The sequence below is a fragment of the Fundulus heteroclitus genome, chromosome 12 (assembly GCF_011125445.2).
Source record: "Fundulus heteroclitus isolate FHET01 chromosome 12, MU-UCD_Fhet_4.1, whole genome shotgun sequence".
Taxonomy (NCBI): domain Eukaryota; kingdom Metazoa; phylum Chordata; class Actinopteri; order Cyprinodontiformes; family Fundulidae; genus Fundulus; species Fundulus heteroclitus.
Genome location: NC_046372.1, coordinates 36,822,241 through 37,066,033, shown reverse-complemented (window position 1 = coordinate 37,066,033; position 243,793 = coordinate 36,822,241). Strand labels below are relative to the sequence as shown.

Below are 243,793 nucleotides of genomic sequence, written 5' to 3'. Positions count from 1 at the left end.
TTTATGCAAAACAGATGTTTCTCAGCACAATTAATGTGATTTCTTTACTTGAATTTTTATGACAAGGCCAAATTGCCGGACGAATCCACGTTGCTTCCACCAATGCAGATATCTCCTGGCAAGACACAGGTCTAACAGACTGAAAATGTATTCATCCCTGGATTAATTTCAAATCCTTTATTGGGATTTCTGAGTATTTTGGCTTTCATGTGGGTTTCTATGTTTTTACTTCTGGCTTTGAAATTAATTGTCCCCTTGGGAATGTTTATAGAGATTGTTGAGCCTAAACAACTAGCAGCATACAGTACCGTTCAAAAGTAACAAATTAAAAACAAACATCTGAAAAGTGGAACATTTATTACTATTCGACCTCCTTTACTTTGATTTGATTTCAGTGGCCATGACTGCCGCTGAAATCAAATTGCCATATACTTGAATCAACTGCTGGTGGAAAAAGAGAGGACGCTTTTCTATCTTCCGCTCGCTTTTCTGCTAATTCTGCTCGAGTGTTACTTTCATTTGACTAAGATGAAGTCGGCACTATTATCTTTTTTTCTTCCTTCGGATGATGCTAACGGGGTTAGCCGCTGCCATCACACTCGTAACACAGAAACCGATCAGCTTGTATGTATCCTGCATCGCATCGCATTGCCCGGCAACCGGCACCGCCTCTGAGCACAGGTGGTTGCACCCATCCTTCTGGTCTACACCTCGTCCCGTTGCACAACAGATGCGTCACCACATACGTCATCAGAGCACTGCAACACCAGGTACAGACATGGCTGGGAAGAAGTGCTGCATCCAAAAACTCGGGGTGGATTTTTACTGTCCTCAGTCCCTTGAAGAAAACGGTTTCCAAAACCCATACTACTCTGGAACTCTTCAATGTACAGTCACTATCAAATAAATATGGATTTATACATGATCACATCTTGGATAAGGGCATTGACATTCTCTTCCTCACTGAGACTTGGCAACAACCTGAGGTCTACTTGTCCCTAAATGAAGCCTGGCCACCAGGATATAAATACATTAATAAGGCTCATACAACTGGCCGAGGTGGGGGGCTTGCTATCATACATCATCGCAGCATTGAATCTCAGTTTCCAGCCCTGACACCTTTGAGAGTCTGGTATTTAAGTGCAATAATTTGTTTCATGGAACAGTAGCCCTTATCTACCGTCCTCCCAAATCACAACAAATTTCATCCCTGACATTCACAATTTCCTCATTTCACTCTGTGCTTTGTATTCAAACATTCTGGTTATTGGTGATTTTACTATACAAATGGATTCATAATCAAACATGTACTGGACTGTCTCAACTTTCAACAGCTCATGGATTGGCCAACACATAACAAAGGGCACACTCTGGATCTGGTAAGTACAGATTCTCTCCCTGTTATAGACATAGAGGGATACAATGTCGGCGTCTTGAAAGTCCCAGTTTCCGTTCCTCTTTACAAATCAAAACGACTTATAACCTTTAGAAACATTAAAAACATTGATTATTTTTCCCTCTGTGTACATCTTCAACTTCTCTCCCCTCTCTTAGACTCATCAGTTGACAGCTTAATGGATTTTTATAACACCAGCCTAAGCTCCATTCTTGATTGTCATGCTCCACTCACACTCAGATGTCACCTTCATCTGCTCTGTCCCCTGGTTTACAGATGAGTTGAGGTCCATGAAGAGGTCTGGTCGTGTCCTGGAACTTGCTTTTAAAACCTCTGACCTGATGGCGCACAAGTTGGCTCACCGGTAACATCTCAGGACATACACAAGAGCACTTTCCGAGGCTAGGTCAGAATAATATTCCATACTGATTAACTATAATCCAGACAATTCAAGAAAACCTTTCTCTACCATAAATCACATTCTTAGACAACAACCCCCCTCATTCTATATTCATACTGAAACAAAATGTAACCTATTTCTCAAATTTTTCACCTCTAAAATAGACAACATCTTTTCACCTCTCAACAGTGCCACCCTGGTCCTTCCCCCCAATACCCATCACACAACACCTGTCAGATTTATCTGTTAGAAAGCAGCAGGAGGTCAAGAAGTTAATCTGTAAAGCTAAACCATCCACATGCTCCCTCGACCCCTTTCCATCTTCTCTTCTCAAAGCTCACTATAAATACATTAGTCCCCTAATAACTAAAATTATAAACCTTTCCCAGCAATCTGGCAATATTCCAACTTCCCTGAAAACTGCTCTCAATAAACCCCTTCTTAAGAAACCCACTTTGCATCCTGAAACCCCGTCGAATCACAGAACTATATCAAACCTCCTTTTCATTTCCAAAATCTTAGAAAAAGTTGTTTCTTCCGAACTCCACAATAACCTTAAACAATTCTATATATGGAAATTTTCAATCCGACTTTTGACCTTCTCACACCACTGAAACTGCTCTTATCAGAGTCACCAGCAACCTACTGATTGCTTCTGACTGCAGCTCCACATCTCTCCTTGCTCTGCCCGACACCACTGCTGCATATGACACTGTTGACCACCACTTCCTTCTGCACCATCTCCAACACTACATTGATCTCTCTGGCACTGTCCTTCACTGGTTTCATTCCTACCTCACTGAACGGGCCAAGTATGTGGCCCTGGAGGAGGCAAAATCCAGTCCTCACATTGTTATCTGTGGAGTCCCCCAGGGCTCCGTGCTTGGTCCTACCCTTTTCATTATCTATACGCTTCCCCTCGGTTGTGTCATTAGCAGGCATGGAATTAATTTCCACCGCTATGCAGATGACACACAACTCTATTTCCAGATCTATTTCCTAGTGCCCTCTCTGTCAACCTCACTCGTCTCAGCTCTTGCCTAGAGGAGATCAAGGCATGGATTAGTCAAATTTCCTGTAGCCCAATGGCTCTGAAATAAAAATCATCCAAATCAGTACTTCTCACCAACTACACTCCTCTCCTATCTCCTCACTTTCATTTGTTGTCCATATCATTTCCCTTTCTCCCTTTGTTGATAACCTCGGCATTACGTTTGACCCCCAGCTCTCCTTTTATAACCACCTCACCTCCATTTGCAAAATCAAATTGTTTCACCTCCATGACATCTCCAAACTGTGCCCTTCTCTTTCCCTTCCTACAGCAGAGAAGCTCGTCCATGTCTTTGTTTCCTTCAGGTTGGAGTATTGTAATGCACTCCTCAACGGGATTCCTGGCAGGAGCCTTCAAAAGCTCCAGTACATCCAGAACAGCGCTGCCAGGATCCTGATGAGGGTGCGGAAACATAAGCACATAACCCCCATCATACGCACAATGCCCTGGCTACCCGTTTACCTCCGGATAGAATACAAGATTATTTTGCACACCCATCACCGTTTGCACAGTGTGGCCCCCACTTACCTCACTGAACTGTTCACACCCCAAACATCCACCCAGACATGGTCAGTCCAGCAGCACCGTCTGGTCCTGCTGAGGACGAGGCTTTAAACAATGGCCGGCAGAACCTTTACGGCTGCAGCCCTCCGTCTCTGGAACGCCATTCCGGGCCAACTTAGATCTCCACAGGCCGTTGAGGCTTTTAAGAAAGGACTTAATACTTTACTTTTTAGGAAAGCGTTTGCTGACAAAAGCTTCTTTCTCTATGTACATTTTTATTATTTTATGTTGTTAATGACTGTTTTATTGATGTTTGTTGATTTAATCTGTCTGCCTCTGTAGTACTTTAAGGTTTGGTATCAAACGTGAAGTGCATTAGAACTAAAACGTATTATTATTATTATTATTATTATTATTATTATTATTATTTGTTAGTTACTGAATAAACTGCATCAAGAACACCAAGGAAGGAAGGAGGGGAGCAAGGATGGAACACAAACTTATTTAAATAGCACTTTTCAAGCTTTAAAAAATGACAATGGAAGAAAGAAGGGCAGGGCATGGGTAAAGTTGTTTAAAACAACTTTAGTTGTTTTAAAATAGGGTTATGTTATGACTGGTGTGGAGCAGAATCCGACAGTCAGCCGAAACAGTAATTCTTCTAACAGGGTTTATTGACAAAAGAGGAAAAGAAACCGGATCCAAAAGGGGTAATGCACACATCCAAACACACTAGACTGGAACGAGCGAAGAAGCTGGGCAGAATAAGCAGAAAACAGGTAACCAAAACAGAATCAAGGTTCTGGGGCTCTTACCAAAAAACAGAGAGATATGACGAGGCGCCACAGGAGCATGGGCATGAGAGTGTAACATACCGACTGATAACTGAGGAGGGAGTGAGACTTAAATAAGCAGACAAACAGGTGAGCGGACGGAACTAATTAACCACAGGCAGGTGGAAACCAGTGACGTGCGGTCAGGGGAGGCAGGTGAGGCAGTGCCTCACCAGCCATCATGGAAAGAAAGAAAATATATAATCATAAAGTAATTTAAATAGTTATATTCATCCGGTGGTTTGTACTAAAAAATATTTATTTTTCATGTAGCTTCACCAATTTCGATTTTTATTTGTTCAAAATCGCTGAATTTTCTTATTTTCCCATTCAAATGCTTGGAAGCGATGCCGGTGAGGCAGCAGCGAGCTCTGCCTCACCTTGGATTGCGCAACCCCTGGCTCTGTGCTGGCTGCTAAGCGGAGAGAGCATGTTGCTGTACGGCGTCAATAAAATGGTTTAAACAAATTTAATATGTGAACTTATTTCCAATAATTTAGCTTATGTATATAATGTACAGTGCTTTTTGTCACCAACTGTGTTTGTGTAACGTGTTTCGTGTAATGAGCGATTATAAACAGCAGAGAACAGGTTCGAGGTGAGGCAGGCAGTTCTCTTGCCTCATGGCAGGGGGCGCTCAAGATCCCAGACGTTCGTCTTGTTCACTCCTCAACTGCCGAGTAAGTGACAGCGAGCTAGGCTAAACGATTCGGGAAGCAAGTCAAGTGCAGCGATAGATTATAATAGAGATAGTGATTTTTTCCCTCTCTTGCATTCATCCATCAAAAACGGTGAGGGATGAATGCAAATCTCCTGGACAGCTTCTCAACTTTTTGGCCGAGAAGGCTCTTGTTGTAACTGTTCCTGAGGCGACAAAGTTGCTCCAGCTCGTGCTTACGGTGCTACTACAGCGTGAGTGGAGCGGTCATTCTCAGCCCTGAAGAGACTGAAAACATACAGCAGGAACAGGACGGATCAAGGAAGGCTTTCTTCCCTGGCAGTGATCTCCATTGAGACAGAGAGACTTTTAAAACTGAAGGAAGATAAGGAGGACTTCTATCGCAAAGTGACAGATGTTTTTGTGCAGAAGGAGCGATGCATGGACTTCATTTATAAGTAAAGGTAAGACAGTAATAACATTTATTTTGTTTTGTTTTTTAAGGAAATGTGAGCTACAGTTTGTATGTGTAAGGATGAGGAAGTGAAACATAACCTGTAAACTGCTGTCAATCTATGCATCTATTTGCAAATCTGATTCTGATGACGCCAGTGCCTCACCAGCTATGAACCTCACCGCACGTCACTGGTGGAAACAATAACGACACTGACACAAGGATAAAACTAAGACCGAGAATAAACTCTAAGCACAGAATAAGAACTAATACAAAGACTGGATTACTTAAAAACAATACACAGACTAAACAAAACCCTAAAACAAGACAGAATCTACAAAGGAAATAAACCCAAAGGCATGAGAGAAGCAACATAATCAAACACTAAACCAAAACCAAAACAGAACATTACAGGTTAGGATATAAAAACACCATTTCTGACACACCAGAACAACTCGCTGAGCACAATTCATTGCCTAAAATAGAAAGAGTATGTCACAACAGCAAACCTCTAAAGTTATGGCTATCCACCTAAGCTGACAGGATAAAAAAAGTGGCCAAGAGGCTTATGGTGACTGCTACCACAGCAAAAATAACACTGTACATAACCCTAGACACGCCATATCCACAGCAAAAAATAGTGTTGGCAGCATCATGCTGATACTTTTCTTCGGCGGGGAAGCATTTCACTCGAACGAAAAATGTATACAGCTAAATAGAGGCCAATCCTTGTTGAAAAACAGTCTGCAAGAAGATAGGGACAGACATCAACTATCCAGAAGTACAGCTAAGCCAAACATAAAGCCAGACCTACCACAGAATAGTTTAGTTCAAAGCATGTGTTAGAATCCAACTGACAGTCTGTGAAGTAAAAGGTGTAGTTCATGGAGGCTATCCATCCAGTCCCTTGAGCTATTTTACAGTAGAATGGCAAAAAACTTCAGTCACGATGTGCAAAGCTGGTAGAAACACACACCCAATAGCCTTGCATCTGTAACAGCAGTGAAAGATGGGTCTAGAAAACATTAACTGAATGCAAAAACTTCTCACCTTCAAGGTTTTTATTCCTTTAAAAGCTGAAAATTATATGTCATGTTTCTTCTACTTCACAATTGTGCACTATTTGTCCTTGTATGGCATATAAAATCGCTATAAAAACATGTTATGAACTCTTTTGCAAAGAAGAGCACAACATATTTAAGGGATCATTGGAAAGTATGTTTGAGTCATGTTTTTGTGAACAATGTGTAATTGCATTGTATCATTTTGTAAAATTTGAAGACAAGCGAACCTAAATGCAATCAAGAATTAGTGTCAAATTTCAAGTAAAGCCTTTTGGTTGAGTAACCCTGCTCTCTTTCTTGCACGTGGACATCACTGTGTGGTCTGGCTAGCACTGCAAAAACCCATCCTGCCCTCACTGGTGATTCAGACTTCTCTGTTGTGGTGGTGCTAGGATTACTCCAGGGATTAGCAGGATACAGGCAGCACCCATCAATGGGAAAGAAATGACAGCTCCCATCATGCACTCTTTCCCTCTTCAACCCTCTTTTGCCACTTCGCGGACTTAAAGCGCCAGAAACAGCAGATTACATGAGCTCAACTGCAGAGGAAGAAGTCACACATTGCGCAGCGGAGATTAGTCTAAACAAACTTGTCTTCTGCTGCTTAGTACCATTCAACCAATATACAGAGAGCTGTCTCTCATGGCCCAGTTTGGACAAGATTAGGAAACTGCAGGCAACACTGCCCTGCCCTAAAGTTAGTAAAAAAAAAAAAAAGTATTTTAAGTAAGATTTTGAAAAAAATGTCATGTTTGTACTTCATATGTCTGGTCAAATTTAAATTTTTATGAGGTTTTCACTGTGGGAAATGATGTCCACTAACACTTCAAAAAACTGGAAAGTCCGTCTCACAAACACCCAGAGATCAGAATCACTTGTGTTGACAAGCTTAACACATGTTATGGTGCAGTTCTTGGTAAAATTGGTCCAGGGCTTACTTTATATGCTTCTAGGACCCCCGGGGATAACAGGAGATCAGGCTTTTCTGTGTGTTTGAACCATCTGTGCCCGTGTTTGTTCAGGTCTTTGCTCGGAACCTTTTAAATTTTCCAGACTTGGTATTAACGTTTGGTGAAAAGCAGCTTGCAGCACAGACACTGTGCCAGTATTTTATTGGGAGGGGGTCTTCAATTTCCCTTCCAACTTTTATGCACTCAAATATCATTTTCTCTCTCATGCAATAAAGTCGACTGCATGCTAAAAAATTGCTTTTCTGTTTTCTATCCAGGTTTATATGAAATAAAACGTTATTCAGTATTAAAAGTTGTAAGCCTGATATTTGGTAAAAACAAAAAAAAGCACATCACTTGCAAGGCAATCAGATGAAAACATCTGACGGAGCCTCCTCTATGCATGAATATCTTAAAAAAAGCAAATCATTTTTGACAGAGGACAGACTGGTATTTGGTTGAAGTTTCCCTTAAACTTGTTATCATGTTATTTTGCAGAATGAAGTTTCTTCCTGCGTTTAGTCTTTGCTATCCCTGAGGTCTTCATCATCCAGCCATTCCTTTTGTCTTTCCATCAAGCACTTCACCTTACCAAGAGTTTGCTATGTCAGAGAAAAAAAAACTGCTACAGACTGTGTCAAAGTTTTTTCTTTTTTGAATGTGTGACAATTTCCTGACGCATAAATCCTTTATCTGCATCGAAATAAGTGTTACAAGTGTTAGAAATCACGTCAGTTGGTCTAATTAAATGTCTTGAGCTAATCTGATTTGAAAAGGTGTTGAGATATCTGGCGAGAAATATGAGAAATGTCAGTGTTTATTAGCTTAAAATAACTCTGCGTCTAAAACCATCAGCACAGCAGACGTTGTGTAGGTGCCGTCTTTCAGGCAGGTCCTAGCAGCACTTCTTATTCAATGTTGTAAATGGACCTTACTACCCACCCAGAAAGCATTGGAATAAATGTGTTATTTATTCCTGTTTAATAATTTACATTTTCTGCTACATTTTCCAAGGACCAAACTCTAATTTTCAACTCTCAGAAACAGGAAACACTAGATAAATTATTTTTCTGACAGGTTGTAGATTGTTATGCCACACAGTAACAAGGTCAGAAGGATTTCAACTTAAACTTTGCTGGATAGGGGGAAAAACCATGTAATCACATCTGTTTCATTCCCTGTTGATTTCTTACCGATGCTATCAGTAGTTATTACATAGAACAGATCTGTTTCTTAACAAACACAGTTTCCCTATAATGAAGAAAGGATAGGATATGGTACAGCTTATTTTTATTGTCTGTTCTGTTTATTAAATTTTCACATATAAAAGCATCAGTTTACAGTCAAGCATTCGGCAGCATATTGCCAATGTAGTTCAGAACAAACAACAAACTTTAATCCACCTTGCCTGTGTAGGTGGAGCCACAGATTTCCACATTATTAATATCAGCCTCCTAGATAAGAGAGTTGTAAATCCTGACTAGTCTTTTCTAGAAGAAAAGTGGTTAATCGGATAGGGCAACACCCCCCAAAAAAGCAGTAAACAAATTAGGAGTAAGACAACCTAATTTCTCCTGGTGACCTTAGATATTGTGTCAAAAACCTCAGACCAGAACCCCTTCAAAGAGGGACAACACTAAAACATGTATGTATAATTTGCTGGACTTTGTCGACATCTGTCACACAAAGGTGACACCGTTTCAAACTTTGGTATAATGAGCTCAGTGAAATTGTGCCTGGCACAAATAGATGACTTTTGTGCTCTTCTTAAAATCTCTCTTTATTATCTCTCCCAAATCTGTGTCCCAAACAGTCTTCAGTCCAGTAGAGGAGCCTAAACAAAGGCTGTGAATATTTGTAGAAATAGTAGAGATCGCCCCCTTCTGTGACAATAAGGGTTCTAAAAAGATTAAATTGCGAACAAAGTTGTGAACTTGAAGATATCCACAAAAAAAAATAGCTTTAGGAAGTAAGAACTTATCTACCAGCTGTTGAAAGGACGCAAAAACAACATCTACATATAAGTCCTTCACAGTTTTGTGTGTTAGGTGCTACCTAACTAAGATGGAGGAAAAATAGGACTTACATCAAGTGGTGCCCTAATGGAGAGCATATGGAGGCCAGAGTAGTGCCAAATCAGTTCCAGATTTCAATGCATGATGTCAAAATCACGTTTTTAGTGTAGCTAGGGATAGAGGAGAGAAAAGGTGAACGCAATAAAGCCTTCAATGTTATTGGATTGGTGGTGTTTATGGTACAGCTTCTTGCTGTATTTTTAGTTGAGTTTTAATAAAGGAGTGCACTCAAGTTTGCCATTAATTAAAACTTGCCGGGTGTTCGAGGTCCTGTGATACCAAAACAAACAAAAAAACAAAGGTTAATAGACGACAAAAAATGTGCTGTGGATTTCTGTTTTAAGATTTCAAATGGCCAAAAAATATATTTTTTTAAAAAGTACAAAAAAAATGTCCATTCTTGAATTGATTTTCGGGGCCACACAAAATCAACCCTAGGTCTGCAAACGGCCCCCGGGCCGCACTTTGGAAACCTCTATCACAAACAGTTAAATAACACAATGATGACAATTCAAGTCCTCTACTTACCAAACAATTTATGTAAAATGTATAACAACCAAAACCTGTTCACGGCACGTTTTATGCTTACTCAGTTTCATTATTAACAAACGTACATTTCAATTAATTACAATTAGCTGAATGGTTTTACTTTAAGTTTCTTCTTGTGATTATTGTAATAGAGTTCATGAAAGCACTTGTGACATCGACTATGAGAGCACTAGCATTTTCACTAACTAGTTAAAGGGGGTACATGGCTAAACAAATACTGTCAATGTGCTGTAGTGTTTTTTGTTAACCCTTCTAACAATTATTGAATAAATATGTTTCAGTATTATATTTATTGTTTAATTTCTGAACATGTTTAATTGATGAACATGACTCCAGGTGGGATGCTCATTCCAGCTCTAGGAGCCAGTGTGTTAAACCCCCGCTGGTGCTTGACTGGGTGTGTAGGGGTTGTTTGTCGCTGCGATAGAAGTGATAGTAGGTCTGTGGTAGGCACAATTAAGTTTTCAGGTTGAAATTGGCCAGCCCGTGATGTGAGGGGGGGCTAAACGATGTTTGAATTGGTGAAAACGGTTTTAAAGAGCAATAATATTTTCCACCTTACAAATGAAGCTAAAGCGGAAGTTCAATTGAAGAAACTCATCGCCTGCCTCCATTCAATCAGAGGCCGATCCACCTCTGATGTGAACCAATCAGCTACGAACTGCACCAACATGAAGCCCAATCAGCATCCCGCGCTCATCTTAAAAGCAACTTCAAATCCACGTCTCAGCCTGCTAACCAGCAAGCGCAAACGGATTGCATGTTGGATTTCGAATCAGATGTCCGATTCAACCCACCCCCAACCCCTTCTCCACCATCATAGCTGAGTTCATCTAGCTTCCAAGACGTTCCTCCATCCTCAACCCATCAGAGTGTTTTCTCCCTTCAGTCTTCAGCACTCCCTATCACCTCGTTATTGGTCCGGCAGAAGACCACCATGTTGGGCCCGGTTCTGCCAGAGGTTTCTTCCCAAAGGGGAGTTTTTCCTCTCCACAGTCGCTTCAAGCTTGCTCATCATGGACACTTCATGTAAACCTGTGTTTATCAAGTTGGACATCTATCTTAAACAGATCACCATATGGACTGAACAAACTTCTTCTATCTCCACTCCACCACCAGTTTCAGACCTGGGGGGGGAACATTCCTGTTCTCATACATCTACTTATGCATATTAAAGTATAATTTAGCATTAATGTTCCTGCCGAGGTCTGAGCGACAAAGACTTAAATTATTGTGTCAATAAAATTCTTCTAATTGCCATTTCTTCTCTGTGAGTTTTTCAGATTGAATTACTGTTAGGTTGACAAACTGATTAAAAACACTCATGACACAGAATTTTTTTTTCAAATGATGATTCAACTTTTTTTGAAAGTGCTGCAGGACTTCTTGAAGTTAAGCCATGTGAACACTAATGATTAAGGAACACTGATTTGGAGGAATCTTATCTTTTCCAGGCCAACACTGACACCATAATAATATTTCTAAAGAAACTGTGAGGCCACAGCCAGCAGCACAGCAGCTTAGTTTATAGCTTAGGAGCTAAAAGGAAGACGCGAGCAGACTTGCTTTGTCTAAAGGTAACACAATCCAGCCTTGGGGTCCCTTCAAGGGCAGCTTTGATTTGAAGACAGCTAGAAGAGATTTTCAAAAACCTCCCCTCCAGCAAATATTTAGTTAAACAGTTTTTAATTTAGACTGCTAAATCCCTATTGATGTGTGGGGAATATTTTTCCTTTTAAATAATGGGGTTACTGATACTTGTTTGTCTCCTGTTTTATACATTGGAAGTTTTTAATTCATGAGAAGAGGAGCACACAAACTTGAGTAAGAATCCCTAAATAGAAGGTAAATGGCTGTATTTTCCAAAACATTAAATGACATCTTTAATCAAAAGAGAGCAGAATTATGTCCCTATGGAAGAGAAAAGAGTGGACCGAAAATGTGCAGAGCGGCAATGAAGACGTGCAAAGAATTGTTCCACCATCGGGCTCCATATAGTCGGCGTTTCATTGCTCTCAGTGTTATTTTAAAGCAATGTAAATTTAAGATCATCTTTTCTCTGGATTTCGAAATGAAAATGAGAGCGGAGACATTAAAGCGTTTGTGGAAGCTCGTGCGGCTAAATGCTCCTCGGCAGAAGCTACCTCGATCTGTCACGCAGAAGGATGATGCACGCTGAAAACACATTCCCTCCCTCCTGGCACTCACATCCATCTCCAGTTTATGGCCACTCTCCCCACGCTGGCACATTTCTGCTCTGACATCCATCTATTTCATCGTCCTGACTAGCATATCAGGGGAGCCTGTCTTGTTTTCCCCATCCTTAAGATGTTCAGAACGTATTCCTGATAGATTTAACCATATGCTTTCTCTTCATCTGAAAGCAGAGAGTGACAAGGAGAAGGTCACCAGTATTTTATTTTATTTTTTCATGCAAAATGATGGGGGCGGGGGGTGGACTGGAAAGTTTGGAGGAGAGATTTATTATCAGGTGATAAAAGAGTGTTCTTCTGAGTTTTTAATAAATATTAGCTGGGAGATAAAGCCGTCACTCTGAACTGACACATTTGTACCGAGCAGCACAACCTGCAGCTCTGCATCTAGTGGCCATTAGGGCAATCAGTGCAGCATATTTCTGAAAGTATCTATCTATCTATCTATCTATCTATCTATCTATCTATCTATCTATCTATCTATCTATCTATCTATCTATCTATCTATCTATCTATCTATCTATCTATCTATCTATCTATATATATATATATATATATATATATATATATATATATATATATAATTTTTTTTTTACCAAGGGAGATATGAAAAGTGTGACATGCCTTTGGATTGAACCCTTCCAGACTTTGATACTTTGCAGAATGACCTTTTGCTGCGATTACAGCAGGATGTTATCTGATGTATTTCTCTACCAGCTTTCTACATCTAGAGATGAAAATTGTTCCCTATACTTTGCAGAATAGCTCAGTCCAAGTTAGATTGCATGAGGAACCTCTTGAGGAACAGCAATTTTCAAATGTCACAGATTCTGAATTGAATCTGATTTAGGTCGGGAATTTAACTGGACCAATCTGACAAATAAACAAGCTTTGATCTACTCTATTCCTTTTTTGGCTCTGGCTGCATATTTAGGGGTCGCCGAGACTCTCCTCCACGCCTCCAGTCTTTTGTAGGTTTTGTTTGACTGCGTCCCTGTTTTTTTTTTTTTTTAGCTTCATCCTTCTCCCCTTCAACACTGAGCACCTTTTCTGTCACTGCTGCAGAAATGCATTCCCGCAGCATGATGCGGCCTCCGCTGTATTTCATGGTGGGGCTGGTTAGTTGAAGGTTGATGTGCAGTGCTACTGTAACTTTCCCACAATGAATACTGGTTGTGATGTAGGTCAAAGAGTTGGATTTTGTTTAACGTGTCCGTCAAAGAGCAAACAGTACTTCTAAGTGCTTTTTAAAATGATGGCAATCTCCTTGCCGCTCTGCCATAAATAGCAGATTTGTTAAGTGGCCAATGTCCAATAGAGATGGGTAACTGGAGTTTTATTTAGTGGGTATTAGAGTGAAAGAGGGAAAATTCAGGTATGTCTATAAAATTATAATATTGTAAATAAATACATTTTTTTGGTTTCTCATTTTGGAAAGTGATACCCATGTATCATATAGATTCATTACACAATGAGTGAAATCTTTTAATTCCTTGTTTCTTGTCATTTTGATGGTTATGCCTACCAGATAATAAAACAAATTTGGTTTCTCAGAAAAAAATGTAGAACATACTCATAAAGTTGAGTGGTAGGAAAAGGTGCACCAGCAGCAGGGAGAGGCAGCTGGAAACTCGTTCTGTCATTCTGCGTCTCTGAGCAAAACAGATTGATCCCTGTGTGCCACTCAGTGTGGCAACACACCACTCCCTAAAGGATGCAATGACAAATTTCTTCTCTGTGGGACAATAAAGATAATTCTTTTAAGGAAAGAACTGGACTATTACTGAGTTATTTGGGGTGCCATGTCACCTGCTGGTGTTGGTCCACTGTGTCCTAGAGCACAAGCAGCCTCTTTCTGCCGGCAGGTTTTATCCAGATGCTGATTTCATTTTCCAGCAGGACTTGGATCCGCCCACATTGCCAAAGGTACCAAAATCTGCTTGAGCGACCATCGTGTTGCCGTGCTCGATTGCCCAGCAAACACGCCTGACCAGAACCCAATAGAGAATCTATGGGGTATTTTCAAGAAGAAGGTAAGGGACACCAGACCGTGGCGATCAGGCGCATTGATGCAGTAATATATGTAAGAGGAGGCCCAACCAGATATTGAGGGCATAGAAATGAGCATACTTTACACAAGCCTGACATGTGCGCTTCACACATCCTTTTTTGATTGAGCTAATGTGATATTCTAGTTTTCTGAGGCATAGAATTTTGGGTTTTCTTTACCTGTAAGCCATAATCAGCAAAATTACAAGAAATAAAAGGTTGAAATATTTTACTCTGTGTGTAATCAACCTCTAAAAAATAACCATTTCACTTTTCGAAATGACTTGTATTTGAATGTACACACCTTTCAGATTTTTCTATGAAATAATTTCTTAAAACCATGTATTATTTTCTGTCTACTTCACAGTCATGCACATGTTTGAGTTAGTCTATCTCCTAAAATCCCACTAAAATACCGACAATTTTGTCGCTGTAATGTGTCAAAATGTGGAAAGTTCAAGAGGAATACATTTCTGAAAGGCACAGAATTTGTTCCTGTCACATTTTTTTCATGAAAGTGGTTCTTAACCTCCTTCATTATAGCTGATAGTGCAGTTGCTTTCGCCTGTATGTGAGGAGCAGGTGAATAGGAGAGGATCTAAATCATCCCACGGCAGCGCCATGGCACACTGGAGCGACCCCAGCACACAGATGCGTCTGCTTATCACTGTGCTGCAGTGATGGAGAAGCTCAAATATGCTCTCAGCTGTAGCTTATGGCAGCCTGCTTCCGTCTCAAGATACTCTGAGCTGTTAGTTATGCGCTCTATGCATAAATATGATGGCTGATCCTCTTTATTAGTTAATAAAGCCCTTTTACATTTGCAGCAACAAGTCTTCAACCCTCACACAAGAGTGTAAGCAAGCAACCTTCAGCCGAGTGATATAACTCAACGTCTGCGACACGTTCCACCACTGAGATGCGTATTTTTATTTTCTTGGATTTTTCTCTTTCCTTCTGAAAGATGTATTTCCCCTCATGAAATGTGTTCCCTGACCCAGACAGATGCACGTAGAAATATATGCACGGACATGTAAGTTTAAATTCTGCTCATCAGATGCTCAAACTAAATGAGCCCAAAGAAGTTGTGTACATTAGAAATCCTGATCCTAAGCTGTAAGTAAAAGTTGCTCTCATGTGTCATGTCAAATCTTTTTGACCATTAGAGGGCACTAAAAATCCACATGGGGCTTTCACACATTTCTGGCCATCAGAAGAAACCACTATTAGTTTTTTTTTGTTGTAAAAGGTTTTAATGCACCAAATAAAAATAAAAAAAACACGTTTGTTTTTTTTTGGAGGTGGCAGTGATGCCTATATGAGGGGTACAGAATATAAGTCATAGTTTGTCTGGGAAAGTTGCAAAACTTTGAATGGAACATTATTTTGACCATTTTTGGGTGAGATGAATGCGCTGCAATGATTGTTATGAAGCATTTAACACAGGCAGACAACAGAGTGAAAGGAGAGCTATTTCTGTGAAAGCTAAATTGCTGCTTTGAATCTTTTTTTTTTCATACTTTTAAAGAATGTGAAAACAATACAATGCGTAAAAATTATATCCATGTTGAATCTAACTTTTTCAAACTATCCATACATCACACATTTGAGGAGTAAAGCTGAAAGTCCACCTCAAACAGTTTTGTTTTTTAAATGTTTGCACTTTTTGCTAATTAGATCTTACCTTTCATCCTCGTAAATGGAAGTAATCTGGGACGGTAAATAGGGGCCTTATTATAAAATCTTGCAACTGGTGGCCAGATGGGTGCTGCCTATAATCTTGCAGTGGCACACCAAAACCAAAAGCCAGACCACAATTTCAGCTTAATTTGGGTCTTAGGAGGCTTGTTGTTGCAAATCTGAACATTTAGCTCTGAAAAAAAAATGGTTTGATCATATTTTTGTCATTAACAGTAAGCGTAGGTCTCTGGGTAAATAAATACAAAAAAAAAAAAAAAAAAAAACTAATTTAATATGGTTACTGAAACTTTTTTTTTCTAAAGACCTTTGGAAGATTTCACCTTGTTACACATTCAACCTAGTTTTAATGGGAACTTAAGCAAAATATAATTTAGGGTTCCTGTTTAATTATAGCTCATCACCCACCAGTCACTATAACACACTACTAACATCTCTTTTTGTATTGCCATGCATTATTTGTTCATTGTTTTCTAGTTATCTGGAGACCAAGAAACGAGTTCTTCAACTAGACACAACACAATAAAGTGTTTTTTTCCAGGACATTTGCATTGCACTATACATGAGCAGCAAATTTGTAGGAGTGCCCCCCTCCCGCCTCGCTCACCCTACTGTCCACTATTAGTGAAGTTGGTGTGATTAACAGTGATTATACACACACAGAAAGGTAAAAGAAACCTTTGATCAAGTATTCCATCATCAGATCTTAAAGCCCGCGTAGGGTTAATCTGCACGTTGCTTCCTGAGAGGATCAGCGGCGACACATGATTACTTTAGAGCTCTGAACGGGTTGCGCACAAGACAGTCTGTGATCTGCTAACTGGCGTTAAGCACCGCAGAGTCCCGTGAGCGGCGGGACACCGGGAGCCCGAGCCAATCTGGTCTAAACGGATCTCTCACCCACCGCACACCTACTTTCAACATTTCTTCACCAAAGGCTCTCCTCTGTCGCTACGCATCGGCTTTTACGCACAGCCGACGAGCGGATCTTCACGCGCTCTCCGTGTTTCATCCTGCAACGCGCGAGCCACGCAGCAACTTTCACTCCCACAGGTGTGATGATGTCGAGCCGGCGAACTGAAGGGATGAGTGACACGATCCGCTCCGTGTTCTGCTGATGCGAAAAAAAAAACTCCTCCGCACGGACGACCGAAAGTAGCTGCCCGCAACAGCGAGCCGCGCAGCGTGCCAAAATGAGCGTTACCTGGCAAAGCTGGATGGTCCCGTTGTTAGTGCTTGCAACAGTACCAGCAGTACTTACACAAGGTAAGCGAGCTGAGAGTAACTAGATTATCTGTTTTATTTCTATTTAATAATAGGCAACTGACGCGTAAAGCACATGTCCGAGTGCAGTGAAATATCAATGGAGCCTCTTGGAACAATCTCTAATGGTAATATAAAATAAGCAACAGAGTATCTTTCTTGACAGGGGGCTGGCTCCCTCTCAGCTAGATCCTGACTAAAACCGCGTTCTCTAAGGTCTGAATAATGAATAAATGTCCCAATTTACACAGCAAACTTTCATCTAGCTCTTCAGTAATACGGCGTTGCAGCAGTCCTAAACTGAGCATAATTGTGTGTCTTACTTGCGGCAAGGAATTGTTACAGGAGTGAGGAGTGCATTAAATATTAAGGACGAAATCAGTGAGGAGTATAAAGACTTGATAGGTTTGTGTTAAAATCATAGGCATGCCTTTATGTACTTGGTACATTGTCTCCTTTGATGTCAGTCAAGAACCCATTTTCAAACACACACACACACACACACACACCAAGGCAAACAGGAAGGAGCATATTTATATTCCCAAGTTGATCAAGAAAAAAATGATGGGGTAAAAAATAATAATAAGAGAAAGCGTGTCACAAAGGAATTAACTGTAAAGCGTGGAAGTGCCTCTTAGAAGGCCATTTCCAGGGAGTGTATGCAAGCTGACTTTTAATAGAATGACAAGAGCTGAGAAATTGGGATAAATCTATTTTTTAAGGAGCTTTAAGAGTTTCATTGAAAATAACAATCCTTACCAATCACTACATAGGCTTAAGGCTTCCACAATCTGCTGCACAGTAGAGTGGTTCGTAGCACGGCGTCCATGCAGCAAGAAGGTCCTGGATTCAAATCCCGGTCTAGGGTCTTCCTGCATGGAGTTTGCATGCTCTTTCTGTACATATGTGGGTTCTCTATGTGTACTTCAGCTTCCTCTCACAGTCCAAGAACATGCCTGTTAGGTGGACTGGTCTCAGTGTGGGCATGATTGTATGTCCTGTTAGTGCCTGTGTTGCCCTGAAATGGACTGGTGACCTATGGGTGGGAATGTATGGTGGATAGATGGATGCATCCTATGGTATTTGTTCATCTTGCCTTTGGTGATTTGCTACAAGTCTCTGAGGTTTGAAGCCCTCCTTGCCATCATCCTGTCAGGACTTGGCCACTGAATGTTTATTTTCCTTCCAGTCGCAAGAAACAAGTTGGTAAAATAGCTAAATCTGCCAGGGGTGTGTGTAATTATGTGGTTATTGCATGTATAAACATCGGGTATCTTCAAACGTAGCTCCTACCCTTTCTGTTTCTGTGATTGTCCTGGAAACATCTTCCTCTTCAGAGCTAGAGAGACATATCCATTAACCCCCCTGTAGAAGAGGAATGGAGAGGGGGGGGGGAGGGCCCATTCCTCTTCTATTCCTGGGACCTTGTAATTTGAATTAGGCACTGAGTTCACATCATGCTGAGGCTGTGAGACGGTCTTGGAGAATGATGCTGCCACTGGGTCCTGTGCCTATGGTTGTAAATTTATTATGTGTATCATTGTATTGTGTTATTTCCCTGATTAAATAGAATTCTATATATGGATTTGTGCCTCTCTAAAATATATTATCTTAACTTAATCTCTTTCCGCTGCAGACTGCCTTTGAAAAGTTACCTTTCCATATTGCAGGAGTTGGCAAAATTGTATGTGTGTATCCCAAGTGAACAGCTAAATGCTCTGGAAACATCAGAACTATTTTTTTTATTTAAAAAAGACCTTCTCTTTGGAAAACTGTCAGAAGCAAATAAAACATCTACAAAACCTGAAATGCCCTGTTAAAGATAGATCCTCTGCAAAGACGAGTCAAAGGGTTAAAAACAGACAGAACTAAAACTTGATCAAAATGTTCTGTCTCACAGGTGCATGATAAATGTTGGCATCGTCTGGGCTTTTGCCAAGGCTTTTTCATTCCAACATACTGACAGCAAGCAAATCACCTCATATGTGAACAACATTTAATCTCTAAAACTACCTGTAATAGCAGTCTAAACGAAAAAATATCATCTTTTCATCTCACCATTTACTAATTAGAATGCAAACACCCGAATCAGACACACATTGCCTTCCGTAAAGCTGTTGGGATTGTGAAGTTGTTTTGCACATATGGTAAAAGCCATCAGTGCACATTAGGATTCACCAAGGATTTTCAGGCTTTAAGCATTTTAATGGAATGATACAAAGATTGATTAAAACTCTAGGAAAGATGCTTTAAGACAAACACACTGAACAGATGCAGAAAATACAAATTGCAGGGGAAATACTGTTCATTAACACTAATTTACAAAATACGTTTAAACTTTTTATTTTTGCATTTCAAATAAGCAAAGATCTTCAACTTAATGAATAAAGTAATTGCAAGATATAACAGAAGGCCTCACAAACTGTTCTGTACGCACTGAGATGAGACATAGTCCACATCATAGCTTTGTTTCGTGTTCAGCTTCAGTGAATATCTTGAACACACTCATTATGAGCTGGAACATTACACTACTTTCAGGCTTTGCATAATTAATTCAAACAGTTCTTTTTCCTGATCATACAAAAACAAATTCATTGATTTACAAAAGAAAAACTGGATGCACAAGTTTGAGTTTACATAAAATGTTAAGTTCTCCACACAAAGTCTTGATTATAGTTTCAAGTCCTTTTTTTTTATATTGCTTTCTTTCTTAGAATGGGAGCGACATTCAAGCTAAGCTTTAGGTCCAAACATTTTCCCTAAGGCTGCTGCCACATGGAGAGCTTAATGTTAGTCTTAATTCTTTCCAAGTTCAACCACATAGCCATGAATTTGATATGGAGGTGAAGAACTGAACAATATTTTATCTATGCTGCTAAGTTTAAATTCAAGTTTTATAAATTAGGAGATCAAAAATGCATACAAAGGCTAAGGCTCAGCATGGTAATATATTTCATATAGAGATAATTAAATATATCTAGAAAGAGTATAAGGGTAGTAGGACATGAAGCAGGGGCAGCATAACGGAAGACACCAGTACAGAACAGTGAAAACCAGGGAGCTTATATACTGAGGCAAGGGTGGAGAATGACATTGGATCCAGGTGAGCTTAATCAGGGGAATGTTGAACTGCTGTAAGGGGAGAGTGCTGAGCATGTCAACTGAGGGAAGGAGACTAATTAACACAGAAAACACAACGAGAGATTAATTAAACACAAAGGAGAACAATCCACACTCTCGAGAACAGACGAAAATGCACAACCAGAACACAAGAATAAGTAAGAAGCTAAACCCAAAGTAATGAACTAACAGGACATGACCTAAGTATATTAAATAATACAGAGGAATGGACTTATTAGGAAAAATGCAGAGGACAATAATCAAGAACTCAGAGACAATCAGAAAAGAAACACAAAGCACAAACAAACCCAAAAACCACAGCTGGGTCATGACACAATGTACCATAACCACAGTGAGGCGCTCCCACAGCATAATGAGGCCATCACCATATATAGAAAATGGTAAATGGCTTGTACTTGTATAGCACTTTATCAAGTCCAACGACCCCAAAGAGCTGTACCCTACATTCAGTCATTCACCCATTAATGCACACATTCACTCCCTGACGGTGATAAGCTACAATTTAGCCACAGCTGCCCTGGGGCAGATTGACTGAAGTGATATTAGACAAATTATGCAGTGTTCTTAGATTTTAACAACTTGCATTGACTTATCCAAGTTTACTTAATGTCCTTGTGACCAAATATCGCATCATTGCCATGTTTGAGTCCCATATGACATTCGCTTTGTCTGCTGGCCAACTACAACATCTGGCCAAGAAGGAAGGTTTCCTATTTGGAATAGTTTTTATTTTTCTTGATCAGTACCATTTTAAACCCTGGCAATGCAAAAATCAGTTCACGGTGGACAATGGCGTTTGTGTTTCAGTAGTTTCCAGTTCCTGTGGAAGCGGAAAACTTCACCATGCAGGTGCACTTTTTATAACAGCTCTGCCTCTGTTCAGAGGTTCAAGACCATAGTCGCTTGGGATCAAGACATTGATGCCAAACACACATCCACAATTGTTTTGGAAGGAATAAAGCTATTTAAAAAGCTTTTAGCTTGTCAAATTTAATACATCACATTTATTTCTACACAGAGAATGATGATCACAACACAATGCTTTATTGAAGAGAATAAAATACTTGTTTCTGGCTGGTCTTTTAAAATGCGTCTGACATAATGTAATAAAACAGAAGTTCTGTTTATAAAGGAAAGAGCGTTTAAAGGCGGTTGGGAGCATCTGCGCTGATGTTATCTCACTCGGCTGAGGAGGAGAACCATTCCAGGTTTCCAGCTGAGAAATTGGAGGGGCTTGAACATCTGGAACAGTTGGTGCAGCAGATTTGCTGATATGTTTTTCTGCTGAGAGCAAAACTTTCATTTGGATAAAGCCTTCACCGATTGCTTGATAGATATCTAAAAACTATCGGCAAAGAACAGTTCGTTTCTGAGCCCTGCCATTTAGAAATAGTTCCCACAAAGCCTGGAACCAAACAGATCACATGCTTCTAGTGCGTTCCATTTGTCCCCTGTAGTCGGGATTCTCAACCTCTGGGTGGGAAAATTTAACTGGATCAGCCCCTAAAGTCATTATTATGAGTCAGAAAGTTGGTGCAGCAGGATGGTACCCGGCATCGGCATTCATGATGGCTGCTACCCACAGCCACATTGAGTACTTTGACTGTTTGTAGCAGCTCTCTATTATTTATGTAACATTTAGTCAGTCGTACAGGAGCTACCTTTCAGTGTTCATCAGACAGGACGTTTATTTGAACAAAATACCACCTAGAACAGCGTTATTGTCATTATTACTGTTTTAGCAACATTGTGAGTGTCCATGTTTTTTCCTACTGTCCAACGGAGGGAAACTGGAACGCAAAAAACGGCGGGGATGACGTAATCTGCGTCTCGAGAGTTCTGACGCACCGTTCATTAAAGGGCCCCTCTTCAGGTTTTGTGGTCTGAAAAAAAAAAAGTCTGAGATTACTCAAGGGTGATGAATGATCAGTGGAGCTCAGCTGCAAAGAGATGATCAAGCATGGATATTTTGTAACTACATCAGAGCTACAAAGGTTTTATCCTCTTTTTGGCCAAAGTTAGCTAGTTTATATTTACTCCAAAAGGAGCTTCTGCCAGCTCTGGTTTCAAACAGCACATCTGTCACTGTGGCCTCTGGTAGGATAAGCCACCACAGCAGCCCAGATTCAGGCTCCAGTCTCTTCCTCACGCGGCGCGGCACCCACTCAGCAAACATGAATGACACTCATATCTGTGTGGGCAAGAAAGAAAAAAAAAAAAAAAAAAAGAAAGCCATGTGGCTGGCTTCCTCTGAGGGCTGCTGGCTTAAAATGACTGTGACATGTACAGTGTAGTCAGCCCAGTGTGAACAGTCCAGGCCATCTTGACAGGCTTTTTAGCTGGTGTAGATGAATGAAGATGAAAAGCGGATGAGATAGATAGATGACAGAGGGACTCGTCAAATGCCAGCAGCCATGACGGGAGATGACATGAATGATTTTTGCTTTAAACCCTCCAAACTGAAGACACAACAATCAATAATTCAGGAATAAACATGCTTTCTGTGACATCTCCTAACATTTCACAGATATATGGTACTCACATTTAGTTCCAGGCTTTATCTTTTCAAAGATGCTGTACATTTTTGCTGTTGTATGTGAATCTATAAAAACACATTTGATTCCTGCCAGATGTGTTGCTCTGTGTTTTTATTGAATTGAGCAAAATTTGTTGTCTTTTTACCAACTACAAGAAATACTTTTCAAACAGGTCAGTTTATGGTCTGCTATTCTACTTTTTTATAGTTCTTGTGAAACAGACATAAAAAATAAATTAGGATCAATTGATCCTAATTTATTTCCAGTGAAAGATAAGAAGCGTCCAGTGAAGACCAGATAACATTTATTCTGCTGGTCAGGTGTTTACAAGAAAAGTCCAAGAAATATCTTCTTTTCGTCTTTTGTCATTGGTCTTATCTTCTGAATGTTGGTAAATGGGTTGCTCTTTTGGTATTATCTTATGGATATGAGGGGAAAAAACACAAAAAGTAAGGCAAAAAGATTTTTACCTTTAAAATTTTAATCATATATCACAGTGTCACCGAATTAGCAGATATGCTTTTCTTTTTGTCACATATGGACAAAGTATGTGCTGCTGAAAAACAAAGGTTATGGTCTGCCTAAAACTGGTTAAACCATACAGTTCAAACTGTTAGACACCAAAAGTTGTAAATAAGAAAAAACAAACAAAAAGCATAGATTTTTAGATGTGAACAATTAAAAAAAATGTTAAAATTAAAGGTTCTTTGATTAAGAGCTAAGTGTTTCCTTACTGATGCAAAAGCTTCATTTTAGTTTAATTTCCCCAATATTTCTCTAAAAAAATGCTGGTTATTAGTGAGAAGAGTTTGTTTACAAGCCCTTTTTGTTTAAAATATATTTTGTGTTAGTTTTTGTAGGCAAAAGTACAATTGAGATTCTGATTACTTTATGCAATTCTTTTTAAACATCAAAATTATTATTCCACTTCTGTACTTTTACCAGAATACTCATGTTATAATGGTACAATAATCAAAAACAAACACCAAACCTGCTTAGGTTATAGATAACGCAGATATATATATATATAAAAAAAGAAAAAACGGCTCAATACTTCTTTACTGAATCCATAAGAATAATGAAACATAAATAAAGTGGTCCTTGTGGTGATTTATCAACTGTACAAACACATTTATGCCAATATTTTTTTAAAGAGATACATTTTCCAGATGTGTGTGTCTGACATCCTACCTTTTCTGCACAAAGACCATATTTCATCCCATGGAGGAGGATCAGCGAAGTCCAGTCGGGGTTTTTTTGTTCAATATGGTGGCCTGCTAATGGTTATTACAAAATACGACCTGAGCATTTTTATTCTTTAAAATTGACGGAAGGTCTAAGATTTAATGTTAGTACTCCCTGTTGATTGATGGAGTGTCTATGCCCGCATATTGAAATGTGAAATCTGGTGTCTGTAACTCAGCCTGCATTTCAAAAGGTTACTTCTGTCCAGTGATCTTACTAGAACAAAGTTTTCTGTGGATGACGATGGAATTTCTCTCTTAAATAAAACAAAAGTAAGTTTCTTGTGGAAAATAAATGTTATAAGAAAACTGGCTGTGTTTGGGGGAAAAAAATCAACTGCCATCAGAAATATGCCTTGTACTCCCCTTCCTTCCATCTTAATGTCACTTTCTGTGATGCACGTACCGAATAGAAAGGAGAAAACTTCATCATGCAGGTGCACTTTTTATAACAGCTCTGCCTCCCTTCAGAGGTTCAAGACCATAGTCGCTTGGTAAACCATTAAAAATTTCATTATGATATTGATGTTTAAAATGGGATGCATCAACTTTTACTAGTAATATTGTTTGTCATTCTTGGTAAGAGAAAAGGGGAAAGCTTAAGGTTTAAGGTTAAGCTCAGAAGCCTTTTTAATTCTTTGATGCCCTACTCAGCAAATAGGTTGCCCTTCAATGGCCCCTCTGCTAAAGTATAGCAGTTTGTTACCAAATGTAGATGGATTTTCTTCCCGTTGGTTCTACTTTTTTTATTTTTCCAAATAGTGCACCCTATTTTTTCAGTAAATTGTAATTTCTTTTTTTTTTTTTTTTATCTTACAGATCTAAACAGCAAGGAAGTCACTGACATTAAGAGTCCATTGTCTTTTCCTGTCTCCCTGCCGGTCAACTATGAGGTACGAGATGCCGACTACCTCTTCCTCAAGGAGGCTGGACAGGACTTCATGAGGAACTCCAGCATGCAGAGTCACACCCAGCCCTTTGTTTTATTAAGAGCCAGCCGCCAGCCGGTTGTCAATGCCAGCTACGGTCCCGTGTCCACAGAGAGACCCGTGCCTCTCGATCTGGTTCAGGCTGTGCAGCTCTTTAACGCTCCAAATGTCTTTACATTTAACTGGAAAATCCAGGCCTTTGTGCTGACGCCTCGGGTTTTCTCCTCCAAACCCAAAGTTCGGGTTCTCTTCTACGTCGCAGGCAGGGATTGGGACAGAGGCGAGGGAGCCGTGGATGAGCTACCTTGCGTGACGGTTTTCGCTTTCTGGCAAACGCAGGAGGTGAGGGGTTCTTGCGCAATCGGAGGCGAGAGGGGAACTTGCATGGCTGAGCTGTCGCCTGAGCCTGGCTGGTTCGCTGCAGGGTCAGAGGGCATCAGCAGGGAGAGGCAGGATCCGTCTGTCGGGAACCCTGTGGAGCTGTACTACCAGGCCCAGCCCAGGGTCAATGGGAAGTGTTTTTCTGTGAACGGAAGCCGCTGGAGCGGCTCGGCGCAGCCGGCCGAGTATGTCCCTGTGACTCCTATGCAGAGGATCGGAAGCGTGCAACTTCTGCAGATTCCCAAAGGGATGGCGACGCTCTCTCGCCTCAAGCTAGGGAACGCCATAGTCATTCGGACGTCATCCAAGCCTCTGAAAAAGACCGACATCGCCACCTTCTACATACTGATGGCCGGCTCCGCTCAGCTGACTAACTTCACTCTCAGGTACAGCTGTGTTGGTCGCTTCACTTCGGTTTCAATCAAGTGCCGCTGCACAGAAAACGAAAATCAGAGACTTTCACTCACAGTATTAGTCATCTTCCCTAATTCTTGCACTAATCCACTGGCATCAAAAATAAGGCCATGTCAGGGGCACTGAGATGTAACATGGATTATGGCATTTCTCTGAAAATATCACAGGGATTTTTTTCAGTGAAGAGGGCTAGATTACTTGCTCTAGTGCAGCCTGATGACATTAAGAGCTGTTTCAAGAGCGGTAGTCATCACGGTTAATGTGGATCAAATAAAGTCACGTGTGAGTCATTGTTCCTAAAGGGATATATGCCCAGCATTTGTGCTATGTTGGTGTATGAAAATCATGGAGATTAATGGCACGGCTCAGTCAACGGCTGAGTGGCCTTTTTATTTTATTTTATCTTGCAATGTGACTACATGGGATCTTTAGTAAATGTATCCCTGTGGAGGAGTCTGCCTCGCAGCTGTAAAATCAAATTTGTTTCAGACAGCTGCAACAAAATTACCTTTCGTATCTCTCTAAAAAGAAACGTTTGACCACTTGATGTGTATTCATCTTCAGAGAAATGTTGGGCCTTTGCGAACCTCTTCATACCCTTTTGGCTGTTTCATTTTTCATCTCATAACTCATTACCACCCCTAACCAATCTTATTGGCATTTTAAGCAAATTACAGAAGCACGTAATTAACTGAAAGGATATAGATGCAAGTTTTTTTTTTATATATATATAAATTAAAATCTGAAAGGTGTGGTGTGCATCTGTATCCAGCCCTTCTCGGCTCATTATAGAAGAATTATTACAGCTGCAAGTTTTCTGGTAAATCTCTCTTCCAGGTTTAAACCTTTTCTAGACTGAAATATTTTACTCTTCTACATTTAAGAAAATGTTCCAGTGTAGGTGGACATCCTTATCTTGGTAGGTTTGCAGTTTCATCTTGCTCTTTACATTTTAGAAGACGGAATGAACAGTGCTCCATGAGATACTAAAAGCTAGCGATGCGGTTTTAACTAATCCTGTTTTAAGCTATTCCACACCGATCTGCTGTGTTCTTTGCTCTTAATGATGCTGTTTGATAGACAAACAACAACAACAAAAAACACATTAGTGAACCTAACGGAAGATGTGAAAAAGTGCAGTGGGGTTGATTACTTGCAAGACATGGCTTTTAAAAGACGAAAGAAAAGGGAAAACATGATTTGCTCCTTTCCCATGAACTGTCAGATTGTTTTCCTGTTATCTCGGAAATGATGCAATATGGGAGAGATGTGGCTCAAAAACTGGAAGTAAAGTAAATTAGACGCATCCGACCTGCTCTCACGGTTTCATTTAAGTTTCCACGGTCATCTGCAGCCTTTTGTTGTCTTCACCCAGTCAGAGATCAAACAGAGCCACGCCGCAGTAATGCTCGATTTGCTGAGGTTGGTTGTCAGAACAGACAGAGCAGAGATTACAGACCGATTTTTTGTGTGTGTTATTATTCAAGACAGGAGCTTCTATACTCCGAGGAGGTGAATAATGATATGTCAGGAGGCATGGAAGGCTCGTTCTCAAACAAGACGCACTTATTAACTTGGTTTGTTTGAGCAGGTAATAGATCTGTCTGGGGTTTTGAGCAAAGTTTCCTTGCTTAAAACCTGGCCCCTTAATGGCCAATGAAGGCCGATGTTCTTCTGTTAGTTTGTTCCCTGACAATAGTGACATAAATGCTAACACCCATTGAACTGTGACGCTAAAGCCACTGACTTTAAAGGTTTTTGCTGGTGTTTTTATAAAACATGTTGAGGCCAGCATGGCGTTTTGCATAGTTGTGAAGTGAAAGGAACAGGATACGTGGTTGTCAACCTTGTTTTACATTAAAAAATCAGAAAAAAATGTATTTGCATTGAACCACGTCTGATGCCTCTAATTACTAAAAAGAATCCACCTTTGAGTCATTTAATCCTAATAATCAGCCCAGTTGTTCTGTGAAGCTCTCAACTGTTTGCTAGAGAGCATTACTGAACAAAGCGCATCAGAAATACCAAGGAACACAGCAGAAAGGTCAGGGAGAAAGTTGTGAAGAAGCTAGAAGCGGGTTATTAAACAATATCATACGCTTTGAACATCTCACAGAGCGGTGTAAAACCTAACATCCAAAAATCAAAAAAACGTAAGTCCCAACTGCAAACATTCCAAGATGTGTCCATCTTATAAACTGAGAGGCCAGGCAAGGAGCGCATTAATACAGCCAGAGGCCCATAGTAACTCTGGAGGAGCTGCAGAAATCCCCAGCTCTGGTTGGAGAATCTGTCTAAAGATTTATTACTATTAGTCATGTAGTCCACAAACCTGGTATTTATGGATGAGTGCAAAAGGAAAGGCATCAATGAAAGACAGACATAAAAAAGTCCTTATAAACAGTTCCTCACAAGTCATGTGTGGAAAAAAAAAAAAGATTCCGGTCAGATGACAACAAAAATGTGTTTTTGCCAACATGCATTTGTGGTATGTATGTTGGAAAACTCTGAACACACAACAGTGAAACATAGTGGTAGCAGTATCATGGTGTTAGAAATGCTTTTCTTCAGCAGGGACAGGGAAGCTGGCTAAATGCAAATCCTGGAAGAAAAGATGTCAGTGGCCGCAAAAGTCTTGAGGCTGGGCAGGAGATTAACCTTCTTGCAATTCAACGGCGCGAAACATGCTGGCGGCAAGTCGGATCAAACCGGCCCAGTCAAAGTCTAAACCTTGAATCCAACTGAGAATCTGTGGCAGGCTTTAAGTTTGAGCCCTTTTCAAAACAATGAGCCAAAATCTTCAGTCTCTAGTTGCCAAAAGCCGCTATTTATAGATGTAATCCAAAAGACTCCACAACAATTTTTTATTCAGATCTGAACAGAGGGAAAACAAAAAAACCCTCACCATGTATCCTTTTCACACAGTTCACAATTACCCTCCTGAAAAAAACAACAACACAGAAAGCTTTGCTGTAACCTATAAAAACCTGACAAAATGTGAAGACGTTCAAGGGATGTGAATACTTTTGCAAAGTGCTTTATTCTGTCCTCGTACATTTCACAAGCAATACATCATGGAACATGAAGCCCTTACAATGTCTTATAAAATGTATAGAGTTTTTCACACATGCTTCAGCTGAGGTGAATAGGTGAGCAGAACGTCATGGTGTATGAATCAACCTCTCCAGTGGCGCTGTACATGGTGAAAAACAGAAAGTGTTGACTGCATGGACAGTGGAGTCTACATGCATTAGGAAAAAAAACATAAACTCAAATAAACTTCAAATTTAAGGGAACATTTCTATGACTAACCATTAGATTCTATAGGAGAACATCCATGTAGTTTAAAAGGTGAGGTCATCTATTTTGCCTTAATCATCTTTTTTTTTCTTCCAGTCTCTTTATTTTAGCTGAAACAATGAAGCTAAAAACGAAAAGTTAATTTCCCCCCCCCCTCTTCAACCTGTCGCTTTTAATCATTGCCGTCTTATCTCATTTACTTAGTCACCCAAAAAGAAACCCAAATTAAAATCAGATAACCATGACGCAACTTCACTTCCACTTCTTTTTTTCTCCCCTCCTCATTTTCCTCAGTTCCCTCTGTGTGTCTGCCGCTTTCTATATTGGAAGATTGACAACATCATTATGAATCATTTTAGGAGGCTGTCATGTCTGTGCTGTAGGTTTTGTTGTCCGGACTCGGAAACTTTCTTTGCATCATCCTGTAAGCGCTGTGCACTCAGTGCTCTTCCCAGCCACACAGCGCCACATCGCTGCCCTCACCCATCTGATCTCCATATTAACAAGCTCTGTGCAACTAGACTTCAACAGATGTCTGTGTGCTCTATCACTGTCTGCATATCCCATTAAGCTCTGCTTAATGCTCTCTCGTCGTCATATCTATGCCCAGAGTCCAGGGATATACGCACATTTAAGGTGGGCTGAGCAAAAATAAAACAAAAACAAACAAAAACAGGCGGCCGTTCCCTAGTTTCAGCCGAATAAATCTCTTGGTTTATGCGACTCTACTGATTTCATTCCACTACTTAGTGGAAATTAGAGGAATGTCTTTAATCATGTGGTTAAGAGGCTTTAACTGCAAACCCAAATGTATTGTTTTTATTGCTTTTTTTTAACCTTTTGAATCATCTTAAGGAAACATTTGGAACATCTATATGACACTGTTCTTTTAAGCCTTTCAACCTGGAGAGCCGATCCTTCATCTGTGTAACAAATGGGGCTTTTATATCCATTCTGAGGCCTGCCGTCCCCGCCATCTGGCAGGAGTTTTGGCATGGAGGTCCCCCCAACTCCCCAGCTCCATGAGAACGATATGCACGTCTTCGATGGCTCGCCATCAGACTGGCTAAACGTTGGACATTTGCCTGCATAATTAATGACTGCATCTGTTTCCGATTTCATTGGGGTTTGCTGGTGGTGCTGCGGCTCCGCAGCGACATATCCGCACAGTTCGATTGGGAAAAATGTTATCGGAGGAGAAGTAATTACGGAGCAGCTCCATATTAGCGTTGGTAATGGAATACATAGGGGGTTGGGTGTCCTATTTACACAAAGGAAGATTCTGGCATTTGCTTATTCGAATTTTGAAATAATTATACCGCCGCATATCAGTCTGAAAAACACTTCATTTTACAATTAAGTCTGTCTGGGAAACTGAGCTGTAAACCAAAATGTCACGACCTCTGCCTGTGTAGTGATAGGGTGTATGCGTTTGTACCCCAGTTCTCATGATTAGCACAGTGGCTCAGGGCTGGGAAAAAATAATCACACCCCTTGAAAACTTTCACAGTTTGTCACGCTCCAACCACAATAATTTCATTGGGGTTTTATGTATATCAACAGAGAATAGTGCTTAATTATGCAACAGAGAGCAGTGCACATTTGTGCAGCCAGAGGAAAAGGATACCTGGCGTTCAATGTTTCTCCCCCACCCCAAACAAAAAGAGAAAAATTCTGAAATGCAATTGCATTTTCAAATTCCAATTTATTCATAGAGCATATTAAAAAGAACAGCAAGTTTAAGTGATGTACAAAACTAAGACAAAGAGATAAAACCAACACATAAAACACATGTTTAAACACATAAAAAAATAAAAAATAAAACTGAGACAATTAAAAGAGCATGTCAGCGCACACTGGACTACACGCTATTGCAAAAAGATATTTTTTTGAATGAGACTAAAAAACAGGACGTAATGAGGCCTGTTAGTATTTTCATCTAATATATTATGTTATTTTGCCCAAGTTTCCCAAATTTTGGGAGACACAACAGAGACAGATCGATCTCCTCCAAGTTTGCGCCTAGTTTTTGGGATAAATAAAGGCAGCAGGTCACCTGATTTAAGGGCAAACTATGGAAACTAAGCCTTGATGATTAAACCAGGGAAGTAAAGAGGAACCAGACCATATAGGCATTTATGAGCCAACATTAGTTGGCAAATTAATTCTACGATGCACAGGGAGCCAATTAAGGGAGGACAAGATACTGTAGGTGAGATGTGCTCATTTTTGTGTTTACCAGTTCAGACGGTGTTTTAAACAAGCTAAAGTTTGGACTGACAATCCTGACTGAGCCAGCATAAAGTGTAATAGCCAAGACATGGTTAGAAAAAGGCATGTATTATTCTCTTTAAGTCATTCCTCGACAAAACTGGCTCAAGTTTTGCTGTTTGCCTTAATTGGAAGAAACACTGTTGCATTACAGAGCTGATCTGTTGATTACATTTAAAATCAGAGTCCATAATTACTCCCTGACTTGTTACGCGATGTTTGATGTATGACTCGAGGCAACAGAAACTAATATGTGGGTGATGTGAGGTTCTATTAGAGCTGGATGAAATAACCTTTGTTTTGCTTTCACTGAAGCTCAATAAATTTGGAGCCGTTAGAGCATTTCCAGGCAAACATTGGTTATTAATATCAGCCTAGTTTTACTTATGGGACCGATAACGATATGTTAAAAATTAGCTTATACCAATGTGAATGCTGATATATTTATATGATGTGTATTCTAAAAAGAAAGAAAAAAAAAACATATGTTATGGGCTGGGCAAAGTGAACCATACACAATACCTTGATGTTTTTAGGCTGATTTCCGATATGCAATATTTATCTCGATATGTTGTCTTAAAGTAATTATAAAAGGCATCAAAGCTTTATCCCAAATGTCTCACAGGCATATTTTTAACAAATAGCTGTAGATAAGATGAGAAACCGCTGAAATATAACCTAGTGGAATACATAAATGTAAATTATACTCAAAATAAATGATATAGCCTCATCTTGTATCTCTTTTAAAGAACTCTCAATATTGTTAAAATCTCGATATATTACCCAGCCCTATTTGAACTTTTGATACCTTGTATATTATTTAATCATTCCCAAAACAATACTGTAAAGCCTTCTTTACTAAGCATTTTGCTACAATATTTTAAAGTACAAAATAAAGAGAAACAACTGCTGTTAACTTGTGATGCTAACAGTAGTAGTAAACAAATCCCCCTGGTTTCTGAACGTGGAACTGGAACAGGGTTAAAATGATTGATGTAATTCTTAGATCCCAGTTTTGACAGAATTTAAATCATTTGTATTTAGCAAACCACTAAAGGCCCACTGATTACCACTGGTGGTACATTTATTACAGGATCCTGGGTCTTAACCCATTGTCGCCATGGCTGTAAGTTTAGGGTCATGTAATCTGAAGTCTTTTTTGTCCGTTAACAGATATTCTTCAAACAGTGCCTTTTTTTTCCAGCTTCATCTGTGTACCTATCATCTAAAACCAGCTTCCCTGTCCTTACTGAAGAAAATAATCCTCACAGCATGAGTTTATTTGTCCCATCTGGGCTAGACTATATATTTTCAGCTCACCAGAACACATGTCTGCTGTGTCCCCTATAGCTGATGGAAGAGAGAAAACATCATACTACTATATTATACTGAGATTAAACCATATACATGTGGACTCTGTTCATTAACTGCTTGAATTATGACAGCAAATTAGTGTCGGTACACTTTATTTAGGCGTATCCACGTAAAGGGAGTGAAAGCAAACACGTACTGCCATAGTGATGTTGAGAACATCCTGATCTTATTCCTTGAACCTCACAATCAAACTCTCCTTTGTGTCAGTGTACAAACTTTCAATAAAATACATTGAAGTTTCTGCCTCTAATCTGATGGAATGTGCAAAAGTCCAAGAGGTGTGAATACTTTTGCAAGACACTATAATTTAGTATTTGTCCATGAGACCATGTGCAACTGAATTATTATTATTATTTTTTTAAAGCTGTACCAGCAGTCATAGCTTACCTGGTCAGAAAGTGAGATGGATGGCTGTAGCAGCACCTGAGAGCTGCCTTTCACATGCACTGTCAGCTTGAGTCCGCGCAGCCATCCATCTTCTCTGCCCCGGTGCCTCGCCCTGCCCGCTGCCTTCCTCGGGGCCCACTAACTAAAACCATGGAGATGGTTTTCTGCTTCCAAACGTTCAAAAACTTAACGCCTCTTCCAGTCGCAGGGGAATCTCTTTTATTCTCTCTCTCTCTTTTTTTTCTTCTTTTCTACAAAAAAAGGGACTTTAGATAAGATTTCTTGTTACTGCCACTTTTTATTAAGTAAACCTGCTCCACTTGGCCCTGATACATGGAGGTGTTCCATCATGGCAGGCCACCATATTCAGAGGCAATTACTAGATTAACCACCCTGTTAAGCTTTCTCATTATTACTCTGAATATTCCATCCTTCTCTTCCCCACTGATTGCAGTGCATTAAAGGTTTTAAGGTTTCCCTGATTGAAAGCAAACTGCACATTCCCGCCGCAATTATTATTCTCAATAGTCAGCAGAACTGCAATTAAATCTAAAAGAGGTTATATATTGCTAGCTAGACCAACAAAAGAGGGAAACGGTTTAAAAGTAGAGAGAAAAAAGTCAAACAGCTGATTTTCAATAAACAAATGGTGCCTTGCAAAAGTGTTCACACCCCTTGCCGTTTTTTTTTATGCGTTGTTGCCTTACAACGTGGGATTAAAATGGATTTTTTCAGAGTTTGATCCATTTCATTTTAAGAGCAGGCTTACAACTTTGAAATAATACACATTTTTTTTATTTTATTTTAAAGCAAAGAACAAATAGGTAGAAATTACAGACATCTTCAGCTTGCACAACCGTTCATCCGCCTGAAGTCAGTACCTGGTAGAGCCACATTTGGCAGCAGTTCCAGCTGTAAGTGGCACATTTTGCCACATCTGGGATCTCTGCCCAGTCCGCAAGACAAAACGATGGTGGCCAGGAAGTGCTACTGTGCAAAACTGCTCCAGATCCTTCATTTTGGAAGATTCTCACTTGTAACTGCAATCTATAAGTCTAACCACAGATTCTTAATTGGATTGTGGTCTGGACTTTGACTAGACCATTCCAACACATCAAAACGTTTCCCCTTAAACAGAGTGTTGCTTTAGGAGTATGCTCAAAGGGTAACTTTTTTTGCTAACAAACTGTTAACGTGGTTGTCTTATAGTAATGTCTGCAAGTGCCGTAACCAGAAATTGCATTTCGGCCGGGCCTAATAAAATAATGCGTGGGGTAAATAATTATGTTGAACGTAAGTTTATTTGTACGTTCACCATGGAGAAGATACAGCCTCAGAGGAAGGAGAAAATACCTTCTCTGTTCAATTCAACATCGTTGAATTAATAGGGGAAAAAAATAATCAGAACCCTTCACCTGTAAGATGATCTAGAGTCACAAACACGGCAAAGTAGCTTCAAGGGAACCGTGGCAACCTGTCAAAGTCAATTTTTCTGTTTCTGAACGCAACGTCACTCAGAAACGGCCACATGCCCAGGACTCATGAAACCGTTTATTTTTTTTATGAATGGAAAACTTCTGCTATTTTCTTTTCTTTCATTAAACACAATATTACAGTTAACAGTTAAAAAAGAGGAAAATACAGCTACTCTAATCGGCTCCTGCTCTTGTAGATTGTTACATTTCATAGCCTGTGTCGTCCCCTTTTACAACGACTGGTTTGTCATCTCAGCCTCCACCCTGACCAGACACTATTTCCCCTGTATTTGCGCAGGGCGCCTCTAAGTGCGTAATTACGCATGCCGAAGGCTGAGTATGAAGTTGTTCTCCAAGCAGATGTTTCATGTTTGTGCTCCAAGCGGACCCAGTGAGGCATGGACTCCTGCTTTGCCTTTAACCCACCAGCATTATTCTTACGCCTACAGGAAATAGTAATATAGCAAATAACACTGTTACGTCGTATCTCCAATTTCTATGAGTATAGCCGCAGATATATGTAGCTGTGTTAGAGGCTGTAAAGGCGTTCAGACTGTAGCATAGATTCACCTTGTAGCAGCACAATGACTCTGAACATACAGCAAGAGTGACAAATAGAAACATGCGTCCTTATGGCCCAGCAAAAATCTAAATGAAAATCTGCGCAAAAAACTACTTGAAAGCTGATCTGAATGAGCGTAAGCTGTTTTGTAAATAGGAATGAGAAACAATTTCAGCCTCTTCCTGTGTAAAGCTGGTGCAGAAATACCCCAAAGGCTATAACAGGCTATAACCACAAAAGGTGGTTCTAAAAAGTATTGGCTCAAGGGAACTGAAAACAATTTAGTTTCCAAAACTATCATAAAACAAATCGAGGCTTGTGGATGTAAAACACTTTTAAAAAGTTCAATAGGTTGGAAAACGTAAACCGAGGCAACTAAATACTTCTCTAAATTAACCAATTGTTTAAAAAGCTATCAGCATATCACAGGTTGATTCCACCACCAGCGGCAACTGGACACTGCGTTGACACTGCATGACCATTACTGTGAACAATAAGGGTGCAGCCACCTTCCATCTTGTTATCTGCTAAACCGAAACCAAATCAGGGACATGCAGGCCTCTTGTAGGGAAACCTCATCTATTCTCCTTTGCTCATTTTAACCACACTGTGTGTTTTCCTCCTCTGTTGTTGCCACTCCGGCCTCCTGGGAGCGCTCAGACTGATAACAATTACCCCCTTTCTGTTTTGCTCTGTCAGTCACACTAATGCACACAGAAACGGGTTTCAGCTACTAACCAGACAGACCCTCAAGCACATTGGCTGCAGGAATGCCTTCATTCAGGAGCTTTATTTTCTGTTCCAAGTTAAATGTGATTTAAGAAGTCAGAGAAGTCAGAGTGGCAAAATCTGTGGTAAAATACATAGAGAGGCAAAGCTTAAAGCTAGGTGAAAGTAAACATTATACATATTATGTTTTTAACTGACCTGTCGCTGATGTGTCAATTTTTACCTCCCAGGGGATCTTTAGTGCCCACTTTGGCAACTGATGATATAAAATAATTTTCCTAAATCTACTCGTAGTCCCGTGTGAGGAAATAATATAAGTATAAAGCCAGCAAGAGGTCACTCAATGTTGTGTTGGTTCGATCAGGGGTCATACAAAGAATCAATATTACGCCTAAATAACATTCAGAACCAAAATGAATAGAAATATAATATATTACAACAACACAAAATGTAATAGGGGAGATTATAATATTTTCTACCTAACTACAAATAAAGAAACTTAGCACAATGGTTTAAGCGCTTGTTTTTTGTTGTTTATGTATTTTTTACAATATGGAAGTAATAAGGAACAAAATGGGAAAACTCGAGTACAAAATAGGGGTACAATTATGTGAAACAGGGAATTGACCCAGAGCCAAACGTGAAAGAAATGCCTAAACAGCCTCAGAAATCACTTTATTTTTTTTATCCCTTCGTTTTGTTTCCGTTTGTATCATGTAAAAATTATCTAAAAAATATTGCATGTGGTGTTCAGGGACACAGCAGATCAGACATCACCCAAGGGCTTCAAGTGCCTTGAGAATTTCTGGGGCAGACTTTCAGATTAGCCAAAACAGCTTGTTATCATGTACGCGGTGTCCCTGGTCCCACCCTGTTCCAAAGAGGTTTTGTCCCGCTGTTTGTGAATACCCATCTCTCTTTTGTTTTTATTTTGCTGATACAGAAATTCTGAAAAAGCTGAAGTATGATTAAATCATTTATAACAACATTTAACTATGTTGTCAGCCTTGAATGTGAAAACCACTTCAGACAGGAGATGGCATCTGTCCAGTATTGGTCTGGCCTAAAGATGGCCTCAAAAAACTACCCCAGTTCCTGGCAAAGGTTAATGGTGTAGAAATGCAACTTTGGTTTCCTGCACACCTCTCACATGCTCAGCCACTTTCATTTTTGTCCAATTTGGACCTGGAGTAATCCAGGAACCCCTTAGGACATATAACATACTGAACCATGAACTTTGCATGTTGTTTGACAGAACTGCTATTAGAACTGAAGGAAAAAGCAGAAACAGCACCTTTAGTCAGTAATCAGACTTTAGTTAGCTTAGATTACATTGTGATTTAGATCGTCCCCTGAGATAGTTAAAGAATTCACCCTTTGGTACAATTTTAATAGATTTCTTTTAAATTATCAGACTGATTATTGATTATTTCCATATAAAAGCTGTGGTGTAGCGAAACAGCTGACACATTGGTGACATATATATATATTTTTTCATTGTAATTAAACTTCCACCACTTTATGTTTCTCGACCCCTAATTTGGGCCTGACCCTACTTTTTTTTAAAAACTACGGCCCTAAAACATCCGCAAATCCTTTTTCATGCTGATCAGTTAGACTTTTCCTATTGGCAAAAGTAAAGAGCTACTCATCGTGAGTTTGCCAGAATACTGCTGTTAATTACCGGGTGATGGCAATTAAAACGTCCTTTGACTTTTAAGCAGCGGCGTTTCGCTGTAAGTAATAGCCTCTAAACACTTTGCAAGCCAGTTTTTACACATGAGGTTTTCCCCTGTTAGCCTTGTCTTCCCTTTGTGGACTCTTATTAATCAGAGTAATGAGCTTCTGCAGCGGGCAGGTGAAACAGAAACAGGCGGTCGACTCCAGGGTCGCGACACAAGCTTGCAGCCGCACTCACAGTTTATTTATTCCTTTCTAATTGTAACCTTTAACCTTTGAGCTCTTCCTCTGCTTGAATTTAAAACAGCCACATTCATCCATTGAGAAAAAGAAAATAAACTCCTTTCTTGATCTCCTGGTTGTAGGACAGTGGGTTGTAGCAAGCAGTGAAGCTCCATGACAGATGTTCATATTAGTGCCCATTTTGGCAGGGATACAAACATGCCCCAGCACTGCAAAAACACACAAAAATGTAAAATATGCTAACTGGTAGGTTGGTATAATTACTGTACATTTCAGTAGATAACGCATGCCTGGCTGTGTTGTACAGCAGGCCTCAACAGGGACCAGCGTTTTATTTTATTTAGCATGAAACTAAAACCAAAGTCAGCAGCAAGAGGAGCGCTCAGATTGCTGCTGCTCTTATCACAGATTACGCTTCCTCAGAGACTCATAATGCGCTCAACACTTGTGTTTATCTTGAAGATTGGGAGATAAACCACACAGCTTTACATGCGAATGAAAACCAAAGAATTAGACTTTTTGAATAGAACTGGTTTATGCTGTTAGTGAGCAAGTCTCACAACAGATTTGAAAGCTAAAAAAAAAAAAACAAACTAAAAACAAAAACAAATGAAGAGGCAACACACATATATATGGCTTCATTGTTCCCGCAGCAGTCCGTATATTTATTATTTATTTTGAACTCACGTGCCTCTCCTGGCCCTCGCAATCCTTACAGCACAGTATCTCATTAACGTCTGACCTACTGAAAGCTGCTTACGCTGCGGAAAGCCCACAGGGAAGCCTTTCCTGCCTCATAATGTAAACAATTTACAAATTAGTCAGCCAAGAAAACCCACAATCCATCTGTGCATTTTAAATCATGAAAGCGCACAACCAATGAACCAACATGAAGGCGGAGATACTGGCAGAGGGGTTGGATATGAGCCGCTACATATTAGTTGTTCCACTGGTTGTTTAATTAATGTCAGATACAAAAACACTGCCTGTTCATGGAAAGAAAAAACTTATATAAAACTTTATATATATATATATATATATATATATATATATATATATATATATATATATATATATATATATATATATATCAAATTTATCCATGCACCACCTTCTAACAAATTCTTTTGTGACATTTTGCAGAGCATCAGTAAAGAAAGGTGTGACCTTTCGAACAGCGACACCCAGCAACTCCTTACTGTGGGACATCACGCTGGATATGGGAGCAGATGGTGCCATTGCTGTTATTTGTCAGAGAAAGACCCCCATACCTGGGAAAAGGTGAGACAATTAAAAATCAATATTACTTTATGCCTCGGTCAGGCCAATGTAAGCGAACCTTGTTTTTTTATTGTTTTGTTTATTTGTATTATTATTACCAGAGAAATACAAAACACCACCATAACTACGTATCGTCAAACAAAAAGGCAAAAAAAAAAAGTATTTTTTTGTTATTGATGAGTCCTTCTTAATGAGTATTATTTAAGTTATTGATGAGAATTTCTGATGGTATGAAAATATATCCTGTCACATGTCAGTTTTCTGCAAAGTGTAACTGTTTTATACTTTGGGAGCAAATCTAAACCCTCTGTACTGAGCAAGTCTAACAGTGGCTTACTGCACTCTGCACTGTATTCTAAAAGGACACGTACCGCAGATTCTCCTGTAAAACCCTTTCTAAATGGGTATTACCTGCTTATCGTTATTACCCATTTCAACTCTGAATGGTTTTTATTTCTAAACATTTGCCATCTGTATGTGGTCATGAACTCCTAAAATGCTGCATCCCCCTTTTTCACCTAAAACCTTGAAGGATGCCAGGAGTGTAGGGAGCTGCATCTATGCAACAGAGAAATTATTTGCACGCCATCTGCAGGTCAGTTGGATCAAACTTGGCTCTTTGGGCTTCTGAGCTCTTAATCTTATTAAACAAGGCTCCAACCTCTCTTTATCTGAGATGTCCTTTCTAATTCAGCAGCTTTATACCATTTACCTGAGTTTAAAAGAGTTTAGTGTATGGGTTAAGTGGGCAACTTTGAATGGCACAGTACCATGAAAAAGTACACATACCCAGTATCAATTTGTCCTATTACGTCCACTGATGATGTATTTTATTGGGATTTTATGTGATAGACAAAGGGTTGCTCCTAACTCTAAAGTGGAAGAAAAACACACAGTTTTCACAGTTATTTTCCAGCTCCTACATAAGAAGCAGTGCAATCCACTGACTTCAGAAGTTAGGTAATCAGAAAATATCTGTGTGTAATTTAATCTCAATATAAATACAGCTGTTATGCCAGCTAGAAGTTTGTTAGAGAACTTTATTGGACAAATGGCCTCATTACGATTGAGGAACTCAACAGACAGGCCATGGATAAGTTTGAGGAGAAGTTTAAAGAAGAGTTATGAAACAATATTCTTAGCTTTGAAAATCTTGCAGGGCTCTATTCAACCCATCATACAAAAGTATGGTAATTCTAGTTTAGTTGATGAGATCCACAGCTCAGGTGGCAAAATCTCTCCACACAACAACTGTTAGTAATGCCACCCACAAATCTGGTCTTTATGGAATAGTGACAAAAAATAAAGTGCTTGTTCAAAGACATGAGGGAAGGAGGAAGCTGGTCAGAAGTTGGATGGAGATACTTTCTAGCCAATCCTGCAAGAAAACTTACTCAGTGCAACAAAAGACTGAGCAATAGGTTTATGTTTGAGAAGGACCACGACCCCATAGATCCAGCCAGAGCTACAACTAAACGGTTAACAACAAAACATATTCAGTGTTTAACGTAATAGAATCGCCCAGTCAAGACAGTCCAGACATAAATCCAATTAAGAAGTAATTGCTCACCTTTAAAGAATTAACTCCAAATCTTACTGAGACATGTTTTATGCCCATTATTTATTGCACATTTTTTACAAGTAAAGTAAATTTCTTAGATGTGAAGGTGCCAGCAGAGACAGAACCAAAACGATACGCAGCAACAATTAAAGCAAAAAGTAGTACCGCAACTTTTTCATTTTTGTCTTCACAATGCTACACTACTTTCATTGCTTTATCCTGTAAAACCCCATTACAATGTGTACAAGTTTGGGGTTATAAAGTGGAATACTGCTAAAAGGATAATGTGGTATGAATACATTTGCAAAGAAATTACTTAGTGATACATGGATTATTTTGTTACAATTTATATGTGTCTGTGCATAGATATCTAAAAGGCTTTTAAAAAAATGTCTATTATCAATTGAGTTATGCATTTTTTGTAATACTGTATTCTTCATGGCATATTTGAGTATAATACCACACCACTAACGTAGCAGGAGACATAAACATGTAGCTGTACTTAAATTTCCTATGAAATTGTCAGGTTTTCCAGTTTGATTAGGGGTGGATTATGAAGTAGCAATGAAGATGATACTGAATGAACCTTGAAGTTTATTTAACAAAAGAAAATACATAAATAGGCCTGCAAATGTTAAATAATATTTCTGTGATCCTCTTACTGTCCATGACTACACAAAGATTTTTCTCATTTAGTGAATTAAGGCTGAAACACCCATTCAAATATACTAACTTTAATATAGAAGAATTACATAATAGAGGTGCTCCAATCTAAAGTACGTTTTATATCTGATGAAATGTAGTGGAAATGGAGAGTATGAAAACTATATACTTTTGGAATCCTTAAAGTATAGACAATCACAAAAACAATGTTTCCATTTTTTTCTGATGCCTTTATGGCAGCCATCTTGGATTTTACAAAATGACGGCCTTATAAAACTGCTTTTGTCAATGTCTTGACTTCTAAATAACCTACAGCTTTTATTTTGATAGGTTAACTACAATTTTCAACTCACATATTCCGTCTCTTTTCTGCAGCCTAATGTGCTGGTATTCTTTGATAAAAAATGGCAACATGTGTGCATAGTGACGTCATGACGTCGTGACAAGGTACAGTCCTGCCATGCCTAGATAAATCAAAGTTGATCCACCTTCTCAATAGATTGGCAACAACAGAAACCCCACATGAAGATCAGCAGCCAGAAGATGCCATGGACACTACACCAGGTAGTCCAACTCGAAAGATAGCCCTGGTAGATGGAATGGTTATTGTGCAGAAGATGGCCAAGAAACCAGCGACCGTTGTGACAGTTAAAGATCCCTTCAATGACAGACTGAAGACCCTCACACAGGATTATGATGAAATCATCCTTTTGTTTGACACATACAGAGATGATTCTCTGAAAAGTGCTACCAGGGAGAAAAGAAGGCAAAGAAGAGCACCAATCCAGTATCAAGTCAGACATGATACAAACATAAAACACATCCCTATGAGAAGGTTCCTATTACATGACAAGACGAAGGCTGACCTGACCAACTACCTTGCTGCAAAGACTCTAGAATACAACAGTTTATCACACAAACTTGTCATCGCCTCTGCTTCTGGGCATACCGAGAGCAACAGAGATTTGCTTTTCGAGGACAACAATCACGAAGAAGCAGACACACTGTTGATCAACCAGGCTGTCCTGGCATCGCAGCGAAACCCATCAAATGCACAGCTGGTTTTCTTCTCCCCAGACACAGATGTCCTGGTGTTAGCTATAGCAAACTATGACCTCATGCAGAAGGATGTGTCCATTTCTATGACCTCTGGGATTATTGAGATAGAGCTAATATGGATAGCCATTGGAGCAGAAAGGGCAAAGGCTCTGCCAGCCTTTCATGCATTTAATGGTGCTGACACCACTGGAAGGTTCTCTTGTATAGGCAAAGCAACCTGGCTGCAAGTATACATGGACGCAGAAAGAGACGTAATCAGTAACTGTAACTCTGGCTAGCTTTGTCTGTGCAGCCTACTCCCCCACAGGCATCTACATCAAAACCATACCTGAACTCCGATGGTATCTATTCTGCAAGCATATGGCAGAAAGTGACAAGCTACCTCCTACCCTTGAGCTCTATGATAACATGTCTTGAGAGTTCATATCCAAGCCAGAATGTGGGGACAGGCCAGTATTGCTCTACAGGATCCTCAGTTGGATCCCCTACAGAATGGCTACAGCAAGGACCCTGATGGACAGATGAAACCAACCATGACAGACGCACTCCCAGCTCCAAAAGCCATCATTGAGATGGTTAGCTGTTGATGCAAAACAGACATCTTAAAGTTCCTCTTTAAGATGTTTTCTGCAAAACAAATAACTTATCATGCACCGATTTTTGTCATTGCACTAGTGACTGTCAGAATGATGAGGACACACAAAACCAGTATGAAACTGATAGTGACAATGGTGGTGATGAAGTGTAAAGACTCCTTAGTTGCCCTAACAGAAATTAGTGGAATTCACGTAGATCATACGAAACATATTTGCTAAAATTTAAAATCTCAGTGAAATTAGTGTTTCTATTGTATCTACTTTATATTTTTTGATAAAATTGCATCGACTTGCCCTAAAAATTGTGTCTTAGTTGTTTGAATCTAATTTCTTGGTCATTTTGAAGCTGAAATATGGGGAGAAAATCTTGCTATGGCAGTCATTTTGTAAAAATCCAAGATGGCCACCATAAAAGGTATCAGGGAAAATGGAAACATTGTTTTTATAATTGCTTATACTATAACATATCTGGTGAAATTACATTATGAACTTGACTAATCTGAAAATAGTTCAGGTCAGTAAGTGGCCAAAAGGTGTTTATTATCACTTGCCTTGCACAATGAAGGAAGTGGAGCAACGTACTATAGGGGGAGCAAACTTATTTTAACCCTGAAAGCATTTTGCTGTTGAAAAGATAAAGTAGGCCATTGGCTGCTGATCATTTTAGTAAAGTTGGACAACAAAATAAAACACTGAACAGAATTGCTAGTTCTTCTACCCGTTCTGACTCAAATGTGACTGTGGCAAAGAGCATCTGACATGCTGGGCTACTGAAGGATTTAGCAATAAATACCATTGATTAACCCACAATCACAAAGGTCTCCACAAATTTCAACCCTCTCCATGAAGCCAAACTTAAGATATTTAATATAACTTAGGGAACAATAAACCAACAAAGTAAGTCAACAGCTTTGCAACAAACCTGCTGTCCATCCAGCTGTCCTGCCATGTTGTTGTGTACTACATAATTCTTTGTCGCCTTCCAAGCTTGCAAGTGAACCCCAAAGTGGGTGCTTTGAGATTAAATTCAAACAGCAAGATTATGTCTGCCTTTAGAGCGGTTCCAAGAAAAGATTCTATGACTAAAGCGCCCTTGAATGTTTTCCAGTGCGGAAAAAAGCCCAAGTGTGTGCAGCCAAGTTTTGCAAGGAGAACGATAAGGGGCCTAGCAATAAAACCAGAAGAAGGGAGGCAATTCCTTGGTTATAAAACAAATTTATACGATCTGACTTTAGCATTGGTGTAAATCATTGTTTCTTAAAGCTCAATTGCTGATTGTTTAACTGGATTTTTTAATATATATATAACTGACAACTTGTTTGCCTCAAACAGAGAAAAAGCATTGGACCTCTGGGCATTAGTCTGACCTCATTATGTTGTTTTTCCCATTTGTTGTGGATTATGACAGTTTACAACAACTACTTTGCGGGCTAACATATTTGTTTCCCCATTACGGCTAATCCTCTCTAAAAATGTGACAAACTACACAGGACTCCTGCTGAGGGTGTCTGCTGTCACACTTCTGTTGGGATGTCTGTGACTTTATGCCTTGCTAGCTTTTGTGAGCTCATATAGTATTTGCTGTATCAGTACACTGGGGCCATTTTCTTCCATGCTCCATTGAAGGAGCTCGGTCTGGATCTTAATAAACTTGCAGGCAGATTGCAAGCCATAAAACCATGGCTGATGAGGTTGTTGATCATTCCTCTGTGAGCTTCCCAACTATGACAGGGGCGTGCAGCGTGACAACATCGCCCATCGTATGGATATCTGTGTTAATGCAGACTTAAGGGGATGTGCTCTGCCTGCTGATGTGAGCCAAGCATATCTTCTTGTAATACTTGGCCAGAATGCGATTACTATATCTTTTAATCTCAGGTCTCTGAGCAATATGTTACAATGATTAAATTACACTTAATCTTTCTTTTGCCCTTAATAAGGAAAATCCTTTAGCATTCTTTGTTTTTGAGGTTGGAATTTAATAAAGGATTCATACATTTGATTTGTAATTCCACAATGCTGTTGATCCAGGACGCCGTGGTGGCTACAACACAGCCCCTAGTTGTGCAGCAAAAGGAACTTAGCGAGTCTGCACAACTCTGACACTGATTTATAACTTGTGCACACTGCAGAGAGTCTGATAAAGTCCATGATGTTATGTGCATGCTTATTGTGCTGTGCCCCACCAATATATCTTCTCTGTTGCTCAATGACATGCCAAGAAGTAAAAGCTGAAATAAAAAACCTGGGACATGGCCGAAAAATTAAATGCAAGGCAGCAGCTAGGACACGCGGCTCCACCGTCAAGAAGAGGGCACTGTAAGTTACAAAGGATTAGACTTTTTGTTATGTATGCAGGAAGCCACTGTCCTTAGAATACCTTTTAATCCGTTCACATTTAACACTTGCAGACATTCCCAGTGAAAGGTTTTCTGCGAGGAAGAGAAATTCTGTTTTTATGTTTCTCTGGAAATGCCTCAAGTTGCAGAGTCCTCTTCAAAGCGGAAAAGTAGGGCAGGCCATTTTTTGTCTCAGCTCCTCTGATCACATGTGAAAATGTATTCTTTCATGGGGCGAAATTCATAACATGTCACCATAAATTTGTGCCAGATATTACTGAAAAGTCTGGTCGCTTGCCAGAATCTGGTCTCTTGGATATTATGCAATTATTTGAAGAAATAATGCATGTTAAATCTAAAGTCAGATTGTTGAAACCAAAATCTTGTGGTTTCAACACAGCAGCACAATTTGTGCTAACTGATCAGATAGATAGATAGATAGATAGATAGATAGATAGATAGATAGATAGATAGATAGATAGATAGATAGATAGATAGATAGATAGATAGATAGATAGATAGATAGATAGATCGATCGATCACATTTGAAGATGCAAGACGAAATGGAAGATGTTTGACCTAATTGAACAGTTAAGTGAATATCATATTTAGCTTTTAAACACAAATCCAGAATCCTAACAGGCAACTATAGTTACAGAAGGGCTGATAAATTTGGATTTTTTTAAACTTAGTTGAATTTTGATAATGAAAACCACAATATTCTCAACACAAAAGGCGAACTTCAGAATGGTTGAAAAAGAAAACAGTCGAATAGTCTACTCAAAGTCCTTACCTCTGGTATTGTACAACCCAAGGTGCTATTATAGTGGGAGGGCTCTGCCCTGAATACATTTTCTATTGCTTACTTCTTGCTTCTATTGGAAGTGGGCACATATAAAACTTTAAATAGTTTTCATCTGATTCCCAGATTGATATTTTATGCTAAGCTAAAGCAGTTTTCATCCTCTAAAATGGGGATTGAATTTTTAAGCATCTCAAATTCGGAAATTCGGAATAAACAAGAACAGGCTTATTCTACGCTTAACAGAGTTTCTCAAAAAAACAGTTTGAGATTCTATAAACCTATATTCCATTTATAAAAATAGAAATAAGAACATTTTTAATATGCTCTAGCCATTCCAATACATGACAATGTTTGAAGACTGCACTATGCGACCTGTCAAGCACTGACTGAAATAGTCCAATTATGGACAGTTTAAATATACTGCATTTCTTCAGTTCAAAAAACTTTATTTGTGAAAACCAAATTCTTACTTAAAAAAAAGTGTGATGTCATGTCTAATTAACACAGTTGAGAGGTCTGGCTCTCTGTGCAGAGATCTCTCACTTTGTTGTCTCCAAGATCTACACCCCTTACTATGAATTGGTCTGTCACTCGATTCATTCAGAGATCTATTGATCTGTTGTTCAGAAGGTCCGTCGCTCCCTCTGCAAGAGATCTATTTGTCTGTGAAGAAGTCTATTACACCATTGGTTTGGAGATCCAGCTCTCTGTCAGTTAAGGGTTAGTTTGTCGAAACCGATATCTGTACCTGTTGAAATCTATTACTGTGTCGGCAAGAGATCCATTCTTCTGTGGCTTAAGAAATCAGTTTCTCTGTCATTCAAGAGATCTATGACTGTCAGTCTTGAGATGTATCACGGAGATCTGGAGATCTATTGCTCACTTGACAAAGAGATCTATGGTTCTGTCTATCAAATGATCGGTTCCTCTGTCTGGTGAAAGATACGTTACTGTCTCTCAAATGATTTATCACTATGTGTGGCGAGCCTTCTATTTGTTTGTTGGTTAAGCAATCTCTCTCTCTCTGTCCATTGAGAGATACAACGCTTTCTTGAGAGATGTATCACTCTGTCAGTCAAGAAATCGGTCACTGTTGGTCAAGAGATCCATTACTTGTATGGTGATAGACCCATTGGTTGGTTAGTCAAGAAATTCATCACTTTGTCTGCCAAAAGAGCTAATGTTTTCAGTCTAGAATCAATCTCTTTGTTCAGAGATCTATTGCTCTGTCAGTCAAGAAAGCTGTCTGTTGATTGAGACATATGTCAGTCAAGAGATATTTTGCTCTGCTGGTTGATAAATCTTCTTCATTAAGACATCTGGCATCTTGTCTGTTAAAAGATCTTTCATTGTTGAACGATCGCTCTATCTGTAAAGGCATCATTCACTCATTCTATATTATACCTGTTGTTTTGTCAGTCGAGAGATCTATCACTCTGTCACGCTGTTGGACAAGAGTTCTGGTTCTCTCTGGCGAGATATCCCTAATTCAGATGCAGTGCTGGTCAGGAGATCTGACACTCTCTAGTGATGAATTTATTATTCTGTTGGCCTAGAGAACTAAAGGTGCATCTTAATAAATTAGAAAATGATTAAAATATTAGTTTATTTCAGTAACTCAATTCACTTAGTGAAACACAGATTAGTTACATAGAGACTGATGTTTTCATGCCTTTATTACTATTATGGTATTTTTTCACTTACAGCTAATGAAAACAGAACATTAATTAGATTAGAATGTTTTTAATACTTAAATGTGTTGTTAAAAGTATGAATAATAACTGCTGAGAGGATATTATTTTCAACATTTACTTTTGATCTGACAAATGAGCTTCTTCGGAATTACCTGAGATGTTCCTGTATTGTTCTGATTACTCTGTCAGTAAAAAAATCTATCACGCCGTCTATTGATAGAACAATCAAGATCAATTTGTTGGGAGATTTATAAAAAATACTACAGTACGACTCTGCTTTCCAATTGGAGAAGAACCTTCTCTAGTTCAACATTACAGCTACTTAGGAAAAAAAGTAAAGCCTTGTTGTAAAAAACAGCAGTTGTGTGGATCTTTTGAATGATACAGGCACTTAAAAAGCCATTTTTATTACTACTTGAAGAGTCCTAGGATGACTAGTCTTTGTCCTTATCTACTAATATCTGTTAATATCTGGGATTATCTTATATCATAATACCATTAGATACATCATTAAATAATGTATCCTTATCTATATAGAATTCCTAAATATTTGACCATATGTCTGTTCAAACATCATATTTGTAGGCTCATCCCAACTCCTTTTTTCTCATGCAGGCTTGAAAGCAGTCTGCTGGAGGTTCTTCAAATGGATTTTGAGGTAGAAGAACTGAGCAGTCCCGTTGACAGCCAGGTGATCATATGGAAGCTGGAGCTACCATCTGTGCCCAAAACTATTGCCAAGACTGAAGGAGCCATGAGAATTTATACAACTCAGAGAGACTTTGTTGGCCTTGCTCCTCTTGTGATGGTGAGTGAGATGACAGCTTTTGTGTCCCCCCTGATCATTATGAAAACCAGCAGCAACATTACTGACAGCAGCCTCTCCACTAACTGCCATCGCGTCGACTGCATTTGAGCATCGGCGCATAAAAATATCATGAAATGCACTTTGCTGTGATCCATTCTTGTCTGCTATGCATATGCAGAAGACTGAATATGCTTGGGTTTTGTTTAGGAAATGGCTTCTATTTTCAGCAGACGGTGACCTTGTATTGTTGACTGTCAACAAGCTGATGCCTCCCTCTATTCTGGCGTGCAATATGTGGTCATTCTCTGATCCTAACAGCTGCTTCATATGCTGCTATTTCAGTGCCTCGGGCCTCTTTATCATGCTACACTAGCTCTATAATTAATCCATGATATAATCCCCTATCACCAAACATTACAGCTGTTTGCATAACAATATAGTATCTTGTTTATTTGTCACCTGGTGATAATAGGAGCTTTATAGTTAGTCATAATATAGTTTTTGTAAAGATTTTCTGCACTATATTGTTGAGCATTTCTACCTCATCGGGCCTGTGGTGCTTTAGTTCATAATATGTTACAGTATCCTGATTTGCGAAGGGCATGGTTCATCTTACTTGTTGAGTAGAATCTGACCATAGGCTGATGGCCAAACATGAGATTTTCTAGTTGGGTCAAAGCGACATCAGGATCAGCTCCAGTATAAAAAAAAGAAAAAAAGATGTTAAACCCTTTCGGACACAACGTTTAGAGAAAGGGGTAGCTCACATTGCCTATTGCTGGTTCCTTTAAACAAGTTTTAGAAACAAAGGGCATATATTGGTCAGCCTCATTTTCTTGCACAAAATTTGATTTAACAGCTAATTTTAAGAGGTTAAAAACACACCTCACAGTACTTTCTCCAAATATTCTGATATTTAAATATATGCTTTTTTTGCACAATTTCCTGAAGACTCATAATTAAACATCTGTAAAAAAGGTCTCCAAATAACCCACGTGATTACAGTACTAAATTGGTACATTTTAAATATAAGGCCTGGAATACTGTTTTGCAGCTCATTTCAGAGGGTGAAGTATAGTACTAAACACCTCCTCTGTTTTGATGTGCTGTGTGATTTTGAAAATAGGCATGACATCCACTCATTTAAACACCTTTATTTTGTAAAAGTATTTGCATTTCTCAATTGTCTGATTCAGCTCTGGAAAGTAATCTATGTTTTATGGACAATCACACCATAAGTCATATGCTGGTAAATTTAGTGATGTTTCTTTAAAGTGTTAGAGCTGATCAGGTCACAACATGAAGTAATGTTTCCCTGTTCGCCTACAGTGAGTGAAATAATGTAATTATTTGATCCCCTGCTAATTTTACACTAATTTAATTTTGAAGTTTTAAGATATTCAGATTATTAGAATGTAACTGAGAAAGAAAATCTTATTTGATCTCCAACAACCAAACAAGAACTTACCCTCCACCCTACACTTGTGTATAGTTTTTTCCTCTTCCAACCTCTCCAAAATTAGAGGAAAGCACATCAGGGACAAGATAGTAGATTTGTTCAATGTTATAAATCTAAAAGACCACCAGCAGGAGGTTTGGTAAGAAGATGAGAACTGTTGTTATCTGTTACCTTCGGTCTGGAGGGTCATGCAAAATTTTGCCTCATCCTGTGAGGATGATCATGAATAAAATTGGGATAAACTATCTAAGAGTAGTTTGATAATGATCCCAAGAACATCACTGATACATTACAGGCCTATCTTTGTAGAGAAACATTGAGTCGGACCAGAGAAACACCGTCTCAACAGTCAAACGCAGAACCAAACACATTATTAATTGGGGCTATTTTTGTGATAAGGATACAGGAGAACTTAACCTCAAAGTGGAGGGACAGTTGGGGCCATGCAAAATCCTGCACAGGAACCTATTTCCAGAACACTAAAGGTGGATAGTGGATGAGTCTCATATCTTGGCACAGATTACCATTTCTTTATAAAAAAGAAAATTTACCAAAATCCCAGAGAGATCATGCACACTTATCCCTTGCTCTAGCTGCTGACTTCAGAATGGCCTTTCTATAAAAGCAAACACATTTCATTTGGCTCAGTCCATTTCTCCACATCCCTGTAAAGTCGATAGAATGAGACAGTCAGGACATTTTTTTAAAATTCCACAATAAATGAGGCACACAAATAAGTTGCAAAGATAATCTGTCTCTCTTATGAACCTAATACTTCAACAGATTAAAAATCCTAGCTGTCATGTTTCTGGACATTTCCCTGACTCACATAAAGAATTGTCAGGAAATAAAAGCTTTATTTACACTAAAGAAATGGTGTTTAAAGTTTTTTCCTTTAGTTCGCATTACAGCCTCCACATCTACCAGTGTCAGCAAAAAAGGTTCTGGAGTGGAGGAAAACCAAAAGGCATGGGTGGACTGTGTTAACTGTAGGAGGAGGCTGAGCTGGAGGAGAGATCTTACAGCTTAGTTGTGAATTAAGCAGTCAGTTGATGTAAACGCTGTGGAACATAACCTTGTTGTTCTCAAATAGATTGTAGCATTATTTAATGTTTAGCGACAAGAGAGGTTGGGAGGTGTATGAGGGATTCAAGAACATCCCTCAGGACCATAACCCTCCCAGTGTTCCAGGTACTCTCAGCGACATCATAGTCAGCAGGGCAGTATAAAAGTACGGTCACTCCTATGCCATGCTTTTTCCTTTTTGGCAGAAAAAAACAACAAAAAACCCCAAAACAACAATAACCAGTCATTGCTTTTTAGGTTAAAAAAAACACTAAACTCACCATTGATGGGTCACACAGACAGGTTCAAATCAAACAACGAGCCCTCTATGAAGTCAATCAAAAACCATCTGCAAAGACTTCTCTTACATCCACAATGCATCAAAGGCATCTTCATTTGGAAATTACTTAAAATGAAGTACGGATGAGGACACGATATTCAGTATTTTCTCTTAAGACGGTCTGGAAAAGGGCAGCAACACCTGAGACTAAACAGCACAGAGCTTATTTTCAGTCCACATCCACTGCTGCTTGTCCATGCTTGAAATGTTACAGTTTTCCTCAGAAGGACATGCTTGAAGCAGAGAAATCGGTCATCAGCTCTCCTCTCCTTGTCAACCATGTGTTGACCTGGTCATTATCTTCCCTCAACTCTGCTCCAGCCATGGCTTCCCAAAGGGGCAATAGCCATTTTTATGACTTTACAGCTTCTATGTCCGTGAGCTCTTTGCTGCTCTGATGACATTGCTTGATCTTTACGTTCCCCGCAGGACACCGAGATCCTGAACACTGCTGTTCTGACTGGAAAGAAAGTTATGATGCCTGTGAGGACGGTAGCTGTGGAGGAAGATGGAGTGGTCACAGATGTTTCTGACTACACAGACTGCAGCTCCACTGATGAAGACGTTCTCAAGGTACAATCCACTCTTCCTCCTTTGAAATACTCTTACATACCCTGTATATTTAAGAGTATCTATCTATCTATCTATCTATCTATCTATCTATCTATCTATCTATCTATCTATCTATCTATCTATCTATCTATCTATCTAGAGAACCCGATATTCAGCCAGACAAAGTTACATTTTAAAAGGTTTATTTTGAGGGTGAGTAGTGGCAGCTGAGGCAGTCAAGCAGAACCAGACTTGACAGATGAGTAATGGCTGATGGTGCAAGCAGGCAGGGATGAGCAGGGGACCAGAAGATGCAGGTAGGGTGAATGGCAGAACCAAACTGACCAGGAGTTGAAGGCAGTGACAGGCTAAACCAATGATGAAGGCTGGGACAGACCAGAACAGGCAATGTGGACTGAGGAACTACCAGAATGGACAGAGGGAACGGCTGTAAGTCACAGGCAACTTTCATAGGAAGGGTCCAGCTGGCTGAGCACACAGGAACTGTTAGAGGCAGGGAACATCTCAAAAGAGGAGACAAGATGAGATTAGACATACTGACAGTGAGTGGATGACTGAGGCTGGCATAAGTAGGCATGTGAACAGGTGAGCAGAGCTGACTAATTAGTGCAGCAGGTGGATCTGATTAAGAGCAAGGTGTTGGCTGGAAGGAGACTGAGCTGATTGGATAGTGGCTGAGAGGTGAAGGCTGATCCAAGAAAAGTCCAAAACAAACAAATAAATAAACCTAAATCATGACTCTATCTATCTATCTATCTATCTATCTATCTATCTATCTATCTATCTATCTATCTATCTATCTATCTATCTATCTATCTATCTATCTATCTATCTATCTATCTGTCTGTCTGTCTGTCTGTCTGTCTGTCTATCTATCTATCTATCTATCCTTTTCTTACTCTGCCCCATTAACTTGAAACTGTACAGCAAAGGATCTCAAACTATCCATGCTGATTCCTCTGAGACAAGTAACATTTATTTCAAGAACAATGGAGAGATCCTCCTACAAACCTTGCTCTTGTTTTTAGGACATTTTTTAATTATTTGTATTGTTGCTGTGTTTGTAGCATTTTGTTCTTGATTTTTTGATTTATCAAAACATGTCCTTCTTGTAAATGAGATCTTGGATCTCAGCGGGTCAGAGTATTGTCTGATCAGTTCAGTAGTACAGGTGACAGCTGTTTCTGTGTAAATGAAATCAACAACAGGTGCCCTAAAGGGGCAACGATCAGATGACTCCAAAAACAGGAATGGTTTTGCAGGTGAATGCCACAGTTATTTTTCTCTCTGCGTTTTTTTGACTGCTTTTCAGTGATTTTGGACTTGACTAGTGTCATTACTGGTTGCATGAGGCGATACCTGAACCAAACAGAGGTTCCACCAGGTTGGTACCTCTGTTGTCTCATTGTCTCATTGGCAGAAGGTTTGCTGTGTCTCCCAGCATAGTCTCAATAATTTGGAGGAGATCCCAGGACACATGCCGCTACTCTAGTAGAGCTGGACAGTTGGAGGTCCTTAACCCATTGGCAGGAGTGGTATCTTCTCCTTTTGTGCTAGGAGGAACAGGAAAAGTACTGCCATAGCACTACAAAGTGACCTCTTGCGGAGAACTAGTGTGAATGTCTGGTCAAATCCTTAGAAACAGACTTAATTAGTGTGGTGTGAGGGCTCAACGTCTTCTAGTAGGCCCTGTGCTCATTGCCCATCACCGTGGAGCTCGACAGACATTTAACAGAAAACAGCAGAATTGGCAGGTTTGGTACTGATGTCCTGTTCTTTTCACAGATGAGAGCAGGTTCACTATTAGCTCATGTGACACACATGAAAGAGTCTGGAGAAGGTGTAGTGAACGTAATGCTGCCTGCAACATAGTTCTGCATGATTGGTGTAGGTAGTGAGTCAGTGTTAGTCTGGGGAGGCATATCCATGAAGGAATGCACAGACCTGTATAGGATAAACGATGGTACCCTGATTGCCATTAAGTATCAAGATGAAATCTTCAGACCCATGGTTAGACCCTTTGCTGGTGCAGTAAGTTCTAATGTGGACACCATTTGTCATCTAATAAGAAGCCCCAACATTGTCCGGCATGCATACCAGCATGTAGGGCCATACAAACTACCAAGTCCTGCAATGGCATTTCAGCAATTTGGACCAGCCTGCCGCATCAGTTTCTTAGTTTCACTTTCTCTGTGACTTCAGATTATGGCCTCTGTAGGTTAATCTTTTCATTTTCCTCAAAAGGATCTGGCATCCTTTTGTTCCAAACACATGTCCCATCATATGGATACCTAGCAGAATGACTTTCCAATTGAGACCTGATGTGTTTTCAAAGTGTTTTCCCAATTAGTTCTTGTTTGAACAGATGACTGTGTTACCTTCAGGCATCTGGAAAGTGCACCGCAGGATGAAGCAGGCTTGGGTTGGTCCAGAACTCTCTTGCTGATACCTTTGCATATTTCATTTTTCCCCATGTGACACAAGACAGCAGGATGCTTGAGGTGTGCTTTGAAAGACATTCATAGGTGTGCTTTGAATTAACAAATAAATACATTAGGCTATGCATTTCATTTAGTGAAGTATAACCCAGAGTAGTTTTAGCAGACATGAAATGCCCTTGCTTTATAAGTGAATTTCATCTGGTTCAGAAAGCTGCTGAATATAGGGTAAACATGTATTGAGTGCAGATAGGTGTTAATGAAAGTGGGATTAGGAGGGAATATAAAATGTGTGAAAGTGAATGAAATTGTCCTTTTCAACCCTATAATTTACCCGTCTTTGCTTTTGTTCAAAGCTTACTGTTGCTCCTAGCGTATCTGCTGACCAAATACCAGCTCCGGTCACAAACATTCACTTTAATCTTCTTAGTCTAACAGCTTGACTCAGATATCCTTCCTCCTCTGCTGTGCCTAAGGGGTATCAAATCTGCTAGAGATAGATGGAGAAGGATTTATCTATAATGGACAGATCACATCATAAGATGAAAGCAAAAGTAAGTGTAATCTGCCGTTTTGGCTGCGATTTTACGAAAGTGCAAGAAAGATGCAAAGACTGACAATATGTAAAGACATTTTCCAGTTAGAAATGTCATAAACATATAAGCTTCAGGAGAGGAGGTCAATATATGCCGTTTAAATCTCCAGTCAAAGCATGCTTAACCTACCGTTAGCAATATTTAGTTCAGATAAGTTTAAAAAAAAACTTGTTTTAGTTGAAAGAGAAAATTACAATCATAGCTGTGCTGGTCAGGCAAAGCGGATGTTTCCATTTCTGCCCATCTTTAATGCTTTACTCAGTGATGAATGTCAAATCCTATTTCAGACAAATATCTTTTTTAATCTAAAAACAAAGAGGGATATTCTTGGACTCACATTCAAATTCTCAAAAAATGAATGGGAGGGCAGAAAGCAAGCCATCATTCCTTATATATATATATATATATATATATATATATATATATATATATATATATATATATATATATATATATATATATCAATTAGCTTCAAGGGATCATCGTGAAAAACATTCCAGGGTATCCAACATCAACAAGGAGGGAGATTTGTTTCCAGCAGAAATTTGACAGATTATACAAAAAAGCCTGCTGATGAAAATGTTTGAAGTCTCTTTTGAGTAGAACATGATTTAGTTCTGGATAGTTTGGCATTTCTGACTGCTGCAATCGCAATGTTTCCAAAAACACTGACATCAGTATACTTATGTGGGACATGTGTTATTATTAGATGAAGAAGCGATGATCTGGAATGATATTTAATATTAGGCTGTGTTGGGTTATCTATTAACTGACTTAGATTCAGTGAGTCACAGATAGATTTTAGGCTTTCACAATCTCCTGGTATTTGTGTGTTGATTTTTATTCGTGAATGTATTTGCACTGGTTTAAGTTTCCAGGATCGTGTGTTTTAAGTTTGTTTATTTTCACTTTTATAGATTATTTTGTGAATTCCATTCTTAGTTCATTGCATTTCATTTTTAATCATTTTTTTTGTATTTTATTCTGTTAGATTTCTTTTTGTGTTTCCTCCCTGTTTGCCCCCGTCAATTATTCTCCCTCAGCGCTTTGCCCTCATTGTACTAAGCCTGTTTCTCAGTGTTTGTTTTATTTAGTTCCTGTGCAACGTCTGCCTGTAAGTTTTTTTTTTTTTTTTTAATCATTAAACATCATCATCTGTGTTTTGGTCCTTCCTCGCCATGACATACACAGAACTTAGAAGCTTACTGCAGGCTGAGGGGGGCCTATAACAAACCGTGACTGTAGGGGACCGTCTCTGCTTAGATTCAAGTTTCATTTCAGTCCAAAAGTTTACTAATAGTCTCTCTTGGATGGGGTAAATGCTGCAAATGAGCAGACCGGGCATGTTCGACTACTTAAAACCACCAGAGTTGACCAGGGCGACAGTGTTTAGTTCGACAAATGTATGAGGCATTTCTGCTTTTCCATCTTTAAAGATGCCTATCCAAATCCTGATCACCGATCACACAACAGTAGTCAGACACCGTGCGAGAGAAAAAAACTTCTGCCCAGACGAGAACAAATAGCGAGAAATCCCTGAGCGGCCAGTTAGTTAAAAGAAGAGGAAGATGGCCCACCTGCCTGCAGCGAGCGCCTGACAGAGTCCCACCGCCGGTGGCTAGCGGGGTCTGTCAGCTAGCAGATTCCAGGGGCTAGCGGGCTTTCACTTTATGACTTTCTAATGTTTACACATAAATGTACAAAATATGCCATGATTGTCATGGTTTAATTCTTCACAAAAATGTGAAATCCCTGTCAAGCCTGAGGGTCAGCTGACCCATTTTTTTTTTGTGCACAGCTGGTTTTAAAATTATAACGTTAAATCAGTAAATGTTCCAAAAGTACTTATAAGATTGAATACATTCCACCAACTGACCTTTAATGGATGTAATGGCTGTTTATATTTTCAATTATCACACATTGTCCCATTTTGTCTTCGATATGTTTCATTTAAATTAGGACTCCATCCATCCATCCATCTTCTAACACATCCTTTGTGGGGTTGCGAGGGGTGCTGGTGCCTAAGTCCAGCTCTCAATGGGCGAGAGGCGGGGTACACCCTGGACACAGAGACAAACAACCATTTTCACACGCATTCACACCTAAGGAGAATTTAGAGAGGCCAATTAACCTAACAGTCATGTTTTTGGACTGTGGGAGAAAGCCAGAGTACCCGGAGAGAACCTATGCATGCACAGGGAGAACATGCAAACTCCATGCAGAAAGAAAGAAAAGACCCAGGGCAAGGGTGGGACTTGAACCCAGGACCTTCTTGCTGCATGGCAACAGTGCTACCCACTGTCCACTGTGCAGCCCTAAATTAGCACTCATAATACTTAAAAACGTTGGAGACTATTAGTGCTACATTACACCCATTTCACATTTGTTCTATTACTTCTGTTTGACTTTTTAGATTATTAAGTAACAGCTTGCAGTGTGGCTCTTTGTAACAATTCTTCTTTTTTATTCACACAAGAGTTTTTCTTACATGCCTTTTATACTCAAATGATTACGACTAGTAATTTTACTGTATAGTAATTGCAAAGGGCTTTCTTTTATACCACTTAAAACCTGTTAGAAAAACTACAGAAGAGACAGTCAATTTCAGCGTTTTAACCCTTTAAATGATGGTATGATTATTTTAATTATTAAATATTTACTCCTACATAAAAAAAGTTTAAGATTTTCCTTTAAATAAAAAGTATGTGAATGGGTCTGTAGTAGTGATAAGTCTAGGATACGTGATTTGATTGCATTCATATTTTTTATGTCGCTCCAGACCTTCTTTGGATGCCAAAAACGGCACACTGACTTCCAGTGAAACCAAATCATTGATCTCACTGACCTTACAGTGAAAAACCATGTATTTGGAAATGTCAGCATTTCATTTTGAGAAAAAGCAGTGATTTGTTTACTGTATTCCCCAAAATAAAACATTGTTGAATATTTTTCAGTTTTCAGCAGGTCTGATATTGTTTTACAAACCTAAAAAGAAAGAAATTTATTGATATTTTTTTTGTTTGCATGCAGATTTTAGGTATGCATTTGTTTTAAATGGCCATTGCATTTTGAGGAGTGCGAAAAGGCCAATTCATTCAAATGTACCTTGAAAATAATACCTACTATAAAAAAAAAAAAAAATCAATGTACATTTAAAGTCAGCCCACCAACCTCCAGTGGCATCAGTACCACAGTCTGAGAACCATTCATCGAATTAGTTGAAAGCAGAAAATAACCTGCTAACAAGATGAAGGAGAATATCCTGACAAACGTCTCAGAATGTCCATGAGATCTACGTGCCGCCCAGAAAACGCACAAAGGTTGCTTTGAAATTAAGATGCAACGAATGCACTTGGCGGGTAGGCGACTGATGTCAGCAACACCCTGCAAGATATTTGTATTAACATAAAATTGCAATGCTGTCTCTTCCTAACGCTGTGGGCTGGTGATCATCGCGGTAGTTTATTACAGCCAGCTGACATTACTGTGGTAGCATGCAGAGCAAAACTGCTGCAAGCCCATTTGTTGTTGTAGGAACTGCCTATTTGTTAAAACAGTGACTTTTATGGGATTATTTAATTATTTTTTGTCATTGGTTAGATGACAAACATGTCCTTCATGGACAACAAATTCTCTCTGGATTTGATAGAGACTGTTTACATAGTAGTACTAATTCAAAGTCATGGTGGTAGACAAGTGATCAAATTGATATGTGTGATCTGATGAATTGTTTCTTCCGATATTGTCTCGTCCTCCATCCAGGTGTCAGACAGATGTGACTATGTTTTTGTGAATGGCAAGGAGACCAAAGGCAAGGTGAAGATGATAGTAAACTTCACCTACAGCTACCTGAGTGCTCAGCTCGAACTAAATGTGTGGATCCCTCGGCTCCCTCTGCAGATTGAGTTGTCAGACACAGAACTGAGCCAGATTAAAAGCTGGAGAGTTCCTATTCTGACCTCGAAAAGGTGAGAGACAAATGTGCTACATTTAACAAATTTGACTTATTTGATTTCTACAGGGGATGTATATATATATATATATATATATATATATATATATATATATATATATATATATATATATATATATATATATATGTCACCAATGTGTGTGTGTGTATGTATGTGTATGTATGTATGTATGTATGTATGTATGTATGTATATATATAGATAACTTCCCATGGATTTAAACATTTTTCCAAGGGTTTAAAGGACATGGTTTTGGAATTCAGAGACATGCAATAACTGTGTAATCCAATCAAGCAAAAAGGCAGTGTTAGATGATTCAAGGCTGGCATTTGCTACGCAGCAGGTGTAACCCTGACGTGTTTGCATGTCTCTATCCCAGATCTAGCTGGAACAATGATGAGGATGAACGAAAGGGCAAAGGCTGCATGCTCCAGCTTCAACACGCACTTGTGCGGGTTCTTACCCATTTTGTGGCTGAACAGGAAGACCCCCGCGACCCTACAGCCTATTTCCTGGGCTCTGATTGGCAGGTGGATATTACAAGGTTGGTACGATACTTCATGAAGGTCGAGGACACTCGAGTTGCAAGACTTCAGGAAGGAAGAGTGCTGTCAGGCCGAGACTTTGGGACGACAAACATCCAGGTAATAGGCTGAATCACTGATTATTATATATTTAGAAAGTAGCCTGTGACAAACGCCATAACCATCATTCTTGAGTCATTCCTAACATACAGACTCCCGTTAATATATTTTGTCTCTTATTATTCTTTGACAGGTTTTTTCTCCACTGTCTGATGTCATCTTGGCAAAAACAACAGTCAAAGTTGTGGATGACAAAGTGAGCATCACCGAATTAGGTGTTCAAGTGGTTACTGGACTATCCATGACGTTACAACGTAGTTCAGGAAGTAGCAGGGCCATCTTGGCTACCACAACCACACAAGAGGTTCTACAAAGCCCCAAACAGGTACTATTCTTTTGCTCATTTTTACTGTTTGTGAGGGAACAGAAAGATTTGAGGTCATCTCAATTTCTGACTTTTCTGACTTTTTTAGGAAGCTTTGGTCAGTCCGTGGGTCCAGTTCAGTGATGGCAACCAGACACCTCTTGACATTTATGATCCAGCAAACTACCGAATGACAGTGACGTCTCTAGATCAGGGGGTGGTGTCAGTGCAGGGTAGACCTCCTGTCGTAGTGGCGGAGGGTGAGGGTGAAGGAGTCTTAGTCAGGGTAGAGATGTCCATCTGTGAGTCCTGCCAAAAGTCTAAACGCAAAAGTACTGTGGCTGTGGGCAATGGCAGCCTTAAGGTCAAGTTTCAGGCCAACACACGGCGGCCAGGTGGTAGTACCCGCAGCGCGGACCGAAGCCCTGCTGGCAACAAAGAACGCAACAATGACTATGGGAATGATGGGGAAGAGATGGACAGTGAGAAGAAGCAAAGGATGCCATCTCAGTTTCTTCCTTCAAGTATTCCAAACCCTAACAAAGAGGAGAGTGTCATTCAGAAGATCCCAACAACGATCAAATCTACAGAGAGAACCATTATAACCAGCGGCGGTCTCGGAGGAGCGGGCAAGACAAGAAGACCAGAAAATGTTGGCAGTCCGACCAGCGTAATGAATTTCAGCCTAATAAGCAGCCCCAGAGACAGCAGCAAAGCATATAGCTCAGACAACATGATTGGGGAGGATATGAGCAGTGTTAGTTTTACCAGCACTGTGAAAGCTCCTGGGAATCTAGTAAACTACAACAACTTCCCCACCAAGGTAGAGATCCCTGGACCAGAAATGCCAGAGGTAGAAAGTGGAGAAGAAGCTTTGGCCAACAGGCCTCTCACAGACTTGGAGATTGGCATGTATGCCTTGTTGGGTGTTTTTTGCCTTGCCATCTTGGTTTTTCTTGTGAACTGTATTTCATATGTTGTAAAATTCAGGCACAAGAAGCCTCCCTCTCATGGCCAGGAGCCAACAGGGCACAGGCACGACTGGGTCTGGCTGGGCACAGACGCTGAGCTGGTGATGACCGTGCCATGCAGTCCGGTCCAGCAAGACTCAAATACAGCAACCACTGTCATCGACATTGGGCCCGACAAGACTGCCTCTCTTTCCAGGAGGCCCAGTTGCCTGGCCTCTGTATCGGACTCTCCTCTCAGCGGTGCCAGCTCTCACAGGACCAAACCCATACAAAGCGAGTCCCTCCACTCGCCCACCAGCAAGAGAAAGAGAGTTCAGTTCACCACGTTCTCCACACTGGAGCGCCAGCATTCGCCACACCTGTCACCCAAGGAAAATGGTCATGGTATCCACTGGGTTGGGAAGGAAGAGTGCAATGGAGAGGAACCTCAAGTGCCCATCATAAAGCCTGGGGACCAGTTATAACACAGAACATGACCAGACCTCACATGTACAGCAGATGTGGCTTCGATCACCTCAATGCCTTTGTCAAGAAAATGGGATTTTGTATAAGGCCTCCTCAACATTTCATTGCCCATCAAGGCCTTTACGTGTACATGTATTGTATATTGTATATACGAGAATGGATATTGTGTGATAATGCTACTGATGGCTGAGCAGATGCATTATGGCATACACAGTATTTAAAGCCACAACATGTTCATGCTGCATGAGGACGTGTGCAAAGCTCTAGACACTGAACTGTTTAAAACTAAAATATAAACATTTAAATTAACTACAATACTGAGCTCAGTCAAACATTTTAAGTAATAAAAAAAATTATACAAGTTTTTTCTATTGATAAAAACAAATACAATTCTTTGACATTTTGTTTTATTTTTAAATAACATTACAGTCTTGAACAACTGTAAAGTGGTTCTCAAAAATGTACACACCCTGAGTCCAGTCAGGCTTTAACTAAAGATACACCTTTAATCTAAAGATGCGCTCAATGTGCCATGCTCATCCAATTACGTTTTTCACTTTACTTCAGTTACGCCTTCTCTTAAAGTGTAATTCACCCCAGAAATAAACCTTTTTTTCCCCCCAGATAAACTGTATAAACTGGGCCTAAGGTTGCTATTTTAACATCACTGTGTTCAGTTCGGCAATATTAGTCTTAAATCCATCTTAGTGCTTCCCTCTTAGGGTTGAACGGTGGCTATTGCATTTAAATTTTCCTATTGGTTGAAACGGGACCTGCTTTCATCATTTTAGTCCCGTGTCCAGGTCTAAAAGCATCTCAGTCAGACACGCCCCTTTGGCTTCTCAAGGAGTTGGAATCGTGAGCATTGATCGATAGTTTTTAGCGTTTGATGCTGCTTTAAACATTAGCCCAACTTAGCCATGATGCTGCTAACATCACTTTACCTCTCAGAAACCGTTTTTGTTCTGTCCTCCCCTGCCTCGGCACCAGTGGCTTTGGGCATTGCTGAGTCAGTCAAACTGATAACGCTCAGAAAAAATCTTCCACCTCAAAAGAATCCGTGGTAAAACCACCAGTGTTGCTCTGTGTCACTTACCCTATTCCTGACCACAGCCCAGCTTAACCCACACCCATCATCCCTGAACAATTAAAGGTCTCTTGGCACTGCCCAGTTTGGTGGCATTTTTCAAAATTTGTCTTGCAGACTTGAGCTGAAAAATAAACTGTTTGGTTAGAAGGTAAAAAAAATTAAAAGTTGCAACAACCCAATTGCTTAAGTGTGTATAAATTCCTTATTGAAGAGTCGTTCGACTGATTTCCAGCATTCCTCTTGCTGGGAGAGTGTCAGCAGCAGTATTTGATCCCTCTACCCTGTAAAAGGCTTTATAAATATATCCTGTAAATCGACTGCCTGATTTAGTTTTGAATTCTGGCTAAGCCATTCTGAAACTTTGTTCTCTAATAAAGTCATTGTTTTGTCAGTATGTGTGTATGCTTGGACTCACAATGATGCTGAGTAATAATAATACTAAAAAAATATCTTCCATGTTTAGATTCTTGGTATTTGGAACAATTCATAATTTCTGTCACCTGGACTAAATCCATCTGAAAAAAAAAGTAACCCCAAAGCATGTCAACCCCATAGCTTCCTGTGGTAGGGTATTCTTTTAGTGATGTGCAGTGGTGTTCCTGTCTCAAACCAGCATAAATCAGAAGCTTCTTCAGAGTTGCTGTCGGCATCTTCTAAGCTTCCTTGACCAATTTCTGTCTTGTCTTTTTATCAACTCGGAAGAAACTTACATTTTTATATTGTTTCTGTTGTCCCATATTTTCTATAATGTCCTTTCCTGGCCCATAGTGTATATACAACGAGGTGGCTTTTGAAGTTTTATTACCCTGCTCCTAACCTGCAAATAAGCACAGGTCAGGAAAACCTTACTGGATATGTGGATCTTTATTTCAGGTTTATAAAATCCACTAGAAGTGGAAGGAGGTCTAAATTCAAGATTACATTTTTAAAATTGTGGCACAGGGTGTTTCAGCAAAGTATTCATTTGAGAGTGTAGAAACATTTGCAGCCCGATTTGTGCAGCTTTGCATTTTCTACTTTTCCTCCAAAACATTTTTCACTTGAATTAAAGAAAAAGAAAACTACATCATAAAAACAGAGAATTTTAACAGGTGCATGTACTCTTTTGAGAGCCACTGCATTCCATATGGTATAGTGTAAAGGTAAACCTCTTTAATTTCAGTGTTTCATTTTAGTCTTTCTATCCAACCTGGCGTTAAGGCGTTGCCAAAAGCAGACTGTGTACAGTAAATTGGAAGGACCTCGTTCGCCTCTGCCCTTTAAAACAATTGAGATTTTGCTGGGTTCTTGAATCTGTTCAATTTAATTTGCTGCACTTGATTAAAAATGAATGAGTTAGTCACCATAACTTTTTGTCTCACCAGAATGAGAAACAATTCAAGTATCAATCATTTTCAGATCACTAACCAATTAGAAAAAAAAGAAACACATTTTCTTGTATTTTTCATTTACAATTCTTTTTATTGTTCGCTTTATGTAAAATGGTTTCACAGAGTCTACTTACTCTACATTTATATTTTTATATCCATGACAGTTTACCAGAAGTTCCAGAGGCATCATATATATTAATATATATTATGACAATCAAAAACATCTTTGGTTCACTGGTACATAATTTACAGTGAGGCTGTCCTGATAAAACACAGTTTTATTTAAATAAATAGAAGACTTAAAATCTTAAATCAGTACAAAGGAGATTATATATATATATATATATATATATATATATATATATATATATATATATATATATATATATATATCAAATATTTAACATAAAGGCTTCTGTAAACATTCTTGCTAGTTTATTTTTTCTAGTTTGTATTGTCATCTTCCCTGCTGCTGAAGTTCCTGAGAAAGTATACAGTGAGGCTGAAAATTAGGCCTTGTGCAGCGTGTCCACCAGTCTCTGATATGTTTCCCGTTCCAGTTTGACACTGTGATGTTCTTCCACGTAGAGTTTTCCATTTCTTACCACTCTCTCTCGCAGCTCGTGATCTGACAGCAGCCTCTGAGACTGGTGCACAAATTCCTGGAGAGGATAAAGCCGAAATCACACCCATTTACTGCCAAGAGCCACTTAAAGCTTACCAGTGAAGTTGCTTGGAGATATATTCCATTAAAGCATAAAGAGAAAATCCCAGGCACGGGAACAGAACTCAAGATAGAAGCCAGTGCACTGATTAGTAAACACTTGTGTCTGTATTTTGCCAAAAGTAGAATATATTTGTGGCTTCCAAAAGACTATTTGTATGTTTTTTTTTTTTCATCTCTCATTTGCTTATAAAAATGAGTGCAACAAACAACACATATGTTGCAGCTAGACAATACTGTTTAATCATTTGTTCAAGCAGGAAAAAAAAAAAGATAATAAATTTTGACCGTTCTTTGGTTGAGATGCTTTTCATCCACAGCGTTATCCAAAATCGTCGTTACTCATCTGTTGGCCCAGGGGGCCGAGAGACATGTTTAAGGAAATGAAGTCAATGTGCCTTGAGGTGTTGTTACATGACGGCAGCCAACATTTACTACTGCGGAGAGCCAACGGGCACACCAAGTTTAGGCCGCTGTCCGTCATCAAGATATTTCTGTCTTTCTATTGAGGGAAGTGATCACGTCTGTAGGGGCTCCTGGCGGACAGCAGCTCTTCATGTTTGGCCAGATCAGAGCTTCAGCACCGAGTTCAGCTTATGAGCAAAAATGTTACATTTTATTTAGAACGTTTAAAATTAATAAACTAATATTTACATTTTACCGAGAGCTGAGGTCAGAGCTTTCCAAAAGCTGAATGCTACTTTATCCATTCCAAAGATGTGTGGGTGGGATTACTATTCAAGTTTCAACCACCTAGCTGAAGACATTGAAGAATCATGATGTAGTTTTCCTTACTCCATCCACCCAGCGCATTGTACCAGTAACACAAGCAACAAAAACAGTCCTCACACAATGATGCACCCATTGGCATAGTTGGTAGTTGGTACAGTTTTGTATGGTTTGAAAGCCCCACTTTTACTCCTTCAAACATTCTTTCATGTCATTGTGGCAAAACAGCTCAATGTTCGTCTTGTTAGACATTCTAGCATTTCTCCAAAAGGCATTTGGATTGTCCCTGTCGGCAACTGCAAACTTCAGTTGAGCCGTGATAGTCTCCATTTCTTGAAACAAGCTCTTCTTTTCTGGTCCAGCATCCTCTCACCTTATGGTGATGTTAAACTTGCCTCATTGTGGACTGTAACAAGTTATTTTAGCATCTCACAGATTAAGGTAGAATTGAGCTTCGGAGGTTTTTGGACTGCTTCTAATTGATCTAAACATCATGTTTTGGGGGCATGAAGAGTCAGATGGTTGAAACTTGGACCCAGTTGGATTTTCTAACAAACATGTATCCCTAATCTATATAAAAACAGTTTTTTGAATAGATAGAGCAAGCTAACTGTCTTCTGGACAGGCCTGACTTCCCCTATAATTGAGGTCTGTGTGGGAAGCTTAAAAGTCAGGTTGTTGCAACAAAACCTGTTTGGCCAAAATGTTTCTGGCCAAGGTACAACTTGTTAATGAGCTTTAAGCAAATGTTTGTGCAGGTTCATGTATATGTTTTGAGTGTATACTTTTTTTTTGACCATGTGCGGTTCCAAGCTGTGTACAGTTTTTCTTTTCTTCATTTCGGCTGTCTGTTGTATAATTATCCCGGAGGTAAATGAATGGTGGGATCAGATCATTAAACATTTATACAAGATTAATCCTCATGATGACTGTATACAAACATTGGACTTAAACTGTATATGTTAAAGCTTAAAAGCAGTTGTGTTTCTCTTTGAAACCTTAATTAATATCCATAATGATTGTGGTCATTTAAGCTTTAAAAAACTGGAAACCCAATTACCAAAACAAGAAAAAAGCTATTAAAACAAGAAAAAAGTCAGACAGATGGGCACTTGCTGGCCGTCAGCTCCTGCTGAGGTCGTAGTTTATCTGGTCAACGTTGCTACAACCATCTGTGTGACCTTTCTGGCAGCAGTTCAGCTGAGCACACACGCAGAGAGGACTTAACTTAGCCATCACAACAACATCAAGACACAGGATGGCATCTTGAGAGTGCCATGCTTCAGCCCCCTGACAACTGGCCTTAGCATATGTTATCCTCCCTACGCAACAAATGTAATTAATGTAACCAGCTGAATGGTTTTATAACAAGATTCCTATTTAGGACTTTCCGGTTTGCTGCTACATGTTGTGATTATTCATTAAGTGGTAACATGGTGTCTTTATTTAAATCTGTTGATTTATTCTTAGCTCAAAGCAATCAATGTGCTCACAATAAAATCAGACAATGAACTGAAATTGTTAAAAGTTGTGAAAAGTTATTAATGAGGCGTACAGATATTCGGTTTTTGTGAATCAGTGTTTCAGAGCTGTTTAAAACAATAAATATTCCTTTAGGTAACTGATTAGGTATGTAGCTGTTATATTACAAGATGTGGGCCACAGATCTGATTAGGACAGAAGAGAATGGTAACCTGGTTAGGGGCCGTATACCTGAGGAGAAGAGAACAGCAGCCCAGTGACGCCATGCTTCACCACAGCAGCATTTCCTGGAATATTCCTGGCCAGCACAGGTACTCTGAGATCCATGGCCTGCAAAGCATAGGTAAATACAAGTGAACCTCAGTAAATTACAATAACATCAAAAGACTCATTTATTTATTTATTTTTCAAAATTTGGAACTCATATTTAATAGATTTTTTACACACAGTGTTATAAATGTGTGCTTTTTCAGTTAGTTATGTAATCATGGCTTATAGTAACTACAACCTAAAATTAAGTTTTAAGGGACAATTACAATGGAGTTTTAGGGCCATTGGAGATAAAAGGGACACAAATGTAGCCGTGGATTTATGCCAAAAAAATTCTAGATATCATAGTTACAACAACAAAAAAATATTCTCTGATGTCGAAAAGTCAGAAATCTGGATGAAAAAAAATTCAGATTTACTGAGATTAGAAAGTGACATTTCCAACAACAAAAAAAGTGCCAAACGTCCTCTGAGATTGTTGTGGTAAATGTATGAGATGTGAATCTAGCTATTTTCCAAAGTACAAGAGGAAGATCCAGGTTCTTTTTCTCTGTGTCAGAACAACATCTCCCGGGTGCAGACGTGCCATGAAAGCCTTGATCGAATCGGGAATACACGCCTGAGACAGCGAGGGAGAAGCTGCATCATTGCTGCTTCCAGTCTGCACCCAAGAGATGTCGTTCTGATTCAGGGAAAGAGCCCTGACTTACCACTTAGGTTTTGGAAAATATCTATTTATTCCTTACAATTGTTTAACTTTACAATGTCTGAGAAGGTCCTTGTTATAATATCATAAACATATGCCTTTGATCAAGGAAAATTGTCCCTTCTTGCAAATGTATGCCTTTTCAACGTCAGAGAATATCCCATTTTTGTTCTTGTAGATTTGTGAAATTCATTTTTTGGCCAAAAGTTACTCCTCCAGGCCACATTTTTTGTACAAAGAGACTCTAATACTCTGTCTTAGACAATGATTATTTTTAATCTATCCTATATTATAGTCTACATAAGCTAACTGCTAATCTGAAAGTTGTTCAGAAGTCCATTACCGGCACCCTGCACAAGGAAGCTAAGCCTTAAAAGATAATTGCTGAAGAAGCTGGCCATACAAATAGTGCTTTGTCCAAATAAAGTAGTGAAAAGTTGAGTAGAAGGAACACGTGTGGTAGAAAAAGCTGCACAAAAACCAAGGATAATTACAGCGTTGAGAGGTTTGTGAAGCAAAGCCAATTCAAGAGTTTCAGGGAGACTCTCTAGGCGTGCAACTGTAGCACTCCTTCAGTTAAACCCATCCTGAACCAGAAGTAACATCAGTAGCATGTCACCTGGGCTACAGAAACAAGAAACTACTGTTGCTCAGTGGTCAAAACTCCTCTTTTCATGCAAAAGTACATTTTGCATATCATTTGGAAAATAAAGGTCCTAGGATCTTGGAGGAAGAATGGAGAGGCACATAATCCAAGCTGCCTAAGGCCCGCAGTAAAGCGTCCAGTCAGGGATGATTAGGGCAGCCATGTCATCTGCTGGTGCCTAAAAGGAAATTTTAGAGCCCTTCATGCTTCCCTTTGCTAACAATCTTTATGGAGATGCTGACTTCATCTTCCAGCAGGACTTGCACTTGGCCACATGGCCCAAAAAAATAACACCTGCTTTAATGACCATAGTATCATTGTGCTGGATTGGCCAACAAAGTTTTCAACCTAAACCCCAAGGAGAACCAATGGGCTGTTATTGAGAGCAACATGAGAGACATTACAGTCATCAATGTAGACGAGCTGAAGGCCACTAATTAATGCTACCCACAATTCCTTAACACCTCAGCAACAAGACAGGCAGATCGCCTCTGTGCAAAAAAACGTTTTTTTTTCTTTCAAAGAAAATACGTTTTTGTTTTTATTAGTTTTAAGCCTTACCAACTCTTGGAACATATCATTCGGTGTGCAAAGACTCCCTGAGCTGTACCTGTAGAATCAGCGTCTGGGACTCTTGCTTGTTCTCAGCAGTATGGAGAAAGCGCCCACACACTAAGACATCCGTCCAGTCTGATCTTCATTCAGGTTCAATTACAGAATTAGCGATTTGTATTGGCGTCGGCTGGCTGCAGGGTGAAACACCCAAACATACCAGGAAGACTTTAAGCCCACTGTGGGTTGTCTTAATTGACTGTGTTTAAAGAAGATTAAGTGGATTTGGAGGCTTGACTCGCTCGGGAATAGACATATTGGAGTCAGGCAATTAATCTGGGTAAGAGTCCTTGAATTAGCCAGATAATATTGTTGCAAAGCAGTTCGAGAATACCTGTAAAGCATTGAGTATTAATATGGTGTAAGTAAGAAAAGAAATTCTCAGCAAATACCCTGATTTCTTTTTTCTGAAACTCTCACATTGCTCTGCTGTTACCTTTGAGTCTTGCAAATGTTTACCTCCAAGATGGCTGCTGACATGCCCTCTGACACAGAGCTGTTGACTACAGCAAAGCACCTTTTGATGGCAGCGTGCAGCTCCTGTTGGCTCCTCTCCTGTGCCAAGAAGACCCCCGTGGCCCTGCAGAGGCAGCAGCAAAGCTGAGTTCTGTGTGACTTAAGGCCAACATAGGCGTGAATGATGCTGAACGGCAACGACAAGCTCAGGCTAGGACACATGGCGGCACTGAGTGTGACACGCATTGTGAGTTCAGGTAAAGTCTTAACAAGACAGGGCAGCTTCCTGCTGCAGAGGTTGTTTTTTTTTGTAGTGAAAGCCTTTGGCAGAAAAACTGCAACCTCAGTCAAGACCTGAGAGTGGGGGGGGGAGAATAAAAGCAAAAAGGCGGCTCATGGAACAGCGACATTTCATGTGCACTCCCCTCCAAAAGTGCTGCAGCAGTCAGGACATTTAGTTTATTTTTGTTCCAGACTGAACACACTTGGATGTGACAGCAAAGGACGAACTAGAGACAAGAGCTCTACAGTTCAGCATTTATTTCTAAGTGCTTAAAATCGGATCTCATACGGAACTAAGAAACGATCATTACGTGAAATGGAACACCGCATTTCAGGTGAGCTAACGTGTTGAAACAAATTGACTTAAAACAGATTAAAGTAAATAATCCTTAATATTTATTGCAAAATCCTTGCTAGCCATGGGCTGCAAGTGAGCAGTGAGCGAACAGTGAATTTTGATACTTTCACTCCTGACTTCTATAGGTCACCAAAAGTAGTTTTGGGGTTTTTCTCTAAAGCTCTGACAATGTTTCACTTTTCATCTGCTGATGGTTTCTTAGTTCGACTCGTTCCATGGCTGTTACTTACAATGCCAGTGGTTTCTTTGTTCTTTCAAATTCGTGAACTAACTTTAGTCAACGTTTGAGCAAAGGCTAGGACTGACTTTTTATTGAACATTAGCTTCAACAGAGATCTTTTTTCATACACAACTCCCTGATTTTCACATCAGTTATGTTGTTAATTATAAATACAGTCTAGACAGGCTCAACCCAAGTAAGAGTAAACGTGCAGCCCTGTTTACTTACTTTAACACTTAAAGGTACATAGCCAGCTTATATGCTTATAAAAAAGACCAAAAATCGCTTGATCACGATAAAATAAACGAATATATACCAAGCGTCCATCCTGATTGTCCTTTTTGAGGCTAAATAAAACCCAGCGCCGAGTGCGATGAGCAGATATAAACAGATGTGGTGCCATCTACCGGCAGTATTGCAGAACTATTGGAAAGCCAGATGGCGACAAATTTATCAATAATAAATAGCGCAGGGCCGAACCTGACCCTCTGCAATTCCTCGCCGTAAAGCGGCAGCTCAGTGTGATCGAAGACCAACTTGAACCGGTTGTTCAAGTAAAGTCGGCTCTTGGTGTGTTTTACTGATAAACCACAATATTACAGCTCCGACATTCTTGGGTGTGCTGTGCACAAACTGTGAGCCTCGCAGACTCTACCCAGACATTTTACCTTCATAGTCGAGCGTACCTGTTGCCTACATTTCTTGTGATAAATTCCTATAATCCTCACACTTATTTCCAGAGGGACGAAGCGGGGAAGGTATGGTAAAATGATTGATTATCTTAGCTAACTGAGCATGTAGAGCCGTTTATTTTCCAGTGCGCACAGGGAGGGACTGTGGTGCCACGCGTCCTGGAGACCGCCTGCTTGGAGCAGCTCAGTGCATCAAGCTTGGTGTCACATGAAACAGTTTGATGTGAAGACTTCTTGCGTACACCGTGTACGCGGTTGTAAAAATTGAGCTATGCGCGTGCCTGTCAGCGTGGACTCATGTCCACAAGTAATGCTAGCTCACACATTTAAGTTCACAATGAAAACAATATTTTTTTATTACAATCTTTGGATTGGTTAAATAATTTTTTAGGAATCAATAAGATAATCGATTCATAATTGGAGAATCATTTTTTTGCGTTTTTTTACACTGGATCTGACCATTGTTCAGTGATTCCACACTTTGCTGGGAAATGCTAACAGCTGTTAGCCACTTCCTTGTTTATCCACTGCTGCACATGCTCAGTGTTGTACCTACATTGGCATTACAAACAAACATGAAGGGCTACATTTATTAATAAAGTGAGCAACAACCAAGTGTAAAACACCAAAATAACAACTAATACGCCATCAGGACGTGATAATCTTTCCGAAAAACTTTGTATGCAATCAGACTGAGTTACTGACGTATAAATTACAAAACAAATGTCAAATAACATGGCTATATACCTTTAATATAATCCAACAAACCCAAGCAACATCAGATACTCAATACCCCTGAGTTGTATATCAGATGCAGGTCTAAATACCCGGAAATTAATCTAAAACGTCTCATATTGATCTTTTGATGTCAAACCGAAAAGTTTGCAGCTTGAAGCAAAAAAAGGTAATAAATAAAGTGGCCTCACTTTTTCATCCATTGTGTAGGGGAGTGTATTTGTGTTTCTAGCATAGTCCTTACCGCTTAACAACTGTTTCCACTTCAGCAGTGAGTGCAGGATCAACCTGAAAAATAAATACATGTGTAGATTTAAGATTAGGAGTGCAAATAAACATTGGTGTTTTAAACTGATTTTCATCAGGTTTCCAGCAAAGACTTAACCAGACAGACAAGATAAACAATGACACAAGAATTTATTTCATGAGAAAACCACTCTGGAAATCCTGTATTTTCAGAGATTGGGGTCAGAGAGGGGTGGGAGGCCAATCTGATTAATTGCAATGTGGGATTTGCGTGCATTAGCCTGCCCTCAGGGAAGTCAAAGCGTAGCCATTTGGGTCAGAGATGCCACCAAGCAAACTGGTAGTTGTTTTGTTGCCCTCTCTCATCTTACAATCATGAAATGACTAAATCTAATGTATGTTTTTTTTTTTTTTTTTTTTTTAAGATTGTGTGCAGTAAAATGAACCACACTGAATGGAGAGCATTTTGGTGCCCTGACACAATCTTGGGTTTGTCTCAGAGCTACGGTTAGTTTATTGTTATTCTGCTACATGTGGGACAAAACAATTTCCCTTGTGCTCTCAGTAAAGCTTCTTTTGAGTTTTTCTATACTTCACAAAGTGGGAAGCAAAGTTGATAAAAAAAGATGGTATTTACAAACCTGCATGCAATTTATCCCTTTGTATAAGCTATATTTCCAATAGAATTGATAAAGCACTGTTAGAATGGAGTAATATGTTGCTGACAACACCGCTGACCTGAATTTTTCCTCTTGTTGACAGATGTTGCACAGCCAGAGTGCTTATTATGAGGGGGAATTTATAGTGTGTCATTATAGTCGGAGCAAAGCATGGCTCATTCTGCCTCCTGTTTACTGACTGTATTTTCAGATTTTATATCCTTTGCACCTTTAAAAAAATAAAAATTAACAAACAAGGGAACAGGGCAACAATGAAGAAAAAGAAATAGGAACTTTAAAGATGTTGAGATCTATTTATTTCCCAGAAAAATAAACACGAGTCTGCTGTGATTCAGGGTGAGATGAGTGAGATGAATCACACGTCTCTGCTTCCACTCAACCGTTTCATCAAGCATCAACAAAGCGTAGCGAAAGCACGAAGCGGCAATAAGATAGAGCGTATGCCCTTGGCTATGTCTTAGCGAGCGTTTTTTTTTTTGAGTGGCACAACATACCTTTTGCCTGGCACCACTGTTTGAGAGAATGAACAGATGCTTAAGTATGACACACTGATGTGAGATCAAAGTAAGTCAGGGAGAAGAAAGGATGAAGACAGCAAACATAGAAATCAATGAGAGAGATTGGAAATGATACAGCATAATAAAGAGCATCAAGACCGAATACAAGGCTTAATGTGAAGGACTAAGAAGACAAAGACAACATACAGTGCTTTGAAAAGGTATTCAAACCCCTTAAAATACTAGCATTTTGTCACTTCACAATCCTAAACTACGGGTCTGTCTCAATTCAGCGTCTGCATCCATCGACGGACGTATTCGTAGGCCGATTACGTCACAGCGCGGCGACGAAGGCTGTCCCAATTCACAAATCCTTCTAAGACTCCTTCAAATGCGGCCGATAAATGTGTCCTATATATTCCCCGATTTGAAGGATGGGTCCGGTGTATCCTTCATTGCTAATCCTATCCCATGATTCATTGCGGGTCGAACAGAACTTTTTAACCGGAAACAGTAATGGTGGAGGGGAGTGAAAAGCTGTGAATGAAGTTGGATTTATTACGCTTCCTGTAACATAAATATAACGTTAAAAAAGTTATTAGGCAAGAAGTTAGCTATGTTAAACCAGAATATCTGCTCGGTTTGAGCTTGATTTTAAAAACGCTCGTGTTCGGACCGCAGCTGGCAGATGAGACAATGGGATTAACCTTTGGGTTCCATTTGTTTAGCTTCCCAGCTGCTTTGCTCTGTCTCAGTTGTTCGGCAACAGGAGTAACACTAAGATAATGGCAGGGGTCAGCCGGTGAAGGCTAGACCGCCCCAATTCACAAGCCGATGTCTTCGGGTCTTCTCTTTTTTCGGGTCCTTCGAAGTATGCAGCCCCTGAATTGGGACAGACTCTATAATGTATTTTGTCGGAATTCAGGTTAATAGACTAACACAATGCGGAGCAGCTTAAGGAGCAGGGAAAATGATGAATGTTTCCAATTTTGGTTTCCAAACTAAAACACGCATTCAAAGTCATATCCTTGGGTCAAGGCTCTATAGATTTTACTTTTCAAGCAATGACTTGTACTTCCTACATGTTCTCATCAAGTCTAACCAGCTTCTTTGTCCCTGTTGATGAAAAGCATCCCCACAGCATGATGCTGCCACTACCACCAGTTTCAGAGTGGGGTTCTCAGGATGTGCAGCTTTAGTTTCCTCAGCTGTACCCCTGACCTGTCTGCTATGTCCCTTGGGTTTCATGATGCTGCTTCTTCACTAATATTCTCTAACACACCTCTGAGACCTTTGACGAACAGTTCAATTTACAGAGTTAACTATACACAGAGGTGGAGCCTATTTCCCTCTTCAATGACTTCTGAAAGCAACTGGTTGCACTGGATTTCATTAAGAGGCTTCACGTTAAAGGGGATGCATACAAATGCACTTTTGAGATTTGTATTTGTAAAAATTGTTGAAACCCATGTATAATTTCTTTTCCACATAAAAAATGACGTGACACTTTCTGTTGCTTGAGGACATAAAATCCCAGGAAAACACGCTTTACTGTGGTTTGTGGTTGTAGCGTAGCAAAATGTGAAAATCTTCAAGGGGTAAGAACCGTTGTGCAAGGAACTGTAAAAGCTTGAAAAATTTGTTTTGACTCATTATTTTCATCATTCAATCAGTCAGACGATGATGCAAGCTTTCAGCTGCAGTATTTTTCTGCACTGCCTGTACAGGTGCAGTTAGTTTCTCCGTGGGAGATAAACGGAGCAGAGATATGATGCCGTGTGACCGGGCCACAAACTCTGCCTGTAATTTAAACCTGCCCATTTCCAGATAAATCTCTGTTTATTTGTGTGAAAATGGGAGAGCTTTGCACAGTTCATTAGTCAACAGCAAGTGCTAATCTGAGGTCAGCAGTGGATCAATTTAGCAAATAGCGAAACAGCTAGAGGCACACATGACCGGGGAGGGAAAAAAAAAGCAGGAAAAAAAAAGCACCATTACTGTTGCTGACAGTGACGACATTTCCCTCTAGAGCTGCTCTTTAATTCCAGCTAAACAGCTAAAGCCTGTATCTCTGCTACATCCAATTAGAGGCTCTCAGACTTCACATGCCAGGATTCTCTGGACATTCAGAACCACCGTGCTTTTTATGACGGACAAAACAAAGACAAAAAATGAATCAAAGCTTAAAATGATTTTGTCAAAATCTGTACATACAGGTATAAAACTACTACTTACCTTCGGCCCGATTATGATCAATATATTGAGAAGGTTCTCAGAATGCCACTCTGAAACATGCAAAGATAAGGGAGCAATGTTAACATAGGCAGTTTGGAGCATGAGGGGGGTGAACAGTTATCGTCTTTAGATTATGCATTAATGCGTGTATTTCAATTTCCTGCAATTGTCTTCCAGCACCACATAGCTTTTGCTGTTAGGCATGAGTGCACTAGATCTGAATTCAGTGGCACATGAAAATGCTCACATGGCTCATCTTAACATTAATGTACAATTTGACGCCCTCTAGTGCTGTCTTATTACCATAGCTGGGTACTAGGAAAGAAAAAAAAATGGATGACGATTAAAAGCATGTAAATCTTAAACAGTTCTCCCTGATTTCAAGTTAAAGAGGAATGGCATCCATCACTGCAAGAGACAGTAGAAAAGCCTACCTGTATATAAATAATAATAGTAATAATAATAATAATAATAATAATAATAATAATAATAATAATAATAATAATAATAATAATAATAATACATATAATACACTTTGGAATAACAGTCAGCTGTGGTGATCTAACATCATTTCCACCATAGGTTACTTTCTTAGTTACTGTTTCAGCTGTCAAACGCTCACAATTGATATTTTCATTAACTACATTGCCTTGCAATAGCACTTTTCATATTTTATCACATAACCAGTGCAAACATCAATGCATTTTGTTGTGATTTTATGTGATAGACCAACACAAAGTATTCCTGAAGTTGGAAAGAATGTCTTTACAAATAAACATTTGAACGAAGTGCTGCATGCAAGCACATCCAGCTCCCTTTTACTCTGAGAACCCTCCATAAAGTTCAGTAAATTAGGAAGAGTTGAACAGTGAACAACTTAATCTTGTTTTAAATACAGTGCTCTGTAAAAACCTCAGAGGTTTGTTAGAGACGGTCCACATATAAACTTATGCAAACATTAAAGCAGGGTTAAGAGACAATATCCCAAGTTATGACCATCTCAGGGAGCATTGCTTAATCTGTCAGCTGAAAATAAAAATAGCAATGCCCAAACATCTCCACATCACAGCATAATGCTGCTGTGATGTGAGATGATGCTTTTTTTCATCAATGAGAGGGGTGCTGGTTAGAAGTGATGGACCTAAACCCAGGATAATAGTGTAAGAACACCTGTTATTGGCTGCAAAAGGCTTAAGACAGGAAGGAGGTGCACCAGCCAGCAGGGCAACAACCCTCACCATAGAGCTTGAGCTACGATGGAATGGTTAGGATCAAAGCAGGTTCATGAGTTAGAACGCCCCAATCATAATCCAGACCTAAATCCAATCTGGGGCTACTTGAGGGATGCTGTTCACAGACACACCAAATCTGGCTGAGCGTGAGCTCTTTTCCCAACGGGCACAAATCTCAGACTGGAGATGGACAAAGCTCTTAGACATACCTCAAAAAACATGTAACTGTAGTTGCAATGAAAGGTGGTTCTACAAAGTATTGACTTACGGGGCATGCTTTGAAATTAAGAAACCTATTTTATACACTCCATTATGGTGGTCTATCGCATTAAATCAAAACAAAGTACATAAAGGTTTTTGTTGGTGACGCTGAAGTTCATGTAGTATGAATATCTTTGCTTTACACTGCACATAGCATTTTGTTCATTCCCAGCACATACCATATGAAAACTGCAAAAAAAAAAAAAAAAAAAAAAAAAATTACAAGACCTGAAAAAACTTCTGCCAAATAGAGAGGGTCCTTGACTCTTCTGAGGCCACAGACCAACAGGAAGACACACAGCTCATCAACACACTCCGTCCTCACACCTGGAGCAAAGCCAGACACACACACACACAGAGACAGCAACACAATATAAAAAAACACTGCATAATGAACATCCCAAGTACATCAGCAGATAATGAAAGCAATACATCAGCCAAGGTCAGGAGGAAGAGAGGAGAGCAGTGACTAATGTGCCTGCACAATGCAACAGGGGAAAAGAGTCTGCCCAAATTATTGAAAGGTTGCAGCCTAATCAGTGCAAACTGCAGCGTCACGGTCACACTGCCCGACTGTTCAGACGAGGATTTGCTTCTTGAACGACTGATAAACAATGAGGTAGCCCCCACATTAGGCTAACAACATGAGATGTTGTAAGAGCCTTGCTTTAGCTGAGACAGAAAGCTGTGGCGTTGGCCCTCTCCCCAGATCATCCAGCTCTCGTGTTCAATCTTGAGATTAGTCAGAAACTGGCAGGCAGACAACTGCGCTCCACGCCAGCAGCTACTGTAATGCACATGACCCCGCAAACGCTTCAAAATATTATTCTGATCTGAATAATGCTGCCTATGTCTTATGAAACACACACAACCCTTTCATAGCTGAACATCTCACCAAAAGACAGATCAAGTGTGAAAGAAATACGAGGGATTTTAGTGCCTTATTTCATAAATCAGGACAACGATCCAAAGTGAAAATTACAGCGCTAACCACTGTGCTATCAATTTACGTGGGTGGCTGGGGAAGATCGCAACACAAAAACTTTTTAAACAAAGCCACACACGCGAACCGTCATGAGCTCAGAGCTAGCACGGCGGCAGTCAAGTGAAATCCCCTGCTGCCAGATAAGTCCAGATCAGGAGGCTGAAGCAGTTCTTTTAATGCTATTAAGAGCAACTTAAAATGACAGCGTCAGGTCTGGGGCCTGACCCCGATCCTAGGATCCGAATGTCCGAAAATCTCTAATATTTGCAGACTATATTAGATGTCCTCATATTGGGAGAGAACTGATCTGATGAAAAGGAGCAACATACAAGCAAGCAAAAAGAAACAGAAAATCCAAACGTGATCGCTTTAGAGAGCAATGCTAAATTGTAAAGATGTTCTGGAGTCCAAGACACACTCAATAATAAACAATTTCATGCTGTTTGGCTTTGATTTTAAACTGACACACTAAACAACCCTGTTATGTCTTTGTAAACCATGTCTGGCAAAAGTATCAACACCATTTTCTCACAACAAATCTCTGTGTATCATATTGGGATTTTTGTGTCATGTCACCAGAACGCAGTAAATTAAGATATATTGTGAAGGAATGTTCGAAAATGTTTAGTAATAAGAATTGGAAAAGTATGGCTTGTACATCTATTCAGCTCCCAGAACCAGTACTTTGCAGAACCAGTATTTTTCTATTTACATGGTTTTTTTTAAAAGGGTATGTTGTCAACTCTGATCAGCATTTCCCAGCTTAAAGGTGACATATCACACATTTCAGTTCTTCATTTTCACAGTGAAATCATTCAGTTGTGGTCTATATAAAGTGGAACTGCAATACTTTGGTCTGAATTCCTCGTTAAATGTACCCCCCCTTAACCCAGCCACCCACCCGCCCATCCCGGCTCAAGCTACGCATTTTGGTGCTTTCACTTTAAACCTATGGGAGGCACTCCAGGTCGCACAGAGTTCTTCTCTACCCTGTCTGGCCATTATTGTGCGATGCTGGGGTACGGTGCAATGAATAACTGAAAATTTTACTACATCTACTTGTGGTTTGGGCATCCTTCAGCTTGGACTACAAAATCAGCCCAAGAATAAAAAATGGCGGACTCGTGAGACTGGTAAGCTGGAAGTCCGTGAGTTCGTTTAGCAGGTTCACAGCAAATACTGTGGCGTAATTGTTTAAAAAACGTAATAGAAAACAGAGAAAACTGAACGGCTTGAAAAAATATATATATTAAAAAGTACACAACAAAATGTATTTGTGCTAAAAAAGTGGATTTTGTGTGAGATGTCCCCTTTAAGGAAAGCATCATCAGCATTATGCTGCCACCACCATATTTCACAATAGGGACGGAGCGTTCTGGGCGATGAGTTACTTTTCACCAACAGGCAGCATTTGGTGTGTAGATCAAAATATTATATTTCCGGCTCATCTGACCACAGCAACGCTTTCCACATTTGCTGTGTCCTACATGACTTGTGATGAACTGCAAGCAGGACGTCTCATGATCTTCACTCAACAATACCTCAATCTTAATTTTTAAGCTCTATTTTATGTGCAAACCCTTGGATATTGCTTTAAAACCTAACTCCGCTGTAAACTTTGTCACAACTTTACCCTCTTGTATTCCTTTTCCTTCACGAGGCCTTCACGAAGGAGTGGTATTTACACTGGGAATAAATTACACAAGGGTAAATCTTTGTGTTAGTGTCCAGTGACTAAGTGACTCCTGAAGGTAATTAGTTGCACTGGAGTTTAGTCATGGGTAACATGGGTAACAGTTTTCAGATTTTATTAGTGGAAAATTCTTTGAACCATGTGATGTATCCCTTTCTTTCCACTTCCCAATTATGCACTTCTTCTTGTCTGTCTCCTGCATGAAATTTGAATTAAAATTCATTGGGGTTGTAACAAGACAAACTGTGAAAGGTTCGAGCGGTGTCTGTCTGCTTACAATGCTGTGAACAGCCTCTGAGCAGCTTTGGCTAAGGAAAGCATGCATGGAGATAGATAAACAGTATTTTAAAAAATCTGAATAAATATCTTGCATCTCTGAAAGTGTACACGGTATAGTATACATACAATACCTGTACTAGCAAACTAAATCTCCCCCAGGTGCAGAAAATACCCACTAAGTAAGACAAATGGGAAATGTAGAAATTGGACTGTTGTTGGTTACAATTCAATATAAAGTTTAAAATGTGTTAAATGGGGCTGCACAACATTACATAATCTTAAAATGCCGATATAATTGGTAAATATTATGAGTATATCAGTTGCTATGAATCTCCATTTTCTTCCCACCAGTCTTTCTCCAGAACCCTTAAGAGTCTAGGAAAGTGCAACCTGTGTTAGATGTCGGCATCTACTGCAGCAGAGCTCCATCTGAAAGGCTGAATATTGCATTTGCATGCCAAGTGTGGACTGATGACACTTTGAATATATTAGCCAACAACAACCGCATTATAAACAACCCTTTATGCTGTAATAATACAGTGATGTTGCAATGATGATGTATTTGCATATAGTGTGCAGCCCTAGAATAAAGACAAATGAATGTTTGAATGTACATTGTTTTACTCTTTATTAAACCAACAACGCTGCTGCTAATTTCTTCATTAAAAGCTCACTATAAAGTTATTCCAATGTTATTTACAGGGATGTGTAACTTCCTCGGGAGTTCATGGTATCACTGCTCACCTCTGTGCAGTACCTGGTCTACCCCTTTAATTCCACCTCACAAAGCAAATGGACCTGTTAAAGCAAACAGTCCCAGCCTTGTACACATAGAGTGGCTTAAATGGGCTTAAAGCTCCTGGGTTTTGACGCTGAAGCCTCCGTCTCTGGAAAGCACACAGCATTCGCTGAATAACACCTGGACACATGCAGCTTAGGGTGTTTTCATTCAGGTAGAAACATTGCTTTATCTTTCCAAGCCGAGGCTTTTCTGAAGTGTTTAACCGCGGCATCGAAGCCCACGTAAGAACACTCTCCCCATTCCAAATCTCTACTTACCTTCACAGTGCTCTTCAAAACAGAATGCACCTCACGTCTGGCAATTTAGAAATTATCAATTTATGTGACGCCAGATGGAGCGATCCAAGGAATAGAAAAAAAAAAAAAACGTGCAGCACTGTGGGTGGAGAAAATGCACACATGGGATGGTGCCCCCTGCTGTGCCACGAGTGTGTGAAACGACAAAAGGAAGCATGAAAGCTGACAGAAAGGAATGATTGTTCCCGAAGTGGCTTTTCTGCCTGAAACAAACTAAAATATGAGAAAAAGTTCTTGATACTGATTACTGGAGAAGGCAAAGCGGGTCAGCAACATACAAAAAATATCAAGATATGGAGCAAACAATTGTTTAGATAGCAAAAGAAATGGAGCGATCGTTTCACTTTCAAGCACAATTCTTCAGAAAATCCTTTTTACAAGAATAAACTACGGGCCGTAGCATTAAGCTTCTCAGCACAAAGCTTTCTGCTGCGGTAGCTGCATTCAGCAGGACAAAAGCAAGACGACCTTGTGTTGTCAGGCCACTACAGCGATGCATTAGTTCTCACTGGTTTGAAATAAACTCCCATCTTAAGGAATAAACACCAAGAAAGCAATAGCATCACATGGTCTTTTTTTTTTTTTGGGGGTCCGCAAACAGGAACAATGCACAGGCAGCTTTAAAAAAAAAAATGACTGACTCAGATTACAAAATTTTCAGCCCATTCATATAACCACACAATAATAGTGTCATCTGTTTCAAGAACAACAAATGGAGAAGTGAGTATGGGAAAATTTGTATTACTTGCAGCTGCTGGGAAACCTGGTGATAAATAACCTGGGGTTAGAGAGCTATTAATCAGCTGTTCCTCTCTGTACTCACTGGGGCTCTCTGGGAGCACTAATGTACTTGGGATGGGCATCATCGTGCAATGTCCAATTTAAATTCCCAGCTGCTTGTGGAGCGAAGGTGTGTGGGTACAGAGCTATATTTTCATCTTAAAGGAGACTCCAAGGCATTTACACTGTTGCACAGAGAATGAACACCGATACCTGATGGTTGACAATTTCAACAGCTTTGATAATGAAATATAGCTCACATCCCACAGACAGGCTACTGTGTGGACCAAAATGCCCCAGGCTTTATCTCATCGTTATTTACTATAACCACTGATACCATAATAACGAATGTAAAGCCATAACAAGCTATATGTTTTACACAAGTCAGTAGGCTACATATCGAAAATGTGTCTGCAAACAACATTTTAAATAAATGAGAACATTATAAAAGAGTCAATTTATTTCAGCAACTCAATTAACTGAGCTAAACAAATTATATAGATTAATTACTCACAGACTGATGTTTTAAAGCCCTTATTTCTATTAATAATGAAGATTTTATCCCTCACATAAAATGCAAACACAACATTTATGATTCCTGCAGGATGTCATGGGCTCTAATAAGGTTCCCAGGGCCTTGGGAAGAGGAAAAGCCCCCAAGCATCAAAGATCCCCCCATCATACTAACCATGGACATGAGATGTTTTTCCAAATGTTCATGCTTTGGTTTACTTAAGACTCAACCTGACAGTTAGTTGCTAAAGATCTCCATCTCAGTTCCAGCTCATGTCCCAGTAAAGTTTAGTGAACTCCACACACTTATGTGTTAAATGGTAGGACAGACAAGGCCTTTCCCCGGCATGCCTCCAGAACCAGTTATTATAGTGCTTTTCTAACGCTTGCTATAGAGACTACCACTCATTAAGGCAGTTCTATAATAGTGATTGTTGGAGAGGTTTGTGCTCATAAAGCATCTTAGCAAGATAAATATGGGTTGTCGTCCTGAATTATCTCATTTCTCATCTTAAACTTTGTAATTGTTGTTCTATCTTTAGATAACAGGCTGGTTTAAAAAAGAAACCCATTTTATTCTGGCCATTTCTTGACTTTTGAAGATTGTCACACATTTGCTTTACTTATATAGCATGTTGCCCTGTTTTTTTCTATTCTGAAGTAAGCTAAAATAAACTAGCCTCGTGAGACCATCCTGATCTCGCGAGGTTTCAAGGTTTCACTCGCAGATCAGTCTGGATACTCTCCGTTAAAGAAAATTTGGAGCCGTTCACCAAACGAACGTCCAATCAGCGTTGGCTTTGAGGCAGGTTGCGGTGTGACGCAACGGGAAGCGCGTCAGTTCAGTCTAAAGAACATGGCGGCTTCAGCCGATGAAACTAGCGTTAGCGCGACTATCGAGCAAGTTTTATCGGAATTACAGAGTATTTATTTGCTGAGCTAACGAGCTTTTACCTGCAGCAGCAAGAGTAGCTTGGCTTGTGGTTGTGTTTTCGTCGTCGCTCTGTTACGAGCGACGGCGAATCTGATTGGTTTATTTGGCCCGTCTATCACCAACATAAGCCAATCAGCTGACCAGTATTTTCGCCCCTTCCCAAAATTACTTCAACGGAAGGTTTCCAGATGGATATGCAGAGCAAATCTATCTGGCGGAGTCAGGTAAAAAATAAACGGGTCTCTGTGCCAAGTCATTCTTTCATAGCACACCAAAACAGGAAATTGTAGATTACTAATTTAAAGTCCTTTAATACAGTGATCACTTAGAAAGACTATAGTAAACATTTGTTAAACATGCTTAAGCTATTTTTCGTGTGAAGCGTGTGAAAAATGTGGCGACGGTGATAACAAGTAAACACAAAATACAGTTTGTAAATTAAGGTTTTTAGTATTAATGGAGAAGAAAATTAAAAAAGAACATTTTTAATTTTTTTGTGCTACTGCAGGACCTGGAAGACTTGCTGTAATAATTGGACCCATGAATTCTGCTGTCTAACATGATATCCTGAAGGAGGATGTACGGCCATTTGTTCAGGACTTCAAGCAGAAACCAGCTTTGCTTCTGCAGCTGGACAATGATCCAAAACAAACCAGCAAACCCACCTCTGAAGGAAAACAAAATTAAGACTTTGGAGGGGCCTAGTCAAAGCCCTGACCTAAATCCTATAGAGATGCTGTGGCCTGACCTTAAAAGGCCTGTTCATGCTTGAAAACATGAATTACAACAATCCTGCAGAGATGAGCGGGACAAAACTACTCCATGGCGCTGGAAAAGGCTTACTGCAGTTGTTGCTGCTAAGGGCAACCAAATCAGATGTTAGGTTTGGAGTTTTTTCTCCCCAAATAATAAAAAATGTAATTAAATCAGCATTTTTTTCTTTACAGGTACTTCTAATATTTTAATTTGTTTGATGTTCTGAAACACCTAAGTGTAACAAACATGCAAAAGAATAGGAAATCAGGATAGGGGACAAAGACTTTTTCACACAACTGCAAATTAAGCCACTGCTGGAATAACAAAAAAATTCAAGTACCTGAGCTCCTCAAGAATTCAGTCCAGCAGAACTTTTCAGCCACTTCTGTCTGGATGCCTTTAAATTAAACATGACAACAGACATTGCGTGAGGTTGTAAAAATACAGATTCTGCACATCAACTCTAAACAACTACTCGTGATCCAAAAAGTCAGTTACATGGAAATATACCAATGTTAAAGAGTGATTACTGCTGTAGCAGCATTGCAACTAACCTTGGGGCTGGACATAGATTTTACTGCTGGGTGACACCTTGAAGAAGAGAACGAGAGTAAAAAAAAAAAAAAAAGATTAAAAAGTGAAAAACAAAAGAGTCCCCGAAATGGATCATTCAGTAATGATCGGCAATGTTTGTTTACACAAATTATACGAGATTGTCATTGCCTGTGTAAAAACAATCGAACGTTTAATGTTCTTCATTCTCCGTGCATATTCAAACAAAGCAAAAACTCTGAAAGTGGAGTCAGGGATGCAGTTGATAAGATAATAGTTATATTGCAAAATAAATCAAGGAGATGAAAATTAAATTGCCTGGATGTTATCACACCAGATCCATCAACAATGTATGTTTTGTGTCAGAATAAAAAAGCGGAGCAATGCCTCTCAGTGCACGCCCTGTCTTCCTGCTGTCACCACTTAAATGGCAGAGATAAAGGATGCCACTGGCTTCAATCTGCTGCCCGTGGCTGCAATCTCATCTGAGAATAAAACACTATAACGTTGTTTTAATACCAGACTATTGTGAGACAGGGCCCAATATTGTGTTTTTATAATGAAAGTCCTTCTGTTACATTTACTGATGTTGTCAGACTCCGGCTGACTTGCTTTATAACGCAGACATAAAAGCCTTTTGTTTTACCGACAGAATCCTCACTATAGCAATTTCAGAAGGAATAATACCTGACTGTAGAAATCATTGAAGTTCTGTGCGAATTAAAATATCTTATAATGACAATATTGATTGATTGATTTGGGGCAATCAGGAAAATACACCTTTGAGGTGAAATCAGATATGTATAGCAGCTAAGTGGCAAAACACACCTCATAAGGAAAACACAGTACACAAAGGACAGATGTAGGATGGATGTAATGAATTTATGGAGGAATAAGAAAATAAAAATTCAACAGCAATATTCAAACCCATCTCTGGCTTCATCAGAACTCGTTTAATAACATAAGAGTTTTTTTCAAATCTAATGGATTCCCTACTATCAGCGTGTTGAGAGCCCATTTAATCGAATCATTTTAGTTTTCATGATTTTGTCCCCAGTGGGGAAAAAGTCAAATTAATAAATCCAGAGGAGCTACTTTAAAAGCTGCACAGTCGTGCAGCTGGTAGCAATGTTTAACTGGATATATGGATTTTAATTCGGACCAGGGCCTTTCTGTGTGGACTTTGGATGTTCTTCCTGTGCATGCCTGGTTCTCTCCAGGTACTCTGGTTTTCTCCCACGTGCCACACGAGCACATTAGATTAACCGGCCACTCTAAATTGTCAATATGTGTGAGTGTTTTTGAAAGTTACGTGTCTCTGTTTCTCTGTGTTGCTTTGTTATAGACTGACAATGTATCCAGATTGTCCTCTCCCTCTGTCCCAGAACCCCCTGCAATCCTGTGAGGATAAAGTGGTTATAGAGAATGGATGGATGGACAGGAGAGTAATTAACAAACAGTGAGTTTTCTAGAATTGAAAGCCATGTAAACTTCCTTACTAAAGTCAAACAGACTTCCAGGGAATCCTGTTGCTACAGGCTTTCTGAAAGCCCAACGATTTTACGAAGACGATAAGTCTTTTTAATCTAGGCCAACTAAAATCTGACACTGAACAGTAAACTTTATGCTTTTTTTTATGCTCTAAAATCTCCCTCTCATAAAGACACACACTGTGTTTGTTCAGTAAGTGAAGAAGAATGACAAGGATATCACAAGATGACTCCCAAATAGCTGTTCTACATTTGACTATCTAAAGTTACATCTAATTGTTTCGTCTATTGCAAGATACTAGACTGCATTTAGACTTTAAGCACAATACCATCCTAAATTATGTCTTGTGTTTTCTAAAGTTGTTATCTTAACTAGTCGCTTATCATGAAAAGCATCTAATGCAAAGCATATTCAGAAGCCTTGAATAATCCATATTATAATTTTTCTATACTTGCTAAATTGTTTACCCTGAATGTAACATCTCCCTGATTCTCTGCTTTACAGTCTTGGCTGTGTCTGATCTGTCCATGGAAAAGGCTGATCAGATGGTCTGGTTGATGGGAAAACAAAACAGGAACTTAAAGCTGACAGTACTCAGCGTCCACGGTTAGACAAAAGAAAGCACTGCTATGTTTGCTCCATCCTCACCAGAATGTAGCAAGTAACAAGATCAATGTTGCTTGAACAACAGCAGTTTGATATAGAGAAATGTGAAGAAAAAAAGGGTTTGTTCATACCAAAACAAATTCTGCTTCTTCTTTTAGTTTTTCAGTGAAAGCAACAGCAAACCTGATTGGAAACATAAGAAAAGAAAAATCTGTAAAAGGCAAATAATCAGAACAAGAATTGTCATTATTATGGGAGAATGTTAGACATTTTACAATCAAGGACAATTTTGACATTTGAGGGAAGAGTAGGATTAGTCAAAGTAAGATCGGCTTTTTGGAAATACTTCAGGAAATCCACAGAGGGCCAATGTCTGATAACTAATGGAAACTCCTGTTAAGGCAAAGCTGTTCTAAAAATTGCAGTTTCTACGTTACAGGTCCCATGTCTGTTAAGCAGCCACCTGCAGGCTGGTTACTGCATATACCAACTAATTAATCAACAATATAATACTGTTTGCCTAAGGGTATCATAGCGTGTGAATCACCTCCCGGCCAAGAACAGACGAGACTTCAAAAAGCCTCTAAAAGCAATACTCCATACACATGCTGTCATGTGCAGGACAGAACGGCAGGTAAGTTGAGTTTAAAATCCCCTTCTGCAAATGGCTGGAGTTAGCACTGCCTGAAAAAATATTTGTTCACTGCTGCACCCATCTCATCTATAAACTTGATACGGGAACTGCTGAGGTATCCAGCACCAAATCCAAACATAAGACTGGAAAATCCACCGCGTGCGCTTAGCAAAGGCATCACTAAAAAGCAGAGTAACGCTCTAAAGTGTGACTCCAACTAAATATTACACAAATTAACATCTAATTACTTTCTTTCTTTCAATAATAATCCATTAGGCACATTTTTCCCCCCTTGTGACTTATTTTCCACTATGACCATTAAAGTACCTACCAACTGCTAACAACTAACATGGCAACAAGTACCCTCACTAAAAATTCACCCTGACATTGTTGTTGGTGCAAATAAGGGCAGAAACAAAAACTGCTTTTGTTTCAAGCAAGACGCACAAAGAAAACAATAAGAAAAATGATGGAAATGTAGGGCAGAAATCACAGGGAGGATATTCATTTGCATGCGTGGCAGTGCATTATTAACTGGCCCAACAGGCTCTGTGCGGTGACCGAATTTTAAGATCAAGGTCTGTGTGTGAGAAGGCACCAGCAGGGAGGTGCACGGATGTTTGAAGCAGCAAGATCTTCCCATTTCTCCCAAAAGGGGTTTAAGCCCTTAAAACTTCCCACATCAGTTCCCCTACCATGCCCTTTTCATCTGCATGAGAAGAGCGAGAGACTCACTGATGTCACGTTATTTCACGTAATATTGATAAGTATTCTAATGTTAAACTGGAGAAGGAGGGAAAAACTCACAACCTGCACAGTTGGAACTGGATTAAAGATGCTCAGCCTCATTCTTTCGTTCAGAACTCCAGAGACAGAAGAAAGGATGAAATCCAGAACTTTTGTCTCAAACGAATAACACGGTGATTCAATTTTTCAGCAACACAGAGTGTGTTTGTCAGTATTGCTCAGGAATGGAACGGTTCATTAAAAAAAATCTAAACCCTTGGTTCAACCCCTCGTTTAGCAAATATTTGAGAAGCATTATGAATTTGGCAAAATCCCTTAAATTTATTGGAGAAATATCAAACCAAGCTTTAACCTGAAACTGCCTAATTCCTTCAGTTTTTACATGACTTGAGAATAATTGATATTAAAAAAAAACAAACATATGATGGGAATTATCCATAGCTATTGTATGTTATTGCTGGAGTTTTGAGAGACTAGGAAAAGAAATGTGAACCGAACCGTGGATTTTATGAACCGTTCCATCTCCAGTACAGAAGTTCTCAGACAGAAAAAGAATATATCACATGATCAAATATTTTTAGATGTTGATTTCATAGGAGAGATATGAACAAAGATATGAGGGTGTCGCCACATTTACTTCCTGCTCGCACTTCAAGATGCTGACTGCTGCCTCAAGCTTCTAGAAAAAGGTTTAAAACAAACATGTTAAGTTACACTCTAAGCTGATCTGCACAAAACTGATGGCCGAACTATAACGAGATCAAAAAGAGTGCTAAAGTTTGTCGTGTACTGCTGATTTGAGGCTCTCACTCGTCTACAACTGCTGGTTCTTTGGAATCATGCTTTTTTTAGGATTGTGGTTAGCAGTAAAGTCACCTGGCTTTCAGCAGCACCTGCTCCATAACCGCACGCTTCTGCTCATCTTTCACATCTTCATTTATGTCTGTTCCGCCAAAAATGACTCCAAAGGGTAAACGAATGTCTAATAAAAACAGGGAAAAAAAAGAAACTTTTTACAACAAGTATATATATATTTTTTTTTTGGTCACAAACACGAGTAACTGAAAGCAAGATTGAATCCTAGCTAAAGAGATGATGCAACAACAATGGAGTGTTTACCCAGGAGAAGTCTGCCAGCTTTGAAAAGATGAATGGCCAGCGCGGCCTCAAAAGGAGGATTTTGGGATAGTAGATGTGCCACGTCAGAGGGAGACTGAAAATCTGCCACATCTCTGAGCTCACAGGTGTGTCCGGCTGATTCAATGTGAGACCTTAAACATAAAACACATGTGGGTATGGAGAACTTTCAGTAGTGGTTTTGTACTTCAAAAATTTTTTTTTGCTATTTGTCTTTGGTTTAAGCCTTTTTTTAATGTTACAGTTAAAGTTAAGCACCACTCTTCTCGATCTGTTTGAGTGTTTTAAGAGGGTCAAATTACACTCCAATAAGATGTGGGAGTCAGTCTCTCAAAAGACTCATTTTGTGACAAACTGTCACAGAAGCACATGATGTGAGGAGAAAGCAACAACGCTGAACATGGCCATTTGTTATCTGATCGTTTTTTTTTGGTTTAGTTTTCTTTTTTTGCAGAAACCTAGCTGAAAATGCACCAGTATTTTTATTATCTAGTTGACTATAAAAATGTCTTTAGCACTTTTTGACATAAAATATACATACATTAGTTCTATTAGGGGGAGGAGCAGGATGTGCAGGTTTGTTCTTTAGAGAACACATATTGATGGCATATAGGGATAACTTTTCAACATTAATTCCCCTTGGGCCGTTGTAGTCCTAACACTATTATTATTAGTATTTTATATTTTAGACCTCCCCACATCAAGATACTTTGTCATGCAGCAATGGTCCAAAATCCCACTGAAAGCCATTAATTCCTCTTAGACTTAGACAATTTTATTGTCATTTTGTATGGATAGAGTGCATACAGAACAAACCATAACCTCGATCATAAGACAACCAGTAGAGCGTGATAACAGCATGAAAGAAGTTTTTTTTTCTTCTTTCTTTTTTTTTTTCACTTTTAAATGAAAGAAGTTTCAAGTGCAATAGAGGGTTAGCTTCATTATAGTAAATACACAATAAGTATTAAATACTAGGGTTGGACGATAAAGAAATAAAGGATATTTCCTGTATTTTCCTGGAAGCTTGGGTAAATAATTTCCTTAAAAAGTAAAATTTAACATATTGTTATATACTTCTAAACTGTGATTCGTTATTGTATAAAACAATGTTAAATGTAATGTTAGGTTAATTGAAAATAAATTTTCCGGTACCATAATATGTTTTGTTAGGGTTACTGTATAGGATTAGAGCATATTACCAGAAATACACAAGGTATTCTTTATTGAAAATAATGAGTAATTCAAGAATGGGTCCATTATATCAAGGCCTCAAAACAGCAAGATCTCCCCCTTTCTTCCCAATTCAATAAATATATAGGTTGTTAATTAAATATTTATTCATAAACATTTATATAAACTTTAACATACAATGAATGAATTAATAATGGCGATTTAAATGTTTTGATAATTTATCAAATAATTAAATAATAAAATGCAAAAATTCCGTTAAACGTTAAAAGCACATCATTATTTAAGTATTATTTCATTTTATTTTTATTTATTTTTTTGCATCCTTTCAAATAGGCAGGCTAACACTGTTACACACAAGGTGATTGATCTGCAGTTAAACTGCTGTGCTGGTTGACCAATCAAATGTTAAGGTTTATAATGCCGGTTTAATTTATTTCAATTAAATAAAAAAAAAAGAGATAAAGTCTAGATTAAATTTATGATTCACGCATTTTACAATGTTTATTTAATACTTGACACGTTACATAAACTTAGAATATTTAATGTACTTTTAACAGTTTTTAGTGGTTAATCAGCAGATAACATTTGTATTAGAAAATACTACGTTGCTCATCTGCGACCCTTACAAAATTAGGGAATATAATCTAATCAAAAATCATAGGTTATGTAACAGTCACACATTTTCGCACTGTTAAACAGCGTACTGAGGTTCTAGCATAACTAATCAAGTGCTTTTAGTCATGTGATATTTTAGAAAAGGACGGTTATTCAAAACAGAACACATTCAGATGGAGTATTACAGGATGTAGCGTCCCTTAAATAAAGGATGTGAGTACTTTCTCCGCCAGTGGTGACGACAAATGTCTCATGGTTGAGGTAACAGCCGCCAAAGCCACTTTTAAATGATGGGCAGCATAATGAGTCGTAATATTAATTCCAAGCATTTTACAGCGAAGAAGGGAATTGCCAAAAGAACGCATTGTTTACCTTTATCAAAGTTAATTGTCAGACCGAGCCTCCCTAGCTAACTAACCAAACAGCGATCTTAGCCATCATGTAAATTACCTTATTCTCTCGGCTGTGGTATAGTTCCCTGTTTTGGGGCTGAGGCAGGCTAGAAATAGTAATTTCATATCTCCTCTGTGAATGGTGCTCTGCAACTGGTGGATGACACAGCAGGCAACAAGACCTCCCGAGTTTCAGCTCTCTCGCTACACCCAGGTCCTATCACATTTCCTGGACTCATTCCCGTAGCGTCCACGTAGATTAAAGCTAACAGGGCATGCTACTACAGATTCCTCAGCCAGGTGAGGCGAGGCGAAACACGTTTCAAATGTTTGCGAGTCCGCCTCTAATATTCTCCCCTGGAAACAAATGGGTCGCAGCTACAGTGGAGCGCCAGCATGTTGTTGGCGCTGCTTGTGTGTGTGGTGACCAATATGTAAGAGTCGGTCAAGAGAACAGCTTGATAATACGTATATATCTCTGAATAAAACCCAGAATGAAACAGAAAAAGTAAAATCACCGCAAAAGTACTTCCTTCTACCGGGTGTACGCCGCATGCGCTAAAACCCTCGACTTCAATGTCATGCGGATGTGCCGAACAGGGGCTGTTGTTAGGCGACCATCACTTCTGGTTTCATGTAGAGATCGGTTTCCTGGGAACGCAAGCGTGACAGCCGTTACCGAGCTGCGTATCACGCGACAGTGCTGTGACACTGTTGTTGTGGACTTCCAGTTCTCTCTGGCGCAAGTATTTACTTCTAACGAGAGAAACTGAACACTTGAGCGGTGAACTAACTAGGGTGACTGAGGTTACCGCAGACTGCTGAAAAGAGCTTCAATAATTAAAGGTAAAGTAAAAACCACACGCTTAGATACAGCTAGCTTAATGCTTGTGTTTTCCAGTTTTAAGGAAATAACGGGAACTTTCCCCAGACAATTCAGACAAAGCTATATCGGAACTGCTGCTAACATATAACTGCATCATGCTTATATGGTGATCATACTGTGACAGTGGGGAGATAAACTAAAGTCACTTTAGTGATTAAATGTATACACAACAGCAGAACACTCTCCAAAACATTCTTCAAAACACAAAGCATCTGATCAGGGTTTTGTGACATATTAAAAAAAATCTAATTAGTTCTTGTGACGATTTATTTTATTTATTTATTTTTGTTTTGATAAAAGTTTTTGCAGTTTTAATATAAGGCAAATATTACCACAGCATGCTTAATAAAAAAAAGCTGTATCATTCATTATTTTTAACTAGTACAGATTAGGGCCGATTATTTTAGTAATCAATTAATCTGTTGATGTTTTTCAATGAAAATATTAATATAATATTTAGTAAATTAACATACCTCAAACGGATGTTTTGAACTCAAAGCAAACAGCATTTATTGCACATTTTGCATTGTAAATGAAAGAAAAATGAAACAAACTCAGTTCAATGCTCACAACGTGGTCATCTAATTATTAAGGTCTCTATCCACATAACCCTGTTAGACAAAACAGTAGACAATATAATTAGGGCTGAAACTAACAATTATTTAGCTAATTGATTAATTTGTTCACTACTTTTTTCAATTAAGGGATTAATAATTGGATCGACAAAGGTGCTTAATAGGGGATTTTTACGGAATTAGAACCAGGTGAAGCTAACACTAAGCCACTTACGGAGTTCTGGATATAGCATATTTACAGACAAAGAAGGTTTTTCGTCTTAAAGGAACTATACCTGATTCTGCATAAACTGGAGCTGTGACTGAGAACAGTTTAGTTTGAGCTGTAAGCCCCAAATGTTTTTTTCCCCCATGAGAAACCCTCAGCATCCATGAGACTAAACGCACGCCTCAAGCTTGTGTACAATTCTCTGGGGGAAGCAAGGCTTTATTGAGGAAATTTTAGTTGTTTTCTTCAACACCAATGGCTTCTTCTTGGGTAAATTATATTTTTCATGTGACTGGTCAACACTTCATGCCATGCTGTTCTGTTTACATACCCTGTTGTGCAATGAGGCTCTGCACCTCGAAAAGTCGTCCCCAGTTCGCTGCCTATTCCTACTTAAAAAAAAAAAAGTCTGGATTCCCTCAATCGCACAATCAATTGGTCAGTCGTTATTGTCAAATCACGTCTTTTAACTCAACACATTGCGTAAAGAGCATTTTTTTTAACAACACAAAAATAAATTCAGGTATAGTTCATTTTTAAACACAAAATGTCTACATTTTTTTACAGTTTTGGCCTACTTACTGATGGGTTGTTTTTTCAGCAAACGTTACATTTTACAGTCTCTATCCTCCACTTAATTATTTGATTACTCAATTAGTTAACGATAATTTCAATAACCTAATAATAATTAATCCAATTAATTGTTTCTGCCCTGGTCCACGTGATGTTGGTATGATGAAGCAGTTAAATAAATCACTGAGTCTGACATTCTTTCATACTCTTTCAGATATTTTATTCACATAAGGATCAACATTATGTTACTGAGCATAAACGTGTCTACTAGGGCTGTGCATAAAAATCGATATAAAGATTAATATCGATATTTTTAAAAACGATTTAATATCGATATTCTGGCTTTCAATATCGATATACCTCCCAACCTCTAGGGGGCGTTATTACAGCGCAACCATTACAGTTCACAGCGAAGGAGAGCAAGTGAGACGAATTTGTGGAACGGCTGACAGGATTTTAGAAGCTCCTTTGTCCCTAAAATCAGATGTTTGGGCACATTTTTGGTTTCTGTGACACGTTAAATGCATTGAAGCAAATGCACTTTATTTTCCTGTTAATATGTCTGTGATCAATAAATAGAACATAAACATAATATTTGGCTGATTTTGGTGATTGAATCACTGAGCATTAATTCAAAGTAATAAATATCGATATTGGAATCAAAGCAAGCTGAGCTATGTATCGAGAATCGTATCGTATCGTGAGCTGTGTATCGAGAATCGTATCGAATCGGCTCATCCTAGATGATACCCAGCCCTAGTGTCTACCAGGTCAATTTCAGCTCCTAAAGTTATTTGTATCCTTTGTTTGCACTCTTATAAGAAATACTAACAAACGTTGCATTCTTGTTATATTTTCCCAGGTTTCAACTTGCTGTTGAAGGAGAGTTATTTTTTATTTTTTCATCGGTTTTGTTGAAAATGGATGATAACAGGGATGCCAATGAGAGCAGCCCCCTTTTGGACTCAGGGAACAGACCAACACCACCGCCAGTGTTCCAGGGAAGGAGACTAGCATGTGCTGCCATCCTGCTTGCTGAATCCTTGGAAAGGGTCGCGTTCTACGGCATCACGTCCAATCTGGTACTTTTTCTCAACAACAGCCCTTTTTACTGGGAGGGAACTCAGGCCAGTCAGGCGCTTCTGACGTTCATGGGAATAACCTACCTGATTTCACCTTTTGGAGGCTGGCTGGCAGACGCATACGTTGGGAAATTCTGGACTATTGCTTTTAGTTTAATCCTGTATTTTATTGGCTTGCTGTTTTTCCCTTTTATTTCAAAAGATGACACAAGGACACAACTATGCGGAGAAGAGACAGCGTTTCCTGTGCAACCCGTTGAATGTCTGAACAGCACCACTCCAATAAATGTAACTTGCCCAGTGCGGAGCCCATATTGTGGCCCGATAATCTACAGTGGACTGTTTTTAATTGCGCTTGGTGTTGGTACTGTGAAGTCCAACATCACTCCTTTCGGGGCGGATCAGGTAAAGTATAAATTTTTGCTTTCACAAACCATATCATTTATTACAGTGTTGTAATGTTGCTTTTACGGTCATGGTAAAAAAGAAACTATATCTGCTATCAGTTTTAGTGTTTTAATATGTAATTGACGTAGCTTTACCAGGTTGTAAAATTACTTAAATTAGAAATCGGCCAATTTTCCCTTCATTGGCTCTGATCTCTGATCAGCAGAGCAAATGGCTGAAAAATCTGTTTTCTTTAGTTTTTATTAAATCCATCTAAACTGAAACCTCATACCCAGCCACAAACACACCAACTGACAGCATTTACTTTGATGTGTTATTTTTTTTCCAGTTTCTCAAAATTCAAATCAAAGTTATGGAGATTATGTTCTGATGCACAAATGCAAGACAGAAAATCCCCCAGTTCCTTCTGTGATGAAAACTAATTGTTCTATCAAAGAACCTGCATCATATTTTTTTTTTCTTTTATGTGTTTTGGTCCTTTGGAGGGGGGAAAACAACAAAATAGGGACAGGCAGGCCATATGTGGGAAATCTGTATTGGGTCAGAAGCCTCACTGGTACAACTTTAATTTATAACCAAACCTCTGCAAAAGTCTGTAAAATCACATGCTACATATTGATGAAGCTTAAAAGGAACAGTTGGTTAACATTTAGTGAAAACCTTGAAAATGTACACAACACATACAACTGAAGACTTTAAAGCTTTTACTTTTTGCCATGACTGGGTATTGGACGGTCTGTGTTTTTACACATTTATTTACTTGCATGTCTAAGAGTAGGTATGTAGTGTGTGATCGAACACGTGATTGGATATCTGGTATGCTGTGACATTTCACTGGGACATGCATGCTCTTGATCATCATGGCTGTTTCTAAGGAAAGTCATGTGAAAAGGGACATACAAGCCATTACAATGGAAACGGGCTTTTTTGAGATTACTGGAAATGAAAGCACATTTGAAGTATTGCTCAAAGATTAAGGTAGTATACGTACGCTGCATCTCTAGGAAAAACAGATGAGTTAGTTAGTTAGATAAGTAAATATACTCGTGAATTCAAATGTAAACTTATCAGTGTTAAAGATTTCTTTTCAGTAGTACAATCCATTCTGGTACACTCTTCCTTGTAAAACCCTTGTGTGAACCCTCTTCCCTTTTCCATATTGAATGGACTGTGTATACTTTAAAGGGGACATAGGAAGAGGCCATATGGGTCATATTTTTTAATCTGTTTAGTTTTCTCTATTTCCTATTACGTTTTTTGAACAATGACAGCACATCATTTGCTGCGGAGCTCCTAAACAAAGTTATGGACGTCCAGCTAAACAATTTCACCATTTTTACTTTTTGCAGCAATTTTATAGTCTAAGCTGAAGGATCTCAAAGCTATAGTTGGATAAGTCAAAATATGTGATTGTTGTGTGTATTATTAACCCACAACATTCTTTACACTCTCTCCCAACATACTACAAAAATGGCTGAATGGGGCGGGGTTTACGCCTGTGAGCCAAAGTAGACCTCCCCTCTTCCCTTAACACCCATGCACTAACACAAACAATAACAGTGGTGGTATCAGAGTTGTGTTTTAGACATTAATCAATTTACTTTGGATTTTACACACATTTTGCTCTTCCACAGCGTTTGTTTTTTTAACCCTACTGTTCTTCCTTCTTCTTCCTACTTTAATTCCAACGTTACTGGGCCACTCACTGGCATGGAATAGGTATTACGCCTATTAAGACTCCTCCAGCTTGGTGTGGTTTTATCTTTATGCTCAAGCTTTTCTGTGCGGATACAGCATTCGGTTGAGTGTGAATGTAGCCTCAAACGTACCTTAGAACAGGGGAAAACGATGGGCTTGTGGGGCTACATTAACAAAGAATTCAAAGCCGAGCAATGTAGTTCCACTTTATATAGACCACAATTGATTGATTTAAATGTGAAAAGGAAGGATTTAAAAGCATAGCATGTTCCCTTTAAGGTAGCATATAAAACTTAGCATAGACCCATTAGGATAATGTAATATAATGAAGCAAATTTACTGGCAGACAGAGAATAAAGGGTCAGACTTTCACCTTTTACTGTTATGTTCACTATAAAACTATACTTTATTTCTAGCTTTGTTGTAGGACAGCAATTATTTTTTTTTTTTACCCTTGCACACCTTTCCTGCCGGTTAAAATTTGTCGCTTGTTGCTAGGTTTATTTTCAGATTGTGCGCTGTTAAAAATCTGGGATCCGAGACCGAAGGGCTGTCCGGATTCATGGACGGCAGCCTTCGAAGGGACCGGCCCACATGGAGCGCGTCCTTCGCATACCCCAAAACCCACGAAGGCCGGAAGTGAGCGGCTGTGAATTCGTCAGCTGTTCCCGCCCCCACTTCACTGCAACTTATGTTGCCTAGCAACCGTAACAGCGACGCACAGAGCAGAGAAGAAAAAAATGGAGCCCGAAGCTTTAGTCTGCATGTTTGCGTTTATTTCTTAATACTTGAAGAATGCAGACATGTATTATATCTCAGACTGAGAGATAATCATCCATCCATTCATCTTGTAACACGTGTAGCCCTTGTGGGGTCGGGAGAGGTGCTGGTGCCTATCTCCAGCTGTCAATGGGCGAGAGGCGGTGTACGAGAGATAATCATGTTTAGGTAAAATAAGTTTAATTATTCTGTCATCTTTTTGCCATAAAATTATAAGCAAGTTTCTTTATGGCTAAAAAAAAAAAATGACAGATCTAAGTACGAGCCCATTAAATTAACCTATTTCTACACTCGTAACGGATGTACACTCATTTAAAGTTCAAAATCGAAGATAAAGTAGAGCTTTTCCCCGTAATGATTTTATATTCTCACTCAAGTGATACATCAAGCCGATATTTGAGATTTACACCTTTACATGCACGCCTAAAACATTCTAAAAAGGAATTTTGTGTAATAACTCAAAATTAACTTACAACTCTTACTGGTCTCCTCCGCCGTTGCTGCTTCTACCTGAACAGCCGGCTTCGACCAGCAATGAATCTTGGGATACGGTGGTCCACGAAGGATACACCAGACCTATGGTCAAATCAGGGGGAAAGAAGGACACATTTGTCGGCCACATATGAAGGAGTCTTTGAATTCATACAGGCCTGGTTGTCGCGCTGTAACGTAATTGGTCTACAAATGCTGCTCACGAGGACTGATGATGGTTTAAAATTAGAAAATTGTATTTATGTATAGAAACTACATGTAGATGTTTAATAGGAGGAATATTATTTATCCATGCATTTATTAATTAAATGTTTTTACTCACAAAGTCTGTCAAATTTGTCACATTATTGAGACAAACTCCAGTGGATTTCAGAGGATTTTTTGTTTGTGGCCAATAAGATTATGTATAGTTTTATTTTTTTATTTTCAGCAAATACAAATCTGGACAGTATGGTGTTCATCTGTGTTCGTTGTTCCTGAGTTTGCAGAATCCTAGTTTGTCTGGAATTTCAGCTGCAAATCTTTTGCTCAACTAGAGAAAACTTTTGGAAATTTAGATATTTAGACTTTAGATATTCAGTACAATCTTAAATTAACATTTTTTTTACTTAAATAATCTTTGTCAAGTTGCCCTTGATGTTATTTATATGTTACTTTCATGGCAGGTGTTTATAGTGCTGTTATGTTGCCTTTAAGAGATTTGTAATGCACACACAGGCCTGATCTCAACAGGTTGTGCTTAAGACTGAGGTTCCTGGACATAAATGGCAAACATATAAACTGGGTGCAGATAAAGGAGCATCCTTTGCTCGTTGTTTACATAATAGAAGAGTAAAAGCTTGAGGGATCAATGCAACGGTACTGTGGTGATTATCCTAAATAAATAGCTACATTTAAGGACGAAAATTAGTTGTTTCAAAAGACAGTAAGTGCAAGAAGGATGCAAACCATTTCATCAGGGTTGGTCAGCTCATTTGCAGAGAAGAAGAATAATCATCATCGTTATTGTCATTGCAACATACATTCCAATGAAATGTGTTCTCTGCATTTAACCCATCCCTTCGGGGAGCAGTGGGCTGCCACTGTGTGGTGCCTGGTTAGCAATCCGGGGTTAAGGGTCTTGCTCAGGGTCCCAGAGTGACAGTCTGTGGCAGTTGAACCCAGAACCACCGGGACACAAGCGCAATGCTCTAACCACTTGGTCACTAGCAGAGAGGAATGTGCTTCGTAAAAGCAGAGCAACTTGTCAGATCACATTTTATTTTCTCTTTAGAAACTAGTTTTCAACTTATCTGACGCGGCTTAGGACCTACCAGCTACCTTTAACAGAAAGATGAATCTAGTACAGGGGTTACTGCATACGGTATCGTCCTGAGCCATCTGTAATCCTGCCCATCCAGTGTCAGGGGCATATTGTTGAATTTTAACAAACTGGCGAGATGGTTCTGGCCCTGGAGCTCAGGGAATTCTCTTCTACCCCGCTGAACTGACCCCACATCTGAGCCTTCACGGATGGGTGCAGGCGAATGTTCTTTCATAACAGAACCCAGCATGCCCATGTAGAAAAGCACTGTTTTATTATCTCTTCTAATTAGAACATTTTGGCCAGTTTTAAATGGTTAAATACACCTTAGCAGTTGGAATTGTGCTCCATGTTTAAGACAAGCGATCTAAGGCACACGACGGTGCTTTTTGGTGAAAACAGAGGTTTTTTGTAGCGTTTCTACGGCTACAAAGTGACGCGCGTTTTAGTTTTTTTTCTAAAAACAGGATCCAGATTGTAAACTTTTTGAAAACATCCAGGCCTCCGTTGTCATGTAGACAGGGAAGAAATAATTTTCCTGTATGGGGAAGCTCTGGCACATGTTCATGTGACTTAGTGGTGGTGCCTTTTTAAAGCAGGCAGTGTTTGTTGTTTCACAGAACATGCCACCTACTAGTGATGTAGGAAAATGAACATTTAACATTTCTGCTAGTAATGGGACTTATGGCTCTCTGGAAGGTGCCAGATATTCAGGATCCGTTCACTTCAAAAGACCTGTTCAAATTATCCTCATTTTCTATGAAATAGAAATTGGATATATTTCAGAAAGCAATGTATCTCTAATATAGTGTTAAATATTTTAATTTGGGGTATACCGGTAAGCATTAATCAAATAAAGTTTGCAAACTTTCAAACAAAATTATAGCCCTGAAATAAAAGTGCAGGATCTTCAGGATACAGGTGTGGAATATGCGGTTTCGCTGTCATTTTGTATATCTGAATTGGGTTCCAGTCTCATTGTTGTTACTATTGTGAACGTGGGCTGCTGTGTCTTTTAATTGTCGGTGCAATTTACATGTTGACCCGGACTTAAACGAAATGTTTTTCATGTGTTGCCCTTTGCTTCACTTCTTGAGAATGCATCCAAATGCTGCTTCACTTTTTTTGTTGCACCACGAAGCAAAGAAGCACAACGATACCGTCGTCCCCTCTCCTGCATCGTACCGGGTCTGACTGCAGCCAGGCCGCACACTGTGCCACACACACGTGTCTGCCCCCAAGAATCGCGATGAAAACAAACCGCGAGCGGTGAGCATGGGCTCACACCACCCTCCCCTTTCTTCTTTCGTATTTAGTCACCTAGGTAATAAAAATAATTTTAGAAATAAAATAGAAAAAAGCAGTGAGTGCAGGGCATGCAGGGTAGAGACTCGAGTCCTACTGTTCACAGCAGAGAGCCGTTTGAAAGAATCAGGTTGTTCATGAACATCATAGCTCTGTTTTCTACATTTGCACAAAGAATGTAAGTAGAACATTTTTTGTGCAAATGTGTTAACAGCAGCAGAAAATCAATCCAGTTTTCAATGGATTGTTGTCATGTGCACAAGGGCATAAGATTTGGACTGGCGGCACCGGAGTCCCTAAGGTTACAACCTTTGTCTGGACACAACGTGCTGCTGATCCGTTCAAGTTCGGGTATTCGTGGTCTTCACACTGTCAGTCAGTGTTGCAGTAGTCACAGTAATGACCTTTTCAGTACTTTTAAACCAGGCCTTTATTTCCAGACCTTATGTGACATAACCAAGGTGGACTGATTGTGTTTCAGCTGACCAAGCGCTGTTGAGGCTCAGAGTTACTTTGATCTGGTTCAGGTGTCAGCATGAACAGTGTTGCCAGCTAAGCCTCGGGTACACCTTCACACCCCAGAGAATTCTGACGTGAAGAACGGCCCTTTGGGTGCAATACTTTCCCAGGAGGTGGACGGCATTCGCTGCAGTTCTCATTTAGAACGGATCAAATCAGCGTGCATTAAACAGTTGGTAGCAAAGCGAGAAGTTTAAGTATTTTTAGAAGTGTATGGCAGCTTCCACTGCTGTTTTTTCTTTCTTTCTTAATTTTCTTTTTGCACCAGACGGCATTCATGGGGCCAGGAATGGTAGGCCTATATTAGACATTACGCCTCGGTCTGTAACAGGAATTGACTCAATAGACCTACTGGTGAGTAGGTTTGAACTGGAGCCAGAATAGAATATGGCAGCTTTAACTTCCTGTATCAGTTTCTGAATCCCTCTTCAGGTGTTTAAGGACGATTTATCATGATGATTGACTTGGTTGGTTCATGTGTTAAGGCTGCTCAAAGAGGACATATTCTTTGCAGTGTTTTTTTTTTTTTTTTTTTTTACATTTTCGTCATAAACCTATCAAAGACAAGCCGCCTGTAGCCATTCATAGACCGTGACTGGAGACAGTGATATCCTGCGAGTTTACAGAAACAAATCCAGTAGTATGGCAGGAGGTTTGGTGCGCCATTGACGTCGGCACTATGCATAGAATATGTGTTAGAGGACTCCCCATATTGTTCATCTCTATATCAATTGTTCAACCCTGGAAGTCGGCTTGCCCTGACACACGTCAGCTGATGCGGGGCTCTGACTACCTGGTGTGGCGATTCTGGAGCGTAAGGGAGGCGCCCTGACCTCAACCCGGTTTGCCTTTTCAGTCTTTTAAAAAAAAAAAAAAACACACACACACACACATGGGAATGGCTAAAAGTCACCTTAGTGCTTCCCTCATGTGTTTTGTGAAAGAAGCAATCGTGTGAAAAACCTAAAGCAAGGTGCCGGTTATTATTAAAGGATATTAAGATAATCATACTCTGTAATGAGAAGGTAAGAGTGCAAAGAGTCATTCTGTTTGCACCTTTGTCCATTTTTATAGTGGACACAATTAAAAAACTCCAGGTTTTGGCAAGTAGAGAGAGAGAGAGAGGGAGAAACAGAGCAGACTCTGATCTCAGCATGGTGACGTGGCTACGTGAATGATGACCGTCGTGACAGCTCTGTGTTACTGCTGCTGGAGCCTTGGATCTCTTCATATGTCATCTGCCTTAAAGGACGGGTTGAGGTGTCATCAGTGAGATCACACAGGGACAAGGTATCCAATGGTACAAATGGCAGGGAGAATTCACTAGAATGGTAGTTAGATGACAAGTGTTTTGAATTTCTTTAAATAAAAAAATAAATCTTATGCTACTTGCTCCTGTTTTTATGTCGTATTTTATTAGCTTGTTTAATTGAGTCGAATATTTTAATTACTTGTGTCGTTAAAGGGTTTGTTTTTTGTTGTTGTTTTATTTTAACAACCAGGTCTCGCTTGAAAATGAGGATAAAGGTTAAAGAAAAAGCGTTGACAAGTAATGCATTTGCAAAACAACTTGTCACTTTCATTCTCTTCTGTTTGTGATCACAGGTCAAAGACAGAGGACCTGAGGCCACGCGCAGATTCTTTAACTGGTTCTACTGGTGCATCAACTTAGGAGCTATCTTGTCCCTGGGAGGTGTTGGATACATCCAGCAGAATTATAGTTTCTTGCTTGGTTACATCATCCCGGCAGTGTGCCTCGGGGTGTCCTTCCTGGTCTTTCTTCTGGGACGTACTGTTTTCATCACAAAGCCCGCCGATGGCAGCGCCTTCTCAGATATGGTCAAGATCCTTTCCTTTGCCTGCTGTTCACAGAAACCAAAGGAGCCAAACTTGCTTCGGTAAGACGGCGTCTATGTTTCAGTAAATGTTGCATTATTTCTATAGCAAGAAGGAAAGCACAATATTAAAGAAGACTAATTTGCTGGACCATTGAAATTGTACAATCACTTCTGTAACAAAAAGCTTTCTCACATTAGCAGGACGCTATCAAAATATTAGGCTCTCAGGCAAAAAGGAGCTCAAAGAGAAATCCAAAATGTTTAGGAAATGTTGGAAGCAGTTTCTGAAAAATAACACTAACAAATACCAATTTATCTCTGATTTCCACATTGCCGGTTGTGTTGTCACTGTTTTTCTGCTGAGATTTTTTTTTTTTACCTGAGCTGCAAGGCAGCTTTTGTGTGTTAAGGCAGACCTTTATCTTAAATCTTTCTTTGATCCACTCCTATAAGGCTTTTTGCCCCCAATTCTGGTCAACACATTCATCTTAGTTCCCTGCGGTAAAAAGTTATTCTAAAGTGCTGAAACTCGACTTTGAACCAAAGTACCACAAGCGACTCAAAAACTCGACATTGAATATTTTAAGTTGGACAATCCGACAGCCCTTTAAGAATTCCTTATTAGGGCAATTTCTCCAGAGGTGAGGATTATAGGCTTTAGTGTAGTTTTGTTCATATATCTAGAAGTGCTTTTATTAGAGGATAAGGTTTAGTCAAAAACAGATGAATAAATCTACTATATTAAGAGTTGAAAGTAATTTCATCATATTCTGTGTTTAACTGTTTTGTTATTCATGCCATTACTCACGCTGGGATGTTTTAGCGTTTACATTTTCCTTTTCTTTTTTTTAATTCCGTTTTAGCAACAAACCAACCCTGCTCGATACGGCCAAATTGACCTACGGAGGGAAATTTCCAGAGGAAAAAGTAGAGGAAGTGAAATCATTAGTGAAAATCCTTCCAGTTTTCTTTGCCCTTATCCCATACTGGACGGTGTATTTCCAGGTAAGATCCATGTTTCACAAGTGGAAAGACATGAAGGGATGTATCTTGATAGCACTAGCTCCCAGAATGTAGATAAAACAAAACAAAAAAAAACCCAGATGTGTTAAAATGAGGGAAGATTATTTTCTTTTTCAAGATTACAGAGAACCAGCTTTGCACCAGGGACCCTGTTGATCATAAAGTGGAGAATTACATCATGCTGGCCCTAATCTCCTTATTGTGCTACAGATGCAGACGACATACATCCTGCAGAGCCTCCATCTGAGGATTCCTGGTACACCCTCCAACATCTCAGCGGACCCCCATCAGGTAACTCCAGGAGGACGTTTATTGTTTTAATACAAGGGAAATGATGTTTTCGGACAGTTGTGCGTTTAGAATTAGGCAGGATAATCAAACAAAACACCACCTGTTTCTGGATTAATATTTTTGAACCAGACATCTTATTGCTGGAAAAAAAAAAGAGAGTCAATTGGTCCCTGACATGCAATGGCAAGCAACAGCTGGAGGCAGCAGCAAAGACTTGTAATGCCTTGAGGATTAAGTCAGAACTTCACAGACTAATACCTCACAGATTAGCAACCTGGCTGTGTTTGTATTCCTCCACTGCAGCGCCTCCATCTGATGGTTCCTGCTGATTGTAGCTGATGTAACTCACTCACACAGATTGTACGTTGCATTCTGCAGGACTTTGATGGCTCCCTCAGCAGCTCCACATGACACATCACTCCTGGAAAAAAAAAAAACAAAACAAAAAAAAAAAAACAAAGGTTTCACAGCAATGAAACTGATCACAGCAGAAAGCGCCGGCTGTACGCTTCAACATGCCCATTCAGTTCTAGCAGACATAGTGGCTTTATAGGAAATGCGAAGTGAAACGCCTAAAAACCACATAGTATGTCTTAAAGTTGTACACGCATCATTATGTGCTCTCACAGAACGATACATGCTGGTGTGTTACTTGTAACACCATTGTAAACTCATATGCTCCTGTTTTATTTGATTCATCATTCTGACCTTTGTCTTGAAGCTCAACTTGCACTTCTCGTGTCTCAAATACCGTTTTTATTTTGGTATGAAAAGAGGAAGTAAGTTGCCTCTCCTGCCAACCTCGCCACTTGTCAACATCAAAAGGGAAGTAAGATTTGATGCCTTTGGGACTTCTCTCCCTCAGCTTGCCTGAGAGTTAAGTGGCTAGACTTACTATATGTTATTTCCTCAAGGAAACAGGAACCTATTTACCTATAATGCATCTTCAAATTGATTGTGGTGCCTGTAACTACTCTAATGCAATATTAGTTAATTGAGCAGTTTCTCATTATTAAACTACTGTGTCATTTTATATGTTGAAGACTTAGATCTTAGATCTAAATTTCTAAAATCATATAAAGTACATATAAAGTAGATCTAAGACTTAGATCTACTTTATATGTTGAAGACTTAGATCTTGGTTCTAAATTTCTAAAATCAGGTAAAACAGATGTGTACGTCTGACAAGTTGTTAGCGTCAGCCACTCCAGAAATTTATTTACATTTCCAACAGGTTCACTGTGATATGACTTTTAACTTCAGGTAAGGGAACTAGTAAAGAGAAGATAACTTTATAAAATCAGCACTAACCCTTTAAGTAAGTCAGGTGTATGCTGACGTTCATGAGCCACTAAAGAGAAGGAATTCAAAAGATGAAAGTAATTGGAACTGTGACAAGCGAGGCTGGACGTGGCACAAGTTTGCATTAGGAGGATGGTGAATGATATTTAAATGAAAACTGCAGCAAAAAAAAAAGAGAATTTTGGGGTCACCAGTTCTCCATATAAAACAATGTCAACACAGAATAAATATATTCAATTTATGGTTGACATTTTTGAAAATATAGTGTGAGAATATGCTATTGCAGTGATAAATTTATATATTTTAAGGCCTTTAATGGAACTTCACTAATGGGGGCCAAGAAAAAAAAATCCCAAAAGGAAGGTATAGTTCTGCTCTAAACTTTTTTTTTCAGATGTTAAACACATTTAAAATATATGGTGACTTAAAAAGGGAAAAAGATGACTATTTTACTCTAAAACATCCAGCAGAGGGTGGCTACATATGTCACATATTACACATGGATCACAAAATAACTCAGTGGAACACAGAAATTCAAACAGTGTGCTGCATTTGAACCTTGTGAATATTTTAGCATTTGGGAAAGAAAGACGACATCTCCAGCTAGAGGAACACTCATCATTCAGCCATCATTTTTGGCTTCACCTGGCAAAGTGGTCTAATTTTAATGCTTACACATGATGATGTGGAAATGGGAGAAAAATTGAATAGATTGCTAAATGAATCCAAGAATTAGTAAAATCAGTTTGAGAACAGATGATTTAAACCTTTTCAACCAGGGACACATAAGAAACTCAAATGTTGCCTCAAATTTAATTTGAGAAAAAAAAAAAAGCTGATAATTTTATTTTGCACAAAGTGAGACAGCGACTGAATCAGTAGAAATTGAGTTTGTCTGCATTGCTGCTCCATTCTCTGGGAATAATAATCCTGAAATGTATCCACGGTGTAGGTCCAAACACACAGTCAGTTTGTGTGTTTTCTGTAACTTCAATTAATAGGTTGTAAATTAAACTGTGTTTGGTTTTGACCACCTGGGGGTGCCAAAGCAGTGTCAAGACGGAAGCCTGCTTGCTAATTGTGGATGCATTCACATGTGTTCACAAACACTGTTAACTGAATGCACTTGTACCTTTCTGTCTCATCTCTTCTCCTCTGGTTCATCCAGATGAAGTTCACCTTCCCGCTCGCCTGGCTCACCATGTTTGACGCAGTGCTCATCCTCATGCTCATTCCTCTTAAAGACAAAGTGGTGGACCCCATCCTGAAGCGCCGTGGCCTGCTGCCCTCCCCTCTGAAGAGGATTGCAGTGGGGATGTTCTTCGTTATGTGGTCAGCCGTGGCAGCGGGTGAGCGCCCTAACACATATCTTCTCAGTTATGCTCTCGCCTAAGTGGGCCAAAGAACGAAGAGGGAGCAGAGGTTACTGGTTTTTCCAGTTCATCTGACTTCCACAGCCAAGTTTTTTTTTTTTTTAGTTCTTAATGTTGAGTTTGGGTGTTTTGAGGGTAGGGTTAAAAGTTTTTATTATTTTTAAACAATAAGTAAAAATTCATGATTGGAAATTGTTGATTCCTAAGAGGTGAACATTTGAAAAGTCAGCCTGTGGTGAAGCATGTGGCTGGTGCTTTAATTAATGATTACTTTTTAGTGTGCTTGTTTGTGGATCCTGAGGTATTTTTCTAATCATGAACAAGATATTCTTCCTCTTTACAAATAAATTGAGGCTTCGATGTTTTAAGAAAAGACCTGAAAGTAAGGCAAATCAACAAAACTCCATCGAGTCAATTTTTGTTATTTGTTCTACAACCAACATCCTGTACATAATACATGAACGTTTTCTGTCATCAGGGTCCTTTAGGTATTGACTTTGTCCAATTTCTCAAAATTGACAGCAATTATTGTGTGTAGTTAATTTATTAGATAATATGAGAATTATAAGAAACAAACCAGCTCAGTATAATAAGACAGATAATGTAGTCTAACTCATTTAATAATATTGTGCAGTCCCTATTAATGCCTGTTTGAGACGGGAGCTGCTGTTCTTTGAGCTGTCTTGGTTGTATAAAACTTTGTCATGACTAAGCATACAATTAGGAAATAATTGCTGTCTCGTACAGCTTCTGTGTATGTGTTTTGTTGTGTTGGCTATGCACATTATGTACATTAAAACCAACAGTATCAGTCCAAATAAACAGCCATATTTTTATTGCAAATAGCAGATGCACCAATCAGATTTTTTTTTTTTTTGTCGTGCTTTAACTTGCCAATACCAAAGTTTCAAAGTACTGTCACATAAGAAAAAAATTAAGAACAACTTTGGAGATCTTTGACCAGCCTCCCAGGTCATTGATTGTTTAAATTAGGGTAGAGGTGATGTCTATCATATGTGAACATGCTCACAAAAAAAGAAAACACTCAAGGGTTTTACAGTTATTTAAAAAAAGACAAAAGAATGGCTAAAATTTGAAGCTGGTTTCAGCATGCTTCTTTCATTTATCACTTTTAATACAGCTAGCATTACAAAACGTGCATATGTATGTTCAGGAGAACATAGGCCGTCACCCTAACTCTGAGATTTCCTAAAGACTACCAACATTTCCAAATCCAGCATAATCCATGAAAGGCAGAAGTCCACAGCTCAGAAGCAAAAACAGAACAACTGTGCACCAATACTTTTAGACTTCCTGTTATCTTCTGAAAATCTTGCTCTCTCTCATACACATAACATCTCTAACCATGTTGTCAAAAATACTGGGTGAAGAGCTTTTAAAATCTCTGTGTTTCCTCTGACTTTATTTGAATCACAGCACTGGTACGGAAAATAGCGACCTGAGTCCAGTCCCATTGTTATCTGTGCTGATCAGAGCTATGGTGCATTCAGTGATTGGAAAAAGATGGGACTTTAAGTTTCCTACCAGCCTGTCATCAGTCAGAGCAGATCAAGTTTAAAATCGAAAAAAAAAAAATGTAATGATATTGCACTGCAATCCATTTTTTGGCAGGAGCTGACCTTGCGCCGTAAAGAGGGAATTTTACCTGTTAAGGTTCACATTTTCATCTAAAAGTTCATGCACTGTAACAGCTAATGTGATTCCTTCCTAAATGTTTAGATTATAGCTTGAATTTAACGTTGCCAAATTACATCTGTCTTGTGGAAAAACGGGTACTGGATTTAAGATCATCCTTGTGCTTTAATGTTCTTGAGAAGAGATGACAAATCTTTTCAGAGCAATTTTCGAATATTCAGCTTTAGTCCATTACAAGCATCTTTTTCCATCAGAGTTATATAAAAAATACTCCTCAGAAAAATGGAATTCACAAACCTTTCCTTTTATAGAGGACAGGCCCTTTTCTGCAAGGGATGCTCTGGCAACATGTTCATTTCGATGTTTGAAAGCTATTCAGGTATTTATTTTTTCCATTTGGCTTTTTGAAGAAGAAAAAAAAAGTGCAATCCTTTTGCATTTGAGCTTAGGCAAAAATGAATTCAGAATGTTGGAGAAAGCAATTTTGAGTTGAGGCAGTGGAGAGAAAGGGTTTAGGATGGTGGTGTAGTCTGGGCATTGGTCACAGAATAGAAGGTAAATACACAACTAGGGTGCCAAACAGTTCTGACCTGGATTTTAGGAGTCAAAGCAGACAACAGGATCAAATCTATGCATCGCAGTGCATTCTGATACACAGTATTGAAACTTTGTATATTGGCCTTTTTTCTGCAGTTGATTTAAATCATTGCCCATCAGGCATGTCCTTGCGTCACATTTACGAGGTTAGACGCAGCGTCCCCCGTGAGCTGCCTTTTTCCTTCCTATTGGCTGAAACGACGTTGTTTTGTGGCCACCAGTTGGAAAGCATGGAGCATCCCAGTGTGACATCTTTTGCCCACTGAATAGTCAGCTCGACACATAAAATTTCCGTCCACCTCCCCAGCACATCAGCTCTGCTCGGCGCTAGAATAACTTCTGTCACTCCGGGTATGAAATATGTGCACATTTGTCAACAGCATTTCACGAGGTTTCGTCTTACATTTGCTGACAGATGTCTGGGGTGGAGGATAGCTGGACCGCACATGCTGCGTGGGGATGGGTGACACGCTGTCGAGCTGAAAGTGACTTCTCTGAGCAAGACTCCTGCCACATATTGAGGCCAGCTTTGATGACAGTGTTGTTGTTTTTTTTTTTTAAGAATATTTCTTAGCACATTTATTAATGCATTAGTTGTGGCTCAGCGGCTTTCGGGTGCTTAAAATGCATCTTATTTAACATTAGCTTAGGTGCAGAGTTGCAAGAGATCGCACTGAGGTGTCCGATATGTCATTTGTAGTTATGGTAAAAAAAAAAATAATAACAACAACATAAAAATAGAGTTGTGTGTTTCGAGTAGGAGACTTGCTCTGGGCAGCCCAGCGGCCATGCTGTCTGAGACGGACGGCTGGTATTATTGGATATCCGGATTACAAGGCTACAACTCTCCTCGAATACAGCATTAAGTGCAGCTATGATAGGAGGCTGTCTCTGGGAGTTATCTGGAAATAGCCGCTGGTCACGCGATAATAGTAATCGAATGACGCTTTAGGCAGCGAGCACCAAACGATGATAACTGCTTAGTCTTGATTATAGAACTGTCTGCTGTGTCCCGTTATTAACTGCCCTGGCAAGAGCGTGCAGATGGGATTTTAATGAAGTAGCAGGAAGTCAACAGAAAAAGCGAATCAACTTTCAACGTTTGCTTTTTGCTGGCTTTATATATTTCAAATTAGCAGAAGTATCCTGCATGTATGCACTTAAATCCACTCTGGCATATGAGTAACTATTTTCTTTTGTCTTCTTTTGTCTGTGTCCACCCTCTCAGGTATCTTGGAGACCAAACGCCTCGAAATCGTTCAAACCAACGGTACCATAGACCAGGTGCTTGGCAAGGTTGTCTTCCATGCGGCCAATCTACCCGTCTGGTGGCAAGTGCCTCAGTATGTGCTGATAGGAATCAGCGAAATCTTTGCAAGCATTGCAGGTACAGTTGTTCTAATCAGAAACGTCAGTCTGTTCTATGGATTTTATGTGATAGATCCACACAAAGTAGAGGTGATTGTGAAATGTAAGGACAAGTATGCATGGCAAGTTTATTTGTTTACTTGCATAGTACATCTCAACAACAAGACAATTATCATGTAAAGTGCTTTACATGATAAAAAAAAAAAACCTTAACAAAGAAAACAGAGAAGTACAGGGCAGTGACATATTAACAGACAGTAAAGGAAAATAGGATTACAGGCTGAAATGAATGATGTTTCAGGTAAAAGTTGAAATAGAAAAGTCAGAGGCAACTCTAAATCAATGGGGTTTAAACTTTTATTTAAGAAGAGTTTTCTAAGAGATTGGTTCAGATTAGATGAGTAAAAAAACTGAATGCTGCTTCGTCATGCTTGGTTCTGATTTTGGGGATGCGGCGTAGACTTGAACCAGAAGAGGGGTCTGGAAAGTTGATTCGACAACAAATCTTTAATGTGTTTTGGTGCTAAGCCATTCAGTGATTTACAAAAAGCATTTTAAAGTCTATTCTCTGAGATACAGGGAGCCAGTGTGAGAACTTCAGAACTGGGAGGAAGTGCTCTAAGCCTTCTGGATCAGATGCAGCTGTCTGATTGACTTTTTAAGCTTGTGTGTGAAGACACTGTTGCAGTAATCACTTCAGCTAAAGATAAATATATGGAAGAATTTTTCAACATCCTGCTGGGATATCGATCCTTTAATCTTGAAAATGTTCATCAGGTGATAGGCGGCTGACATTCTTTATGTGCTGAAGGTTCATGTCTGAGTTCATTACTTCATCCAGATGGCAGACCTGATCTGCGGTATCTAGCTGTAATAACTGCAACTGTGTGCTGACTCTTGATCGCTCCTCCTTTCATCCAAAAATTATTACTCTAGTTTTATTTCTAATTTGTAGAAATTTTCTTTTCTTACATTGTACAATGAAAAATGTCTGTGTGTAAACTAAAATCACATTAAATTACGTTCAAGCTTTTGTTTTTAGTATGACAAAAATATGCATTTACCTCTGGTGAAGTAAACCCACGTTATATACATTTAGTGATAGTGCTTAAGCTTTGAGTTTGCATGATTTTTACCTCACGTTGATTTGATTCTGCTGTTGACTAAAACACATAGAACCCTTTTTGAGCACTTTGATTCATTGCCAGGCTCCACCAGCTAAATGTGTTTGTGGGTTGTTATTCAGAGCAAATACCCCAAGACATCAATTGATTGATTATTCTGAATTTCTCGCCCTACTGCATGACAGGGTGCAGTAATGAAGCATTTTACAAATAAAGTATGGATTAAGAAACTATTTCACAGTCGAACTGATGGAAGGTTTGCCTTCACTCCTGGCATGTGACTGACTTCACATAACGGATGTATTTTCCTCACACAGATGCTGTAAACAATAGCAGAAAACACAGAGCACCGTTTTCTACATTAAACTATCTCATCTCATCAGTGTTCAGTTAGCTGTAGTGTTGACATGTAACACAAATAACAGAAGCATGTAGGGCGACTTATCAAAAATGGCAGTCGCAACGTATTCCCTGCTTGCTACCAACACACAATTCTGCATAAAATGCAGGAGATCACACTTACAAGTTGCATTCACACATAGTACCACAAGTCAAATTCCTATTCTTTATATGGATATAATCTGAAGTACAGGATATTGAGCCTTTTGCAACACTTGAAGTACTTCATCACTCTGCACTTAATGCAGTTCTTTTCACTACACTAAAAGGATTTGTTAAGTGAAGGGTGAGCTATCCACAGTGTTCACAGTGCTCCTCTTGGCTTAAAAAAGAAAGGTTAGCACATCCTGATACATAGCAATGTGAAAAGAGCAAAAAAAAAAAAAAAAAACACCCCATTAAGTATTTTTGTTGTTTATTTAGAAAAGTTTGCATGCTGATGTCTAATTAATATTATTTTATATTTATCCCTTGAAAAGAAGGGGAATTATTTGCCCTTGAACCGCATAATTAACCTAATCTCACTCATTAAAATAAAATATATTAACAAAAAAATAAATTTTCTGAGTAAGGAATGAGTTAGGATACCCCACCCCCTGATAGCTAGTCTCACCCCATTTGAGATGCCGTAAGACTCCATCAGACCTCAGTGAGATGCTTCTTGAAGCCATCTTCCTCTCATTTAGGAAACTTTTACCCCATTGTTCACTTTTAGCAGGGAGATTTTTCAGGGGTCTCTTGCATGCACAACCCATTTATAGTCACCCCACAGCACCTCAGTGAGATAAAGATGTGGGCTGCGAGTCGGCCCCGGACATCACATTCTGTAATTCTCAGCCAGTTCTTAGTGGATTTCCTGGTATGTTACCCTTTGTTTCACACTGCAAAAACAGATCTAAAAATAAGTAAAATGTTCTTAAAATTAATGTTTTTGTCCTAGATTTGAGCAGGTAAATAAGATTATCTGCCAATGGAATGAGTATTTTGACCCCTAGAATAAGATAATTAGATCTACTGCACTTGAAATAAGATGATGGAGATGAGTTGTTCCTATTTTAAGAGCAAAAATCTTATTCTATTGGCAGATCATCTTATTTACCTGCTCAAATCAAGGAAAGATACACTCATTTTAAGAACATTTTACTTATTTTTAGTTCAGTTTTTGCAGTGCAGGGTCCAGTTTTGCTTCAGTTTATTTCTGTTTTTACAGACGGTCCCACACTTTCCTCTCGCACCCTCTTTTGCCTAATAGGGAAGGTAGCTGGTCATGTCGTGCTGCATCAAAGCATTCCCACACTATGACACTCCCAGGGTCACCGCTGTTTTATTTAATTACATTTTACAGAACATTTTAAATTAGCCAAATAAGTTTGACCCCCAAAAAAATACAGCGTTTTACTAGGCTATTCTTTTTCTGCACCACTGTATGAAAGCAACATTATGAACATTTGTCTCTGCAGTATTTAGATTTTGGAAAAGTTATATTTGTCTATTTTGTTGAGGTCCTTGCTTACTTCATAAAGTTTGAGTTCCTTTTTACATTCTGCACATATCACAACAACATGCCTTTGTATTTAAAGTGTCCAGGTGCTAAAGTAGCCTGTCCTAATTCAAATCTGTCACAAATGGCAATGTTGTGTGTTTTAATAAACGGGATAAGAAACCAAAGCAGGCTCCAAACACACAGATGAAATCCAGCATCAAGCCGGAATGGGGAAACATTTTGCTTTGAAAACTCATCTCCTCTGTTCTCAACGCTTAAAGATAGTTGTTTAAAGAAAGATTGATGCAACCCAGTGTTGAATTTTACCACTGTGTTGCGTCACATTTGCTGGCATCGGACTAAAAAGGGGCATATATTTCCAAAACAATTTCATTTCCCAGATTTCTCAGTCTTCAATTATAGAGCTTAATATATTTGACAATTAATTTCTTGCTGTGATTATTTGTATTTATTTATTGAAGCTTACAGTCACGCTGCATGGTTTGAAACAAGGTTGGGAGATTTTAAGTTCCCCTTTGTTTCTTATTTTGCCACAAGGCAAGGAGTCCTAATGGCAAAGATTATCCAACTTGAATAGATTTAATCTTTCCTCTTTTCACAGAAGACGGCTTACTTTGAAGAAAACACTGTAATTGTAAGCAAATTTTCTTTCGAATTACAGCACTCAGAGCCACTTTTCACTGGTAGCTTTAAAAACATGCAATTGGGTTTAAATAAAATGCAGGGAAAAAGTGTGTTTTTGTTTATTGCTTCCAAATACATGCACTCAGCCATCGCAGCTCTTTCCTGAAACTTAAAAAAACTAAATTACAGGCTGATCTTTGGATTATGTTTAATAAGAAAAGAACCCAAGCAGGTCAGAATTGTACAGTTTAGGTTTGACACCAGTTTCTGAATCTTTCTGTGCGTCATTTGGAAGACAGGTACTAAGCTTTCTCCTATTTCTTGTGAACCAAGAGCTAAAGCAACAAAGAAAAGAAAAAAAAAAAAACATTTTATTCACAGCCTGGAGAATTAAACAGCATATTGCCTCGGTGAGGCTGAAAAGTGGGAAAGTGAACAAGTGCTCTCTTGCTTTATCGGTTTTAACAGCACAATCACAGACTGGAATACAACAGGAACCCACTTTTTGTATTCATAGAGCAGAAGCTGTGTTTGTCATAAATGCATTTTACTGTGAGATTGTGTCGAACCCCGCTGGTGGCCTTGGACCATTCATATCCTATAGGGTACACGCGCTGCGTCGCATTGTGTTTCTGTTTGCAGTCACTGCTTGTGATCGTAGGTCCCACTTCAATTTATGAATCAAGTTTGTTAAGATCTGTATTCATCAAGTTATTTTCTTATTACAGTGGATTAAGTTATCCTTTCCATAAACTATTGGGAATATTGCTTCATTATTATTTTAACACTCCAGTTATTGCAGTCACGTCCAAGTTTTTACAGTCATAAAAATATATAATTTCCAAATTTAAACCCCATGAATATTGTAATTTACATAAATATGTTGGGTATTATATATCCCCTGATTCACGCCTCTTGTAAAAGACTGGAATCCGCTCATATCAAACATGGTTTCTATGAAAGTCATATCCAGCCCAACAAAGCTATGGGAGTCTTTAAAATAAATGCACTCACAGACCATCCTGTCCCACTGGGCTTACTTCAAGGGAAATTGGCAGAATTGTGACATTTGTCTGGTGAAAAGGAATATTTCCCCTATGTCGTTTCCTGTTTGAATAAATTTGTGTGAAACCTCCGCTGGCTCTAACTTGCACACTGAAGTCCCTCGCCTGGTTGGACAGGAGGGAATCTTTCTGCATGGAGCAAGTTTGTCTCAGGGTCTGTCAGTAACTTAAAAAGTGCATGGGGTGTTTTAAAAAAACAGTTACTGTATGTACTTCTACACACAGAATGTTTTCCCGTCTGGAACAATCATTTCGGTCAGGAAAGGCCAAGCTGTTTATTCTATCGGTTGACAGCCACAGACATCACTTTAGTATTAGGCTGTCATCACAGATAAACATACACAGGGTTTAGCCTGATGTTAGAATGCTGTTCTCTCTGCTAAGCTGAATATTGAAACCCCCAACAAAGCGTCCCCCTCCACTAGAACCTGCATACTCTAGCTTTGTGTCGCTATTCAAATGTTAGCTGAGGAGGTACAGAAATGAAGAAGATGTTCATGTTTCCCACTGTTCTTTGTTTTGTATCCACCCAACTTTATTTATTCATTCATAAATTTACATATTCATTTTCTTTCTTATTTACACAAATGGTTCATATAATCCAATGGTTCTGATGCAGGCGGTAGGTCGGATAAGAAAAACATCTGCTTAATCTTCCAAGTCTCAATGTTTTTACTTTTCCCCAGGCTCATCATTCTTTTTTTTTATTAAATTTCCTTAGACATTTTCAGTTTTGTTTTTGTATTTTAATGTTCTGACACAATAAACACGAAGCAATGAGCACCAAGGGGTGCTAACCAACATGGACCAGTTCTGACATAGAAAATGAGCTGTTAAGGAAAGACTCCTCACCTCAGAAAGACTGGTCACAGAAAAGTAGACCTGTTACTGTCAACAAAACAAATATGTCCTGGTTTGCTGTGTTATTGTTTCGCTAGAACATAGCACATATGAACTTGACAGCAAATTATCAGCACATTATCAGAACATTATTCATCTAGCATAACACTATATTGTAGGCTGTTATTTTATGCATAGCCTATAGCAGATGTTATTTCCAAAAAAAATATACATTCAATTTTGATATTTACCAGTTTATACCATTTGGTTGCAGGTCTGGAATTTGCCTATTCTGCAGCCCCCAAGTCCATGCAGAGCGCAATTATGGGGCTCTTCTTTTTCTTCTCTGGGATTGGCTCGTTCGTTGGCTCCGGTTTGCTGGCCATCGTTTCTCTGAAGGGGATCGGCTGGATGTCTTCCCACAAAGACTTCGGTAAGAGCTAGAACCAAGCGACTGATCAATCGGGCTTTATTTATAGGACAAATTTCATGCACAATAACTAGTGTTGCACCGATGTCATTTTTTGGCCCCGATACCCGATACCTGGCTGTGCAATATTGGCCGATACCGATATCATCTGTTTGAAATTGATGTGTGTGTATATGTGAAGAACTGCATACTACTTAGGGTAGTAGAACTTTTTATTGCCTACCTGGAACGGGTAACAATAGTTGAATAAACGTTTGGCTCTCAAAGGCCAAAATAGTGCAACATTCATGAAATTATAACATGTATAATAGTGGTGCAACAGTAAGACAGTAAAATTACATTAATAATTGAATAATCTCTTTTAAACCCTTAGTTTTGGCTCTCAAATGCCAAAATAGTGCAACTTTCATGAACTTATATAACATGTATAATACTAGTCAGGAGAGAGAAGGCTGCGTTCAAGTGACATACAAACATCATGTTTTCAGGCTGCTGCTCTTTTGTCAAGTTAAAATACCAAATGACTCTGTTTTTGGGAACCCTGGGGACTCTCATATGATTGGCTCAGGAGCCAGGAAGTACCTCTAATTTTGAAAGGATAAAATCTTGACTAAGACATTGGTGATGGAGAGGACTGATTGTTTCATTTTATTTCCATCCTGGGTGACAAATGAGAATGATTTTGGTTGCTTTTATGGTAAATATCTTACTTATCGTTCCTTTCATTACTAAAAGTAAGCTTGAAGCCAAACTTTTCTTTTTATAATGCTAATAGTGTATTGCTCTTAGGTCTTCAGAAACACTGTTCCACCAGTGACCACCATAAAAGAAAGTAATGCATTACTGGTTGTTTCATTCTGACTTTTTGGTATTATTAGAGGATCTGAAAAATCAAAACTGTTTGTAGAATAAATGTTAATAAACAAATAAGGCTTATCTGTTTAATCATTTTAGGTGTCAATAAAAACACTTTAAAATCAATTCTAAAAGCATGCTGTAATCTAGAAGGGGCTGCTAGTCTGAAGAAGTGCTGGTTCCCTGAAACCTCATGTCTAAAAAGTTGCTACGCAGATCTATTTTTACGATTCTTCTACATTTGATATTTATGATTCAGAACCCAATCTGGTGGATTTTTTTGGATGCATATAACTCTTTTATGAAGGAGTTGTGTGAGACAGCTGAGAAGAACCACCAGTGTCTGCTGAGCATGTGAGAATGTCGATTAAAAAAATGTTAATACAGCTTATGTTTAGCCGTATTATACTGAATCACTTTGCTTTTATCAAAATATTTCTATTTTTTTTTTCATTTGTATGACATGTTTTAGGCTGTTTGGTGCCACAGTGGTTAGCACTGTTGCCCTGCAGCAAGAAGGTTCCAGGTTCGAGTCCCTGCCTGTGATCTTTCATGTTTTCCCAGTGTGAGCGTAGGCTCTAAGCACTCCGGCTTGCTCCCTCACTCCAAAAACGGCCTCTCTAAATTGCCCTTACATGTGAGTGCATATGCGTGTGTGATTGTTTGTCCTATGAATGTCTATCTTGACCTGTGGCCCATCCCTGCTGCCCCCCCCCCCCCTCTCTAACCCAATGACGGCTGGAGACCCTGCATGGATAAGAGGGTTTAGACGGCGGACGGATGGATATTTTAGTTTTTTCGTATCATGCTACTGATCCGGTTGACATTATGTTGCTGATTTATAAGTGAGGCGTAGAAGGAGATGTTGACACTTTTTCAGCTCTTTATTTTCAGTGTTTTATTTGATCAATAAGCATGTCAGACTAAGTACAAAAGGTTCACGCGAAGTGCTGTGGCGGCAGCATATGGATGGGCTTTCTTGCAGGTGGAGGCTGCTGGCCCAGATGCACTTTCCCCTGAGCATGTGTTCAATAAGCCAGCGCTCTAAACAGTTTATCCACAAACACCTAATAGCTCATTAATACAGCGTGCAGACAGGTTTGGGAGCTACTGCTGTTAGCGCTGAGGATGCTGGGTCTGCTTCATAAATCCATTCTCTGCTCAGCCTCGTCTCACTTCAGGGGAGGTATAACTGAAGCCAGATTGCCCGTTTGACTCTCCTTGCGATCCAAAACAAGTCATTTAGAAGGTGAGTTGCAGAAATGGAACAAAACATCCTTCTGGCCACTGATAAGAAACACATGGCACAAAGCTTAGGCAGTATGTACAGTCAGGAAGCATGCGTTTTTTTTGTGTGACTATTTTTCTTCCATTTTAGCAACTTCCACGTCTCTCAGCTCTGTAGGTGGAAGGGATTCAACTTATTTCCATGGCTGTGGGCAAAAACTGTGTGCTGTAAACAGCATCTTGGGTGAGCTGTGCTAAGTTGTACTGAGTTGCACGGTTCCTGAAGACAGACAGCAACATTAATCACAGGCTAGGGGTCTGATTACATAGCCCAGCCCTTCTTAAGTAAAGCTGTCCCTGGGGCAATACATGAAGATGGCAGGGCTGGTTTGGCATCACACTGGCGGATGCTTAGCTCTCCTGTTGTGCTCTAACTCCATCAACCCTCTTCTCTGCAGAGACACCTAATGTTAGACAGCCTCAGCTTCAAAGTTTCACATGAAAATGCATGACTCTTTTCCTTTATCGACTTTTATCTTCTTTTTTTTCGGAAAAGAAAAAACAATCCATCCATTCATCCATTGTCTATATACCTGCTTGTCCATGGAGGGATTCAGGGCAGCTGGTGCCCATCTACAGCGGTCATTGTGTAAGAAGTGGGGTTCACCCTGGACATGCCACCAGTCCATCTGAAGACAAACAATGCACACGCAGGTTCAAACATCTCTGTTAGGTCTGGACTCCACAAAGCTGGCCTTTCTGGAAGAGACAAAAGATGGAAGCCATAAAAAGTCGTGTTTGCAGTTTGTCACACAAAATGTGACAAACTAACGCTGCACATCTCCCTTAATATGCAACACTCACGGTGAAATAGGCCGGCGGAAGCGTCGTGGTGTGGGGAAGCCACAGGCAGGAAAACTAGTCAGAGTTGATGGGGAGATAGATGGAGCTAAGTGCATGACAATCCCGGAGGAAAACCTGGAAGAGGCTGCAGGGATCCTGCTTCCTGCAGGACAGCAACCCGAAACATACAGCCAGGGCTACATTTTTAAGGATTTTGCTTGTAAAAATATGAAAGGCCATCCTATTTTACAAATATGCTCTACTTTGCTACAAAAAATCCCAATAAAATACATCGTAGTTAGAAAAATTGCGAGAAAGAGAAAGGAGTGCAGGGCACAATAAAATACTGCAATAGCAGTTTCCAGTTTTACTACTAGTACTAGTTTTTTTTTCATGTTCCACTTCTGTAAAGGTCTGATTCTGTTCTATTGTTGCCTTTTTTTTCCTGTATTTTAATCATGTAAAGCACTTTGCATTGTCTCTGTACTGAAATGTGCTATATAAATAAATTTGCCTTGCCTTGCCTTTAACGGTCTATTTAAAGCAGGTTTCTCTTGAAAATGACACATTGTGTCTTAATGAGATTTACCTGTATAAATAAAGGTGGAATTTCATTAAGTTAAATAAAAATAAAACAAAACCCTTAACCTTATTGAAATCTTCGTAGAACTGTTGCATGTTTGTAGTTTTTAAACATGAGCGATCAGACCTTCATTCCTAACGTTCCTAATCCCATCTGTCGCAGGATAGGCTTGACTTCCAACGGCATCAGCGGTTTATCTGATGTCAGCATATTTTTCTAGCCGTGCGCTAACGCTTCTGTTGTCCATTGAAAGCCTCATATGATCTGTGTACACTTGTTTCACTACAGCTCCGCACAGTGTCTCCTCGACAAACACAAACAACTGCTTTGCTGTTTTCTTCACGGATTGTCTCTTATGCCTTCATGTGTTTGTTTGTCTCTCTGCTCGTAAATTGTGGGCTCAGCTCATACTCTGTATCCCCCTCTCTGCGGCCCAATATACGGGCTGCCCTGGATCTTAGTGCACTTCCCTGACATATTCAGTGCAGTGATTTCTAAGCACACCCTATTTTCCATACAGCACGGCAGTATCTGCTGCAAGGGAAATTCACTAGGAAGGCTCAAGTGGGAAACATGGCTATTACGGATTACTTTTAAGCAATTTTAAGTAATAAGGGCTCTTCTTAGGTAGTAATAAATCAGAAAAAGAGACTCTAATCCTTAGTTCTTCAAGCTTTCTTAAGGTCTTTCAGAATTTTATCTGAACTTTGGCTTTCTTTTTAATAACAAATATTTTAGTTTGATCTGCGCAATAGACCACGATGCATATTTTGAGGTGTGTGCAAAACAGTATCTGCCAAATGTTAATATATATCTATATAATAGCTTAAACCCATGTCTCGAGGAAATAGGTAAACATTCTGATACAAAACCTAAGAAATGCATCGTCATTCAATTAATCATCAAACACTTTTTTTTAGTTTGTAGCTCTAAGAATAACCTTGTCGGCGGTCAAATACTATTTATGCTTTTCTCAGCACTCAAGTAAATCGAAAAATTATGTATTTGCGACTGGGTGCTGGTAACAAAATGCCTGAGGATCCCGTTGAAAATGAGTTACTGTTATGTGTAGACACAATAGTGGTTCATTTCTTGAGTTTAGGGGACTTTTCCTGTCTGAATGATTCATCTGTGAAGATGCAATGGCTTTATCAAAGAAAATTGGCTCTAAAAATGAATCAGATACTGTACTAAAAAAGACCAGAAACACATTGAGTAAAACGCATGTGAAGATGTTGCTGTAAACGTTTTTAAAAGATTTTGAAAAACGCCTTTAAAGAAGATGCAGAACTGAACCGTCTGTAGTGGTGCAAAAATACATATTTGTGCTTTACATCAGCAAAATCTGCTTAAAACCTTCTAATACATTTTGGACCCTTGTCTTTTCCACAATGTATCTTCTCGAATAGTCATCCATCCCGGTCTTTTATTTCTTTATTGTTCCCTTATAATTCTACTACACCCATTCTTGCCACCAGTTTTATTTTCAGAAGTCAATCAGAGATTAACATTTCCTCTCAACACAGAATGATCCCTCATACAGCGGGGGGGCTTTGTGTCTGCAGGAAATGGGTTTGCATTTTAATTTGCTCCCCTTTTGTTGGAAGTATAATTCACTCAACGTGGAGAGTTTTTGTGAACCTCTACAGTCATAAGACAGGAAGTGCCCTTTTCCTTGGCCACTTTCCAAGTCCTGACTGATGTTATATCAGATGTCTGGGACGTTTTCAGATATTCACCATGAGCTGACATTCGCACGTCCTATTGGGTCACACTCAGCAAAATGTCAGGGTTTTAATGGAAGTTTTTAATGTCAGATCTGACAAATTTAATATCAAGTCTTACTCTTCCTAAAGGAGCTGAATGAAAATCATGTCTGGGGGGGGGGGGGGGGGGTTAACAGAGCACCCATAAACATTTTTAGCATGTGGTCTGTTTTGAAACTGTAGCATCAATGATAAAGACTGGGCTTGCAGAAGACTGAGGAAAATCACTATATTTATAGCTGAAACAAACATGCATTGATCCTCTCTGATTTCATCCTAGGACAGAGAAAAGCATCAAAGGCACTGAAGCATCAACATATTGAGTTGCTGTATTGAAGGTCTGATCCATTGATCTATTGTCAGACATTAAATTGGTATTGACTGGCTTCGTCTGACTCACATCGTCTGTTCAAAGTCACTCACAGGTAAATTGACCCAAAAGTTTAGAGCAGTCAGATATTAGATGACTGACCCTCTTTGTTGATGCATCCAGTGCAACCACTGACTCATGCTTGTCATTTTCTAACCCTAGAAATGTCAACACAGCCTCAAAGTACCTGTGGATATCATAGTTATTTAACTCTGTTTAGCATTGTTTTCCCCTCCTGCTGTATGGAGGACCATCTCTGACATAACAAAAAATAGGGGGGAACTAAAGAAAAGTCCAATGTTCAGAAATTGCTAGTTTTAACAAAATCCATAGTTCCCCCCTTTTCGACACCCATGCTGTTAATGCTTTAAATAGCATTTGCAACTTTTCCTATAAGATTTCACAAGACTAAACGATCCAGAGACAGAGTTTAGGGACGGGGGGGCTGCCAGATGAATGCCTTCATTCAGAGCCAGTCATGGCTGCACGTTGGATCTGAAAACAGATCCACTAACCAGATGCAGTCTAAAACACCACTATTTTATAAGTTTCTTTTTTATTCATTCCAAATTGTTTCTGAACTATATGTGCTGTGTTTCTATGCCTCAACGCTCTTACTGCTCCTCTCCCTTCCCTTCCCTCGGAGCCAGTGGCTTTTATCAGGGGCCAGCCTTCAAAATGTGAACCACTACGTTTAATATCCTTCCACCCTTAGCAAAATGCGCCAATTAAAATCAATAGAAGAGTTGCTAGTTATGTTTCATGCTATTTTATTTAACGACATAGAACCAGTGGTGCTGCGGTGGGTTGATGTGTCGCCTTGCTCTTGGATTCAGGTACGCATAATTAAGTTACATGTAATTTAGGTGTGAACTTTTAAGGGTCATTTTAAGGGACTTGTAACATCGGGGGCTTCAGCTCAGACCCCTCATTCCTCCTCTTCCCTCTAAAGGAGCCCTTTACAGTGTTTATTTATGCATTTTTTCCCCCACTGTTTATTCCTCGTACGCAGCGCACCAATGGGGGAAAAATATGCCCACATCACCGCCTTAAACCGGTTTGATTAAGTATAAATTATGCTAGTACCAGACATTACCAAAAGAAGTTTGTGGTTTTTTTTCTACAGTCACTCAGGAACCAGTCAGGTGCAGAGTTTGAAAAGCTTTGCCTATTCTCATTGAATCTGGGGTTACAATGCATAAAAGTGCTATATTTCCTATAGTATTCCACCTTTAAGACTATTAGTGGGCTAAAAGCAAAGCAGAAAGTAATCAGTCCGTCTACTCAGACCAGAGACAAAACGTGCACGGAGAACAACTTCAAACTCAGCCTTCAGCTTGCGTGATCAAGCACTGGAGCGCTCTGCGCAATAGAGGAGATATAATGTCAAGGCGGAGACTGAGATGACAAACCTGCCACTGTGAGAGGTGATTACAATGGCTATAAACTGTAAGAGGCTAGAAGTGCATGGAGCTGAAGAGAGGGAAAACATCAGCAGCTGGGTTATGCGTAAAGACGCAGCGTGAACCCCTGTGTGCTTCAAGCTGAGGGGAAAATGTCGAACCATATAGGCGTGATGAAATTCAGCCTCAGTCACCAATGAGGTTATAGACATGAACAAATCTGTAGATTAAAGATAATCGGGGGTGTTTTCATTGCCTGGATGTGAATCTGATCATTCAAATTGTGCCTTTTTTAATCAACTACAATATCTTTTTATAAAAGTCAGGGAGAAAAAGATTGTGTGATGTTGTTGAGCTGTTTTTGAAGAACCTCTGTAAAACTACCACGTTTCCCCTTTTTATAAACTAATAATATTCTCAACTCAACATTATTTATGCAATCTAAAAAACTAGTAATTAAAAACAGAATAAATAGTTAAAGCCAGCAAAAGGTAAAAGGTTTCATTTGATCCATTTATGCAGGTCTATCTAGAAACAAAATATATTTTACAAGAATAAAGCAGCCAGCTGGAATGGACTCAGGAGGTGGAGTTTTGGTCGCAGCAAACATAATTTCTGGAGATAAGTGAAAATCAGAACAAACTGTGTTTTCATCAGAAATCTGGGAACGACCACAGAGCTGTTTGTTTTTTTTAGAAGGTGCAATGTTGTGTCAGGTTAGGGGGGTGTGAACCCGAAATGAGCCAACACAGAGTTTGTTAAAAATGGTTTATTGAAAAATGGAGAATAGTGGCAGATGAGGCAGGCAGGCAGGAGACCAGAAGATGCAGGTGGGTTTGCAGGCGGAACTAGACTTGACCAGATGCAGACTGAGCAAGAACTGAAAGCACCATGGCAACAGAGCACAAGTGAGGTGACGAGACGATCAGGCAGTGAGTGGGTGAGTGAGGCAGGTGTATGAAGGCTGGGGAACAGGTGAGCAGAGTAGGAGCTGATTAGTGGCAGCAGGTGGAGCTGGTCTGGGTCTGATGACTGGTGACTGAGGAGTGGACTGAGCTGATTGGATGGTTTCTGTGGCTGAGAGGTGACAGAGCTGAATGCAGAACAGTCCAAAACAAAGAAACAAAAACTAAATCATGACATATTGAGCGTAAATGTTGCGAGTGGAGTTTAAACATACGTGATTCTCCTCATATTAGGCAGTCTTGGTATGTTGAAGCAATCACGGGAGAACAGTTTTGTGTTTTCCTGTTTTAACCCACTAACTGAACAATAAAGTGATGACACTCCTCTTTCACTTTTTAACAAAAGTAAAACATCTCGGCTTCCATGTCTAGATGTCTAGTCGTTGACATCTGAGACGGAGTTCACTGGATCCACACTTTCTGTGTCCTGTTGCCGTGACACTGAAACCAAGCTACTAATTTCCCCCCGTGTGCTCTGAAAATGAACATAATCTCACTTTTAACTTTCCATAAAAGTTGAAAGGTCTGGCCTTTGGACAAGACATAGGCACACAGCATCACAGATCCTCCACAAAACATCCCTTTCTTTTTGTCTTTAGGCAAACTCAGCTGGTGTTGTAGAAAAGCTTAATCTTAGTCTTATTTGACCAAAGTTGCCTTTTTCTCTACAACGAGTAAAGACAAGTCATGTTTGTTAATCAATCTGCATACTTCCTTCTGCCTTTATGGCGTACTTTTTCTTAACGGATAGTTTCAGCAAACTGCCTGCAGCTGCGTTTGTTTTACTATCTGTCAAAGAAAAGTTATTGACTGAAGAAAAAAAAAGAACACATTCTCAATGCAAGTGTGCATTGTCTTATACCTCATGAATTATTCACGCACTGCTTTGGTTTTTGATCTGTCTGGATTTAAAGCTTTGATGGATTAGGATGACAGCAGAATAGGTGAAAGCTGCAGCAAGGGTCAGAGTGGATGTCAGTTTTTTTTTTTTCTGTTTTCTTTTTTTGGTCTGACTTGCCAATGATTTCATTTATGCTCTGGCAGGATTTCAGAGTCATCAGCGAGCTCTCTGTTCCTTGATCAAAGCTTTCACGCTATAGAGATGCCCCAGTGCACAATGCATTGACAGAGAATCACTCCATTTCTAATTATCTCCAAGAACATGCAGACAACAGAGACAAGGGAGGGAGGAACATCTGTAAGCTTGATAAGCGCGGTGACATTATGGAGTGTGATCTGCTTCACCAATCGCAACAGATCATGCAAAGCAGTCAGACGCTTGGTTAAATTGACTAAAACCTTCTCTTTGATCAGGCATCCGTGCTATGTTAAGTCATTTACAAGAACATTCTGCCTCTACAAGGCTGCCTCTAATGCAATGATGTGGGTGTGTTTGGTTCCAAATGTGCACGTTTAATCATAGCTGTTGACATTAAGTCTACCAGGGAAGATTTCCATATGTATTTGGAGCGACTGTTGTGATTTCTCAGTATTCAATTCAATTAAAATAAACTCAATTACGAAACAATATCCAATAGCACAAATACTCCTTGGATATTTAGGTTCAAATAGGATTTCTTTGAAAATATTGCTTCTGTTTGAGCCTGTGTTTAATTATTCCAACCTATAAAGATTTTTTTTTTTATCACATTAAAGTACGGTAAATAAAACACCTACAACTGGCACGGTCTAATAAAAAAACACACATTGGTTGTTGATATTAAGTATATAAAGCATGTGGCTCTACCAGACCTTTATACCTCTATCACGTCAATGCACATCTCCCTTGGGTTTTTATGGTATAGAAACATACGCAGGTTAAATCTAAATAAAATGTGATAAACCCGTCTACGCTGACTCCTAAAGTACAGATTGTTACATAACTTTACATGATAGCAAAGGTTCGTTCTGCAGTCCATTAAACCCATGCAGACATCTGAAGACACCATGACAGATGCTGATAACCTAGCAGCCCCACATAAGCACCGTACCCGAGGAGAATCCATTTTAAATATCTGCTTCCTGTATTTTGATTTTAATTATCTTCAGTTTACATCAGATGGGTCCGTCTTGTCGCTTTGAGTTCTTTCTGTTCATTAATCCTGTTGCTTACAGCTCTCTCTGTCATTGTTTCTGTCGTCCTTGGGCTTGTTAACATCCTGCCTCATTTTTCCTTATTTGAAGGGTGTACAGATGGTTGTAATATGCTAATTACACTACTAGACGTGACTAAATCAAACACACCGAGCCTCCAAGGTTTCAGGAGCTTCAAGAAAAAATGAATGCTTTCAAACTCATTCCAGAGCAGCTCTGTTATTGATGAAAATCATTGACTCTAAGCGCCATCCTGAGCTACACGGCTGGTAGCTTTTAAGCCACCAAGTGTTTATTTGACCTTACTCAAATACACTGAATGTGAGTATTGAGAATTGCATTCACATCTAATCAAAGTCAAACTTACTTTTTTTTTTTTTTTTTTTTTTTTTACTATCATAACCGTCTTGGTGAAGCTAACAGGAGGTTTCTGAAGAAAAGGGTTCATATCTAGCCCGTTTCTGATCATGTAGGGTTTGTTTGTAGCCATCTTTTGTCCACTGGCTGCGCCACACCTCACATGCCCTTTAAAGACAAAGACATGTTTTTAGGCTGCACAGTAAAAAGTTTAATCTCCTTTTCTCTGCCTAAGGCTCTATTTGCAATAGTATTAGGAACATCATCTCATCCTGTCGACTGCAAAGTCAATCGGTCTGCCTCACATGGTAAACGGGGCAAAAGCCGCTCTGAGACCAATCCAAATGTCTCCAGTGAAGACAATTGTTTTGCTGTCAGCCTAACCATTTCTATAACCCCCCCGAGAGACAAAAACAATATTTATTTGGAATATTTCTCCTGAGCATTGTGGCTGAATCTGGGCGACCGGTTCAGCAAACATTAGGACACTTAGCAGCTGCTGGCTGAAAGCCACAAAGTCAACAGGAAGATGTCAATGTGGGAATCTCAGCCAATAATAGTATTATTATCATTTATAAGTACATATTTTATGCATCTCACATGTTATGAGACTATTTGTCCTTGTTCTTGTCTTTTGCATCTGCAGTCTGACTTCGCCATCCTCCCTGTAAACAAGTAGCGCTTCAGAGCATCAAATCACAGGGAAAGTGTCAGTTTTATTCCCTTCTCTTTTTTTTTTTTTTCTGTCTCATCCCAGTCCCACGAGGAAACAAACAGCCCTTTAAAACAGACGAAAGCCTGTGTGACTCAGATCACAGCTGAGTGCCCATGTTGCTTGTGTTATTTTTGATACTTCAGTCCCACATCATCAATCGAGCCTTGCTGTATCAGCGCTGAAGTGCGGGGTCAATTGTCTTCCTTTTCAGAAGGTTTAACAGGGATGAGATGACCCCCCCTCTCCCCCTCAGCTCATCCTTCAGCTCCTGTTGGATCTTGATTCCTGACAGAATTGTGTTTCCCTGACACCCTCACTTCAAGCCTGCTCTTTTTGTGTGTGTCTCTAACACACATCAGATTGCCACGTGTGTCGGCTGTTGGCAGTTTACCGTCGTTTTAGGTTTTCTTTAAACGTACATTAGTACTTGACACTTTGTTTGTACAGATTGTTTTTGTGTATGTGTGTGTTTTGCTGTGATGCGTCGCCAGAATGCCAGTCTGATGTTTACTCCAAGCTGAGGTTTATTGCTGTTTAATGTTTGTTGTTTTTATCCTGCTTTATCATTATGCTGCTTGATTTGTACAGTGTCCAGGAGTGCTCCGAAAGTCACTTTTAAATAAAATTTATTATTATTATTATTATTATTATTATTATTATTATTATTATTATTATTATTATTATTTTATTATTATTATTATTATATTAATGTCCTGGTGTTATCTCCTGCAGGCAACATCAATGACTGCTCCCTGCACTACTACTTCTTCCTCCTGGCAGGCATCCAGGGCCTCACCTTGCTCATCTTCCTCATTGTTTCTGTCAAGTACGACAAGCAGAGGAGCAGAGCAGGAAGTCAGCGTCAGAGATATCCCTCCTCTTGACCTCGGCACCAAGAACACCAGCCTTCTCCTGTCACAATGCCGAACGACTCTGTCCAATCAGTATTTACTAATGATCCTACAGCCTTTTAGATTGTTATTATTATGTCATGAGTATACACTTATTTATGCTTGTTTTATCTTTTTGATTTGTCGTTTGTTTCACCTTTACCATGCAGTGATTGTTTAACATTGAGTGGGGTTTCAGGTACTGCAGACGGAGCAGGGATCGTATTTCTGCGCTGCTCCCCTTTTGCTGCGCGTTTACTTCTGTTGCCTTTTTTCTGATCATTTGCACTTAAATTGAGTAACGGTGCCGTAAAGATGTGATATTGAAATGTTTTCTAATCAATGAAAAAGTGGACTTTTATTTAGTTTTACCTCGTCCTTATAAAAAGACATTACACCTTGTATCTCAGTCCTTACAATGACTAATACGTTTTAATAATTAATTCAGTGATTCCAACATGATTCTTTACTAAATGTCTCATTAATATGTTGAATTACTGTTCGTTTTCACGTTTGAATCCACTTTTCTTATTTATTTATTTTTTTAACAGATCCGGTAATGCAATCTAAAATCAAGAGCCGATCTCCCACAGTCATCTTCCACTGCTTGTGATAACACGACTAAAGCAACAAAAAAGCCATCGTAAATCCTCTAGCAGCACAGCTAATGCCTCATAACAGCTCCTCATGTTTAAATTATTCTTTAATTAGAAAATAACCATTAGAGTAACAAGCAACCAAGATCACAGACTTTAAAAAAATATATATTTCATTGCTATGTTAATAGCAACCGTCTCTATATTTTTGTCATTTCTTGACAGTTTAAAAAAAAAAAAAAAGAATTTTCTGTGTTGCTGTATTTATAAGACTGTGATGCATTTGCTTTGGTTTTATACTGTTTTGTAAGGATGAGTGCGTGCGTGAATTGTGTTTTGAAACGTCAGATTAGGTAGAAAAGGAGTTATAGAGTTTTATTATGAGGACTCTCAGGGCTTTAGAAATCATGTGAAGTACTAAAGAGCTACTCCAGGAAATGTACCACTGCCTTTGGGAGAACCCAGCTGTTTATTGTCAGTGTTAAAGTGAAGATGCAGTAATAATAAAAGCACACATAAAGCAAGAGTTTTACTTCCTCTTACTGATGGTATCGATCGGCTGTTTGAAGGATTTTAGTCTGTCTCTATTTGATCAGATGAATCTAATTGTATCTTTGTTGTTTAACTGCATTTTGTTAGTGCCTTCCTCATCTCATTGTCTTTAAGATTAATTACATTGACTTTACGTTTTGAAAACTGTATAGGACTGGAATAGTGTTTTGTGTTTCTATTTATGCCCAATAAAGTCTATTCTGTGGAGATAGGGTTTTGTTTTTCCCTTTGCTACTATGTAGGTCTCTTACAGGTCTGGAAAACGATGGAAAAGGAAATGGAGAGATATGCTTTTCCAGAGGCTATTTCCTATTCCATTGTCTAAATGTTGCGTAAATTATCCACCCATCTGCCCTTTATCCATCCGTTCATGCATATGTCTGTTCATCCACCATCTCTAAATAATACATCTGTCCTTCCATTCTTTATTCATATAGCAGTCCGTAATCTTTCTTTCTTTAGCTTTTCCATGTTTCAAATTAATATCTACCTTAAATTTGTAAAGAACTTTAGTCTAACTTTAAAAAATGGCCTAAAAGGGGATAAGGTGTGGTTTCAGTGCACAAAAGGTAGACATTTTGACATAAAAAATGTGCAGGGACCCTGAGCATGTGTGTTACAATCGTATTAGTTATTAGATTTAAAAGCTGTTAAAAGGATTTTTCTTTTACCTCTGCCCTTTTTCTTAGTGTATATATTTGTATTTCCGCTCTGAAAAGGTCAGTACTACCTTAAATGCAAGCTTCACAGTCACTAAATGCAACTGAAAAATGTATGTTCCAGTTTATTTTTCAATTTGTATATTAAAGATGTTTATTCCTATTTTTAACAGTATTGCTCACACGGAACGTTATCAGCATCCGAGCTCGATAATGGAGCGAGAACACATTCAGGACCTGCGTTCAAATGCAGACAAGATGGTGATGATGTTCTTTAATCATGGTATGTGCCTCCAAGTCTGCTTTCATGATTAGGACCGTGGTTTGTATGTCCTAAGGCAAGCTAGAAAGTATTGTAGAGTGTCTCAATTATTTATATTACAAAAAGCACCGCCTATAGCAGGGGGTGAGGGAAAAGGTTGTTAACACAGAGGTGTAATGCTGCATTTTGTATTCCCCACTGGCTAAAGTCAGCATATTACTTCTTGGTTTCATCAGACACAGACTGAAATCAACGTCAAATGTGGGTCTTTTTTTTCTTTTTTATGCAGCGCTGAGACCTCCCAGCCACCGGGCTCGGAGACAGTCGTTTCCCGTTTAATTTGGTCCGAGAGCCACACAGCCGCAGCTCAGCAGACAGCTTGTTTTTGAGAACTCCCACAATATCTGCAGGTCATAATTCTCATGCGGTGGCTTGCTTCTCGTGCTGAGAAGAATTTCTGACACACCGACTCCTTACTCCGGCGGAATTGCACGGTATCGGCAATTGGATATGCAGTTTATGGGCCACAATATAAGCCATAGAGGAAGTTCCTGGGAGAGGTTCTTTTGTCGACAGCATATATACTAGTGAGATAAAACCATTGTATTTGGTAATAATCTGTAGAAATAACCATATATTGCACGTATATGTAACTCTCGCTGTATAGAGTCCTTGGGTCTTTTGAAAGTTGCACATAAATATTATATATTAGCATTATACATGCTACTTATTGCATGTGTTCAGTCAGTGGGATGGCAGTCAGGTGATAGATAGTAGGAGCACTCTTTTATGTATAAGCTATCAAAGTCAAGTGTTTGGTGATGGGATATGAACAAAACAGTTTTTGACAAATTAAGGCACATTAGGCAATTCATTAAGAAATAGAAAGCTAATTTGGGTGCAACTGTGAAATAACTTCATTTTTCCCTGCAGACTGTCTTGTCCAGGGCAAAAGAAACCCCATAACTGCATGCGGGTCATTTCCACGAATGGCACTCAAACGCATTGTCACCCTCTACCTGGAGCGTAGCGGTAAGATTCCGGGCCTAATGTGTGGCCCATCTTGGTGAGCCTGATCTCACCCGATCTCTCATGTATTTTCCCTATAGTATAAGACGAAGACTAGAGATATGATCCTCATTTCATCTGTTTGTTCAGAAGATGTCCAAATGACCAGCAAAATGACAGTCCAGCTGTTCAGACATCATTAATCTTTCTATTTTATCGCAGGAAAAGAAGCTCTTTAGCTATTGTTGTTGGAAATGTGCTGGAGCAAATATGTCGTGAGTTGCTTGGGTAAAATTATTTGTCTCTCCAGGTAAACCCACTAAAAGGTCTTCATATTTGGATAATCGCTGAGCAGACCTTTAATGGTATTATTTTTTGTTAATTGATACTGGGTAGAAGTGCTGGGCTGTTTGATCTGGTCCGTGACGTTGGGCCTACCCAGCTTTATTACAGTGTTTGAGTGAAACGGAAAGGTTGACTGTCGACTGAGGGGTGGGAGGGGGAGAATTGAAGATGTCATCCTTTTTCTATGTTTAAATCTTTCTAATGGGCCATTGATGTAACATTTACAGCAGATGTCAGCAGCAACCCAAGTAATCAACACAATGCAAAGAAATTAAAGCAGATATTCCACAATTTAATTTACGGGTAAACCGTCGGATTGACACGTGGAATAAGTCTAGCTGACAATCCAGGGTCCAGACCAGGAAGCAGAGCCGTAGTTTAACACACCTCTCTGCAGCTTCTGTACTGTTACCCATCCATTATCCTATTGAGACGGTGTCTTTCCCACGGCCAAAACTTAACAGATCAAAAACTTATCTAAAAGGAACAAATCATAAAAACCTAATAAAAATCAATACGGTTCACCTTGAACCTAAAAATAAAACAATTAAATGTGGTCTATTAAATATAAGGTCTCTCCCTCCAAAGACTTTGTTAGTTAATGAATTGATTTCTGATAAACAGATTGATTTGTTTTGTCTCACAGAAACCTGGCTACAAGAGGACTACGTTAGTATAAATGAGTCAACTCCCTCCAATTATTCAAATTTCCACATTCCCAGATCTGTGGGAAGAGGAGGAGGAGTGGCAACTATCTTTCAGTCTGATTTATTAATTAGTCCCAGGCCAATTAATAACTACAGTTCTTTTGAACATTTAACCCTCAGTTTCCCTCATCCAAGCTGCAAAGCAATAAAACCTCTTCTGTTTGTTGTTTTGTATCGTCCACCAGGCCCTTACACTCAGTTTTTGGATGAGTTGTCAGATTTCTTATCTGATTTGGTGTTAAATACTGATAAGGCTATTATAGTGGGTGATTTTAACATCCATGTTGACACAGAATGTGATAACCTTAGTGTAGCCTTTAAAACTATCCTAGATTCAATTGGTTTTGCTCAAAATGTGCATGAACCGACGCACTCTCGGCTCCATACTTTAGACCTTGTTCTGACATATGGCATTGATTGTGAAGAATTAACAGTATTTCCTCACAACCCTGTCCTATCTGATCATTTTTTAATAACATTTGAGTTTAATCTAACTGAGTTCTCCACCCCCAAAAGAGGGTTCCATTATAGTAGATCTTTATCGGATAATGCTGTATCAAAACTTAAAGAGTCTGTCCCCTTTTTAATATCCTCCGTATTGCAGAAATGCCCTGCAGATAGCAGCAATGTTGTTTCTTCCAATTCACAAATAGATGTCTTTGTAAACGGTATGACTTCGTCATTGCGTTCTGCATTAGACAATGTAGCTCCCTTGAAAAAGAAGGTGATTATTCACAGGAAGCTGGCTCCTTGGTTTAATTCAGAGCTGCGTTCCTTGAAGCACAATGTTAGGAAATTGGAGAGAAAATGGCGCTCTACACACCAAGAGGAATCCTACCTAATCTGGAAGAACAGTCTATTGTTGTATAACAAGACCCTTCGCAGAGCTAGAGCAGCATATTTTTCATCATTAATTGAGGAGAATAAGAATAATCCTAGATTTCTCTTCAGTACAGTTGCCAAACTTACTCAGAGCCACAGCTCTGTTGATCCATCCATTCCCTTAGCTCTTAGCAGTAATGATTTTATGGGATTCTTCATAAATAAAATTGATTCCATTAAAAATAAAATAATTGGCATCCTCCCAAACATGATTACCTCATCCTCAGTAAGTGAGGCAGCATTGGAGGAATCCTTAGAACCTGCGCAGTGTCTGAACTGTTTAAAAGCAGTAGAGCTTTCTGAGCTATCTAAAATTTTAGCTTCATCTAAACCTTCTACCTGTATGTTAGACCCAATCCCAACCAAGTTGTTTAAGGAGGTATTCCCTCTGATCAGTGGTCCTATTTTAGACATGATTAATGTATCCTTGGTAAATGGATATGTACCACAGGCTTTTAAAGTAGCTGTTATTAAACCTTTACTTAAGAAACCATCTCTTGATCAAGATGAGTTAGTAAATTACAGACCTATATCTAATCTTCTTTTCTTATCTAAAATTCTTGAGAAAGTAGTTGCTAATCAACTATGTGAACATTTACAAAGTAATGACCTACTTGAGGAGTTTCAGTCAGGCTTCAGAGCTCATCATAGCACTGAAACAGCTCTGGTGAAGGTCACTAATGATATTCTCATGGCCTCAGATAATGGACTTGTGTCTATACTTGTCCTGTTAGATCTCAGTGCTGCATTTGATACAGTTGATCACAATATTCTCCTACAAAGACTTGAGCATACTGTAGGGATTAAGGGAAAAGCATTAGGCTGGTTTAAATCTTATCTGTCGGACAGATTCCAGTTTGTTCATGTTAATAATAAATCTTCCTCAAACTCTAGGGTCACCTGTGGAGTACCACAGGGTTCAGTCCTTGGACCAATTCTATTTACTATATATATGCTTCCGATTGGCAAAATTATCAGACAGCATGGGATTAATTTCCACTCTTATGCTGATGACACTCAGCTATATTTATCCATAAATCCTGATGAATCCAATCAGTTACTTCGACTGCAGTCATGTCTTGATGACATCAAAAGCTGGATGACTTTAAATTTCCTGCATTTAAATTCTGACAAGACAGAAGTTGTAATCTTTGGGCCAGAGTCTTCAAAAAATAAAGTTCTTAATCAATCCCTTAATCTGGATGGCATTAACTTGGCCTCTGGTAATAAAGTTAAAAATCTTGGTGTTGTTTTCGACCAAGACATGTCATTTAAATCCCATATTAAACAGGTTTCCAGAGTTTCCTTTTTTCACCTCCGGAATATCGCCAAAATTAGAAACATTCTGTCCAGGAGTGATGCTGAAAAACTAGTCCATGCATTTGTTACTTCAAGGCTGGACTATTGTAATTCTTTACTATCAGGAAGTCCACAAAATGCAGTTCGAAGTCTTCAGCTGATTCAAAATGCTGCGGCAAGAGTTCTGATGAAAATCAACAAGAGGGATCATATTTCTCCAATTTTAGCTTCCCTTCATTGGCTTCCTGTTAAATCAAGAATAGAATTTAAAATTCTCCTTCTAACGTATAAAGCCCTTAATAATCAAGCTCCACCATATATCAGAGCTCTGATTACCCCGTATGTTCCTAACAGAGCACTTCGCTCTCAGACTGCAGGTCTGCTGCTGGTTCCTAGAGTCTCTAAAAGTAGAATGGGAGGCAGATCCTTTAGCTATCAGGCTCCTCTCCTGTGGAACCAACTCCCAGTTTTGGTCCGTGAGGCAGACACCCTATCTATTTTTAAGACTAATGTTAAAACTTTCCTTTTTGACAAAGCTTATAGTTAGAGTGGCTCATACCCTGAGCTATCTCTATAGTTGTGCTGTGATAGGCCTAGGCTGCTGGAGGACATCAGGGTCTAATTTTCTCACTCTACTGATTTCTACTGTTCTTCAGTCTACTGTTCTCCAGTTTTGCATTGTATTACATTGAAATGACTGTCGTCATTTCAGCTTTTAACTTTTTGCTCTCTCTCTTTTTCTTCATAGTAGGTACACCTGGTCTGGCGTTCTGTTAACTGTGACATCATCCAGAGAAGACGGCTCACCCGCTACTACCATCTAATGTAGAACAGATTACTAGATCAATGTGTGCTTCTGTGCTTGTTTGTCTGTCTTGTTGTGTCTCTGTTCTGTCTTCTGTAACCCCAGTCGGTCGAGGCAGATGACCGTTCATACTGAGCCCGGTTCTGCCGGAGGTTTTTCCTTCCCGTTAATGGGTGGTTTTTCTTCCCACTGTCGCTTCATGCTTGCTCAGTATGAGGGATTGCAGCAAAGCCATGTACAATGCAGACGACTCTCCCTGTGGCTCTACGGTTCCCCAGGAGTGACTGCTGCTTGTCGGGACTTTGATGCAATCAACTGGTTTCCTTATATAGGACATTTTTGACCAATCTGTATAATCTGACCCAATCTGTATAATATGATTGAACTTGACTTTGTAAAGTGCCTTGAGATGACATGTTTCATGATTTGGCGCTATATAAATAAAATTGAATTGAATTGAATTGAATTGAATTGAATTGAACTTACAAGTTTTTGTCACATACTTTTTAAACAAGTGTTTTTTTGGTTGGTAATTTCAAGATATCTCATGTTACATGTATCAGAAATCTATAATACAAGCAGGAAAGCTCAAAGTTTTTGTCACTCGTTTCAGAAATACAAACTCATATTATGTACATTTATTTCGCATAGAGGGTTAGGGTTAGGGAAATATTTCAATCCTTTGTTTCTTGTAATTTTGATGAATACAGCTTGCAGACGATGTAAACCCAAAATTCAGTTTCTCAGACATTTTGTTTTATATTACACAAGATAAATAAGAAAGGATACTCTAAAGAAAAATGTCTGGCTACTGGAAAACATGTTTATTTCTATCTGGGTTTCTTTTGCATCCATGCAGCGTAGCATGGAGACGCTCAGCCTGTGGCTCTGCTGAGGTGTGATGGGAGCCCTGCTTGTTTTGATAGTTTTCAGGTCATCTGGACTTCAAGCAGCGTGGATTCTGTGGCGCGACACTCTTCCTCCAGACTTGGGGTCCTTTATTTCCAAATGAAAGGAAAACTTTGCTTTCACAGGACTTTGAACTACTGAGAAACAGTCCCATTCTTTTTAAACTCCCATAGCTTATTTTAATAATTTTTTTTTTAAATGAGCTGTTTCCAGCTCATGTGGCAAGCCCAATCCTCTCAAGGCTGTGACTATACATGTTGGTTTACGTTTTCCTGCCACAGATTTTCCTTCCACTCGACTTTCTATAAAGGTGCTTGGAGACAGTATACTGTGACCAACCAGCATCTTTAGCAATGACGTTTTGTGGCTTCCCCTTGTTGTGGAGGATGTCAATGAGTATCTTCTGGGCATCTTCCCAGTCAGCAGTCTTCCCCATGATTGTGTCACCTACTGACTCGGACTGAGAGACCATTTAGATGCTCAGGAAACCTTTGCAGGTGTTTAGAATAAATTAGCTGATCAAAAAGGAAGAACGCCTTACAAAAACAGCATTTTAAATGCAGCTCACTGGAGGGTTTTGCTATTTTCTGGAACAGGCTTGTGGGCGCCACATGTGGTCCTTGGGGGTTACCTATGAACTTTTTCTTAGGACATCAAGCTATTTTCAACTGACTAAAGAGGAAAGCTTTCTAAATACAGACAGATAACTGTTTTTCAAAAGATGATTCAGGGTACAGACAGTGGATCCAGAGCTTTGTAGACCGGTGCCAGCAGAACCATCTGTTAGATGCAGGGAAAACAAAGGAGCTGGTGGTGGACTTTCGCAGCCACAGGCCCACCCCACTGACTGCGATGATCATCCAGGGAACTGATGTGGAGATAGTGGACTCTCATAAGTACCTGGGTGTTCACCTGAACATTATGTTGGACAGGAGTCACGGCATTGGTCCTCTTTACAGGACGGGTCAGAGCAGACTCTACCTGCTGAGGAGGCTGGAGTCTTTTGAAGTGCAGCGGGCGCTCCTGAAGACCTTCTTTGACTCCGTGGTGGCATCAGCCATTGTCTATGGTGTGGTCTGTTGAAGCAGCACCATATCTGCAGCTGAGAGGAAGCGGCTGGATGAGCTCATTAGGATGGCCAGCTCTGTCCTGGGGATGTTCCTTGGACCCAGTGCAGGTGGTGGAGAGACTAAATAAGGCAAGAAAAATCACATCATTGATAGACAATGTCTTCCGTTCCATGCATGGAGCTGTTGTATTGGCCTCCTTTGGAGATTTACAATTTTTTTTAAGGTCAAATTGTTTTAATTAGGCATTAAATTTGACACAGATGGATCTATAGTGGGCCATGAAATCATTACACCATACCTCATTCATCATTCATTTTAGTTTTACAGAACCTTGTAATCCTAAGAATACAAAAAAAAAAAAAAAATTGCTACTAAATATGCCACGATCAATCACTGGAAAAGAACCATAAAACATTGATACAATGTCTGCAACACATTAGTGTAAAACTGATCAGTAAAGCTGTTATCCTTGATGCTGACAAATCACATTAATTGATCTGTGTTGTAAAAAAAGCCCTCAAGTGCCACCCTTTGAGACAACTGCTGCTGATATCAGGTCAAACATGGGTGTGTTGTGCTACTCGCTTCTCATCAAGAGTAGCACAACAGTAGCACTTTTCCTTTTTCTCCTCTCACTCTCCCTTTTTTCTTTTCTTTTTTTTTGTTAGTCGGATTTCCCTTTCTTGGGGAAAAACAGCACTATTTTGCTCCCTCCATCTCCTCTGGCTATTGGGATGGGACCTCGGAGAACATTCATTATTATTCTTGATAATAAAATCTACCCTCTCAACAACTTCATTCGTCCAGGGTTAATTTCATTATGACATTCACTAATTAGACATTTAACTCATGCAACACAACTCCCCCTTTTCATTCCAGGCTTATAGAGGTCCCCTGCCTGCAAGGGACCTTGATAAACAGTACCCCACCTACTCAACTCCCCTGCAGCTCAGCCCTCCAAAAGACTGCTGAGCCAACAAAGAACGGAGAGACGAGCAGTAAAGTCAAAGAGGTAACAAAGGAATACCAGAATAAATGACTAGCAAAAGGTCTTTCTTGCATTGGTTAATCTTTAATCTTCATGACACCGGCATTCAGGGACAATGGGGAGCATTTGGTTGTTTCATGAAGGAAACCACTGCTCACATAAAAGAGCGTTGCTACCATCCAGCAGTTGGGTAAAATATGTTTTCTGCATGGATGAGATCAAATCTATTTGGATTAAATAATGCATGTTACATCTGGGAGAAGTGGAAAGTGCTGCTTTCGGGAATAACAACCTTATACATCTGGTGAACAAGGTTAACTGGTCCTTTTTTTTGTACCACCAAACTTGTCTGTTCATGAATGAAACCTGATGTCAATAGCAGCAAGCGCAACTGACTTTAAGAAAGGGATTCACTAAACACCTGAGGCAAGCTGTTGATAAGTTAAAACGCAGCAAAATCATATGGGCAACACATTGTTAATAACGGTCTAATCAGGTGTTTTTAGAAATGATTTTGAAGATTGAAATAACACATATTTACATTTTAAATATAATGTACCTTTTCAGAACTAGTCTTAATGTATGTCTATATTGCTTGATTAGGATCGTTGTCCAGCTGTATGTCAAAGCCTCTACGGGGCCTCTGAGAAGCCAAATCTGCAGAAAGTTAAGCTGCTTTATTTTAATTGTATTACCATGTCTTACCTGTGTAATGAGCAGCTCACAGATGCTCTCCAAGATGTTGCTCCAGTAATTGGAGGATTACAAAGTGTCATCACATGTTAATTAAGATAAGCTAATGGAGACGTCATGCTAAAGAAAATGGCCAATTAGGCAAATCGGCTATCTCCAGTAGCTAATCATCTGCGTTTCCACGGGCCTTCCAGGGTCTCAGGGTAGTCTTTGACAGAGATTCCAAGACTGCGAGAGACATGCAGTATAACTCAAAGTTGATATATTTCCCACTCTGTGCTTTTGACAGAGGATTAGAGCTGCAGAGGTGATAACGTATGTAGAGCCTCCCTCACCGCCGCTGGTTCTGGAGAATTCACTCTCGTCACTTGCCTGGCTGCTTTCTGTAGGACTGAGCACAGCAGCAATTTGAGATTGTTCGCTCAGACAGATCATCTCTAAAATAAGCAACCGTAAAGTACTTCAGCAGCATACATCAATCTGGATTTATGGCAACAATTCGGAATATCACGTTCAGGCCCTCATTGTAGGTCTGAGCCTTTTTTTTTGTACAAAATGTGGCATGACTATAGTGCAGATGTCAAGATAAATCTTTTTCTTTTACACCTATGAGGAGTGCCATCGCTGCCAGGTGTCGCCTGGTAATCCACCAACTTTCTGGTGTTCTCTGAATGACAAAGAAAAGCCTCTCACAAAGCTATGTTGTTAAACCAAACACCTCATTGGCACCACGTTTGGGCTTTGGATAATGTTGAGGAGCTTGACTGCAGTTGCTTAAAGTGACAGTTTAGCAGTTTTGCGAGACGTCATTTATGTTGAAACTTTCCAATCCTCTCAAGGCACTTTTTTATGCCAAACTTTTTTTCTTCCACTGAACTTTCCATTAATATCCTTGGAAACAGCCCTCTATGAACAGCCTACTTATTTAACAATGATCTTCGTATATCCAGTCAGCTGTCTTCCCAGCTATTGTGTAAACTAGACAATGTGCACTACATAACACTTCCTTATTAAAATCTTCTGCATTCAAAAGTATGGAAAACATAAAAAAAACATTGATTTTTAGATGTAAGCCATAAAGGGAAAATTAAAACAAATAAACATTGAAAACCTAATACTTGTGGATCTGAAATCTATTTAATACGTGTTTAATTGTTTGAAATGAATTACAGAAATGGGTTGACTTTAAGAAATGATTGTGATTTACTGAGATGCCTTCAGGTTAAGGTAGGAATGTGCTCTGAACATATTTATTTGGTGTGTGTGAATTCCTTGTGTGCCCCACTGTCCCAGTGGGAGAGAGTGTAACAGGACACACAGACTTTCCAAAGGGGTATTCTTATGAACAATGTTATCTTAAGGTCCCAGAGGAACAATCTGTAAAACTGGTCGACCCAGAGTGTTGCACTGACCTTGTCAGCTTCTGCTCATTTGCTCCTCTCCAAAAAAAAAAAAAAAAATGGGCCTCCATGTGCTCGGCTTTTCCAGAACTATTGCAAGCTGACTTTTAATACGACTTCAAGGAGGCAACATGAGTCATACGGCGAATAATTATTTGGAAATTGTAAATCCAGGCCTGGCACTTTAGGGCCACAGGGAGCAGAGTCAACCATTAGTACAAGTTTGTTGGTCTCACATCATCAATTTAATTAAAAATCCATTTACGATGAAAGCCTGGGGAGAGTTCTTTTCTTTTCCTTTCAAGAAAGTCAAGACTCCAATGCTGACAAAAACTAGATTCCCGAGTTTTCATGCCACAGGAATGAAGTGAATAATCAATATACCTCCTGTTCAACTTCCCAGTAGATGTGAGCGGATCTAAAACTGGGGCCCGGGAGGGGATGAAAATGGTGGGTCAGATTGCTCAGTATACCTGAAGAATTGGAGGCCCCTGACAAATGGTCATTTGATCATGGAAAGACTTGCAGAGGTACTTTTATAACATAACCCTCCCACCATACACTCCATATATCAAGCCACTGGTGCTGACTGTTAAATCCATCCCATAGCCACAAACTCCCCAGCACACTGTATATGTTGCTCATGGACAACAAAAAAGAAGGCATTCAGGCCTAAAGAGAAATAGAGTGCCAGTAACATGTGTAACACAGTAACACAGTCTAAGGTGTGGAAAATGTTTTGGTAACAAGACACCTCTTTAATTTAGAGTTTAATGGAAATTAAAAAAACTCCATCTATCTTTTTGAAATGGACACAGATAAGGTAACCTGAACCGTTTCTTTGCATTTCTTAGGTCCTCCAACCACCTATGACAAAACTGTGGTATTAGACATAATTAAACCAATATTTTCAAGATGCTTTAAACATGATTAATATATCTGCGTAAAGATTGGAATGAGCGTTTTGGTACTATTTCTGGGTCTTAGGCGCTGCCTGGAGGAGTCTGGCAACAGCCATAGTAACTTAGTTGTGCATGTTGCCCATACACGTCTGCTTAGTTTGGCCAAATGCTGCATAATCCTTACCTGGGAGTACAACAGCATACTAGCGTATGCTGTTGTACTCCCAGGTGAGAAGAAACACACTGCCAAATTGTGCATATAGGCTGGTTGCTGGCAGACTGAAAGAGCTTGTAATATAAGAATATATTCTGCTGCAGTTCAAATAAAAATATTTATCTGGTTGTGAAAGTGTAACATAGGCATTGCATTTAGTGATCGCAAAGAGGATGATGAGAAGGAGAGGAGTAAAAAAAAAAATCGCAGAAGTATGTCTTACATTTATAATGTAATTTTACAATAGTGCCAGTGCCTCAGAGAGATCAGCACAGAGAGTTTAGTGAAAAAAAAAACATCTTGTATGTTCAGTTCCTTCTAACTCAGAAGAGTGCAGAGCGCAGCATCAGGTTTAAATGATCCGAAATCTCTAGCTCAGGGTGGGACATCAAAAACCTCCCATATGTGTGGGGTAATTCCACCAATTGTTAGGAGGCAGCAAATGTGCAGCAAATGTGATCCAATGGCAGTAGCATTATGTTCGGGTGGCCAAGAAAGACGCAGGGGAAACTATGTTCCCAGGACTAACAGCGCAGTAGTTTCATGTTTAACTTTCGGCTGAAGCAAGGTCTTCCAAATTTGCCACAATCTATTGTTCAATCTTTGGGATCCTGTAGGCCATAGATTGAAAGAGGTGTTAATACCAATATAACGTGTTTTAGGTTTTCTTTGAACTCCGTTTCTCTTATGTGATATTAATTCTTATTTGATTATTATATATGTTGGCTGTTCCACATAGATTAACAATGAGGAATAAATGAACTGAGGCTAAATCTAGCTAATAACAGTTATACCCAAAAAGTATGCTCATGCATTGCATTCTCTCTTCTTTGAACTAATATTGTAAGTTTTGTGGATTAACAATAAGATCCAATGTGTAGCAGCACATTATGTGAAATTTTCTTTCTGCCTAATGGAAAATAAACTCAAGCACCATACCCTACTGGGAAGATAATAACATTCACTGAACAAACACAATTTATCAGTTGAATGACTTTGTTTAGGAGGTTTTTAAATGATCATTACGATTTGTGCAATTAGCAGACTGATAAAAGGAAAACATTACACTACTTTAAAATGATTCCTTGAGTATTTGCATAATAAATCCTGCATTGTTCAATATTTATGCTTCTACTAGCCTGGGACATAATGTTTTGTGTTAGGCAAATAGCTCTGTGTTTTCCTTTTACCTTTGTTGGGTGGGGGGGGGTTTAAAAGAAGTGAGTGTCTTATTCTAAGTTGACAAAAATCAGAGCCACTTCAGTTTGCAGACACAGAAAGTTCTGAGCAGAGAGTAACTTGAGAGATTGTTTCTGAACTCTCTAATATTTTCATTCTCAAATGCTGCTTCGGTGTTTTACAAATCTGGTCTGCAGTTGTGCACCTGCAGTTCAAAATCTAAAGCAAGGGTCACCAACATGGTGCCCGCATGCACCAGGTAGACCCCAAGGACCACATGTGGTGCCCACAAGCCTGTTCTAAAAAAATAGCAAAACCCTCCAGTGAGCAGCATTTAAAATGCTGTTTTAGCCAGACACTCTTCCTTTTTGATCAATACCTGTATTTACATAGGTTTAAAAGTGACAAAAGCATTTAAAACATATTTATATTATTTAAAGTTAAGGTGAGCTTGGACTCTTGTAGTTCAAAGATCAGTACAGGTATCCCTGTGCATGACAAAGTAGCTCTCAACTTCTAAAAGGTTGGTGACCCATGATCTAAAATATTCAGACTGGCCGAACCTGTGCATTCTACACTGAACAGATTTTGTTAAAGCCTGATATTTATGAAGCCTTTAATCTATTTGCGAAAACACATAAAAGGAGCATTATCAGTGTTTCAAGCTTTTCAACCATCTGAGACACAGAGCTTGTTTTCTACGGAGCCCCCTTGGGGACATGAGAACTTTTTCTTTTTAATTTTGCATTCCCTTGAAATACTTTTGTGTTCTCTCACAAAATGTTTTGCGTTCGCACACAATAACCTAGTAGACAGTTCATGCAGGCTATTGAATACTGCAAGTCTTTCTGCTACAATATGTGTTTTTTATTAGGTTTGTTCTTATATGTTATCTAGTTTTATGTCATTTCTTTAGGATACAAATGCACCACAAACTTGTGTGCAAAATGCAAGAGCAAAACAGGTTAAACATGGGTGTTCCATCCCTTTCTGTAAGAAGTAAAGAAAGAAAAAATAGATACAAGCTATTTGGACTATTTTTGAGTTATTTTAACTGGGTAATAAAGTCATCTGACAGTTTTGTCTTTTTTGTGTTGGTAGTCTGGCTAAAAAAGATCCGTTTTCATGTGCAGTCCCATCTCAACCTTACACAAACAAACATGAACACGCAGTTAATAGATTGATTTTCAATCAGTTTTCTGCACCAAAGAGTTGGGAATGTATAAACACGTTTTCACAGAGGCTCTCTAAAGGTATTTGCAATTTTAAATTGAACCTTTTTTCTCCCTGCTTCTTGGTGAAGGCGGACACTTTTCTTTTCTCTCCTCTCTCTTCCCTTCTCCCTCCCCCGTTTCCCTGCCCTTCTATCAACCTTTTTTGGAATCTCTTTTTACACATCTTCCAAATAGTAAATTATGGATCTGGTCAGCTGGACTGATTAAAGCTGATTAAACTTTCTCAATGAGAAGACTGGGCAAAGGAGAACCCCCCCTGTGCCTGACTGGACATGTGCAGCTGGACACATGGTCGGAGGAGGATCGTGTGTCTGCCCATTTTGTCAGACGAGGATGTTGAAAATGCTTTCAAACTTGCATTTATGATAACAGGACTTCAGCTTTTTGGAGCCAGTGGTTACCTGGAGTACCGTGAAAACGTCGGCAGCCGTTTCGGCCCATATCAAGGCTGTGTGAGGGACACGTCTGCTTCCAGCACTCAGACTGAAATGTTGTGTAAGCAGAACTGCAGGCCAGCTACGGTTCCTGAACTTTCTGACAGGTTGGGAACGATCTTGGGTTGACTGTTGAATTTTTAATGATGGAGCTCGTTCCAGTGAAACTTTATTATGAATAGAAACAATTCTCCCATTTTAGCTGTGGTTGAGAAAGGTCAGATCAGAGACCTTGAGTTGTAGCTTTGAGGAATGTATTAATAAAAAAAAAATAAGCATTGAATTTTTAGAGATGAAGCTTGTTCCAGTGAAACAATGAAACAAAAGAAGTTATTCTAGTTGTAGCTTTAGAAAAGTTGGACAAAATAATTTTACATCAGAAATCCCCACAAATATACTTACCATATTTCTTATTAATAGAAACAATTAAGTCTTTCTGTAGGTTTGTTAATGTATGAAACAATTCTAGTCAAAGATTTACTTAGCTTATTCCTTTATTTTTCCTATGTCTGTAATGTTTTTCTGTTTATGTACAGCACTTTAAATCATCTTGTTATTGAAAAGTGCTATATAATTAAACTTGCCTTGCCTTGTATTGTAGCAGAAAGACTTTTATGTTTCAATATGCAGCATGAACCATTTTCTAGGTAATTGTAAGAGAACACAAAACGGGGGAATGCAATACTTTGTGCTGTGTGTTCCCTGGATGAACCTATATTGGCCCGTTTTCTTAGTCTAACAACTAATAGCTTGCGTACAGTTTACCTTGCGGTTCAAAGATCTTGTTTAGTGTTTTCCCCAAAGTGGATGTGTTTTACTTTGTGTCTCTCTTCCTGTCTGACTCATGACTTTCATGTCAAACTGCTGCGTAGCCCTGACCGAGACCCCTAGTCTATCTTGCTTGAACTACACAGACATAGTTGTGTAGAACTGCAACTTGTCGGCCCGGCCCCATTCACTTCAACCAGCTGTAACTGCTACGATTTCATATGGTCCATTTTTCCATCGGATCGGATGCTACCTCGGATCGGGTGTGTCTTGGCCTTTAGGCCAAAAAGGCAAAAACTCAGAATGTGGACAAGTCAAACTTAAACTGAACTAATCTCCATGAGTTACAATTTTCTTTTAAAGATAGTTCCTAATCTTTAAGATATAGTCTCCAGTTGTGACATAAATACATACTTTCAAAAGTTCCTAAAATTGTATCATTTCTTTTTATATCATCATGTCGCCACAGCCGTAGGAATATTAGGTTATCATCTCTAATTTGCTCATTCTTGCGCCTGAACTTTTCCAACTTCTCCTGCTTGCTGTCTGTGACAGGTAAGATATTATTCGCTCCAAAGTCTTCCCTCATAACCTCATTAACTAAAAAAAAAAAAGGAACATATCTTTGTTTCTGGCTTTTTTCAAATCCTGAAAAGTTCAGAACCTAAAAATCTGTGTGAGCTACATGTGAAATATCAAATTATCACATTGTCAAGCCTTCTATACTGAAAGCTGCTTCACATTCTCGCTGTCATGTCTTCAAATTTTGCATGTTTGTTTTGAATGAGATGACTTGGAAACATTCTTATACTTCTGGCAAGTTTGGACAAGGATTGTATTTGTCGTTTTTGGTTAACACGGCATCACAATAAAGCAAAGGGAAGATCTAAGCAAAGCTATGAATGGATAAATGGATTAAAAAAAGCAAATGCACACTCTTGACATTGTCGTGTATTCCTTAATTGTTATGAAAATACAATATACAGAGCAACAATACAATGATTTGGAGAATATTCGGTTTGTACATAACAGGTTTTCTGCCTTGCTTAGGGGGATAAGAAAGAATTGAAAATTTGTGCCTTTTTTTTTTTCTTGTTACCAACAACATGCAGCAGCTAGTCTTGGCTCGCTTTTGTCCAGAACTCTTCCATTGATTGGGGATGAGTTGCATGAAACACGTATCCAAAGCAATACGAAACTTCCAAAACGATTTGATGTGCGCACATGTTCTGAACATCTATCTAGCTGTGGTAGTGTTTATTTTAAAAATTATCTGTCACTTGAATGTCACATCCATCCTGGGTTACTGTGTTCTAAATCCTGCATTAACAAAACAACGATAAAAAGATTATCATCTGATAAACTAAAAGGGAAAGGATCCACCTGATTGCCTTGTATTGATATTATTTTTTTTTGTTTTAATGGGTGGTTTTACACCCATCTTCTTTACTTTGAAGACCCTTTGGCAGTTTGAGGTGATTCTGTGGTTAAACTTTGTCCTCTTTCCCCAGACACTGGTCTGCTGAGACCCACTTTCCTCTGAAAGGCAAAAGGGTGAGTTTGTAGCAAGGGTACAGTGTACATTATGCCACCTCTTTTAAAGCACTGTCATTTAACCTTTCCATGTAACTACGCAACTCCTTTGAGTCTCCCAACTGCACGTCCTGGCACACCCACTTAATGTCCTGGCTGTGACTTCCTGTGAGTGTGTTAACAGCCGGGTGGCAATTGTCTGAAGAAAGAGTGGTGAAGGTGGTAAACTTCACTCTTTTCCTCTTTGTGGTAGGGGAGTCTCCCTTGCCGTCCTTCGCCGTGTCCGCTGCCCGGTGCACCTGTCCCTGCACGTTCTTCTGCACGGAGCCTCCATTCAGCAGGTGGCTGCCCTCCTCCAGGCCGCTGCTGGAGTCTATCATCGACGTCTGCTCCTCCTGCTGAGGCGACAAGCTGATCTGGCTCTCCAGCAGCTCCGCCTCGTTCCCGAGCCACACCCAGTCATGGGCGTGGTTCAAGTTCTCCTGGCCCTCGATGGAGAGCTCCTTGTGGCGGTATTTGAGAGTGTAAGAAACGCAATTAATAAGAAACACCAGGATGGCAAGGCAGAAGACGCCGAGCAAGGCATACATGCCAATCTCCAGGTCGGTGAGTCCGCGACCGCCGTGCATGAGGTCATCATCCGTGTTGCGCCCATGAGGCAGATCTACTTGAGCAGGAAAGTCTGCAAAGTCAATCGGCATGTTTTGGCCACCATCGTCAGAAAGTTTAGGTCTCCGTATTATAGCACTTCTAGTTGTGGTCGCTCTCCTCAACACCCCGTCCTCTATGTCAGATATGGAGCTGCCATAGTAGTGGGTATCAAGACCGGTCCTGTCCTGTGACGAGAGCCTGCCCCGGTTCTCCATGTCATCTGCATCCGGGCCATAGTCATTGCTCCCTCCCCTTGAGCTGTCACTGGGACCGAACTTCACCCTGACGTTACAGTTTCCTGTTCCCAGGACGCTGCGGCGCTTAAACTTCTGGCAAACTTCGCAAACACTCATTTCCACCCTGACGAGCAAACCTTGACCCTCCGCCTCCGTCACAATGACAGGCCATTTCCACGAGGGGTCCTGCTGCACAGTCACCACCTCCTCATCTAGGGACGTGGCTGTCAGCACAAAGAAGTCGGGATTATAGAGATCCAAAGGAGCCAGAGAGCCATCACTGAACTGGAGCCAGGCGCTGATCAAGGCTTCCTGAAGAAACACAAACGTAGGAAAAGAAAATAGTCACAAAACATGAGCTGTAATACTTGTGTCAAACTTTTTAGCATGGAAAAAAAATAGCAGAAGATCATGATATCTACCTCTGTAGGTTAAAACCACTCAGGTTTTTGGCACACAAAAAATACCTTCATGTCTTTATTCTGTCTTTCGCTCTTAGTCAAGTGAATTTTCAAATGAACTACAAAACAGGTCCTGGCATTCATTATTTCTGTTTGCAACCTAAAATATGTTGTAAACATACAGCCCCTGGTGAGGTCTAAGATTAAGGATTTTTACACATCTTTAATTTTAAAATTCCACCATTTTCCAGTATTTGTTATGTATTTAGGAATAATTTCAAAAGTTCATCATGACTCTGTGGCAAATATTTCTATAGTGGTCAGGCTTTAAATAGGGTCCCTCAGAAAGGAAGGAATCAAATCAAAGATTCTTTATTGTCAATGTGTGTTCCTGTAGTGAAATTTCTTTTTGGACACTTGAGCTAAGAGTACACATAACATACAACAGACAATGAACACAGGTTACAGTTTTTTCAGGAAGGGAGGAAGGAAGGAAGGAAAGAAAGAGGGGAGGAAGGAAGTAACAAAGGGAGGATTTATTTAACTAGGTGAGATAACTGGGAACTCATTTACAATGTCTACCTGAACTGCAGGCAGCAGTAAAAGCATATAGTACAAACTTAATAAATTACAAGCACACACTTAAAATCCAGAGAAGGAAAAAAACAGCATTTATACCTAAGATACACAAATCAGAAACAAGTGCACTGATCAGAAACTATAATCTGCAATGACAATGGACAATGTGCATAGGTACTGTATGTATGTATGTATGTATGTATGTATGTATGTATGTATGTAAGTATGTACGTACATACATACATACATACATACATACATACATACATATGTATGTATGTATGATGGATGGAACATGTAACTTTAATAAACACTTGCTAAGATATAGCTTGCTAACTCTCTTGGAGTTTAAAAAGGAAACAGATTAAGGAAAAAGAAAAAAAAGAGATCAAAGGGTTACATCAAACATTGTTCATGCCAATAAGGATTTGCCATATATTTGCTCTTAAAGCCGCCTTGCGCTGAAGCCTAACAACTGCCCGTTTAATGTTGCCGAAGGACAAATCCCAAGAAGAGAACAAGTAGCTTCCCACAGTAGTCTCCAAATGTTTCCTAATTACTGCCACCAGAACTAACACTGCAGCACCGCCTGCTTATCTTCACACTGTGCATTAGGAGATGTGGAGATAAGTGCCTTTTCCCTCCCTGCCTTGTCTGTGAAGGAAAAAGGGTTAAGGAAAGTGGCAGGGAGCAGCACAGAGAACACATGAGAGGGCTTGGTGGATCAAAGAGGCCACCATTCAAGTTTCCTTACCGAATTAGCAAGACTGAAAGTTTGATAGAAGAGCCACATTTTGAATATAAGTCATATTTTTGTACAGTAGCTGTGATTTCACACTCACATTCCCTGAGATTAAGTTTCTGCTTTTAGCTGCTATTCAAGGAAAAAACACGTCTGTCACACTCCGGCTCTCAAACCTCGCGTTTCAGACTGCTGGGGGTAGTGAGGATCAAACAAATGGACGTGTGTACTTGAGCACAGGCAGGCTCACAATTTGTTCATCCCCATCTGTCTGGAGGAATGCCTTTTTTCTTTCAAAACAACTTCTTTTAAATGTTTGATCAAACTTGCAATTTTAAGCACGAGAGACTAGGGACTACTGCGTGAAATTAACACCGTTCTCTGTGGTAATCAGATCTGCCTAAGTGGTGTGCGATTACATGTATTTGGTTTTAATGTAATACATTCCAATCATCAGCAGAGGAAGCTCAACATTGTAACGGCTACCAGAGAGAAGAAGAGGTAATTACAGCTTCGTTTACACTTTTCAAAACAGATAATGATTATTCCCATTAACATATAACCTGTGTGTATTATCTTCCAAAATTATCTAAATTATCTCAAAGTAAGCGGATACAAACACCAAATTTAATTTCCTGTTGCTCTAAGCGCTATGAACACAACAAAAGTAATTATACTTTACTAGATATTTAATAGAAAAATTATGAAATTAAAAATAAATTATCATATAGATTGTAAAAATGTCTTCCTTTGATAAATCTACTGATTGTTCTTGTAAAGATAAGAAGTTCTGACCTGTTTGGGGTTCTGCAGAACTTCCTGTGTGCTGGTAGTAGCCAGGATGGCCCGGTTGCTTCCTGGACTTAACTGCAGACCCATAGACAGTCCCGTCACGAGCTGGACCCCCAGCTCCGTGATGGTCACTTTGTCATCCAGCACTGTGACTGTTTTCTCTGCCAGGATTGTGTCCGACAGGGGGGACAAAACCTGGAGGCAAAAGCAGCGTTAAACAGAGAATTTAAAAAAAACAATAAAAAAATTGGTTAAAAAAACAAAAAGTAAAAACTTTTTTATTGTTATTTTTTATTGTTATATGTTAATAAAAACTATATATGATGATATGATATTGGGTTTTTCTTGTTTGGCAGATTAGATCTATGAAGGAATGTGGTATCTGCTTTCAGATGTGGCAGATCCAACAGCAGTCTCTTCACCCGCAGGAGTGCTTGGGTTGCCCATAGGCAGTTGCTTCACTTTGTCAAGCGTGCTTTAGCTTCTGATAAATTCAGCTAATACTAATCTTGGAGGCAATCATAGACCATTTAAATTTTATCCCCCTTTATTCAATCCTTAAATTTAAAAAGGCAAGAAAAAAGTGACATTGATGCTAAAGACATAGACCTCATCCTGACGCAGCAAAATTCCACACCCTAAATCAAAACAGGAGTGTATCATAATGCACCATGTCTTAAAGATGTGACAGGATTTGATGTCCAACGTAAAATCAAATTTCTTCATGTTTAGAACCATGTAGCAGGTGCTTTTCAATATTTGAACGTACATGGTAAAATAGAAAAGATTGTGACACCAGCTTTAGTCTCATCCGACTAAGAACTCTGCAGTCCAGCCGTCATCCCAAAGCAATCAGCATTCTGATTCTGTCTTCTTCTCAGCTGTTGCTTGTGCAGCTGAAACTCTACAGCTAGCCACCTCTGCATCATACTGCCTTCTAGCTTGGAGAATTTTTATTTTTAATGCAGTCATATCAGCTGATGGTGTCTTCGCTACCCGAACCTATGATCCATGTGACTTGTGGAACATCCGGTGTCTATGGAAAACAAGTTTGGACAGCTGGGAGAACTACAGACAGTTCTTGCCTCATCCCTTTGTGTGTTCTCCCTCCTCTCCTTAATACCCTTTCCTATTCATGGCCCCGACTAAGTACCCAAGGGCAAGAAAACAGAAAATGACAGAGAAAAACCCTAACCCTAACCCTAGGGCTGGTGTTAAACCTAAGATAAAGCATAGATTTCAGAAAGGATCACGCACCCAGTTTTTGTTACCAGTTCCCCTTCAGGGAATGGAGGGTAACATGAACTTGTTTTAATCTCCCCGGCTTCTCTTTACTGGCAGAGAGGAGCCTCTACACTACAAACATGCTTGGAAAGATGGAGAGACGTCCCTTTCGCCTCTGGGTTTCATACTGGATCAATTTTCCACAGCCAGGGGTAAGTCATGGCAGTTTCACTGCTCCAGGTGTTCGCTGTCAGCTTCTGGACAATCGGCTGTTGATGATGTGGGCCTGTCACCTCTGCTTTGGATCGCTTTGCTCCATTGGTAACAAATCCTTTGCTCCGAACGAGCTTTTCATCAGCAAAATTATGGATTTCATGTTTCTCACAGAAACATGGCAGACAGAGAAGGAATGTATTCGCTAAAATAAGCTGTGTCTCATTGGCTGTTAAGTCATAGGGGCACCATCCTTCCACCACCGCAGAGGTGGGCTCGCCAGAAAGCAATTTCTCAAGCTGGACAGTGGAGGCTGAGACTTTTGCCTCTTTCAGCTCACAGGTGATCAATGTCGGATCATCTAACATATTGTAATGTGTTATAATTTACCACCATCCTGGTCCTGCTGGTGACTGACATAAACTGTAACACAGTAACTCACTTTTTATCGATTACTGATTCTTTTATTTTCATTTGGCATATCTCTTGATCCCCACACACTTATTTTCTATATTGGCCTAAACATAACTAATCAGTGTTATGGGTGTTTGTGTGAATTGTCATTGCTGCATATCTTTGACTTTAGCTGTCCCTTGGACCCATTGCCAGCTAAACCTAGAATCCTGAAGATAGTTTTTGCTCAGGATGTTGCACACATGTTTGTCACAGTTTGGGTTTTGTATATTTTTGCTTTAGGACTGTTTGAGACTTTTAGTTTAATTAGTTTTCAACTCCGGTCACTTGTTCACCTACTTACTTATACCCGGCATCAGCCTACTCTTCTTTGCCAGATCATTACATCTCACCAGTGAGTTAATCCAGCGTTCTTTGTCCTGTCTGTTTCTGCTTTTTGACCTTCTGAGTCTGTGAAGCCCGTCGACCCTAATAAACGTGCTTTCTGGATTGCAGACCTGGATCTGTGCCCTCACCCTGCTCCTGGATTCTGGTTTGGACTGTTTTCCCGCTCTGCTGAACACCTGGCCCTCATTCGGTTCTGGTTTTCAGACTACGATCATCCTGTCTGCCTCTGCTGCTACTGTTCTGACCCACTGCCTGTTCCCTGTCGACCAAGCTCTAGCCTGTCTCTGGAGAGTCTTCCTCAGAGTTTCTCTGGCCGGACTCTGGAACGCTCGGGGAGACTACCAGCAACCAATGCCGACCAGCAGCAGCCAAATCTTTCAATAAACTGCCTTTAAACGCTACTTGTCTTGTCTGGCTGAATTCTGGGTCATCCGGTTCGGTTCATCACAAAGTTCTGTGATTTACTTTATCCATCTTTGCTGAGGGAGTGCCCTGATGTTGGTGTTGCTACATAGTGGTTTAATGGTCATTGCTGAGATATTCTTAAAATAGAGGCACAACTGAAAACTGCCATTGTCCCACTTAAAACACCTTCTCTCTGGTTAATGTGATATATCAAGAAAAAGTCGCAATTGTAGCCCTTAAATTCATGTTGTTTTGTACTTGGAGTATCTAGGAATGCAGGAAAGCTGAATGTAGTCTGTTCAGGTGCTGCGTAAATATATTTTATATTTTGTTTGAATCATATTTTTCAAGCCATTCGGTTATCTCTGTTCGCTATTACGTTTTTTGAACAGCTACGACACAGTAATTGTTGCAGAACTACTAAACAAGGTAATGGACTTCCACCTTACCAGTATTGTGTATCCCCCATTTTTATTTTTTTAGCTGCGGTTTTATAGTACAAGCTCCAGGATAGCGAAGCTTATAAGTGGAAGTAAAAATGTTCGGTTGTTGGGTGTATTGACATGACGCCAACAGTAAGATCGCTCTGCCCACGCTGAAGTGTACCCCAGGCCAAGATAACGCCTGACACACAAATACATTGTTAATGGTGATGATAGTAAACCTCACAGGGTTAGGAGGTATTTTTGCCTTTTTTACCAACATTAGGACAAAAGAGACAGGAGAAATACTTTCCAAACCAATTGTAAGTTGTGTCAGTGAAGTCATTTCAAGGTAACCACAAATTGATGTTAAAAGCCAAGTTATAAATAGTCAACTTATACTCAACTTAAAATATGTTTTAGCAACTTAAAATAGTTACTGCAGACTGCAGTTAGATGTTTTCATGCTGCCGTCTAGCTGTTCATGGCAAGAATTTACATTGAAATTCTGTAGTGGGAGTGCAAAACTAGGAGGTTTTACTTTACACTACTTATTAAATGCTTTGTGCAAAATCAGAGTCCTGTTAACTGATCGTAGCTCAAACTATCTCCAAGATCTTTTTATGTCAAAGCTTCTTGAAAAAGTAGTGGCAGAGCAGCTAGTTTCTGCTATTGAAATACATGAGATCTTTGACAAATCTCTGTCTGGCCATTTTAATGTCCATTCCACAGAGGCTACTTTATTCAAGGTTTCTAGTGATATTTTGATGTGAGCTGACTCTGGAGCATCCTCTGTCATGGTTCTCCAGGATCTTACATCAGACCACGGTATTGTGATTAACAGGCTCTAGTTGGTCTATATGGTGCAGGTCTACAGAGCTAAATGCCTATCTATCTAGCAGAACATTTAGTGTTTTTGAAACCAGATCATGTCAGACTCTGTGGGCCTGCTAATGGGGCACCACGGCACTCAGTGTTGGGCCCCATACGCTTCTTTTGAATAATTTTCCCTCAGGCCAAAAAATCAGGGAGTTTTCTGACACATCTCATCACTTCTGTTCTGATGATAATCAGCTCTACTGTTCTTTTAAGCCAACTGAATATTTAAAGTTTTCCTCCTTGATCAGCTGTCAGTAGTATATCACACAGTAGCTCTGTGACAACTACTTGCAGGTGAATTGTGATAAGGCTGACACCCTAAATATGACTCCTGATGACTATGTAACTGATACACTCCCAAACAATATCTTAACAGCCTTTCAATACATATGAATAAGAAAGATCTTGACCATCGGCAGTCAGTTCAGCATTCAGCTTTTAACCAACAAATGAAAGACACAACCTATTGCTTCAGTTTCAATCTCTCTTCTTTCATTTTAAATGTTTAGTCCTCTCTTTTAGAGCCCTATGTGGCCAAGCCCCTGCCTAGATCTCTGACCCTTCAGAGCCCCACATCTCTTCTTGTAGTCTGAGATCTTCCAGTCAAAGGCATCTAATGGTGCAGCGAACACATTTTGAGACCAGAGGGGATCAATGCTGTAGCATTGTGGCCCCCAGATTGTAGAATAAGTTTCCTTTATCTTTGTGCCATCTTTATTCTGTTGATTCTTTTAAGAAGCTCATGTATCCAGACAGACTTTTACTGTAACTAGTTATATGCTGTTATATGCTGTATGATGTTACTTGTACAGTATGCTGTTTTTCTTTTTTTATTGTAAAGGACTTTGAAGCTTTTGAGCATCGAAGGACGCTATATAAATAAAGTTTCTTTTTCAGAAGAGGATGACTGCAAAGCACTAAGCCATGACACTGCAGCATAAACAGCCACAGTTGAGATTCACACCAGCATTTTAATCACTTTGTATCCCGCTGATGACAGTTTTTTTTTTTTCTTTTTTCATTTCCCCTCTAAACACTCACTCTCCTCCAAGAGAAATAAACAGCATATGAAGGTAGCACAACACTGAAAGAGAGGAATTCATTTCAAAAGTTGATCGAGGGAAAATCTGGGCAGATATAATTCACCATCAGTCAGGTTGCTTGATTGAAAAGCAATTTCTGGCAAGATGAATGCAAAACCATTAGATCACTGAGCATTTTACTGAGAAGATATTAGAAGAGAGTGGATCACTAGGAGTTGCAAGTGATTTAGACAAATGTTTGTCTACCGTTTCTTCTTACTAGAAAAGCTTGCAAAGTACCTGACTGCATTTTGCCCCTTTTCTTTTGCTGGGTGGATCACACAATGTCATCAATTTGCTGGTGTCTAGCTGGTAAATGTACCTTCTTTTTGAATAACGTAGTTTTTTTTTTTACCTTAAATCAAAAGCAGGGAGTGTCACAATGCATGTTGAACCCTATACTATGACTGTCGTCCTGCATGTGCCTTTAAGTTTCTCGTCGTGTGCCAGATGACACGAAGGCTGTCGTAGGTAATCACAGCTGTCAGACCTTTCCGTTCACAGCGCATTCAGGTCTGCTCGTTTTGTGAGAGACTGTGAGAGTTTGTGGAGGTGAATACGTCTGCCCTCCTCTACGACGAGAAGACGATTGTACTTTTGCGGATGTCGTCAGAATTTATTTATTCAGTCGGAGTGAACAACCGACAAGCCAGACGTGACACACCAGTGTCTTCTCTGGACAAAAGGACATATTAATCAAATGCAGCAATGGTCTTCCCAACTTGAATATTCTTTGCCATAAACAAGGAGTTCATGTTACTTCAGGACGTTGCTCATTTAATTGGTTTCTAACCGAATGCACCTGAAGGTTTATACAGTCATTGCATTTCCTGACTGAGTGCATAGAGCTTTACTGTTTGTAACCCGCGGTTAAGAGAACAGGAACCATGAGTGCTGGACCCTGTTTCACAAGGGGTTCATTGCATGTTCATTGTAGATAAGGCCTCACAGTGGAGAAAGCGTCCACATGTACAACAAATAAGGATTACATTGGAATGCCTCACAGTTTAGCAAAAAGCCATGGGGCTGAAAAATGGAGCATGTCCTAAATCACCAGAAACACTGTTGTTCTCAGAGGACCAACAGCGGCTGCTTTTTGAAACCCAAAATGTCAAAATAAATGGTTGTAGAGAGGAAATTATTTCAAAGTCAGATTGAAAAGTTTTTTTGACAGCTATATTACATTCAATTAACCTTATTTGTGTCATCAAGTCTTTGCATGCTGTGCCTTGCAAAACACATTCATACTTCTCGAATTTTTCCACATTTTACCATGTTACAACCACAAAGAACAATGTTTTGATCAGGACTGTTTGTGATAGACTAACACCAAGAAGTGCTTTGTGGAGAGAAGTGAAAAGGAAGCATGGTTTTCAAAATGGTACAAATACAAGAAAAAAAGTATGAGTTATATTTGTATTCAGGGCCCTTTACTCTTAAACAAAAAAAAAATAAAAATTATAGTTTCAGTTTTCACCTAATCAGTAAATACATGTCACTTTGTGGTAATCCATGTAAAAATTAAGTTTTTCTTCAAAGGCATCATAGGCTTATTAGAGAACAGTAATGACTACACACTTCATGGGGCCCCTGAAATCTGATGGGGAGGATGAAACAGTAGAACTTGTTATATTGGTATGTCTGAAATATATATAAGCATGAAAGAGGATTTAGGCTAGAATGTGAACAGATTAGATAAATGTTTGTTATAATACGCGCATTGTTAATTAACATAGAAATTAATATAAAAATTATTTATAAAATTAGATTTTTCTAGTCTGTGTATATACAATTCTTATGATCACAGACAAATAGTTTGATAAAATGTTATTACATTTTTTAATATTAATTTGTATCACAAATATTTGTTTTGATCTTGAGATAATGAAAACCAAAACCATTCAAACATCTCTATTACACAGAACATTTTCTGTTACAGCAAAACATTTTTTATGACGCCTTATCTCATGGTATACCTGGATACTGGTTATTCCTGTGTCTTGTCCAACCAGGATCCGACTGTCAAGCAGCTTTGCTATCTGGGGGTTTACTACCTTCAGAAAATCCCCTACAAGCTCCGTGATGTCCACCTGCCAGTCGGTGCCCAGCATGAAGGTGGTCTGACCTCGTGGTTCCGCTGACTCAGCTATAAAATGGGTCAGGACTTTGACCATAGCATGTTGGTATTGCAGAGTGCAGCTCCGTCCTCGCCTGTCCTCATCATCCTTATCCTCGCTGTCCCATGTGGACCTGACAAGAACATAAAGTAAAATAATTACTGCTGTGCAACACAAACACGTGTGGACTGATTGCTTAGCCCCAGAGATAGTAATATCATCTGATGTACGACTTCAGTCCACATCACACAGCAACACATCAAAACCAACAACCTAAGCAATAATAAATCGGTTGGACTCCATGAGCAGTTTGACAATCAAAGTAGACTGGGGAGTTCTGGCAGAACTTCACCTAAATCCATGCTACACTTTAAAAGAAAAAAAAAAGATCTGAAGAACCCACAACCTCCAGAAACACTTTTTACTGCCAAAACAGTTCCATTCACTTCAAAGGTTGCTGAAGTTTCGAGCTCTGAAAGTAATTCAGTGCAGAGAGTGAGATCTAACTTCTTTAAACTGACTCAACTCTCAGTGTCACCGCTACAGTAGGGGCTTCAGAGGGAAACTTGAAAATGTAATGGCATCGATACAAGAGTGTGCAATAAATGGTGACACATATCCACTTCCACTTGATTATTATTTTGCTATAGATCTACTCTGACTTCAGATCCAAGAAGTATATGATACTAAGCTTAGCAATTCATTATGTTTATTTTTTGTATTAAAACCATATTGATATTGTTCCATATTATGGATCCATATTGCATTTTAAACTTTTAGGCCAAAAGCCCAAAAGTTCAGGTAAATGATTTGTACTTGTATAGCGCTTTAACTAGTCCGACAACTCCAAAGCGCTTCACACTACAGTCAGTCATTCACCCATTCACACACACATTAACACCCTGACGGCAGTGAGCTATGTTAGTTAGCCACAGCTGCCCTGGGGAAGACTGACAGAGGCGAGGCTACCATACATCGGCACCATCGGGTCCTTTGTCTTGCCCAAGGACACAACGACTGAGACGGTCGGAGCCGGGGAAAAACAAGAGTGATGACATTGAGAAAGAAGCATCAGACTGGGGTATCAATACATAACACAGACAAAGTGGTGAAAGCAAAGGCTGTAGCTGGATTTGAGCTCATTAGGTGAAGATTTGTGAGGCAGATTTGAGTAAGGAGAAGCTGAGCGACATAGCTTGGAGACTAAACTACTACAGACTACAGGCAATTTAAAAAAAAAAAAAAACTATGTTCTGGTTATCCCAGGCCTTCTGCAATACTGCAAAATGACAAATGACTTGATTTAATGAAAACTGTAACTGAAAGAACAAAAGCAGAAGTCAGGCAGATATTCTGATTTCAATTGCAGTGATTGTTGTAAAATAATAGCAGGACATGCAAGCAGTTTCTACACACACTTTTTATCCGTCCGTCCGTCTTCTTCCGCTTATCCGGGGTCGGGTCGCGGGGGTAGCAGCTTCAGTAGGGAGGCCCAGACGTCCCTCTCCCCGGCCACTTGGGCCAGCTCCTCAGGAGGAATCCCAAGGCGTTCCCAGGCCAGCCGGGAGACATAGTCCCTCCAGCGTGTCCTGGGTCTTCCCCTGGGCCTCCTCCTGGTGGGACGTGCCCGGAATACCTCACCAGAGAGGCGTCCAGGAGGCATCCTGACCAGATGCCCGAGCCACCTCAACTGGCTCCTCTCGACGTGGAGGAGCAGCGGCTCTACTCTGAGTCCCCTCAAGGATGACCGAGCTCCTCACCCTATCTCTAAGGGAGAGCCCAGACACACTACGGAGAAAACTCATTTCAGCCGCTTGTATCCGGGATCTCGTTCTTTCGGTCACGACCCAAAGCTCGTGACCATAGATGAGGGTAGGAACGTAGATCGACCGGTAAATCAAGAGCTTTGCCTTTTGGCTCAGCTCTCTCTTCACCACAACGGATCGGTACAGCGCCCGCTTCACAGCAGACGCTGCACCAATCCGCCTGTCGATCTCCCGCTCCATCCTCCCCTCATTCGTGAACAAGACCCCAAGATACTTGAACTCCTCCACTAGGGGCAGCACATCCTCCCCAACCCGGAGAAGGCACTCTACCCTTTTCCGGTTCAAGACCATGGTCTCGGATTTGGATGCACTGATTTTCATCCCGGCCGCTTCGCACTCGGCTGCGAACCGCTCCAGTGAGAGCTGTAGATCACGCCCTGATGAAGCCAATAGGAGTACGTCATCCGCGAATAGCAGAGACGCAATCCTAAGGCCACCAAAACGGATCCCCTCAACACCTTGGCTGCGCCTAGAAATTCTGTCCATAAAAGTTATGAACAGAATCGGTGACAAAGGGCAACCTTGGCGGAGTCCAACTCTCACCGGAAACGAGTCCGACTTACTGCCGGCAATGCGGACCAGACTCTGACACCGGTCGTACAGAGACCTGACAGCCCTTATTAAAGGGTCCGGTACTCCATACTCCCGGAGTGTCCCCACAGGATCCCCCGGGGGACACGGTCGAATGCCTTCTCCAGATCCACAAAGCACATGTAGACTGGTTGGGCAAACTCCCATGCCCCCTCCAGGATCCTGCTGAGGGTATAGAGCTGGTTTTTACCAGCTCTATACCCCAGCTCTATACACTTTTTATTTGAGGGTTTAAAAGAAGCACTACAGCAATGTAAGTCTTAAGACTTTATTCAGAGACTACCATTCAGTCCACCACTCAGCGTCCGTAAATCCACCTTTAATTAGTTTACTCACAAAGACCTGTCACTTGGCAGAGGTAGGACTATGTTTTTTTGTTTTGCAAGTGACAAGAAAGTCTCTAGTCTTCCCACTCAAATCCCAAGAAAAGCAATGCAAGTCCCAAGTGAAGACCAAATACAAAACTTGGAATTTAGCATCTTAAACAACTCATTTGACCAAATGCTGTATGTCGTTTAGTTATAGAGTATCAATTAACATATTGGAGAATGTGTAAAAAAGATATTTATAAGGTCTATTTGTTTGCCAGCACCACCAGCAGGAGAAAACTGGAAACATTGGTGCTGACATGGCTTTTTCTTAGAAAATATTAACTGAAACAAACAGATGGTAAATTAATAACATAATAATTAGATTCAATCTACGCAGCAGGTTGATTTGACACAACGTGATTATGGTGCAGCTAAATGCCAGCTTGGATGGACCGTGTTTCAGTTCAGGCTCGCAGCACAGAGACTGGATGTGCACACGTAATCAGAGGAAATTATTCAATTTGAATTAAATGCATATTGGAAATGCTGCTATGTAATTTTAATGCTCTAAGGTTAGCAGATCGAAATCCTGCAAACCATCTGATCTAAGTACAAATGTGTCCTTTTTTTTGGGGGGGGGGGGGTTACATTTAAGTGAGAACCTGCAACGGCTTGACTTTGTATTCAAAGTAACTTTCCAGCTTAAATAATAGAGGGGAAAACAGTTACTCCAATGTATAGATAGCTAACAGTATCTATACATTAATCACTATATTAGCTTTGACTCACCATTCTACAATGACAAAGAACACATTTACTGTGGGTCACTCACCTGTTTCGTTTCCATTACGACTTAAGAGAAACACTGGGTGTGCTCTATCCTGGAATATAGTTACTGGACCCATCACCTGACACAATGACACAATGCCTGCACATTTTGGCACCACTGGCTTTGCGTACATGATATTGATACAAGTGCTGGAAACACTCACTGTCTCCAGGCTGGCAATTAAGAAGAAATCTGTCCGTACACACCTTCTTCTGTCTGCATTCGAAATGTTGCAGAAGTTTCATGAACACTGTTGTACAGAGTTCTGTTGCATAAGATGCCTTGTTTTGGTGATGGTGTGCAAAGCTTTTTCACATCTATTTGAAAGCGGTGAATGGCAGCTGGTCTTCACTATGTGGGCTTCTTTGCTGTCATTGTCGAATGCAGAGGAAAAGCAGAGAAACAACGTGGGAGATCTTGCAGCAACACAGAGAGAATATCCAAACAAAAGGCCAGAGGCGCACAGAGGGCTGGCTCGTGCACCAGGTCCAGTTCTGTTTTAACACACTTTGTTTGACATGGCATATCAAGTACATCAAAGTAAAATGGCTAAGGTCCAAGTGAATTCACAAGCCATTGGGTATGAAAGTCCAAGTGAAGTCTGTTTTTGTACTTTCCTCAAGTTGAGACTAAAATCATCAAATTTGTGACTCTCTGACTTAATTCCAAGTGACTTCAGTCCACACCACAGTTGTTTGACTCACAAAGGTTACGTTAAAATAATGCTAAATGTGCTGGTTAAACGGGAAGTAATAAAAAAAAGTATATTTCGGACAGCAGCTGTTGTCACTCTCGTTCATTTGGCTTAGACAGTTGCTGTAGCAGCGAATTATCATGGTTAAAACCATGCAGTGATGAATTATTCATTCAATAATGTGATTCACAGACAACAGATGAGAAATTATACACAGAAAACAAACACAAAAGTCTATGCTCACACCGTCCATGGGGTCACCTCAGTTGTCTGCTCACCGACTCTGCTGAAGCTATCTGTCACTGCCGTGGAATGAGCTGTGTTGTGTCCCTTCCCTCAGCCTTGGGTTCATACTTTCCTTGAAGCCAATTTGCATTAGTTTCATAATCCTGATATTTCTCTCCCTTTAAAATAGAGAGAAAATCAATATGTTTTAGTGGGTGAGAGGAAAGCTGTCCATTTGACTTACTTTAGCAAAGTTTACTAAATTTTCTTGCAAAGAAGATCTTAGGGGAAAGATTTCTGACTTTGAGTGTTTCTGTTTTGCTAATAAGCAGCCACACATCCATTCTCCTTATTCTTCTTGGAAAAGTTGTTTTTTTTGTCAAGAAAATGATCAATTTGCGATTTCCAGAAATACACAGCCTTACTCTAGTTTTTAATAACGCACCTCATCATCAATAAAAGGTCATGCATTTTCGTTTTATGGCTCCAAAGACTATTTCTGTGTCACGAAAAGTACATTTTAGGATCACTTACTATCTTTGAAAAACAATGAAATGGGGATTTTTTTATATTTACAATAGTAACATTTTTTTTGTATCTATAATATGATGGTTGCCTTTAAATAATGTAACAGTCATCTTAGTGGTTAGGGCTATTTTAAAGACAAGAAACCAAACAATCTGACATTGATTTCCCTCTTTGTGTTTTTTTTTCAGTAACCTTAGCTTAACTGAGCTAAGTGAAACACACGGCAACTGGAGGATCTCATAAAGAACCGTTTACCAGACAGATATCCAGTTATGATGCAACGCTGCAGATCAAACCTGTAAGAGATGCTCCATCGCGGGAATAGCCATCATTTTTCTTTTACTGTGCCTCTTCCTCACCATTTTGAAGCACCCGCTCTGAATCCTAAATGTGCTTACACCTCCTTACTGCTTTACTTAATAGCCTCCCTGATTGCTCTGTTGCCTGCAAATCTAATTTTATTACTTTAAGCAACAAATCAGCCAACAGAGGCATTACTTGTTCACACCAGGAAAATTGCCTTGAGTTTGACAAACTAGTTTTAAATGGTTACGATATAATTAGATTTTGCCCATAACTGCTTTTCTGTCTATTGCATCAACAAACACCTTTTATATATAAAAAAAAAATTACAGAATAAAGCACTGGGAGATGTTGAGAAAGCAACTCCTAAATTGTTGATCAGGGAGAATAAATGCTGTTACAGCTCTTCGGTCTTTCTCTGATGCACAGCAGGGCTGCTTGCAAGTGAAAAACAGCTATGTCAACACAACTATTAATCATATATGTATACTTTGACTTACATCCACATTTTCTTCTGTTCATCTGCATCGGTAGCTTTCTGTTCTTCCTCACATAGACACGCTAGAAAAGGTTGCGATCGTAATAACGGGGAGAAGAAAAGAAATTAATCTCTTAAACTGTTTTTCCTTGTGATTATCCACTCTGCTTGTATCTTTCTGTCGGAGTCCCGGAGGAAATCTGACTGACTGCTAAGCCGTGGGAATAAAGATGTTAGCTGCTTGCTCCACAGAAAAGCCAAGAGTACAGAGAGATTTGAAGTTAAGCGCTTAAAAGCTTAGCTGGCTGAACTGATTTCACATGCAATCGACTGCCAGCCAATAACCAAGAAAAGATTCTGGAAATGGATATTGTGGCGCTGACATTGTCCACACATATCCTATATATTCAGGATTGATGGCATCATCACGATGGTGAGGGGCAGCAGCACTGTTTATGAAGGACTCTGAAAAAAAAAAAAAACTTTACTGTGATATTAAAACACAGATCAAATATCATGGGAGCTTTTAATTACTATTATTTTTACTTAAGGACTATAAGTTTAAATCTGTTGCAAATCTTCCTCCGACATGAACAAAATCTCACCAGCTGCTATTCGATATGGACTGAAAAGCTGATTAATGCGCAGAAGTATACTTCTGTCAACAGTAAATCTGACAAAACGGGGAAAAAAAGTTATTTAAAGATTATTTAACCTTTCAAAAGCTTACTGGGAGAAAAAGGAAAATTCATGCTTTTTGTGCGTGGACCTATAAAAAAATTCTACTTAAAAAATAACAGATTCACATATTCACTGAAATCAGACAGAAATAATTGATGGACCTTTATTTTGATCAATCCACCCAGGTTTGACTGATTGCAGAAGTGGATGTCTACTTGTTGAGTGTCGACTCAGAGCACCAGAAGTTAGGGAGTTTGTCCTTTAACTGGCAGGTTGCTGGTTAAATACCCTGCTCCGACCGTCTCAGTTGTGTCTTTGGGCAAGATACTTCTACCACATTGCCTGCTGTCGGCGGTGCCGTTGTATGGCAGCCTGACTGTCAGTCTGCCCTGCAGCTGTCGCTACAACGCACAGACCAGGCAAGGAGGGCATTAATCAGAGAGGCAGCACAGAGACCAGACATCAATCCGACTGAAAATCTGTGGTTAGACCTGAAAATTACTGTTCACATTTGAAAACCACCTAACATGAAGCACCTGGAGAAGTTTTGCCCAGAGGAATGGGAAGAAATCCCAATGGCAAGATGTGGTGAGCTCATACAAACTGATCCAAAGCAACTTGCAGCTGGTACTTGCAATAAAATATTGTTCTACAAAGTACTGACTTCAGGGAAGGTGAACAGTTATGTTTTGTTGTCCCATTTGTTGTTTGCTTCAACATTTAAAATATAAAACATCTTCAAAGTTGTAGGCATGTTCCGTAAATGAAATGCCCCTCTTAACTAAACCACCATCAAATGTTTCTGAAAGATGGTAATGAGTCTTTAGAGACGTTCACACTGAATGCGGAGAGAGCAGATCTTTTTGCCTCTCTTTTGCAAACAGCTGGCACTGACAACGCAGCGAATATTCGCCCAGCTGCTTCAACACATCATCAAATAGGTGCCGGCGTTACATCAACCCAGTTCTGTTGCATGCCCGCCATGGTGAGTCTCTTCAACTCACTTTGTGGATTTTACTGAGAGAATCATGGTGTATGTAATGTGGAAAGCTGAAAAACGCCATCGGCGCCCCTGTGTCCATCAGATCCTCTAGAGAAGCACCCGGTTCAGTGAGAATAACCACCTGGATGACCGACTCTTCTAGCGGTACTTCCGTCTGTCCAGGACCCAGTAGGAGGGGCGGCTGCCCCGTGTCGCGGGACAAGAACCACAGGCGTCCTTGGTCAGTAAACCCATCATTGCTCAATAGAAATATAGCCGAATTGTAAGTATGTAACATAAAAAAACAGGATTGGTTTGTGAGATATTCAGAGGTAGAGGTGTTGGTGTGCTTTAATGTTCTTAGCAGAATACATAGTTCTATCAATTATGGCAAGCTGTCCAACCTGTAAAGAAGCAGAACAGTCCCAGACCATCGCACTACCACCAAGGCTTCTTTTCCAAAATGGTGTGTTAACGTTATATTAGATGCATTGGTACCCACACCTTCCACTTATGTCCCGTCAGACCACCGAATAATACCCTAATAGTCTTTGTGGTCATTAGATATTTTCAGGTGCAACTGGCTTTGTATAATTTTTTGACAGTCACTTTCTTACTGTTAACTCATTTAACTGAGTTGGGGCTCAGATGTTCTCTGGGTTCTTGAGTGATCTGGGAGTGACGAGTTGCTTTTTAGCTCTTTAAGCAAACTTCATATTGACACAAAAACATGACCCTTTGTGCTTTAGTGATTTCTTCATTCTACAGACCTGGCAGTAACCAGGTCTGAGTGTGAACAATCAAATTTTATGCAGCTTTATAAAAATATGGTGTCTGGTTGTTTGGATGGCTTTTTTACCCTTGAATAAATGAAACAATATTTAGAAAATGGCATTTTGATTTACACTGGTTGCCTTTGTGTAATTGTATTTGAAATATTTCGGTGTAAAGAAAAAAACAACAAAAAAACAGAAGAAATCTGAATGTAGCAAAAACAAATTCCTGCCACTGTACATCCTTTTAAAATATTTTATGTATTTAGACTTAATACAGCTTTTTAAAAAAGTGGCCTTCTGGCAACTGAAATGACAGCACTGATATTACTGTGCATATTCTGACCTAATAACCATTTGATCATTAATGCAGATATATACATTTATTAAAAACGTACATTAATGCATTGTTGAATTTAGGAGCAGAGGAGCCATCAGAAAAGTCCAACCTTTTTACCCACTGTGTAAATCTTAGCCAACGTTTGTGCAGCCACCTTTAAAAATCAAATCTAAGGTTAATCTAATAAACAAATAACGCTCGGTGCTCGAGAACAACCTGCCTCTCAGAGCAATATTTTTTTTCCACTTCATTTACTTTAAAGTCAACTCCTGACTTCAGAGGAGATGCTGCATATTTATGTGTCGTGTCGGCTTTGGTCATGTCCCGCCAAGTGTGTGCTCCATTTGTTTGGACGTTTTTTTTTTTTTTTTTTTCTCTCCTGGATTTTATTTTCTGCAACACTGACCAAGGTTATTTGGACAGAAATAGGCAGAGTTGTTTCTATATATGCAGAATGGGGGGGTAATCTGTTTTTTTTTAAATATTTTTATTTTTTATTTTGCAGTGCTTCGACTACGGTCTGTCGAAAGAGAATGTCTTGAACGCTAAAAAGGAGGGAATAATTGTTAGCTCCTCTGTCTGTGACGGCTTACCGTGTCGCTCGTTTGGCAGAGCTTAAACAGTGAAGAGGTGAGCTGTGCAGGCAGTGTCAGTCAAACACTGAGTCAGGAGTACCTCTGCAGCTATCCCACTAACAGGGCACATGTCTCTTTATTTTTCTAGTTCTCCGCTGCCCGCCCCAGCATGCCCACAGTTTCCAAGCCTGAGTGATTGGGGAGGACTTAGCTTCTTGTTATTGTCACTCATTGGCTTAGTTCCTCCCGGGCCTCTGGACAGCGGACCAGTGCACATTCTCACCAACAGCCTTAGTAGCACTGTTCAAGGTCATGCCTGTTCTCCCCTGATAAACAAAGACGGCTGCAGACCGGGGAGGAACAGCGCTCTGTGAAGCGCTGCTGCTGCTGCTGCTGCTGCTGCTGCTGCTGCTGCTGCTGCTGGAGCCCACAATGACAACCCGGCTCGACTGTCCCTGCTGACGGAGGCGTGCATGCCGACACACAGCTGGAATAGAAACACACTCGACAAGCCATGGCATTAACCGAACGCTGTACCTCTGTCACCGAAAATAAGAGGGGAGGCGCGGATAATTAGAGGAGACACAGTGGCGCGTGGGATGTCTCCGAGTCCAACTTCCACGCGTTTCCAGATGTAATTACTGGAGGTGGGCTGATCGCTGCTCCGTCCGCTGACAGATTTCTGCCGCTGCGGAGTGGCAGCGTTGGCAGAAGGTGCCGCAAGTGATGAGGCCCCGGGAGAGAGGGTCTGACCCCGACACGGCTCTAATAACGTGCTGTCTTTCCCGCAACCAAAAGAGAGGCAATGGCAAGGCACCACGAGCCGACAATAATGACAAACTGGACTGCACAGGTCAGCGATTCTGTTATCAACTCAGATCTGGCAGGGAGACTCAGGCGAGTCAAAGACAGCCAGAGAGCTGTTCGCTGACACTGTCATCATTTTCCAATCTTTTTCTCAATGACAGCACTCATACAAATCAGCTGTAATAAAAGCTATTCATCAGTCTGGTAAAGCGACTCAAAGACCTCTAATTATTTGCTTTCAAGAAGCTCACCAAAGATGTTGCTCTGTTGTTCAGAACTGAAATCTTTTACCTTTTTTATGGAACTGTTATTCTTTATTATTATGCTTGAATCATCGCACAGCAGGAGAGACATTTGATTTAATAAAATGGATGAGAGGAACTTTGACTCATTCAGGCATAGTGTGGGCAAGTCAGCAGTATCAAGGTATACCAACACCTACGGTTTGTCATCACACCATGCCCACAGTTAAAAGTGGGTTACTTTTAATAAGATGACAACTCAGTAAAAAAGTAGACACTGGCTCTCACAAAATGACCTAATCACCTAATTTATGTAACGGACCACTTCCATGTCATTTTAATTAATGAGGGGACATGGGAATGAGAAAAACTAACAAAAAATTAAGAATAAAGTTTCTTTTGTTTATCCTTGTTTACTTTTTAACTGTCAAAATCTTCTATCAGGACTTCATAAGGACAAAAGTTGCCCAAAAGAGACGTAGAGTTAGTAATTCTTTAACGGCTGTTTTTTTGTTTTTTTTGTTATGTCATGGTACATAGGAACCTAACAATGCAGCCGGTGGCAGCTTTGCACCTTAGTGGTTCATTTGCAGTCTAGATGCAGACGGTAGAACATCTCCTGCTGTGACTGTAGCCGTAACTGGGAGGGACTGCTGCAGCCACTGCAGCACCCATTACTTAGAAAGAAGAATAAGACCCTCCAAAAGTCTGAAATAATATGAAAAATTAATAAATAAATAAAACATAAGAAGAATTACTAGATTTGTCACTAGCTGCAATTTTGAAAAACAAATAGATCTGAATCTTCACTAAATATTGCAGTAAAGTTACAAAGTTAGCTACAATGCAGAGGAAATGCTGTGAGGTTTTCTCCAGCTGTATGGACCAAAGAGTAACATGGAGCTGCTCCTCCCCCACCTGTTGCTGCGCAGCTCCTACATTTTTTGTTCTTGCTTACACAAAAGACAAATGTGTCTTCTTGGAAGCCTTTCCAAAAAGAACACATACAGTCATGTTGTGCCACCTAAAGGACTGCCTTCCATCACTCGTATCAAGGTAACCTTGTTTCAAAACTACAGTTGGGAAGTTACAACAAGCAAAATAAAGTTTGAGCACACAACATTTCTCTCAGTTGAAATATTTCTAACTGAGCCATTGGCTTAAAATTTCCTCCAGCCATGGACAATGCAGACAACTCTCCTGTGGCTCTACGCTCTTTCAGGAGGAGTGAATGCTGCTTGTCAAGACTCAATGCAATCTGCTGGGTTTCCTTAGACAGGAAACTTTTTGACCAATCTGTATAATCTGATTTATTTTGACTTTGCAAAGTGCCTTGAGATGATGTGTTGTGAATTGGTGCAATATAAATAAAATTTAATTGAATTTATATTAGTGAAGGGACACACGGGGGGGTATGAAAAAAAGCAAAAGTTTCTAACTGTTCCAAAAAATAGGCACAGGAGCAGCTACCATGCCAAACTTGGGAATAGTCCTGTTAGTGCTGTTGGAGCCATATGTTCTGTTAGAAATGGGATGTATGAGTGGAACAATCAGTAATCCTGGAAGCCGCATGCTCACTCAGATAATGTTGGAAACAATGCTATGGCACAACCTATCAGATAGCACCTCAGTGATGACACATTATGTCACTGATGACATATGAGGAAGTGTACAGCCTCTGCATGGGCATGTACCTAGACTTCTTCATAACAGTTATGGGAGGATCAGCCGGGGCTCTTGCTACTTTCCTTTTTCCTCCATCGTGCCTGATCAAAAGCCTGTCAGCGCTGATGTGTCTGTAAACATTTGTTAGACTTTCAAATCTTGTGCAGCTCCAATTCAATCTCATCACATTTGACTTTCTAAGAACTCTGGCTGTTATCTGCATATACACAATTAACAAGGGCTTCTTTAAATGCATTTCTTATCATGGTGAAGGGGAAATCTTTGTTTACATTTCATCCTACATGTCATAAATGCAAAAGTTCATAGTTTACAAATAGATTAAATCACTTTTTGGAGGAAAGTAGCTGTTTAGAGTAATCGATAAATTAAAAAATGTGGCAATATATTAGCTGGCAAAAACATTGTGGCAGCTTTACTCTATCAAGAGCATGAGAGCAACAAGGGATTATTTTCTGGAGAAAATTAAAAAACACATGGAAACTAATATTAACTTTAGCCATCATTAAGTCAATGGTATTAACTCGGTTTTTGTGTCATAATCAAAATATCAATACAAATGTTATACATACATGATTATATCTGCGATAACAATATATTATTCCGTGTTTTAAATAAATGGAAACGTCAAATCCAGGCAAACATTAAACAGGCTTTAATGAGACTATAATTATAGAGAAGCCTCATTACTGATTACTGAGCTTATTCACCAAGCCCTGGATCCAGCAGACAGGCCAGTGTACCGTCTTACCTCTGACCCGTGGCTGCGATGGGCACCCTCCACCCTTTGATCTGGCTCAGCTCCATGTCCGACACCTCAATCTGGAGGGGGAGACGAGGGATCCACACGCAGAGCTCCAGCTGAGCGCCCAGGTACCCGTAAGTGAAATTCACCATCATCTTCACCTTGCCCTTCATCTCCTTGCCATTCACAAAAACGTAGTCGCACCTGTCAGACACCTGTGCAGGAGGAGAGGAGAGGAGCGGAGGGGGGGGGGATTAGGAAAGGCGGCATTTACTCCTGACAGCTGCACTGGATAACTACACACTGAATTACAGAGAAACACAGAGCACGCCGGACGGAGCGTGTGCACGCTGCGCTCAAGCTCTGCTCTATGAGTTTATTATAGGGTTTACTCTTCTGAGCTCTCCCCTGATCTACAGCAGTATTCCGCTAACAACTTTGAACAAGATGAAAGGTCCTTCTCGGTAGGAGGCTGACACTCAGGGAAAGTGGAGGAAGGGCAGCAAGGACCTCTCTGAACCTGGGGGGGGGGGGGGGGGGGGATAGCGGCCATGGGCTGCTACTCCATTACTGTTTGGGTCTGAAGCTAAAAGAAGGAAATAGAAGGAAAGCAAAAAGAGCGGAGCCCTGTTGTAGAGATACAATAAACAAACTCAAAGCCATTTGTTTTGTAAATCCCTTCAAGGAGGGAATGGCCCAATTTGGGGGGCTTTTTAGTTGCTTTGACTCTTTAAATTGATATTTCTCTTAATCACTCCGCTTAGTTGCTGATCACTGCTCCAGACTCCTCCCTCTCCATCCCATAGAAATCTAGACATAACATAGACACTCTTAAGGGATATTTGAATACACACACTCACACACACAGCAGTTATTAATCAGCACCAGATTAGAGAGACAGGTTTTTTTTTTTCTTCCCCTTTCGGGGTGCTTTGTCAATCTCATTGATCTTATCGCCTAGCTGGAACCGTATTGGAATTAGATGATCTGGGGATATATCTTTCCTCTTTACTTCCAAATCATTTCTCCACCGTGAGATAAAACTGGAAATAGCCATTCATCATGGAGCCTTAGCAGGATATCCTCTGTGAATAGCAGGAAAACTTTGCATGCGACAGAATAAAGTCGATGCCTCTTGTGAGCCTCTTGCCTTTCATCTCTAACGAGAAGCCAGCAGCCGAGTTTCTGTGGAATTACGTTTTCATCTTAAATCAGGGAACATAGAAGGCTAGATATAAAGGGGGAATTTGCTGCTTGTATTTGATAGTTTACACCTAGAATCACAAGTGGCATTCATCATGTTTGCAGTTTGAAGTCGGTACAGTACTTTGGAAAAGAATGTTTGCACCTCTCGAGTTTTGTCTTGTTACAAGCACAGACTTCAGTGCATTTCATTGTAATGTTATAAGATGGATCAACTCAAAGAATAATGACTGAAGTCGAAGGAAATTTAGAGCATTGCTAACATTTTACAAATAGAAGTCAGTCAGTTTGCCCTGCGTTTGTATTCAGCTCACTTTAGTCATTTTTTTTACTGGACCACCTTCCTCTGCAATTACAGAAGAATATCTTTTGGGTTTGTCTACCAGCTTTGTGCATGATTTAAACCATTCTGTTAGAGCTATAGTGGTATTTCAGCATGCCCTGCTAAAAGAAGAACCTCCTTTTGAAGCCTATATACCTATATAAGATTTTTTTTTCTGTTTAGCTCCATCCATTTGCAAGTCAACTGTGGTCAGCTTCCCTGTTCCTGCACAACACCCCAGAGCATGATGCTGCCACCAAATTTCATTTTTGGGTGGTAACTTTGGGATGATGCTTGTTGGTTAAAAAATAAGGATCAGTTTTGGTATCGTCTGACAGAGAAGAAGACCAGAGAAGTGCACCTTCTTTCACATGTCATAGTGCCCTATACACTAAAAAGACAATGTGGAAATAACTTAAATTAATTGCTTCAATTGATGACAAGTATTGGAATTAAGTTTAGCTCATTTATTTACAATAGATCAACTTAATTCAGTTACTTGTTACAACTGAAGCATTGCAGTTCACTCTACAAAGAGAATCCAGCTCCAACTTAACTGAATTGCTTCATCTGGTAACAAGTTATTGAATTAAATTTACCCCACTGAAAGATATAGTGGACGGTCTTTTTTGACTTCCTGTTCTGGGGGTATCATATTATCCATTGGTTGTTCTACATGCCAATCATTGTGAAACTCCCACGTAATACCAGTGCACGTTCCTTGTTAGTTTCCGCTTGCTGGCTGCACATGCACACTTCCAGTGTTTATGTATCCGCTTAGCTTCGGTGTTAGCAGTTCATTGTAGCTATCACTGTATACTTGGAAAACGGCTGAGAGTCGCAAAAAGCAAACTGTCTTACAAGTTTATGAGAAGAAGAGGAATGCCTCAGTAGGAAAACATAAGACTAGAGTGGATTTGAGTTTTTTTATGTGATCCTCCTGAGGAGCAGAAGAGCAGGATAGATGCACAGGACTTGGGTGCTTCTTACTTACATTCAGTGCTAACACTACCTTTAAGTTGGAGGTGCATTCTCTTTTTAGAGTCTACTCGTGCCTTAGTCACACAAGGCACTGAACGATTTAGTGTGAAATTTTCAAAGCTTTGGATATTTCTCTATCCTCACTTTAAAACGTCTTCACAAATACGTCCCTGACCTGTGTTGTGTGTTTCTCGGTCTTCATGATTTTGATTGCTTACTGACGTTCTCCAACAACCCTCGGATGTTTTAATGCATATCTCATTTTCCTTCCACTTTACAATGATTCACTACTTTGTGTTGGTTTCGAACATGGAATCCTAGTAAAATACATCTAAGGTTGTGGCTGTTACATGACAAAATGTGAAAAGGTTTAAAGTGTACGAACAATTATTTGGGGTACTGAGAATTGGTTTTTGCTTTAGCTAGATTAAAACCTGTAATCAGACATTTAAAAGTTAATTTCTTCTTCTTCTCATTCCCTCTCCCCAGCCACTTGGCCCAGCTCCTCCGGGGGAACCCCAAGGCCTTCCTAGGCCAGCCGAGAAACAGTTCCTCCAACGTGTCCTTCATCTTCCTCTGGGTCTCCTCCCCGTGGGACACCTCACCAGGGAGGCGTCCAGGAGGCATCCTAACCAGATTTCTTTAACCCTAATTCTTTTACACACATATTGTACCCAAACTGATGCAAACTGTAGCAAGAAATAAATGAAAAATATGATGCAAATGTAGCATACAAGTACTTCAAGGAAAAACCTATTTCTGCAGTTCTGTTTAGAATAAAGCTGTTTGAAGATAAGAACCTAATTTAAGCAGTTTTATTTTCATTTTTCACAGGATACAAATTGTTCTGCACACCGTTGTGCCCTTTTATAGACCTTAAGTCATGTCTGATTGGGTATTTATCTCAGTAAGTCGCTTTCCTGGGCATTTTTCTGACATCTAAGGACTAACTTTGCTTAGCAATCTATTTTTCAAGACCAAAAAGTCATGATCAATTATGTCCCCTTTATAGAATTCAATATTTCATATGAGTCAGCTTTCAACTTAGTTAAGATCAGAATATTTACCATCCAAACTATCGCAATTTAAATACTTCTTTCTACAATACAATTGAAGCTCGTTAATGTTGGCTGACTCTCGAAGAAAAAGTGACAAAAATAATTTAAAAGACATGCTTTCTTTGAAGATTGTTATAAACTCTGTACCCACTTGAAATCACAAATAGCTGTGAGTTTTATTTTACTTTTTTTTACTTTCCTTTTTGCAACCTGCCTAATGAATAATCCTGACTTTGACCTGCAGGGCTCAGCTGAGCCGAACATCGCCCTGAAATACAACATATTTATGTGTGAGGTCACATGCGTGCAGTCTGTTTATATCAAGAAAAAAAAAATCTAATTTATCACTGCAAGAATGTTGTGTGATTTTAAGCAATGTGATTCACTTCCTTTTCAGATTATTAATTAGAATGTTTATTTACCTTAATGTAAAACACAAGCGTATACTCACCAGCACGGCACATGATTTAAGCCTCTAAAAAGTTCATATAAATATTCATATCACCATATATTTCTGAAACAAAAAGAGCGTTTGAATCATGCCTAACAAAACATGAAACAAAGTTACACGTAACGACACCGCCTGGAAATTCTTGGACGTATTAATTAGAATAGGCAAATGTTTTGACAGAAAAAAGATTTTTATGGGGATATGGGTGTGTGGCCCCTCATAGGCAACACAAAAGAATGTAGTAACTATTTTAGCTTGCGTCCCAGCTTGCCTATTTTTCATCCTGTACCATCTCGACCCCCCAGGAATATATGGCAGATTTGTGGACTTCAGCCTGGCCTTAAAAACAATCAACCCAGACATCTTCCACCAGAAGCTCAATCAGCTCACAGTGCTGGCCTCTACCTGTCAGTGACCCACCAGCTTCCTGACTGAGCGGCAACAGCAGGCGAGGCTGTGGAGCGTCTTCTCCCTCACAAGAACCACCAGCACCGGCGCCCCCAAGGTGTAGAGTCTCTCTCCCTACTCCTCTTTTACCTTTACACAAGGTAAAAATGGAGCACCTTTGCACCGCTGGGCGTACAGTCAAACGACTGCAATCAAATACTCTCACAATTTGATAGCAAAGAAGGCAAACTGTATGATTATGAGCATGATCTGGACTGAGGCTAACTTGCTTCAAGACATTATGGATACGTATAAATATACAGTTGCTGAATTCAATAACAATATTGACATGGATGAAGTTTTTTCTTTGATTCATTTCTACTGCAGAAGCCTTTATTCAAATCTTGATCACATTAATGGTTATATAACAATATTAAAAATACATTCAAGGTCATAGCATTGTCGTAGTCCTGATTAACTCAGGATAAAGGGCTTGATTTTCATACTGAGGGTTATCAATTGTATGTCATTAATAGAGCTAGCAAGCGAGGAGGTGTATGGCCCTGTACATGACTAAGGATCTGACTTGATGGAGTGTGTAACTGTTGAAATAGAAATGAAGAAATAAAAAAATATTGTTGTATCCTGTGTATATTGAACTCCTGGGTCAAGTGTAAAAACATTTACTGATTGTTTGGAACAATTATTAAGTTATATGAATGAAAATAAATGTTATTTGTGGAGATTTCAATATTTATCTCTTAAATGCATCAAGTCACAGTAGCAGTTCAGATTTTTTTTGGACATAATGTACAGCAAAGGGCTTTATCCAGCAATCACAAGGCCCAGTCGAATAACCTCTCGTTCTTGAACATTGATCGACAATATTTTTATAAACGTACTAGAAAACGCAGTTAAAAGTGGGCTTTTGTTAAATGACATAACTGATCTTTTACTGTATTTATATCATTGTGATATAAGAAGGAATGAGTAAAATGTTACAAAAATAGTTAGGATGCCAAATGTTAAAACTATAAAGAGTTTCAGAACTGATCTCATAACAAAAAGCTGGGATAATGTTTATAATACACAACATGTGAAGGCGGCATACGAGGCATTTCTACACAGTTATTTATTTTTGTATTATAAACACTGTCCAACAAAACTGAGGAATGACAAAGGGCCTGGTGATAAGAAACCTGGGATGGCACATGGTATTATATTGAAAGCATCTAATAAGAAAAATAAACTTTATAAGAATTTTCTAAAATAGAAAACAAAGAAAATAGAAAAACAATATTAGGATTATAAAAACAAATTGACAACTATTACTAGACAAGCTGAGACAGACTATTATACTAAACTATTACTGGGAAATAAAAATAACATAAAAGGAATGTGGAACGTCCTTGGCAGTGTTATAGGGAATAAAGTGATTCATAATCAGCCACTTTACCTAACAAATAAACAGAATAAAGACATTTATATATTAGAGATGTCAGATGAAATGACCTCTTTTTTGTTAATGTTGGGGCGAATTTAGCTAAATTGATCCAGTCCCATAGTAAGGAAATGTGGAAAGAGGAAAGTAAAGTGATACAATCTTTTATTTCTCGGGGAAGTGAGTGCAAATTAAATTATCTCCACTGTATCTAAATCAAAAGCAAGACATCATGTGATAGCGATGGATGAGACATATTTATTGTTAAAAGTACTACAGATTGTATTTGTAAACCATTAAAATATATAATCAGTCTTTCTTTTAATACAGGCATTTTCCAGCCAGAATGAAGGTGGCTAGAATCATCCCATTTTTTTTAAATTTGGAGACAGACACAGTCTTACTAATTAGAGGCCGATATCTTTGCTTTCACAATTTTCTAACGTTTTGGAAAAAAATGTTTGTAGGAAAACTTTGTTAAATTACAACTACCATAGGTTTCGAAGCAAATGTTATACAGTGTTAGAACATTGATTAGAATGACTGAAGATATTACTACACAGGTAGAAGACAAAAAGTATACATTAGGATGTTTAATTGATCTTAAGAAGGACAGTAACAGAGGATAATTGGATTTTAAACATCCATCTCCCAGAACCACACTTAAATAAATGACTATTTATGTTGCTGGTGTAAAAAAACGGAACTTACAGGCCTTAAAGACTGTTCAAGCATTTCATTATTTAAATGTAAATATAAGAAAAAAATATTAAAATGTATCAAAGGAATGTAAAAGTATCTAGAATGTATAATTATATTTGTCAAACCCATGCTTAGGGCATGATTAGCCATTTTTTGTTTGTTATAATGAACTGAGAAGGTGGTTGGGTTCATATGATGTGTTCTTCAACCTAGTCCTGTTCTTGCATGGTATGACATGTTTTTGTATACAACTGAGACCTTGTTTTGTATAATAATTTAAATGCGTTACCATGAAAAGAACAAATAAAATGAATGAATCTCTCTCTCTCTCTCTCTCTCTCTCTCTCTCTCTCTCTCTCCATCTCCCAATCTCCCTCCCTCCCTACTAGAATGTCATCACTTCTACGCTGTACATTGTACTTAAGCCAATAAAGTTGTGCAAACATGCTCTCAAGTGTTTTACTGCATTGCCGTTTTACGAGATTTACTTTACTTATTCTGTCTTCTATATTATCTTTTAAAGCTGCATAGGTAAACTTATAAAGAATTTTTATTCCAAAAAAATGTATTTCAGAAGAACCGCAGCCGTGTCTGAATAATGACGTACTTCAACTTCCATCCATCTATCCATTTTCTAACACGTCTATCCCTGGACAGGTCGCCAGTCTATCGCAGGGCAGTACTTCAACTTATTTAAGGTATTTGTGATTTCACAGAAAAATCAATGGAGCTGTTCTTTGCTCAAAGGACAGCCGTCTCTGTGTTGGGGCTATGTAATTATCTGCATGTAAAGCAGGTAGCTGGGACTCAATTACTCAGGAGGGATTTTAATACCAGCTGTGAATTGTCCTTATCAGGGCGGTGTACTTACAATCAAATCAGTCAGGGTGCACGTTAATACCACACCTGAAAATGGTTTCCACCAATTATTGTTAGAACAGCTAAGTAAAACACACGCTGAGTTTGTCCCAAATCAGGGCTGCATCCATTTAAGGCACACGGTCTACGGGGCCGGGTTCTTCGTGGACCGCGAAAAAGCAAAGACCAGAAGAGATTGAGTTGCGAATTGGGATGGCCTAGCATCCATCAGCTGTCCCCCACCCTTGCCTTAGGGTTACTCCTGTTGCCTAGCAGCCGAGACAGGACGAAGCAGCTGAGCAGCCAAACAAATGGAGCCCGAAGGTTAATCCCACTGTCTCCTCTGAGAATAACTGCACACGTTTTTTTTATTTTCCACTTTACATATTCACTATGGCACACTATCTTTTGTTTAAGATGTTGCTGTAAAGTCTTTTATTCTATTCTAATTTATTAATCAGCCAAATGTTTAACTTTTTGTTTATACATAAATAGATAAAATTCACTGATGACAAATACCATTTGTGTAATTTATTACTAAAACATTGTTACTACATAAACAACAACCCTATAGCTTTCTGAGCAAAGCTTAAATCAATTTATTTGTAGAGAATAATAATAAGGAACTAATCAAACATTGATGTTAGGTATCTGAATTATTTCTCATTGCGGAAAGCCAGCAGGGGCTGGAAAGCACATGCACATGCTTGTAAAAACTGATTTATAAATAAAGTTTGATTGATTGGACGTGCACAGCAGTAACAATGGTCAAAGTTACATCCGAAATTACGCCTATCTGGATTTTTTTTGTAAAAAAGCTGTCATTTGTCACTGTGAATCAAAGCCAAACCTGCCTCACCACAGAGCACTTTTAAATGCCTTAAAAGGTTGCTGGTTAGTTAGATCTCTAGGCAACTGCTGCCAGACAACATTTTTCAGTGCTCCTCTTCCTCACTAGACAAAAAATATCTAAATCTTCACATTACAAACTCTAATTCAAGCTGGAGACTTTGCTATCATTGCTTTTGTTTTGGCTGGTGTTATGCATCGATCCCTGAGTTAGGTGTTCCTTTCAGTCCGTTTATAGGCATTTCCAAATTTCAATTATGAAATTGAATATAGCTATCATGAGCTACAAGCTAGAAAACAGTTGAAAAGTAAAAGCCATGAAAATTAAGATAAATGTACTTTTTTAAACTATGTTTAGGTGGAAAACCATAGTAAGTTTAACAGAACTAACACACATTTCTGCAGGCTTAAAGCCCCATGGGGGAGCTGTAAGGCATGCTTTGGGCCTTCCTCTAAGACTACAGTCAAACACCAGAGATTTCCTTACATCTGAGTGGAACATACCAAAGTTAAATGGGTGCTTAATCTGTGTTCCTCCAGTGAATAAACAGTCCAGACAAAGAAGTACCTTGCTTTTGCCCTTGTGCTGCATGAAGCCAATGTAAAAGAGGCTGGTGGAGTTGCCTAATGAGGCGTTTGAACAATCCCATAAGGGTAGGTTCCCTCCCCTGGCTATAGCCTGTCATGGAGCAGATTGGACTCCACTAGGGTTCCCAAAGTGAGAAAGAATTGGAACTGATACAGATATCAGAGGACTCTGTGCTGCTTAACAGCCTTCATTGTTAAGCTCTTCCTCTTTGACTGCACTCTGCTGGGAGAACAGTGCCTCTGACAGCTCCCACATGGCTTTTCTTGGCCACAGTTCTGCAGATACGGTATCTTCACAGCATCTGGTTCGGTTCGATGTGATGCCAACAGACCACATGTTATTTAATACTAATGATCAATCCAGTATATTTAAAAATATTTTTACCCTGTAATTATTATTTCATGACCTTTATTTAATTGGCACTCCTGGTTAAGATGTATAGAAAAGGCTTAAAAGAAATCTATCTTTTGTTCAGTAACATAATCTCACACTGAAAACTTGGAGAAAGAAAACCCAAGTATATTTTTAAGAAAAATCGCAGGTGCCAAACTAATTGGTACTCTTGCCATTAAGACTTTTATACATCCTCCTTTTTCCCTCTTCTAAAAATGCAAAAGCTATTTTATTGTGAAATATTTCATATTTACTCACCTAACAATAAACCAAACACTCATTTTAATAAAATAACCAAAGTAGTGGGATCTTGGTAGAAAAAATATTCTTTTGATAATTGTATGAAGCAATAATAATGGAGTCTCATGAGCTAGCCCTATTAAAAGAAAAGTATACAGTGTCCTACATTTTTTTTAATTGTTTGACGATTATTTTCTATTTTCTAGGACTAGATTTTTTGTGTGTATTCCCAGCATTGGGAACAAGATATGAGTCAAATGCACTTATGAATAAAAGTCGCTTGATGTCTGTGTACCTATTTACTATGAAATTAACATAAAACCAAACATTTTTTATTTTACGAAGATTTTTGAGTTTTTTAAAAGGTCTCCCATTAAAGCAGCACTGTGTAAGTTTTACCTAAGTATTTGCTTGGTTATATATTGAATGATTTTTCAGGTCAATATAGAACATTTAGTGCATTTAGACGCTCTGTGCATGCTGCCCTTCTAAAAAAAACTCGCCTAACTTGTAACTTGAAAGGATTGGATCTTGTGACCTAGAGCATCACTTTAAAGCAGTCTGAGCTCCTCCTTGAACACGAGAGCTAAACTTATGCGCTTCTACTTTTCTCATCCTCGAGTCAAAGTTTGTCATGGCCGAGGGAAGCAAAAAGGGAACAACTATGTCAGAGGAGGCCGAAAACAGAAAGCAAGGCAGAGATCGCTCCAGAGGAAAAACAGGAGTAAATCATGCAAAAGAATCTGGTCGTTGGCGACTGTTGAAAAACCAATTAGGATGCAAGACCCATTCTCTTTTTACATTGTTAATATTATACTGGAAAGTTATCGTGTTGCCTGTTGTATACAGAACATATCTAAGTCTATATTTCTCAGTTTTGTAGAAGCTATGCTAAGCTATCTGGCCGAAATTTGTTCAGACATATTTTTGGTTCTCTGATGTTGGATTTAATCCAAAGGGGTGAATGTGGTCTTGTCTTCACAAGTAACTCAATGATGTCTCAATCTGCTGGTCCAGAGTGGTCTGCTATTAGATTTCTAAAACATGGAGGGAAAATGTTTGATTTTGCAACACTGCAGTGTTGCCAGTGGCCTTCAGGGGGCACTAAACCTGGAAGCTATACGTCTAGCGCCCCTAGTGGCTAAAGGTTACACAGTGCAGCTTTAATGAAACTTTGTCTAAATTAAATAGTGTTTGTTTGAATCAACCGGTGTGCTGGCTGACCAAGTTTGCAAGCTTTCTGAATTGTGATTGCAAATCGAACACCTCGATGCACAGTCTTATTTTTGCACCTTTCTCTTCAGCTCAGTCTACAGCTTTTCAATGGGAATCTGGTTTTAGAACTAATGGCCATGGAAGTTGCTTTTGTGTCTGTTGAACCCTTTCTGTGTTGATTGTGGTGTAAACGAACAGCAGAAATGCAAAAAAAAAAATTCTATTCATTTTTTCCTGCACTACGCACATGACGCACATGTCTTTAAAAGCAGGAATGCAAAATGGTAACAGAGCACCCATAAATGTTCTACTGACACAAAAGCTTGCATGTTGTGTGCTCCCAATGGAAAACTAATTTATACAAAAAAAAACAAAAAACTTTTTATTCAAACCAACCAAGCCCTGTAGATCCACCCTGAAATAATTTAAAGTGTCCTAACCAAGCCGAGGGCAGGACCGGTTCTGTTTGTTACATACTCTCTGTCATTCTGCCTCGCAAAGTAACATCAACATCCAGGAGGATCTGCTGCCACATTAATCAAACCCATTAGCCAGCTAACGGGAGAATACTTACAGAGAACATTAGGGCTGTCGCTGGATCTAGCCCAGGAAATTAACAACTCACCAGACAGATACAATCTACGGCAGATATGAGCGATGGGAGTGGAAAGCATGTAGTTGGGGTGAGTCCATCTCTGCCGTGTTCACACAGCTAACTTGACAGAAGCAATTAAGCTGCCTCGACTAGTCTGCATACCTTCAGCTCCCTTTAGTGCGAGGGAAAGGTATGCACAGATAATAACCGTATTGCCAGCTTCCTCAGCAGCAGGGGATTTGGTTGCTCCCTCGCAACCCAACCTTGAGTTCATGACTAACATGAATATGGAACATTTTCTAAACTAACTCCTGAACAGACAAGGCTGGAGTATGTTTGAGTTTTTGTTGTGTTTGAATGCTATAATTCCTGTGAGCAGCTGGGATACTGCAGCTGAGTCAGAGGTTATTCTAAAATTTCAAGGTCGTGTAAGACCTGTAAGTGAATCCAAATTAAAACTGTAGACTCGCAGGGCAGACATTTGAAACACGGTCCACAAAATGTTTAAATGCAGGGCTAAAAGGCATGTTTTTTCTGCTTAAAATATTGAGAACTATTCAGTGTTAAGTAGCCCTGGTTGTCGTTGTATAGAATGCAGCTGCAACATGTGGAATTGTATCGGGCAGGCAAGATGCAAATATACACAAACAACATATACCCGACACTGCCTTGTCAGTCACCCAGATGTATAGGCCCCTATCCTTAGCTTTCAAAATCTAAATCCAGAGAAGAAAAATGTGCCTTCAACATAATGAGGGGACAACCTTATTTCCGAGTATCGGGTAATGCTGTATGAAAAGAGAAATACCTCATAAAAGATAGAGCATTTAGTGTTTACTTCTAATTTACACTCATAGTATAATTTTGTGACAAATTGGAAACAACTGAAGCACACCTTTGTCTGCACTATGATAAAACTCCATGCTTTCCAAACGCGTCCTTTGGTAAAAATAAGATAAATTAATCATGTTTGCACAAAAAAAAAACATAAATAAGCAACAGTATGTAAATATCTCAGCAGCTGAGCTTTCTCAACGTTATTTGCGTCTGAAGTCAATCCTCTCTACTAGAATAAACCTACTATGAGACACTTATTAGAACAGCAGGAAAACAAATTTAATGGCTTCAGACTTTAGTTCCATTTGTTTCATTGACATTACATTAACTTTATTTGATTTAGGCTGTCCTGGTGCACCAAAGGGACTTTTCCTGATGGGAAGGGAATTTTTTTTCTCTCAAAGAGACAGGTGTCATTTTTTTCTTTTGTTTTTAAACGATTGATTGAAATTCTACAGCGTAGTGTCATCTTTGGTTGGCGAACCAAGCTTCTGACACTGTAGGGGTCTTTTTATTCAGTTGTGCCTTATGTTGCATGTTAGTAGGAGCTATAAAACCAAACAAAAATGGGGGGCTGTCACCAAAACAGCTAATTTGTCTGTCCACATACAGTGAACTGCAAACTTTAAAAGAAAAATCACATTGCAGCCAGAAACCTTAATATATTAGGATTTTATGTTATAGAACAGCACACTGTATAGTGAACCATTAGGTATTCAGCTTTCTTTTACCGTTGTCTTCTGCTTATTTGAGCTCGGATCAACAGGTCCAGGAGGGAACCTCAGATATTCCTCTCATCCCAGCAACATCCTCTAGCTCATTCAGGGGAACCCAAGGTGTTCCCAGGCCAGACAGGTAATATAGTCCCTCCATCGAGTTCTTGGTCTGCCCGGTGTCTCCTCACAGTAGGAAGAGCTCTGACAACTTCCAAAAGGAGGCCCACAGGGGACCACCTGAACAGATGTCAACAACATCTCAACTGACTGTTTTCCATGTGGAGAAGCAGCGAGTCCATGTTGAGCTCTCCCCAGGTATCATAGCTCCTCACCCTATCTCTAAGGCTGAATCCAGCCACCCTCTGGAGGAAGCTGATTTCAGCCACTTGTATACCTCCAAAAAGTTTATTATTCAGTGCAACCAAATGCCTTTAGAAGTTATCTAATGTGTAAATAGTAAATCTTAGTCTGAGGCCAGGTTTGAAGACCTCAGACATTTGCTAGAGAACAGCATCATAAAGACTAAGGAACATGGCATACAGGTCAGAGATATAGTGCAGAGAAGTTTACAGCAGGTTCATAAAAACAACAGGCCAAGCTTTGACCCTCTCACAGAGCTCTGTTCCATACATTATTAAAAAATGGAAAGTCTATGGCACCACTGCAAACTTCCCATGCCATGGCTGTCCAATTAAACTGAGGGACCAGGCAAGTAGAGTATTCATCCTGGATACAGGCAAGGAGCACATGATAACTCTTGAGATGCAGAGACCCAAAGCTCAGGTGGGAAAAAATTTGATAGAGTGATAGGAAGAGGAAAACAGCTGAAGATAGCCACAAGAGGTCCTGGTTGCTGCTTGCCACATGCCATATTGCAGAGCTTCACCTTTCCAGTCATCCAATCTGATTACGCTTGAGCAGTTTTGCAAAGGGGGAATTGCAAAAATGTCTCCAGACAAAAATGGTGGAAACATATGGAGAAAAGGTAATTCTTCAATGTTTTGACTCAGGGAGGAAAGGCAGGAATATTTGTGAAGCACTTTTCAATGTTCTGTACATTAAAAAAATAAACATTATAGGGCAAAGCACATTGCAGTGGAATAGTAGCAGTAGGTTAAGATATAAGACAAGTTGAACTACAAACTTCAACATTAATGTTCAAAGGCATCTCAAAACAAATAGGTTTTTAACCTTGGTGTAAATGAACTCAGGGTTGGAAGGCTGAATGCTAAGGCACAGCTCATGTCTTATACCCGGTTTACACTACCCTTTTTTAACCGTGCCGAGACCGGTCCGAGCTCGGTAACTGAGATAACTTTCGAGTGTAAATGGATCGCAAACTGAACTGAACCGAGCCAGACACAACCGGACCGCGCTAAATCTAGACCAGTTCAATAGTAGGGCTCTGCCCAGTTTTTCAGTGGCACGGTTCTCAGATAACGGACTGGTCTCGGCTCGGCTCGGTTTAACAAGGGTAGTGTAAATGGGGAGCGCATGAGCAAACCGCGTCATGTACTTACAGTCTACTGACTAATTTTGCGGTTTGAGACATTCATAAAAATACTAGCTTCCTTACCGTGCCACAGGGTTTCAAATGATGATTCTGCTTAGCAGTGTGATGAACCTCAACGTCTGTCATTGTTTCCTGCGTCTGTAAGCCCTGATTAGATGTTTGTTTGTCTTATTCGCATCCCAAAAGCCGACTCCGTCAAGTAAATTCACCAAAGGTTGCCTTCTTCGCCTGACTCTCCGCAAAAAGCAATTATAACCAAGCATAACTTCCTGAATGTTACAGGCGCCACCATTTTGATTTGCTTGATTCCCTCCTTCAATCCTAGAGAGCAGTAGTACCGTAGATCGTCACGAGGAGGCGAGGTACCGTGCTAGAGTGATGTGTAAACGGTCGTCAGAACCAAGCTCGACATGGTTAACTGATCCAAGCTCGGCATGGATCGGTTTAACAAGGGTAGTGTAAATGGGGCTTTAGACTTTTGTTTTTAGAACAATATGAATGCCATGTATAGTGTTCCATCGACTTCACAATTATGCACTACTTTGTGTTGTTTTATCAAATCAAAACTATAACATATATATATATATATATATATATATATATATATATATATATATATATATATATATATATATATATATATATACAGTTACATTTTCAGTTGTAAAGAAACAACTGTGAAAAAGTCCATATTTAGTTGAATATTTCTGGATAAGATACTGTATTCAGATACACACGTTTCCGATATTTAATTTCATAACAAGCTTAAACTTGAAACTGCCCCAAATTCAAGCTATTGATGTAAATATCTTCTAAACACTTAAAGTAGCTGACAAAGTGTGATTGGGATAGCTAAAATTCAGAATGTTTTTCACTTTTCCAGTTAACCTTACTGACCTTCACCACGTCCTCATCTGTCGAGCGGCATTTCACCGATTCAGAGACATCAGTGACAGAGGCATCTGTTCCGATGGTCACTACCTTTACTGGAACAGCTACTGTCTTCCCAGTCAGGACAGCAGTGTTCAGAATCTCGGTGTCCTAGAAAGAGAAACGACAACAAAGGTCAGCCAAATGCCTTACACAAACCCAAATACCAATTTAGAGAGAACAGAAACAAGGCAGCTTACTACTGGCACTAATAATCGCTTAAAGACACTTCATCAGCAGTTGTGATTACTCTGTCCCCGTGAAGTTGGAAGTACTGATGGGTGGGCAAAGAATGGGTGAGGACAAGCTGATGAGCTTATTAATTCAAGGTGCTATTCACTTAAAGAGCATTTTTTCTCTCTGATTTCTGTTGTGCAAAGTCCACTATGAGTTAGTTAGAGCTGTCAGTATCGTTGAAATTACGAAACAAAAGCTTTAATTGTTTGAGAGTAATCAGTGAGAATACAGTTGGAGGGAAAACATTCACCACTCTGCCATCCTCTGCTCTTTGCCTCTATTGTGACTGGGTGGTCACTGAAACACATCAACAATTGAAGTCTGTATTGGGGTGATGGCTGACAGTTAACAGACACTGATGGATATAAAACAAATCTTCACACTCTTTTAAACGGTGAATTACATTTGATCATTTCTTACAGCATTAACACACTGCCTGCATCCTATGCGAGGTGGAGGTACCTTTATGCATACTTCCATGTTAGGGTTACTTTTTTTGTTTGTTATGGTTGTAAACAAAGAGGTACTATGTGCAATTGAACCAAGTGGTCTAGACGGATATGGTTCCCAAGTTCATTGCCACAACTTTATTACTCTGAACAGAAATCTGTCCCTTTTACTGCAGACACACTAACACTCGTGTTCTTTTGCCAAAAAAGACAATCGTAACCGACTAAGATGAGCACAAGAGAAGTTTTACTCATCAAAGTACAATAGATGGTCTACACAAGCTGCCCCAAACCTATGCTGGTATTAAACTCTGCAAACAACTCTGTCTATTCTCAATAACAGCTGTAACGGACGCACTGTACAGTGATCAGGCCTCCTTACATTGGTGAACCATAATGACTTCATTAAATTGTAAAGCCTGACAAAAGTCCTTTAGTGTGGCTGCTATCATTCTGCTATTGGTGCCGTCTTACACAAAGGCTCCCTTCCCCCGATATCCTTCATTTCAATAGTCAGGAACCCTAAGGCCTCACTTTTCCCCCCACCACCCCCATTGTGTTAAAGCTTTACAAGCACTGAGGATCCTCAGCTTTTTCTTCCTTCTCTTTTAAAAAGAAGAATCTATCGCTGGATTGGAGGGATGTGTGCAGAATTAAATGTCACATTTGTTTAGAGTCTTCCTGCTAAACCCGATGAGCACAGACAGGACCGACTTCATGTCCATATTCATGCGTATTCCTACAATTTATTAACACGCACTGTCAACTCTGTTTCTAAAGACTTACCTTGTGTTTGTGAACTGGCAAATGAAACTTGCTCAAAAAGAAAGAGAGTGAAAAGGAAGGATTATGTTTGATTGAAAGAAGCCCGGGCTTTGGGAGACTTTGCGACTTTAGAGTGGAATGATTATTAGGGAAGCCAAGAGTTACTGATGAATCACAAAAAACACTTAATCATCAAACAGCTTTTCATTCCAGTTTTATAGACTGTGACAGTGTTATACTGCAATATAAACCTCCTCTCCGTCTGTAGCGCTGACTTTGATTCAATTTTCCTTAAAACTGAGGACTGCTGTAAATTAATTCTATGTCTGCTGGGATTCTTCCATTTCCAGGGGGTCATCTATTATATATAAGGGGGTAGAATGGTTGGGACCCAGTGAAAGCAGAGGCTAATGTTAGATTACAGCAGCTGGAAATGACCCAGCAGGTTAGGAATAGCAGATAGCTGTGCCTGGCAGTAATAAGCCACAGCGGGATTCCACGGTGATGCATCAGTGGTCCACACACTTAAACACAGACAGCGCAATTAAACACAAAATGGAAACCAGTGGTGCACGTCAGAAGCTTAAAGCAGTGTGAATAGAGACACAATGAAGTGTGGGCTTTTGAGAGTGGCAAATTTTTCTGAATGGCTGATGAGTTTTCAATATGATTAGCGTTTGAAATATTTCATATCAAAAATTAAAACTTGACTAAAAACTATAGCATGCTATCTTGTTAGGCCTTCATTCAGAATACTTCGAAAGTGCTTTATGATGGTTTTGCATTTAGAAATCATTTTTTTTGTGTGTGTGTGTGTCTGTGTGGGTGTGCTGTAAACATCTCATATTCGTCACTTCTGACCTTCACTGATAAATCTAATTTCAGCAAGAATAATAATCAGATTAGTCTCTAATTAAAAGTAACAGGATAGAAAACAATGCAGGTCTAAATCTCAGTTGTTATGATCTCAGTGCCTTGTCAAACCAGGAAAAAATATTACCTACACCTGAGTCCATCATTCATAACCCTTACTGAGTTACATTTAAAGTGATCTTTTAATTTTACCGTCATGTTTCTTGTGACGGGGAGAAATATTGATGTTTTTTAAGGGCTTAATTAGACTCCTAACCTTATTCTGATGGAGAATCTTTGGCTGAAGATTAGGAAACCTCAAAGACTCTGAGGTAATCACCAAAGATAAAGATAAAACATGAAAATATCAGAGGAAATGTGCAAAAATCTGGTCAACAATTGTAAGAAGATTTTAGAATTTTGTAATGCAGATGCAGATTTTTTTCACAGAAGGCTGTAAATATATTTTTTAATTAAAAAAATCATACTCTTTTCAAATTGCCTATAATAATACGAATACCACTACTACTAATAATAACAATAATAATCATACTTATTATTATTATACTTTGTTAAAGATTAATGGAGTGACTAATAACCCACATAAAAACATTGTGGTAAGCATAAGTTAATGTGTCATGCAGAGCACAATGTGTGCCATCATTACTGGGGTCTAAGTAAATTGTCTTGCCAGTACAGTTTACAGTTTGTTACAGCATGGCAATATCAGAGAGTTGTTTTGAGAGTCATATCAACCAGCCATAAGGGATCCCCTTGGCAAAAAAAGGAATGCAGTGGTGTTTACAAAGGGATTTCTATAAGATAGATAGATCCACAAGAAACTATATGATCCGTTACAGCCTTTGTAACATTAACTGCATTTTGCGTAGTAGTGATAAAAATCAGATGAAGATTATGGACATATGCTTGATATGGATATGGCTGTAAGATGCATTATGAGCATAGTATTTCTCTCCAGCAAAAAGTCAATCCATGTACATGCCATTTTTTGAAGGCTACAATATAGCCACACCTTTTAATGACTAGTTTAAGATTAATTTTTAAAATATGGTCTCAGTGGCAAACATTTTAGTCCAATCTGATGTTGAATGGTTTCAAAAAGAAAAAAAGTATGATCTCTACTCTTTCTGCACAATCCTGTGCAGATATAGCGGACATGGATGCATACAGTAGGTGTCTACTGGTGTTATGTTTCTTACTGGAGTCTAACTTACTTGTCCTATTTGGCAGGTTCTATAAAAATAAGAAATGTATATTGTCAAAAATTCCTAAAATACCTTTATTAATGTTTGACAGACATTTAATTCTCACTTGCTGATGTTGATGTTTCTGCTCGACTTATAAGCCAACCTACAATCCCCGCTCTTCGAGACAGAGGTCTTTTGTTCAATAATCTGTGGGAAAACTGCCTGTCTGCTTTATCAAAGATCTCTCTGTTAGCATTCAGCATGCCGCTGTGGCTGGTAATGTGTTCTGGGCCGTAATTTCTCCCCATGTCTCGGTTGGATCTGAAAATAAGTGAGATTTATGGTGTCAGCCTGAGTGACATGGACAGAATGAGAAGCAGCAAAGCCGGCTGTCCCGCTGTTACGTTAGATTCTGGCTCAACACCCTTGCTAACGCATCCCTGTTCTGACCCCGTGTTCCCAGCCACAGCTACCGATAAACAGGTCAAGCACATGTCACACGGAAGATTTTAGAGACTGTGTCACGCTGCAGAAACAAGAGTATTGTAAATACAAGGGCAATGCTCTGTGCACCTGATCATAGCAGCTTCTCACTGCTCTGTCTATACCAAACCTAACAGTTTCTATACAGTTGCACATAAAGCACAGGCTAGAGATTCTATAAATTAATTAAAAACAAACAAAAAAAACCCCCAGAATGAACAGGATGTGTGGACCACTGTTATAAAGTCATTAATTAAGTCTAATTAAGGCCAGCATGAATTATGCCAACAGTAGACTAACCTGTACTCCCTGAAATCCATCCCTCAGAACAACATTTTCATCACTCACTGACAAGTCAGCTTTGTTTGAGAAACATAGAAATTGGAATATTTAACTTGTGACTCATACGGTTGCCATTAAATGCCACTCAGTGTCCTGAAGCTATTAAGTAGACAAAAAAGAGACATGTCCTTTCATCAATTTCTTTCTCCATGCTGTGCAGTGCTCAATGTGAAACTTCCTTCCCTTGATTCCAGTGGGCGTTTAATTGGCCATAGAGGCAAGAAACATGGAGAAGAGTGGGAATAAAGGCCTTGGTAGCACTATGCAGAGCGATACATCACTGCACGACAGCGCATTGAAGTGGTGGGATGGTTGTGAGGCTAAGACACGGCCTTTTAATGAGGGCCTCTCTCTTGCGCCCCTCTCTTGCCATCCCACTCTCGCTCTCCCCAAGAAAGGACCTGTAATTCTTCTGTCTTTATGTTCTCATTTTCCTTGCTTCTTCCTGGTTGATGGCATGGACATGGCAGAAGTGTAAAGGTGTGGGGGTGGGGGTGGTGGGTAGTGACCAAAAACCCTCTCCCCACCACAGTTATGCCTCGCTGCCCTTTAACACACCTCAGAGTGCTTTCTGGCTGCGGCCCCTTGTCTGAGGCTCATGCTTGTCAGCAAACTGATCCCCTCATTACTGTCGGTCAAGAATGGCAGAGCGGGAATTACCTCCGCTCACTTTAAAAGAAGATGTAATGAGGAATCATGTTGAGGACAAAAAGAACTGGCACCTAAGAATAAATAGTGGTGTTGAGGGCCTAATTATCTGGTACCTCAGTCAATAATGAAGAGACACTATAGAAAGGGTAACCCAATCACTGTCAGTAGTCAAGGTGGAAGTCTAGCTCAGCAAAATAACCGAATGTCCCAAAACTCAATGGTTATTTGTAACTATGCATGGACCTCTATGCGATTCTCACAGTTTGAGAACCATGATTAAAACTACCACGTTACTGCTGTTTTCAAGCAGAATTTAAAAACTAGATAAAAACATTTTTTGCGTTTAAAGAAAAATCTTTTTCTACTTCTCCTAAAATTATATAGCTGATCATTTGTTCTATTTTGTTTTTGACACAAAAATACCTCCTTTTAAAATATATTGAATAAACACCCACAAATTCTAACAGTAGTTTGAGGTGAGAGTGCAGAATACCATACAGTGCCTTACAAAAGTATTCACTCCCTAAGGCTTTTTACCTATTTTGTTGCATTTCAGCCTGTTATTTAAAAGTAGAAACTATATTGATCGATAGATAGATAGATAGATAGATAGATAGATAGATAGATAGATAGATAGATAGATAGATAGATAGATAGATAGATAGATAGATAGATAGATAGATAGATAGATAGATAGATAGATAGATAGATAGATAGATAGATAGATAGATAGATTTCTAAAAGACCCCAGAGGCTGCAGCACCTTTAAACTAGGATGATCAATAAAGACCAAGGGCCTCTCAGGGAACAAGTCAGGGAAAGAGTTGTGGGGAATTACAAGTCAGGGTGGGATTATAAAAAATATATCCAAATCTGTGATGTTCCCCCAGACCACTGTCAAATACATCTTCAAATGGAAGGCACATGGTACCACAATAAACCTGCATGCGAGACCGGGGAAGGAGGGCATTAATCAGAGAGACAGCATGGAGCTTTTCAAATCCCAGGTAGGGTTTCCATTCACATTTAAATTATTTAACTTTCCTGGGGCTTTACTTTCCTTGGGCTTTGGTTCCTCAAGCAACCCAGTGCTTTGCTCTGCTTTCCTGGGGCTTGTTGGGGGGGGGTTTCACGCTGCAAGAAAAACTGTCTGCCACAAGGGTGGAGCCAATTTTAATACTGTTTAGCCTTGTTGGGAGCGGCAGAGGCTCACTGACAGAATGGTTTCCCCGGGGAAGCAACCCCCGCTGCTGCAGCGGGATCTGTTCGTTGCGGCTGAAAAGTCACTATTAACCGTTGACTAAATTTTGGGGGAATATCTGCATATAACATATATTGAATGGGAAAATCTTGGCTTGATGTGTTTGCCGTTTTAAGTTAATTATAATTTTCCGAATCAAGTGTGCCTACATTTGGCAAACTTTAAAGCACAGATCAGTCTTGTCGCCCCTACGCGTCTGTCACCACACCACTGTGGTCAACATCCTGTGCAGGCAGAAATAAGCTGTGCTTTATTTTATTTATTTGTACCAACAGGAAAAGAATAGAGTGGAGCCCGGCGGTGTGGAATAGGGTTAAGCTGGTGTAGATGGGGCTACAAGGAGATATCACACTCTATGTTGCACATTCTCCATCCTGTTTCTACGGAGTCCGAATGAGTGGCAGCAGGATTTGGATACAATTTCTCTGCCTTTGTCTGTTTTCTTGCCGCCACACAGTGGTACTTAAGTTTTCCTCATAACTTTTTCAAACATCATTCGGCTGTTTTACATAAACGGCCCCTAGCAAATGGAAACACAACTAACCTAAAGACCCAGACTTTGGTTTACCCCAGGAAACCAAAGTCTGGGGCTTTAGACCCTGGGCGTCTAATGGAAAAGGGGCTAATTACTGTACTTAGTGTTAAAATCTGAAGGCAAATTTTTAGTTTGCCAGAAAGCATGTGGGTGACTCTCCAAATGCATGGAGAAAGGTGCTCCGGTCAGATGAGACTAAAATGTTACTTTTCAGCTACCAAGGAAAACGATACCTACCCGTGCAAATTCTCAGTTATCCGGGTCATCGCAACAGCAAGCAGGCTTAAATCGGAGGCAACCGGACTCTAACTTAGTTCTTTCTGAAAACGTTTCAACATCTATCCAGGAGTCTTTGTCAGTTCTGGTGCCTCACATTTGAGCAACCTTCAGTCGGTGCACTGCTGTTTTTAAAGACATGAAGGCCCATCCTTCTAGGCCCATTCTAGGGCAGATGCAGATCAATGACCCACCCGTCCCTGTCCCGGGTCGTTAGAAGCTATTGCTTGGTGTGAGTGGGATACTTGGTCACCTGAATGATGACGAGACTGCTGATGTAATCTCTTTGGAAAATGTTGGAGGACCGAGATGTAAACAATGGAGGGTCGAAACACTACCTCTGGCACAAATCCAACATATCCCGTCAGTGAAACAACACCATCTCCAACGTTAAACATGGTGGTGTCAGAATCAGGCTGTGGGGATGTTTCTCAGCAGCAGGGACTAGGAAACTGGCCAGAGTTGAGGGAAAGATGAATATTGCTAAATATAGGGATATTTTTGAACAGAACAGCAGTTTGCAGCAGCACCAGGGATGTTGCCATGTTGCTGTTCTGTGTTGTTCTGCTTGGTACAGTTGAATGACGCAACACCTCAGTCCAGCACTTTTTATACATCACATTAAACAAAGTTGTCAAGGTATACCACAGTTAAAAAAATAGGGTCTCAAACCCATTAAGCTTTTCCATCACTCCTAAATTTCAAAGTCTTTTTAATACAATGTAATCGCAGCTTCAGCTGAGCGTAAGGGGCAAGATCTCCACACTCATCTTCTCCATACCACCAAACTACTGACTCTCATTTCTCTCGTTTACATGGAAAGAAATGCTGTTTGAGAAGTCATGGCATGGAAGCTAAATGTTCCCCGCTAATTACTATTAATTAAGATAAAGCGTCTTAGAAACACTACCGGCAAGCTAAAGTGTTGTGTAAAATAGAAGACAACATGTCAGCTAACCGAGGCAATCGCCTGGGTAATTAACCTGGTAATATTAGCTTGTTAGATGCACTGTCTTACCCGATAAATAGGTCTTTCGATCAGACATGTTTTTGCTGTAGACTTATTTAATATTGGGGTTTGCAAATCCAGGATTTCTGAAGTTGACATGAATTAAGCACTGCCAGAATATTGCATTATTTATATATTTTTTTCTGTTAACATAACTAGTAATCTTTTTCAGACGTTTTGGTCTGACAAAACTGTGTGTTATTTATCTTAAGAAAAGTAGATTATTTTTAAGCCAAACTGTCTATATAGTAAAAATCAACTGACTTGATATGAATCAAGACTCAAGAACCTTTATTGTCACCATGTGTTACCATGGTGAAACTTAATTTTTTTGAGACAAGCTCAAAAAAAGCTCACCAGCTCCCTGTTAGGTCTGGATATGTGTGCTACACATATTTAGGACGCATTAATTCAGACAGTGTTAACATTCCACTTTGCTTCCTGGTTCAGCTACTTAAATCATAAGTGCTGGAACAAACGGAAAAAGAATGTGATTATGGCAAGCAAAATGGTTAGAAAACCCCCCAAACATTTGACCTACTTTCACACTGAAAGGATGACGAAGAAGTCTGAAAATGATTGCTGACAGCTCTTATCCCCTTTTACATCAATTTCAGCTTCCTAAGTTCAGGAGGCTTTAAGGTGGGTTGGATTTGTAGTCAGTGGTTAAGAGGAGGTGTCAGCAGTACTCAGCAGGACAGTCAAAAACTCACGACCCCCTTGGTACTGAGGATTCCACAGTGGTGGTCCTCCCTCAACCTTCTCACTCTTCATTAACCTTAAAAGGCTTTGTTGGACAGCTGATGTCTTGTCATACATGAAGTGAACTGAGTCCGTGCAACTCATAATGTTATTTTTGAGTTAGGGAGATTCAGTTATACAATTGCATCTCGTGGTGAAAGTGTACACCTCTATCAGCAAGCAAACATTTCCAATAATTCTCTACAAAGTACAGTAGTGGTTCATACTTGTGACAAAACTAATCATTAGCATAGGCTGTCTTGAAGACCAAACAGTTATCCCAAATACTATTAGTATTCTTAATTTATCGAAGTAATCTGCCCACTCTAACAAAATAAAACTGGTGTATTACTTTGGTAATGCTGTATAATCAAAGCATTTCATTTTGATTTTGATTATTTGCTTTTTATAATACTTGTCATTTGATCTTGTCTGTTGTTGAGCTAAAAGCAATTTTCCACTCAGGTGGACAATAAAGATTTAGTCTATTCTTTTAAATATTTTCTTAATTAAGTTTGCTAAAACAATGTCAGACTCCGTAATTTTCTCTGGTCCCTTGCCTGATTTGACCAGTGATGACATGTTTAGCTGCATGTCATCAGTCAACCGCCGGTTGTCTAGGTGGTGTCCTGAAAACGACGTGAACTGCATTGATAACTGGTGATAATCTGGTCTGATCCGGAGAGACGGCATCCATCCATCCCATTTTGGATGGTGCAGCTCTTCTTTGTAGGAATCTGGCCGGATTTATTAGTTTTCCAAAAATACTGACCACCCAGCGTCCAGACCAGTAAGCAGAGCCATAGTTTAACACACTTCTCTGCAGCTTCTGTACTGTTGCCCGCTCATTACCCTATTGAGACGGTGTCTTTCCCACAGCCAAAACTAAACAGATTAAAAATTTATCTAAAAGGAGTAAATCATAAAAATCTCATAAAAAACCATACGACTCAACTTGAACCAAAAAAACAATACAATTAAATGTGGTTTATTGAATATAAGATATCTTCCTCCAAAGACGTTGTTAGTTAATGAATTGATTTCTGACAATCAGATTGATTTATTTTGTCTCACAGAAACCTGGCTACAAGAGGACTATGTTAGTATAAATGAGTCAACTTCCTGTAATTATTTAAGTTTCCACATTCCCAGAACTCCAGGATGAGGAGGAGGAGTAGCAACCATCTTTCAGTCTGATTTATTAATTAGTTCCAGGGCAATAACTAACTAAAATTCTTTTAAACATTAAATCTTTAGTTTCCCTCATCCAAACTGCAAAGCAATAAAACCTCTTCTCTTTGTTGTTTTGTATTGTCCACCAGCTGACATATGGCATTGATTGTGAAGCATTAACAGTATTTCTTCACAACCCTGTCCTATCTGACCATTTTTAATAACCTTTGAGTTCAATTTAACTGAGTTCTCCACCCCCAAAAGAAGGTTTCATTATAGCAGATCTGTATCAGACAATTCTGTATCAAACTTGAAAGAGTCTGCCCCCTCTTAATTTTCACAGTATCACAGAAACGCCCAGCAGATGGCAGCAATGTTATTTCTTCCCGTTAAAAGATTTATGCTCTTGTTGATGGTGTTACTTCCTCGTTGTATTTTGCATTAGACAACGTAGTCCACTTGAAAAAAAAAAGGTAATTATTCACTGGAAGTTGACTCCCTGGTTTAATCCAGAGCTGTGTTCTTTGACATACTAGACTGTTTTGTTGTAAATATTTGTGTTAATTCAATGATTGAAACCAGGATTTTAGTACTGAAGGTTATTATTCTTTGAGAATCCCATACCCTAACAAATCCCATTGCTAACAAATCATAACAGTAGTGATGTTATGAACTGGTGTTGTTGAAGACGAAACATAGTAATGAGGTGCATAGTAAATGTTAACTAAACTCATAAAACAACAAATCAGGCATGCAACAATAACAGAGGAGCAGACATTCACAGACTCACACAGACTCTATCATCTGTGCGTTTTGTTCTACGTCCCAAATTGAAGACATCCTATTCGATAAAATAACTCTGACCAGCTCCGTGTAGCTCTGCAGCATGATGGAGAGCCCTCTACAGTTGTCCATCAGAAATACAGATTGGGTCTGTTTTTGACAGATGATGGAGCAAACTCATACATTTCCAAAAACCAGATGAACCAGACAGGAAGTCAGATCCAGGAAGTATTTATTTTAAAATAAAGGAGGGAGGGGGCAGGCTGTCTGGATGCCTGAACAGATCCTAAATGCATCCGTTGTGGATTGCTGCATGGCACATGTGATGGATGACGAAGCGTACATGGAACGTTGTCAGTGTCAAGCTGGCTTGAGAAAACCAAAAACCACTCATGCAAGAGAGCTTGGTAACTGGATGGTAGACCGGTGAGTTGAAAGGCAGTTCAGATATAGCTAGGAACTGCAGGGAGCTGAGACACTGAAGGAAGGTACTGGCTAAGTCAGGGAACACAAATAACAGCCAGTAACAAGACAGAGAGACAGCAGCGACACATGCTTGTAAAAAAGTGGCACCTTTTAAAATTGGCATGCCAGATACCATTTTTCACTCCAGGTGCTGCTGTTCTTGACCTTCAACAATAGTGAATGAACAGATTTCCAAAATTACCTATGGGAGATGGGTTTTCATTAGTCCTTGCTGCTAATTAGGTTCTTTGATTAGCTGCACAAACAAAATATTTTCTAGCAAACATTTAAATACATAATGAGACCATTTGGGTGAAGGTCCTGACAAAAAAACAATGCACCAGAATGAAGTAGAATATTAAAACCTAAAATGTTGTCTCAATGATTTTCTGGAATTTGACTTATGATGACCAGGCCCACGTCCCTCTGAAGAGCATGGTAATTAAAATAATTTCAAAAGACCTGTGATGTAAAAACTGCTGTCGCTGACTCACAGGCAGAATCATTTACACCACTGGGTATCAAACCTTTTAATAACAAGTACCACTTAAGCAAATAAAAAGTTTTCCAACTACACCTATTTCTACATAGGTCTTAAAAGAGTAGTACAACAAGACTTAGATGGTGTTTATCTATCAAATCTGAATGATTGGTTGAATGATGCTACTTAATTATGCCTTCCATTTGTACTTGAACATTTTAATTTCTGTGAAGTTGGATAAATTAACAGAAAGAGCTCTAGAAGTTGGAATTCTCAAAAGGAGAGTCTTCTCAACAACACTGACCTCAAAATCAAACATGGCCAACTTACATAACAAATTCATTCATAGAAGCTTTGCACCTCTCACAATTTTTATTTCAATAAATACATCACACAAACTGTAATATAAAACCTTTAATAAAGATGTTGCTATAGTGCTTGACAATAAAGAATGCAGAGGAATACATTCTCATTGTCTTTAACCTGGCCATATAAAATATTGATTGGGAAAACCCACTGGTTTTGAAAATTGGCACTGAAACATGGTTAAGTTTGGTTTGATACAATTCACAGATCCAAGTTTTTTGTGCAGAGGTAAATTGAACACAGATATATTAACCACCAGCTCATGTCCGTGGTTTACTGTCATCCATAACTTCACAGTAAATATGTTTGTATTCACCTCAGAGAAACAGAAATCTCAAAACCTCTTCTCACTACCAGTGAGTGCAGCCCATCTACCACCATGGCTACTTGTACCTCAGTTTTAGCACCATGGATTTATACTGCATTCAAACTTTCAAACTAACCTCAACATTATCTAAGCTGCTCGCACAGTTATGCATGACAATCGACATGGCAGTTCATGGTGATTATTAACGTTTTAGTCACACTGGATTGCTCTCAACTGTAAATTATTTATGAGTTGCACATGAATTATGGGGAAACTTTGACTCTGGGGAAGTGTCACAGTGACATGCTGGTGACAAATCCCACCGCAAATGACTACATGATAATTTGTTCCCGATGCCTTAATCTACATCCCTGAATTACAATTTTTTTCAGTGGTGCAAAAAGCCCATAATAAGTCATGCCACATTTTATTTAGGGTAAAAAAATAAATAAAATCAACCAACTGAACACTTTCTGTTATTCAACGTTGTTAATTTTTTTGCAGTTATACTTATTGATGATGTTTAAATGCATCTTCAGTTCTATTATCTGCTTGACCTAGAAAGTCCATTAACATAAGACTACAGAGTCGGTGCGTGCAACATCAAATTTATGAGTCATTGAGGGATGGTGCTAGAGGGACGAAGCTACCCTCAGGAGCCCAGTGGCCATGAACTGCACCACCATCTTTGAAAGGGAGCTCCTGAATAAAACATGCCTGAGCATGGAAGTACTATATTATAAGTTTATAGAACAAATCCCCTACAGTTCTTACGAATACTACAATGGTGATACATTTAGATCAGAGGGTCGGGGAGGAAAATGAATGTCCCTGATGTATTTAAACAACAGTAAGATGAAGCTATGGAAGAATCCAGGTCAGGCATGGGGGAGAAAACCACCTCGCTGCACCAGCAGGGGGGCTCAGGAGTGGGCAAGCTGACTGATGCTGGCTCTGGTGTAGTAACACATTGTTTGTGCCTAGGCTGTTTGCTCACTGAGAACATGACGGAGCACCAGAAGGCCAACCTCTGCCACTCTGCTTAATTTCAGCCAAGCGTTTGTTACTCAGAGTCTGTCGATGAAGAGTTCTTCACCCACAGCCAGCCAGGCCTGTAGGGTGATGACCCCCTGATCTCTGTCTGATTTCGTTACCTCTCTCAAATCCAGATTCATGCCGCCTGCATGCCTGGGCTTAGCACAGTTTAACTGTTCTCTGGACAAAAAACTGGCAGTACACACACAGGTCAGCCTAATGGTAACCCACTTGTGTTAGGAAAACATACACCATGCCCTCACCGCTCACACGAAACAAACTGAAGGGAAAGTAAGTAGAAAAGTGTTCGAATGCGGACTAGGCTTTAAAAAAAACAATCGAAATATGCAGGATGCGGACTGATCTACGGTCTAGATGTTGTCTTTAACAGAATCTCTGCATCAGCAAGGTCTAAAGCCCCACAGAGGTCAGTAGGTTCACAGCATTCAGTTAGAGAAGCTAAAACATAAGTGGTTCCACTGGGTTCATTCTCAGCCACTTTGTGTGGGCATAAAATACAAGCTTTTACATAACTGTAATCTTTTACCTTTGAATAAAGCTATCCTTTTCGAGTCATCTTAAGGGAAATACAGAGACATCATAAACAAGCAATTTGACCTCACTTGTAAAGAAGCTTTCAGAAGCTCTGTGAGAGGTTGCCCGTTTTAATAGCTGTTTGAATGTCACTGTAATGAGAGAGCTTTGAAAGGTAACAAAACCATCCCACTCACTTATGTTATTTCAATTAGAGCAGGATTTCAGAGCATGCAGTCTCCCTGAGTGACACAGGATTTGCCATTAAACCTTAGAGTATCTCCCTTTCATGAAAGTACCTCCCCATGTGCAGCGGCACAGGAAAAGCAGCAGCAATGTTGATCACCCACTCATTTTTCCACATCTCCTGTGAGCTGTCTCAGGAAATATGCGTCAGTCCTTACAATTTTTTTTTTATTGTTCTGCGATCCGGATGGTGTTTTTTAATAACACTTAAAAGTTAAGAGATAGTTGAACTGAGCTTCTATTTAAAGGGTAAGGGTAGTCATGTGTTGGAATGAGATTCTCAGTATATTCTCGTGTAAAAAAAAAGTTTCATTGTATCAAGATTTTACCTCTAAAATTGAAAACAAAACTAAATTATATAACATCCAAGCAAATGCTTGGTTCACAGATTGCCTCAGTAAAATAACTCAGTGCACTAAATGTAATTAAATTGTTTCTGTCCGTCAGGGGATACCACAAGGTTCAGTACTTGGTCCCCTCTTATTGGGATATATTTTATATTCAAATTTCTGCTCACCGTCCTCATATGGTTGACACTGTGTGCCATGCTGTGCTCCAGTTTCTCACTAACTGTGAAGAACTGACACAACATTGTGAAGTATACTTTTGTATGGAATGGCCAGCTCTGGTCATTTGTAGGAACAGTCACTGCCTTGTTTTTATATACCAGTATATCTCAAATATGTTTGAATATTATATTATATTATATATATATATATATATATATATATATATATATAGTCACATTAACAGAAAATCTAGAGGAAGGAAGAAGTGAGGTAGGAAAAGGTGCACCAGCAATAGTGATAACCACTTCACAAGGAGTGGGCTGAGACTGGAGTCAGCGCATCAAGAGCCACCACACACAGTACTGGACATGAGTTACAAATGTCACATTCCTTGTGTCAAACCACTCCTGAACTAGAGACTATGTCATAAACGTCTTGGCTGGGTCACTGAAAAAAAGGAGCTTGCTCAATGGTTCAAAGACTTATTTTCAGATGAAAGTAAATGCTGCATTTCATTTGGAAATTAGGGTCCCAGAGTTTGGAGAAAGAGTGAATAGGCACAGAATCCACATTTCTTGAAGTGGAATGTGAAGTTTCATCAGTCAGTGATGGTTTGTCACCTGATGGTGTTGGTCCACTGTGTTTTCTGAAGTCCACAGTCAATGCAGCCAGCTACCATGACATTCTAGAGCCCTTCATGCTTCCCTCTGCAGACAAGCTGTTGTAAATGCTGATTTTATTTTCCAGCAAATGATGCAGAATGACTAGAAATTAAGACCCTTAATATATTTGAGATCTTTTAAATTGATAGTGAGGAGATTTGAGCTTAATTCCGTATATGTAAGTTTTTCTTAGTTTTGTTTTTTGAATGTATTTCATGTTCTTGTAATTCTAATGGGTTTAATGTACCGCTGCTGCCTGTGTTTCAATGAAAGCATAAACGTGCTTTTATTCAAACATTCATTAATACTGGTGAAAAATTACATTATATTAATTATATTATACTGTTGTCATGATTCTGCACTGTTTCTCCGTTTCTGTTTTTTCTTTCTTTTTGGCTGGCTGGCTGTTTGCCACTCACTGCTCTGCTATTTGAGTGAGCAGCTGCACCTGTTACACTTAATCACCTGCATTTTTCCCACACCTACATCTCTACCATATATACCTGCCTCTCACAGCCAGTTTCAGCTAGATTGTTGTAAGCCACAGTGTGAGAAAGAGCCAGTGTTCATCCATGCCAATCTGCCAAGTTCTCCGACCAGGTTCTTGTTTTCTGGATTTCCCTATTCTTGCCCTGCCCTTGTCGGATACCTCTTTAGCTTTTTGTTTCCTGGTTATAACCTGGACTGTCCTCACAACCTCAAACCTTGCCTTGCCCTAGACTTCTGTCAGCCTCCATGCCACGGATCCTGCCCAGCGTCACTCCAGTGCACCTACCCAGATTGGCTACAAAGCATCTGCCCAGTGTTGCCTTCTGTGCCCCTGACCAGAACCATCTGCATAATACCAGCACCAGGGCTTGTTAATTTTATAAATAAACCTTTTAAGCGCAAATGTTGTGTCTGGTTTGAATATTGGGTTCTATCACTGCATTACAGTAGTTACCTTTTAGTACTATAATATTGTAGCTTTTGGCATTGATTAGTCAAACCATCTGCTAAGATAGAGCTGTTCATCCACTGCCAACTGTAGTTTTAAAACAGTTTTACCTTTAAAAAGTTATTGGTGATTCTTTCTTTCTTCTCCACGTCCATATTCTCAAAGATTTGTCTTTCTGAACTGCCAAATTTGTCTTTCCTGTTAACAGTGCCCAGAAAAAATGGGGATGGGGTCCTGCCGAACAAAACCAGCACTGAGTAAACATCAGTATTTCCTTTTTCAGTTACTCTGTCTGGAAAAGTAAAAACAAAATATACATTTATATTTGTCAGTTGATCTGACCCACTCTTTTGTCATTTAATTGAAATCAAGATGAATGAGTAAATTGAATAAGTGCTTCAACAGTCACCAAGACAAACAGACTTTAAACATCAACTTCAATCTCAAAATATTTTGTAGGTTTTTATGGAAGCGCATTTTATTAACTAGTAGTGGCGACAGTGGTTATTTGCATGGGAAAATAGAGGCGACCAGTGATCTTCCTGTGTAAAACATGTGACACAAAGCTTCTAGAGAGTTTCAGTTCAAAACACCTAGATCATGTAAAAACAAGAAGTATCATAGTAGTTTTATTGAATTGTAATGTAATGTCTAAAGAGCCTTTATTTTTGTATTTGGTAGTTACACAAATGAGAACTGCTTTACATATTTCGTTCTCTGCAAGTGTTTCACACAGGAAGATCTTTGGTAGTGTACTGCCTCCTGTCTCCATTTCCCATCTAAACAACTAGCATTTTAAAACATAACCCACTGCAAATTTGGCAATGCTTAAAAGTTTCTAAAAGAAGCCTTTGCAAAATTCACTTTTTTAAAAAAAATTTGGAGTTATTTTAAGAAAGCAGAAGTCTGCTTGAGTCTTGGTTCCTCTCGGACTACAAGTTAGCTGCAGCCTCCAGGACTACTTAATCTGGATTTACATGAAATTAAGACGCCAGGAAAGTTATATACTGCAGGTGAGATGTGAACTGCTAATAACCTTTTAAAAGAACCTCACTTCAAAACTCATGAGCTATCCCTTTGAGATATATTGCCTCAAAGAGAGCTATCATGTTCTGGATTAAAGAAGCATTTGTCACAATCTGTTGGCCTAATTAGCATTACATGGAGGGTGACACATGCACATACGGCAGCAGCCTCAATAAGTGCTACCACTTCATCATCAGCCTCTGTAGTATAATGCTAATGGATTTCACACTTGTGGTCCATCCGTCAGCCCCTCGTTGTAAACTGTGTGACTCATTCAGAGTGAAAAAAGCTAGATTTTATCCTATTTCATTAAAGCACCGCGAGGGGAGGGGGGATGGGGAGGGGGTGCTCAGCAGTAGTGGCCAAAGTCACAGAGCTTTCCCAGCGTGTGCCGCCTACACTGTTCGGATAAATAGTTTTTAAAAATCGAGGCCCTGGACGTATTTCCACAGGATTAGCTGGCATGTAAGCACTCGTGTCTGCTGATAAATGGTTCTCCAGATTTTACTTGCCTGGCAGAAAAGATGTGCATGGCGACAGAGGGCAAAAGAATGGAAAAGAGCAAAGTAAAACATTCATTGGACAATGCTGATTGATGGCTTTATCATGTTAGAGGCGAAGTGGCCTGAGAAGGCCAGGGTGATGATGTATTGTTTAACAATACATCGGAACAGTACGTGAATACAAACCGCTGCCTTCATCTCTCCTCATCTCTATGCCCGCGAATGTGGGCGTGTGAGCGAGCGCGGTTCGGTGTCTCGGCTGGAACAGGAAGACTGATGAGTCGAGATATGATGTATGCCCTGTCCTTCTGCTCCCTCTCCATCAGCAGGCATCCGCTGCATGGGTAATGACGATGAGGGCAGCCTGGACAGCAGCGTATTACTTCACAATGCTAAAAGATAATGAACTAGCTTCCTGCTGTGCTGGGGAATCTTCTCATGCATCCAATTACTGCCTTAAAAATCAATCTCCAGATGACCTAAAAAACACACACACTCATCTGCTGCTATTTCGCAGCTTAAGTGAAATTGGGAATGCCAACAGAGAGAGGGAGAGTCAGGGGTTGATAAGGGAGGCCATTAATCTACATTTTTAATATACTAATGGATGTTTGTCTGGTTGAAACAGAAAATATAAAGAGTGAAAAGAAACATGGAGGGGTAAAAGAGGAGGAAACCATCTGAAGAAGAAACATACAGTTACAGTTGACAGAGTTGGGAGGCATTTTCTCTCTCTGAACCCACTGAAACATCTGACTACTCCTTCCATTTTGTGCTTTGAAATAATTGCTGCATTTGCAAAAGTTCTGCTTCACAGTTTGAAATTGGTGACAAAGTGGCGAGCGGTGCTGTGAGCCCTCCCAATGCATGTGGGTATGTGACAACACACAGGAGGAACCTTCTTCAAAGAGAGCTAAAAAAAGAGAAACTCTTCTCTCAAAAGGACGCTGCTGCCTTTCCCACAAGTGTTACTCATGGCAAAGCCTATCACTTGGCTGCTGTAGTGCAATAAAAAAATAAAAACCTTTTTTATGATAAACTATTCCGGCAGGCTGCAACATTTTACAGCACATCGTAAAAGGGACAGGGTTGGGTCGGAACAACTGCTGAAGTAATGGACCATAAATGTGATCAAACCCAAAATAAACTTCCCATTACTTACAGTCATTAGCTTCATTAACCTGCAACCTTTAGAGACATAGTCAGGTATACAGCTTCATTCAATTTTTGAAATAATTTTAGGTTGAAACCCAATTACAGCGCCCTTTTCATTGTGGCAAGATTTGGCCTAAGCTTAGTAGACTAATTAGAGCTAATTACAAATGAACAGACTTTCTAAAGAATCATTTGTGTCAAGATATGCCCTCAGCATTCTCTCTGAAGTCTGTCCTCTTAACTTGATTAAAAAAAGAGATTTAAGAATTACTTTAAGAATCGCTCCACTATCACAGATTTTTTTTCTTGTTGTCATTTCACCTTTCCCCTTTCCCCTCATTCCTTTACATCTTTTTTATAACTTTTTTCTGTCAGCATCATTAATCATGAACCTGTTCTACAAGTATTAACAGTAGTAAAAACACAAAACAAAGGTACCAAGGAGACTACTTTACAGTTGTCTACATTGAAACAGGGAGCTTGCATGGGATGACCATATTTTGATTTGAAAAAAAAAAAAAAATAGGACTCTTCAGGCTACATTCACACTGCAGGTGTGTAGCCATGTTTTAATGCACGTGTGCAAAGTAATAAAACAACATGAAAATGGTAAATAGCGGGGATTCCAAAAAAAGTGGCTCTGCACTATAATGGGGTTTATATTTTTGTTACAGCAGATCCCAAGCGCCCCTAAATATTATAGACTGAAATCCCGGTTTGCAGCTTCAGGCAAGTTTCAAACATGTTTAGCTCTCTGTTGTAGCTCCTTTTCTTTTTTCTTTTTTTCTCCACCATCAAGATGAAACAGGCGGCATTCTAGCAGTGGCTGCAGGTGGAGAGAAATCAGACGGTCTTACTGTGTTTTTACTGGATCGATCAGCAGAGTGTAAATCCTGCCAAAAGGAATAAATCAACGTTTTTCAGATGTTGAACGAACCTAGACCCAGAAAACTTCAGTCAGTTGAATTCTACCTTTACAGCATCTTCTACTAAAGAAATAACTTGGATGTACTACTGCTGAGGATCATTAGCTTACTCACTAACTTGCACATCAGTTTCTTAAGTTGGAACTTTTAAATATTGGAATATCTAGTCTGACAACTTTATTTCGCCTTCATATCACCAAAGCAAACTGGCGCATGCAGCCACCTTACTTGTAATGTCCTTGTGAAGAAACAGAAAAGATCTGTTTATATTCGTTAGTATTTGCGTTACAAGATTAACCCCCTGGCAGGTCTACCACCTCTTATTTCAACAATCCTCATTATAAGGCGTACAAGGATAAAATATTTTCTATCCAAGAGTACGACTTCTTCATCTTCAGCACTCCTATTACAGACTTCAGTTGTGTGTGCAGGAAAACCCGTTGTATTAGAATTGGAACATGTTTTCTCTTGAGAAGGTGATGGTGTGGGCTGATCCATCTGTATGTGTGTGTGTGTGTGTGTGTGTGTGTGTGTGTGTGTGCAAAGGGGGAATGTCGGCTCTGCTTTTACATTACCTTATTTCCTCTTTTCTATCTGCGAGGAGTGTAGCAGGGAGGAGGGAGAGGACCTTATCTGTGCAGCTTTTCATGCCACAGTGATCCCGACTAATCTAATTCAGCCTTCCTTTTTCTCGCTTGTGCGCTTCTTACACATTGGGGCATGCAGATTGTAAAAACCTTGTGTGTGTGTGTGTGTGTGTGTGTGTGTGTGTGTGTGTGTGTGTGTCTGTCTGTGGGGGGGGGGTGGTCGAGTGTGAAAGAGGGTAAAGAAAAGGGGACAGAGGGAAAGGGACAGAGTTAATGAGTTCTGAATGTGTCTTCATGTATGAGTATTTGGTTCGTGTGTTTCGCGCTGAAGCAGGAGTTGCTCTGCACCTCTGGAAGTTGTTTGTGCAAGACAGACACACAAAAAAAAACAAAAAAAAAAAAACGTGGGGGAAACGTATACATAGTGCATGTCACCAAATCTAACATTGGGAAAACTTGCGAGTGTATCTAAAGAGATAGAAAATATCAGTGAAAAGTGAGTCTATTTTATGAATAAAATGTATAAATCCTTCCAATGTGCAAGACAGATTTTTGAATTTTTTTTTTTTGGAGGGGAGAGGATTAAACACAATACTTGCAACTTTCTGTCTCATGTCACAGACTATAAGATCAGACAGCAAAAGTACTTCAGCGGTTTCACTGAAAATGTTTGTAACACTTTTCACAGCATTATATTTGGCAATCAGAGGCTAAGTTGTCAGCTTTTTCTGCCTAGGTTAAACAACAGATGTAAAAGTGTTTTCTCCGTCATCAGGCTGAGGTACAGAGTTTTATACAAGCGGAGCAATGCTGTTCTGTAGCCTCACAGCCTGTTTTTCTTCTTTTCTCTCATGCTTTTGTTAACAGGTGTGTGCTTTGGTTATGCCCCAAGATGGCTCCTGTGTGAACTTACTGCTAGGGATTTTACGCAGTTTTCCCATTTTTCTCCAGGATTCCTCTGAAGAAGGGTGGCTAAGATATTGTGGAGATCTTATGAGCAGCGGGACCTCATGCTGCTAATCTGCTCAAGCAGCAGTGTGCTCTATTGTGCATGCTGTTGCTTTTCAACCCCACTCCTTCCTAAGTGGAATGAAAAAAATTGGTAGAAAAAGTGCACATGCAAGAGTGATAATGAAATGGGAAGCGAAGTCTGTTTAAGAGTTTAAGAGAAATTTACAATTGAATGCAACTGAAGTTGGATCTATCGAGGACATAGGCTACAAGTGTCACATTCCTGATGTTTAACCATTAAAATAAAACAGGATTGTTTTACTGTTTCTGTTAACCCACCAACATGACGTCTTAATTGTGACCTCTGTGCAAACCTGTTGCATATCCGCATATTGGGGCCAGTGAGGCCTGGTATAAGTACAGGGCCACTGCTGGTCATCCAGGGTTTCTGTTTGGGGAAAGCCCAGTTGTTTTTTTCCTCCCCACAGTCACATTATTGATGGAGAACTGGATATAGTCCCGTACAGTTCCTGTGAAGGTTTCTATCACCTGGTGTTCAAATAAGTCCCGCTCTGTCTGACTGAAGCAGTCCTGTAGTTTTTCCAGTAGGGCCTGGCGCTGCAATTTAAGGTGTTGTAGGTTGGGGAAAGTAGGAACGAATGATGATCTGACCGGCCAAGGTGTGGGAGGGGTGTGGCTCTGTAAGCGTACCTAATGTCGGTGGAAACATGATCCAAAATGTTCTCTCCTCCTTGTAGAATATTTAACATGCTGGTAAAACTTTGGGAGTACAGTCCTTAAGTTAACCTTGTTAAAGTCCCCTGCAATTATGTAAACATTACTGGGGTAGGCCCACTGCTTGTTGTTGGTGGTGTTTAGCAGGAGAGAGAGTGCTGTGTTTACATTGGCATCAGGTGGAATGTAAACAGCCATTACGATCACAACCTTTAGCTCTCACAGCATAAAAAACGGCTGGCATCCAACAGACATGTACTTAATGTCGGGAACAGTGTTTTTTTTATAACTGTTCTGTTGTTACACCAGTTTTCATGGACATACACTCAACTAAAATATAAACGCAACACTTTTGCGTTGGGATGGGTTATCTCAGCAAAGGAAAAAATGCTCACTATCACAGATTTAGACTGGTTTGTGAAAAATATTTGAGGGAAATGGTGATATTGTGTATGTGGAAAAAGTTTTACATCTTTGAGTTTATCTCACAAAAAATGGGAGCAGAACCAAAAGTGTTGCGTTTATATTTTTGTTGAGTGTGCAAGAGAGCCCACCCCCTCAGCTTTTGCCAGAGTCCGGAGTCCTGTCCCAGCGGAGCAGAGTGTGACCTGTCACTGGCATCGGGTATCCCCAAATGAAGCCAGGTCTCGGAGACAATCAGAATGCAACAATCCCGAACATGACAGTTTCCAAGGAGTTGTAGCTCCAAATCATCTGTTTTCAGCAGAGATTTGGCTTTGGAAAGATACAGTTCTTGGAAGAGGTGGCTTGTTTGGTTGTTTTCTCAGCCTGAAAATTACACCGGAGCTGCTGCCTCGTTTCTGCTTCCTCTTTCTCCTCCATCTGTGCCGACTCCTAGACCCAACAACAATCCACGGAAAACCCAGCGGTCTCGCTACTCCGTCTGGGATGTTATGCTTGGGATGGAAGTCGCTTGAAACAGATATCAGGTGTTGGTTCCCAGTGTCTAAAAGCATCTGATGAGTGTACCGTATGTTCCCAGTATCGGTAGTGCAAAAAGCAAAGTGAAACAACAAAAATAGAAAAAAGAAAAGAACACTAATGTGGAGAGTGACTATGCGTGCTGCCATTTTGAGTATCATTCAAGTTGAAAAGAACAAAAACGCCATGGGAGAACAAAGGTTAAATGAACTAGCTATGCTGTCTATTGAAAATTAAAAACGTTTGTTCCCCACCTAACTCATCATGCCAGAGACACCACAAGTTGACAACACACTAGTAGGAACCACAAAAACTGTGTAATTCCCACACCACGAGCGTACAAAGACGTCCTTAGGAAGGCACCACCACTAAATAAACTTCCAGAAAGAAACAAACGATGAGGTTCAGGTGACTTTGAATTATAAAACCACAACTGGTGTTGGCATTGGTTATACTATGCACATTAATTTCTACCGATTGCAGTCATACTGTGCCTGTGCTTTATCTCATACAGTGAGATTACCCCCCCCCCCCCAGAGTAGAGGAAAACAGGTTTTCCTCTACTCTGAAACCTGTTTCCAAACTGTGTCGTTGTCGGAGAAAACGCACGCAGTTGTGGTGTACACAAACAATAGAAATGCAACCAAATGGTTCCATTTTAGCCAAAAATGATGTGTGCATAGGGTCCCAGATACAGTGTCAGATCTGTATCTGGGATCTTACCTGGGATGAGGAGAAAGGACTGGACATTTGCTAGTCAACTGCCCTCTTTTCAGATGAAAGTAAATTTTGCATTTTATTCAGTGAGTGTTAGGTGTCCACGGTCAGTGATGATGTGTGGTGTCGTGTAATCTGAAAGTGTTGGACAACCATGTTTTATCCAGTCTAATATCAGCGGAGTCATCTATCAGAAAATGTTGGAGCACTTCAAGTTGCCTTCTGACAACCTTTATGAAGATGCTGATGCCATTTTCCAACAGGACTGGGCAATGCCTACACAAACGTAACAGTGTCTGGTTTAATTATAATTTCATCACTCAGCTTGACCAGCAAACTGGCTTGACTTTTATCCCAAAGAGAATCTGCGATAAAGTATCCTGCGCTTCCTCAACAACTAAAGACACAAAGGCTGATCTCTTCAAGGGAAACATCTCAATATGTAGCGTGCACACACACACACACACACACACACACACACACACACACACACACACACACACACACACACACACACACACACACACACACACACACACACACACCTCCTGTCATCTGCCAAAATGATGCTGTATCTAACTGATTTATCCAAGTTCAGGATGTAATTATACTATTTTCATTGACATAGATTAAAAGAAGTTGTGAATTATGGTAAGCAACAAAATGTCTTAATATGTAACAGACCCATCAGCTTGAGAAAGATTGACTTAAAAAATAAATAGCACACACACACACACACACCTATCTATCTATCTATCTATCTATCTATCTATCTATCTATCTATCTATCTATCTATCTATCTATCTATCTATCTATCTATCTATATATATGTATATATATGTATATATATATATATGTATATATATATATATATATATATATATATATATATATATATATATATATATATATATGTAAATCAGTACAAAAATCTGTGAGACTGTTCTTCTGCTCTTTGTTTTGTTTTCGAACAAAGCCTTTTCAACAGAATCATGCAAATCGTCTCTGTGGGTTTTTGTCAATGGAAAAGTGTGGCAGCAACTCTATATTCTTAGATCACCCAAAGCAGGCTGTTACATCAGTGACATGAAAAGGATGCAAGAAAAGGAAGTCGGATAATACAGGAGCATTAAAGATGGCGCTTCAATTATCCAGAGAATGGATCTGTGGGTGAGGATGCCTCATGTTCCTCTAAATCCAGGAACAGCCACCCACAGGCATCAATCATCTGCATAGCTACAGGCTATACTCGGAGAATGGGAATAACACAACAGTCGGGTCTCTATCATACAGATCAGAGGTCCCAAAATAAAAATAAATGCAGTCTTTTAGTTAATTTTTTAGCAATGAGCACTGTTGTAACACTGAGTGTTTCTTGTCAACACAGCCAATGTTTCTTACAGTTCACCTGAATGCTGCTGTTCTGTATCAGAGGCAGCACTTTCTGGGATACACAAGACAGCTACAGAATTGTATGAAGGATGACCTGTATGAACTTTGGTAAGAGTAAATCTACACATCAGACTCCCTGGGCCTCGCTCAGAGAGACGTACAGCCCAAGGCTTCCCCCTTAGGTCAAAGCCCACTTCAGAATCCAGTCTGAGGCCAATTGTAAGTTACACATGCTCCTTTCCCTCTCCTGATCCTAAATGGATGCTGTTGGCACTGGCCTGCAGTACATTATTATCCCTGTCTTCCTCATGAAAACAGGGGTGTGCATGTCTAGCATCTGTGTGGAAATAGTTATACTACAACAAAAATGTGCCTACTGCTGAAGGTGTTGTCATATTTAAATATAAAGCATGTAACATCTGAATCCAATAATTTATTTTAAAACTTGTGAAAAATTAGATTTTTCTTACTAAATATTATAATATAAGATGATCAGACAGGAGAGAAATGCTTTCATATTCTATTATGAGTATGAAAGCACATTTTGTCAATTTTGGCAGTACTAGAAACAAGTTTCTGCTACTAGAAATATAAACATTGAACAACAGATTTGTCATTTATTTTACAAATAACCTTTGATAGCAAATCTGTGGGAATGCTTACTTTTATATTAAATAAGGTGACCCTACATTCTTAAGTAGAAAGTACCTGAAGCCCTTCTCTTGTTCTGCCTCTTATCCAAAAATCTCTTTAAGAAACAAGAGAAGGAGTTTTAGGATTAGGAAGCATTTAGGATTGTCATGTCTTTGGTGCTGCAAATCTGTGACCGAATCTACACCAGTATTTTAAAGAATGTGGGACTTGACACATTCTCTGTTTTTTTTTTTTTTTAGTTTTCTTTTGTGTTTATCTTTTTAGCAAGTCTTTGTTGTTTATTGTGTTCTAACAGATCTTGCCTTATTCTGTTGTTAATTTTACTACTACCATTTTACATTATTTGTTTATTCCTACATGTCTAGTTTCTTAGTTTATTTTTGTGTTCTGCTCATTCTACATTTGGATTTTATTCCTTAGATCTCTGGTTATATTTTCTCCTTTGTTTACAGTTTATTTGTGTCTCAGATCAGCTTCTTTTGTGTTAATTAGTCTCCCTCCCTCAGCTGCCCTGCCTTGATTCTGCCTCACATTTTCCACACTTCCTCTGATCAGTTTCTCTGGTTCCTTTGTCATCTTCCACCCCTGCCTCAGGATTTAAAGGGTAACGCACCATCAAATTGACTTGTTTTTGCTAATGAATTGTATACATCAAGAATCAAGAATCTTTATTGTCACCATGTGTTTCCATAGGGAAATTTTTTCAGATATACACCGGCTCAGGATGTACGCATAGCATATCATGCAGACACAACAGTAATAATATTTCTTCACTATATATATATATATACAGTTTGAAGTCAGTTGATTGCACAGACCAAGCACACTTACTGCAAATAGTCTTTAGGGTCTGATAAGACTCGTATTGGGTCCAAATGTCTGGACAGCTGACATTTGTTTTCTTCAGACATGGTTCAGGGTTTGTAAACAGCAAAAGAGTTTACAGTCCATCAACTTAATTTTACATGAAATGTCAGTGTTAGAGAAATCTGGTTTCTGTGCACAAGGAAAATTAAAGGGCATCAACTGAACAGTAGTTCTAAAATATCAGTCTAATTACAGAACTGTGGCAAAAACATTTTATAGTTAACTTCAAATGCCGAAAACATCCGTTGAAGATTTCCAGGTTTGATATCTGGTACTTACAGATTTTCCCGCAAACTTAGTAAATGCTTCAGAGAAGTCCAAAAAAATAGAATCAAAAGTGGCTTATAACCTTAATAAACTGACTGCACAGATTAGGTTTGGAGGTGTACTTTCTCGCCTAAAACCATCTAAAAACTACTTCTTCTGATAAGTTAAGGATATAAAATTGATAGGATCTGGGTCTTTCTGCATGGAGTTTGCATGTTCAATGTGGGTTCTCTCTGGGTACTCCAGCTTCCTCCCAACAGTCCAAAAACATGACTGTTAGGTTAATTGGCCTCTCTAAATTATCCTTACGTGTGAGGGTTGCCCTGTGATGGACTGGTGACCTGTCCAGGGTGTACCCTGCCACTCGCCCATTGACAGCTGGAGATAGGCACCAGCACCAGTTGTGACCCCAATAGGGATAATCGTGTTGGACAATGGATGGACGGATGGAGGTTTGTAAACTCATCATCTCCTTACTGCTCCTTACTCCTTGGACATTTCTTTTCTCGCTTCACACAATCCTGCCCATTGAACAAAGCCCCAGGCTTCTTGAAAAGCCTTATCTTCAGATGAGGACCTTTTTTCCCATGAAAGCCCGGGGAAAGTGAAATCCCCCATATGGAAACGTGCAGTGGCTTGCAGAAGCACCGTGCTTTTCAAAAGCCTGGGATTTTTTGAGGCCTAATGGCAAAGGCCCTAATTTTGTTTGCATGAAAGAAAACCTTATTTAATCTATTTATATCCTAAACCCTTAAAATAGTTTTGTTGCCTACACTTAATGAAAAATAAAAACTTTAAATAAAGACAAATAACACTTTAATTGTCACACCTCACCAATAAGATGAAAAACAAGTTTGTTCAAGGTTCAAGGGGTATACATAGTTTTACAAAGCACTGTACAATTTTTCATGTACATAAATGCATTTTTGCAAAATGGTCCTACATCTGCTTTCTTATTACTTTTAACTTGAGACTGTATCCTCACTCTCGTCCTGTAAATATATCTAATTTTGCCCTTTGGTACTGTACTTGCCATAGACACTCAGTTTTTAGACCCTTGTGAAATTATGTTTTTTTTCTGTTATGAAAACCCATGTGTACAGGATCTCTGCATAAATCAGTGCCCGAAACTACTTAAATGCTCGATTTTACATGCAGAGCAAAAAGAGAGCCGCCATGTACTTTGGTGCCTCACTGAGCTGGATGGGACATCACTCACCATGGCCAAAGGCACAATGCCTGCCAGCTCCTCCTGGGCCAGGCGGATCTCTGTCTCAACCTCTTGTGTGGTGGCACGACTGGCCGGGTACTCTACTTGCCAGGCCATCCAGCGGCTGCCTGTCGGCTCTGGGAAGCTTTCCATTTTCAGATCCACCTGGAGCACCCTCTGAGCTCCCATCTCAGATCTAAAATTGCAAAAACAAAAACAAAAAAAACACATCAGTAATGGGTGAAACATGGCTGGGTGAGGAAATAAGTAATCACAACAATTTGCCAAAGTATTCATATCTGCTGAACTTTTTAACATGTTGTCATATAATACAAATTTTGGTAGGATTTTATGTAATAGAACAACACAAAGTGGTACATATTTGTGAAGCAAAAGAAAAATTATGCATGGCTTTCAATTTGACACAAATACTTGCCCCAATCACTTATTGGTGCAATTACATCTACAAGACTTTTAGAGTATGCATGTACCAGCTTTGCACATCTCTAAATAGAAAAGGTTTCCCTATGGTTCTTTGAAAAACTGCGCAAACCCAGTCAAATTGTATGAGGGGTGACTGTGAACCAGCATTTCTTAAACCTTGGCAGAAATTCTCCATCAGATTTAGGTCTGGACTTTGACTGGCTCATTACAACTCATGAATATTCTCTAATGTAAACCATTGCGTTGGCTCTTTGGCTGTATGTTCAGTGTTGTTGCCCTAATAGAATTTTAACTTCCAACCTATTGCCTCAAGTGTTGTTTAGCCTCTGCCAGGTTTTTTTTTCTTCCATGGAGTCATTTTTTAATGCCTTGTATTTATTCCATGCATCTTCCCATTGATTCCGAACAGCTTTGTGTTTCCTGCTGAATAAGAGCAACCCCTAACCATGATGATACCACCACCATGTGTAACTATGGGGATAGTGTTCAACAACAATGTTAAAAAAAAATTATGTATGCCAAAATGCTTGATTTGGTCTCTTATGACCAGATAACCTTCTTTCACATGTTTGCTGTGTCCTCTGTGTTTTGCAAACTGCAAATCTAACTTCTTTTTCAACGATGGCTTTTTTCATTTCAATCTGGAAAACTCACACAGAAAGAAAAGGCAATTAGAAGAATTTTATTGATACAATATTTTAAGAGTTTGGCGCTCAGACCTGGGCAGGAAAAAATTCACGCTGAATTATACTTCAATATGCATAAGCAGGCGTATGAGAATAGGGATATTTCCCCCCAGGCCTGAAACTGGTGGTGGAGTGGAGACAAACAAAGTTTGTTCAGTCCATGTGATGATCTGTTTAAGCTAGATGTCCAATTTGATAAACACAGGTTTGCCTAAACTGTCCATGAAGAGCAAGCATGAAGCGACTGTGGGGAGGAAAAACTCCCCTTTGGGAAGAAACCTCTGGCAGAACCAGGCTCAACATGGCGGTCTTCTGCCGGACCGTTTTAAGGAGTGACTGGGGATTCCGTAAGAATTCGGGAGGAATTACACTCTGATAGGGACGAGGTTGAAGGAGGACCGTAGGAAAGCCAGATGGAGCTTGCTACGATGGTGGAGAAGGGGATGGAGGTGGGTTGAAACCAGTCATCAGAGTCCAAACCAGACGCGGTACAGCCACCGCTTGCTCGCTGAGGAGAAGGCCGAGACGAGGATGTGGAGTTCTTTTTGAGATGAACCCAGGATGCTGATTGGCTTCGAGGAGGAGCAGTTCAAAGCTGATTGGCTTGCGTCGGAGGCGGATGAGATTGATGGAGGTAGGCAATAGAGTTTCTTCAGTCTGAACTTTCGCTTAAGCTCCATATCACTACTCCATAAAGACTAGGTTTAGAGAGCACAAGTAATAGTGTTCTCTTGACAGATTCTTCCATATTGGCTTTGAATTTCTGCAGCTCCTCTCGAGTAAGTCAGAGCCTCTTGGCTGCTTTTTTGGTCAATGGTGCTTTTGTCCAGTTTTTCATTTCATTGTAACACATTCTCAGATAATGTGTGGTTTCTGATGGCAACCTGTTTAGGAACATCGTATCAGTGAGGACTGAATGTAGATACTTGCCAAACATTTCAGATTTCTATATATTCCGTACAAATTCCTGGACACATGAATCGCTTTGTTTTAACTTCAGTCATGCTCTACTTTGTATTGGTCTATGACATTAAATCCCAGTTAAACACATTAGAGGTTGTGGTTGTATTGTGATTAAATGTAAAAAGGTCTTAGGGTCTTAATATATATATATATTTAAATCGTACCCTAGGTTTTGCATGATTGTGAACTTATTCTGGTCTTTGGCCTGACCTTATGTTTGCGAGAGAGAAAAAAATCTGAAGTTGATATCAACAGCAAGTCACCCTAATCTAAGTCCTTTTATTTATTTATTTCTCCCTATGTTTTAAGACCTATTTAAATAGAAGCTGCGGTTTAATGTCCTGGTTTTTCCCAGTGGACACTTTAAAGAAACGTTTCTCTACACATCACCTCCGCTGAGGTGTTGATGGTGAGGTTTGTCACGGGCGCCCTTCTTTGCTCTAGAGGACTGTAAATATAGAGCGTGGTTTGGCACGAACCGGAGCAGCTCTGAATTAAGTCAGACAAATGGAGAACGTTGCTAATAAAAATTTCCCATGGTGCCATAAGTCTCTGGTTCCCACAGCTTAAATATACACCCGGAGGCAGGAAAAGGTCAGCATTACACAGGAGCTGGAGGAGATGTGAAATGGCAAGAGATCCGTTAGCCGCATCCCGTGTGTCAAATGGCTGGAACTCCCTGCCAATAAATTTCACACACGCTCTCCCTGGTACACTGGTGCAAAACACAGTCATGTAATTTGGTGAGGGGAGACAGACTGGAAGAGATGAATAAATCTGCACAGAAATTTGTTTGGAGAAAAGCTTCTTTGTGCGCACGATGAGTAGAAAATCCTGTGAATCTCAAGGCATTAGGAATAAAGCCTTAAAAGCCAAATTCTACTATAGGAAAAACAAAAAATATTATATATAGGTGCGACATATTGGAAAGACATCTCACGCAAATGTATAACATCATATATTATACAAAGGGTCCGTAAAACAGTAAAATGATAAATAATGGAAATACACTATCTTCTGCTCTCGTATTCACACAGGACGCTCTTTTAACATCCACTTTTACACTGAGTGAATGAAGGATTTGTTGCATAGTGGAGCACAACAACCCAATTTTCACATCCAGCAGAGGTGTATATAAATAATTAAGGTGACAACCAAATAACTTGTGTCACATTTGATAACGTTGCTCCAATCAGCTTTGCGAGTTGTTGAGGGTGCAGCACGACAGCATCGGCTTACATAACTGTCCCACAATGCTGTGGACAGGAGACAGATGCTAATCTCTGTTTGCAGAGAAGCCACCAGGTTTATCCAGGAAAAAGAAAAAGACAATGTTAACAGATGAAACATACACAAGAAAGGCAATGTTAACAGATGATACACAAAAGATCCAGAAATAAACCACCGAGTGTGCGATAGACACCAAGTGTCACACCAAACCAACCATCAGTCATTAGCACAAATGGCCTACTTTCCCCAGAACAGGCAGATTTCTACTTGAGGCAGCTTGCTCCCCCAAAAATACAAAATAATAAAAAAATCATTACATGTGACAAGAAAGAATGAACATGGCTGCAGAGTAGAAAAGGTTTTCTAAAATGCACTTACAGGATAAAGTCATAACCTCTCAAGCACATCACTCTGTGTACGTCACAATTCACCCACAGTGAGATTTGGTGGTGGCAACGTCATTCTGTGGGGATGCTTGTTTTACAGCAGTGATGGAAAGTTTGGTCAAAAGTGATGGATGGATATAAATAGATATACATTTGTGTCCTGGAAATTAACCTTAAAGGAGAGTTCAGAGGGTTTGAGCCTATGGCGGAGGTACACCTTCCAGCAGGACGGACTCCCTAAACATCTGAAGATTTGTTCAGTTGAAAGTACTTGTGGATGACAAAAAAAAAACCAGCATTACTTTATTAAAAAATAAGTGTTTTAACTTTTCATTTCATCCACTTAGTAATACATTAGACATGCAATATTTTTTGAAACAATTCTGTTTTTTGTAAAAAAAAAAAAAAAAAAAAAGATTTGTTAATCTTTGTAGATCTGAAATAAATAAAAAAAAGTGTTGTTGATTTTCTTGGTTTATTGGAATGTTTTAATCTATTTTTAATAGCAAGAACAGGATATTGCTCTCTCTTTCTTCACAAACGCCTGCTGTATTTGGCCGAGTTTAATGAAAGCACCTAAGTCTATTTTTGATTAAAACTTACTGGATATTTGTGGTGCTGTTTACAATAAAGCAACGAGTGGCTGAGTACTTTGTGTTGTACCAAACGTTTTCTATTGAGGAAGATTTAGATTTTTCTGCATCTTGTTTAATTAAGAGATGAAAATCTGATTATGAAGGATTAAAAGCATTCATCTGTATTGCTGCCTGTGCTGTATAATTTTTGGCCACACCAAATCATTCTGAGGGCTGCACTTCTGGCCCTTTCTGACAGAAATGTGTGTTTATGTGTCATAATGTCCACCACTATATTTAACTGAAAATCAGTGATAATAATAAAAAGCGATGTTCATAGACACTATCCAAACAGTCTCATTGGGTATTTTGTAAAACAAATGGCAGTATTTAGCTTTGCAAAGTTGATGGTAGCTTACCCCAAAAGAGTTGAAAAAACATTCTGCATAGTTTTTAGTAAAAATAAACGCATGACACACTGTAAAGATATTTTTTGTAAAAACAAAACAAACAACAACAAAAAAAAACTTCATCCTTCCACTCCCTATTGCTTCAATACTTTTTGTTCCTCCATCTCATGAATAATAAATCAAACCCATGGTAATGACATATGCAGAGTCATGAAAAAGTTCAAGGGGTCAAATTCATAGCTTTGCAAATTTATGAGCTTGAAGAAAAGAGATAGAAATAATAAATTGTTTGAATAGTTTTTTTCTCTTCAATTTCTGCTTTTGGCAGAGCTTAATAGCAGCTGTGATAAGTGTGAATCCTAAAAAGCTTTCATTTGTCATTCTGCAAACAATATAATGAAAGAATAATGTTCTATGTGTGTCCTGTATTTGTGGCAATTTGACAATTGTCTTCACAGACACTGTCATGATCCTGGTTTGTTTGAGTTTTCATTTACTTTTGTGTTTTGATCATTATGTTCTTTGGGTCTTCCCTTATTGTGTCCCGCTTTGTGTTCAGTTTCTTAGTTTATTTTTGTGTTCTTTGTTCATTTTAGAATTTAGTGTTGAGCTCAGTTTTCCTTGACGCTTTCTTTGTGTTCTAGTCGAGCCCATTCTGTGTTAATTTGTCATTTTCCCTGCTTAGCTTTCCTTCTGAGCTGCTCCACATATTCCCTGATTGACAGACCTGTCGTTCATGTCATTTATCTCACCACACGGCAGTATAAAGGCTCACTGGATTTCTTAATTTTTGCTGGTTTCTTCCGTTGATTTTATGCTCCCCGTTGCTCCTTTAAAATGTGTATGGTCTCTCCATTCAACATCCACATCTGAACTCTATTATGTGTACATGTGCCTTTTAGTTGGTTTTCGTTTATTATCTTCAAATCCTTATTTTCATTGTGCAGTTCCTGAGTAACTGTCATTAATTTGGTCCCGCAAACAACTCATACATCCTGACAGAAACATTCAACTTTAAATGAGATCTGACAGCAATGCCAAACAAGATGTCAAGGAAAGGAAATAATAGGGGTTTTTAATGAGAGATTGAAATCAAGGACCAGTGCAAAAAGAGCTCCACAGGCAGAATTTCTTTTTAGAAATCTGTTTTTTTTCCACCTAGACGAGAGTTCTATACAAGATCTTTAAATGTATCCAATTGGAAATTTCAATATATACATATCAAGTTGAAACTAAAAAGCATGTGGGGAATTAAAGAAAAAAATATGAATTGAATGTTAAAATGTGAATGTATTGCTGTATTTGTGATAGACTTTATGACTGCTGAGGACATACATGAAGGTTTGGAGGACTAAGGAATAGTGGTGCACTGTACCCCCCAAATTAATTAATGCAGAAACATGGTCTCCATAGAGGAGACACAGCAATTAAAGTTCACAAGTGACCTTATCACAGGACAAGACCAGTGAATTTAAGCATCATCTGGACGAGTTGACATCGATCTAATAAGAACTCTGAACATCTGAAGCTAAAATTTGTCCGTTGATCACAAACACCACATCTGGAGTTCCCAAGAGTCAATACATAAATACACAAACAATCCTAGTTAGAAGTGTAGAGGTGGAAGTACTTTAGTTTAATATGGTGAGGAGTATTAGTGGTACAGAACACAGTACAAATTAGTATAAATACAGTGAAGAACATTTCTACATGCACAATTAATTAAAGGCTAAAACCCTGACAGCGCCTCATGTTTCAATCAAAATCATACTAAACATTGTGAACACCATTGTGAACAGATTTAAAAATGAGTGTCACTGTATGATGCAGTAAAAAATACTAAAATAAGAAAATGTTTTATTACAATCTCATTCCACGTCAAAATAAAGTTACAGTTTTTTGTTTTTTGAAAACGTGTGTAAACACGTAAGCTATAATTATCCAAAAAACTTTTAACAAAAAATAAATTAATGTGCATAAAGTGACCAATATTAATGTAGACCATTAAAGCAATATATAATTTAGAAGTAGATATATTTTGTTAATGTGTGCCCAAATTTCTATAATTTTGGTTTAGTTTTTGGAATTGAAATAAAAAAAGGCCCTGGAATCATCTAAATATGATTCTGGTTGTAGATCTATCTACCCAGCAAGATTTAAGACTGGAAATACACTGATTAGAGTTTTTGGAGGCAATTTCCAACATATGTATTTTTAATTTACAAAGATTTAAGTTATTCTACTTCATCTTTAAATATGTACAATTAAAGTCATGAATTTTTTTTTTTATTGACATTCTGTGCCGTGCATTGATACATTATTTATGTTAGAAGCCAGGGTGATGTCACACTAAATGTCAGAGGGGGCAGTCAGTGTAAAGCAAGGTGTTGCCTATAAGGGGACATTGTCTTGATTTCGGTTTTTGTTTGTTTTGTGCTTTTCCGGACTTTTCTTGAATCAGCCACTATCCAATCAGTTCAGTTTCCTTAGTGACCATCAATTAGCCCACATCAACTCCACCTGCTGCCAGTAATTACTGTCAACTCACCTGTTTCCCTGTCCTTACTTACCGAAAAAAACAAAAGGCCCATGAGCGGGCCTTCAATTTAGCCCCGCCCCCAACAGCAAAACAGTGCCAGCTTGTAGTGACATCGTAGCTGAAGGAACTCTGCAGTGACACTGAAAACATCTCACTGAATAAAAGCTGCAGCATAAAATTATAATATCATAAGTTACTTACTTTCTAACAATGTTTGGCTTTTCAATGTCTAATTTTTCAATGCCAAATCTCTTTTTTGATGTCATTGCAAGTAATTTTTCAATGTTTAATTTTTCAGTGTTTGTTTCACAAAACCAAATCTCTTTTCAATGTTGCTGTTTTAGCTCCATAAGAACCATCCATTCATTGTCGTTTGGTCAACTGAGATCATGGGTCCGTTCTTCGTACGTCGCTAACTCAGTTAGCTGGATTTGATTGTTGACGATTTGGCATGATCTTGGATTGTTCGGTTCTTCGAAACTCATCTTGGAGTTTCGAAGAATAGAGCAGGTTTATTTCATGTAAACAGGATTAGATCGCAGCTGTGTAAGCTGAGGAGATAGGGAAGTCTGTCGTAGCCATGTCCATTTTTACGACAGCAACCTGTTGCGGAAGGTGCAAGAATAATTTGCAGAGTTTTTCGAATTAATCGCTTATTGCGCAATAGACAGGATCCTTTAGTGCAGCGCGACAGTGTAGTTGTAGAGAGATTTTTCTTGGTGGCTGTTATAAACAGACAAACACATCATTTAACAGTGGCTTTTAAACAGGAAAAAGTGGTGTTAGAGCCATAAAAAGAAAATAAAAAAAGTTATTTGTATGAAGGTTTGCATTTTATTTTTATCATATTCTGTACGAAGATTTGTTTAGGCCATTTTATTGTGAAGTTTAATTTTACTTTGAAAGGCTTGCTTCCTGTCGAGCCGTATATTGTATTAGAAAAAACTATGAATGGATTATCTAGACACGGAGCAATACAGTTTTACCGTGTAAACTGTGTATGACTTGGATAAGGAAAAACTTCAATTTTTTAGAGATAAAGAATTTTTTTGTTAATATTCCCAGTTTGCACGTGTCCTTTACTTCCAGTGTCTAAGGAATGACACTGAAATTTGGATCTCTTGACATAACAAGTGCCTTTTTAAAATAAAGTATAATAATTGAAGGCTACCATTTTAGAGAATATTCTTGTATTTCACTTTTACTTGTTCCCATGTTCTAGTGGGTCCTGTGGAGGCTCTGACCTAAAAGAACAAAGTAAATATGAAATTATTAAAATGCAAAAATACATACTGCAGAAAGTGATAGAAACATCTACCATGGACAGTATTTATGCATTAATTTGTCTGCTACTTTTTGCCAGCCCTCTCTCCTAGCTTTAGCAAACTTTGAGGTGTTCCCTGTCGTTTTAATTAATGACTCAAATTCGGCATAACCTTCCATTAAAAGCTTTTGTTCTGCTGGGAAAAAAACTGTGGGCGTTCTTTGGCCATGCTGAACAGCCAATAGCAGCGCTGCTGATCATTGTTTCTACTATCGACACATTTCCCCTTTTAAACAAATGCATGAACGCGCAGTTGTCTCAGATAACTCAATCCAGCCATACTAATCATAAACAACAGGTGTGTTCGAAGAACCCAATTAGCCAGATAATGATTAGCCGGATGAAATCTTCTTGGATGTGTCATTTGATCTCGGATGCTTTAAGCAACGTACAAAGAACGGACCCCTGGTCCAATATGGAAAGCAAGACATCTCTCTGCCCCGCAACACACTCCAGGACATTCCTATAGGACCCTTGGCATTCCAGACCAGAAAGCATACATAGTCCCTCCAGCAAAATCTGAGCCTGCCCAGGGGTCTCCTTCCAGTAATTACGACAGGTTGAGCTGAAAATCCGAGGATTTCGGTCATCGACCAATTTCTCCATTTTTCCCTTTTTAAAACAGCTGGCAAAAATCAGACTTTCATTTGATACACTAAGACTGAAATATTGATGTTAGTTGGGATATGACACCAAGTTGAACTCTCTGACATCAACCAAAGACAGGTGAATGTAATTTTGGGTCAAACTCCCCTTTCCAGGTTAGGGTAATGAGCTGACCCACTGGGGAAAACTGTCTCCACTTTCACTTCCAGCAGTGGGCCCGATTCAGCTAACAACAAAGGGCCTGGCCTGTGGATGTGTGACATCCGGCAGGCCTAAGCTTGATAATATTCAACTTAGCTCCAGCTTGACAACATCTGAAGCCCGACAGATGACCAAAGGGAAGCCAAAGGCAATAGGAAAAGGCTTAGTGGATAAGAGGCCCTAAAGTTGGGAGCAGCTGGCCCTTATGGCTTTAGAGACCGGGCTGGAAAGGAAATCGGACTTGATTAGATGCCGCTGGAGACTCTGGCAACGGGCTCACACAGGATACTTTTGGGCACAGTGAGGATGCCCATTAATCACAACAACACCAGCAGATCTGGAGCAGTGACAAATTGAAACATTTGTGAACACCTTAGCGTCATAAGGCAGTGGGTGGAGATGCCTGATGTGGCTATTTATATATAAAAATGACAATGTGATGCAAATGATTGTCATAAATGAAAAATGTGTTTATGGTGACACATGACAGCCCCTCACGCCTCACAGTGCTGTTAGTCGCACATTTAAAATAATTTAGGTCCAGTGGACGATGCAAAGTGCTTTACATGATTAAAACATTGGAAAATAAAAACAGAATAAAAGCAAGTAAAAAAGTTGGAATAAAATGTAGGAAACTTTCAACAAAATAAAACATAGGACAATGGAAACTAAAACAAATATTAATGTAGTGTTGGTTGTCCTTGCTAGCTCATTGAAGGTTGATGTGAATCCTTTCTGTTTAATAAATCAACAATATGAGATAGCCTTTATCTATAATGTTATGTAAAAAATTGAAATTACATTTAGCTCATAAAAATGGATTTGCTTATGCTTATTATGCTAATTTATTTAATTTAACATTAATCAAAGTCAGGTTGCATGCATCACAAAAATTATTTCTTTTTTCTCCTAATAGGTGTTGAGTTTTTGTGCCCCACTTAACTTATCAGGCCAGAGACGCCACTGCTTAGGTCCAATAGAGTTCTCAGACATTTACCCAGTGGCTCACCTTTCATACAAGTTCAAATTACTGTTTTAGCACTTTTTTCAATCTTAGACATTTATCTTTTACAAGAATCACAAACTGAACTGATTTGATCTGACAGCGGGGCATCAGGCAGTGTGAATACTGGATAATTGACACACCAATGAAAAAAGCCAGTTGATTCAGTGTAGTCTATTGGTAAAACAGGAAAGGATAGACTCCAACAATCGTATGTGTGCTGCAGGAGACAGCTCTAAACAGTGAGAAGGAGAGCAAGCTGACAACCACCATATAGACTGAGACAATGAATGGAGGATTTGCCGGTGCTGCTAGTTTTGAAGCCCTAATGTGAGACCCCTTCAGTCTGCAAACACAAATTGACAAAGTCATTTAGGGGTTTGGTCCGTGTTGAAGATAAACCTGCAAGACAAAATGATAGTTGGCGTGCCTGGGTGTCCTGCTTCTATCACTGCTAATTTAAATAGTAGATGTCTAACATCTTAAATTATAAGAGGTGAAACGACATGTTGTCCCTTAAGACCTTTGATATTATAATACCATGAAATTCTCACATGCTGAAGAGCTCTCCAGATACTGTCAGCATTTCACTTTGTCTGATGCAATAAGCGTGAGCTATTACTATGAGCATGCATATGCGTGTGCGAGCTTTAAGCTGGACACGCTATTGTATGTTTTTTAGTTTTGGTGTTGCCTTGTTGTGTTCACAAAGTCAGTTAGGCATGTTCCGGTAGAGAGCAAAATTCATAATTTCATCATTTATAACAAGTCATCCAGAGGTTGGGGAAGCATGAGCAGCCTCAAACAATCACACAACCATACATTGCCTGTTAGTAATGTATCATGGTCTGTTGATGAAATGCTGTATCAGTTTTAGGTCCAATGTAACATGACACACGCCGTCAAGGAAGTTCCACTTTAGTCCCGCCAAGCCATAAAACATTATGCCAAAACTCTTAGGGATCATCAAGATATTTTTTTAGGAAATGTAAGATGAGTCCTGAAGTTCTTTTTGGCCAGCAGTGGTTTCCTCCTTTGATCTCTCCCAAGGATATCATTTTTCCTCAGTTTTTTTTTCTGCGGTACTTTGGATGATGTTCTGGGTTGTTTTGTCACCTCCTTGTTGAATCGTTGATGTGCTCTTGGAGTAATTTTGGTTAAACAGCCTGGGTAGGTTCACTACTGCTGCATGTTTTCTCCAGTTATTGGTTATGGCTCTCGCTTGGGTTTGCTAGCATCCTTTGGCTTTGCAAGCATTTCCTGACCGATATTTCAATGACTTTATTTTTCTACTATTTATTAATTGTTTTAGATGATATACTGTTTTTTTTTTTTTTTTTTACATATTTTGTCTGCTAGAGAGGTTCTATTTAAACTATGTATTTTAGCTGCAATTTAAACCAGCCAAAGCAGGTCTGAGTTTGGGTTGTGAAGTTGAGCTAATTTCTTTTAAACTCACTATTTAACAAGAGAAGCAATTACTATGTCCCAGAGGGCCAGGTTGGTTTGGATAGTCGTTCTCCCTTAATAAATGAAATTATAATTTTAAATGAGCTTTTTGCTTTAATCATATATTATCTTTTTGCAATATTTAATTTAGTTTAATGATTTTTTTTAGCTTGTTTATTTCACTACTATAAACTGTGTGTAACTCTGTTTTTTTTTTTTGCTTTTTTGCCACTGTCAATTTCCCCATTGTGGAACAATGAATGATTTCTTATCTTATCTTATGATCTGAAACATGTATGTTAGCCAAAAAAAAAGCAACTGAAGAAATCTCGGGGGCAAACATCTTTGCATGGCACTGTACATTTTATTTGAAGCATGCTGATTCAATAATGTAGATGTGTTTACAACTTAAATCAAATATCTGTATACAGTCTTGCCTTTTTCTGGCAACTTAAATCCCCAGCAGTTACTGCAGAACTGGAAGGCAGCAGAGAAAAACACAGAGGCAGGAGGGAGACCTGTGTAGCACTTTGTTTTTCAAGGGATATGGATGCATAAACATTATGTCTGTAAAAGCTTTGACATCAATGGATCATGCTGCACCCAGGGCATGCAAACAGAGTAATCAGAATATTGTCTTCAAATGAGATGAGAAATGAGATTACACTACTGTCATGTCTGTCACTGATTTAGCTTTTTTTCTGTGCTCTGGACGGGAGGTAAAGGGTTTTCGCTGAGACTCTGCCAGCCTCAGGCAGCCCACATTTACATTTAAAAGAAAGTGCGAGACGGTCCCAGCAGAAGTCATCCTGCCAAATATTCTCCAGTGGTTTAAGATCATTACAATTTCTATTTGATGAAAATGACACAGAGTAACCTGTTTTAATCTCAAAAGCACAACATCACATGCCAAATACCTGCCCTGAAAATGCAACATCCAAATAAACTCATATTTTCTTTACATCTATGATACTGACAAGCTCCAATGCAGTGACGTGGACACAACACATTTTAAATCTTACCCATTCTGTTCTAAATTTCTTAACAAGTTTAACCTGGTTGTAGCCAATTTTTTGCTGCTCTTAGAACATGTTGATTTTCTACTTCACATACAGTATTAGAGGTTTTTTTTTTACTCAATTGTTTGTTTTTGTTACATGAAAGTCACACAAAATCATTTCATTGTAATGTTGCAAGCAGTCAAATTTTAAAATCTTGATTTAAATAATCCAACTCTTGTCATCTTGCACTGTTTAAGGTGGGAAGAGAGCAGGGAAAGGAATGGTATGGACAGGCACATTCTGACAGATTCTTCCCCATTAAATTATTTATTAATAGTTCATCAAAACTGAATATTTTAAGTTTACACAATTTTTGTTTTGCCTGAGTATGTCTCCGGCTTCTCCTGATCAATTTTGTTCTTTAAAAATTGGTAGTCCTATTTGCCATTTCCTCCTATTCTACTTCCAGTTTGTACCTGCAAACAAACTATTTTGCACCCATGTAATTAACCGTTGCTGATCAATGTTACCATCGTGGTATTTAAATAATGTTTTAATATTTTTTGATCAATTATGATGAAAAATAATCATACAAATAATATGTGTATTTAAAATTACATTGCAAATTATTTGATCAAGATTTTATAATATATCCTATTTTCATTAATTATGGTTCTGTTCTATTCCAGTTAAGTCGGCCATTAAATAAAAGATTATGACCTCTGGTCAAACTAAACTAACTTGAGCAACCTCCTTCCAATAGAAATTAGAATAGAATAGAAATATCCCCTTTTCCCCACAATGAGGAAATTCAGGTGCAAGGGGAAAATTTACAACATTACAAAACTGTACCGCACAGGTATTAAAAATGGCATACCAAGATTAAATGAAAATGCAACTGAGTACAGTGATTTTGAATGTGTATTTTGACTTGTGTATTAAAAAAACAACACACTGTTTATAAGAAATTAAAAAAGATAGCAGCAGGAATGTAAACAACGTAATTAAGTGTGTTAGGAGCATTGATGGTTATAAAGTCTAACAGCTGCTGGGAGGAAGGAGCTGTGATAACGCTCCATTGTCCACCTAGGGTGCTCCAGTCTTTCACTAAAGGAGCACTGCAGCTCTGTTGCTGCTTGATGCACGGGGTGGGAGATACTGTCCAACAGTGATGTTCATTTTGCCATAGTCCTTCCATCTCCCACTTACTGCACTGTGCAGGGGACATCTCAGGACACTGCTGGCCTTTCTGATGCACTTAACTATCTGCATCCTCTGAGCTGTAGAGAAGCTGCTGCTCCAACAGATAAAATCATAGAAGAAGAGGCCACCACTGAGTCAAAAAAGTCTTAAGGAGCACAATGCTATTACATTGTGTCAAGTCTTATTATATCTATAATACATTGTTGAATGGACAGATGAATTGTGTTCACTGCTACAGGACCTACTTAGAGACCAAAAAATAAAAAAATAAAAAATACATGTTTTTTTTTTTAAAGGGATGCATTTAGTTTTATTTTTTTTTTCCTCAATTTTCAATTTGTATATCAAGTATTGTTCTTATTTGAAAGTAGAATTCTATGATTTAGAAATAACTCTGAAGTGCCGTTTAAAGTAAAATACTGAAACAGTCTATAAATGGAACAGTGCATATCAAGTTTAAAATAAATGCACACAAAAGGCTCCTTCACCATAAGATGGAATGCTGAAGAGAATGCCCATGCTGATATATATATATATATGGATGGATATGGATGTGTATGTAGTAGCCTTGTGCACAGAACTCTACTACTTATGAGCAAGGGAAAAAAATAATCAAATTTGTGGCTTCAGTGGTGCTTGAGAACAGCCCCTGAAACTTTGCTTTTCTTAGGCTCCTTCACCTGGAACACAAATTAACGAGTCAGCAAAATGAAGCCAGGACACACACAAAGGGCTAAACCTGCACAATGCCATGTGCATCTTGGAGACTCACTCCAAAATATCATTAGAAGACACTTCTTAATTCACAAAGATATAACAAAGCAATGAACAGCATCCAGTGTTGACAGCTTCCGCATGTCCTTAAGTAATATATTATGTATGCTACACATGTTTACATGTTCACAAGCTCTGGTGATTTACAATTGCTACACTCAGCCAAGAGCTCTCACATCAGGACGCCACAAATATTAGTTTCCAAAATAATTTTATAAATTTGAAGCCATTTTTGAAAAATCTGATTTTGTTGCCCACTGCATAAAGTAATGTTTCCATGACTGGCAGGTGGTGTACAATGAACTCATAGATATTTCTGAACAATTGATTTAGCAAAGTCTATACCTTTCATTTTCATACATTTTATATTATTTGCACTTTACCTCATCATCATCAACATCATCAACTTTTTTTCATATAAAATGCTTTAACATCAGCCACAGCTGACACAAAGTGCTAAAATCAAAAGCAATAAAGGAAACTATAAAATGTAATAAACTAAGCACACAATAATAAATCAAGAAACTTGCTACAAAACACAATAAAACAATGCAAATACAGATAAAAACCCTACCGGTAAAAATTAAGCAAATCTGAGTTGGTTTGAAGGCCAGTGAGTAAAAATAAGTTTTGAAACAAGTTTTTAAAATGGACAATGAGGGGGCCTGTTGAATGTGCAAGGGTAGAGCGTTCCATAGCTTCGGGGCCCCAACAGAGAAGGTCCTGTTTCCTCTAAGCCTCCGCTGTGAACTGGCACCACCAGGAGCAACTGGTCAGTGGACCTAAGAGACCAATTGCGGGTGTAGCGATGGAGGAGCTCTACCAAGTAGGGCGGGGCCAAGTTATTTAAGACCTTAAAAACTAACGGAAGGATTATAAAATAAACTGTGAGCCAATGACGAGAACCCACGGCCGAAGTAATCTGCTCCCTTTTACGTGTGTTTTGCTCCATCTGCAGTCAAGCAAGTGAAGACTAGCTGACACCAAGATAAAGGGAATTACAGTAATCCAACCAAGATGAAATAAAAGCGTTGATTACTGTTTCCAACTGTTTCCAACTGTTTCCAACTGTTTCCAACTGTTTCCTTGAGAAGATAGTTTTTATTTTTGCAATTTTTCTCAAATGATAAAAACTAAACTTCAATGTAGCCATTATTTGACTGTCAAGTTAAGAATCATTGTCTGTCTTAAGACCAAGATTTGTTACCATGGGCCTAACATACATTGCCAGGGAGTCAAGATCAACCGGAGGGCTCTTACATCTCTCACTATGATCTAAAAACAAGAACTTCAGTCTTATTCTCATTAAAATGTGAGACATTTACGGCCATCCAAGATGTAATCCCCTCAAGACACAATAAGTAAGGGATAATGCCCGACAAGGTGTTCATTATCAGCACTTAATGGACGACACGAAGGCGTGAACCGTTTGCTTCCGCAACGTCCATAAATTTCTGATAATGGACACTTCAAAGGGCATTATCCCGCTTCTACCATCGTCATTTATGAAAGAAAGAAATATTAAATCAATTATTAATACTTTAATGTTTTTCACCTTTAAAATCGTAAGTTTTTCTCAAGAAGCAGCTGACAGAACTATTTAATATATCGCTCGATGTGAGTTGTTGCCAAGGTAACCAGCACCAATTGTCTTGCCATTACCAGCTCACATTTGACCTAGCACAATAATTTAGAACAATCAGGCGATTTTATAACTTTTTTATAATTGTCCTATAACACTTTTTAATGGCCACCCTGGAGCCAATCAGACCATGGTATAAAAGAGGTGTAATGGAGAAAGCATCGCCTTAAAGGCATATAGATTTGTCTATCATCAGCATAAAAGTTAAAGGAGATGCCATGTCTTCTAAAAATGCACCCTAAGGGAATGAGGTACAGAGAGAAAAGCAAAAGCCCTAAAATTGAGCCCTGGGGGACTCCACACAAGAGTGGAGCAGAAAAGTATTCACACCCTGCAATTTTTACAGAAAATATTCTGTCTGTCAAACAGGACCTAAGCCATTCCAGAGCAGTGCCATTAATGCCTACTTGGTACTGTAGACATCACAATAAAATGCTGTGATACCTAAATACCAGGCATGTTCTGATCTAGCTCTGGGTCCAGGTTAAAGGGGAAATATCATGCAAAATCCACTTTTTTTAGCCCTTAGATACGTTTTGTTGTGTAGCTACTTGGCGTCCCTAGAACTGCAGGAAATTTTAATGTAGTTTGTCCATGAGCTGCATAGATATCTTTATATTCTTTTTGGGTAATGTTTTTATAGCCCTTCATTTTTCTATTAGATTTTTGGAAGTATTACGTCACAGTATTTGCTGCAGAGAAGCTAAGCAAGCTCATGGACCTCCAGCTTACCAATTTTGTAAATCTGGCTTTTATTTTCACTGCAATTTTATAGTCCAAGCTGAAGGATGCCGATGCTACAAGTTAAGTCATTGGTTGCTCATTACAACATCCCCCAGCATACTACAAAAATGGCTGATCAGGGTGAAGTGGAATGCTCTGCAACTTTGAGCAGGGTGGGGTGTGAAGTGCCTCCTTTATATTTATAGAGGCCTCACCAAAATATATAGATGACAACTGATGGATTCCAATGTGAAAATGAAGAATTGAATGGTATGTTATGTCCCCTTTAAGGCATTTCTGACTGATCAGTATTTGGGTAGTTGATTGCTCTCGGCATCAGACACCTGCTCTTGTCATACCCCAGTTTACATCAATGCTATAGCCATAGGGTACAAATACAAAAAATGCGCAAATTGAACAGGTCTGCAATTTAGCACTGTTAAAATTGAAAACGATTTAGCTCTCATTTTAATGTTCCAGTTTTTCATATTTCTCAATTTAGTGTTGGAAGAGATGCTAAGCCGATGCAATTGGTTTCCCCGGCTAATTCAGAAATACAAGTAAAGTGAAGCAGCACACAGGGGTATATAACTCCAGTCATCGAGGGCCAGTGTGCTGCAACTTTTATATGTATTCCTGCTTCAACACAGCTGAGTCAAATAATCAGGTCATTAACAGGACTCTGGAGAACTTGACTGCATACGGAGGAGCTAATTCAGCCTCTGCATTTGAATCAAGTGTGTTGGACATGGGACACATCTAAAGTTGCAAGACACTGGCCCTCGGGGACTGGAGTTTGACACCTTAGCTTTACAGCAAACGCTAAAGAGAAAAGTTAAGTGAATGTTTAAAAGGGGTAACAATATTTAAAGAATGTTTTATAAGACAGGTAAATAAACGTGTCTTTGTGGATTACCAAACCATCACTGTGGTGGAGAAAATACGTTTTTTGTCACCTATCACAGTTACTGTAGCAACATTTTGTCCTCACTTCACGACATCACAAATGGGACACAGGACTACACGTTGGATAAAAAAGTTAGCCTTTTACTGCACAGCATATTATCTGTTGTGGCTGCTCTTGGTTTCACTATAGATATTTGGACTTTGGAGGTGTGATCTATCTCACTATTTAGCATCACAGCACAACGGAACGATTCCTTGCCTGATCAAATATGTGTGATGATGCATCACCAGAAGTTTTGTTAAATACTGAAGAGCCAAAAAGCAAGTAAGGAAATGATAAACAAATGTGAAATTAAAATCCTAGTTACGGTATGAGGTTTGCAACTCTGTGCTGTAAAAACAGCAAATATCGTATTGAGACGCTGCATCTATAAATACATTGTCTTAAATTACTTTGAACAGGGACTGAAAGCTTTCAGCTTTCATTTTAACTGATGTGCAAATTGTAACATATGTAAGGAGTCGAATGTAAAAATATAAAAAAGGCTGCAAATAGTCTTCGTCGTTTTCTGGAAAAAAAAAAATATATTAACTGTCCAAACATTACTCAAGATTATCAATTCAGAAATTAATATAGCTCCCTATAGCTGGACTGTGTGGAGAATATGATTTTGACGTTATTTAACGCTATGGCTGTGTATGCAATTGAGTGTGTAGTAAGTAATTGACAATCCACTGACATTTTTGCCATGAGTGTGGGGTTTTGTCATGAAGAAATTCTTGTACTGTATTGTCCTTAAATACGTTTCTAATCATTACTACACGCACTATGCATTTGATAATAACAGTATTAGCAATTACCAGCTTGCCTAGGCATGATTTTATACACCATTAACTATTATAATGACTTTAAAATTAATCTCCAATCTAATTATTTCAAAATATTCACTAATAAAATGACTACTCAGGCAATACGTAGTATCATGAAAAATACATCATAATCAGACATTTATTTTTCTGCATCAATTGTATGAATTGTAAGTCCCATCAGTCAAAACAAATACATTAATGGAATATCATATTTTTGAGCTATAAATCTAAAATATTCAAAGCATTAACGTAAATAAATTATGCCGTTCTTGACATTTAAAGGTACAAAACGAGTACCATAAATAAATAACGATGTGCTACCTGGATCTGCAGAGTCTGATGAACTATTGTGTTCACTGGCACAGACAGTTTTCTAGACTAAAAACATCCTTTTTTTTCTTTAAACAGGTTGAATGGATGTCTGGGCGCATATTGGCAACACGGAACAAAGATGCAGAGAGCAATAAGACAAAGGATTTGTTCTCACCCAATAAAAACATTCTAACTATTGAAAATTGATTTTGCCCCAGGTCTTATAATAATGGATTAAAGGGAAGGAACAACCCAAATGTGAAGGAAGAGGAGAGAACCCAATTTATGGCATGAGTAAGGTGGAAACCTCAAGTAAACAGCACCACGATGATGAAAGGTTTTATTTTTGAGTTTTTTAAATTTAATTTTTTAAGTGTCCTCTGTAATTTCAACATCTCTGCTTTTTGCAGATCATGTTAGCCAAGGTAACTAGCTTCCCCTATGACATGTTTTTGTTTTTCTGGGTCTGAGGCAAATTAATTAGTGTGTGACTGCAGGTCTTTGATTTTATATCAGTACTTTAACTTCACTCTAATTCCCTAAATGTGTCGAATGAGCCGTTTTAGAGCCAGGAAAGTGTACTAACAAACTAACTACAGATAGACCTATGAGCAGTGTGAAAGATGGTGTCATCAAAATAACAATTTGACAAAGACATTTGAAATCTGCAGTGGAACATGCTGAGACATGTCATGTCATTTAATTAAATTATATATGTAGAATTTAGTGATTTAGCGCTTCGGGACACTAAGGGAGCATTAGAATTTGAATCCCCCAGGGTCCGTGAATCGTTTAATGGGGTGAAAGGGAAGGGGAAAAAATTAGACAGTGATGTCAGAAAAGTCATGTACCCTTTTATAACGAAGCAGGACAAAGTGATCAGAATAAGAGCAGATATTACATCTACTTGATTGCTGTCAACATTCTTGTGTTAGAAAATATAGTTGTGGGTCATTCTTACTGAATGACCCACGGCAATCTGGGTTTGTAACAGTCAGAGCACTTTTAAATATCACCATAGACTTAGACTTAGACTTAGACTTAGACTTTCTTTATTGTCATTTTGTAGCACAGAGTGCATACAGAACGAAATTTCGTTTTTTCATACAGCTCAGAAAGATTGCAGTAACTCTACAGGATACTTTGCAGTGAATTTACAGTACAGGATAAGAAAAATGCAGTGGTAAATCGCAGTCAAATACAGGATAACTTTCAATTAACTTTCGGATAAAGTGCAGCAGTGAGCAGTAGGCAGATTGAAATGTAAAAACAATGTAAGCAATGTAAACAATTATGCAGTAAGGTGCAGCAGTGATTTAACAATAGACAGTTGCATTGTAAACAGTTTTGCAGTACGTTTCCGGAAAAAGTGCAGCAGCGATATTGAAGGATACATACAAATGTGCAAATTAGCGGGTCGAGTGTGGTACACAGTCCGTTTTTATACTTCAGCAGTTCAACAGTCTGATGGTAGCAGGGAAAAAGCTTTTGCAGAACCTGGTGGACCTGCAACGGATGCTGCGGAACCTCTTTCCAGAGGGCAGCAGGGAGAATAGTCCATGGTGGGGGTGTGAGGGGTCCCTGATGATGTTACGGGCTCGAGACACACAGCGCTGCGATGAAATGTCTTTAATGGAGGGAAGAGGAGCCCCGATGATCCCTTCTGCTGTCCTCACCACTCTCCTCACGTTCTTCCAGTCGGAGGCACTGCAGCCTCCACACCACACAGAGAGACAGCTGGTCAGAATACTCTCTATGGTGCTTCTGTAGAAAGTCGTGAGGATGGGCGGGGGCAGGCGGGCTCTCCTCATCTTCCGCAGAAAGTATAGTCGCTTCTGTGCCCTCTTCACCAGTGACATGGTGTTCATAGTCCAGCTGAGGTTGTCCGTGATGTGCACCCCCAGGAACTTGGTGCTGCTGACCACCTCCACAGCTGAGCTGTTGATGAGCAGTGGAGCATGGTGAGGCCGGTTCTTCCTGAAGTCGACGATGATTTCCTTCGTCTTCTCCACGTTCAGGATCAGGCTGTTGTCTCTGCACCAGCCCACCAGCTGCTCCACCTCCTCTCTGTAGTCCTGGTCGTTGTCGTCTCTGATCAGGCCCACCACCGTTGTGTCGTCCGCAAACTTCACGATGTGATTGGTGGTGAACCTGGGGACGCAGTCGTGTGTCATCAGAGTGAACAGCAGGGGGCTCAGGACGCAGCCCTGAGGGGAGCCCGTGCTGAGGGTGATGACATCAGAGGTGTTCTGTCCGACCCGGACTGATTGAGGTCTGTTGGTTAGGAAGTCCAGCAGCCAGTTGCGAAGGGGTGTGCTGAAGCCCAGATGCTCCAGTTTTCCCACCAGATGCTGTGGGATGATGGTGTTGAACGCTGAACTGAAGTCCAGGAACAGCATCCGCACGTGCGTGTTCTTCTCCTCCAGGTGTGCCAGGCTCAGGTGAAGAGCAGAGGAGATGGCGTCCTCAGTGGAGCGGTTCCGTCGGTAGGCAAACTGGAACGGGTCGAGTGTTGGGGGGAGACTGGAGACGATGTGTTCCTTTACCAGCCTTTCAAAGCACTTCATCATGATGGGAGTCAGTGCAACAGGCCGGTAGTCGTTGAAACAGGTGACTTGAGGTTTCTTCGGCACCGGAATGATGGAGGCAGACTTGAAGCATGCTGGCACTGTGGCTTGGTCCAGCGAGGTGTTAAAAATGTCTGTGAGGACACCAGCCAGCTGACCTGCACACTCCTTGAGCACCCGCCCAGGTATGTTGTCGGGGCCTGGGGCCTTTCGCGGGTTGACTCTCCTCAGAGTCTTCAACACGTCGGCAGTGTCAAGGCAGAGGACCTCCTCTTCCTGATGGGGAACAGCTTTCACTGCTGGAGTGCTGTTTAGTGCCTCAAACCTCCCAAAGAAGTTATTTAGTCCATTGAGGAAGTCAGCATCAACTTCACCCACCGGGGGGGAGGGCGTGTTGTATTCAGTGATCGCCCGGATGCCTTTCCACATGCTGCTGGTGTTGCTGGCATCGTGGAAAAGCTCCTGGATTTTCTGGCTGTGGTTCCGCTTTGCAAGCCTGATGGCACGGTTCAGGTTGGCTCTCGCTGTCCTCAGAGCCTCCTTGTCTCCAGACTTGAAGGCTGAGTTCCGTGCTTTTAGCGCTTGACGGACCTCCGCAGTAATCCAGGGTCGTTGGTTGGCTCGGGTGATGATGGTCTTGGTGGTGCTGACGTCCTCAATGCATTTGTTGATGTAGGCTGACACGGTCATGGCGTACTCATCAATGTTGATCTTGTCCTCATAAGTTGCTGCAGCTTTGAACATGTTCCAGTCAGAGCACTCAAAACAGTCCTGGAGCGCCTCCATTGCTCCTTCAGTCCACACCCTCACCTGCCTCGCTGTAGGTTTTGCTCTGATCAGCAGGGGCCTGTATGCAGGAATTAGCATCACAGAAAGGTGGTCTGAAGAGCCCAGGTGGGGGCGGGGGGCTGCTCTGAATGCTCCTTTTATGTTTGTGTAAACTAGGTCTAGAGTGTTCTCTCCCCGAGTTGCAAAATCCACGTGTTGGTAAAAATGAGGGAGAACAGTTTTCATATTTGCCTGGTTAAAATCCCCAGCAATGATGAAAACACCCTCTGTGTGTGCAGATTGCAGCTCAGAGATAGTCCGATAGAGAACAGTCATAGCCTCTTTAGTATCAGCGCTGGGAGGGACGTAAACCGCTGCGATGATAACAACAGTGAACTCTCTAGGCAGATAAAAAGGTCTGCAGCTAATAATCATAAGCTCAATGTCCGGAGAGCAGAGACTTGTGACTAATCTAGCATTTTTACACCAGGTGTTATTGATGTAAACGCAGAGTCCGCCCCCTCGGGTCTTACCGCAGAGTTCTGTCTGTCTGTCGGCGCGGAAAGTAGCTAGCCCCTCCAGGCTAACGGCGTTGTCTGGGATTGATGATGAAAGCCATGTTTCGGTCAGAATGAGAGCGCAGCAGTCCCTGAACTCTCTCTTTGTAGAGAGCTCGAGTTGTAAATGGTCCATTTTGTTGTCCAGTGAGCGAACGTTGGAAAGCCAGATGGATGGTAGCGGCGGTCTGAATGGGTTAGCCTTTAGCCTCGCTGCTAAACCTCCTCGGCACCCGCGCTTCTTCAGCCGGCTACACCGCTTCCGCGTCGCTCTCCTCCGGCGTGAGCTGCTCGTCGAGGCCGCCGCTTCACAGGCCTCCGGGGCTGGTCTCCGTAGGACGCCACAGTCACGTAAGCAGACGAGCGTGGTATTTAGAAGTCCAAAAACACAACTTGATCGCAACTCCAACAGGCGCTCGCGGTCAAGTACTGATCGGCTGGGTAGATGAGTGGTTTCCAGCGAGTTTGGCGGCATTTTTATGCATTTTTTATGCAAAAAGTCCGCGAGTTGGTACAGAGCTGTGTTCGGCTGCTGCCGCCAGGGGCGCCGCCGGAAGCTTATAGGGTGCACCCACCATAGGGTGCACCCACCATAGGGTGCTACTGCTGCAGATAAGTTGCAATGTAATTTTTTACGTTAGAAAGAGACTTTTTTATCACTGCTTTTTTCTTGGGCTGTAAGTGTGTAATGAACTGATGTCAGAGTTCAGTGTTTCCTATTTATTGCTATCATTCTTTGGCAACTTAAGGTTGCAAAATCAGCTGCTTTGCTCCTTTTTTAGCAACAATTTTTAAAAACATATTTTCCAATTTTGGCCATGGTAATTAATGTAAATATTGTGAGCTGCAAGCCGAAACATAATTGAAAAAAAAAAAATCTACACGACAGTACATGGCGTTTAATAATAAATATGCAAATGTGGTTATACACCAACAGAAGCAAATGGAAGAAAAGACAGACACAAGCTTTATTTATCTGAACTGCAGATGAATGTCATTTTTTAGAGTGAGAAGTGCCCATTAAAAGGAATTTTCTTCCAAGCATGCTACTAACGATTGTCCTCAGTGGTCAGAGCCCCGTGTCAGGGCTGATTTTGGAGCAGAAAAAAAAAAAAAAATGACGGAGATGATCACAGCATGAAACGCGATCTTTCTTCTAAAGGAGCCCAGTCACATTTCCCTTACCCTCTGATTAGCCACTCTACAATCAAAGCAAATTACTCAGAGCCTGAATGTACTGTAGTCATGGACACGCTCAAAAGCCCAAATCACACTGCAGATAACAATGAAAAGTCGATTTCTAAAGTGAGGAGTGAAAAAAAAAACATGAACTGTTTCAAATGGCACTTCATATTAATGTTATTCTTGATATTAGCCTAATTTTTTAAGAGAGTTTGAATGCAAATATAGAAAGCTACTAAATCATGACAAGATCTGTAGAGACAAAGGTGGAATAACTCATAAATCCTGAGCTTCTATTTCTTTCTTCTGAGGCCTTCCTCTTCTTCTCATAAACATATAAGACAGATTGCTTCTTGCGACTCCAGCCTTTTTCAAAGGCTGAGACTGGAAGGCCCCCTTGACATCTGCCTAATATTTGTCTCTTGTCGGAGTCTCTCCTGGGACACTTAATGGGCAACTCCAAAACGTTAATGCTACTTGAAAATAAACTAAATTGGTTGATTTAAAATATTGCTTTAAACCAAATTCTGCCATGGCCATGAATAGTTTTGGGCTTAACTGTATGTGTGGAGCTATACAAGTGTAATAATAATAAAGGGATCAAAGTTATAACTTGACATTTATTACCTATGCAATTAGATTGGAACCAAGGACTAAAGGGTCTGAGGTAAAAACTTAGTTTCCTTCTGCTGTACAGGCACACATCAATAATAAAATGGAAAGGTAACATATTTTTCCCTTTTTCTTTGTAGCTCTAAGTTCACACAGACGTAAAGTTTTTGGTTATCAGGGAGGGCTTTTTCCATCCTCTCCAGCATCTGTGCTGGAAAATCCATCTCTACAGAAGCGTCAAACAATAACTTGTCAATATGACATTCAAAATAGCACCAATTTCACATTGAATAAAAAATTTAATACCGGGTTGCCTCAAAATGAACTGGTTTGCACTGAGAATGTAGGTGTGTAAGAATATAGGAATGCATGCTCATACTCCTCTGTGCGCGTGTGAGATTCTTGTATTTCTAATATGTCAAAGCTTTTCCTACATGAAGGCTACAATAAATGGCTGGTGATAGAATCAAGGCAGCCGGAGCATCGCTCATGTTGCTATAATTTCCACCAAGATACTAAACCAATACTTTTGATTTATGGCACGTCAGCTGACATTTATTTATATCTCTCTGAGCTGACAAACCTGAAATAGAACATATACTGAACAAGGCTGTTAAAAGCAACTTCTCTGTTTTAAAGGTTGTCATGGGGATGTGGAAGAAATAACATAGATTTTGGTAACAGTCTTTGAAAGTGCAATGCAGACAGCATAAATCATCTCATAGAACTCTGTTTGGGCACACAGATACTTCTTGAGCACAATCTATACTGTCATGCTCCAAAGCAATTTCCTTCTCTCAGTAGACACTGATGCTGAAAAGTTCAAAATGTTTTTTTTTTTTGTGAACTTATACCAAGTGCTCTAAAGTTAATGCTGAGATATATGCAATAATCCAACCCAACTTTGCAGTGCAGAGATAAAGTGGCAATATGTCACGCTACAAACAAAAACCTCAATACCTTTTGTTACAATTTCATGTGATTGACCAATAAGAAGTACAGTATACCTTTGAAACGTTAGAAAAATAATACATGGTTTAGTTTTTTCATATAGTTTTATTTTTGCAGATAAAGGTCTTAACAGTCTGGAATGCATTTGAAATTAGATGTATTTTATATTGTCTATTTTGGTTCAGCAGTATTGAGGTTTAAGGCTATTGTCACACTGGTATGTCCCGCAATCTTAAAGGCATGTCACCTTTAAGATTTCTGGACAACTCTGAACACTGGAAACAGAAATCATGGTTCCCCACAAATGAGCTTCTGGTTGTTTTAGTTGTTGTTATTTTTTTTTATTGTTTTTTTTTTTTAGAGATGTTTCACTTTCAACATACAAACAGTTTAATTGCAATTGTTCAATATATGGTACAATTTCCTTAGATACCATCAAAAGTCCCTCAACATCTAATGAAACTAGAGTCAAGCAAGATGTCTGCTCTCCAACACAGGGTGTGTTATACTCAAGGAGTTTAGACCTAAGCCTTTGAAACGTACCCTTCAATTTAAAAATGTGTTTGAAGCCATGTTTTTGTACACTGGTTCTTCACAAACACAAAGGTTTCTTTATATGATCAAATTATCATTTGTCATAATTTCACAGTAATTGTGCAAGCTGAAATTGTGCTTGTTCTCACCAAGTATCCCGATGTTCTACAGTACAGAGATAACTAAATGTGACCCGCAATGTTTGTAGTTGGAGTCAAGATTTTGCACATTTCTACCATTTCATCACTTATCCACTTGCTTATTTTTATTCTTCTCCTCATAAGCTGCCTTAAAAAAAAAATAAAGAAGCTTCCTAAACGTGAATTTAAAGTCAGTCCACGGGCTAGTTTTCAACTATAGTTAGAGGCATTTTACATTATTCTGTTTTGTTCTTAGCAGTGGGAAAGAAATACTTCAATAAATGTGGTTTCCATTGAAGTTTTTCTCCAGAGGCAAATAAAAAAGAAAGTCTAGGCTGTTACATTTCAAACAAAGTACAGTGTCTAAATTAAAACCCCACTTTTAATAAGCACGGGAAGCTTCTAAATTTAATCATTTATACTTTACCCGTTTCTAAGATGCACGCAGACAAAAGGTCTGACTGCTATTAATTATACAATTATAATGAAGTGTGGATGCAAACAGATGGCTTCCTGCTTGTGTGGCTCAAAGCCCTGCAAAGAGATCAAATTTCTGATTATTCTTACAGTGCTCTGCAAAAACCATCAACTCCTACGCATGCTTGATAACTGCTTCCCCCCCCCCCCTCCCCCCTCCCTCATCTGGACTCTCTTCTGTGGAAAGTGGAAACTTAAGATGCCAGTCTAAACAGAGATGACGTATTGCCATTAAAACCTATTTGAACACATTTTTGCTTTTATTTCTACTGTGCTCACTTTTACTGCAAGGTCCAAAGCAAAATACCCCATGTCCTTTTTTTATATTGTGTCACGTTACAACCACATATGTAGATTTTGTTAGAATTTTGCTATAGACAAACTTAAATGGTACATGACTGGAAGAAAAACTCATACACACTTATACAAGATGTTAGATTGTAAAGCTAGAGACTGACATATTTAGCCATTCTTCTTTACGAAATAGCTCAGGTTAAGTCTAATTGGATGAACAGCATCTGACAAATTTGTTTTTAGTCTTGTGATGGATTCTTAAATGGATTGAGGTCTGACACATGAATATGCTTTGACCTAAATTATTTCACTGAAGCTGTTGCCATAGCTTGACAGTTATTTTGCTGGAAGGTAAACCTCTGCCTCTGTCTCAAGTCGTTTGCAGCCTTTAACAGATTTTTGCTCCATGATTGTCCTCTAATTAACTCCATCCATCTTCTTATCAAGTTTGACAAGCTTCTCTGTTGGTGCTGAGGAAAAGTATGATCCAGCATGATGCGGCCACGCCCTTGTTTCATAATGGTGATTGTTTTGTCAAGCCGATGTTCAGATAGAGTTTATTCCCCTCACAGCATTTTGCATTTAATTGACAAAGGTAAATTTAGGGTCTTGTCTAAAAGGAGCCGATGTTTCTTATGTCTGCTGTGTCTCCTGTGTGGTTTATGCAGAAATGCATAAAGTCATGGCTTTCTCTCAACCAAGGCTTTAGTCTTGCCAGTTTTTTAACATAGGCTGGATTTAAGGAGTTGCGCCACTTTTTCCCACCTGAGCTGTGTATTTTAGCAGCTCCTCCAGAGATACCATATGCCTTTTGAATTTCTTCTTATTAACGCTATCTTTGCCTAACGTGTCAGTTTAGGTGGGCAGCCATGTTTGCAGCTGTGCCACAAATCTACTTCAAAACATTCTCTGAGGCGTCATTGAATACTGTAGCATAAAAATAAATTATTCACACTGTAAAAAAAAAAAAAGCAAGAACAGAAGATCCAATGATTGATATGTTATTGATAGGTAGCAGATGTCATTGAGGGGATTTTAAAACTATGACAATATATTACTATTTTTTCATTTAAAAATTGTTAATTTCCGAGTAAAATGAAAATAGCTAAAGTAATCACTTTAGCTATTTACGATATACGAACAATATACAAAAATGAAGGTGAGCCTCTGTTTTCAACCTAGAGACCTACTGTGTACCTCTGCTATCACAATTTTCAAAAGTATTACAAGAACTATTTGATATATACTGGAATAATTTTTTTAGAAAACAAGATAGTCAGTGAAAGTCAATTTAGATCAAAACAATAAACTGCATTAGCTATACTTGAAGCTACTGAAGAAATAACTACTGCTGTTAGTGTGCCGGGTATCCTTAGATATACATTTTTTAACCAATCTGTATGACTTGCCAAACTTGAGATTGTAACGTGCCTTATGATGTGTTGAGTATTGGTGCAATAAAAAAGGAACTGAAAACTGAATCTCTTTATTGCACAAAGCCAGAAAATGTGTTAGATCATAAAGTGCTTCACATTCTGTACTGTTCCCTAGTTTTAATAATAATAATTGAACTTTATTGATCTCACAATGGAGAAATTCACTTCTGCATCTTAACCCATCCCCTAGGGGAGCAGTGGGCTGCCACTGTGTGGTGCCTGGGGAGCAATTGAGGGTTAAGGGTCTTGCTCAGGGACCCAGAATTTCAGCTTATGGGAGTTGAACTCAGAACCTCTGGGACTGAAGCTTTGTGCTCTACCACTAGGCCACCACTCCCTTTACCCTATTTCAATTATTGTGCAGAGATTTGGGGAAACAATCACAAAACTTCAATAGAGTTATTAATTATACTTTAAAAAAAGGAACAATAAGAATAGTTAACAAGGCTGGGCACCGAGAGCATTCTGACCCGCTATTTATATGATAAAAAAAATCAAAGTCCACAGATATAGTTGATCTACCAACAGCACTAATTTTGTTCGTAGCTCAAAATAACAAGCTACCGGAAAACATTTAAAAAGTTTTAACAAAAGAGAAGGAGCTTATTAGTTTACAGGTTCAAATCAATATTAAACACCCATCAAGCTTTGGAACAGTCTGAATGTGGAGCTTGGTACAAAACGTGGTATAAAAAGTGAATTATAAATGGAAGTCATACTCAAAACATTAATAATTATTCTTGCTGTTTCTTTTATTGGTAGTAGTACTCTTGCTTAAATGAAACTGTAACATATCATATATTGTTTGTAAATATCTAAATAAAATGTGAAAGAAATATATGTACACATTAAGTTTCTTTTTCTAACAGTTTATAGTTTTCTAACTATAAAACTGTAAGTTTAAACTTACCACTTTTCTCCTTCTTTCAAAATTCTGTATACATATTCAAACAGACAAACATTAAAAGTAATGTAAAAAGTAATGTAAGTGTGTTTTAAGTGAAATGAAATGAATTACAGGTGGCCTCTATTTATAAAGGCAATTTGTTGTGCTGGATTTTATTTACAGGTAACAAATTGGGCTGAATACATTGGTACGCCACACCTATCAGTGTATTTATTTACTTTTTCTTAATTTAATTCCTTTCAAAGTTATTTTGCATATTGGTCCATTACAACAAAACAATGTGTGGTT

The 243,793-nt window shown here is 39.4% G+C and overlaps 4 protein-coding genes across 6 annotated transcripts in view; 2 read left to right on the top strand and 2 right to left on the bottom strand.

The window, feature by feature from the left end:
* Window positions 1-16,647: 16,647 nt before the first annotated feature.
* Window positions 16,648-62,939, top strand: LOC105928766 (transmembrane protein 132D). Of its 2 annotated transcripts, XM_036144548.1 has the most exons (10): window positions 16,648-17,160; window positions 24,899-25,775; window positions 38,968-39,105; window positions 48,438-48,630; window positions 51,924-52,067; window positions 58,864-58,917; window positions 59,002-59,069; window positions 59,453-59,717; window positions 59,851-60,042; window positions 60,131-62,939. In XM_036144548.1, the coding sequence occupies exons 1-10, from the start codon at window positions 17,088-17,090 to the stop codon at window positions 61,454-61,456; spliced, it is 3,330 nt and encodes a 1,109-aa protein (XP_036000441.1). In that variant the 5' UTR covers window positions 16,648-17,087; the 3' UTR covers window positions 61,457-62,939. The 2 variants fall into 2 exon arrangements, with proteins under 2 accessions (XP_036000441.1, XP_012721683.2); XM_012866229.3 differs by having other exon boundaries at window positions 58,864-59,069.
* A 94-nt stretch (window positions 62,940-63,033) lies between these two features.
* On the bottom strand, window positions 63,034-91,983 carry glt1d1 (glycosyltransferase 1 domain containing 1). 2 transcript variants are annotated; one of them, XM_021318367.2, is made up of 12 exons: window positions 91,445-91,982; window positions 89,168-89,319; window positions 88,925-89,030; window positions 86,799-86,850; window positions 84,573-84,609; window positions 84,359-84,415; window positions 77,209-77,307; window positions 75,488-75,537; window positions 72,074-72,117; window positions 69,546-69,666; window positions 67,084-67,182; window positions 63,034-64,579 (listed from the first exon to the last, which is right to left on the bottom strand). In XM_021318367.2, the coding sequence occupies exons 1-12, from the start codon at window positions 91,510-91,512 to the stop codon at window positions 64,427-64,429; spliced, it is 1,038 nt and encodes a 345-aa protein (XP_021174042.2). In that variant the 5' UTR covers window positions 91,513-91,982; the 3' UTR covers window positions 63,034-64,426. The 2 variants fall into 2 exon arrangements, with proteins under 2 accessions (XP_021174042.2, XP_021174043.2); XM_021318368.2 differs by lacking the exon at window positions 77,209-77,307 and having other exon boundaries at window positions 91,445-91,983.
* Window positions 91,984-92,057: 74 nt separating this feature from the next.
* slc15a4 (solute carrier family 15 member 4) lies at window positions 92,058-130,071 on the top strand. Its single transcript, XM_012866272.3, has 9 exons — window positions 92,058-92,232; window positions 94,491-95,115; window positions 102,821-103,113; window positions 103,917-104,058; window positions 104,287-104,367; window positions 106,838-107,018; window positions 110,524-110,682; window positions 116,493-116,651; window positions 128,559-130,071. Exons 2-9 carry the CDS (start codon window positions 94,549-94,551, stop codon window positions 128,708-128,710), a joined length of 1,734 nt encoding a protein of 577 aa, XP_012721726.2. The 5' UTR covers window positions 92,058-92,232; window positions 94,491-94,548; the 3' UTR covers window positions 128,711-130,071.
* A 16,487-nt stretch (window positions 130,072-146,558) lies between these two features.
* The window catches only part of si:dkeyp-14d3.1 (transmembrane protein 132C), a gene marked incomplete in the record, with an annotated part of 190,754 nt that continues 93,519 nt past the window's right edge, over window positions 146,559-243,793 (bottom strand). The window contains 6 exon segments of the mRNA XM_036144547.1: window positions 146,559-148,355; window positions 150,561-150,752; window positions 157,560-157,833; window positions 170,320-170,528; window positions 185,561-185,704; window positions 213,843-214,029. Coding sequence (XP_036000440.1) covers window positions 147,207-148,355; window positions 150,561-150,752; window positions 157,560-157,833; window positions 170,320-170,528; window positions 185,561-185,704; window positions 213,843-214,029 — 2,155 coding nt within the window.

Bases quoted from the DNA above. Each gene is read 5' to 3' on its own strand.
- LOC105928766 (XM_012866229.3), top strand. From the start codon at position 17,088: ATGAGCGTTACCTGGCAAAGCTGGATGGTCCCGTTGTTAGTGCTTGCA. The intron at 25,776-38,967 runs GTACAGCTGTGT...GACATTTTGCAG, and splicing joins CTGACTAACTTCACTCTCAG to AGCATCAGTAAAGAAAGGTG. The intron at 39,106-48,437 runs GTGAGACAATTA...TTTCTCATGCAG, and splicing joins ACCCCCATACCTGGGAAAAG to GCTTGAAAGCAGTCTGCTGG.
- glt1d1 (XM_021318367.2), bottom strand. From the start codon at position 91,512: ATGAAATTACTATTTCTAGCCTGCCTCAGCCCCAAAACAGGGAACTAT. The intron at 77,308-84,358 runs GTACTTGAATTT...GCTTTGCTCCAG, and splicing joins TGAATTCTTGAGGAGCTCAG to GTGTGAGGACGGAGTGTGTT. The intron at 67,183-69,545 runs GTAAACATTTGC...TATGCTTTGCAG, and splicing joins TGTCAGCAGCCATCTTGGAG to GCCATGGATCTCAGAGTACC.
- slc15a4 (XM_012866272.3), top strand. From the start codon at position 94,549: ATGGATGATAACAGGGATGCCAATGAGAGCAGCCCCCTTTTGGACTCA. The intron at 103,114-103,916 runs GTAAGACGGCGT...ATTCCGTTTTAG, and splicing joins AAGGAGCCAAACTTGCTTCG to CAACAAACCAACCCTGCTCG. The intron at 104,368-106,837 runs GTAACTCCAGGA...TGGTTCATCCAG, and splicing joins TCTCAGCGGACCCCCATCAG to ATGAAGTTCACCTTCCCGCT.